The sequence below is a fragment of the Nelumbo nucifera genome, chromosome 3 (assembly GCF_055504915.1).
Source record: "Nelumbo nucifera cultivar China Antique chromosome 3, China Antique-T2T, whole genome shotgun sequence".
Lineage (NCBI taxonomy): Eukaryota > Viridiplantae > Streptophyta > Magnoliopsida > Proteales > Nelumbonaceae > Nelumbo > Nelumbo nucifera.
Window position 1 is genome coordinate 47,934,716 of NC_142651.1, and position 266,947 is coordinate 48,201,662.

Consider the following 266,947-nt stretch of genomic DNA (forward strand, 5'->3'; position numbering starts at 1 on the left):
CCGACCAGGTCGGGTCAGTTGGGAAAATCCCAAGAAACCGACCCAATCCGACCCGTGAACACCCCTACTCTTCTCTGAACTCTTTGAACTTTTCAAATGATTCAGACTTGTGTTTCATTAGGTACACGTAACCATACCGAGAGTAATCATCGGTAAATGTTATGAAATAAACATGTTGGTTACGTATCCTAACACTCATGGGACCACATGCATCAGTATGTATAAGGTCAAGCGTGCCTGTACATCTTTCAAGCTTACCGTTAAATGGTCGTTTCGTCATCTTACCCTTAAGGCAATGTTCACAGGTTGGAAGATCTTCTACAGTTAGAAAATCCAAAGGACCATCATTTACCAACTTTGTGATATGATCTATGTTAATATGGCCAAGTCGGTAATGCCACAGGCACGTGGGATTAACTGTATCATTGGTTTTTTTCTTGGGGATGTCATCCGACGTAGTTTCGGCTATGTTAGTTTCTAGAGAAGGATAGAGAACATAGAGACCATTCTCAAGTTCCCGTATGCGAGGAATTAGTTATTTCTTTTGATAGTAATCGTATTACTAAAAACAACAGAATATCCATCCGCACACAGTTTTGAAACAGAAATCAAATTTCTTCTCAAATTTTGTATATAAAGACAATCTTTCAGTACAATTGTTCATTCTCTGAAAATTAACTCTACAGTTCCTATATTTGTAGCTGCAACACTTGTAGAAGTCCCCCGATAAAGAGTTACTTCCCCGTCACTCAGTCTTCTGCTTATTCTGAACCCCTGCAGTGAGTTACACACATGAGTCGAAGCCCCGGAGTCAATACACTAGGATGCAAAAGTTACCAACAAATTGGTTTCTATGACACAAGATTCAAAAATACCTTGTCTCTTGGATTCCAGGTACTGAGGATAGTTCATCTTCCAGTGGCCGGTCTGCTTGCAGAAGTGATAAGCATCTGATGCCCTGTCTTTCTTCTGCTTCTTAAACTTAGTAGCTTTCTTTTGAGGCTTTCTCTTTGCCTTCCTCTTCTTCTTGCCCGATTTGCCGCTTCAACAAGCATGGCAATAGGCTCATCCTTCTTAATCAATTCTTCGGCCCTCTGCAAAATTTTGCTGAGTTTCTGGACATTGACATTCAGCTTGTTCATGTTATAGTTCATGATGAACTGATTAAAGGAAAGAGGCAAAGAATTTAGGATGACATCTACCTTCGTGACATGGTCAAGCCCGGATCAAAGAGCCTCAAGTTCATTGATATAGCCCATCATCTGAAGACAATGATCATGAACCTGTTGGTTCTTGGACATCTGCGTGGTCATGAACTGCTTCAAGACCTTCTGATGAGTAGAACGATTCTGCTCCTCATACATCGTCCTCAGACTATCTAAGATATCCTTGGACAATTCGATCTGATCGAACTGTTGTTGTATCGAATTGTCCAGGGAGGCAATGATATAGTAGTAGGCTAGGGAATTTTTCTCTTCCCATTCCTGGTAGTCCCTCCTACGGGCCTCAGAAGCCCTATCACCCGGACGCTCCGGGGTAGGATTCTTAGCTACTTTGTCTAATTTCTCTGATGTGAGAACCAATATAAGGTTATGGTACTTGTTAGCATAGTTTGGGCCTTTTAGTTTGTTGTCGTCCAACAACTTAGCGAATTGTCCGTTTGCCATTTCTGATAAAAAGCAAAGATTAGTCCACAACCTAATTTGGTTCATGTTATCTACATAGATATGGTTTTTAATCTATGTTCCATTCCCATTTGTTCATCTCTGAGATTTCCCTCCTATCTCAGTGACAGAGACTACGAACTATGTCTCTGGAAATGTGAGAAACCACATAGGGTGCATGGAGCCAACTGTTTCAGCTGCATAACCCCACCACCTTTCTGTGAAGGATCATATCCACTCATCGTATGAGCTTTTACTTTGGCCTCTATCAGACAAGGTTCATTGTCATTTTAGGTTAAACCTTTATGTCCAGTGAGTGCTCACCCATCATATTCGTGAACGCCAAGGTACTGTGAGAGAGTCTTCCATTTTAGGATAGGCCCCTTCCACATCGGTCTATGACGCTCCCATCATCTTATCAAACATTCCAACAGATCCAACAACAAATGGATAGCCCAATTTTATGGTGCGTCATTATTGAAGGACCCATCTTCATGCTAATGATGGAAGGCCTTTAGAGAGTCCATCATATGAATCTCCCTATCACATGCACTAATATTTTAGGAGGGAACAAAAGTTACACCACAAAAGTTATGCCACAAAAGTTACACCCTAGTTTAATTTAGGTCAAACCAAAGTGGTTTCCACTGACTTTCATAAAGCTAGATTTCGGTGGGCCCTAAATGGCTAGGGTTCCGCACGGTTCCTCTTGGGGAGGTGTGGAGCCCACCACAGAGGGAGGATCATCCAATGATCTTTAGGGACACCATGGCAATGATGTGCATTCAGCCATTATGTGCGCAAGAGCCACTATCGTATCAGCATGGGCCAAGTACTTATGGCCCATGAACGTTGCACATCACACATCCAAATATCACATGCAAGGATAAAATTGATCCAATCAATTAATATCTGTAAAACCCATTATTAAAGCCCATAATTATCCATAATATTACTAATTAATATTATCTAGGTATATGGGCTGAATTGCAAAGAGCAGTTCGACCCATATAGCTTTTATGTAGTTAATGGGCTGAAGTAGTTTTAACACATTAAAACTAGGTTTTACAGGTGTGGGTCGAATTAGGTCTTGCAATTAACTATCAATCCCTTGACCCAAGAGTGGAAAAATAGGGCTGAGAACAGCCCCCATCGAACCACAGATTCGGTCCAACCAGTTTGGTCCAATCTGATTCGAATGGGTCTAGGGTTTAATTTTTAATTCAAGATTTTAATTCAAGAATTTATCTGAAATTAAATTACTGATAAAAGACATTCAAGAATTAGTACTAGGGCTGTTCACAGACTTGCTACCCTGCAAAACAAAGGTTAGTTCGCAGCTTGCAGTTTCTCAAACTGCAAATCATAGATGGGCGAACCCTAATCTGTGAAAATCCTTGCTTGTGCGCAATCAACTTCGATCTTGATTGAAATAAAATAGAAAAACCCTAATTTTCTACTAATATTAAAAGAACTACAAAGCGCAGATTTCTTGCACCAATCAAGATTACGATCTCCACTGTACGAACAACCCATAAATCAAGAGAAATATAAAGAACAATTCTAAATATAAATCAGATTTAAAAGATTTAATTTCAGATCAATCGCCCATAATCTGGGAACTGATTTCCTAGAAAATCGCTTATTTGCGCAAATCGGGTAGAACGCCTTTTGCACATTTGCGCAGTTTCAGATCTGATCAATTTTGGTTCAAGATTTGAACCTGGCTCTGATACTACTGAAGGGATGAGAGATCCATCATATGGATGGCCGAACCTTGTAGGTAGGTTGAGGAAAATTTCAAAAATTTCTCTCTCTCCCATGTGGGAATCACATTCCCTATTTTAGAAAACTGCATTTTCAAGGATCAATCTTGAACCCTAAACCAGAACTGATCTGAAACCAAAAAGGGTAGGAGAGGGATATACCTGATACGGAGTAGCGGTAACTCCCAACAAAGGTGTTCACGCCCAAGAAAAATGCCAAAGACTGCTCCCACTAAAGATGACACGGCGTAGGGTGGAGCAGAATTAGCAGGTGGTTCTTTAGCAAGAATCGAACTCTTCAGCAAGAATTTGATGGAGGTTGTGTGAGCACGATTTCAGATCAGTTTTTCACCAAAAACTGATATCAATAACCTTTCTTGATCGCTCCTACAGGTGGAGATCGAACTGGCAAAGGCGACATCAATAGGAGGAGGCAAGAGCAGAAGATGGCGTCAGTCCAACTGCAGCTGTCTTCTCTTTTGTATCAGTAAGACTGAGGATGAACTGGGGTTCGCCCTCCTCTTTTTATAGCCTTATAGAGAGGTTCTCCTAATCTCATTAGGAGTTTCCTAATCCAAATCTTGTATTTGGATATGGACTCTCTTTAAGAGATAAGGATCTCCCTTATGTTATCTACAGATAAAGATCAGCCCTCCTAATCTTATTAGGAGTTTCCTAATCCAAATCTCTATTTGGATCTGAACTCTCTGAGTGGATAGGGATAATCCCTTATCCTATCTGCTGATCTAAATCCCAGAACTACCCCACTTTAATTAATCATATTAAACCAGTTTGATTTGAGCTTTAGGCCCATTAAGTCCATGTGCTCACTTATCCTCCAAACTGCTGCCCAGTTGGGTATCCTTGTATGGCGTGGGACCCAAACATTGATCTACACATCAGCCACATGGGTTCAGCCCAGCCTCTGTTACAAGGCCTGGCCGAATTCACTATAGGAAACAGTGAACCCTTGAGTCCATCACCATGGGCTCTTAGTGGGCCCAACATTTACACTAAATGGTCCCTGGGTTAAGCCACCTTATAAAACCCAAGGACTGTGGGCAGATGCAAGATTATCCCATCAGATATTATCCCCAATGGTCTTACACTTAACCTCTCAGCCTATAATGATCAAACACTGACTGATAAGAGATGACTTCTCCCTCGACTGCAAGGTACAGTGTTGCACTCTCTACTCACATGGATCCCGGGAATTAAAACCTTTTTCAAACATTTTGAAACCATAATATATATGTATATCTCTATATAAATATATTTTGTAAAACAAATTTCAACGGTTGAAATCGGCTACCGGCAGCTTTGGTTTCCATCAGAGAGAGTGCATTCCCAATCATTCATTATGTCCGACAAAGGGGCTGATCCTGTCACTATGATCACCCACTCCGATGAATTCTCGGGTTGTCCCAACATACCCGGGTTTTGACCCCTCTAAGGATTTCACTGATTGGCATATCATAGACATCCCAATCCGACGCCTAGTGCAGTATCATAATCGAGTCTAGGGGTCAGGTGTAACATTCCAGTTTTTCCCATCTATCTCCAAGGTCCAGGGCAATGCTGGAATTCTGGTCCGGTTCAGGATTTCAAGAAAACCCACACTGCATGTACCTCAGGTCTCACCCTGGCAGCTGAGACAAGCTACCCCAACCAACTTGACGGCACATCAGTGTCAGCCTTGGCAAGATAAATCTCCCCAGATCTATCCAACGACTGTGAAGATTCTAAACTAACACGAGTCTTATACGTGTCTAGTTTAAGGGTATTACACAGAAACACACCATAATAAAATGAATCAAATATGTACTTTATTCAATTACATTAAATGTCATAATGTACATCATTTTGATTGGAGTTAAGGGCATACTCTGTCTAACAGTGTGCACATGGTACGTAGTTGGGGGCTTGCATGGAGTGCGCTGCATTGATGTTGTGATCAGCTCAACCACATGTTGCTTGTGCATGTTGAGTTGGTGCCAAATCATTACATCACAACTAGGTTAGCTCGTAGCTTGTCGATACCAGGTCAGCTCACCAAGACAGGTTAACTTGTTAATTGACAACTTTGCCTCCTAGCATGTTGCCACTTGGCAGTTTTTAACTAGTGGTCGGTTTTGGCCATATCAGTAGCCAAACTGCTAACCCTGTTATTAGTGAGGACCACCGACTGCTCTCTAAACTCCCACCTTCGACTAAAAGGCTTCTTCCACATTTGAGGAAGGTTGATGGACATCTTGAGCCTTGTTCACTTCACTATTTCCTATTGGTTCAACTCTTCAACCCCTTTTTTTTCATTCCTAAAAGCTCCTTCCCCATTGACACAGTCGTCCTCTTCCACCCGAGATTGGCATCGGGCAGGGCAAGCTCATTCTCACACCGTCCCAACGGCCTCTTGCAACCGTGTATTGGGAATATCTCCCCTTGAAATAAAACACATGAATAGGGAGATATTCCCCTTCCACCCCAGGTCCCCAGCCCTTGTAGCCCTTTCTTTCCGAAAATCCACCACGTAACCCAGTCCTTGTCTGAGGAACGTTTGCCTGATAATCTCGACTCGTACTTCTAGTTCTTATAGATCCCTTTTGACATGATTAAATTCTTTAGATTTCTCTAATCACTGTGATTATAATTTAATTTTTTTCTTTTAAATTTAAATCTCTCCCAAAGTGCTAGTCATTGGCACCTCCGTCGAGTGGCCTAGGTTCTCTCAAAAGTCAAAACCCTTGTAACAATAGGCCCAGGTCCATTGAACTGAGTCCCGATCCACAAGACCTTCAGTACTCACTACCCCATGCATTGGGAACATCTCCCCGTACACATTACATAACAACTCACCATGTCTCAAAAAATCCACCCTAACTAATGGGTTCCTATTCGGGTCGTGACTCGTGAGCGATATAATTTAAAAGGTGGTCACCCCCACGGGCCACGGTACAATCCCAGGAGAGATGTTTAGTGCGGGGCCCACCTAAGCCGTCGTTGGCACCACATGGCACATGCTATGCCTATGCTATTCTCCTCTGGTCTGGCCGTCTCCCATTTCATTCGCTTGCCCTCTGATTCACTGAAGGTTGCCTTCACCTGTCATTTTCCACGTCGACAACCTCCTTGACTCTTCTTGCCAAAACGTCGTGGAAAAACGAATGTGTAGCCCCCACCCAGACCCAAACTCGATGACTTCCTGACCTCTTTCCTCTGTTCCGGGACCTCCTCCTCCTTGAAACCTCTTTCAGAGACTGCTCAAAGGACGTTTTCCCTGAATCCACCGCCACAATCCTCAGGTAATGAAGCCTACTTATCTCCAGTCGCTCCGGTCCCTCCACCACTACCCTTGCTGCAAAGATTTTCCCCTAAACCAACACCGGAACCGTCTTTGGGAGATCTAGCCCAAATTGTCAAATGAACCAATTCAATGTCTTTCCATTGGAGGTTCTCAACTTTCACGTCTACGAATCCTCCCAAAAGGTCTCCTAATTCTTTAAACACATTCCAACTCCAAATGTGAAAGAGCAAGTCCCTAACACCAGACCTTCCACTTTTGAAAGTCTGCAAAAATTTTACCTCTCTAAATCCGAACTCCGTCTTCTTAGCAAGGTTTGGAAATCATTGTAGTAAGAAGAACTTGACTCGATCAATGTCACCGCCTTCACCTATCTGTTAACTCCGCCCCTGATTTGCCCTAGCCTAGCTGGCTAGTTCCATCCACCTCTTAAGATCTGTAACGGATAATGCTCTCCTCTGATCTACTACCAACAATAATTCTTACATTGATTTTCGAGTTTCTTATAGATGCTTCTCCTTCCTCCAAAATTCCTAGGTCCGTCGTTGTTGTAAAACTGATGTAGCTTATTCCTGCTCACGATCTTTTGTTTATGTTTACAACCTCCAACCTTTACGCTTTGATGAGGCTCTGAACCTCTTCTACAAGAAGGCTTCCCTTCCAACAGGCTCTAGGGAATCCTTGAAGGCAAAAGCATCACAGTTGAATCTTATCCACCCACTAAAGACATCAGGCAAAATACTTGAACCCTAGTAAAGTCTTTAGTGGTAAGCATCACAGTTGAATCTTTAACATCATTAAAGTCTTTAGTGGTAAGTATACCTTTGTGAAACTTCAAACTAATGAATGGAAAGTAAATAAAACATGCTAGATATTTAACACGATTGTTTGAAATTTTGATTTAATTTGCAAAAAATATTCAAAATACATCGTAGTTGGACTCTTCTTCAAAACAACACACCATGCACCATCCTTTGCAACCAGTTTATTTAATCAAGTAACCTTCTTTCTCCTGAAAAAAATAGAACAATATAATTCTCTCACCAGCAGTAGGACCACGTAATTCTTGGATCTATACTTCAATTTCACATCTATTTATTTGTTTATGATTTTACTCCTCTCCCAATACAAAAATTGTACTTTTTGTCACATTTGCACTCACTAGCAATTGGTCATAGTGGTAACAACTGGTTCATATTCTAGACCTAGTCTATCTAGCACATAGAGTATAACATTTGTAGAGCTAATAGGATCGGCTACAGTAGATAAATTATCAAAAAGACATTTGGCTCGATTAGTATATTTAGTAATAGAGAGTACCCTTCTTAAGACTCTGCAATTGTCTACACATCTGAAGTATATGAGAACGGGAGTGTACAGAAAAAGATTTCGCAAGTGCAGTCCATACCTCATGAGAAGACCAAAGGCCTACCACTTGAGAGAAAATCCCTTCGGCGAGTGTGGAAATAATCCAATTGAGAACAAGTTGATCTTGTTGAAACAACTTGGCAAAGGCAGGATTTGGCATGTTATTATTAGGATCATTCGGATCAACAATTTCACTTGGAGGAGCTTTGGTCGTTCCGTCGATAATACCCATGACCCTAAGTATAGAAGACTGGAAGTAGCTGTGCTTTCCATAAATGGTAGTTTTCTCCCATTAATTTGATCAGGAGATAGTGCGACGTAATCGGAATTGAAGAAGAAGTCGTTCCACCAGATGGAGAGGTGTTTGACTAAGAGCTTTGTGCCAAGTTTTGGACCGAAGCTATGTCACCATTGGAAGCCATAGTGTCTTGTCTGTGATACCAAGTTAAAGAAATACTGCACTATAGAATAAACTCAAGATGAAATGGGTGACCATGGCAGGCCGACACCTTATTGTAGTTATAGAATTAGTAAACATGATTACAATAGGACTCTTTGAGAGTTTTAGATAGAGTACAACAAGAAGATAATGAGACAGGAGATAAGGAGATAAGGAGATTAGAGTTAGGGTTAAAAGAGGAGAGAGAAACAGATCAGATTTAAACTCATAGAAAAGAAGAGTTTGATCAGATTCAAACTCAAGAAGAGTTCAATCAGATTCAAACTCCCTAATAAGAGTCAACGTGAAAACATGTGATTTAGGTTTTTCCAATGTTGTCATTGGGTTTTTCAGAGGAAGGAGAGGCATTAGTCTGTGTTGTGAAAGTTGAGCTACAAGTGAGCGTAGGAGGAGTTGGAGTTAAGGAAAGAGAATGCCAGCTCCGCAGTCTGCAGATGCCTTTTAAGGGAGTTCGAAGGGAATCCACCAAGCATTTTAGAAGTAAGAAGTTGGACGTTGAGGTGTTGGAATAGCAAGAAAGGTAAGGTTGCTTCCTCTTTATCTTCAGAGGAAAAAGCTTGAGGTCAGTGGAGGATCTTATAGAGCAAGAAATCCAATTGGTAAAGTCATGTGGCCTTTTTTTCCCTTGGGGGGTGGGGAAGGGGGAACCGAGTTAGGGAACCTTTGAGAAACTTTGAGCGAGAAGCGCAAAGAGAGAAAAAAGAGAAGTGACGAAGAAGACAGGTGGGAAAGGAACGTCCCTCGTAGAGAGTTTTGGATTTGAAGGTCTACCAGGAAGAAAAAAAAAGCTAGAGCTCTAAATCTTACTAGGCTGCCGCTTGAAACGATTTTGAGCCGACCTGACTTGGGCTGGCAAGGCACGACCAGGTGGGTTGTACCGCCTGTGGTTTGCATGCCAAACACGGCTCAACCCGTGGCATGACCCATATATATAATATATTATATATTATATAAATTATAATTATATAATAATATATAGTATATAATATATTAATAAAATAAATAATTATTTTCAATTTTATTATACTATTTTGTTTAATTATTGTATATATAAACAAATGTATAATCAAAATTCATAAAAAATAAAAATTTTAATATTTTTTAAATAAATAGATTTGGCCCGATCCATGGACCAGTTTGACATAAGGTTTAGCCCATGGACCAGCCCAACCCATGGCATGACATGGTACAACATAGGCCCGCATGGGCTCAGGCCGTGAATTTTGCTAGGCCGATCCCTCAAAATATCCTAAGGGAGGGAGACTCAACCCGGTATGGCCCATGGGCCGTGCCGTGTCAGCTTAGCACGGTCCAGCACGAACCATTTTATAGCTCTAAAAAAAGCTACGAAGGTTGTGGATTTTTATGTGGGTTTATCTGTTAAAGTAGACTTGAGGAAGGTGAAAATCAATCATGGGAAGAGGCATGGGTGGTAGAGGGAGGCAGTCGGGGTACCCAAAGTTGTCTAGAAAGTGTGTCTTTTGTTTTGTTAGGATTGGTTGTATGAGGCAAGTCTGATGTTTTTGTGTATTGTTTTTCTTGGGTGGGAAAGGTTAAAGGGTGTGAAGCGATGTGGCTGAGGTGTAGAAGTCGAGACGGTGGGTGGGAATTTCTCATTTACATCTTGAGTCGTTGGGTTCTTTTACTGCTGTATTCTCAAGTTCGCATCAGTGCCCCACTGCTTGGCACACAATGAAATAGGGACACCTGTCTTCCCACATGAGCTCTATCTTTATGCGTGCAGAGGTAACACATGCTAGGCTTCTAGCTGATGTGGATCCCTTTCTTGCTCGACCCTCTTTTCTGACTTGGCTTCAGAGGAGAACCCCTGTTTACCATTGTTCTATCTCTGATCGAAATCTATTGTTTTTTTTATGAGGGTGGATTTGGCCCTCCAATGACATTGTGACACGTGATATCTCGGAACAACTAGGTGATACCAAGAACCACTTAGGCAATAACTTGCCTGAGCCAAGATGATGGCAACCTGGCGACCTGGCATAGGTGCCGACTTGGTGACCTGGCACAGGCGCCGAACTGGCGACCTGGCACGACCTCTCTCGAGGGCGTGCCGACCTGATTGAGGTCTAGGTGGCAACCTACGAGACGTGCTCGCCGACAAATTCGGCATGCCTATCCTAACACTCCCATGATCCTTGGAAGTTGACCCACGTACCAAACGTTCCAAAGGGTGGTCAATGTGCATGGCGGTTGCCTCCGGGAATCTCGGACCACTTAGGCGACCTCTCGGAAATCTTGGATGCGGTGCATGAAGCCCACACCAAACAATGCCTATATAAAGGCACCAACCCCAATGACATGAGGGGGGGGGGGGGTAAGTAAGCATGTTTTAATTCTCATACTTTTGTGATTTTTAGCTCACAGTCTACAATGAGAGTACTGACTTAATCATCGGAGCGACCTCGCCGAGTTAGCCACCTCGGGTCCTCAGACATTGATTTCTTGCAGATCTCTAAAGAACTACGAAGTTTAACAATCAGTCCAGCTCACCACCAATCAGCTTGGCACTCTAGTCAGCTTGGCACCTAATAGGCAGCTCGACCCTCTGGTCAGCTTGTCACCTAATATGCAACTCGGCCCAGTCAGTTCGACACCTAACCTGCTTAGCTCGGCCCAGTCAGTTCGACACCTAACCTACCCAGCTCAGCCTAGTCAGTTCGGCACCTAAACCTACCCAACTCGGCCTAGTCAGTTTGGCACCTAAACCTGCCTAGCTCGGCCTAGTTAGTTCGGCACCTAAACCTGCCCAGTTCGACCCAGTCAGTTCGTCACCTAACTTGCCCTGCTTGACCCAGTTAGTTCGGCACCTAACCTGCCCAGCTAGGCTCAGTCAGCTCGACACCTAATATGGCCCTAGTTCGGCTTGGTCAACCCGTCATCCAGGTTCTCATCCAGCAAAAGTTCTCTACTTTGACCTCTGAATCATCGATCACTTGGAAGCAGACCAAATGACAAGTTACTTAGGACGAAAAATTGATTCATCATTTTTCGACGCCGACATTCATTCCAGCGGTCACACCGTCAAAAGGTAATCAACTCTTTGTCTCTCTCATCTTTGTCACACGTCCACTCCTGTATTCTTATTATTTTTTTCTTTGACCGCAAAACAGATGAGGGAGGGTTTTTTCACCACCGGCGACCACCATTGGGATCGTGTCATTAATCTCGTCGTCTCGAATCAGTGGAGGATTCGGATTCTTAGGACCTCCCGTGCTCATTGTCAAATTCAACTTAGGCCTCTGTAGCGTTGCATTGATCTCGGAATGCCACCGGCCTGCCCCGGCAACCACATAGCTACAATCTTCTTTAATGCCGATTCTAAGTCTCCTAAAGTTCCTGTACTTGTTCCGAGATTTGTTCTTCTTATTCCGGAACCTCCAAATCATGTCACACTCATTAGGCTTCAAGCCGTTATCCGATGTCTAATAATCCAAGAACAAATTTGACATGAAGACCCTGAGATTGAATTTCGCAATCGCAACCAAATCACGTGGATCTGAACAATTCATAGCTTTGCCACACAGGGGGTTGAGCTCTTTAGTTTCTCCTCTCTTTTCTCGATTATAGCTTCCATCATTGGTACAACGGCAAGCGGTGCTTCAGCACAGGGGTTGAGTTGATTCCACCTTCACAATGGTGAAAAACCCTCCCTCATATGTCTTGCAGTGAAAGAAAAAAAATAATAAGAATACAGGAGTGACTACCTTCCGACGGTGGACCGCCGAAATGAATGCCAGTGTGGGAAAAATCAGTAGATTTCGATCGGAGGAAGAAGGACGGTAAACAGGGGTTTTCCTATGAATTTGAGTCAAAAAAGGGGTCAAGCTGGAATGGGATTCCCGTTATCTTGCATGTGTTAGCTCTGCACGCATAAAGATGGAGCTCGTGCAGGAGGACAAGTGTCCCTGTTTCATTGTGTGGGGCACCCGTCGGGCGCTGATGCGAACTCTGTATTCTCTCTTTATTTCTCTACAAATTTTTTTAGTTTACTTCTTAGAAAGAAATGCAAGATCCCTGCAAAATTCATTATTCTGAAAAAGGTTTTACGGGAAGTCATGATAGGAAAACCTTATAACCAATCAACTACCTAACCATTTACGTTGTATTCTTCAAAATTCACGTGGGGTTTTGACTGGTCAAAAACTCTTTCAACATCATACAACCAATCAACTAGTATCAATATCTATTCATCAAAATTCAACTTAGGGTTTTGATGGGTCAATGCCAATCAACTAGTATCAATATCTATTCATCAAAATTCAACTTAGGGTTTTGATGGGTCAATGCTCTTCCAATATCATACCCTCTCCCTCTCCAATAAAAGTAAACAACATTTACGCGATCTGACTTTTGTGTCTATGTGATATAAATATGGTATGAACTGAGAAATAAACTAGGATCCGTCAGTCATGAAATGATGCATACCTTCGGGGATAACAATAATCAGCAAGCAGAGGTTTGCCAACCATTCTTGCAATTTTTGGGAATCTCCTTCTACCTAGCTGATTATACAATGCTCCAAACTTAAGTCAGATCGATCTCCTTCATAGACAACACTCAACTAATGCCTTCAATTATTTTTTTTTTTATTAGGACTGATCTCTGGTTAATCCATAAAAACATCATAATAGAGATTAGTCCGGTAAGTAGACCTGTTCATGGGCCGGGTGGCCCGACGGGCCGGCCCGGCCCCCGGATGGGTTTGAGCATGTGTTTTAGCCCGTAGGTTTGACCTCGGGCCTAAAAGCCCGAGCTTGACTATTTTACGAGCCAGGCTCGGGATTTGTTAAAAAAGCCCGGCCTGGCCCGACTTTTCCTAAACTACCTAACTCTCAGAAATAGCTCTCATTTCTCCCTCTCAACTCTCAGAACCGGTGAACCCAACTACACCTGCGAACTCAGTCACTGACAGTCGACTCCACCAGAACTAGTCATCTCTCTCTTTGGCGGTGATCTCTCTCTCTCTCTCTCTAGCTGGCACCGTTTTCATCTTCTTTCTTCTCATTCTCAGTTTTCTTTCTTCTTAGAACTAGGTCTTCTATCTTCTCAGTTCTCTCTCCAGCCGGCGCCACCAGAACCCAGGCGCACCGTTTTCATTCTGTGAACTCAGGCACCGCCGCACCAACGGCTGGCACCAGATCTAGATTGTCTCTCTCTCTCGAGCGGTGAGCTCTCTTTCTCTCTCTCTCTAGCCGGCACTGCTGTCATCTTCTATTTTCTCACTTTCTGGGTTTCTATTCTCACTCTCAGACTCCCAGGAATCGACGAACTCAACAGGCACCATTCTCTCAGACGACACCGGCGCTCAGACTCCCAAGTCGGGCTTCGGGCTCCGCCCCGGACTTCAGGCTTTTTTGAGGGCCAGGTTCGGGCCCAAGTTTTAGGCCCGTTGGTCGGGCCGGGCTCGGGCTCGGGCCTAAAAAGTTTATGTTAATAAAGAGCAAAAGCCCGGCCAAGCCCATGAACAGGTCTACTGGTAAGTAGGTGTTAAGAGGGACATCTTTTTTTTTTGGATTTTGAGAGGGGGAAATCAATTGGATTTTGGTTCCCATTAACTAAGAATCCCATATTCTTTTTTCAGATTTATGTGGAGACCAAGGATAGTTTGTTTTCCTGGGGTAAGTGATACCTATCTCTTAGGTGGGTAAATAACTTTTCCACATAGGAGGAAAGTTGCTAGCACTTGAACGAGACAAGAATGCTCCTTTTAATAATAGATTTTTTTATGGGTAAAATGGTCATTGCCTTATTTACCTAGAAAATAATAGAACATGGGTAAATGCACTTACCTGGATAGGTGTTTCCCAAGAAAAACTTACCCAGGTAATTGCATTTACCTAAATAAGTAACTTACCAAAAAGCGAATAGGGCATAAGGCGTAAACCTTCTACATCCCCCAACCTCCATTTTTTCTAATATTAATAAAATTTTGGTGGTGACCAAAATCCATGAATTGCATTAGATTAAGGATCAATTGGTGATACTTTTAAGTATTCAATTTGAAGAAATTTAAAAGCTAACCCAAGTTTCAAGGAAGAATAGAGACAATATAAAACTATAAATAGAAAATAAGTATAAACCAAAAGGAAAGAAAAATTAAGCTTAAAATTGTTAAATAGAAATTGTACCTTTTGAAACCTTTCTACCAAAGAAAAAATAGGATCTGTTATGCAAATATTTAAATATACACCATTTCCATGTGAATATAATGCATGCCCCTTTTATGAAAAAAATGAAGGAACTTGATGTGGAACAACTTGCAAATAAATACATGTAGCAATTGGATAAAAAAACTACCTAAAAATGAATGAAAGGATGAAATTGCACAATCTTATAGAAACATTCATAACTTTCTTATTTATTTATTTATTTTTGAGTTTCCTAGTCTTAGTAGAGTTCTTATTTGTTTGTTTTCTTTTAGAGTAATTAGGAAAGGTATAGGAGTTGTCTCCTTTCCTATTCGTTTCCTTAGGAATTGGTTTCCTAGTTTGAGTAAGTTTGTAATTCAGGGCCTATAAAAGAGACAATAAGCCTTTGTTTACAGGCAATGAATTTGGAATACAATTTCTTTAGAGAGTTTCTCTTATTTTCTATGCATTACTAGAGTTTCAACCTAGTGGATTCTAGGTCTTTTCTTATCAACTTATAGCTTTGCACGATATCAAACTCAACCATGGTTTCCGTCCTGTGTCAGTTGGTATCAGAGCAGGTTATCCTGCCTGTTTCATTAGAGCTCTTTAGTATCCTGATGGCTAGTTACAGAGAAGACACTCACTCTAACAACGAACATGTAGTAAAAGCTCTATGGGATGCGTTGGAGGCTCAAGAACGTTGAACGAACGAAAGGTTGGACCGCACAACCAAATTGCTAGAAGAGATATGTACTATAGTCTACACTTACAGGTCTCGGTCTTGACAACAGAGGATGCGAAGACAGAGGTAATGCTCGTGAGAGAAATCAACTTGCAGAGATACGTGCTCTTGTTTGTAGGCAATAACGAGTCTGGGAGGATGATTTTGATGATGAATGAGACTTTGAAGAGCCCTACGAAGTGGTCAGGTCATGAAGAGTTGAGAAATACAAGATCAAAGCCGAGATTCCTACTTTCAACAAGAGTCTAGACATTAAAGGTTTCTTTGATTGGTTGTACGAGATAGAGAAATTCTTCAACGTCATGGCCATAGCAGATGATCAAAATGTTCCTCTTGTTGCTTACAGATTAAGAGGAGGGGTAGGAACTTGGTGGTAGCACCATCAAGAGAACATGGCATTGCAAGGGAAGCGTCCCATATAAGAGTGGCACATGATGAAGCAATTGTTGAGATAAAGATTTTTGCCTGCAAATCATGAATTGATTATGTTCCAACAATTTTAGAATTATGTATAGGGAAAGTGAACAATGCTAGAATACATAGAGGAGTTTCTAAGAATGCAGGCCCACTGCAATCTTTGAGAGACAGAAGATCAATAGACTATCAGATGCATCAATAGCCTGAGGTATGCCATACAAGATAAATTGGGGATGCAGACTGTATGGTTAATTGATGAAGCCCACAATTTGGCACTTAGAGAGGAGAGGTTGCTAATGCGTCAATCAACAAGCAGAACATAGAATTATAAGCACACACAAGTGGAGTCCCAGAAGTTTTCTACCCCTAAGGATAAGCAACCCATGTTACTAATCAGACTTGACCATCTGGAGCAGAACCTAAAAAGAATCAAGCAGGAAATGGCTCGAAACCCTAGGTTGGAGCTTCTACTAGCAGGACCAGCAATAACCCTTATGCCAAGCCAGTGCCTAATGGTCCTTGCTACAAGTGCAACCATAGATCTAGTGATTGCCCTCTGTGGAAGGGTGTTGTTCAATTGGTAAATGAGTAGGATCAGGAGGAAGACAACAATGATTATGACACAGACTCGGATGATGGTGAATTTGATGATATGGTCGATGGAGAGGATGGTGAACCATTTACTTGTGTGGTGTAGCGAATCTTCTGCACACTAAAGAAGGAGGAGATCTCATAGTGGCGAAAGATTTTCCAATCCAAGTGCTGAATCAACCAAAAGGTCCATGACCTGATTATAGACAACTACAACTATGAGAATTATGTGTCCCAAGGTGCTAGTTGATCACATGTAGTTGACAACAGAACCACATCCGGCCCTACCATTAAGGTTACAGAAATTTGTAAGGTTCCTCTCTCCTTGGGTAAATTTTACAAAGACATTGTCACATGTAATGTAGTAGATATAGATGCATGCCATGTGCTGTTGGGCATCCATGGCAATATGATGTTGATTCTACACATAGGGGTAGATAGAATATGTATGTGTTTAGATGGAAGAACAAGAGAATTGCTCTTGTACCAAAGGGAGGTCCACCCAAAGCTTCTAAAGTGGAGGGGCAATCTTTCTTTTCAATATCTTCATCGAAACTTAAATTTGTTACAGATACCAAGGAGGCCAAGGAAACATTTGGTTTGGTGATCAAGGGAGAGGCAGAGCCCGACCATGAAGTTCCAGAGCAGGTGCAACCCTTGTTGGACGAGTTCAAGGTCTTAACTATTGAACCAGACCATCTACCCCCTATGCATAACGTGTAGCATTAGATTGATTTGATTCCTGGTACCACCTTGCTAAATCTATCACATTATCGAATGAGCCCAAAGGAAAGCGAGATCCTAAGAGAGAAAGTCGAGAAGCTACTACAAAAGGGGCATATTCGAGAGAACATCAGACCATGTGCAGTACCTGCATTGCTCACACCAAAGAAGGATGGAAGCTGGAGGATGTGTGTTGACAGTCGTGCCATCAATAAGATCACCATTCGATATAGATTTCCCATCCCTCGGTTGGATGATATGTTGGACCATTTGGAAGGATCCAAGATGTTCTCCAAAGTTGACTTGAAGAGCAGATATCATCAGATCCGTATCAAGCCTGATGAATGGAAAACAATGTTCAAAACTAAGGAAGGCTTATACGAGTGGTTGGTGATGCCCTTCAAATTGTCTAATGCTCCTAGCATGTTCATGCGGCTAATGAATCAACATCTATGAGAAATATTGATGGTACTGTAGGAGAACAAGCTCTATGTCAATCTAAAAATGTGCCACTTCATGACCGGGAGATTGAAATTCCTTGGTTATTTAGTTGGTATTGATGGGATACATGTGGATGATCAAAATATCCAGGCTATTTGGGATTGGCCATTTCCAAAGACTGTGATGTAGGTACACAACTTTCATGGTTTTACCACTTTTTATAGGAGATTAATCCAAAATTTCAGCAGCATTGTGGCCCCCATCACCAACTATTTGAAGAAAGGGAAGTTCGAGTGGACAAAAGAGGTTGAAAGAAGTTTTGCTGAAATCAAGGAGATGTTATCTTCTACATTGGTACTAGTTTTACCAAACTTTGACAAAGTCTTCAAGCTAGAGTGTGATGCCAATGGGGTTGGAATGGGTGGTGTTCTATCTCAGGAAGGTAAACCAATAGCCTACTTCAGTGAGAAATTAAACGAGGCATGATAGAAGAGGTCAAAATATGAACAAGAGTTGTATGTAGTTATTTGAGCTCTTAAGAATTGGAAGTATTATCTGATTCAATGGGCGTTCGTGATCTATTCAGACTACCAATCACTGAAGTATTTTAGAAATCAGCAGCACCTCAACAAGATGCATGCCAGGTGGGAAACTTTTTTAGAGTAGTTTCATTATGTTATTTAGCATAAATCTAGCGCTTCGAACCGTGTAGCTGATGCATTGAGAAAACACTCCACTCTACTCATCCCTGTAAGTAATGAAGTTTTTGGGTTCGAGTGCTTAAAGGAGCTTTATGAAACCGATGAGAACTTTGGTAACATATGAGAAAAACGTATCACTAGACAACCTATAGGTGATTTGCTTGTACATGATGGTTTTCTATTCAAGGGAAACAAGTTGTGTCTTCTTAAAACATTCTTATGGGACAAGGTGATTCGTGAATTACATGCTAGAGGTTTGGGTGGCCATCTTGGTAGAGACAGGACAATCAGTAGCATGGAAGAAAGATATTATTGGCCTCAATTGAAGAAGAATGTTGGAAATTATGTGAGAAAGTGCCCTATCTGTCAAGTTGCAAATGGGCAATCTCAAAACACAGGTCTTTACATGCTTCTACCAGTGCCGTTAGAACATTAGGAGGATTTATCAATGGACTTTTTGTTAGGACACCCCAGAACTCATAGAGGAGTAGATTCTATGTTTATGGTAGCCGATTGGTTTTCAAAGATGGTGCATTTCATTCCTTTCCGCAAGATTACTGATGTTGTGCATGTAGCAAAATTATTCTTCTAGGAGATTGTGCGCCTGCATGGAGTGCCTAAGTCCATCATCTCAAATCGGGACAATAAGTTTCTAGTTAACTTCTGGTTGACTTTATAGAAATAGTTCAATACTGAACTTAATTTTAGTAGCATGACAAATTCTCAGATGAATGGACAAACTGAGGTAGTAAATAGAACTCTGGGCAATTTGATTAGGAGCATCTATGGTGACAAGCCTAAACAGTGGGACAACGTTTTGGCTCAAGCAGAATTTTCATTGAACAACACTATTCATAGTTCAACGGCGAGATCTCCATACTCCATTATCTACACGAAGGAGCCCAAGCATGTTCTAGATCTGGTAAAGTTGCTAATGTTTTTGGCACAAATGTCACAGCTAGAGACAAGATTTGATAACATATAAATTAAATTCTGTTTATATGAATAAAAAATGTTTAAAGCATCTAATCTAATAGTATTCCTAGAAACTTTTTTATATTTTGGATTTGCAAAACTACGTAACTATTTTTCAAGTTTAGTATCTTCAGCTAACAAAAATGGTTGTTCAGCATGTACAATGTATTTAGCTAATTCTTGCCTCATTTTTCTTGAGAATATTTAAATGTACCAAAACCCCCCGCCCAATTTGTGTTTGTGTTGTTTCTATCATTTCTTCTTTTTCTTCTTTCTCATGGGTGAGAAAATGTCTACTCATATGGCTAGTGTCACCTTTGCTACAATAGCTTAAGTATTTTCTACATTGTTGGCAAACAAGTCATTTTTCCCATCCCCTCAACCTCCTCTACTTTAAATGTTTTTCAAACCGGGTAATCAACTTAGAGGCCCTCTTTTTCTTTCCCCTAGTATCAGTACTAGGGGTGGAAGTTTCATTAATATCAATAGCATCCATACGGTGCTAACACTATCATGATGCGACTAAATATCGTCGACATTGAGCATGTTGGGGAATTGGTTTCGGGAGGAACCAACCATTTTTTTTATTCTAAAATAATAAAAATTAATTTAATTGGACTTACTCGGATTGCCGGTTCGGAATCCCAACTTGATTTCAATGGTTGAAGCCTTTCAACTCCAGGAGTCCAAGCCTCCAAAATTGCTAATTAATTTGAGATTGTTGATCTAGTTGAGCACACCTTCTTCTTGTTGAAACTTTAATAAAGTTGAGAATTGGAGAGTCGGTCAATTAGAGTTCAGATCACTTCAAACTTCAGAGAATATATGAGAGAAGAGATTAAGAGAATTGTTGAATTAGTGTGATGAGAATGGTGGAGGATAGGGTTATTTATAATTATTGAAAATAACTCAATTGCCCAAAATACCCTAAAAACTAGCCATTTTATAATTGTTGGAAGAGGTATTTTGGTAATTGTAAAGTTATTTATCACTTTACCAAAAATGCCCCCCTAAACTTGTTATTATATAGCTATTAGGGGCATTTGTGTCATTTTGCGGCCCACGGGTCGCGCTGTGCCAGGCTGGTTCAAAGTCAGGCTGCGGGCGGCACGACCCAATTTACACCTCTACCTACAGCAAATTGAAGCCAAAGAAGTATGGTCCCTACCAGATCTTAAGGAAAATCAATGACAATGCTTATGTTGTTAATCTTCCTAAGGACATGAATACCTCTAGAACCTTCAATGTTGTCAATTTGTACAAGTACTTTCTATCTAATGGTCCATCTTATGCAGACATTAACTCAGGGACGAGTTTCTTTTAAGTGGAGGGGAATGATGTGGAGTAACTTGCAAATAAATACATAAAGCAATTGGATAAGAAGAAACTGCCTAAAAATGAATGAAATGATGAAAATGCATAGTCCTATGGAAATACTCATAACTTTCTTATTTGTTTCTTTTTTTTTTTTAAGTTTCCTAGTCTTAGTAGAATTCTTATTTGTTTGTTTTATTTTAAGATTAGTTAGGAAAGGTGTAGGAGTTGTCTCCTTTTCTATTTGTTTCCTTAAGAATTGGTTTCCTAGTTTGAATAAATTTGTAATTCAGGGCCTATAAAAGGGACCCTAAGCTTTATTTATAAGTAACGAATTTTAAATACAATTTTTCAGAGAGTTTCTCTTATTTTTCGGTGCATTACTAGAATTTCAACCTAGTGAATTCTAGGTTTTTTATTATCAACATGTAGCTTACACGATATCAAACTCAACCACGATTTCCGTTCTACATCAAAACCAACAAATGGTTGTGGGTCTGGTGAATCTTAAATGAATAACCTAACATATATATATAGAATGGTTGTCCGTAAACAGTTGCACATATATTAATTCCATCTCTATTTGCTATTAAGACAGCGCATCCACTTTGAACAACCAAAGAGTGTTGCTCACGCCAGAAAATTAACATGGTAGAGGTTGAAGTCAGACCAATATTAAAGTATGTAATGTAGCTAGCTGTTCACAATAAATTCTGAGCACTAGTTATTTTAAATCGAGCAGCAGTGTAGTGAGAACTGAAGAAACATCGCAGTGATGAATGAGACTCCATAAAACAAGACAATGATTGATTTATAATCGAAAGAGTTCTTCAGTGTGTGTAGAGAGATCGAGGAGTAAACAGAAAAGATATATAGAAGTTATATAGGACTAGGATGGGTTACAAACGAAAAACAGCTAAGGTATTTGAGCGATCAACTAGATAGAGTTAACAGAGGTTTTTAGTCCGTCTAGAAAGGGAAAGTCGCTACTTCCTTCTCACCTAAAACATTTAACTACAATTGGTAGTATTAATCAATGAATGCTTTAATTTATAGGTATACTCCCTTGACGTTCTCGATAAGTAATTAAACCTCCCCAAAGACCTCTCCTCTTTAGTTCAAATTTTAAAGTAATTTACACCAAAGGTCAGGGGAGGTCTTTGCAACATTTAAAGGTGAGGAGAGGCTTAAGTATTTATCAGAAACGTCAGGGTGGGGGGGTATAAATATTTTACCCAGTAATGATTCATGGGTAATTTAAAAAATTCAGAGCAATAGATTTATATTTCCGTTAAATTTTTAGCGTACAACTAACAGAAGGGGTAGCAGATTTTATGCCAAAAGGTCAGGGTAGGCCTTTGCAACATTTAAAAAATGAGGGGAGGTATAACTATTTTACCCTTAATTTATTTGTTTACGTCTCTCTCCGTCTGGTCCAAAAGCATTCAATACATTTGCTCTTAATGCACCAGAATTTCAACAACCTAGACGGGAAGTACATCATGTAGTTGAGCTGAAGCTGTTGAAAAACAGGTGCATTAATTGTATTTGTAAACCCTGTAAAGGTATCATGCATTCACGGACTGCCTTTAAGCAAGTTTACCAAGAAAAGAACTACTTTGTACTTGTAAATGAAAGTTGCTTTTGTACATGTAAAAGATAAAATACGTACTAGGGTTGTAAAAAATAAAACACAGGATTATATTGGTTACAGTAAGCTGAACAATCTATCACAAGTGAACACCTTGGTATTCTGTATATATGGGGCTCACATGAAATCCACACCTTATGCATATGAAACACTAGTGTATTTACTAATAAATTGTTGCCCAGCCCGCCGTACACAAAATGCAATAAATTACAAGGAAGGGTAGATGACAAACCATGAGCTTGTGAGTTAAATCATCAAAACTTATTGGTTGGCCAAGGGCCTAGTGAGAATATCTACTACCTGTTCCACAAAATGTATGAAATAAACACCAAGAGATTTATTAGCTACCCAATTTTGAATTAAATGGAAGTCCCTAGTGAGAATATCTACCACCCACTTATTCCACAAAGTGTATGAAACCAACACAAAGGGATTTATTAACTACCGATTTCGAATTAAATGGAAGTTCAATTCAATATATATATGTTGAAGTGAAGGAAGGGATGAAACCCAAGTTCACATAGCAACCACCGACCATTATCCAAGTCAAATGATTTAATGGTTCAACTGTCCCGGTCTGTAGTTTTCTGATCAAATCAACAGTAAGGGTAATTTCATTCAGAATGTGTTTGTATTAGACTAAGGGTCTGTTTCCTTCGAGGGAATGGGAGTCTGGAATTAGAATTGGAATGCTTCATTCCCATTCTGGATGTTTGGTTAAATGGAATGGGAATCTCATTCCCATTCTAGGCAGAATGGGATTCTCCTATATAGGGTAATGTCCATTCCCCACCCCATCCCAAGAAATGCCATTCCCATGTCGTGTTTCATGCTTCCAAAATGTTATACACATCCCCCGCAATTATTGAATGTTGAAGACATTTGTAGTTGCAAAAAGCTGGTGGTATTGGACCCTGTACAGCCAACGGTTCCTCTCCCCATTTGGAGTTAATACTTACCACGTGGTACTTACTATAAGGCAAGATGGACCCCACTTAATAGACACCTCTTAATAGAAATTCTTTATACATTTTCTGCAAATGGTGTTTCTGTATTTTTTTTGCAAAATTTCTACATTTTTTTTGCAATTTCTGCAAATTTTGAGTATTTTCATGCATTTGCTGCTTTTTTATTTTTATTAGATACAAAATTGGAAATCATGGCTGATTCCGATTCCAACCGCAAATTAAACGGGCCCTAAGAAATTGTAATGCTTCAACTCCATGAAATGATGTTGGCCTCAAGAAAGACAAGAATCCACCATGAGATAAATGATAATTCAAACATCCAACCTAATCAACATCAACAAATGCATCCAAAGTAAGAGATGAACAAGGTCTTCCAACAATTCCTTGAATTACTGTGTTTTTAAGATATCTATGAGCTCTCTTGACAGTAGCCTTAATATTCATGAGCAGAAAACTTCATAAACCGATAGACTTTGTTGACTGAGAAGGCTATTCAGGGGCGTGTGAGGGGTATATATTCAAGAGCCCCAAACAATGCTATGATAGAGAAAGACATCTTTGAAAGGAGCCCCAACAATGCTACAATAGAGAAAGACATCTACGAAAGGACCACCATTAGAGAGAGAGAGAAGAAGAAGAAGAAGAAGAAGAGATTGGTGTTGGGCTCGGTTTAGTATTTTGCTATAAACCAATATACTCTAAGGTTATGTTTGGTTTAAAGGAAAAAGTAGGGAAAGAAAGGAAAAAGAAGAGTTACCAATATACTCTAAGTATATACCAATATACTTATGTTGTGAATTCTCTGCCTTTCCTTTCCTTTCCTTTCTCTACTTTTTCCTTCAAACCAAACACGGCCTAAATGTACTTATGTTGTGAATTTGTGATAAATGCAATCCAGATGGAAGATAATGGGCCTCAATTTCAACTAAATACTAAGTAGTGTAATGGGCCTAGACTTTTAATGCAAAAGAAGAGTGCACATCAGAAATAATAGACTTGAAAAGAGTTAAATTTTAACTTCTGGTAATTAATTAAGAATATCATCCACATAAATTAGCATATGACAGATAACATCCACAGTACTGTTCTCCGGTTTAGATTTTATTTTATAGGTTAAAAAGACTTAAACCTCCCCATGTCACCTAAATACTAAAACATCCCCTATCAAACACCTCCCTTTTCATCATATATGATGTCATAATTACAAAAACCTCCCCTAACAATCCAATCTGTCAAAATCTGTTTGTATGTGACATTAAATGAGGTTAAAATCTTTCAAAACCCTAGTTTTGCCCACTGGAAGAATTTGTGACTCTCTCACCTCCAATATACTATTCCACAAATTAGGTGGTAAGAAAATGGAGAGAGTTTTCTTTGAAAAAATGAACAAGAGATGGTATTCCAAGGGCTTTACCATGGGAAGAATAACCAGTTTTGTTGTTCTTAATGTCTTCAATCAGCTGCCCATGTCAAGCTGATGTGAAGAAAGAATAGTTGGATGTTGGCCAAGCATAGATCCTGAATCTTAGTGCATCATCCTTTGGAGTATGCCAAACATTAGCCCTGGAGAGATTCCAAATGTGTTCATCATTTTGCTTTCTTTTCCGGAAATGTCATAGAAATGGAACATATTGCTATCTATCTCTTTCTTGATTTGCACGAATCACAAGGAGTGAAAGAAAAATTAAAACTAAAAACAAAACAAAGCTCTCTGTATTAAAATAGGTACTATTACAGTTTCTATTTTTATACTGTTTATTATCCTAAATTCAAGAAATTAATCCAAATTTTTACCAACAGGCAACAATTAATGATCGGGATTTAAAATTCATCAATTATGAACCAATCAAAATGGAGCATTGAGTAAAGCCAAAAAAAAAAACAAAAAAAATGCAGATATTCTGTTAGTTTGAATGAACAATGGAGTTGCATTACTTTACCGTGTCTATACTTGAACAACATGAAAACAAAACTCAAACCCTTAAGGAGAATCGTCAAGACACTTTGTACAGGCAGCCAGATGCTTACCCTTAGAAGCTTTTTGATCTGTACACGTTTATTGATGAGGTATTAATCAAAACAAATTCTTGCTTCAGTAGTTCTTTTTGAAAATTTGAAGAAAAATTAAGAGTAATTAACAAAGTCATTCCATTGATTCTATTAAATTTAATTGCATTGTCTACTGACAAGAGAGCTTTAAGTCCTTTTAGAAAATAGAGGAGAGATGTTAGTATTTATGAAAACACTTAGGGAGGTTTAAGTCTTTATACCTATTTTATAAACACACCTATTACCAATTATGAGGGTGGGTCTTGGCTAGACTTGCTCATGGGCCGGGTGGCCCGACGGGCTGGCCCGGCCCGGCCTGACCCCCGGACGGGTTTGAACAGGTTTTTTGGCCCGCGGGCTTAACCTCGGGCCAAAAAGCCCGGCCCGTGTAAAATTCGAGCCGGGCTCGGGCTTTGCCAAAATAGCCCGGCCTGAGCCCGGCCCGACCCAACCTATAGTTAAGCCTAAGTAAACCCGACCCGACCTATAGTTAAACCTAAGTAAAAACCCTATGTGATGTCTATTTGAATAAATTTTTTGATTTGAGAAGGTCATTGATTCACTTGTAGACTCATTGTTCATTTAAATAGGGGAAAAAAACATCTAAATTAAAATAGAAAATGTCCATTTGAATAGAGAAAATTTTGAATTTCTTTTATTAGGTCGGGCTTCGGGCTTTTTATCAGGGCCAGGCTCGGGCCCAAGTTATAGGCCCGTTGGTCGGGCCGGGCTTGGGCTCGGGCCAAACAGTTTTCTGTTAATAAATAGTCAAAACCCGGCCCGGCCCATGAACAGGTCTAGTCTTGGCGTAAAGGTTGAATTGCTCCGAAGATTCAGATCTTGAAAACAGTTTCTCTATATATACAGGGGTAAGGCAGCATACATTATCTCTCCCCAGACCCTGCATTGCTGGGAGCCTTGTGCCCTAGGCTGCCCTTTTCTACCTATTACCAATTATATTGCAACACTTAGGAGAGGCCAAGATCCATGGCAATATACGATTTTAGACTTTTGTGAACTTTACCGTAAGTAGAAAGTACTTTCTTAACGAGGGCTAATACCATATTTGAGATTAGATTTCACAATACCCAATTTGAACGTTTTCATATAGCCTGAAAATGTGATGGCTCAATTGAGATGACAACAATAACAGATGGATCCTCCATGGGAGTCATGGAAGAAGATTCATGGACCCTAACAGATGAAACATGGGCTGGAGTGGAGAGATCATAAGCCAAATTATCAAAAGGAGCAGCCTCATCTTGTGAACCTAAAGAAACAGGGGTGGCTGTTGAAGGTGTACAATCAATGGAGTCGGATCACCTGCCCACGAAAATTCTGTCCACGTCTACTCACAATACATTACCTTCCATGAATTGGAAACATCTCGTTCTGCCTAAAATTATTTAGAGGATGAGATGTTCTTCATATGTGGCTCCGATAAACATGGGCAGAGTTCTCATGGGCAGGAGATGCTATAAATCAAATCTGGTGGATGGGCCATATTCTGTGATAGTTTGGGCTGACAATTTTAACCTCAATCCACCCTTTTTGAAACCCACCCATTATAGTGGGAGTCACTATAAGGGTAAGGGTAAAGTTGGGTCTAAGGGTTTAGATGGGTCTTATGAGGGTCGAGGGTTGAGAGGGTCGTATGAGGGTAGCCGGTCAGTCACTTTTGGTTCGAAGGTTAAGGATTTTAGGGTTTGAATGTTTCTCTTCTCCTGTTCTTAGTTTTTCTGCAATTTTTTTTTTTCACATCTGTTATTCTCAGAAATTGGTGAACAAAACCACGAGCGATTGTTACTTTCTTCTTCTTCGTAGTCGTAGTCGTCGCATCGTCTATTCATCTTCCTCCCCATTTTAGCAAATCGAATTTCAAACTGCTACTAAACGAGGATTATGAAATTTGCAGGTCCTAGAGAAACAGACGATTTTGAGCTATGGACACCGAGACAGATTCATGGGGGATCTGTTTTTTCTTCCAGATCCATGGTTTGCTGGAAGATTTCCGCCTTTGCTCTGGGAAATGGAAACTGCAACTGCATAGAGAATAGATTCACCACACGAAACAGACGATTTCCGCCTTTGCAAGAGAAATAGATTCACCGTGCGAAACAAATGATTTCCGCCATTCCACATTTCAGCAAACTGTACCCACTACCCACTTCGGCATGAGTCTATAATTTCTGTTTTTTTTCGCAATTTTTATATATTTTTTATTTGTTATCTTTTCCCTTACATTATATTTGCATTTTCAGTGTTTATATATAATTTCTGATTTTTATAATTTTTTATGCTAATTTCTACATATTTTTGTAATTCTGTATTTTTATAATTTCTATTTATTTTTTATACAATTTTTATGATTTTATTGCAGTATAATTTCTATATTTTTTATAATTTCTATTGGTTTCTTCAAATTTCTGCTTCTTTCATTTTCTATAAAATTATGCAAAATTTCTATAAATTCATATTTTCTCATTTTTTTCTTATTCTCTGCAAAAAGAAAATGCATTTTCTGCATTTTTTTACAAAAAATTTATACAAACTTTTGCATTTTTATCAATTTCTTCAAATTCTGTATTTTTTTTTCAATTTATTAATATTTGGGTATATGGGTTAACCCGATCTGGATATGTGTGCCTTCCAAAATAAGGAACATTGGAATGAAAGCTCGGGTTTTTTAAATATTTGATATTCGGGTGTGTTAATTGACCTGATCTGCATCTACATTTATAGGTGAGGGTAAATCGATCATCATGGGTGAGGGTAGATAAGGGTCAATATGGATGAGTCAAGTGGGTTAATATGGGTGAGTGGGTCAATATGATGAGTCAGGGTTAGGGTGGGTTATGACCAATTAATGAGAATTGATGATGGATCCTGGTGGGTTAATATGGATGAATTGGTATTCAACCCTTACCCAACCTAACTCAATCCAATCCACCCATTCCCAATAGGTGTACCCAAGGGAAGTAGCACAACTGCATAAGCATTAGTAGAAGATGATAATGATTGAGACTTGAAAGCAAAAGTTATTAGTTTCATGAAATATATGAGGTCTGATTTAACATTAAGGCATATATATCTTTAATAATGAGAACTAAAACCATGAAAGAGAAACGCACATTTGGCTTAGTTAAAAATCCTTATTAAATGGTTTCAAATAAGGGCAACAAGCACACCTACAGAACTCTGAAAAGAAATAGTCTGAACACTGAAGAACCAAACATTTTCTCTAATGTACAGAGATTACCTTACATAGGAGATGGCTTGTGGAATGTATTGTAAGTCCTGTCTCAAAATATTCACACTTTCACTCTGCAGAACCCTACTATTTCTTTTGATGGAACCAAGAGAGGATACACAAGATGGGTGATGGTATCTCCCCATAAATCACAAAAACAGATGAAATCTAAATCCCACGGGAGCTTACAATGATCAAGGAAGGCAGATCCACAAATAGAGAAATGCACATTGTTAGCTTCTCTAAAGACATGTTTTTATTCCCGAGTCAGGTTCAGGTTTTAGCTGATCCACTGAACACCAACTGTTACTAGAGCAGAAAGCATCGAAATTAATCTTGGTAGTCCTTAGGGTCGTGCGGTGAAACGTAATGTAGTTCCAAGCCTTATCATCCCCCCGAGCTTTTAGGAATTTCTTTCAAATTAGTAAACTCCAAACAAAAATTTATAGCTCTCTAAGGAGTTGAGCTATTACTAAATGCTTCTTGGTTTCTGTTCTTCCAAATGCGCCAATGAATGTGCACGCATTTCTCCGTCAAGTTGTCTTTTCCAGCCAAACCCATTTTGTGAATCCTCACCCACCATTCTAGTGAGGGGTCTGAATCAAGGGGGCCCTTTATTCTATGGCTAACCATTGACCAAATTTGTTTGACTATAACGTAGTTTTTGAAGATGTGAGCCAAGTCCTCATCTTCCCTGCATAAGTAATTATAGCTAGCTCGGGTCAATAATAAGTCCTCTATGTCTAAGATGAATTTTCGAGGGAAGCTTATTAATCAACAGAAGAGAGAGAAAGACCTTCAGTTTTGGGGGGCAATTGAGCTTCCATGAGTGTAAGGGCAAAGAGATGTTCTATATGAGAAATACCAAACTCAAGTAAAATATATAGGAGTAAGAGATTTATATTCAGCAAATCTGTTTTCAGTTGTTTAACCGAACAACTCAAAAAATTCTTCACAGTTTTTTTTGAATTCCACTAAAATAGAACAAAGTTCAGATTTAGAAGTCACAGGCCATGAAAGATCCATGTCTAATGACTATAGGCATCGCAAAATCAACATAATGTTTATATATATACCATAAAAAAAAAAAATCAGGGCAGGTCCCCCTAGTGTCCCAAAAATAAGTTCCAATAGATAAGAAATAATAGAAGCACTAGCTAGCAGAAAAGGAAGCTGATGACTCATCCCTAATTGACAATCACCACAAAAATGATTCATAATCAGCTTTTGTTATTTTAAGACTCGATGACCAAGTTAAGTTGTTGATGCCATACAGAGTTGGAGATCGTCTCCCCTACCAAAGCTATACAACCAACATTGAAGTTGTTAGATTTTTCCAACATAGTCAACATTATGAACTTTATGATTCTTTCCCAAAAACTTATACTTGCTTGTCTAATTCCTGAGCTACTTTTGTAAGAAGTTGAGTAATGATAATTTAAGAGGGATGAAAAGGAAATCTAGTGGGACGGAAACTATTAGTAAACTAGTTCGATTTTGAGTTTTAGGTAAGAAAAATAAGGAAACTTTTTTGGTAGAAACGTAAAGGGAGGCTTGCCTTTATATGGGTGATAAGCCATTGAAGGTGTAGGTAAACCAATTTGATGCATCCATCAAAAACTATTAGGTATCCTGGTGAGAGGTATATTACCGATTATTAGAGACCTGCGATAGACTTCATGATAAAGTTCATTGCATGATCCCTATATGCGATGAACTTTATCATGATCTAATCGTTTCCTTATCCTGATAAGCTCTATTTGATAGAGTTTGTTGTAACTTAAACTAATCTCTTAACCTTGAGTGTTGTACATAAACTCAAACTCTAACAGTTGTATTATACTCAATCTTTATCTGGTCATTTATAAATAAAACAAGGTTCGATCAAATCATCAGCGAACCATTCATCCAAACTCTCTGTTATTCGAGTTGTCTAGCTCCTAGACATCGGCTCTCATGGCTTCCGTTACTCCTGCCACCTCGATGTCTCACACTCGAACGTTGGCTGAGTCAACGACCCCCGACAACATTGACAGTCTATTGTTTCTACACCATTTGGATAAACCCAGGTATAGTACTAGTCACCGTTCCCCTCACCGGTAACAACTACGTTACCTGGGAACGCGCCATGATTATGGCCTTATGAGCCAAGAACAAGATGAGATTCGTTGATGGTTCTATAACCAAGCCAGCATCAACAAACCCTCTACTTCCATCTTGAATTCGGGTGAATAACATGGTATTGTCGTGGATCTTGAATTCGTTGCACAAAGACCTTTCCCCAACGTCTTATATGCTAAATCTCCATCTGCTGTCCGGAAGGATCTTCGGGAACGCTTCTCCGTCCGCAACGGACCTCGAATCTATCAGCTCCAGCGTGCCAATGCTACACATCACCAATATTCTCTGTTTGTTGCCACTTACTACAATGCACCAAAATGCTACTGGGATGGGCTTACAACTCTCACACCGATCCCGATCTGTTCCTATGCATCCTCTAAAGATTTCAGTACTTACCAACAACAATCACATTTCATGCAGTTCCTCATGGGCCTCAACGAATCATATGCTCATGTGCGCTCTCAGATTCTATTTATGGACCCTCTGCCTAGTGTTGGTAAGGCTTACTCTTTTGTCCTTCAAGATGAATCCCACAAGCTTATTCATGCCCAATCCAGTGCCATTGATGTCGCTGCTCTCCAAGGATCTAATGCCACAATTGACCCAATGCATCTTACTGCTACTACCTCTGCAGAATGACCTCCAAACAACAAGCCTCGCTCTAAGGATCGTTGTACATACTGCAACATTATTGGTCATACAAGGGATGTCTGCTACAAATTACATGGTTGCCCTCCAAACCACAAGGGCAGTCGTCGTTCTAATTCCTCACGACCCAAGCAGTCTGCGCCAGAATCCAGTGACAGTAATCAACCATCCACACCTCAGTTAACTATGGAGCAGTACAACCAGCTTCTCAAATTGCTCAAAGACACGAAGCCCCTTTCTCTTGCTGCCAAATTCGCAAGTAACCATTTGAATCTTTTGTCATTCGGGTCAGACGCATCTTGGGTCATTGACACTAGGGCTACGAACCACATGGTCTCAAACCCCACCCTCATTCATAACACTCACCCACCTACTACCTCTTCCTACATTACTTTACTTAATGGGACCTCCACTCCCATCTCCCTCATTGGGACCACACCCCTAAATAATCACATAACTCTCACCAATGTTTTTCATGTTCCTTCCTTTAAGTTTAATAACCTAGGATCGTCCACTCCTCAAATTCTTCTCCAAACCAATCCAACGTGGGATCGTCCATGAATACAGTTGTTTTTCTATCTCTCAACAAAATGGTGTTATTGAATGCAAACACAGACATCTCCTAAATGTTGCACGTGCTTTACTATTTCAAGCTCATCTTCCCCTTGCCTTTTGGGGTGAATGCGTCCTAATTGCTGCCTACTTAATAAACTCAACACCCACTCCACCATTAGGAGGCCAAACTCCACATGAGCTTCTTTTCGGTACCGCACAGAATTAGACCCATCTCCGTGTTTTTGGATGCTTGTGCTTCACTTTTACTACCCACCTTGTCTTTAATAAATTTGATGCTCATGCACACAATGTATTTTCATTGGATACCCCAAGGGACAAAAGGCCTACAAACTCTTTGACCTCCAATCCCACACCATTTTTACCAGCTGCGATGTCATCTTCCATGAAGATGTCTTTGCCTTCTCCTCTTATACAGGCACATCTCCCACACCGCTCCCTTCACCTGTTCCCAATGCCACAACAACCTCAATGGTGCCCCCTGACCCACCTGAATGCCCTCACTCATCCGAACCTCTCCTCGATGACATACCACCACCCTTTCCTCCCTCAACAACCATTTGTGACACCCCGGCTCCTCGATGCTCTCAGAGGCAACGCTCCGCACCTTCCTATTTGAAGGATCACTGCTGCTCCACTGATCAACACCCCTCTCCGTCACCATCCTTGTCACAAGGTACACTTCTCTCCTACCACCGTATATCACCATCTCACATGGCATTTCTCACCTCACTCTCACCACACTAAACCTATTTCATATTCCCAAGCTGTCAATGACCCTAATTGGTGTGATGCCATGGTTACAGAAATCCGTGCCTTGCAAGACAATGGTACATGGACTCTCACTGATTTTCTAGTGGCAATAAAGCAATTAGTTGTAAATGGGTTTACAAAATAAAATACAAGTCAGATGGCACCATCGAACGCTACAAGGCTTGTTTGGTTGCCAAGGGCTTCACCCAAGTTGAGGGATTGGACTTTACCGACACATTTGCACCAGTTGCTAAAATGGGTACTGTTTGCTGCTTGTTATTGCAGCCATTAAGAATTGGTGCTTATTTCAACTTGATGTACGTAATGTATTTCTTCATGGTGACCTCGACGAAGAAGTTTATATGCAACTCCCTCCTGGCTTCAGCAGATAGGGGGAGCGCACGGTTTGCTGACTTCACAAGTCCCTCTATGGTTTAAAACAAGCTTCTCGAAACTGGTTTTCAAAGTTCTTTAATGCACTCCTTGCAGTCGGCTTCTCTTGGTCCAAAGTGTTAGACAGTGTATGCCCTTAGCTCCAATCAGATTGATGTACTTATTGTCATTTATTATAAATGAATAAACTACATAATTGATTCATGTTATTATGGTATGTTTCTGTGTAATACCCTTAAACTGGACACTTATGAGACTCGTGTTAGTTTAGAATCTTCACAGTCATTGGATAGATTTGGGGAGATTTATTCTACTGAGGCTGACATTGATGTGTCACCTAGTTGGTTGGGGTGGCTTGTCTCAGCTGCCAAGGTGAGATCTGAGGTACATGCAGTGTAGATTTTTTTGAAACCCTGAACCGGACCAAATTCCAGTATTGCCCTGGACCGTGGAGATAGATGGGCAAAACTGGAATGTTACACCTAACCCCTAGACTCCATTATGGTATTGTAGTAGGTGTCGGATTGGGCTGTCTTTGATATGCCAATCAGTGAGATCCTTAGAGGGGGTCAAAACCTAGGTATGTTGGGACAGTCCGAGAATTCATTTGAGTGGGTGATCATAGTGATAGGATCAACCCCTTTGTCGGATAAAGTGAATGATCGGGGAATGCACTCTCTTTGATGGAAACCTAAACTGTCGGCAGTTGATTAACGTTGAAATTTGTTTTTTGTAAAATATATTTATATAGATATATATATCTGCAAAAGGTTTTAATTTCCGGGATTCATGTGAGTAGAGAGTGCAGCACTGTACCTTGCAGCCGAGGGAGAGGTCCTCTCTTGTCGGGCAGTGTTTGATCATTATGGGCTGAGAGGTTAAGTGTAAGACCATTGCGGGTAATACCTGACGGACTAATCTTGCATCTGTCCACAGTTCTTGGGTTTTCATAAAGTGACTAGATCCAAAAACCATTTAGTGTAAATGTTGGGCCCATTAAGAGCCCATGGTGATGAACTCAGGGGTTCATTGTCTCTTATAGTGAATTCAGCCAGGCCTTGTAACAAAGGCTGAGTTGAACCCATGTGGCTGATGTGTAGATCAATGTTAGGGTCTCACGCCATACAAAGAGAGCCAATTGGGCAGCAAGTTAAAGAATAAGTGAGCACATAAGCTTAATGGGCCTAAAACCCAATTCGAAATGGGCTTAAGTTAGTTAATTAAAAGGAGCAAGATCTGATTTATAATCTGATTAGGATTAGCTAAAAGATAAGATAAGTCTTATCCATTTAAGAGTCCAGATCCAAATATTAGACTTGGATCAAGAAACTCTCTCCTAATTAGATTAGAAGGCTGATCCAAAGAAGACTATAAATAGGGTGCGAATTCCTCAGTTTTATACACATCAATTTACAGAGTTCTCTCATGTTCTTTCCATCCCTACCCAGTTCGATCTCCACTTGTGGATCTGATAAAGAAAGGTTCTTGATATTGTTTTTTGGCTGAAGAAACAATCTGAAGTCATGCTCACCAACCCTTGTTTCATTCTTGTTGAAGAATTTCAGTTCTTACTGAAGAGTCGTCCTGTTGATCCTGCTTCCCCACACAATGTGTCATCTTCAGTGGAGGCGGGTTTTGCTATTCTCTTTGGGCGTGAACACCTTCATTGGGAGTTATTGCTAGTTCGTATCAGGTATATTCCTCTCCTCCCTTTTGGTTTCAGATTTGGTCCGGTTTTGGATTTAAGAACGAACCTTGAAAATGCAAATTTATAAATTAGGGAATGTGATTCTTGGATGGGAGAAAAGAAATTTTTGAAATTTTACCCAACCTTCCTGCAGGGTTCGGCCATCCATATGATGGATCTCCCATCCCTTCACAAAGCTAATTAGACACTCTTCACAAAGGGCTCTGCTTCATCCTTCACTGCTGTCCTAGTTTATGTTGATGATATCATCAGATAACCACAAAGCAATGATTCCAATGCCATTGCATATCTCAAAGATTTTTTGCATTCTCAATTTCACATCAAGACCTTGGGTCATTGAAATACTTTTTGGGTCTTGAGGTTGCTCAAAATTCTTTAAGCATTTTTTTGTCTCAGCGCAAATATACGCTTGATATATTATCTGATGTTGGGTACTCAGATTGTCGACCTTTTGAATTTCCCATGGTGTAAAACATAAGATTACACGAAAACATGGGCACACCACTTGCTAATCCTTCTATTTTGCAGTATCTCACTATTACTCAACTAGATTTGGTTTACTCTATTAATTCCCTTAGTCAGTTCATGAATGCTCCACATGAGCTACATTGGAATGTTGCCTTATGTATTTTGCGTTATATCAAGTTCACTGTCGGACATGGTATTTTCCTCAGTTCTAGTGGCCCTCTTACTCTTAATACATATTATGATTCAGATTGGGGAGGTTGTTCATCTACTAGACGGTTTGTTACCAGTTACTGCATCTTTCTTGGCCACAACCCCATCTCTTGGAAGTCCAAGAAACAATCCACTGTTGCACGCTCTTCTGCTGAATCCGAATACCATACCATGGCTACGACATCATGCAAAATATAATGGCTTTTCTTTCTCCTTCGCGACCTTGGCCTTTCTTAAAGTTAGTGGTTCTTCATTGTGACAATTAGGCGGCCTTGCACATTGCTAACAATCCTGTATTTTATGAGTGCACTAAACACATCGAAATAGACTGTCATTTCATATGGAAACGGATACTATGTGGCTTATTTCGTCATCAGTACATTTCTTCCTCTCAGTAAATTGCTAATATATTCACCAAACCCTTGGGATAAGAGGCTTTTCATCACTTTCAATCCAAGTTGGTTTGTACCATCTACTCCCCAACTTGAGGGGGAGTATTACCGATTATTAGACACCTGTGATAGACTTCATGATAAAGTCCATCGCATGATCCCTACACGTGATGAACTTTATCATGATCTAATCGTTTCCTTATCTTGATAGACTCTATTTGATAGAGTTTTGTTGTAACCTAAACTAATCTCTTAACCTTGAGTGTTGTACACAATCTCAAACTCTAATAGTTGTATTGTACTCGATCTTTATCTGGTTATCTATAAATAAATCAAGGTTCGATCAAATCATCATTGAACCATTCACCCAAACTCTCTATTATTTGAGTTATCTATATTCACTTAGATCGATTTGAGTTTTCAAGGTATGCCACTACTAGAAAAAGTATCTAAAGAAGTAGCTATAAATGTCTCTAAAAAGAAATAACTATATTGCCACTAAAAAAATAAGATGAATAATTCAAGTAGCTATCTCCAAAGCCTAGCCTCTACATGTTATGGAGACACTTGATTGATAATTGGAAGTACATCTAATAAGTGCTTTCCAAAAATGAGATATTAAGAAACATGTGGCTGCCTTAAAATACTAATGTTAATGAACATTGATAGAGACAATTAGAGTGCCTCAAAAAATTCATTTTCAAAGGTAGTTTACAATGATATTAATTAAATTTGAAGAAATTTTCTCTGCGTCTAAAAGTAATTTTAAATTGCATAAGTTTTCTTATTTAAACTTTGAATCAGTACTTATAGTTATTAAAAGTATCTGTCAACACAAAATTTGTGCATAAATTTGGAGAACAAAAAAATGTAGACAAATTCATAGAAATTTAATGTTCTTTTTGTAGAAAATGTAAGTGGGATACAAACTCTTTTATATTTTCTTTGGCAAAGAAAATCATCTGATTCTCTTGTCTTGGACAAAATCCAAAATCGCTATAATAACTCGTAATTATGAGAAGCAAGCAACAACTGGCAAATTTTTTCCTCACGATCAATCAACGATTGGGACATGAATGAAATACCCTTACTTGGAAAAGAATTTTCTTTTGGATGTGGCAACTCTCTGGAAGCTTCCTTGGCTGTAAGAATTTGGACAAAGGATTTTTTTTTTGTAGTAAATTGACAATGGCCTTTTGACTGCAAGAACTTGAAGGTCGGAATTCCCCCAGTTGATATGGTACAGAGTTGTAGTAATTTTCGAAGCTTGAAATGTTGAAGAAACAGAATCCTCGTCTTTTTTTTCTACAACAAGAAAACCCAAAAAAGTTTAGGAGCCAAAGGGGGGGAGCCAAAGGAAGAAAAGCGAAGAATGCTTCATCTTGTTTTTTCCCCTATTTATAAAGGTTCACCATTAGATGATGAAGTGGTCTAAAAGATTTGAATTGATTTGAATCCACCAATCATAGTTTCAATTCAATTAATCACCATTTAATGTTGATTAAAATGGAGCCCACTAAATTGTCATGTCGGTAATCACTTTATGATCCCGTTTAAATGCAAATTAAGAGAATGAGTTAGATTTGTCTCCCACTTATTTAAAGCCAAGTGCCACTTGGCAAAAGAGGTTGGGCCCATGCAACTCTTAGCTTATTTGGATGACCATTTAGTTGATCAATCAAGTCCCCCTTGTGTGCTGATTTCCTTTTAAATGGGATTAATTATATCCCAATCTAAGATTTAGCCAGAATGTCCATCGAGTGACAGATTTAAATTTAGACTTTTTTCCCTTTTTTCATAAGATCATTGCACCACAAATTTGAAACTTAAGCCCATGTAGGAATGTTTCCTTGGGATAATGGGCCAATACATTGGGTCCCACCTTAACTCTTTCTTAATCGGTTCAACAATTTCTTCTAGTTGATATGCCTATTTTCTTTTCCTTTTTTTATCAACAAATGCCCCCAAGTCGGTGGTTGTCATTATAATTAGCAATGCCACTACCGACTTGCCTTGAATGTGGATTATTATATTCTAAAAACATGGAAGGGAGAGATTCACTTTCTATTTGTATTTATTTATTTATATTTTTTTACAACTACCCTTTTTGGAATTTGGAGGGACTTTATATTAAGTAGTGGTGTTGTTGCACCCTGCTTTGAGCGCAACTTCCGACTTCTGTTTTTTTTAATGTTTGAGCTTTGAATCTCTTCTCTCACTAGGCATCCTCCTTTTAGTTGCATTGTAGACTGACACTATCCTTTGCCATAACAGCCACATATTTGAGAGATCAGGTATTGTTTTTGCTATTCTCTTATCTTGCTGGACAAAAGTGATGACATCAACTCATGCAACGACTATCAAGCAAAACTACTTCTTCCCTTCGTTTTTTTCTTCTTTCTTTGAGAGTTACTTTAATATTAAAATTGATGGGAGTGCCCGTACACAGTTACTGGTTTATTTTTGGGAAAATGACTGATCAATACTTTAGCCCCACACTACAGAGGGGATGAATCCTAATTGTGGGTTGATGTCAAATCCGTGAGCAGAATACTGTTTATAAGGGGGCTATTAATAGACTATGGGGCTGTAATTTCAGAATTCTGCATTGGGCTGCAGAACACTTATCCCTTTATTTTTTTGTTTTAGAGAATCCATGCATAAATGGTCACTGTTATGCCTCCGACGAGGGCTGGTTCTTGCTTGCCATAGGACTGAAATGCCTAACACATGGTTGAGTGTGTAACCAAAGACTTCAGGGTAAATGTATCTCACCAATCAAAGAAAACCCTTGCTGGGTTTGTCTCTTCCAACTTTTTTCTTTTAAAAGCTAAGGCTATGGATATCAAACTCTCCATGCGGGCAGGTCCTTGCTTATGTCGGGACTCGGGACCATAATGCTTAAACTCGTAGCAAGTTATGTATTTGGAGACTTTTTGGTGGGCGGATTTAACAATCCACGGGTCTCTCGTTTATTTTTGGAAAACGTATTCACCATTAGGGTAGGTCCTTGCCTGCGTCAGATTGTTATGTGGTATGCTAGGCTGCTTTGTGACGAGAGGCATTCTCTTTGAGATGCTACCACCTCTCTCCCTTAATCTCTTTCTTTTTTGTAATTATGCTTTTAACTATAATGATTAACTTATCCTTCTCTCCCTCCCTCTCCTTTTTTTTTTTGACTTGTCTAGAAAGCTCACCCATAATATTTGCTTCAGCCATGGAGAAGAAATGCCTTGTCGAACCTGTATCATGGGTTGAAGAACACCCAAATCCAAAATATTAGCGATCCCGTCTTTGTTTTCTAGAAGGGAATTTTTCTTTAATTGTTTTTGAACCCATGATGGGCCCATTTTCTAAAACTCAGCCAAAGGAATCAAGCACTCCCACTGTTAATGTGCAAAGCGGGCTCCAAACAATTCAAGAGGGTGCTATGTTTTTCAGGGAGGGGGATTCCCCAAGTACTTTCTAAGCATGCAGTGTGCTTATTTTGCATTTTGACATCACCCATCATAACTCCATGCATTAACTAGTCCTGACCCTGACTGTTGCACAAAAGATTGTTGACAACCTAACTCGATGGGTTCTAACTTGAGTCCCCATGGTCAGTCTCGTTGGATGAGTGGTTTTTGGGAAAGGGGTCATGTTATACTCCGGGAATATTGTTCAAAGCTAGAGATGACAAGGATTTATTCCTCTATTTTAGCATCTACTTATGATTATGATAGACCCACTGGGATGTATCATTCCCTATGTGAATCTTGGTGTAGGGACACCAACACTTTTATCATAGAGGTAGGTGAGGTTGGGATATCTTTGTGGGGCCTAAAACAGATTATTGAACTCCCCATTTTGGTGAATTCTATGAAGAAATTAATCTGTCTATCGAGGAGCTAACAGGGGTTGATAAAAAATACAATAGGTACCTTCCAAAGAGTTGCGAGTATCTCTATAAATCCTATTCTCAGTTGATGAAGGAGGCACTGCTTAAGCGACGAGGTAGTGCTACCAAGGCAAGTCAAGAGCTAGGGAAACATAACAATGAAAAGGTAAGCCGAAATGAATGGCTTGAGTTTTGGTTTATGGGATTAGAAAGGGTTCCTGAACCTCCCTCTCGTTAGAAATTGAATCGCCTTTTGGATTCACGGTGTAACCAAGATCAGTCCAACCTTCCCTTACCTTTGAGTGAGCTAGAGGATTGTAGCCATCTACGTAGAATGAAGGATGAGAATACAACTTTTCAATTCTTAGCTTTTGAGTGTGATCCTACTATTGAAAGAGAAACATTCCTGGCCACCACCTATTTATCACTTATGTCATTTTCTCCTTCCCGCATGTAGCAAGCATTCGATCCGATCCATAGTGTTTAAAGCAGCTTCAAAGATGACTCAAGGTGTTCATTATAGTCTTGCCCCACCCGTACTAGCCTCCATTTATTAAGGCCTCTCATTGATTTATCTTTCTTGTCAGCGGTTAGGGCAACATGTACATTTCTTTTTGGATTATTTCTTATATGCATGGGCTGGCCTATATTTTAAGAAAGTTTATCATAGGTTTGACACCCAACAATCTGTTCCTATGACTACCCTCCATGGCACTGGTAATGCATTTATGCGTTTAGAGCACCCTGATAATGAAGCTCATCATAGGGTTAGGGCTTGTCAAGATTTTCACTAGCAATTGGATGTTAGTGTCCCTTCATTTGCAAACAATAGGAAAAGGCATGACATAAATCTTCCTTTTGAAGAATTAGAGTTTTTGATCAGCACACGTCTGGGCTTCCTATCTTGGCGGAGAAATTCAATGATAGAATTCAAATTGTATGGTCCACATTGATTTGCTCGCCAATGTAGATTTTATCAAACGACACCTGGATCCCCCAACCATTAGCAAGTCAAGATTGAAGCAGTTGATGCCTATCATTGTTGGAGGTCTCTCTTGAGAAAGGACACTAGGTTTAAGTTCATTGTACCACCGCGTCTTTGGGACCCTCACGTTCAACCACAACAACCTATTTAGGCTAGTAGTATAGTGAAGTTTTTTCGGTTCTACGACAAATCAAGATTGAAGTTCTTGCTAGTAGTGAGACAAACTTTTACCATGCTTACATCACCAAGGCTCAAGAGGACAAGCTCATTATGAGAAATGCTCGTGATAAAAGGGTGAAGATAGGGGAAGAGGCAAAAGTGGATGTTGCTCAATTAAGGATGAATGTTGTTCCACCTTTTGCCCCTTTGAAGCACCAACAACCTAAGAAGGATGATCATGTTGAATCAGAAGGCAAAGTAGAGGTTGGTAATCACCAAGTGGAGACAAGCATGCAGCATGATTCCTTTGCTTCTACCAATGATGAGGATGTCAGCAAGATCATGTATTCTGCATTGGAACAATATTTGACAAACTTCATTCAATCAATGTTCAAGGAGCCTCATGGTATGATGGGGACCTAGGTTGACCAAAGGCTACCAATAGTTTCTCAAGTCATGAAGAAACGATTCCATATGGACCCTATGCCTTTTGAGAGATGGGTTGAAGCTTTTCTAAAGTACATTGATGATTACCTAGCCCATCACTAAGTTGTCGAAGGGGGAATTTCCCTTTAAGAAAATACTTTTAGGATGGAATTGGTTGCCAAAAGTATTGTGGACCAGTTAGTGATCCAGACCGAGATTCAGGCAAAATTGAGTGAGGCTGGTATACCCAAGTAGAGAACCTCAAGAAACGTCGATGTGAGCTACTAGAAGAGTTGACCTATCTAGAGGATGGATTGAAAGAGTTGGAATCTACCTTGCACGATTTGCAGAGTTGAGGAGCAAACTCCATCGTTGATTTGTCTACAATTAAGTTAAAGGAATAAGAACTCAAAGAAATGACCATGATCCCTACAGAGAAGTTTGAGGCTTGTAGAGTCCTTCAAGAGAAACTTAACATGAAGACTTCAGACCTTGGAGTGTTTGACTGGATTACCTTTGATTGCCTAGAGTAGGCTTGGATAGTATATTGAATCTTTGCAAACTTTTGTACTAGACATTTAAGAGATAACTCGATGTTTTATTAGTCTATTTTCTTTTGAATAATCTATTATGTTCTTGCAATATAGGATTTTTATTCATTAATTTCTTTATCCCTCTTTTTCTTATGATTTAGTCGTCCATAGTTTATACTCATGCGGGCCAAGAGTAATACATAAATGTTTTTTTTATTTACCTATTCACAACTTATACTCGTGCGGGCTAAGAGAAATATTTTATTTTGCGACTGTACCTTTAAAGGTTGCCTACATACCCCTTAGAGGAATCAAGTCATGATGTAGTTCATAAAGTAGTTTGGTACTTGTGATTTTGGGCTTTGTAGACAATTTAGGCACTTACCTAGGAGTGCTTAGTGGATAATTTAGGCTCGTGTTTGGAAGCGGTACCATAAATCTTCATAGATTTTACCTTTTTCAGGTATTTTCCATTGATAGGTCTCAGTCATAGTTTATCACGGGTAATAAGTAGTAAGCATCGTTGTTGTAGGCTTCTTGGACCACATGTGAGCCATCCCAATTGGGGTCAAATTTTGTTCTGGAGCGATGTGACAAAATTATTGGTCTGTGTATTGCAAGTACTAAATCTCCCTTTTGGAACGAGTGAGGTTTGACCCTTTTATTAAAAGCTTGAGCCATTCGGGCTTGCTAGCATTCCAAGTGTTGTGCCTCTAACCATTTTTCATCTAGAGCATTGAACTCTACAAGAATAAGCTGTGCATTCTCATTGTCTATAAGCCCTTCTTGGATTGCTATATGTAATGAGGGAATTTGCACCTCAAGTGGGAGCACTGCTTCGACCCCATAAACTAGTGAATAAGGGGTTGCCTGTGTGGCTGTACAATAGGAAGTATGATAGGCCCATAATACCCTACCCAAATGCTCATGCCAATCCCTTTTGCTTTTGGAAACCACTTCTCCAATAATTTACATAGAGTTTTATTAAAGGCCTCAACCAAGCCATTTGTGGCTGCATTGTACATACTGGAGCACCTTTGTTTAATACCAAATTTCTCACAAAATTGGTCCATTAAATGGTTGCTAAATGGCTTCCCATTATCAGTCACAATGTAGCGTGGAACGCCATAGAGGTAGACAATGTAATTTCTAATGAACTCCACGATTGTTTCCTTCTTGACTTCTTTGAGTGCTATGGCTTCCACCCACTATGAAAAATAGTCAGTCCTAGCAAGAATATAAAGATGCCCCTTAGATGAATTTGGGGGCAGACCAACGACATCTAATCCCCAAGCATCGAAGGGCCAAAAAGCAATCGTGGGGTGCAAAAGCCCAGGTGGTTGCGAAATAAAGTCACTGTGAAAGTGGCATGCCTAGCAATGTTTTGCATATTCCATCGAGTCTTTTTCCATGGTTGGCTAATAATAACCTATTCTTTTGATCCAGTCATAAAATTTTGGCCCCGATTGGTGAGCTCCACAGATGCCTGCATGGGTAGCTTCTAGTGTAATCGGTATCTCATCTTCACCCGAGCATCTTAAAAGGAGATCATTAAAAGATCTTGGATACAGCTTATCATTTAGATAGACGAATCGAGGTGCTCATCTTCGTACCTATGTTCAAAGTTTTGGATTTTTTGGAAGCTTCCCATCTTGTAGGTAATCAATCATAGGCGGCCTCCAATCCTCACCTTCACTAAGAGACACTAAGATGGCATTACTTTCATTTTCTTCTTCATCGGTGGTAACCGAAGGTAGGACCCAACTATTGCAAATGGACACAGATACCGAGTCTCTTTCGGACAGTAAGAGTACTATAATAAGATTAGCTAGAGCATTTGTTTGCTTGTTCTCACTTCTGGGTATATGCTCAATGCTTATGTAATAGAAGTGTTTCTTGAGCTCAGTCGCATAGCAAAAGTATGGGACCAGGTCCAACTTACACACATCATATTCCCCTAAGAGTTGGTTTATGGCCAATTTTGAATCTCCGTACACAACTAGGTATCGGATTTCCATGTATAAATCCATATTTAACCCAATAATTAAGGTCTAATATTCTGCTACATTGTTTGTTCATAAACATGTCAAGGTGAAAGAGAAAGGCAATACCTCCCGTTGTGGGGAGACAAACACCACACTTGCTCCAACACCATCCTATTGAGCAGCACCATCAAAGAACAACTCCCAAGGAAATGAAAGCTCAATGGAGAAGACTTCTTCAACTGGGAGGTTTTTAGATAATTCCTTATTTGCTAGGATAGGGTGATCAGCTAGAAAATCAACTAATGCTTGACCCTTAATTGACTTTTGTGGGATGTATTCAATTTTAAACTCAGACAATAATAAAGCCCACTTGGCTAGCCTACTAGAAAATTCTGGCTTAGACATGATATACTTTAGTGGGTCAGTTCACAAGATCAAGTGGATTGTATGTGCTAGCATGTAATGGCGCAATGTTTTTGTTGAAAAGATTAGAGCGAGACATGCATTTTCAATTGGGGAATAATTTAGTTCTATCCACACTAATGTTTAACTCAAATAATACAGAGCATTTTTCTTGCCTTGTTCATTTACTTGAGTGAGTAAAGCACCTAATGATTGCTCTTGGGTGGCGATGTAGAGAATTAGAGGTTGTCCTAGGATTAGATCTGCCAAAACTAGAGGCTTAAGAAGATATTTTTTATGCTTTTGAGAGCATTCCCACATGCCTCATCCCAGACAAAGGGCACCCCCTTCTTCATTAATCTACCGAATGGAATACATCTTCCTGCCAAATTAGAAATAAACCTCCAAATATAGGTGACGCGACCTTAAAGACTTTTTAGTTCTCGTAGGTTCCTAGGTTCAAGCATATTTTGAATGACATCAATTTTAGATTAGTCAATTTCAATGTTGTGATAACGTACAATGAATCGAAGAAACTTCCTAGATGTCACTTTGAAAGCACACTTTAGGGGATTCATCTTTAACCGATACTGCCTTAACTTACTAAAGATTCTAGGTAAGTCACTTAAATGGTCAGTTCTCTTCCTTGACTTCACGACCAAATCATTAACATAACACTCCATAGTGTTGTGGTCATAAAAAATCTTTTGCATGGAATGTTGGTAAGTCATGCTAGATTTTTTCAACCCAAAGGGCATGACTTTATAATAATAAATCCCCTCAGGGGTACGAAATGTAGTGGGTTCTTCATCTTCAGGGGCTACCGTAATTTGGTTGTACCCCGATGAGCCATCCATAAAGGATAATGCTTCATATCCAATGGTAGCATCAACCAACAGCTTAGTAATGGGTAAAAGGAAAATTGTCTTTTGGATAAACATTGTTAAGGTCCCGAAAATCGACACTTTTATTTTCCCATTTTTCTTTCTTATCGAGACAATATTGGATATCCATATAGGATATTTCACCTTCGAAATAAATCTATCCTTAATGAGCTTATTAACCTTAACTTTAATAAGTGGTATAAGTTTTGGATGGAACTGACGTTGTTCTTGTTTCACAGGATGAGCACCGTGTTTGACTGAAAGGTGATGAACTGCTACCTTAGGGTCTAGTCCTATCATCTCCTTATAACTCCAAGCACACACATCTTTGAACTCTTTAAGTACCTCAAAATAATGAGACTTCTCTTCGGGGCTTAAGAGTGAACTAACATAAATAGGTTAGGGATTCTCTTCTTGTCGAAGATTTAGCCTTTTCAACTCATCTATAGTTGCATGCCCCCCTTCCTCATAAGCAAACAGTGCTTGTTTGACTTCAAAATAAGAGGATGAGGAGTCATCATCTGTGTGTTGCTTCACTATCACATGGTTGCAAGAGTCATTTTCTTCCTCTTTGGATTTCTCTTCTTCTCCATGAGAAGTTGAGGCTTGGTTTGTGAATACCACTATTCGTTGCTTAATTGTTAGGGCATCGCCAAAGGTTATTTCCAATGATGCCTGACACTTCATGCGCGAAGGGATAAAACTAAGAGGTTCCTCTCTCCCTTTCACTACCTCTAGATCATTCTTCTTCCTTGGAATTTTATCTTAATTTCCCCAATTGTTTGAACACTGAGGTATGAGGGTTTGGTGCTCCTATTTTGTCAAATGATGATACTCGCTCGCTTGTTGACGGGCTTCTTGGGTTTTTCCTCTAAAAATTCAACAATAATATGATGAGTGTTGGCTTTCTTTTGCAAAATGACTTTTTAGTGTGAATCCTAACCTAGTTCTTGTCTGGGGCATGGTGTGTCCATTTTCAAGAAGTTTACATTAAGTCTTTGTCAATGATGTCGCACGCTCATTGTGAGCGTCGGAAAAACTGAGCTCACTTTGCCACTTGGGTTGGAAATAGAGTCGCCACCCATTAGTTTAAGAAATGGAGGTGATGGGACCTCCGAGAGTGATTTTCAAAATGTTTTGTGTTAATAGTGACTCCAAAGCCCAAGGCACCCGTCCAACGGTGGGGCCCACACGGTAATACAAGAATTATGTCAAAGATAACACATGAAACAAGAATTCTACCTACAAATGCGATGAGCTTAACAATTATTTAATTCAGATTCAAGAAAATAAATAAAATAGTAGTTAACCTATCACTACCTAAACAAGTAAATTCGAGATGAGCATTGGATTGAAGACTAAAACATATCAACCTAAGAAGAATCTAATATGAGACTAAGAACAAAGACATTGATGAAATCAGCTACAACACAAAGATTGACTACAGGAAAAATATTCAAGGAAAAAGAGAATGAATAAACATAGAGAAACTAAGAGTTCAAAAAAAAATACTGCTAAACTAATACGATTTATTAACCAATTTACTACTGAACTAAACTCAAAATCTAATTTTCGCAAGGGAGGAAGGAGCAACAAAGTTCAGATCAGATTGGGTTGAATACAAGAGGTCTACGCGGTTGAATTCGATGGAACCCACTCCATCGACCTCCTCCACAACCTCAAATCCTCCCTGTAAAGAAAAATAAAAGAGAGCAAGTCTACCTGAGTGGTGTCTTAGCCGACTACTAGATGCGTTTTCACCTTCAGAGTACTGGAAGACCGGGAATAACCTCTGCAATTCGCCTGACCCGAACTCACGAACACTGTAGAATGCCCAGATCGAATGGCGATGTTTAGCTTGATGCAAACTGATGAACGAACCGACCTCTCTAAGCTAGACGATTGTTGAGATTGACTTGGGTTAAATGCGATAAGTTAGTAGTCTAATGGTTGAGGTGTGAGTGTGGGTCAATCGGGGCAATCGGATAGGTATCGGGTAGGTTTAACGGTGGATTTGAGGACTCTTGGGGTGAAATTTGGGTTTTCTAGGTCTTTGGGTGTTTTGAAGAGGTCGGATGGGTCTGATCGGGTGTTTGGGATGAATTGGAGGCTTAGGAGGCAGACCGAGCTAAAATCGGGTGCTAACACTCATCAGTAACTTCACCCATTTTCTTTGGTTCCCCTTTCACACATCCAGCATTCTCAAAAAGTTTACATACTTTAGGATCGAACCATCCCTCTAGACATTTCTCGACCTGGATCGATTTACTTTCACATCATCATGATGCCATCCCCATTGCAAACCCCCTAAGAAGTGAACAAATGGTTTTAGAGTTCTCCAATGTGGGCATTGGGAGGACCAAGGTGTCTTTTAAAACCTCTAGATTTTTCTCCAAAATTATAGAACCAATATTGTTATGAGAAACTGCAAGTGGAGGCTGCCCCTCTTTTCTACGAGATTTTGATACATAAATAAAGTACCGGAGTTACCTTTTCTAGGGCACCACTGGATTGATCTCCTTTTTCCTTTACCACTAGTGTAGGGAAGGCCTTTAGGTATGGTTGACGTAAGTTAACGCCTTTAGGAATCACAACTTTATTAGATGAGAGAATAGAGACTAGTAATGCTTATGAATTCCCTTCGGCTTCTGGATAGAACTTAGCATTTGCAAAATATGATTCAACACTTGTGAATGGCTTATCTTCTACAATGACACACTTTTGGATGCCATCTTGGTAGTACTTAAAGCATTGATGAGGGAATAGAGACTGGTAATGCTTCTGAATTCCGCTCGGCCTCCGGATAGAACTTAGCATTTGCAAAATATGATTCAACACTTGTGAATGGCTTATCTTCTGCAATGACACACTTTTGGATGCCATCTTGGTAATACTTAAAGCATTGATGAGGGAATAGAAACTGGTAATGCTTCTGAATTCCCCTCGGCCTCCGGATAGAACTTAGCATTTGCAAAATATGATTCAACACTTGTGAATGGCTTATCTTCTGCAATGACACACTTTTGGATGCCATCTTGGTAGTACTTAAAGCATTGATGTAATATAGAAGGAACCACCCCTATCTCATGTAGCCAAGGGCATCCAAGGAGTAAGTGGTATGAGTTTCTAGCATCAATGACATGAAAAAATGGTGAAGATTTCAAGTCTCCAATGGTGAGTTTAAGGCAGATCATGCCAATAGCCTGTTGTCCTCCTTGATTAAAACCTTTAATCACAATCCTGCCCTTGGTTAGCTCATCTTGAAAGATGCCTATTTCTTTCATTGTTCGAATGGACATGATATTAACGACTGATCCACAATCAAGGAGTATTTGACGCATCTTTTAATCTCGAACATACCCTGTGACATACAAGGGCCTATTATGAGGACGAAATCCTAATTATAAATCTTCATATGAAAAAGGTAATGGTGGCCATGGATGATGCAAGTTCCTTTTGAATGACGATCCTTTCTTTGTACTCATTAGGATTTGTAAGAATACAACTAAGAGCACGTCAAACCCTTTCTGGCAATTATAGTGCTATGTGCAGACTAAATTGTGTTGGAATTTCATTAAGTTGGTCGAGGACTTCATCAATATCGATAATTTTGCCATCTTTACTTGATCTCGGGTTTGGTGGTTCATTCTTTTCTGGGGATACATCTTCTGCATGCATTATGCACCTCTACACACTTGCTAGAAAATAAGCTTCTCGACATATACTCTTGTAGAGTGATTGGGAAGCGAGGGGTTGGTTATAAATTTTTACTTGTTACCTTTCATGCTAATTGAGCAAAAATACCTTTTATCCACACTTTCTTGCTCTTGGGTGGTATATGTGATCTAATCCTTCTGACTTGCTTAGGTCATTCATAAGGTAGGTTGGGTAGACGTGTAACACGATACTTTTTTCGAGTGGTATCAGTCCAACCCTCATCATCTAAGAGTGATATGATAGAACGGTGTGAAGGAATTTCTTCAAAACCAAGATCTTTCACTTGTATTTAACTTAGTAGTGCCTCTAATGTGGGATAACATACGACGGGGTCAAAAGTATTGAACACGATTTCGTACGGTGGTACAACTAATGACCACTAAGTTTTGAGGGGAAACTTAAGATCAAGGGACCCAAACATGACAATTTTCATGTTGGTAGCTACTGTATCCTCATTTATATCCAGCTCAATCATCCCTAATTTAGCTAACCACATTATTTTGTTTTTAAGAACAAAACACTTTTCAACTAGGTGACTGATTATCTAATAGTTAGCGGCAATACTTGGGGTGATCAGTTTGCCCCTCTACATTTGGGCGCTTGTAGTCAGGTAACTCTATTAACTTCTAGGTTAGAAGAGAATCTAGCATCCCTAGCACATTAGAGTTTGGGAATGGATACACCTTTTCTTCAAACTCTTTAAGAATGAGTTTTGGTCTTTCCATTTCTTGACGAGTGATTGACTTCATCTCTTCCTTTCCCCTTTTGTTCCCAGAAACCCCAAGAAGGGCCATTGAAGTTGTCAAAACTTCCTTCGGTTTAGATGCCTTTACCTCCTTTTTTCCATCATTCTTCTCTTTTTCCCTTTGGTAGTCTTGTGACCGATGTTCTCCAAAGGCAGTTAAGCTAAGTTCCGTATCCATGGCAACGGGTGGCTAGTTCTTCGAACGTCTGGTGTTTTATTCCCCTTAGGATGTAGTGTAACCCCCAATGCATACCCTGGATATAGGTATCTATGGCTAAAGCCTTTATGATCTTGTCTTGATAGTTAAGATAGAGATTTCTCCACCTGTTGATATAGTCAACGACTGGTTCGTCTTTCTTTCGTTTTGTAGTAGTGAGTTCATATATGCTTACAATACGCTGAGTACTATAGAAAAAATCCAAGAACTCTCTTTCTAATTGGTCGTAACTATCAATTGACCAGGAAGGGAGGTCGGTGCACCAATCAAACGTGTTCCCTCGTAGAGATCACATAAACTATTTTACCATCAAATCGCCATAGGTCCTGACATTGTTGCATGCCTCCACTAAGTGCACAATTTGTTGCTTGGAGTTACCTTTCTTGTCAAAGTGTTGAAACTTTGGGAATTGGTACCCTAATGGCATAGGCATATGATCAATACGCTCAATGTATGGCTTTGTATACACCAAGGATGACTGTGGAACACCCTCATATTGAGCACATATTGTGTCAGCTATCATGTTTTGGAGTTACTATACTGAGAGGGAGGCGACTGAAGCATGTTGAACATTCTGTATGTTAGTACGTTCTAGAAAATCCTCTTGAGGAGGGTCTACTTATGGGGTGAACCCTAGTAGGTGTGAAGGCCTCTAGCTGGACGTCGTTGTTTGCATTTATTCGATTCATTTCATGAGGGAAGCAATTTAAAGGTCCTTTTCTTCCACTGTTTTTATTAACTTAGCGATGGCCACAACCATCTAAGCAAGTTGCACTTTGATCGTAGTAGCTCCCGCCATCATAATTGGTGCTACTGAAGCGTAGGAGCGAGTTTGCATGTAATTAGACCCTCTAGTCTTAGGGAAGTTGGGATGGGAGTTGGACCTTGAGTTGGTACTAGATTTCACATCCGGCATGAGCATTCCTCCACTTTGGATTCCACGTTCGTCGGCAACCTTGAAGGTCCCTTTTTGGCATTTTGGACTTTTGAAGGGACCCCTTGAGTTCCATAAAAGGCAAGAGGTGCAATCAATTGTGAGTCCCTAGACTTTGTCATAAGGTGGGTAGTTGGCATCTCATAGTCTGAGGCTAAAAATGCACTTGATCCAAACGTGCTTGAGCCATATGTAGCATTTTTCTTGTTCTAGATGACACTTGAAACAGTTTTCATTGGAGACATATGTCCAAACCCCTTGCAAAAACTTGATATGCCGACTTGAGAGATAAAAAAAAAGAGATGTCCCACTAGGAGTGCTAGAAATTTGTCAACACAGATTTCATGCGTAAACATGGAGCACTAAAAAAATAAAACAAATTCAAAGAAATTCAATGTTTTTTTGTAGAAAATGTAAGTGGGATACAAACTCTTTTATTTTTTTTTTGGCAAAGAAAACCCCCTGATTCTCTTGTCTTGGACAAAATTTGAAGTCGCTACAATAACTCGTAATTATGAGAAGCAAGCAACAACTAGCAAATTTTTTTCCTCACGATCAATCAATGATTGGGACACGAATGGAAGCTTCCTTGGTTGTAAGAATTTGGACAAAGGATTTTTTTTGTAGTAAATTGATAATAGCCTTTTGACTATAGGAACTTGAAGATCTAAATTCCCTCGGTTGATATGGTACAGAGTTATAGTAATTTCAAAGCTTAAAATGTTGAAGAAATAGAATCCTTGTCTTTTCTTTCTACAAAAAGAAAGCCGAAGGTGGGGGGGGGGGGGCGAACCAAAGGAAGAAAACCGAAAAGTGATTCCTCTTGTTTTCTCCTCTATTTATAGAGGTTCACCATTAGACGATGTAATGGTCTGAAAGATTTGAATTGATTTGAATCCCCCAATTATATTTCAATTCAATTAATCACCATTTAATGTTGATTGAAATGGGGCCCACTAAATTGACATATCGGTGATCACTTTATGATCCCTATTTGAATGCAAATTAGGAAAATGTGTTGGATTTGTCTCCCACTTATTTAAAGCCAAGTGACACTTGACAAAAGGGGTTGGGCCCATGCATCTCTTAGCTTATTTGACCGACCATGATTGCCAAATTCGGTTGATCAATTGAGCCCCCTTGTGTGCTGATTTCCTTTTAAAAGGGATTTACTATATCCCAATATAAGATTTAGTCAATCTGGGCCCAACAACTTCACTTGTGATCCCTTCACAGATCACTTATTTGTTTCTATTAAAATTGCTTTATCTTATGTGAAACCTGTATAACCTATATACAATCATTTAATATGTAACAATAGACACGTCTAAAAACGGAGATAAATATTCAAAAACATACACATGTAAAAGAGATGACTATTTTATTGGAAAAGGCACATTTATGAATACAATTACTCCATCCAAATTAAAAGTGAAAAATATATATCCAAACCATATATTATGAATGTTGTTTAAATTTAGTTGGATACAAATCAAAGAAGAAGAAAAAAAATAATCCATTTAAAAATACCAAAAAGAGACAAAAAACAATTCATTTCCATAAAAGATAAAAAATAGTCTATCTAACCCTCATCTGCTTTATTCTCCCTCTACAACCTAATATAGCATTTATCCTAGTTGGAAGCACATTCAATTTGTGTCTGTGACATAAAATATTACTCTAAATATCCTAAATACTATGAAGAAGATATGGTCCTTTGTCTTTGTTATTAGTTCGGATTAATTGCACTTGATGGCTGCTGTATTAGGGGCTGTTTAACCAATAATATAATGCCTCATGTCAGCCATCAAATGTATATGTTGCCTCACAACCACTTCAATCTTTCACTTAATTTGCATGCTTGATGGCTGACGTGGGGCATTAATGGTTAAACAGCTCTTAACACAGCCATCAAGTTCAGCTAATCCGGATTCCTTTCTAATACTAGTACTTATGGTACTTACTTAGAGCTAGCTAAATATAAAGTTGCAAAAGAAGATTAAGGGTTTATTTCATCATATAGATATATATCATTTATCTAGTCATTTTTTTCATTTATTTTCTATTTCTAACATATTACATCTTTGATTGTAAAGGCCATTGAATTGTAAAATCAAAGCATCCCATTTACGTACTGGCACAGTATTTTTGGATTACTCAGACCCCGTTTGGTTTGCAGGAATAGGGATTTGGTTGGGGGGAATCGGAATTCCATTTCCATTATTGTTTGAATGGCATTCTCCCATTTGAGAGAATGGCAATTCCCTGACCATCCCTTAGGAATGAAATCCTATTCCTACTGATTCTAATTCTCATTCCTATTCCTGTCTAAACCAAACAAATTATGAGAATGGGCCATTTCGATTTCAATTCTGGAGGATTTCGATTCCGATTCCGATTTCAATCGCAAACCAAATGGACCCTTAATTAGGCCTTATTTAATTCGTAGGAATAGGGGTCTGGAATCAGAATCGGAATAACCTATTCTAATTCCAACTGTTTGGTTGGATGGAATTGGAATTCCATGAATTCCTTTTCCTGCTGGAATGGCATTCCCCCATTTGAGGGAATGGCCATTCCCTGCCCTTCCCTTGGGAATGAAATCCCATTCCTATTGATTCCAATTTTTATTTCTATTTCTGTCTGAACCAAACAGACTATGAAAATAGACCATTTGAATTCCAATTCCAAATGATTTTGATTCTGATTCCAATTCTAATTCTGACTACAAACTAAATAAACTGCTAATAATTTCTCTCCAAGTGGCGAGACATTGTTCGTAATCCCCTTAAACTTTTTTCAGGTAAATTTTAATTTCCACATACGTGTTCATAAAGCTCTGACAACATTGCAAATGGTTGATAATGGGCATTTGTTCACATGATTAAGATAATATAATATTTTTTTCTATGCAGGTGTAATATTTACGGGTTCGATTATGATATGGAAAAAATATGATACGACAAAAACAACTGATCAATAAACTGAAATCATAAATGTGATAACAAATAAGGTGTTATTTATCAAAATTCGTCGGTGAATTTTGATTGATGAAAACTTTTTCCATATTAAACTAGTAATTACACTGTCAAAGCGCCGTAGTACTCATTGCCACATATCATGGTAAACCATGGTTGGTGATCATAGCAACAAGAGCTATTGAGACATAACAGGATGTGGTGAATTCCAATAACAACAAAATATTGGTATTTAGTATAAGGTAGTCCTATTCATGGGCTGTACTTTTGCCAAAATTTGAATGGCCCGGCCCAAAGAAATATCACTGGGCTTATAGGCCCAAGACTACATGTAAGCGCATGATAATGTTGAAAAAGAAGTGGATGAGGACGCTATCCAACAAATTATTAACACTAATAAAGAAAAATGTTGGATAATAGACCTCCATCTTCATGTACAACCCATTAATTATGTTCAAATTTCACATGTGAGATGCACCAATTCTTTTTGTAAATTTTTTGTATATGTTCAAATTTTATAATTAAAATAATATCAAGTAGGACTCACCAATGTAGTTTTGGATTTAAATAACATAAAACATAAAAAAAAAATGATAATGAGATATTTTGACCAATTTTTAAACCAAATGCATTCCTCAAAATTCCTTTATTTCTATCATGCATATAATTTTTTGTTTGTTGTTAAATTGAACCCATCAACATTCTGAAATTCTTTTGCACTCAAGGTTTGAAATATCAATTTGATACCGTACACCTGTGCCCCGTTTCTCTATTAAAAAAATGCTCTCCTAGAGTGAATTAAATACAAATTGCTTTTTTATCCAAACCTTAAGGTTATGTTTGGTTTGAAGGAAAAAGTAGGGAAAATATTGGAAAGGTAGGAAAACCTATATATATATATATATATATATATATATATATATGTTCAATAACTCCAACTAAAAATTAAAAAGAATTATATTCCTAATTGATGTTTTATAACTAATGGAATAAATAATATATCAAATCCATAATTATATCCAAAAATGATTTTTAATCTCAAAGAAATTTATACAAAAAATATTAATAATAGAATATTATTTTCGTACTTAAAATATATAAATATGCACTTGAATCCTTATTTTAACATCTCCCCTCTCCATTAAATCCTTATTTTCCTCTTAAATATCTCTTTATCCCTTTTTTGTTTTCTCTAATAAAATAGGGTGTAAATTAGATGGGTTGGGTAAACAAATCATTGCTCCTTTCCTTAGATTATCAGATTTTTCCCTCTGTTTGCTCCTTTCCTTGGGTTCAAGTTTTTCCCTCTGTTTTTATTATTTTAATTTAATGTAGATTTGTTTCATGGATTGTTATGATTCAATAATAAAATGTAGTAAGAAAGAACTTAACGTAAATCTTTGGTTATCTTCATCAGTTCAACTTTAAAATCATTTTTTAAACTTGGTTATTAATTCCATGCCAAGCACATTTTTTGGCTTTATAAGGTATCAATTGTGCCACATTAGTTGGTTTATGCTTCTCACAATATATAAGCTATATAAAAAGGAAAGTTTGAAGCTCAATTACTAAAAAAGAAAAGAAAATTATTTTGTCTACTATTCTACATAAAAAATTAGAAATACAACATCCTGTGCATATCGCACATAACATAAAAAATTATATTAAAACAGAATGGTCTAACGTGGCCTCCATCTTTTTTCTCCTTTTTTTTTGATTTTTTGTTTTTCTAATTCGATCTAGTTCCATGTAATGGAGACTTTTGTGTTTAGGGGGTGAAACTTATCAGTTTAGAAAAGGAAAATTGTCTAAAATTCACCATGAGTTTTCAGCATTTCTCTTAAACTCATCATAACTTTTCAAAATGTCTAAAACTCATCATGTCACTAACTTACGTTAAACAGACTAATGGGTGTTAATATATTACCATTTTAACCTTCATAGAAAAATACAAAATATATACAAAATAAATTAACGGATGTTAATATATTACCATTTTAGTATTTAGACATGAAAAAAAAGGAAAAAGTTCAAAAAATATTTTCAAATATACAATACATAAAAACATTGAAATTACAAAAAAATACAAAAAAATTATAGAAATTGCAAACAAAATAAAAAATTATTTTCAAATTATAGAAACTATAGAAATTGAAAAAAAAAATCAGAAAATAAAAATTATGGAAAAAATACCCAAAATTATAGAAAAACACAGAAATTACAAATAAATAACAAAAAATACAGAAAAATTTATAGATTGTAGAAAATAGAAAATGTAAAAAAAAAACAGAAATTATAAAAAACATTGAAAATTATAACAAAACACTAAATGCAAAAAAACAGAAAATTGAAAACCGAAAAGACCATTTTTCCTTTAACTCACCATTCAATGGTAATTTGGTCATGAAAATTGTTATTTATGTTGATATGGATACCTCTGTTAAGAAGCATTAACAGTGCACTAACGGAAGGGGGTTTTAGAAAATAATAACTTATTGACATGGTGAATTTTAGACATTTTGAAAAGTTGTTGTGAGTTTAAGGGAAATGTTGAAAACTCATGGTGAGCTTTAGACAATTTTCCTTTAGAAAAAGAGATTAATGGAAAATTAATGAGTCATTTATTGAGGGTATAAAATGACCCATTCTTTTAGAATTCCTTTGATGCACCGGTGGGTGTAACTTTTTCAAAAGGTCCTTTATAGGATACTAATAATTGCTTTTTTTTGTAGTATAAGGATAATTTATTACTCATATATAATCAAATCAAGTATTATCAATAGGTAACATTTATTAACTGTATTATTAATAAAACATAATATGATAATTAATTTATTTAAAAATGAAGTATATAATTAATTATAACTTAATTAATCTTAACTAACTGATAATATAACATGAATTATAAAAATTCTTTAGTAAAATTAAAAATAAATAAATTTGTTAATTTTAAAATTAATATTATTAATTTAAAATTCACTTCGATTTAGGGGTGATCATTTTTAGCCTGGCTCTCCTGTCTATGCCTATATTAGGAAAACAAATTGTAAAGTTAGTTTGGGCCTAACACTTCAAGCCTAGCCCAGGCCCCACATTGCTCACACATATTTATATTATTTATACATACTTATAATACATATAAATATGATATTTTATATTAGAATATGTATAAAATAATTTTATATACATATTATATGGCATATAATATAAAATTTCATTATTTTATACAAAAAAATCATAGGCTCAAATTTAAGGCTGGCCCTATTCAGGCCTAAGCTATAACCCTTATTACAATTGCTAAGATTAGGCTAGGCCCATGTAGGATTGGGTATGACCTTATGTTTTTGGCTTAAAACAAGCCCAATCTTGGGCCATAACCATATCACACAATGTTTTTGAACCGCCATTGACTTGGACGGTTGAACCGCTTTGGCCAGGGAACCGTCCAAGCAGTTGGTTCTGTTTTACCCCAAACCCTGTCCCTGGCCAAAAACCGTTGAATTGGTCAACAAATCATTGATCCAGACAATCAAACGGGCCATCCGTTCTAACGATTGAATTGTTGACCCAGAAATTGATGGCCAGAACGGTTCCAATTCCGAGTTGTTTTAAAAACATTGATATCACATGTACTAAGTTTAGCCTGGAGCTGATTTGGCTTTCCCGTGATCATCACTACTTAGGTTCCATCCAATTTAATTCTAATTAATACAAGTTTATTAATAAAATAAAAAATATAAGAAATTATTAGTTTTGGAATTAATTTTTATAATTTAGTATCCCTTAAAATTTCATTTAAAAGTAATGATAAAATCAATAAATAAAATAACAATAAACTAAAAATTATAATTAATAATAAATATATTTTAAAAATTATTGACTTTAAAATCAATTTATAAATAGCAACATTAAAAGTTCTAATATAAAATAATAAAACTTAGTAAAAAAATAATAAAACTAAATACTACTATAAATTTATTAATAAAAATAATAATATAAAAAAAATAATTTTAAAACTAATTTAACCAGCAATACATAATAAAAAAAAATAGTATTTGTATTGGACTCAATCTTACATGACCCAACTGGGATTGTTGCAAGGCTCCTTTTGCTACAATTACTTTTAACAAAGGCATCGCACAGGTCTCTCAAGTAGTTTCTAATTAAAACCAAACTCTAATTCTAATAAAAGATAACAAGGCATGGTTTAACTTAACAACGAACCATGTTGTATCCACCTTAATTAAATATCAACAACCACATTTAATTTGCAGGTTCATCTAAATTGAAAAGCACTATAATTTTTTTTTTTCCTAGAAAACAATACAAGTCTCAATAAAGTTGCTTTCCATCAAATATAATTACCAACCAACTTGTACACAACTTCCTACTTATTTGACAGGGCTTTAATTGCCCACTTCGTACAGGAGATTGATAACCCTCACATGGTTGAACTCACAAACACAAAAAATGGAACCAAAAGAAGGAAGTGGTGGGAGATCCGATCCCTTCATTTGGATGGATATGAAGGAACTAATCACATAACTATTAGCTGATTTGCTCAAACCAAAACACAGCATTAGCATTGATGAAAAACCAAAAACAAAGAAATAATATTGGAAATTAAAAAGATAATAGAGATGGATAACAGGCCTTTTGACATGCATATGGATTGCATTTACCAACCATAGTTGTGGTATGGAATTAGATCATAATTGTGTATGATGTGGAGCAGGATCCCCATTCAATGGGTCCCACCTGATCAAAGCTCTTCTGACAAAGAATATGGTGAGATAATTATTAATTCAATTTTCCAAAAAATGTAGAAGGCCTTAATTATCATGAAATGGTGGGAGTGGGATCATTCAAATCCAGTACTGTAATCCGGACCTTCTTTCATTTACCACATTAATGGATTATTTGGTGGGGTTTAAGGTATGATTAATGGGTGTCACTTTGGGCACGGGAACAGGGAACCCATCAATCTCATCCGTCCATGGGTTCTTCTCTCTAGCAGGATTGATGGTCCTCAGTGCACGCCATACTGCACTGTTGCACTTGAAACCCGACCCGAATGCAATCTGCCAGGTCCGATCTCCCTTCTTGATCCTCCCCTTGGCCTCTGCGTATGCCAGTTCATACCACAAGGAGCTGCTAGAAGTGTTGCCAAACCTATAGAGAGTCATCCTTGAGGGCTCCATGTGCCACTCTGTGAGCTCAAGATTCTTCTCCAGTTCATCCAGCACAGCTCTCCCTCCGGCATGAATGCAGAAGTGCTCGAATGCGAGCTTGAAGTCGGGGATGTAAGGCTTGATCTTCATTTTGAATACCTTTCTCCCTATTAGGGTCGCCAGGAAGAGGAGCTGCTCGGACATGGGGAGCACGAGGGGTCCGAGTGTGGTGATGTTGGTCTTGAGGGCTTCACCGGCGACGGCCATGAGGTCCTTGGACAGGGCCACTCCTACTCTTCCGGTGTCATCTTCCTCCTGGAAGACGCAGTTGTAGGAACGGTCGTCGGCACCCTTGTGTGTACGTACAGTGTGGACCAGCTGATACTTGGAGCGGCGCCGATCTGCTCGCCGGTTTGATAGCAGGATGGCTGCTCCGCCCATGCGGAATAGGCAGTTGGAAAGGAGCATTGGGCGGTTGTTGCCGAAATACCAATTCAGAGTGATATTCTCCATGCTCACCACCAGAGCATAGGAGTTGGGTTGCACCTGTTTTTTAATTACAAGCAAGATATGTTATTAACTCACATTAGAGATTAGGCACAATTGCTAGCTAGCTAGCTAGCTCCTCTACGAGTTAATAATGAGAGGAAACTGGGCTTCTGGGATCAAAGTGAGATGAAAACCTGGCAACATATATAAGAACAACACCAGATTTCTGGTCCAGGAGTAATTACCTAGGTTTAAATTTGTTTTTTCTTTTAATTTTTATTTTTGAACTGTTTTTTAAAAGGGTTTTCTGCATATATACAAAGATAAAAAAAGGGTCCTACCCAGAAAAAGAAAAAGAATAAAAATGGAAAAAATCCTAGCCTTTTCCACTGGGTATTCCAGAGTAGTCATTTTTTTTCTGGGTTTCACAAACTATAGCTATCAGCCTATCACTGCTTCTGGAGCTGTGTTCTTTTTGTGGGATTGGATCGTTTGGATCGTATTAGATTACCTACTTTCCTCTTTTATAGCTTTTCTTTTTTACCTTTTTATTTCATCAAATTGAACCTTCTAGTGTTAGAACTATTTCCCAAGGACTTGTATTTTTGGTAAGAATGTTTCCCAAGGTCTAGTAGATAATTAACAGTCCAAGGAATGGTATGGTATTTGTTCTAGCATATATATAATTTGATTTTGACAATTAGGCTGTGTTTGGTTTGACTGAAATAAGAGATAAACAGAAAATTGAGGGTAAGTTCTTAAGAAATTTCACAAAATTCGTTGAGAACTTTCACTCTCAATTTCTCTCTTGTTTTCTATCAAACAAAAAACAACCTTAAAGATATGATCAATAATTCGGTAAAAAAAAATCAATGGAATATTCGTCTGTTCATATTTAAATCGATTTTGCATGACCAAAATCGATTGACCCAATATAATGTAGAGAGAGAGAGAGAGAGAGAGAGACCTGGAGGAGGCGCTTGGCGAGGTCAATGGATATAAGTCCAGCACTGCACCCCATTCCACCAAGGTTGTAGCTTAAAACATTGCCTCTGAGCTTGTAGTGGTTAACAAGCATGGCGGAGAGAGACGGTGTGGGGTTAAAGAGGCTACAGTTCACCACCAAAATCCCTATATCCTTGGGCTTCACACCGGTCTTGGCCAACAGCTCGTCAACGGCTCCGAACATCACCATCTCCGCCTCTTTTCTCGCCTCCGACATACACGGGTTTGCCGGTACCCTCAACACCGCATCCGGGAAGTATGTGTTCTGGCCCAACCCCGACCGCTCCAGAATTTTCTTCTGAAACGCCAAATTCTCATCTGTGAAGGTCCCTGCAAACACTGACAGCTCCATGAACCTTTCTCGAGTGCAAATTCTAGATGGATCAGCCTTGTAGCAGGCGAAGTCCACCAAGTAGACGTTCCTCGGACGACTCATGAAGTAAAGGGTAGCAAGGAAAACCAAGAGAGACGAACAGCTGACCACTGTTACAAGATTGAACTCCAGGTGGCGCCATAGCTGGATGATATCGTCGGAGGTCAGAGTGGAGAGATGTGCAGAGACAACAAGAAAGAGGGCTACGACAACGAGATACATAGCGTTGGAGATCACGTAATGATATCCAAGCTTCACGTACTTGAGCTTCACAGATAGGAGAAAGTCGGGAAGTTTACTGATTCTACTTCTCTGAGGTAATTGAATTGTTGTCGTTTCCGTTTCTGATTCTTGTTTCTTCTCTGCCATTTCTGTTGTTCAGAAAAATGACTAGAGAGAGAGAGAGAGAGAGAGAGAGTTTGCACAGAGAAAGAAGAGGTGATAAAAGATTTTAAAGGGCGTGTGACCATGGGAGGGGAAAGGGAGATGGGAGGATACAACTACCCCAACAAACAATTTTATTGAAACAACAAAAGATATGATCAAGTGGTACAAAATCATACTGTATCACTGGTATCATTAGATCCATGATCTACCAGCTGGAATGACTATCGAGCTTCCTACCCTTGGATTTAGGAGTCCGGATGAGATGCACCAGATGGCTGTGTGCTTTGTTCCTGACTGTTTAACCAATAAAAATGCCCCACTTGTACATGTCTTTCTTTGTTCTTCATCCGGAGTCCCATTTGACGGCTGTGTTTGGGGCTGTTTAACCAATAATAAATCTCCACTTCAGCTATCTCACAACCACTCTAATATCTGCCTTTGGTGGGGCCTCATTTCATCCGCAGATCTAGGAAGGAGAGGTTGAAGAGGGGACCATCATGCAGCGTTGAAAATTTATAAATCCCACTAGAATTCAAAGAAGAAAAAAAAGTCCAGACCGTTGAGGTTGGATATGATATGCAGCGGCACATCAGGACCATCTACTATAATTGTATGGTGTCAATTATGAGCAGATGTTCCCGATGTATGTATATAATATTTGATGGACAGTGTTTTCGTGGGCAGTAGGGGTTAATATGGATCGATTCTATGGTAGAACCTAATAATAATAATAATAATAATAATAATAATAATAATTTGTTCAAAACTTATCATTATAACTTAAAATTTGAAAATATTTTCTTTTATATTACTTATTATACACATTCAAATATTAAATTGATAATAAAGATCAAATCACTGATTCTATATTTAAGTGGGACCGTGGTCTTTATAATCATGAGTGCTTGTTAACTTATTTCAAAACAAGTTAACTATAAAGTTGGTTCCACCAAGACCAACCAAGTTTGGTTATCTAGGTTAGTTTAGGTAAGATAAACCCTTATATTTTGATACTGGCCTAGGTGGGGGTTAGATCCAAGTATTTGGAACCAGATCCTACCTAGTAACAAATTGGGTAGGGTCAGTTTAAGACTAATACAGGATTGGTTCAATTTAGTTTTGGGTATAATCTATCCATTTGCTCGCTCCTAGGCAATAAATCTAGAGTTGAAATTGCCACTTGGAAAACTAGTAAGTGTGCATGTGCTTTGCACGTGACAATTCTAAATGATGACAATGATAGTAATAATGTATTAAAAAATTTCTATAAATATGTATTTTTTATTTTTTGTTTTTTATTGTTAATCGAATGCAAATTGCAAAATCTAAATTTGATTACATAAACACCTCATTCAAATATGTGATAATCAAATCAAGTTGTGAAGTTTCAAGTATCACTGACGGGCCTGTTTGCTTGGTTAGATTTTTATTTTGTAATGTTTTATCTTTTTGGTGTATCTTTTTTTTTTGTTCAATTATTAAAGAAATGTAAAATTTAAATAGAAGGAATTGAATGAGGTGAAAAGTAGAAGTTCAATTTACAATTTAAACCTCACAATTAAATAGGGACTAAATTCAAAAATAAGTATTATAGTCAAAAGAAAGTTCTACAATCTTATTCATATTTTTAATAGTAGTGTAAATATAGAATTATAGACGTATGTTCAAATTTCCTATAATTTTGTGTTTCTGTGTGTAAAAATAATTTTGATACATCACATTTACTTTTTGTTTAATATGATAATTATATAATGTTATACATGTGCCTGAATAGTTTTTTTTTTTTTTTGCAAAATTTATGTTTTTTCATTTTCATATTTTATTAATTTTTATTATTTGTTTATAACATTAAATGTTAACACATTTGACCCAAAAGTTGAATTATTGATCTTTGCCAAACAGTAAAACAATTTCATTTTTGGTCAGTTCTAAATTATGTATTTCATTTTCATTATCAATAAAAAATAATTATTGTTTATTACATTTTTTTAATTTTATTAAAAAAATATCATAAATGTGTCTAACTTTTTCTACATTTTGTAATTTTTTATATTTATTTATATTATATAATTTTTATTACCCAACTATGACTTTATAGGTTGATTAATTTGATTCAAATGGTTGAATTGCTTAGCCACCACTTGGATAAAGAATGGTTTTATTTTTTAGTCAATTTTAAAACACATGGGTTTGTATTGTTAAAATATTGTCATATATCTAATGAGTAGCACTTATTAGTGAAAAATAACATAAATATAGGATTTAATAAGAGAAAATGAGAGTTAATACATTAATTATAAGACTTAGGGCATTTTCATTTCCTCTTAACTCTTATCTTTTAAGATGAATCTTTTAACTTAAGAGAAAAATGTGTGTTCATTTCCACTTATCTCTTATTTCTTAAAATGAAATCATAGACCTTTTTGTTTTCCAATGATATCCTCAAAAAGATGAACAAAGCTCTCATATATGGGGTCAAAATGGATTTTTGATAATTTTCATAATTCAGAACAACATTCTCTACATTCAGAGTTTAGAGGGAAAAAAGTTCACCAATACCTATACCTCTTAATGTAATTATTGCATTTTCAGATGTGACTTCGGAGCAAAGAAACATGCCATTAATGAGGGGGGATTAAATATGGTGGAAAGTAATAATTGAAGTTACATTTTCAACCCTTACAATTAAAGATGGACTAAATAATAGACAAATATGGGCATTTTAGTATCCATTAAAGCTGACATTAAACCTATAATAAAATGACTTTTATACCCTCACTCAAACAAAGAAATAGAAGGTAATTTTAATCTAAAAAACTTCTACTCTGCATATGCACTTTTATATATAGTATAGATAATGATAACTAACAAGGGTATGGATCATATAAATGTTCTAGATAGTCATTTTAGTCTTAGCTATCAATGTGTAGCTAGGTATACCCAACAAACTTGGGCCAATTGAACCAATTATAATGGTTGTGGTTCCAAGTTTTATACCGTTGGGTTAGTTCCAATTTCAAATTTTGTTTCTCGATTATATCACATATATATAATATATTAAATGCCTAAATTTCTAATGGTTTGTTGGTTTTATATGTAATATTTATAATAATATATGTCCAAAAGGGTAATTTTGGACAAGCAATAACATTTGAATGACAATGCAAGTCAGGCAGGTTGGGTCAAGTGTTAGTTCAACCCAAGTCCAACCCTCAACCCAAAGCCTAAGTCAGCCCAAATTATCCAACCTGATCTCAGCCCACACTAAAATTTGATGCACTCAGGTTGGGCTCGAGCCTAGCTTGAGCTCAAGTTGGTGCCCACACTAAAAATTGATATACATGTAGACATATATTTATACATACATGTGTATATGTATGGTTTACTAAAACTATGCATATATGCATGTTTGCATGTAGATATGTGTTTATATTTGCTTATATACATGTATATAAGTAGACCAGGCTTGAGTTGGGATAAGATCCAGCCAGGCTTGGGTTGAGTTCAAGCTATCTAAGGGCTAGGCTTAAGCCCAGCCCAAAAACTTCAAAAACCCAACCCGACCCCCATTGACAACCCTAATTTTAGTGATTAAGTTATGGGTCAAATGGTTCAATCATTCCATGGTTAAAAAAGGGCAAATTTCTTAAACTATCCCTACTGTTTAGCTAATTGAATTATTCTACCCTTACTGTTTATATATTGTCTTAAAGTATCCCTATTACTTCTAACCATTGGATAATTATTCCCCTACCATTAGGGTTCCGTAACAACCCGTCATAATCCACTCACGTGCCACACCACATGACTGTTATATTTTGATAAAGTGACAGTAATACCCTCATCTTCACCCCTTGCCGGTTCTTGTCATCTGAAATGTGGGGGGTGCCGGTGCTTGTTGTCTGAAACGTAGGGGGTGTGTCAGTGCTTGCTATCTGAAAATGGGTTCAGTCCTAAGGCATGAGAAAATCCCATCAGAAGCAGATCTACTGGTTTAAGGCTTATTTCGTCTAAGAGAGAAAACCTTCAAGAAGATTCAACTTTGGAATCTAAGAAAACCTTCAAGGTGTCGGGTATATAAAATATGTTTTTTCCTGCTTCTTCTCTCCACTACTGTCCCTACAAAAGAGGGGATTTTCGACCTTAATCGGTGAACGAACAAGGTAAACATGGCCTTCGACCTTGTCTGTTCAAGTTGAGCTTTGATCTTCTGTGCCCACAAGTGGTTCTATAACCTCATCCTTGCTCAGTCCCGATTGAATAAACCCAAGATCAACCCTCCACCCCCTATTCTTTTTGTGCAGTTACCATTGAAACTAATCCAAGTTTCAGTCATCGTTCCACTCCCTTCCGTTTCCTATCTTCCCGATTCCAGAAACCGTCCACCACCTGGGTTAAAGTGCACCAATGACAATTACAGAAGAGTATTATATACAGGGCTGTCTGATTAAAAGAAATACCCTTTTCTGTGTCTTCACTTTTCTTGGAGAGATTAACACAGAAAAAGAAACCCGAAGAGATTGATGAAGATTTTTCATCAATTAGTTTTATTTAAAATTTTGAAAAATAATAAGGGGTAAATTTGATATTTCAGTTTTTTCATTAGCATTCAGTGGCGATGACAATTGTTAGAAACAATAAGGGTACTTTAAGACAATTTATAAACAACAAGGATAGAGTTAGTCAATTAACTAAACAGTAGGGATAGTTTAAGAAATTTTCCCTTAGAAAAACAGAATATAAAAGTAAAATGGATACATATTATCTTTTAATATTATTTTTCATCATTTACAAAAAAATATATTTTTATTTGAATAGAATTAAACAATAATAAGGTATATGGTACATTTTAACACCTCCAAATTAATAAATAAAATTAACCAATTCAACATTTCTAAAAACAGGTAATAGATTTTTACATGCATATAAGATAAAAACATATTAGTGACATTTGATTAAACATACTACATCAGTAATGCCTAATTAGTCAAAATTTGTTTATCATATATACTATTTTTTTTTTTTTGTTTTGCAAATTCTCTTTGTTTTATAGACCACTAAGTTTGTTTTGCTTGCGACGCTAAATAAGTAAGTTTCTTTAACCCTATATTTTGATTCTAGATTTTTTATATTATGCATTTCATGTTTTCATTTATGCTGAACTTAGTTTTTTTTGTTAAAAATATTTTTTACTGTTTAATTCAAAAAGTGCTATTTCTCCGATGTATGTATATTTTAATGGTATATGTTCCATATAAAAAAATTCACTATATAATTAAAAGTTAGGGGAAACAATTAAAAACTGATTAAAATAAAAATGACTAATTAAATAATTAATAAATAAATTAAAAATATCAACAGAGAAAGTGGTGAGAAAATAATTAAATTATAATTACTTAAAACTCCCTTGTATTTTTACCTTTACACAAAACTTCCTTCAAGTTTCAACACTCGAAAGTCGAAACCATTAATTATGACTTATATCAAAAACCTATTTGATTAGTAAACTTAGTTGAAAATCAAATGGTTATATGTAAGGGTGAATAAATAAAATTAATAAAATCAATATTTCTAAAATCAGGTAACTAGAAAACCGTTTTGCCTACTGGCTGGTCTGAGTTTGACAAATTGGTTATTTTGGTTGTGTTTGGTACCTTTGCCATTTATATTTTTAAGTTCAGACTCGCATAGCACATGCTTTACAGGGCACGGTAAGTGTGCATTGGGAACATCTTCCTGACTTCCCATGAATAGTAACATTATGTACAGGGAGATGTTCTCATTGGACACCTATGATATTCTATGAGGCTGGTGTGAGGTGCACTTTGTGAGGAATAAATCTGATTTCTATATTTCCACCTGATAAGTTTGTGTTGATTAATAGAATATTTAATTAGAGCTGAAACAAACAATACAATACATTTCTACAATCATTTGCATAAATGCAAAATTATGCTCGAAGTGTAGTATAACCATTTTAGTTGAAGTAACATATTCATATATAATATAACAATACATATCTCTCAGCAATTTGTATTGTTCATAATAACATTATGGGCTAGCGCTGCACAACTTGTCACCTGGCATGTATTAATTTTAGAACTTCGACTATGATACAGAAAAAAGCATAATACCTGAAAAACTTATAACCAATCAAGTGGTAATCAATCAACTTATATTCATCAAAGTTCATGTGGATTTTGATTGGTCAAAGTTTTGGTATCATACCTTTCTAGTATGATGTAGATATTACAAGATCGTAACCACCACCGGGTGGGTCTCATCCTATTAAGTTATTACCTAGTGAAAAGTAGAATGATGATGCTCATTTATTGCTTTAATGACTTATGAACCCATCCACCCACTTTTTCTTACCGGTTGTGTATTGCATGTGAAAATGTCAGATAATAATAATAATAATAATAATAATAATAATAATAATAATAATAATAATAATAATAATAATAATAATGCCTTTGTGAGAACCCATGAACAAAGATAAGTAATCGATATATGGTGTCTTGGTGGATTTAAATTTTGTATTCTATTTCTATTATTAATAAAAAAATTCTTAATTATCACCTTATTTTTGTTTATATTATTAATATATAATATTAAAAATGTGCCCAAATGTTTTTTTATGCAATTTTTACATTTTTTATTTTTTTGAGTAAATTACAAAGACCTCCCTACACTATGGGGATTGGGGTCAGTGATAATTACCCCTGAATTTTCATTTGCCACAAAGATCACTGTGTACTATGGGACCATTGACAATTACCCCCCTAAACTTTCATTTGCAACAAAGACCACCATGAACTTTTACTTTATGCCAAATACTCCCTAATTGTAATGTTAGATGATAGAATGCATATAATGACCAAAATACCCACATGAACTTTCCTTATTTTCATTTCCTTGCTTTTTCTCTTAAACCCTAATTGACCCAAAAATTACCCCCATTTTAATGAAACCTATTAAAGTAACAACTAGCAAGAATCATTTCACTAGAATAGAAAACAAGCTTCTTTAAATTCTTATTTCATTTAACTAACATGAATGTCACTCTTCATCTTAAAATATAAAAAATATCCACTCTTCTCCAATAAATTAAGAAAAACAAAAGGAAATCTTAAATCTATATGAATCAAAAGAAACCTCTACCATTTCATTTGAATATTGAATCCAACCAAAATCTGCAAAGATCTATTAGAGCAATCAAGAGGACTTCAATATTATATTTAAAAATTAATCAAATCATAAATCGTTCAAATAAATAAGGATAGGGTAATTAGGGGATTTAAAAAGTTTAAACAGCTGAATAAGAATTTATTTCAACATTCATCAACAAAACTCTAACAAAGGGAGGTATTTATTGCAAAACCAGATGGTCGGACCGAAAAAACTGGGACCGTTTGATCCCAAAACTATCTTTTGGTGAAAGACCATTGATTTGATCAGTGATCTGCTGACTCAGGCAATTGAACCGTCAAACTGTCAACCCAAACAACAGTTTTTGGCTATTTTTTTTTTATTTATTTTGTCGAAGTGGGTTGTCTGTTTAGAATAGATGGTAAGACTGTTTGACTCGGGAACCGAACCCCAAAACGGTTCCTTGTCTGGTCCGGTTTTAAAACCTTGGGTAATTGTCATTGACCTCATAGTATAAGGGGGTTTTTGTCACAAATGAAAGTTTAGGGGGGGTAATTGTCATTGACCCCATAGTACATGGGATCTTTGAAATTTATCCCAGTTTTATGTGTTACATTTTTATTACTTTTAATTATATGATGTCATAGGCTGACCAACCATCCAAACAAGAAAACATTTTAATTTCTAAGTTAGTTTTACATTTTGCATTTTAGGGGAGAATTTTTCATTGACTCCATAGTAAACGGGGTCTTGTAATTTACCCTAATTTTTCATGTTACGTTTCTATCATTTAAAATTTTATTACCATTATTTAATGAGATGCCATAGGCTGACCCATTTGACCTAAAAGGCTGAACCATTAACCCGCCATCCAAACAGGAAAACATTTTTGTTTCTAAATTGGTTTTAAATTTTGTATTTCATTTCTATCATTGATATAAATTGTTCTTATTTGTCATGCTTATTTTTGTTTAATATGGTGAATATATAATATTAAATTTGTGTAATTTTTTACAAAATTTCTATAGCTTCAATTTTATCTAATTGTGACATAATGGGTTGACCCATTTGACCTAAAAGATTGAACTAACATATCAAGCAAGGTTCAAACTATCAGAAATGCAATGTGTATTAGAGAGACAATTTTAAGAGATGTATCAAGATATGCTTAGGATACACATGGATATGGACAAAAAATTAAGATACACATTGATACACTAAGAAACTGATATAAATCCTAAAAAAACTATATTAATTACAATAAATATGAATTCTATATGACTATAAAGAAGCTATTTAAACATAAAAAACATATTTCAATGATTTATACAAAGTGTGAAATATCATGACATAATTGGAAATTGTTGAAAAATGATGAAAGGATTAAAATGTTTGTGTAGGCACACATACCATAGTTTTTAAGGAATCAATATAATTTGTATTAATATTTGTCATTTTTTAGAAAATAGGACCGATTGGCCAATTGGACCGGTTGGACCATGACTATATTGGGTAAAAAATTGGCCAAAACTATTAACTTGACTAGTCAAACTGGAAAATTAGTGAATCAGTCCTGATTTTAGAAAACCAGATTTTTTAAATTGTTTTAGCACATTAATGCGAACTTCTAAAGGGCATAGCTTTTCATCAAATGTCCTATTAGGGTTACCTTTGTTTTTATTTTGGGTAACTTTTCAATATAGGTGCCTTATAAAAATTGAATAATATATATATATATTATGCCATCACAATTTGACCTCGGTTGAACCTCCAACCTACGAACCTCTCCTTTTTCCGAGTTGATGCCCAGTTCAGTTCTCTAACATTTATATTTATTATATATATTTTAATAATGAATTTTAGCTTTTATTGATAGTTTAATTAAGAATTATAATACATATTTATATGCCAAACACTTGTGGTATGGCATAGTAGTAGACTTGTAGTCATTACAAGCTAATAACTAGGCTTCAAATCCTTTTGTCCCTTATTTGTAATTTTTTAATAGGCAAGTTAGTGGCATGTCAAATTCCAAATTCAAATTTGAACATTGCCTTATATGCACTATTTAATTTGCTTTTAATAGCATGCAATTAAATGAGATAATTAATTAGGAATCATTAAATTTGAAAATGAAAAGTTACCAACCTTGAGGGAAGAAGAGGGAAATTAAATTTGATATTTAAAAGTTGCCAAAATTAAATAAGAGGGATGAATATTAAATTTGAATTGTATTAGTTGATACATGTTTCCGGCTTGTATCAGCTGAAATAATCTGATATGGGCCCGTAAATGAAAATAAATGAAACAGATATGTATGTTTCGTGTATTGAATCCTCAACGAAAATACTTTAGTATAGTATACTAATGAAAATAAACCTTGATATCAGGCAAATGGAAGAACAATATCAATTTCAGGTTGATTTAAGTAGTAAACTTTATTAGTAAGAAACAAAAATACTTTAATACAGTATTTAATAAGAGAGAATGATAGTTAACACCTCAAATATAGGAGTCATTGACAACAAGGGAAAGTAGTAGTTCAAATTACATTTATACCCTCATAATTAAGGACATGCCAAAATCAAAAGTGACTCTAGATCTACTATGAGCACAAATGTATGTGAAACTTAGCAAAGTAACCAATCATGAGTGAACATGCTAGTGTTCTATATACATGGGGCATGCATGGTGTTCATGCATGTGCTACTCGGTAAATTTGCATATTTGTGTTCATATTAGATCCCATCACTTTAAAAATAGGGGTATTTTAATTAAGAGAAAACATACAAAACATTACTGATGAAGGAAGATTTGGCCCGACCTCGCAAATCATGCCACGTGGCAAAAAACAAGTAGTTCAGCACTTAAAACAGCGTACCGAGGATACAACCACCAAAGGGAAGAGACCAACGGTCTGAACTCCCTACTTAGAGCTCGAACTCCCTACGAGGAGCCCGAACTCCCTGCAAGGTGCCCGAACTCCCTACTTAGAGTTCAAACTCCCTGCGAGGAGCCCGAACTCTCCCTTTGGCCCCAAGTCACACAAAGTAGAGACCCAAATTGGCCCGTCTTATGATAGTTCGGACCCCCCCCCTTATCCGAACTCAAGACTTCGCCTCACGCACTGCTCCTGGCACTTCTCTTCCAGAACATTGAACTGAACGAACCACACCGTACCTAACACCGAAGGAGTCCGTATCCAGGGGCGGCGCACCTGACTGATTTGGGATCTGACGCTTGACGGCCGCACTTCAAACGGCCACCTGCCACCATCACCTGTCACCGCTACCTCCAGTTACAGAGATGGCTCCGACAAAAGGAGCAGTGATGGTTCTGCCCCAGCAGAGGCGATGACGCCCGAACTGGCAGAAGCACGGAAATACTCATTCCCGACCTGACAGGAGTCTAGGAGTGAGTGTGCGAGGTGGTTATAAAAGGCTCTCCACTTCCCCAAAGAGTAGGTATGCAAAACTTTGCGCTATCTGGTTTTATCTTGCCTATGAAGGATTCTAACTCAAGCTTCGGAGCCTTCACACCGGGTTCTCCCCGGAGCTTCCTCATCTCCTCCATTTCAGGTTCCCTGCTACTCAGTTCAGAGGCAAAGTCGTTGACAGCTAGGACCGGCCGGATTGCGCATAATCAATTGGTGCCGTCTGTGGGAAACGCTTCAAAAAGCCTCCCTCCAAACTCTCATAACCCCCTTTTCTTCTTCAAAAAACCCAACACTCATGGCCTCTTCCAGCAACGCCGGACGTGGCATGGAGACAAACACCACCAGGGAACAACTTCAAGTTCCTGTAGTGTGCGTTGGACAGTTCACCATCCCCCTTTCGGTGGATGGAATCCCCAGCTTGAATGCGCCACAAGTAGTGGCGCCCGTAAACCTTCCTGCCACAAGCATCCCCTTTCCTCCCCCTATTGAGACAACCTTTACTGAACCGACTGCCGTCCCCCTGGCAGCTAGCCAAAACCGGTTGGACGACCTGATGCAGTGCATGCGGGCAATGCAACAGTTCCAGCAACACCTGCTTCACCAGCACCAAGTGCTGCACAACATCTCCCAGTATCACTATCAACAGTAGTTCCCCCAACTGCCACTGAACCAACTACTACTTCCACCTCGCCACGCTGCTCCGAGGCCGGTCAAGGCCTCCCCACAGGATGGGCGCCCCCACCAAGGAAAGGCCTCCAGGCCCCAGAACCCCCCTAACAGCCAAGCCTCGTCCCCAGGCCGAAGAGAAAAAAAATCATCCCCGCCTCGCAGCTCACAAGCGGGTCGGGAATCTCGCTCGCGTGATCGGCACCTCGGCGCTCCAAGCCCGAGTTCCCACTCACGGAAAATCGATTCGGCACCCTAGCAGCAACAGACTACCAGCGTTTCGAGCCCATCGAGCTCGGCAACACGGAGGCCAGCAGCGCCAGTACAAGGCCCACTCAACAGCGAAGGCGCCGGCGAAGTCGTCGAACTGCCACCCGTGTCCTGTCAGAGATCAGAGGCAAAGAAGAGACGAGCTCGGACGAGGTAGGATCTGCCTCGATTCTCTCAGTTCCTTCCCCCCTCGCATTAGAACTCCTGGCGGTCCCCTTGCCCAAGGATTTCAAGCTCCCACCTCTGGACAAGTATGACGGGTCCTTCGACCCCAACGACCACGTTGACGCTTTCCAGTCCCAAATGCACCTCGCCAGGGCCAGCGAATCGTGCATGTGCGTGGCCTTCACCATCACCTTCAGGGGGGTAGCCCGCACTTGGTACAGGAACCTGGCCCCCGGGTCGATAAAGTGCTGGGCGCAGTTCGTGCAGGTCTTCACCGCACACTTTGTCACCAGCAAACGGTGCCCCAGAACAAAGGAAAGCATCTCCGGAGTAGTCCAAAGGGAAGGAGAATCCATACGGGGCTACATCAAGCGATTCAATGAAGCATGCTTGCAGATACCACGGTTGGACCCCGTGGTGCAGCTCGCAGCGGCCAAAAGAGGGGTAACACACAAAGAATTCAAATGGCACATGGTAGCTAACCAGCCCGCAACCATGGCCGAATTCCTCAAGCTCGCGGACAAGTTCATGAGGACAGAGGAAGAAATCAACCAACGACCTGAAGGCGGGAACGAGAAAAGAAAGAGGGAAGGCGAGCCCTCCAACCCAGTCGACAGGAAAAACCCTGCCCGGGAGAAAAGAAACAGTTCGGACGGATTACACGCCGTTAAACACAAGGCGGACCGAGATCTTAATGACGATCAAGGACGCCCCATATGTGAAGTGGCCACCTCGCCTAAAGGGAAATCCGAATGAAAGAAATAAGAATTTGTATTGTAGTTTCCATAGAGACCATGGTCATAGTACCAAGCAGTGTAATAATCTCTGGGACAAGATAGAGGGGCTCATCCGTCGTGGATACTTGAGAAACTTTGTACAACACAACAATAATAACAATAAGGCAGGTCGGCAAGGGGAGCACGAAAAGGATGCCCCCGAATCTAGCAGCAGACCTACCGAACCATTGCAGCGACAGCCTCCGGAAGAGAGGCCAGTTCGGGGAACCAACCATGTAATTGTGGGAGGTTCGGTGGTAGCAGGGTGTACCTCGGCAGCAGCCCGGACTTCAGTTCGCGAAGCGACCCTCGAGGAACGGAACCCCCCAAAGAGACCAAAGACCGAAGAACCAATCTTCTTCACGGAGGACGACGCGCGAGGGGTCCACTACCCCCACGATGACGCGCTTGTCTTTAAACTAAGGATCAACGACTTCGAGGTCAGACGCGTACTCGTAGATTCGGGCAGCTCGGTGGACATCCTCTTTAAATCAGCATTTGACCAGCTACAGTTACAGAGGAGCGAACTGAAGCCCGCGAACACTCCCCTAGTGGGTTTCAGCGGAGAGGAAGTCAGGCCCCTCGGAAAAATAACAGTACCTGTAGAAGTCGGCACATGGCCTTGTGCGGTCAGACTCGACCATGATTTCCTGGTGGTCGCGACCCCCTCCCCATACAATGCCATAATAGGGCGGTCGATTACGCATATCCTACGGGCAGTGGTCTCCACCTACTATTTGGCCATGAAGTTCCCTACAGACTTCGGTGTGGGGGTAGCGCGGGTCGACCAGCTCGAGTCCCGCAAGTGTTATGTTGCCGCCCTGAAGGGAAAAACCAAGGCAACCGACGACCTCGAACTGGAGTGGCCTGCGGAGCAAGGCGAGGAACGAGCTTCGCCCACAGAGGAAACAGTCGCAATCCCGACTTCGTCTACGGACCCAACTCGTACACTCCAGATCGGTGCTTCTGTCGAGGAGCCCCTACGAACCGAACTGATGAGTTTTTTACTTCAAAATTTAGATATTTTTGCATGGTCCACGGCCGATATGCCCGGTATTGACCCTGGCCTCATAACTCACAAACTTAACACTGACCCTGTAGTCAGACCCGTTAGACAGAAGAAACGCAACTTAGCCCAAACCACCACAGGGGAGACCCCCTTTAACCTCACCTACGGCATCGAAGCGGTAATCCCGGTGGAAATCGAAGTACCTACGCTGCGACTAGAAGCATACGACGAGCAGACAAACGAAGACGAGTTACGCACCAACCTCGACCTACTAGACGAGGTGAGAGACTTCGCGCACATCCGAACTACGGCCTACCAACAAACGGTAGCTCGGTACTATAACGCCAGAGTAAAGAAGAGGAACTTCCGCGTCGGCGACCTGGTTCTCCGTAAAGTCATGGTACCCGAACCCAGCGTAGGAAAACTCGGACCAAATTGGGAAGGACTCTATAGAGTAAAGAAAGCACTCGGGGGGGCATACGAGCTTGAAACCCTAGAGGGGAAACAAGTACCCCGAGCATGGAACATTGTCAACCTAAGGCGATACTACCTGTAGACCGCCAAGCAAAGTGGATAAAATCACCACCAAAGCCTATGGGCTAGGATGCCGAACTAACGAAGGAACCTCGGCACAGACAAGCAAAGAAAAGAGCTAAAGGCGAAACGGAGACAACGAACTAATAGGGACATCGGCATCTCAAAGCCAATCCGACGGCCTACAGCCGCACTGACCGCACGTCCCCCGAGACCGAGATGTGATTGGCGCACGTCTTTCTGAAACTGACGGAACGCCAGCACACGTCTCCTCAGAAAAAACGGCAGTGGCACGCCTTTTTCAAATTTGAAAAGACGCCCACTATCGCGCCCCCCAAGTGGCGCACTTTTCTTGAAATTTCGAAATAACGCGCACGCCGCCACATCTATCAGTGTTTAGACAGGCCGGCGTGCTTCCCGCCTAAATGGACGCTCGAAGAAACCCAAGGAACCCTGACACACGCCTCGCGCCAGCAGAACCAAGATTCAAAGTGCAGAACAAATCTACCTGACACCTTGCGAACTCCCCGCGCTAGGGCAAGACCCTTAGCACGAGGAGTGGGGGGCAATTGATGAAGGAAGATTTGGCCCGACCTCGCAAATCACGCCACGTGGCAAAAAACAAGTAGTTTGGCACTTAAAACAGCGTACCAAGGGTACAACCACCAAAGGGAAGAGACCAGCGGTCCGAACTCCCTACAAGGTGCCCGAACTCCCTACAAGGTGCCCGAACTCCCTACTTAGAGTTCAAACTCCCTGCGAGGAGCCCGAACTCTCCCTTTGGCCCATGTCACACAAAGCAGAGACCCGAACTGGCCCGTCTTATGACAGTTCGGAACCCCCCCTTATCTGAACTCAAGACTTCGCCTCACGCACCACTCCAGGCACTTCGCTTCCAGAACATTGAACTGGACGGACCACACCGTACCTGACACCGAAGGAGTCTGTATCCAGGGGCGGCGCACCTGACTGATTTGGGATCTGACGCTTGACGGCCGCACTTCAAACGGCCACCTGCCACCGTCACCTGTCACTGCTACTTCCAGTTACAGAGACGGCTCCGACAAAAGGAGCAGTGACGGTTCTGCCCCAGCAGAGGCGATGACGCCCGAGCTGGCAGAAGCATGGAAATACTCATTCCCGACCTGACAGGAGTCTAGGAGTGAGTGCGCAAGGTGGTTATAAAAGGCTCTCCACTCCCCCAAAGAGGAGGTATGCAAAACTTTACGCTATCTGGTTTTATCTTGCCTTTGAAGGATTCTAACTCAAGCTTCGGAGCCTTTACACCGGGTTCTCCCCAGAGCTTCCTCATCTCCTCCGTTTCAGGTTCCCTACTACTCAGTTCAGAGGCAAGGTCGTTGATAGCTAGGACCGGCCGGATTGCGCATCATCAATTACCCTTTAATATTCCTTAAATATAGGATTTAATGATAAAGAATGAGAGTTAATACCTTTAATATGAAGAAAAATATATGCTTCCAAAAAGACATGATACTGGAAGGGCTTTGACCAATTAATCAAACCCCTGGTGAATTTTGATAAATACCACCTAATTTTGATTACTACTTTTATGATACTAGTTGATCATTGATAATATTTTCTAGTATTATAGTTGAACCCTAAATATTATATTTAATAAGAGGGAATGGAAAGAACTTAGGGTCCATTTGGTTTGAAGTCAAAATCAGAATTGAAATCCTTCAGAATTTGAATCAGAATGGTCTATTCCCAGCCCCTACTTGTTTGGTTCAGGCTGGAATCAGAATTGGATCTGAATTGGCTGAAATGGATTCTCATTCCCAAGGGAGGAGGGAATGACCATTCACTCATATAGGGGAATGCCATTCCACTAATAATGAGAATCAGATTCCGATTATGCCTAACAAAATGATTGAAATCAGATAATCCATTTCGATTCTAATTCCATATTCTTATTCTCATGAATCAAACAGACCCTTAAAGTAGTAGTTCATTTATGCTTTCACAACACAAGGAACATTAGCTTAGAATTTATACGTGGCAAGCCTAGAATTAATGTCGGCAAGTTTGAATACAGTTGTTGGTTACTTGCTTTTGGATACGTTAACATGGACCACATGAGCTGACTATCGTAAAACACAAACTTTTTAGCAAACCTATATGATGCAAATATAAACCATTGACTTTTTAGTGTTTGACTTGATAGTCAAGTTTGAGAGATTGAACATAGGACGATGGAGGAAAAACCGAAGTGGCGGAGATGTTGATGATTATTAATGGCCCAATAATTTTGGCTTTTGTAGTAGGGGTAAGTTATACCTAGAACCGAATGGAATTGACTTAGAATTGGTCTTGAATCGATTCTACGTAAAAAGTAGGTCTAGTTCCAAATTCTTGGCCGGTTCTAAGGTGTAGGGGTTTATTCTACCTGAACCAATTTGATGAATTGGCCTTGATGGAATTAATTTTGTTGGAACTTGTCTTGGAATTGAACTTGAATTGAAATAAACCCTAGAATATTTTTGGGATGTGAAGATTTCAGTCCAAGCATTAGGGGTGCAAGTCAGGCAGGTTGGGTTAGGTTTATGGTCAATGCAGGCCTGGCCCTAAAATTTGGGCTTAAGGCCTGATCCCGAGGTCAAGTCCAATTTTTCCAACCCAAGCCCAGTCTGTCCTATAATTTGATGCACTCGGGTTGGGCTCAGGCCCAGACCGGGCTTGGGTTGGTCAATGAACCCACTCTAAAACTATACATATATAAAATTTGATTGTAAACGGATCGAAATTCGAAATAGAGCAGGCAATATCCGAATTCAAATCCGATTAGAAAATCCGATATCCAAATTCGATTCAATATCCGACGGATATTGAAAATTAATATCCGAATTCGAATCCGATTAAATATTCGAATGTTCAATTCAATTCAAATTTGATTAATTAATTATTTTAGATAATTAGTAAATATATAAAATAAATATTTTATTGATATAAAGTATATTAATATATAAATTATTTATATAACTTAATTATTATATATAAATTATATAAAATATTTTATATATTATATATAAGAGTTAAATAATTGGTCGAATTCGGACATTTATCAAATTAAAAGGTCATATCTGAATTCGACTGATTAGATATTCAAATTACCCAAATTTGATTCGATTATGTCGAATGTTGAATTCAAAATCGGATTTTCGAATACCGCTAACACCACTATATACATATATTTATGTATGTATGTAAATATGTATGCAAAATATCTATACAAATGTTATATATATAAATATGTATGTATATATATGTAAATATGTATGCAACATTACATATATACACATATATATGTATAAACGTATATAATTGGGTCAGGCTCAGGCTGGGTTCGGGCTACCTAAGGGCTAGACCCGAGTCTGGCCCAAAAAAAAAAGCCCTACTTCTTGGGCCCAAGCCCAGCTTGGGGATCGAAAATCTAAGCTCATCCCGTATAAAATTCTGGGTTGGGCCAGTTCGGGCTCGGGATGGGCCGCCCAAGTTGCACCCCTACCAAGCATTCATGGTTACAAAGGTCATGACTTCACTTACTATTAAGTTACTTAAATGATTTAATCATTTGTTTTCATTTTAATATTTGAATGTGTACAATAAGTAGTGTAAAAGGTAATATTTACAAAATTTAAATTTAACTTACATGTTTTTAAGCATATAATGATAATCTACATATTAAGTTATCCAAATTAATCAAGAAAGATAATATAAATTTTAAACTATATATTATATTTATTAAAAATCAAGTTTTTAAAGAACATGCTTTTTTTGTGAAGGCCAAAACCAACCTTGGGTAGACCCTAGGACCATGGGTAGACCCTAGGACCAACCCCAGATACATCAAGGCCAAAACCAACCTTGGGACCAACCTTCACAAGGTAGGTCCTGGTTCCAAAAAGTTGGAACTGACCTTCGAGCCTCACTTTTTGTATCAATTTTGAGCTCGAACCGCTCAAAATTCGACTCAAGTTGACTCGATTACACCCCTATCACACTGAAGATCTGTTTATATTTACAGTCATGGTTGGCCCTCTTCTAGCTCTTAGCCCTTACTTTGTTAGATACAACTCATGTGTAGCCATTAAGAGACCTTTTTTTTTTTTAATTCTTCTTTGAATGTATCTTACTTAGTTTTTATTCATAAACATTGTTCCTTTTCTTTATATTTTGGCATATTAAGAGGTGATTTTGGTAATCATGTATGGGAAGGAACATTTTTTTGGTGGAGTTAAATAGTAGATATGAGGTGAGGTGTGTGGCTTTTACTATTACAACCTCAACCGTCACAATTAAAGCTTCTTTATCAAAATACAAATTTCTCTCCAGGAGAGCTCAAGATCAAGGGTAAATTCTATCCAATGAGAACGTCGGAATGTAAGGACCCATCACTTTTATAATTAATTAAGTATAGTTATAGATATAGATATATTTGTCTATGATGGTTGATATTGATCAAGAAAATTTTATTAAATATATGTTTGCCACAAATGCTGCAGTTGCAGTGCCTTTATTTTGTTTGGAATCGTTGCTGTCAGGTAAGATGTTTCCTAAAATAATAGCAACATTTTCTGTTTAGTATTAATGCTCTGGGAAATATTTTCTGCACTTTTAATCATTATCTAGTTTCACATCATTGTCCTGTTTGTATCAACGAGTTGCAGCTCCAGGAAATGTCAAATTTGACGTTGCTTTAAGCCATGCCTTTCCGATTTCCAAAGCGTGACTTGAAATACCATTTTCTATGGAAAAATGGTTCCAAACAGATGGTTGTTTTTTGAAGCACCGTTTTTTCTTACATGACGTTAATGTGGCACCATTTCTCTAGAAAACGACAACAATACCAAACAGCCGCTTAGTCAATCCCAAGGTTCATATTGCCAATGGTTAGGGGTGAAACTTGAGTCAGGTTTTGAATGGGATACGCCCAAATCGAAGCCAAATGTAATTGAAATTCTTCAACTCCTTGCACCCGCAAGTATGGTGTTAGTTTAAGGTTGGTGAGTTGGCTTTAGAGTTACAACTTGGGTAATTGGGTTGGCCTGATCAATTGGCATTTTACATTGCTTTGGGTTCAGAAAAACAAATTAAAACTACAAAATTAGGACTTCTGCATGAAAATGATGTCACATGTTATGTAGTTATATATGGTCCTGTACGTATCCTGAAATACGTGTAGTGTATGGATAGAAATTAAAGCCAGTTGGTGACCTTTCATAGTTTTATATATATTGTATTCATTCCTTAGACAAGAAACAAAAAGAGAAGAAAATATGCTGAAACTATCTCCCTATATTTGATGTCTTTGTCTCGTCTCAAATTATCAAATCGGACAGATAGAATTAAGGTTGTAAATTTATCGGCCCATACACCCATTTCAACCAATCCGGATTTATTCCTCACACCAACCTCAGAGCATATTGTAGTTATACATTGAGAACATCTCTCTATTTCTTTTTTTTTGGTATTCGGTGCCATGCACCATAACCAGCCCTCGGTTGGTAGAACATCTCTTAGGTACAGGATATATTCTTAATGCATGGCTGAGAGTGCTGTGAGGTTGTTTTGGCAAGCATTCTGTGAGAAGACAATGATCAAATGTAGGGATTAATATGGAGATTTGATTTGCTACCCACAAAGATGCTATCCACAAGACACAATAGTCATGAATCAGGAACATTTTCCTTCTTGACAATGGCATTTTTAATATATGCCGCTAGAGTTAATAAATAGTAATACTTAAATAAATGTCACTTCAAAAAATGTCACTAAGGTGACGTTTGATTGCACTTTTTAGATGTCTGAATCTGAAAACGTTGCTTTACAGACACCATCTTCATTTGGTATGCCCTCTTATTACAAATCTGAAATTGGATTTCAGTCCTTATTTTCTAAGAGGTGGAGAAACTGCTTAATGCACTCAGATGTAATTCAGAGGTGGAGGGCTTAAATATACACGAGAATCAATTTGTGGAGTGCCTTAAATTGAGGAGTGGCTTGAACCTATAAATACCAATTCATGATAGACGCCAAGTAGAGACTTGACAAGGCAGTCCACAAAAGGAAATCAGTCTACTTTCGACCTTAAAAGCCAAGTACTTCCTTCTTTGCTTTACTTATTGATCACCTGTGTGTGCTATTTCTATTATGGCAAGTAAGGCTATTATTACTGAATTAAGTAAAACTGAGAAGCTAAAAGGCTCTAATTTTTTTACTTGGAAGAGAAGAATTAGACATATTCTTGTTCAAAATGATTTGGATTACTTATTAGATACTGATGCACATGCAAATCCTATTGAAAATGCTTCTCTTGCTGAGATTAGAAAATATGCTAAGTATGAGAAAGATAATAAGATTACTCGTTCTACTATTTTGACTTTTATAGAACCCGATGTTGAAATCTTATTTGAAGAACATAAACACACCAAAACAATATTTGATGTTGTTTCTAAAACATATGGAAAAGTAACTGAATCTTATATACAACTTCTCATTGAAAAATTTTATAGTTTTGAAATAAAGGAAGAAGATTTCATTACTGATAGTGTTAATAAAATGACCGTTATTGCTAAAGAATTAGCTGCTGTTGGTAACCCTATACCTGACAAAATTCAGGTTTCTACTATTCTACATAATTTACCTAAATCATGGGAACAAGTAGTAATTTCACTTAATTTATCCAGTACAACTATCACTATGCAAAACTTACCCATGTTACTTGCTGTTGAAGCCGAGAGAAGAAATAAAAAGAAGAATTCCCACGCCTTAGTAATTAGTCCTACTCCACCTGAACCGTCTAAATTGGGTGAGAAACCCAAACCCAAGTTCCAAAAGGGAAAGGGTAAATGGTTCAAAAAGAACAACTTTAACAAAAGGAAGAAAATAACTTGTTATAATTGTGGGACTCCAGGTCATTCCAAATACCATTGTCCTCAAAAGAAACAAAAGCCTGGTACTAACACCAAGGACATAGTTTGTGTGGTTTCAGAGATTCATTGCTGATTCTGATTTGAGCTCGTGGTGGATTGACTCCGGATCATCTCAACATATTGCAAGATCAAAAGAATTCTTTATTGATTTGAGAAAAATGCAACCTGGTCAGCACAAGCTTTTCTTGGGAAACAACTCTTATTGTGATGTTTTAGGAGTAGAAACCATAAAAATCCCTGTAAAGAATGGGATAAATTTCATTTTGTCAAACACTTTTTATGTTCCTACTCTTAGAAAGAATCTGATTTTTGTACCTCGACTTGATGAAAAGGGTTTTGAAGTCCGTTTTATGAGTGGGAAGGTATCTATAGGAAAACATGGGAGAATTCTGTTATGGGGGGGGGGGTGAGAGAAGATGGTTTGTACCGACTTTCTATTAATAATAAAATTTCTACTGCTTCTACTTATGTTGATTGTGCTTTGCCTGTTTGTTTAGACTACAAATGGCATTTGAGGCTTGGACACGTAAATAGAGACAAATTAAAAAGGATGTGTGACAATAGTTTGTTATCTCAAATGGACATAGATTTTAAAGCTTGTGAACCTTGCTTGCAAGGAAAAATGCATAGAAAACCATTTGGAAAGGCTAAGAAATTTGAAGAACTCCTAGAAATCATTCATTCTAATGTTTGTGGACCACTTAATGTGAAAACCCATAGGAAGATGGAGTACTTTGTGACTTTTATAGATGGCTTTTCAAAATTTGGCTTTATTTATTAAATAAAAAATCTGATATTCTAGATAAATTCAAGGAATTCAAAACCTTAGCTGAAAACCAAACAGGAAAGAAAATAGAAATACTTAGGAGTGATAGGAGTGGAGAATATATTTCTGAACTATTTGATAGTTTTTGTTTAGAAAACGGAATTATACATCAATTAACTATTTCTTACACACCCCAACAAAATGGGGTGGTTGAAAGAAGAAATAGGACCCTCTTGGACATAACTAGATCTATGCTAAGTCATTCGAACTTAGGAAACCAATTTTGGGGGGAAGCTTTATCTACCACAGTTTACATACTAAATAGAATCCCTACAAAGATTAATAAACTAACTCCCTATGAACTATGGACAGGTAGAAAACCTGACCTTACAAAACTAAAAATATGGGGATCTACTACCTATGTTTGGGTACCTAACCAAGTTAGAAACAAATTGGATCCTAAAAGCTTTAGAGCAACATTTATTGGGTATTCTGAAACATCAAAGGGTTATAGATTTGTGAGACACAAATCTGATGGTTCCCTTGAACTATTTGAAAGTAGGGATGCTGAATTTTTAGAAGATAAAGTTGACCCTAACGATCTTAAGAAGTTGGTTGACTTTTTTGAAATAGAAAAAGAAAATGATGCTGAAAGTCCTATTGACTTTGAACCTCCTAATTTGGGCATAATAACTAGAATACAAAGAGAAAGAGTTCCCTCTTCTAAATACAAAGACTTCTACTCGTTTCAAAATGACTATATAACAAATTGTGAAGCTGATCCATTAAATTTTACAGAGGCAATGGCCTCTGTTGATCATGCAAATTGGAAAACAGCCATGGACGAAGAGTTTGACTCGATGGTTAGGAATCAAGTTTGGGACTTAGTAGAACAACCCAATGATAAGAAAGTTATAGGGTGCAAATGGATACTTAAAAGAAAGTTAAAACCTGATGGGTTAATAGATAAATATAAAGCAAGTTGGTAGCAAAAGGCTACACACAAAAAGAAGGAATTGATTTTGAAGAAACCTATTCTCCAGTTGCTAGATTTACATCCATTAGAATAATACTTGCTATGATAGCCTATTTTTATTGGGAACTATTTCAAATGGATGTAAAAACTGCATTTTTAAATGGAGGACTCAATGAAGACATATATATGCAACAACCAGAAGGGTATATTAAAAGGGGAAGAAAGAAAAGCGTATAAACTAAAACGATCATTATATGAATTAAAACAATCTCCTCGTATGTGGTATTACACTTTTGACAATGCCATTATAAAACTTGGTTTTGTTCCAAATACTTTTGATCATTGTGTATATGTCTTGAATAGTGGGAGTTCCATTATGTTGCTATCTCTTTATGTAGACGATATGCTAATTGCTGGAAATGATAGAAAAAAACAAAAGACTAGCTAAAATCCCAATTTGAAATGAAAGATTTAGGAGATGCCTCATTTGTTCTTGGGATAAAAATAGAAAGAGAGAAAAAATAGAACACTTTCAATATCTCAAGAAAAATATATAGATACTATTCTTAAAAGATTTAGAATGGATGAGTGTAATCCTATTGACACACCAATAATTCAATCCACAAAATTGACCAAAGATATGTGTCCAATGACTAAACAAGAAAAAGATGAAATGGCTAAGAAACCTTATGCTCAAGTAGTGGGCAGCCTAATGTACGCCATGTTTTGCACTAGGCCTGGTTTATGTTTTGTCGTTAGCTTAGTTAGTAGATATCAAAGCAATCCAGGAAAGCCTCATTGGCAAATAGTAAAGAGAATTTTTAGATATCTCAAAGTAACTAAATGTACGAAACTAACATATTGTTGTGACAGCTTAAAAATATTAGGAGACGATAGAAAGTCAACTACTGGATATGTCTTCATTTTTTGAGGAGGAGATGCTTCATGGGCCAGCAAAAAGCAAGGATGTGTTGCAAAATTCACAATGGAGGCTGAATTCATAACTTGTAGTACAACAGCCTCAGAAGCTGTATGGATAAAGAGGTTTCTATAAGACTTCAAGATAAGAGAGTTGCAAAGCGATCCAGTTCAAATATACAATGACAATGAAGCTGCAATTCAAGCGATAAAGAATTGCGAAATTGGCCCCAAGGGAAGACATATAGAACTTAGTACAGATATCTATTTGATATCTACCAAAAGAAGGAAATCCAGGTAGACTATGTGCCTACAAAAGGTATGCTAGCTGACTTATTTACAAAGGCTATTGCAGGAAATACTTTCAAGAGGCACATTTACGGTTTGAGTCTCAAATGCTAGCAAATGTCTCTGGCATAAATGGCCAAGTGGGAGATGTTAGTGTGAGTAGCCAGATGCCCTCAAATGGATAACCTTGGTGTATGGATAAATCCTGTGGCCGATGGCTCAGCCTACACCAATGGGTAAAAATGTTTCTACCGCTAAATAAAGCATAGGTCTTATTCTCCACTTGTGTTATTTACTGTTACAACTTGATTCACTCTTATCGGATAAACATACTATTGCCATGTCAGCTCCACTTGCTTGATATGGTCAATGGTTTGGCTACGTAGTTGAGAAAGCTTGGGCAGAAAATCCTACCTAGTGGGACACTTGTTTCTGATCTAACGGGCTGAACGGGTCCATATATATATATATATATATAGTTCTGTTCTACAGAAAGCGCGAGCTTTAACTCTGCTTTGCAAGGAAAAAGCCATTTTGGATCTTAGTCAAGCTGGGTCAAATCTGTATTCTTTGGCTTAGTGTTAGAGCGTCAGTCAAGTGTTTTATTTGCCCTCTATCAATTTGCTGTTGAATGATCAGGGACTAACAATAGTCAAGCGTCAAACTGATCACCCAACACCTAAAATAACCATTGAATGCTCGGGGGTTGAAGAATGAGAATTTCATGCACTTCTTGAAAACAAATTGAGGTTTTCCAGTCAACCTTGATTTCTTTAATTAATACAATAAGATTGAGACCCACTGTTTTCAAAACCGGACCGGATCGGATGGTTGGACCGGAAAAACCAGGAATCGGTCATTTGACTGGTTTCATTTTTCTCTAAAACCGTTGATTTTGATCAACAAACTGCTGAACCGGCTAATTAATCATTTGAACCGTTTAAACCATTCGAACGGTTTTGACCGTTTTCAATTTTTTTAATTTTTTATTTTTTCGTCAAAACAGGTCAACCGTTCGGATCGAATAGTTGGACCATTCGAACTAATAACCGGACCCCTGACCAGTTTGATCACCAGTTCGTTTTTAAAAACCATGAAGACAACGATCACAAAATCTCCATCCGCCTGAATGCTGGATTCGCGTTGGGGAGGTTAGAGATATGGTGAGGACTGAGGAGAGGACCATTACCTTAATCTCAATAAAGAAACTTAAAGGTATTCGGATATCTGTCCCTCAACTTTGAATGATAGCGTAATATCCACATGGACCTGTTCAAAAGACAAGTTAGAGCGTTGGAGAATATGTGATGGGAGACCAGAGACCCCCTCCACCTATTGTGTTGAACTAACATGCCTATCCCAATGTGCAGCTGCCTTGTCTTGTGGGTAGGCATTCTTGTGGAGAGTTCAGAACACTACCCAATACCCATACCGTGCTGCCCACAACACTACCCACACCTATCCACAAGACACTGCAGCCAGTCACACATTAGAAACTTACCTCCCACATTTGTATATTGTCATTCGTGTGTTTGGATCTCTTACTCGCAAGAATTTCATTCATGCTTCATTATAATTGTGCATTAAGAACATCTCTCCCATTTGCACGTTAACATTTATAGAAAAATATTTCTTAATGTACAGCTGTAATATCATGTGGGTAGGGCTCTTATGGGCAAGAGATCTGAATTGGTCATTCATGAAAAGATGTTGTCGATGTGTGGCTCTAGTGTTGTGGGTAGTGTGGATAGCATTTGTGAGTGCATAATTGCAGCCGCACATTGAAAATGATACCCACACCTACCTACAAGACCTGCAGACCCACATTTAAAACATCGCTTGTAATTATATATATATTATCATTCATGTAGAGATGAACCCACCTAGATCCAAACAAGCTTCAGTTATTCGGACAAGTGACCAGCTGGTTTTGAGAGGTTGGTTTCAACTGTAATCAATAATCAGTGGTTAGTTCTTAAATGTTAGAATGAGAGAGATGTTTAGAACCCAGAGATTAACGCAACAACTTACTTCTTGGTTTAAATGTGTGGTGTGGATTTAGGGTTGTCAAATAGTGATGTAGGTGAACCTGAAATTTATTACACTAGACAAGAGCTGGACAACCTTTCGGATTGACTTTACCTGCTCCAACCCAAATATTTATAGTTGTACTCGGAACTTGATAAGTTGATATGAAACTTACCTTTAGGAAGCTACACATTCAATGCCTTTATAGTTCGTTTCTATGCTTGAATGTGTTTACTTGGACCCGACTATACATTCTCTCTCTTTCTCTCTCTTTTAAAATGTTGAGGGATCAATAGATTGGCCTTAATTGATCCTACACTCCATCTATGCTTCAACTTTTTTTATAAGGCACTTTTGTAGTTTTAAAAATAACTAAGTATAAAAAACTTAAAATATTTTTACTTTGGTATTTTTGCTTTGAAAACCATTTGGATAAAAAGAATTGAAAAGTATCAATTTAATCGATTCAAACTATAGCTGGATGGGAAGCATCGACTCCATCCATTTAAATGACTTCAAATTGGGAAGCATTGATTCCATCTAGCTAGGAAGCATCAACTTGATCGATTCAAACTACATTTGGCTGGAAAGACTCCATCTTCAAAGCAATATCCCTCCTAGTTCGAGTAAGACTGATTTGGGGTCACATTCTTCATCCAAGTTTGAGTTCAAGCGATTTAGGATCCCATTCTCTGTCCAAGTTCGAGTTCGAGTGATTTGGGGTCCGACTCTCCAAGTTCGAGTTCAAAATTATTATTCAATTGTTTGCCTTTTCGCAAACTTCAGAGTTAGCAGGAAGGGGTTTTTTCTTCTAACCTCGATTTACGGTCCCATTCCCTTTATTTTTTTCTTGTTTCTCCAACTCTTTTTAACTGGCCTAGGGAGATTTTACATATTTTATTTTTTTTGTTTGTTGTTTCTTTGTATTTGTATTTCATTGTTTAAGTAATTGATGTGATTCATTGGTCAAATTCTGATTGTATATTCTTTTTTTTTAAAGAATGAAAGAAATTCCTTCCTCTTAAAATGTAAGTAATTGATAATTTAGTTGAGTATTTGCAAAATGTAAATAAAAAAAATTAGACTTAGAAATCAATAGAAAGTTGGAAATGAATGGTTACCAGCAGTCCAGGATCAATTAAAGCAATAAATTTGGTTTCTTTTGATTTGTAGCACCTTGTTTCATGTATTCTTCGTTCATTTGGTTGATGGATAACTAGTTCCTTTTGTAGTTACTAATTTTGTGTTATAGAAAGTCAAACTCCCACCTATATGAAGAAATGCCTAAAAGGAGGAAACTTTGGTTGTTGAAAGCCACTAGCCTAAGTTGTTGGGTACGGTCATGGGCATGGTATGTTAATTCATTCAACCCCTTGCTAACATTCATAGTAGCCAACAACACCCAATAGAAGAGTACAATTAACCAAGAGCATTATCAATTCCAATTTATTTCCTCTTTAAGTACACTTAAAGTCCTTTTCTTCAAAGAAGCTGCAAATAAATATGAGAATCATACATAACCAAGAGGTCCATTGAGTTCTAAATGGTTTTGATGGTATAACTAACTAGAGGGGGATAGATGTTCAAAACTGTAAATTATGTATCAAAATTGCAAACAATTATCCAGTCTATTTAGTGCCGGATGGTTTCTAAGTCTATAAACATATAAGAATCATACAAAACAAAGAGGTTTAGTGGGTTCCAAATGATTTTGATGATGTAACTATGATGTGGAGGTATAGATGTTTGCAACTATAATTTATATTTCAAAAAGCATTCAAAAAAATTATGTTTCAAAGTTACAAACAATAATCTAATCTGTGTAATGCCGGATAGTATCCAACTCTATAAAAAACTATGCGATATGTATAATGCCGGATGGTTTCCAACTTTGTAATAAACCATCTAATCTTCTCCATGCCAGATGGTTTATACACTTGTGAGAATCATATCCTGTCTTATATAATGTTGGGATTTAGATGATTTTGAGGGTATAAATACTATTTTACACCTGAGGGGCTAAAATTTACAACTACAATTGAAAAATCAAAATTGCAATAAACAATCCATTTTATGTAATGTCGGATGTTTTACAACTTCGTAATAAACCATCCAGTCTTTTCCATGTTGGATGGTTTATACACTTGTAAGAATCATATACTACCTTATGAAATGCTGGGCTTTAGATGATTTTGATGATGTAAATACTAATTTATCACCTAAGGGGCTGAAATCTACAATTGCAATTGAAGATTCAAAACTATAATAAACCATCCGGTTTGTGTAATGCCGAATGGTTTCCAACTCTATAAATCACTATCCAATCTATGTAATGCTGGATGACTTCCAACTCTGTAAAATACTATCCAATCTGTTTGATGCCGAACAGTTTCCAATTCTATAACCATCTGGTCTATATAATGCAAGATGGTTTCCAACTTTGTAATAAACCATCTGTTCTTTCTCATGCTAGATGGTGCCTAAATTTGTTAAACACCACCCAGGTTGCTCCATACCAGATAATCTAGGCAAAAAATCTATTCTCGTTGTTGATCATATAAGTAGATATGTAGTTTGGGTATTAATCACAAAGATAAGCATTATGAGCTTTATTCAATTGTCTTGCTGTTTTAGCCAATCTAACATTATCATTCACCACCTTAATCTAGTACACTTGCTTTGAAGATGGAGTCGATGCTTCCCAACCAGCCATAGTTTGAATCGATGGAGTTGATGCTTCTCAACCAGATGGAGTCGGTGCTTCCCAATCTTAAGTCGTTTGAATGGATGGAGTCAATGCTTCCTAGCTAGCTACAATTTGAATCAATTGAGTTGATGCTTCCTAACCAAATGGAGTCGATGCTTCCCAATCTAAAGTCGTTTTAATGGCTAGAGTCGATGCCTCCGACCAGCCGTAGTTTGAATGATGGAGTCGAATTCAAACTTGGAGATGCTTCCAGCTGAATGGATGGAGTCGAATTCAAACTTGGAGAAGACAAACGAAACATGAATGCTTTTTGGATTTAGTGAATTCTACTTTTAACAAAAAAGGGTAATTTTGTCCTAAAAACTTCATGTTTTCTCCCGCTCACTCAATTTGCTATTATTTCTAAAACATAACTGAAATTGTCAATTGATCAAACTTGGTCAATTTTTTTTCTTTCTTTTTTTTTTTTTTTTGCAAAAAGTCCTTTCTTAGGTTGTGTTTGCTGCAGAAGAATATTAGAAAAGATAATTAATTGAAGAGGAAGCATGCTTTGCACTACTTTATTGAAATAAACAAAATGGGGGTAAAGGAAACAAAGTTGAAGATGGCTCAAAATTTTCTTGTCTCTTTCAATTATTTCTTTCTTCCTTGGCAACAAATCCCAGTCTTAGCAATTTCTATTTCTTAGGAAGAGGTTGGCATATTGTGTGATTCAAAGCAGTGATACATCAAATTTAAATTTTAAAATGTTCTTAAATTCAAGAATTGAACCAGGACATCTCTATAAAGGGTATTAACCTTCAAAAGTTGCCACACACCAACACGTATCAATACTTTGAACCTTGGTGCCAAAACCTTTGCTCCAGCCAGTGTCCAAACCCTATTTCAAGTCCCTTTTGGTACCAAAGCAGAAAGTGCTTAGCATTTTACTCCAGGTTTCAAGATCATCAACCAACCAAACTTGGGCTCCACCACCAGAAAACCATTCAATGGTGTGATCAAATTCAACATCTTGATTCCTAGCCTGACCAATAAAAGATAATAGTTCCCACTTATTAAGTCGAGAAATTTTACAAACGAGGCTTGCAACGTCTAAACAATAAAAGCACAGAACAATACAAGATGAAGATGCTACAGTTACACAGAATAAGAATAATCCCTCGACCGTTATCTGATCTCCTGCTTCTTTTCAAAATCAAGGGTTGTCCAAGAAATACAAAATACTTAGATCGGCTCCATGTATATAAAAAGAATAAATGGTTTATCCAGGTAGGAAGGAGAATGGTGATTAGAAGCACAGACACTGCTCAAGTACACGCTTCCCATAAATCTTTCAAATAGAATAGGCCTTTAATCGGATCTGGGCCTGTTTGAGACACCTTTGCGGTGTTTATAAAGAGGTAACAGCAAGCGAGTCCCATGTTTGCTCCTCCCATAGCATCGCCGGTAAAGTAGAAAAATTGCCAGAATGACAACAATTGGAACAGCCCATCTGCCACAACAATTAGACAAATTAGAGCATTAGAACATCACTTGGCAATCTTCAAGTCCAATGTCTATCCTTGAGATTTTTCTTAATGCTGTCTTCTGGAGAAGGTAATATTACCTATCCAGATCAAGGAAAGGGCTATAAACTATTGCCTCCCAGATTGCCACAATAAAATGCCAAACAGGGTTGTAATAAAGAGACTCTGCTGACCAAAACATCCTTGTATACGCCTCCAAGAAGATAAATAGTATCCATGCTACACTCTCGAGAAAAATAAGTTTTACAACAAACCGTCCCACCACCACCATGACAAGAGAGAAGACCACCAACCAATTAAAAAGCCTGTTGTTGTACTCCTTAATGAATAGAGACCTTGCCTTCGACAACATCTGCATATACACATTGAAGATGCATATCCAAAACTAAGGCAATTTAGAGATTGCATGAAAATGAGACCAATAACTTTAAAGACCAATTTAGAGACCACTTTCATCATTAATCTTAGAAGGGGTGATCATGGGCTAAGCCGGGCCAGGCCAGGCTTCTGGACCTATAACTTTAAATACATTATATTAAATATATCATACTTTATAATATAAGATATAATATACATTATATAAATATATAAAATGCTATCATATATATATATATATATATGACACACACATGTATGCATATATATAATAAAAATGATATAATATACACATATTGTGATTCAGGCTGGGCCAGGCTTTCGATCCAGACTAGAAATGTTCACTGCTAATACTTTAGGCTGTTTTGGGTTGATTCAGCCCAAGGGCAATGGGGCAACCCCCCCAAGGGCACCCAATATTGTTCAAGGTACTTGACTATGTTGGTAGTAGCAGCAGAGCAGCAGAGGCCGGTAACTAGTTATCTCTGACTCTGATAAATCCACCTTTTATGTGGATTTCAAAATTCCAGGGGCAGTGGTCATTTAAATTCCATGAAGATGATAGAATTCAATTCCAATTCCTACCAGTTATCCAGAACAACTTAAAGGAATTTGCTCCCAACCAAAACCTAAAATTGAGGTCACGACCAAAACAGCAACTAAAAGGAAACAAAACTTGGGCAAACCTTCATCATACGTTGTTCATACTTTGCTTTTGAAGGACCAATACATTCCACCTCGAAACTTTGATTACATTGCAAAAAACCCGCATTAAATTTTGCCATGGAAGGAAGTCTTAGAACTTGAAGCTGATCCATTTTGTCCTCACACTTGGTATACAGTGCCTCACACAGCTTTGATGATTGATATTCATTTGCAAAAATGAATTTCTTGTACTCCTATATGGGAAATTTCCAATAACAGAAACAGATATACAGTAAATTAGAAGATAACAATGCTTTAAAATACATGCAGTTTAGTGATACAGCAGTTCAGAATTTGCACAAAGGTAATAGCTGAGCTAGCAATAAAGTTAAATGGCTACCATTCAATAATGAAACAATAACTCAGTTTTCAAGGCGCCAAGGCAAGGCTAGGCGATGCCTAGGCAATGGATTTTTTAAGAAAAACCATATATCCTAGGGTAGTTCCCTAGGTTCCATAACCATCTTTCCTTAATAATTATCCATAATTTTTAAGTCTAGAAAATCAACATTTTATGAGAAGAAAAAGAACAAAGGAAAGATAATTAAAAAAAATATAGGGGCTGAACCCCTACTTTTGTTATAGGAAAAGAAGAAAGGAAAAGGTGGAAGAAGAATATGTGGAAGAAGAAAATGTGTTGATTAGACAAAAATTTAAGTTCTTCCCTTGCTTATTGGTTCAGGTTTTGAAATCTTTGAGGGCTCAATCAAGAATCAAAATTTCGATACGATACACTCCGTATTAGATGTATTGTATTGTATCTTTGGGGTCCCGATACACCTGTTTACAGGTGTTTTCAGGGACCCTTTTTTTTAAAATAATATATATATATATATTTAAAAATGAAATTGAAAACCAAATAAATAAAAAAAAATAAGGGGAGTATCGTTATAAGTACCGATACACCTCCACCAATACACAGAGGTGTCTTGATACTTTGAACCATGGGTTCAATGCGGCAGTTGCCAATGTTTGTGTTGATTAAACCCTAACAAATAAGAAAATAACAAAAAGAGTTTACTATCTAAACACATAAAATGAATATTCTAGTTTAATAATGTCTATTTTATAATTATAATGTCAAAAAAATTAAAAATATAAAAGTCGTTTATAACAGTGCACAAAACTGCTTGGCAACTGGGCAAGGCGAGCCTCCAAGGGTGCCTTGTTGCCTAGGCCGCCTTGACAATCAATGCAGGTGGTGCAATGTGTCCATGTGCAAGTGTATGCACAGTGGATTCATCCTTCAGCCAAAAAGTTGGGAAAACCACGCAAGAAGTTAACAATAGAAGGCATAACCAAGTAATGACAATTTCAACATTTTTAAACTCAACGTGGTGAGATGGTTTCTCTACTTTCAAGGAATTTCAGACACTAAATAACTGGAAGGTAATTTGAATGCCTTGAGATGGATAGAGCTTGTTTAAGGAGGGTTGAAGCTAAGTTTTATATCATTCCTTATCTTTTTTAATTTAATTCTGTTGATAAGATAACTTTTAGCTTCTGATGGCTCTTATCACTTAGAAATCCTGGGTAAGGAGGAATTTATAGAAATAGTAGGGGAGAATTGAGAATATGGACCTTTTCCTCCAAGCATGGAATATTTTTGAGAAGATTAGATGTATTAGCTTAAGCATTGATATTTTGCAGTGCATACTTTCATGTGCCAATAGGAAAATGATACATTGGAAATATGTGGATAGGCAAAACTTCTGCATCCAGAAATAACTGCTATGATTCTTTTTTGTTTTATTTACTTTAATAAACTCCTTAAGAAATGACTATGAATATAAGTTAAATGGGTTATCAATAAAAAACAGTTCAATAGATAAATTGAAATAGTTTAAAAGGCAGTAAAAAAATCTGTTTAAAATTAAAATGTTGTCCACATAGCTTTCCCGATACATAAAAACTGGCCTGAAAGGGCATTGACTTGGTAAAACTTTTCATTCAATTAATGATAAGAAAAGCTCTCATTAAATTAGGAAGATGATATATAGGAAATATGTAGATAGGCAAAATCTCTGCATCTAGGAAATAACTGCTAGGTCATTCCTCTTTTGTTTTATTTACTTTAAATCTAATAAACTCCTTAAGAAATGACAATGAATATAAGTTCAATGGATTACACCAACATAGTTTGTCAAGGCGATGCCTAGGCGACAAGGCACCCATGGGTGGTCACCTCGCTTAATTGTCTACCTATTTTGTACATGCCATACTAGAAACATTTTTATATTCTTAGTTTTTTTATATTATAATAATTAAATAGATATTATTAAATTAAAATAGTCATTTTGTGGGTTTATATATTAGTTTCTTTTTATTATTTTCTTCTTTGTTAGGGTTCAATCAACACACATATTGGTGTATGCATCCTGAACCCTCAAAGACTTCAAAACCTGAACCAATAAGAATGAAAGATGGTTTCTGGTTTCTATGGAACCTAGGGAATTACCCTAAAATTCATGACTTATATGCAAAAAATTCCATCCCCTAGGCAACTAGGAGACAAGGTACCACCTACACCTATCTTTGCTTTGGTGCATTGAAAACTATGATTACCGATAAAAAGAAATCAGTTCAATGGATCAATTGAAATAGTTTAAGCAGCAGTAAAAATATTCTTCCATTTAAAATTTAAATTATTAAAAATTTGTTCACATAATTCCCTAGACACATAAAAACTGACCTAAAAGGACATTGTCTTGGTAAAACTTTTGATTCAATTAATGATAAGAAAAGCTCTAATTAAGTTGGCATTAAATGTTTGATTTCTATATTGTCTACGAATTTATGAAAAATCATGCCCATTTAGGAAAAAAAAAAGAAAAGAAACATTATGGAAATTTTAGTTAACCTTACATAAAGTCCAGTCTCCCAGCTATACCTTATCTATTTCTTCATCCAATTTATCAACAGATTGCTTAGCATGGTAACGGCCAAAATGCTGCTCATCAAATACTTTTATTGCTTCATTTTTTGATTCATCATGGGCTCTTCCTAAAGAGTGCTCTGGGAGGGGTAATCCTAATTCCTCCATCCTATGATCATAAAGCTTCAAGCACCGCTCAAGAATTCCTTTATTGAAAACTTCAACAAGAGAACCTGTGGATGGAATTTCCCCTTTGTTCAAGGCTTCAAGAGTCTGCAACACACAAACAGTATTTTGCTTGAACATCATTAAAAAAATAATTATTCTGTAGAAAGAAGGAATGCACAAAACAAGGCAAATAGTCATGGCTGGGGGAACAAGTGGGGGAAGACAATTGCCGGGTCTAACCCACTATTTTGAATGCTGCAATACACAGGGTGCTATCTTATGAGCTAGGTCAATACATGCTGATAAGATGGATATATAATTAAAAACTAGCAGCAGTTAAAACCAGAGTGTCCAAAACAAAGGTACCTGTTCCAGAAAAGATACAAACTGCTTTCCATTGAGAGGTACTCCCTGCAAAATTTTTGGACGAATAATAGAAGCAACAAGTTCTTTCAACTTCTCCCTATTCTCAACATAAGTAGGGTCAAGTTCATCATCCTTCATGTCACAAAGCTTTGTTCGCTGAAGATGAGGCTGTTAAATAGTCCAATTTGCAGGTTCGTTAGCTCATACTTAAGCAAGCTGAGCGCAGTTCCATATGTCGCAAAGCTTTTTCTATTAGCTTTGCTAATGCTAGTGACAATGATGTTGCTGTAAATATTTTAAAATCTCATTTAAAACCTATTTTGTATAGAAAATTGTTTCATATTAGATGTGCATGTCATATTTTAACTTTGTATTCAAGATGGTTTGAACATTATTTCACCGCATATTACAAAAATTAGAAAATTTATTTTGTTTATTAGATCTTCCAATTCAAGAAAACAAGATTTTAAGAACTTATGTCATCAATACAGAAAAAATATATAAAATGTTTATGTTAGATGTTCAACACAGGTGAAATTCCACCTTTTCTATTTTAGAAGGTTGCATCCCATATAGGGAAAACCCAAGAAAGAAACTGGGTTTTAGGATACCACGAGCAGAATTAGCGTTTCTTTAACAATACTAAATAAAAAAATAAAACAAACAGAATGGAAGGTAGTATCAAAGCTCTGATACCATGTTTGTATTCAGTTGTGAAGAAGAAGAAAAATAGAAAGAAGAGAGGTTCTGGTCGGCCATAACATCCAGCCCTCCAAAACAGTCTTTTATATTAGGCAATAAGAAAGGGATACAATGACTAATCTGCCCCTGATTAGTAGACAGTAAGAAAACATAAAAACAGAATAAGCCCATGCCCATTTAGCCCAGAAAGGAAGTTATACAAATAATTATCAAGACATAACATAAACAGGCCCAAGCCCACAATGCTATGCTACACAACACATAGTACATCAAATAAAATTTGGTCATTATTAAGTGAAAGTAAGCAACAATAAATTTCTAGCTCTTCTTCAGCTTAATCAAGTTCATTTAGTGAATTTAATTTTTATTTGCAGAGTAATATTAGAAACTTCCTATTAGTTGATGAATAAGATAAGTTTGATATTTTAGCTTGGTGTAAAGGACATAAACAAAATTATCTTGTCCTTGCCACCATGGCACGTGATCTACTAACCCCTCCAATATCCACAATCACATTGGAGTCTTGTTTTAGTGCAGATAACAGGGTATTGGATGAAAAGAGGAGCAGCATGATAGATAAACCCTGGAAATGTGCATATGCCTATAACATTGGTTAGATGAAGAGGATGGACTACAAGATAGAGGACATGACACCTTATCCAATGGATCACCAAAAAATGCAGATAAAGAAGGTGGCACTTGAAGAGAAAAGTGAAGCCAATATGCAAGAACTGTACAAAATTATTAATATTATTTTAAATTTTGATTTTCAGTTTTACCTGTAAGTCATTTGTGATTTTTTCCAATTCCATTGTAAATTTTTATTTTCAATTTTTATGCTAATTTGTTGCAATTCCATTGTTTTTTTTTTCAATTTCATTTTACTATTTCATATATTAAATTATGAATAATTGTATACATTAAAATTCATATGGAATAAAATTTAATTATTTTTCAATTTGTTGTATATCTTGTATTCTTGTTAAGTTTTTTTTTTATGTTTTTCATCATTTTTTCAATTTTCTTTCAACTTTTTATTTTTCTTAGTTAAAAAAGCATGTTGGCCCACAGGTTGGTCTGGCCTAGTACAGGCCCATGGGAAGTGGGGCCAGGCTCCCCTCCCACATTTTTGTGGCATGCCAGCACAGCCCACTATAGTGCAAACAAAGCAAAAATGTGACTGGCCCACATTACACCTATACCCATGTCCATGTCCATGCAACACTGGTGCCAATCCTATTGTTGTTAGCCTATGTTTGGTGATAGTTAACTGGTAATTATTTATTGATAACCATTTGCTTTCCCACAATATCCACATTACACAAATTCACACACAAACTTGTGCATGATATGAGGGAGGGCAGTCAAGGTGTTTGTGTTCTTACTAAAATGGAGTTCAATTCTTAACTATTTTTGAAATTTGATCATTGACATGACCCAATTTTTGAAACAAAGAACCCATCATTATGAAAGCCCATACCTGTGGTAAGCTAAAAGTTGTGTTGTTATCGCCCATAATTGCCAATGATTCTCGAATCTGGTTAACCTTGTAAAATCAAAAAGGCAGAACTCCATATCTCGGAATGTTTTCTTTAGTGAAAAGAAAACAAAGTGTTGGATAGAAATTCTAAGAAAAGAAAGGCGTTGGATAGAAGCAATACCCGATCAATATTTTTGTCGCCTACAGTCAAAATTGTCATTCAGGGTCAAACTCAATCTAATCACGTGAAATAACTTTGTTGGCTCAAGAACGCAAGCAGGAGGAAAAAAGAAAAAAAAAAAAAAACTAACCATCTTTATTTGGTACCCGTTGGAGAGCTTCATCCACCATCTGCTGCACAGATTTCCCCTCTGTAAAGTATCATCAAAAAATATTAACTTCAGGCTGAACTGAACAAGAAAAAACATGGAAAGACAGAAAAATAAGAAATTGTATTTGGCATATGCTTAGCAACTTTGAAGTTTAACCAATAAGAACTTTGTTGTAAAATTCTACATTTAAATATGCAATACTGCACAACCAAATAGATAAAGAAACATCAATTTTAGACAACATATTTTCTCCTTAATTGACAACAAGGTAAGAAAAGGATTCTGTATATTTATTAAACACAACATCTGAGGACCCAAATTCTGTTTATTTACTAACTCAATTATTTGATCAGCAACATAGAGACCAATAGGCTAGTTGTAAAACACATCTGCAATAATTCAGAAAATATAGAAAAGAAAAAAAAAAAGAAAGAAAACAAAGAAGTTTTGCAGAAGTCTGTGGAAGGAGATGAGAGAAGAAGAGAAGAGTTTGATCCTCTCTCTATCACCCCAATTAGATCTTTTTTTCTTTTAGTTATAATCTGAACACAATTCCCTAGAATGCCCTTAATGGGGCATCCAGCACTAAAGAAATAATAGAAAGAACAAAAAGAGGCCCATAACTAAGGCCCGATAACTAAAAGAACACAAACATAGCATAACTTAAGTGAAATAAAGAAGTTAAGGCCCATTTGGCTCATACACTCCCCCTCAAGCTGAGCATAGATGTCAATCATGCCCAGCTTGCTTACATAAGGTTGAAGCTTTTCTTTTGGAACTCCTTCAATCAAAATATCTGCTAGCTGCTCCTCTAATGCAATGAAAGGACAACACACCTCTCCTGAAAGCACTCTCTCCCATATAAAGTGTCTATCTACTTCAATGTGCTTAGTTCTATCATGCTGAACTAGGTTGTGGCATCATACCTATTGGAGCATGGAGTAGTCCATTAGAATAGTTGTACATACACTCCACAATAGAATGGTGTAGCAGAAAGGAAGAACAAACATATTGTGGAAGTAGCAAGAAGCATGATGTTGAGCTCTACTATTCCAGTTCGTTTTTGAGGTGATGCAATTCTTACAACAGCTTTCTTGATTAATCTGGTGCCTTCTCGTGTTCTTGGATATAGCACTCCATTCAGCCTGAGGGGGAGGCATTCCATATTCCTCTAAGGGTGTTTGGATGTGTATGCTTTGTCCATGTTCTTGGTCCTCACCGCTCAAAGTTGGATCCTAAGGCGAAGAAGTGTGTCTTCCTTGGGTATGCAGGAAATCGGAAGGGGTATTGTTGTTATGATCCGGTCTCCAGGAGTCGGTATGTTACTATGGATGCCACCTTTTTTTAGTCCACACCTTTTTTCTTGGGGGGTTCTTCTCAAGGGGATTGTTTTGGAGAAGGAAGTGAGAAATCTATACCACTTCTTGTTCCAGCCCCTTTGTCCACTCCAGTGTTTGACCTACCTATCTCACCCACTTTGCCACCTCCACTACGTCCTATCTCTTAGTGTTTTACACGACAGTGCCTATGATAGCATAGGGAGATTGATTCCACAACAAAGGAACCCATGTCACTCCCTATCGGCTCATCGGAGATTCCAGGTTCGACTGATGCAGACCCAGGTATGCCTCTTCATTCCTCTTATGGTTTAGTTCCTAGTGATACTACTACCCCTACTCCTAACACCATTGCAAATAACCTTGATCTCCCTATTGCACTTAGAAAAGGGAAGAGGAAGTGTACTGCTCATGCTCATTGCATCTCACACTATCTTTCCTACATTGGATTATCTCCTTCTTACCGAGCCTTCCTTTCATCCCTTGACTCCGTGTCTATACCCAGGAGTGTTAGTGAGGCTCTCTCCAAACTTGAGTAGAGGACAACAATGCAAGAGCAAATGAAAGCATTGATTAAAAATCAGACGTGAGAGATTGTGGATTTACTTGAAGGCAAGGAGACAGTTGGATACAGATGGGTTTATATAGTGAAGTACAAGGCTAATGGGAGTATAGAAAGGTACAACGCAAGGCTGGTTGCAAAAGCGTACACTCAGACTTATGGCATAGATTATTTGGAAACTTTTGCACCAGTGGCAAAGATGAGTTCAATCTAGATTCTTCTATCACTAGCAGCTACATACAAGGTTCAAAGTTTCGTCACGTATCGGCCCGTATCGGTCAATACGTACCGTATCTTAAGGCTTCCGGAACGGGGAACGGTTCGAAATCAATTGTACTGTTCCTTTTCGTCATGCCGAAGGCGTATCGATGCCGTATCAGTGTTGTATCGGTGAGTTTCGGTCATGTATCGGCCGATACGCAACTGATACGGTGGCGTATCGGCCGATACAGAACGATTTTACTGTTGTTAAAACACAAATAGAAGTGATTTCGAAAGACGGCTTCTAAACCTATTTTGAAGCCCTCTTTCTTTCCCAAACCCTCCAAAAAGCCTTTTAACCTTTCTAAAGACTCAAATCTTGTAAAAATTTGCCAAAAACATTTATAAATTTGCAAGATGCCAAGATTCAATATGTTTTCCAAGGTTGTGTAAAAAGGAGTGAAAATAAATATGTTTTTTCAATTTTTTTTTTTTACATTTTCAGCCAATGTTAGAAAAGATAAGGAGAAAGAAAGTGGTTTGCCCCTGCCCCTTTGGCTGGGGGGCGAAGACAAGACCCCCCTTTTAACAAATGTTATGCATTTTTATTTTTTTTTAAAATAAAAGATTTTTATTAAAGATAAAGAAAAAAAATGAAATCGCCCCTTCCTCCTTCATCCTCTTAAGGAAGCTTACGCCTCTTGCGTTCTAAACCATGATTCACGCCTCTAGATAGTGGAACACCTTCGTGTTTTAAAACATTGAATCATTGATATTTATTTATTTTTTAATTTTAATTTACTTTTAGAATAAAATATGCAAAATAATTATTTCATCAATTATGTCCATAAATCCATTCAATTTTTTGTTACATATTTACTTTTCTTAATTTTAATTTAATTTTTAGAATAAAACATGCAAAATAACTATTTGAATAAAAATAAATAATTATTTAGTTTTTAGAAAATTAGAATAAAACATGCAAAATAATTAATTGATCTATCATGTCCATAATTAGATAGTATGTTTATGTTCCCGACTTCCTGTTTATTGATTATAATATGCTTTTTTTCATAAAACCCACTAAAACGTGCTATTTTTATGCATAAATAGCTCATTTATGTCTTATATTTAGTGGTATTGATGTTTATTTATGATTTATTAGAGTATTTATAACATTTCCATGTGTTTCCATGCGTATCTTAACTTTTCATCCGTATCCATGCGTATCCAAGGTGTATCCCGATACGTCTCTTAAATTTGCTTTTCCGATACGCATAGCGTTTTCGATACTTTGAACCTTGGCTACATACTCTTGGCCACTCTTCCAACTTGATGTGAATAATGCTTTTCTCAATGGGGACTTGTAAGAGGTGTATATGGATCTTCCAACTGGCTTCTACAATGATGTGGAAAAATGAAAGGTATGTAGGTTGAAGAAGGCTCTATGTGGTTTGAAGCAATCACCCAGAGCTTGGTTTGGCAGGTTTAGGAGTGCATTGGTTGTATTTGGATATACTCAAACTCAATCTGATCATCCTCTTGTTGTGAAGAGGAGGGAGTCACTGGTGTTAGTTTTGATACTTTATGTGGATGATATTGTAGTCATAGGAAACGATCTGAGTGAGATTGATACCTTGAAGAAGAATCTGTACAAAGAGTTTGAGATTAAGGATCTTAGGGAGCTGAAGCACTTTCTGGGCATTGAGGTGGCAAGGTCCAAGCATGGGATCTTCATCTCACAAAGGAAGTAGGTTCTAGATCTACTGCAAGAGACAAGAAAACCTAGGGCAAGGGCAATTGATACACCTATTGATCAAAACCACAGGATAAATGCTTCAAAAGGTGAACTAGTGAAGGATGTTGGAAGGTATCAGAGGTTAGTGGGGCGGTTGCTATACTTATGTATGACACGACCATACATCTCTTAAGCAGTGAGTGTGGTGAGTCAATACATGCATCCTCCACGAGTTTAGCATTGGGAGGATATTGACAGGATACTTTCCTATTTGAAGGGACATCTAGGTAGAGGCATATGGAAGAGTAAGAAATAGATAGTTGTGGCAAGGTCAAGTGCCAGAGCTGAATACAGAGCCATGGCACATGGTATTTCAGAGCTCCTCTGGATCCGCTCCTTGTTAGGAGAGATTGGAGTTGAGGCGAAAGAACCTATGGTGCTATGTTGTGACAATCAAGCAGCAATTAACATTGCCTACAACCCGGTTCAGCATGATAGGATGAAGCGTATAGAAGTGGATAAACACTTATTAAGGGAAAGGGTGACATCCAGAGAAGTTTGCTTACCATATGTTGCATCTGACTTGCAACTTGCTGATGTTCTTACAAAAGGTGTTGCAAGAAACAAGCAGGAGCTTGATCTACGCAAGTTAGGAATGTGTGACATTTATTCCCAACTTGAGGGGGAGTGTTGAGTTTATGGCCGATATTAATTGTTTTTATTTACATAGCATAGTTCGGGAGTTATTGGGCCTTAGGCCCATTAGTTTATTTTTTAAGCTAAGAATGCTTATTCAGTTCTTACAAGTAGCTGACTTACTAAGGGCATACTTGTCTTTGTATTCTCTTTTATTTGTGAAGTATATAATCTAATGAAAGGGGTGGACAAACCTAATTTTGGCTTCTCCCATTCTCTTCTATCTCTCTTCTCTTTCTTTTCTTCTTTCTTTTACAGTTTTTATATCAATGGTCTGAACTGGAGAGAATGAATCCATAACCCATCCGACCTCAACTCTATAGTCTATATAGATTTTCCAAAAGAATTCAAAAACTATTATGCCCCTACTTAAGTATGGGACATGTAACTTACGTAAAGCAAAAGGGACAAAACACAACTGCATAAATAAGAGTTGAAGGATTAAAATAACCCTCTAATACTTCTCTTAAGGTTCCTCTTAACAAATCTAGTAATTACAGGACCAAGGGAGTGTTGCTCTTAACAATTTAATGGTCAGCATATTGGGTGGAATCTGCTGTGGCACACAGGTATTTCTAGTTTACTTGGACTATTCTAGAAAGGATGAGTTGGACTTTTGAAGTTCCCTGGGACTCCGGAGAGTTTACATGGGCAGACTTATTTGCTAATGGGAAGAACTGAAATGTCCAGTTGAATACGATGTACTGAACAAGGCAAGGATAACCTCTCCTCTACTATCTCTGAAGATTCCTCTAATCCCAGATCACCCAGATTGCCTATTGAACCATAAAAATTGATCTTGATGGTTTGCAACCTTCTTTTTTTAACAGTGAGGAGGGGTGTTTAATAAGGAGCAATTAGAAACCAATCAGATCAAGATCAACCAATAGTACATCGTGCATGATCAAGCCAAATTCCTCTGAACATCTCAACCTCCAGAAGTTGGTAACTCTGAACTCTACCACTTCATAAGAACCTCCACACAACAAGAGATAAGATCACTCCTCTTCCAAGATGCCCAAAGGACAGCAACTTCTGATATTGTGGACCTTCTGGCTCTTCTCTAAGTTTTCAGAATGGTTAAAGCCCATGCTATTTAAGGTAATTCAAGTAAGCTATCAAATGATGGTGAATAGAAAATCATGGAAGTTATGTCTTGTCATCCAGGAAATTGTATTACTTGATATTTTTGAATATCTATGCCAAATGTCTCTAGGAGGTTAGTGATCATATGGACAACCAACAAAGTGGGGTTTTAGGAGCTTTTCTGTTGCATAGATTCAATGCCCATGAATGTGGAGTGTAGATATTCTTAGGCTGTTTTTAGGTGAATAGACCTAAAGAAAGTACCACCAGACATCTTTATGTCATGTGAAGGAATTTTTATTTATTTATTGGTTTATTTGTTTGTTTCTTTGATGTATGTAAAGTATGCCTCTTACATGAGACTGATCAAGTCAGAGGTTCCACCCCCAACATCTGTTCCTGGATTCCTGGTATTAGTAGAGCATACTTGATGACCGGAAAACATTATATCTCAGACTTGTTCCATAAGTTTGTTCAAACTTACGTAAGAAGTCACGCTGGATAAGCCACAAAAGCTTGGCTGGCTCAAATGCAATATCTTGTCCCTGTAAAAATATTCAGCCATTTAAATTCATAAGAAATGATCTTCTAACTTACAAGTTTATATGAGAAGGATTAAGTAAAAAAGTAGGTTACCTTCACTCTTTTTCCACACGTATGCATTAGGAAAAACCAGGGAACAAGTTAGGATTGTTGGCAGAAATGGTTCTGTTACTAATAATCATGAAAAGTTTTTTATCTAAAGCCTTTAAAATTAAATAAAAATAAAATGCTAAAGAAAATAGAAACTTTCCAACCTTCCATAAAATTCCTCAGCAAGCTCAACAGCAAAAGATAACCGGGATATATCTGCTTCACGGATCTAAACCAAGACACCATATACCAACAAAATTTTATATGTATAGCATATTAAATTGGGTTGCCATGCAAAGGTGTCTCAGAAAATAGAACTCCACAGAAGGGTTATACTCTATTCCCAAAGAAGAACAAATGAAAAAAAAAAAAAAAGAATCCTTAAATTCAAAAAAGTTACAGTCTAGAGGACAAACCGTCTCAGGTAGGTTATAGATAAGCAAAGAACTCATAATGGTTGCCAGAGCAAAGATCCTATCAAGGAAAAATTAGGAAAGGCAGCATAGGAAAAGTTGTAAATATGCAAGACAGCACATGATACTAATGTCTCCAATTATTACCTATCACCATATACATTAGATGTCCCCACACTTTCAAAACCTTCTGTATCAAGGTAAAGCACAGATGTTTTCACTCCATCTTTATCCAATTCTAATGGGGTTCCCCATACCCATATCCCTGCAAGAAAGAAAAGCATATGTCAATGATTGTAGTCAAAACTGCACCTAAGTGCATAACTTGGATCCATGTTATACAACAACCATGAAACCAGAGTATGGCATCAGTCCGTTGAGGGAGCAATTGAGTGCATGAGAGAGAAAGAAATAAGATTAACCTTTTGTTTTGGTATCACGCATGTGACCAACACCAAATCCTGTAAAGAAATTGAAGATTACAAAAGTTTTAGTTTAAGGAAACGAGCTTATAAAGAAACACCATCTAATGAGAATACCAGGTTGCAATACACAAAATAAGCTAAACTGTTAATAGGAAAAACAGACCTTCATAACACGAGAGGGAGAGAAGTTGATTAAGAAGAAAGGATTTTCCTGAGCGGTATGGACCAATCACCTAAGATGGCAACCATGAAGATAAGTCAGAAGGGGGATTAATAATTCTTGCCAAGTAATGAAACGCAGGTTGGCAATGAATAATGACTTGAACCACTAGTCATCATGCAGAATATAGATTTAATATTTAGAGGAATTCTTCTTCCTTCTCCTTTATTCTTCTTTTGAATCTCTAACCTAGTAATTCCTTGTTTGTTAATACATGAAAGCTTGTGGTGGTTTTTAATTTCCAAGTGCACTGGACCTTTTCCTATCTTATTGGCTGGTTTCTTCTTTTCTCCACTGGTCATTTTATTTTGGCTTCCACTATCTGGGACTTTTCTTTTCTTTGTTTTAATGCACATGGACACTACCAAGGCAAAAATTTTATGGTGTATTTAGGAAGACAAAAATGCTAGAACCTTCAAAAAAAAAGTGAGCAACAAAGATTCTATGGTAGAAAATGCACCTATCAAGGTGGTGCATTGGGTGAAGTCTTTATTGGTTTTTAAGGACTTCTCCATTGATGATATCATAAGGAATTGGAAGGTGAAAGCTGAACCACTGTAGTCGAAGTAGCAGGGAAGAGGAGAAGAAGAAGAGATGCTGAAAATGTCAAACTGTACTAGCCAGTCGACCAGTTCTTTATTTATAGATGAATATAGTACAAGGTACAAGAAATTACTGGGATGCCCCTGATTAGTGATGGGACACCCAGATGACTTAAATCATTAAACAGGGTTAGGCCCATTAACACTAGCCCAGTTACAAGATAAGTTAAACATAAGAATGGGCTAATAAGAACTCTTATCAGCCGAACATCACTCTAACATTCTAACACTCCCCCTCAAGCTAAGCATAGATATCAATCATGTTTAGCTTGCCAAGTATGTCCCTGAACTTCGTTGATGCCAGCCCTTTAGTTAATACATCTGCAATCTGCATCTCTGATGGAGTATAAGGCACACAGAGTTCTCCTGAAATAATTCTCTCTCTGACAAAGTGTCGATCAATTTCAATATGTTTTGTCCTGTCATGCAGCACAGGATTGTTGGCAATGTTGATAGCAGCTTTATTATCACAATACAGCTTGAGAGGACCCTCTGTCTTGATACCAAGCTCATTAAGGAGAGTCCTGAGCCATAAGAGTTCAGCAACCCTGTGTGCCATAGCCCGGTATTCTGCTTCTGCACTTGATCTAGCCACAACATTCTGCTTCTTACTACGCCATGTGACTAGGTTTCCTCCCAAGAATGTACAGTAACCTGAGGTTGATTTTCTGTCTCCAACAGACCCAGCCCAATCAGCATCAGTGTAGGCTTCAATTTCAAGTCTGCTGTTTTTTCTGAATAAAATTCCTTTCCCTTGGCAAGTCTTCAAGTATCTGAGGATTCTTTCCACTGCTCTCATATGAGGGGTCTTTGGTGAGTGCATGAATTGACTGACAACATGCACTGCATAGGCAATGTCTGGCCGAGTAAGGGATAAGTATATCAGTTTTCCTACCAACTTTTGGTACCTTTCCTTATCACAGTATTCCTCACCCATTGATTCTTGTAATCCATGGCTTGGTTCTATTGGAGTGTCTGCTGGCCTACACCCCATCATGCCTGTTTCCTCTAGGAGATCTAGCACATACTTTCTTTGACATATGTAGATTCCTTCTCTTGATCTAGCAACTTCAATTCCAAGAAAGTATCTCAGATTTCCCAGGTCTTTGATCTCAAACTCTGAAGCTAAGAACTCCTTCAGCCTCTTCATCTCTCTCACATCATTTCCAGTAATCACCATATCATCCACATACACAATGAGTGCTGTAAGTTTGTCATCCTGTCTCCTTGTAAACAATGTATGATCTGCACTGCTCTGAGTGTACCCTACTTTCTTCATGGCCAAACAAAGTCTCTCAAACCATGCCCGGGGAGATTGCTTCAAACCATATAATGCTTTCCTTAGTTTACATACCTTCTTTCCAACATCATATCCAGGTGGGGGTTCCATGAATACCTCTTCATGAAGATCACCATTTAGGAAGGCATTCTTCACATCCAGCTGATGAAGTTCCCAAGAGAATTTTGCTGCTAGTGATAGTAGAACCCTGATTGTGTTGAGCTTTGCTACTGGGGCAAAGGTTTCCTTGTAGTCAATTCCTTCCTTTTGTGTAAACCCCTTTGCCACGAGTCTGGCCTTGTACCTCTCAACTGACCCATCTTCCCTGTGCTTTACTGTGAATACCCACTTGCACCCAACAGTGCCTTTCCCTTCTGGCAGGTCCACCAATTCCCATGTCCTTGCTTTCATTAGGGCTTTCATCTCCTCATTCATGGCTTCTTTCCACCTTGGATCAGATGCCGCCTCTGAATACTTGGAAGGGACACATACAGAGGAAAGAGCAGACACAAAGGAATGATAGGCAGGGGATAAGTGTGAGTAAAAAACATAATCGGCTATGGGATGCCGAGTGGTACAAGAACGAACAGGCTTACGGAGAGCAATAGGAAGATCCAAATCTGAATTGAGTGAATTAGAATTACCTTGGATTGCAAAGACAGATTGATCTGAGTTCAACTGGTTGTAATCATGAGGTTGAGGGGCCTTCTTCCTTCTACTGTATGTAAGTATCTCTTTCTCTTGTTTATTGGAACCTTCAGAAGTATCAGCCGAATCTGGAGAAGCAACTGGCACAGTGGAAGTCTCACTAGGTTGACCCGGAATGTTATAGCTAGTAGTAGTGGAAGGTGCTGAAATGGGAACAAAAAGGAAGGGAGAATGAGAATCCTCTTCCAACCCACTACTCTCCCCCTGAAGAGGATTCTGAGAAGACTCGAAATAGGGTTGAAACTCAAAAAAGACTACATCCCTGGTGACATATTTTTTCTTGGAGACAGGATCATAACACTTATACCCCTTCTGCGTAGGAGAGTACCCCAAAAATATTCCCTTTGTAGCCTTAGGATCCAGCTTGGTCTTCTTTGGATCTTTCACATGTATGAAGCATGTACAACCAAAAACCCGCGGGGGAAGAGGAAATTCTGGAAGAGTGGGACACAAAACAGAGAAAGGGGTCTTCATACCCAGTACCTTAGATGGCATCCGATTTATCAGGTATGATGCAGTGAGAACAGCTTGAGACCAATATTGCTTGGGCACATTGTGCTGGAAAAGAAGGGCTCGAGCTGTCTCCAATAGATGTCTGTTCTTGCGCTCAGCGACCCCATTTTACTGAGGGGTGTAAGCACACGATGATTGATGTAACATGCCTGCATCTTCCATGAATGAGTTCAGGGATCTTTCAAAGTATTCAGCTGCATTGTCTGAACGGAATTGCTTGATCTTTTTATCAAATTGTGTTTCAACCATCTTGCAAAACATCATAGTTATCCGGGGAACTTCTTCACGTCCTTTCAATAGATAAATCCAAGTGCACCGAGAATAATGGTCAATAAAACTGATGAAGTAACGGAAGCCATCAATGGAAACAATGGGTGAAGGACCCCAAACATCAGAATGAACCAAGTCAAAAGGGGCTTGAATTTCATTACTAGAAATTGGATACATTGATCTACATTGTTTTGACATTTGACACACATCACAAATTAAACTTTGACTCGAAATGCCCTTACATAATTCGGGAAACAACATTGCTAAGGAAGAAAAGGACAAATGACCTAGCCTAGCATGCCACAAGTGCAGCCTAGCTATTGACTCCACACTCTCCGGACTAGTAGTAGAAGCTTGCATGGCTGAGCTGACATCTTCATCAAAGTAGTAGAGGCCCCCATACTCATGACCACTCCCAATCGTTCTCCTCGTCAATCTGTCCTGGAAGACACAATGAGAAGGAAAGAAAGTTATACTACAGTTCAAGTTTTTTGTAAGCTTTGAAACAGACAACAGATTTGAGGTAAGACTAGGAACATGTAGGACTGATTTAAGAGAGAGATCCTTGCTTAGGTCAACCACCCCCTTTCCAGAGATGGTGGAGAGGGACCCATCAGCTACTCTCATCTTATCCTGGCCAGACAACAAATGATATGTGGAGAATAAGGAGGACATATGTGTCATATGGTCAGTGGCTCCGGAATCAATCACCCAAGAGGTAGAACTAATGGAACTAGATGCACTAAATGCAGAGGCTGTACCTGATTTGGCAAGAGAGGTGGAAGCTAAAGAATTGTTCTTCAAACGGGCTAATGCCCGACTGAGAATCTCTACCTCACTAGCTGTGAAGTCCAAAGTACTTGGTCCAGAGGAGTCGGCAGCCTACCTTGCGGTGGAAGATGACACTGTCTGAATACTCTGTGAGTTGTCACTACTGTTGTTGGTGGCAAGATTCCCACTTGCTGTGTGGCCCTTCTGTTGCCTTTTGTCCTTTCTCAGAGCAGCTGGCTTCAGATGAGGGTACAGGACCCAACATTTCTCCTTTGTGTGTTTCTCACCACCACAATGTGTACACTTGAGGGACTTCTTGTCTGAAAATCTATTCCCCTTAGTGGAGACTAAGGCTGAATGCTCTCCAGGTTGTTCTGTTGACTATGACTGGGAGTCAACTTGCATCTCCTTTCTCCTTACTTCTTCATTCCTCACCAGGTAGTAGACATGGTGAAGCTCAGGTAATTCATCTCTCCCTAGAATCTGTGACCTTATACCTTCATATACAGGGTCAAGACCCGCCAGAAACTTGAAGGCTCTGCCCTCCTCAATCTGCTTATCATGCCTCCCCTTATCATTAGCATTTTCCCAATCCAAAATCAAATGGTGGTCAAGCTCTTCCCAGAGGCCTTCCAATGTTGCAAAGTAGGTTGCCACGGACATGTCTCCTTGCCTTAGGGCTGCAATGTCTTGGTTCAGCCTGTAGATTCTAGCATTGTTCTTTTTCTGGCCATATGTCTTAGATACTTTCTCCCAAATTTTAGCAGCTGTGGGGAAGTGATGAACAGTTCTGGCCACCCTAGGAGTCATAGAGGCCAGCAACCAAGACATGACTGTGGCATTTTCCTTACGCCACACGGTGTATTCAGGACTGCCAATTTCTGGTTGTTTCTTGTCTCCATCCAAATAGCCAGTGAGGTCACGAGAGGTAATAAACAGTCTTGCTGAGACAGACCACTCTCTAAAGTTATACTCATCCAATAGCACACTTGTAATCTGCAAGCTATGCAGATTAGGGTTCTCCAGGTTTGAAGACCTTATAAGAGGTCTGTTATCTTTAGAAGAAACTTCACTGGATAATGATGACATCCTAACTTCGGTCAAGGAGTTGTTTACAGTACTGTTGGTGGTTCTGGTTAGGGCTGGCCGAAGTAGTCACAGAGTTCACAGTGCTGATAGCACACAGATAGGCTTCACCTCAGAGTTCACAGTGCTGGTAGCACACCGGATAGGCTTCACTTGGACTAAACCAGTTCGGGTACAGCAGCAAGAAAAAAAATTCTGTAACTGAACCAGTTCACAGAGCTGGAGTAGGGCTGGTAACCGACCTGGAAATGATCAGTAACTGAAGTCGCCACAGTCTTGTAAAGGTTTTTCTGAACCAGTTCTGATGCAGGTTCTGATTAGCTGAAGTAACCTCAGCAGGTCCTGACAGCTCGCAACACAGTTTCAGACTTGTCGAGACTGTCACAGTTCTGAAGCAGCTCTGTTACAGCAGCAAAAAGTGTTCTGGGCTGGTAACCGACCTGTGCTATGTAGACTCCACTTTGCACTTCGAGTACTGCTACTGTAAAGGGAGTTCCCCTCCTTACAGACAACACTAGGACTGCTGAAATCAGTCCTCAACTAGGTCTGTCCTATACAGACCTCTTCTTAGCAGCCGAATAGCTGCTAACTACTAGAAACTAGTAGGACTCCAGCTTCAGGGTCTTACCTCCCTTGCGCCCTACAACCAAGGGAAACCCTAGGTCGAACCTTGTGTTGTTCTCCTGCAACCCTAGGGTTTCACAGCAGCAACCCAGATAAAAAAAAAGGTGAACTACAGCAAGAAAGATGAGATGGCGTCGGCAGTAACCAGGAAAGTGCTCAATGCTCTGATACCATGAAAGCTGAACCACTGTAGTCGAAGTAGCAGAGAAGAGGAGAAGAAGAAGAGATGCTGAAAATGTCGAACTGTACTAGCCAGTCGACCAGTTCTTTATTTATAGATGAATATAGTACAAGGTACAAGAAATTACTGGGATGCCCCTGATTAGTGATGGGACACCCAGATGACTTAAATCATTAAACAGGATTAGGCCCATTAACACTAGCCCAGTTACAAGATAAGTTAAACATAAGAATGGGCTAATAAGAACTCTTATCAGCCGAACATCACTCTAACATTCTAACAGAAGGCAGTGTTGAGTTCTTTTGGTAATCCAGGTCCTTCCAGCATAGGTGGAGTGACAAGAGATGGTGAAGAGAAGGTTTTGGCATTATATTCTGAGCCTATCAGAGGTGACTCTCTAAGAACTTTAAGTGTTAGCACTCCAACAAGGGTTAATATTGGCAAAACAACTACTTCTCCAACAGATTGAAGTGGAGGGAGACTCAAACTTGTTATAAGGTGGTAGCAAACAGGTAGTACAGGGTAAGGGTGAGCAATTGAGCATTGTTCAGTTAAAACTGAAAATTTCAGTTTCTGTTTTTTTTTTATTTTTGGTTTGGTTATTTTAGTTTTATGCTAATTCAGTTTCAACTTTGGTTTTTAGGTTTTAAAATTTAGTTAACCAAAACAACCGAATTTATATATAATATATAATATATAATACATGTAATATTTTATATTATATATTAATATATGTTATATAATATATTAATATACATTATATATTATAATATATATTATATAAAATTCCGTTTTATCTGAAAAAACAAACCAAAAGTTTTGGTTTGGTTATTTCAGTTTTCTCCAAAAATTTGTTTTATTCAGTTCAATAAACAGAATATTCACCCCTAGTATTGGGGGCTTGGATCCATAGGAAGGCCATCAAGGGAGATTAGATGTCTTTCAAGGGAGTTGGGTGCAACTGTTAGAAGGGTGGAAAGATCAGAAAATGGTTTGGCAGATACTTTGGCCAAACAAGGGATAAACAGGGGTGAACTCTTGTGGGCTGAATTGTAACAGTGAAGTCCTTTAGGGGGTGAGATTCCCTATCTTTTGGGGACCAGACCCATGTACTCACTTATTTTAATTTAATTAATGAAAGTCACCATTTCCTATCAAAAAATAATATGCTACTTTTCTTTGAGGGGGAATGTGTTAAAAGAATGATATGCTACTTTTGTTTTCTTTTATTTTCTGTTTATGGGCCTATTTTTCTTTTATTATGTTATTGTCCATAAACTGCTGTCGTCTTATTTACGAGGGGCAAATATGTAATTATTTTCTTCTTAATAATAAAGTATAAAAAGAGTAGGGACTCAATTGAGCTCTATGAACTGTTCTCCCTTATTCTCCTTGTTTCTTCTTCTCCCCTTTTCCCTCCTTACCTCCCTCTTTTCTCTGCACAAAATACACAGAATTCTTTAACTAGACTTGTCTTTTGGACTCTGTCAACTATAAGTTTAGAGAATTCTCAATTGATAATGTGGTTAAAGGATGGCATCATGTAGGAGATTATTCATAACATGTCTTAGTCTCCAGCTCCAATGGGAAAAATCAAGCTAAACTTTGATGATCTCTCTTTAGGAAATCAAAGGAAACTAGGCATTGGGAAGGTTTCCACCCCTAGTGGCCATAGAGGAGTCATTTTGTTGGCTTGTTCTGGCCCAATTGGTAAGAGGAATTCAAGTAATGAAGCTATTTTGTCACCCTCGGAGATTGAGACTGATGTATTCACTTGTGTTCTCATTTGTGGAGGAAGCAGATCTATAGGGGGCAATGAGATGGATGAGAGATGGAGATGAGGATCCATAGTTGTCGCAACACTACACAGGGAGAGCAGATCTCTTGTTACTGGTGTGAACACCTTGTTCCGCTGGAGACACAGAATAATCAATTCATTTTCTAATCTTTTGGATGGATGGGAAGTTAATAGGAGATAAATGTATTAGGGAGCAGCCCTTCAAGGTTGTTCATGGTTGTGCTTCACTTTCTCAAATAAGGAGTGAGGGTTGACAATTTGATCAGTCATCCCTAGGGATGTCAATGAATCAGGTTCGGTACCATTTTGGCTCAATCCAAACCCAACCCAAAATCACTCCAACCCGATCCTGGCCAGGCCCAACAAAGTGGAATAGGACTGCAAAACCCAACCTACCCCTTTCCATAAGCAAACCATTATTCTTAGAGAAGGCTATGTTTACAATACCCCTTTAGATTTCCCGCATCCCCAAGGAAGACACACTTCTTCGCCTTAGGGTCCAGCTTTAAGCAGTGAGGACCAAGAACATGGACAAAGCATACACATCCAAAAACCTTTAGAGGAATATGGAACATCACCCCCTCAGGAAAAAGAAGGCTGAACGGAGTGTTGTATCCAAGAACACAAGAAGGCACCCGATTAATCAAGAAAAGTGTTGTAAGAACTGCATCACCCCAAAAAACGAACTAGAACCTTAGAGCTCAACATCATGCTTTTTGCTACTTCCACAATATGTTTGCTCTTCCTTTCTGCTACACCATTTTGCTGTGGAATGTATGGACAACTGCTCTGATGAACTACCCCATGCTCCAATAGGTATGATGCCAGCTTTTTTTCAAAGTAGTCTCTAGCATTATCTGATCTAAACACTTTCTCCTGTACCCCAAACTGTGCCAGCACCATCTGATAGAACTATTGAACCAAAGACAGTACCTCATCATGGGATCTCATCAAATATATCCAAGAGTATTGAGAATAATCATCCATAAACAGATGAAAATACTGATAGCCACCCATAGAGGAAATATGGTATGGCCCCCATACATCAATATGAACAATATCAAAAACAGAAGAACATCTTTTATTGCTTGCTTTAAAGGAATGTCTACAATGTTTTCCAAGTTGGCAACCCTCACACTCCAAGCTGAACAAACTGACAGACAAATAATTTTGGAAACAAAAAACGCAAAGAAGCAAAAGACAAATGCCCTAACTGATTATGCCAAAGCATAATCTGACCCACTGACTCTAACTCAATATTCCCGCTGACATGATGACTTTGATGACTGAGAAGCACATCAAAAAGATAAATTTCATTCACCTCACAACCACTCCCAATCATCATCTTTGATTCCAAACCCTACAAAAGACAATGATTAGGAGAAAAATCACTAAAGAGTTCAAATTCTTTGTCAAGTTACTAACGGTTAAAAGATTAGTGCTCAGTCTAGGAACATGAAGGATAGAAGGTAGGGTAATGGTATCGGTTATTGTTGAATATGTTAGTCTTTTATTTAGTTTAGTGCTGCAGGGGTACATATGTAAAATTACATTCTTTTATTTTAAAATGAGTCACCCTAATATAAATAACAAAAAGGCTGGCACCACTAGCAGTAGTTTTGACTCCAAAACTTTTCTCTCTTCTCCCTTCTCTTCTCTCACTGTTTTGATACCCTACTGTGTGTTTACCAAGAAAACATGGTATCAGAGCGATAGATAAGGGTTTAGGAGCAGTACAAGCAGTTTATTTTTTCTTCCTCCAGTTTTTTTACTATCCTCTTTTGTCTATTGTGGATCAAATCCAAAGAAAAGGCACATCTGGTTGACGTGAGAAGACTTGCTGTGTAGTTCTTCCCCTTCCCTCTTGGCCGTGGGCCCAGAAAACACCAAGGGAAGGGAAGCCAAATGCTGTGGAGGGTATTCCCAATTTTTTTTTCTCAACTTTTTGGATCGATTGATCCTTTTGTACCCAAGTGAGTGGGTTATGTAGGTCTACTAACCTGTAACTACTGCAAAAGTGTTTCTTCTCAGCCTATGTGGATCAAGTGATCCTTCTTTGTGCCCTGAAAGGTGAGTTGTTCAGGTCTGCATGTTCTGTAACTGCTGTGACAGCAGTTTTTTCTTTTAATTCCTATTAAACTACAGTGGTCGTGTGGTAAAAAAATGATAAATTATTGCTTGAAGGGACTGGTCAGATCTGATACTGATATGTTTTCATCTGAATTGGCTCAGTAGTGTGGTAATCTGAGAACTAGTGATGTTGTGTGGTCAGATTTGATTATGCTCTGTGAGAACAAGATCTATTTTGTGCCTAGAACTGTGACTGGACTAAGTTTTAATATCTTGACTGAACTGAGAGCTAGTACCTTGACTGAATTGTGATTGAACTGAGAACAAGTACCACGTCTTCTGAGGATTCTGGTATATCTGGTGTGACCTCTAGTCAGAATGGAATGAGTGGAGGTTTTGACATAAGTTTTCCCATGGTTGTGATTCCCTTTGATGGTCTAAATTACCTAGAATGGTCAAGGGGAATCAAGTTTTACATAACTGCAAGGGGGAAAGTGGGGTATATCAATGGTAGAGTTACAGAACCACAGTCTAGAGGTGTAGAACATGATAGGTGGGATCAGGAAAACAACATGGTGATGTCATGGCTGTTATTATACATGCTACCAGAAGTGAGAAAGACCTTCGTGTGGGCAGGCAGAAACAGCTCATGAGATATGGGAGCAAGACAAATCTACATATTCAGAACAACGACATTATGCTAAAATATATCAGCTACAGGCTGCCTCCTCAACTTGTAAGCAGGGGAGAGGAGTCTCTCTGTCTACTATTCAAATTCGACCTCTATTTGGAAAGAATTAGATCATTATCAGAGCATAGACTGGAAATGTGATGAAGATGCTAAAGCCTACAAGTCTTTGGTTTCCCAGCAATGGGCTTTTGCCTTCCTCTTAGGGCTGAATTCTACATATGAGTCCATCAGGGTTCAGATATTGGAGAGTAAAGATCTCCCATCAGTGCAAGAAGTGTATGCCCTAGTACAGATTGCATTAGTAGCCAAAGGGAGTGTTGTTATAAGAGGTGGCAATTCCTTTAAGAAGAGTAACTTCAAGAAGAAAGTTGATGACAAGGATAAACTATGGTGCACTTATTATCAGAAGTCTAGACACACTCGGGATACATGTTGGGAACTTCGTGGGAAGCCAAAGTGGGCCGAGGAGCTGAGTAAAATATCTGACCAGAATAAGAAGTTGTGACAATAAGGTTAGAAGAAGGTTAGTGCAGCAAACTTGGCCTCTCAGGAGCCTCAATCATCTAACACTACCATGAGCCCTTCTGTGACCATTTGGAGCTGTATGGGAGGGCAATCCACCATATGGATTCTGCTTCTCCCCCCTCAACTTCCTTTGCATCTACATCAGGTAATGGTAATTCTGCCACAACTTTCCATGTGTCCTCTCATCCCTTAGACTCCCCTTGGATAATAGATTCTGGAGCCTCAAACCATATGACGGGTAAATCAAATTGTTTTCAATCTTATCACCTGTTACCTAGTAGGGACAAGGAGAGACTTGCTAATGGTTCTTTGTCAACCATAGCTGGTCAAGGAACCATCTTCCATCCTCTTAGACTCACCCTTTCTGATGTTCTACATGTTCCAAAACTACCTATAAATTTGTTCTCTGTTAGTAGTATAACAAATTCGGTAAACTGCTTAGTAACCTTTTTCCCTTCTTGTGTGATATAGGATTTGGCCTCAGGAAAGATGATTGGTAGAGAACGTATGGTGGATGATCTTTACATGCTGGAGAATAAAGCTAGTCTTGCGGCTATTGAGTCCAAGAGTCTGTCTAGTAAGAGTCAAGTCTATTTATCGCATAGTCGTTTGGGTCATTTATCTTTTGAGTCGTTAAAAGTTTTGTTTCTAAATTTGTTTAAATCAGTGTCAATGTCTAAACTCACATGTCAAACTTGTCAGTTGAGCAAACATTGTAGAAATCATTTTACTTCAAGGAATAATAAATCTGATTTTCCTTTCCATGTTGTTTATTCTGATGTTTGGGGCCCTGTTTCTTTATCATCCAAGACTAGCTATAAGTATTTCATTACGCTTATTGATGACTACTCCCTATATACATGGGTGTATCCTATGCGGTCCAAAGATGAAGTACCCAAAATTATTAAAGATTTCCAATGCTTGATATTCACTCAATTTCAAACGAAGATATAGATTTTTCAATTAGACAATGCCAAAGAGTACTGTCATAGTGATCTCACGGAGTTTTTTGCTTCGCGTGGATCCATCCATCGTAGCTCTTATGCTAGAACCCCCCAACAGAATGGTGTTGTCGAAAGAAAAAACCGCCATCTCCTTGAAATTACTCGTAGGTTACTTATATACATGAATGCCCTTAAACGTTTTTGGTTGGATGTTGTGTTGTGTATTGCCTATCTTATCAACCGTGTGCCATCTCGCTTGTTAGGGTACAAGGCCCCTCATCAGCTCCTATTTCCCACGGCTCCCCTCCTTTCCATTCCTCTCTGTGTGTTTGGTTGTCGTTGTTTTGTTCAAGACCTGTCTCCTACTCGTGGTAAACTTGATCCCCATACCATTCCTTGTGTATTCTTGGGCTATCCTTCTTTTCAGAAGGGTTATTGGTGTTTTGACCCCATTTTCAGAAAATACTGTGTCTATGGACGTGTCTTTCTTTGAGACTAACCCCTTTTTCCCTATTTCTCCTCAATGGGAAAGTAAGGTGGAGGAGAAACGAGTTCAGGTTCTTCCCCCTCTACCTGACCCTCCTCCGTTCCATGTTTTTATTCGTCGTTGCAAGGGCCAGCCGAGTTCAAGAGCTGTGGAGCAACTTGAAGTTGTACCACCAACATCATTAGATTCATAGGGGACAGATCCTATCCAACCAGTACTCTTATTCCTATTGATGTTTATGATCCTCTTGTTATTGATACTTCATTTACTAATGACCTAGACATCCCTATTGAAAAAAGGAAGGGAGTTAGGTCTTGTCCCACCAAGCATCCTATTTCCCATTTTGTTTCCTATGAGAACATCTCACCCTCTTTTCGTGCTTTCCTTTCTTCCATTGATAGTGTCACTATCCCTAAAAATGTGGTAGAAGATCTCTTAGTACCTGAATGGACAAATACAATGAAAGGAGATAAATGCATTACATAAAAATGGTACGTGGGAGTTAGTGGATCTTCTTGAGGGTAAGGAACCAGTAGGGTGTAAGTGGGTGTTCATAGTGAAGCACAAGGTTGATGGCAACGTAGAAAGGTACAAGGCCAAGTTGGTGGCAAATGGCTTTACCCAAGTATATGGAGTAGATTATGCAAAGACTTTTGCTTTAGTAGCTAAGATGAACTCCATCAGATTTCTTCTCTTTCGCTGCAAATCTTGATTGGGATCTTCATCAGCTAGACATTAAAAATTCCTTCCTAAATGGAGATCTTGAGGAAGAGATGTACATGGTACAACCCCCTGGCTTTAGTGCCCAAGGCAAAGAGCAGAAAGTGTGCAGGTTAAAGAAGTCCTCGTATGGTCTAAAACAATCACCAAGAGCTTGGTTCAGTAAATTTCATCTGGCTATGCAACAGATTGGTTATAAATAATGTCAGACTGACCATATATTATTTGCTAAAAGGGGGAAAGGAAAGATTGCAGCCTTAATAGTGTATGTTGATGATAGTGATCATAGGTGACTGGAAAGTTGAAATTCAGAAGCTAAAGGACCTCTTAGCCACTCAATTAGAGGTGAAGGATCTTGGTCCCTTGCGATATTTCCTTGGAATTAAAGCAATGTTTTAAAAGTGCAAGGTGCAAAAAAGGTGCAGCGGTCAATTTGCGCCTGAGGCGCAAGGCACAAGGCGAGGCGCGTACCTTTTGAAGCAAGGCGCAAAAATACAAAAAATGCTAAAAAATAAAAAAAATGTCTGAAAATTCAAAACAAATGCCAAAAAATTCAAAAAAAAATCAAAAAATATTAAACATAATATTAATAAAAAATATAAGCTTAAATTTTAATATTTTAAAAAACCTGTTATCTAAAATTAAATTACATAAACATAAGATGTAAAGCATATTCAAATGAGAATTTAAAAATAAAATCAAACATATAAAACATTTTCAAGCATGTAAAACCTCTATTCTCTTTTTTCATTCAATTGCATTACTTCAAGTAGCTAATGTAATGTAAAACATATTACATTCCTGATTCTATGAGTCGCCTTTGTATCACATCCCTCAAGGCAAGCCCAAACAAGTCCATGTTATGTCTTAAATTCTTAGTTTTCACACAAAAAATAATGATTTTATAGTTTTAATTGCTTTTTAAGAAGACATTTTATTAGGATGAATGAATGAACAACATTACCAAATTAAGGGTCAAATTTTCAAAAGGCGCACGCCTAGGTTGAGGCGCAAGGCGCATCAGGCGCACACCTAGGCGCACCAAGCGTGCGCCTTTTGAAAAGGCTGTGACTAGGACCAAGGAGAGGCGCATACCCTGAAATGCACCTTGCCTGTGCGCTGCGCCTTTTAAATCACTGAATTGAAGTGCCCGCTCACAAAAGGGGATTTTCATTTCTCAAAGGAAATACATCCTAGATCTATTACAGGATTCAAGAAAACTAGGGGTTAAGCCAACCGACTCTCCCATTGATCCAAATCACAGACTGGGTGACTGTTGTGGTGAAATTATCAAGGATGTAAAGCAACTCCAGAGATTTGTGAGAAGTTCATGCATGCTCCTAAGACCACACACTTAGAGGCAGCCGAGAGAATCCTCAGATATCTAAAGAAGTTTCCAGGAGCCGATTTGCTATTCTAGAAGAATGGGCATTTGAAGATTGAAGTATATACAGATGCTAACCAGGCTAGATCAATTGATGATAGAAAGTCCACTAGTGGGTATTGTTCTTTTGTGGGAGGAAACCTAGTCACACGGAGACAGTGTTCTAAAAGGCGTGGGAGGTGTACGCCTAGAGGTGTGCCTCAAGGCGAGGCGCATGACAAAATTGCCTAGACCATTGAGGCGTACGCCTCAAATATAGAGGCATGGGTAGAGGCGTACGCTTCTAGGGAGGCGTACGCTTCTGGCACGCCTTTGGAAAGAGGTTTACACCTCCATGTGTGATGTATTTAAACATTTAACAAATTATTTGTTTTAATTTTTTTATGTTATAATTGGTGCGGCCACGATTGTATCATGGTCCCCATTGTATACAACTATTTTTTAAGTCTAAAAGAGGGGGAAATATCCCTCTGTGAAGTCTGAACTGCGAAACCTCTTGCTAAGTGCGAACTGCAAAGAAGCTCTACTCTGTTCCAACGTTCAACCTGCAACTTTGACTTCAAGAAATCTAGTCTGGTATGTGTTTTCTTTTTCTTTTCCTTTCTTCTTCTTCTTCTTCTTCTTCTTCTTCCACACTTTGCAACCTGCAACTTCGAGCAACCTGCAAGGCTGCAACTTCTTCTTCTTCTTCTTCTTCTTTCTTTATTCTTCTTTCTTCTTCTTCGAGCAACCTGAAATTTCTCAGATGTGATCTTATTTTTTTTTAATCTATTTTCAATTGCAATCGAACTATTGAAGAGTTGCTGCTGGGCCAACTGAGTAACCAACCAACCTGGGCGGCTATGAACGTGACAAAGCTACAATGGTTCTGTTTTTTTTTTTTTTGGGAAATAAGCTTCAACGGTTAGTAACATAGTACTTAGTGGTTATGTTCTTCATTTCTGTATTCTGTTGTTTCTTTGTTTATTTGTTTCTTTTTTTTTCTTGATTTTAGTAGTCTTGTTTCAGCCTTCTTGAACAAAGCTGCATGAATAAATTATGCAATCTGTTGATTATGTAATCTGTTGAACAAAGCTGCATGATTTTAGTAGTTATGTAATATGTTGATTCTGTTCTTCCTATTTTTTCTTCTTTTTTTTGAACACATTTAATGGACTGAATAGGCCAAGAGGCCCAAGACCCAACAGTTGGCTGTAGCTTCATCAGTTCAACCTTTTATTGATTTTGCTTCTTTCGAATTTGATAAATGATTTATTGATTTTGCTTGTGAATTGTAGAAACTTAATGTTTATGGTCTTATAGAAAGTAGAAATCTGAATTAAATGATAGAAATTATAATTGGTGAATTTTAACTAATACTCTTTTTTTTTAATTTAATTAGGTGCTGCAAAGCCTACAATTTGATATTTTGATCTCTTTGATCCCTATTTCATTTGTGTTATATATGTTTTTATGCTTAAAATATCTATTTTTTATTAATATACCCACTATAATTATAAAAAAAATACATACTTGAGGCTTACGCCTCCCGCATTTTGAACTACGTCTCACGCCTCCGAGTAGTGGAACGCTTCGCGTCACGCCTCCGCATTTTAAAACATGACGGAGAAGCAAGAAACAAAGTGTGGTGGCTAGGTCTAGTGCTGAAGTTGAGTATAGAGAAATGTCCCATGGGGTGGCTAAAGCTATGTGGATAGAAAATTTGTTGAGGGAACTAGGTTTTCCAGTTGATAGCCCCATGTCCTTGTATTGTGATAACAAGGCTGCCATCAACATTGCATCCAACCCAGTTCTTCATGATAGAACTAAACATATTGTGGTTGACAAACACTTTATCAGAGAGAAAATTGTTAATGGGGAAGTGTGCACCCCATATGTTAGTTCTAAGGAACAACTTGCAGACATATTTACAAAAGGCTTACATCACTGCGGCACGACGACTTATGTGTCCCAACTTGAGGGGGAGTGTTGAATATGTTAGTCTTTTCTTTAGGTTAGTGCCGCAGGGGCACATATGTAATTTTACCTTCTTTTATTTTAAAGTGAGTCACCCTAATATAAATAACAAAAAGGTCGGTGCCACCAGCAGTAGTTTTGACTCCAAAACTTTTCTATCTTCTCTCTTCTCTCTTCTCCTTTCTCTTCTCTCACTGTTCTAATACTCTACTGTGTGTTTACCAAGAAAACAATTATCTTGATAAACCCTGTTTTAGCAATGGAAACATGTGATCCATCGGATGTGGAATCTCTGCCAGAACAGAGGTGGTATGAGAAGAAGATGGTGGAAATGTTGGTCATATGTTCTGAGGCTCCTGAGTCTATAATCCAGGGAGGTCCCCCTTACTTGTAGTGGATGCATAATTTGCAAAGGCATGTGAACTACCTATATGTGCAAACGAAGTAGAATGGCTACCTCTTGATCCACTTGCACCTTGTTGTCCACTTGATAATAAGTTGGAACTGGTTGTATCCCTCTGATTCAAAAACTGCCCATATCTCTCCAATTCGGCCCTCACTGCAGCTGCTGCAACAGACTCTAAAGACGTTATAGTAGGTGGTCCTGATAAATCACTAGTCACTGCCATATTCACATTTCCCTTCTTGTTTCTGAGTCGGCTCAGTATAAGGTGTGGGTAAAGCTTCTAACAGATATCTCTAGTATGTTTAGGTTTCTTATAGTAGTCACAGGTCAGATCCTTCTTGTCCTCCTTCCTTGGTTCATTTCCACCCTTATCCCCACTTAGCTTAGGCTTCACTGTGCTAGCCATAGATGACTGCTCAAGGCCTGGGTTCCTCATCATCACATTCCTCCTACTCTCCTCTCCAAACACAAAGGCATATGCCTGAGAGAGAGTTACATTGTCCCGGGAAAGAATATGTTGTCGTGCAATGTCATATTCAGGGTTAAGTCCTGCTAAAAACTCAAAAACCCTATTCTTCTCTACTAGTTTCTGATAAGTTGCTGCATCTTTACTACTTTCCCAAACCATAGTCTCTAAATGATCTATCTCCTGCCATAAGGTTTTGAGGGCTGAAAAATAAATGGCAACAAACTTATCTCCCTACCTAGTAGCAATCACTTGGTTTCTCAACTGGTAGCCTCTAGCAACATTTTCATTCTGTAAATAAATTTCTTCTACTCCATCACAAATCTCCTTAGCCATGTTAGCCCATAAAAAGTTCTTACTTGTATGGAGTAACATGGAATTGCACAGCCAAGTAACCACCATGCAGTTCTCCAATACCCACCAGGAGTAGTTAGTCTCAGGTTTTTTTTCTTCACCGGTGGCATACCCCAATTTCCCACAAGCTCCAATGGTCATCTTTGTAGATTATGACCATTCTAAGTAGCTTATACAATTCAACTTGACTATAGTGATGGTCCCAGCCCCAAAGATTCCCTTTTCCATAAGAGTAGGAAAAGAAAGAGAAGAGGTTGTTGCTCCCTCCACAGGCCTCCAAAAAGGCTGGACTTGAACCTCCCTCTTCAGAAAAACTCAAGAAACGCTAAAAAACCAGAGTACCACTTCATAGGTCAAAATTGAAGAGTCCTACTAAATCAGGATCTTCCCCTTTCTCCAATTCTTCCTGATTTTGGTGCTAAACCTTAGACCAGCTACAAGGGATTGCAAATCCACTAAAAACTCCAAAAATTGGGCTCACCTGAAGTCCTCAATCAGCCCTTTACCTCATCATGTATCGGCTGATCTAGGGCAACATGATGCAACATCTCAAACAATCTCTAAACTTGCTATGATACCAAGTAGAAAAGTTTAGAAGATCTGCTTAGATATAAAACATGTGTAAGAAAGAAGAAAGGAAAGAGAAAAGAAGGTTTATGCAGAGAAAAGATGAGAGAAATTGAAGAAAATGGGAGAAGCCAAAATTAAGTCTGGCCACCCCGTTCATTAGCTTATATACTCACAAATAAAAAACTGAATACAAAGACAAGTATGCCCTTAGTAAGTTGGCTACTTGTAAAATCTAAATAAACACTCTTAACTTAAACATAAACTTATGGGCCTTGGGCCCAATAACTCCCTAATTGTGCTATAAGTTAAAGTATTCATAAATAGGAAGAAGAAGAAGAAGAAGAAGAGGTTTAGTCGAAAGTCGATGGTGTGTTATTGTTCACACCCTGAAATCTTTTACTTAACATATTGAAGAAAATTACAAATGGGCTCTTGAATAAGCGCCCAAATACAAAACAAACATGAAAGGACATAAATGCCCTTACACTCTTAACACCCCCCCTCAAACTGAGCTTAAATATTTGTCATGCTCAGCTTGTTCAAATTGTTGTCAAGCTTTGATTTGGAGACACCTTTAGTAAGACAATCATCCAATTGATCTTCAAACCTCACAGTAGGTAAACAAATCTCTCCATTGACAACTCTTTCTCTAATGAAATGTCGATCAACCTCTATATGCTTTGTACCATCATGTTGAACAGGATTGTGGGCTATGTTTATGGCAGCTTAATTGTCACAATATAATATCATTGGAGTATCAATCTACACTCCCATTTCTATCAACAAGTTCTTCAACCATAACAATTCAGAAACTCCATAAACCATAGCTCTATACTCTACCTCTGCACTGGATCGAGCCACGACTGATTGTTTCTTACTCCTCCAAGATACAATGTTACCACCCACCAAGGTACAATAGCCAAAAGTAGACTGCCATCAATAAAACCTGCCCAGTCAACATTAGAATAAGCCTCTACCTTTAGATGCCTATGATTAGAATACAACATCCCTTTTTCCTAGACATCCCTTCAAATAGGCAAGTATTCTATTCACTGCTTGCATATAAGATGATCTAGGCTTGTGCATATATTGCTAACCACACTCACAGCATAGGATATATCCGATCTAGTCAAACACAAGTAGAGAAGGCGACCTACAAGTCTTTGATACACAGGCTTGTCAGGAAGGACATCTCCATCATCAACTTCCAACTTATGATTAGGATCAATTGGAGTTTCAACTTCAAATAGGCAAGTATTCTATTCACTGCTTGCATATAAGATGATCTAGGCTTGTGCATATATTGCTAACCACACTCACAGCATAGGATATATCCGATCTAGTCAAACACAAGTAGAGAAGGCGACCTACAAGTCTTTGATACACAGGCTTGTCAGGAAGGACATCTCCATCATCAACTTCCAACTTATGATTAGGATCAATTGGAGTTTCAGCTGGTTTACAATCCAATTTCCCTACTTCCTGAAGCAGATCAAGGACATATTTCCTCTAAGAAATATAAATGCCCCTCTTTGACCTTGCAACCTCAATCCCTAAGACATATCGGAGATTTCCAAGATCCTTAATTCAAATTTAGTAGCAAGAAGAGACTTCAGTTCAGCAATTCCAAAGATATCATCCCATATGATAACAATATCATCAACATATACTATCAACATAGTCACTTTTCCATTTGCTCTCTTGATAAACAAGGTATAGTCAGCTTGAGATTAAGAGAAGCCAATTATTAAGATAGCTTTTCTGAAGCTATCAAACCAAGCTCTAGGGGATTGTTTAAGGCCATAAAGGGATTTCTTCAAACAGCAAACCTTTCCTTCACTCCAGGAGGAAGTTCCTGTAAACTTTTTCCTAAAGGTCACCGTTAAGGAAGGCATTCTTAACATCCATTTGATACAAAGGCCAAGAATAATGGGCAACAAAAGACATGATAACACGAATTGAATTCATCTTGGCTATTGGAGCAAAAGTTTCATGATTATCAATGTCGTAAGACTGAGTGTACCCTTTTGCCACAAACTGAGCTTTATACCTTTCAATTGATCCATCGAATTTATGCTTCACTGTGTAAACCCACTTACATCCAACAAGAACTTTGCCCACTAAAAGAGAAACAATTTCCTATGTCTGATTTTTCTCAAGCACCTCCATTTCCTTGTTCATAGCATCCTTCCAATGAAGGAATTGCACTACCTCAACAACACTGTGAGGGATAAAAACAGAAGTAATGGAAGAGATATAGGCATAATAAGAGGGAGATAAGGTATTACAAGAGACATAATTTGAGATAGGATATTTAGCACATGTCTTTTTTTCTTTACGAACCACAATAGGAAGGTTAAGAACAGAAACCACACTAAAAGGCTCAATAACAGGTTCAACACAAGCATCAGAAATAGGAAGAGGTTCAGAATCCAAATTACCTGAGTCCGGGAAGTCAGATTGTACTCAATCTCTAGAGTCATCCTCTTTTTCCATCTGACGAACCACCACGCGAACATGTAAGCCCTAAACTCCATTTCTGGATTTTTCATCAATTTTCATCCAAAAAATCCAAGAAAAATGTAAAACAGCTTCAAACCTCCATGAAAACTATATCAAAATTCCTCTAAAAACGAGACGCATCAACGGGCATCAAAAACACAAATGGATGCCACTAACTCTATGGGCTGCTGATGTCAACTGGCGGCATGCTGATGTCAGCAGGTTCGTTTGTCAGTCATGACCAGCAGTTGATGCTCTCCTTGATCTTCCAACACTTTGATACCAAGTTAAAGTATTCAAAAATAAGAAAAAAAAAAGAAGAGGTTTTGTCAAGAGTCAATGGTGTGCTACTATTCACACCCTGAAATCTTTTACTTAACATATTGAAGAAAATTACAAATGGGCCCTTAAATAGGCACCCAAATACAAAAAACATGAAAGGACATAAATGTCCTTACACTCTCAACACTATGTAAATAAAAACAAGTGATATCAGCCCAAAACTCAATAATCACTATGTCAACATGTTGGGATTGGTGCAGGTCAGTCTCAACTCAAACAAGTCAAACCCAGCGTGAAACCAAATCATGACTGACCCAAACCCAACCAGTTAGGGTTGGGTCAAGGTAGGTTTACCACTTAACCCGACCCACTGACATCCTTAGTCATCCCTTTTCCTATGCACTTAGATAGTGCTCATCTACTTTATTACAAATTCCTGGGACTCTATGCTCTAATGTGGACAAAAGGACAGCAGTGCAATGTAATTATGATCTTCCCACAATTAGATTGAAGGTTTTCCTACTAATAGCTGTAATGTCAAAGAAAGCCAGCCTCTGAGGTTTACTCTATGGGTTTCCTAGAAAAGGATCATACCATGCATAATTGGAAGGAGAAATAAATACAGAGAAGAGACAAGAAATGTCCGTTCTACCACCAATCAAAACAAGAGCAAAGATAAAAGGAAGTATTGTCAGTTCTTATTCAGTTCATTAAAGTCTCTATATTTGAAAATTTCCATTTGAGTTTTTTGTTTTTTTTTTTTTTTTTGATAAGTAACCAGTATATTTCATTAATAAAAAATCACCACACTGCTTGCCAAAAGAAGCAGAAGGCCAAAAGATACAACATAGCTCCAAAAAAATGGAGCTCTAATACAAATTAAGAACAAAATAAAAAACAGTTACAGATTACAGATCACAACTGGCCCTAGACAACCCCATTCCAGCTGTTCCTTTAACACCCGTCTTGCCAAATGCATCTGCCATCATATTAGCACTTCTAGGTGTCCAGTTGAATGAGGTATTCAAGGTAGCACCTATAGATTGTGCCTACCTCACCATCAGTCTAACCCACCAAGGTATTGATTCTTCAACCAACAAATAATAGTTTGACAGTCTCCTTCCACCTCTACATCTTTCATCCCCTTCAGCTTTATCAAATTTAAACCTTGGATTACAGCCATCACTTCATCCCTTAACAAATCCCCATGGTTAATTGTGCCTGAAAAACTGAGAACAATATTACCACCATGATCTCTCACCACTCCCCCCACACCCAAATCACCTGGAATTCTAAGACAGCAACCATCAAAATTAAAAATTAAGCTTACCAGCTGTTAGTGCAGTCCACGCAACCGACCTTTGTTTCCTTGTAGCTTTAAATCCAGCAATGAACCACTACCCCCTTAGGACATCATTGAAGGAAACACCTTTGAACTATTTACATATTATAGCCCAATGTGCCTCTAGGACTGTCGATGGGTCGATTCTATCCAACCAACCAAACCAGACCAAACCAATTATATTGGTTCTGGTTCTGTGATTTTGTCCCTATTTATAATTGGGTCAATCCTGGTTCTTGCTTGTTCCAAACCAACTCAGACCTGAACCAGCAAGGGACATGTCACACTGAGGGTATCTCTTAGATCACCACAGATTGATGCGAAGAAAGTGTAGAATCCACCTCTGTACTGGTTTAGTTGATGTATGACCTAACTGGGTCCCACATCGTGGCAGCATTTGCTCCATAACAAACCATGTTAGGAATATTTATTTGAGTCCATCCAACTGTGCAATTCTTATAATATTTGTTATAATTCGGCCTGCCTTTGAGTTCTGTTTGTTTGTTACCAGTAAAGAAGAAAGAAGAAGAAAGAAGGAAGAAAGAGAGAGAGAAAGGAGGAGAAAAGAAGAGAAGAAAAGTCTGGTTCGAATTAGGGAAAAAATCACTCTCCGATTCAGCCAGACATGTTTTTATATTATTAATATAATGGAAAAGACACAAGTGCCCTTTATTAAGTAAGAGACACTAGTTCTAACATCATATTATAGATCAGCAACCTCAACATCAGTATAAAGACAGAAATACCCCTACATTAACACTCCCCCTCAAGCTGGTGAGTATATATCATATAATCCTAGCTTGTTACATATGTAGTCCACTCTTCCCCGACTCAACCCTTTTGTAAATAAGTCTGCCCACTGGTTTCCCGTATTAACGTATGCAGTGTCTATCACTCCATTCAGCACCTTCTCTCTCACAAAGTGGCAGTCAACCTCAATGTGCTTGGTTCTTTCATGAAACACCGGATTAGAAGAAATATGAACTGCAGCCTGATTGTCACAATAGAGCTTCCTTGGAGTACTAATGTCGTACCCTATCTCCTGTAGAAGGTTTCTTAGCCACACTAATTCACAAGCAGTATGTGCCATAGCTCTATATTCTGCCTCTGCACTGCTTCTTGCCACGACTGTCTGCTTCTTACTTTTCCATGTCACCAGATTACCCCCCAGAAAAGTGCAATAACCTATGGTAGACCACCTAATCAGACATAGAACCGGCCCAGTCAGCATCAGTATACCCTTCTATTTCAAGTTTTCCACCACTTTTGTATATCAAACCACGACCGGGGGCTCCTTTTAAATACCTCACAATTCTTAGAACCACATTCCAACGAGGGGCATGAACTGACTTACCACACTAACCGCAAATGAAATGTCTGGCCGAGTAATGGTTAGGTAGTTCAGTTTACCTACAAGTCGCCGGTATCTGCCAGGATCTTCAAACACTTCACCCATATCACTGCTCAGCCTAGTATTCGTTTCCATAGGTGTCTCAGTTGGTTTAGCACCTAACAAACCTGTTTCTTCCAGCAAATCTAGCACATATTTCCTCTAACACAAATTAATACCATGCTTAGATCTTGCTACCTCTATGCCCAAGAAATATTTCAATTTACCAAGATCCTTTATCTGAAAATGTTCCTGTAGAAAAGTCTTCAACCTGTCAATGCCCATTTTATCATTCCCGGTAATAACAATATCATCTACATACACCACCAATAGTATTTTTCCTGCCGAAGAGTCATGACTGAAGACGGAATGATCAACTTGGCACTGTTTCATACCAAACTTCTTTACCACCTCACTGAACCTACCAAACTATGCTCGAGGAGACTGTTTAAGCCCATATATAGCCTTCTTTAGTCTGCATACCTTACCATCCTCCCCCTGAGCAACAAACCCTGGTGGTTGCTCCATGTAGACCTCCTCAAGCAAATCACCATGCAAAAAGGCATTTTTGATATCAAGCTGATATAGGGGCCAATCATACATAGCTGCAAGAGAGATCACAACACGAACCGACCCTATCTTAGCAACCGGGGAGAAGGTCTCTGTGTAGTCAATACCATAGGTATGGGAGTACCCTTTTGCAACCAATCGCTCTTTCAGGCGCTCAACACTACCATCAGGCAAATACTTAACGGTATAAACCCACTTACAACCGACGGCCTGCTTTCCATGAGGCAGAGCGGTGAGGTCCCAAGTATGAATATGACGTAGAGCTGAGAGCTCTTCTTCCATTGCACGGCACCACCCTGGAGAGGCAAGGGCTTCCTGGACATCCTTAGGGACAACCACTGAGGATAACACAGAGATAAACTGGCGATGGGAGGCGGAAAGGTGAGTAAGTGAAACATGATTAGAAATAGGATGAAGGGTGCAAGTGCATTTACTTTTCCGCAAGGCAATGGGAAGATCAAGATCAGATGCGAGATGCGGGCCTGGAGCCGGATCTATCGACGGTGGAGCCGGAGGAGTAGCAGCCGGTACACATGGGCGATGTGTATACACTTGACGAATAGGTGGGCGTTCAACAGGTGGTGGCACTGGAGGCAAGGACTTAGTCACGACTGGAACAAGGGGAAGAGGATCGGCAACTGGAAGTGGAAGAAGAGGAGGCGATGAGGAGGAAGAAGCATCACCGGACCCCAAGAAGAACGGAGTTGACTCAAAGAAGGTGACATCAGCACACAAAGGAACGGCAAGAACTAGGATGGTAACACTTATACCCTTTCTGGGTCCGGGAATAGCCAAGGAAGATGCACTTAAGGGATTGTGCATCTAACTTGTCGTTCCCGGGGCCCAGATTATGGACGAAGCAGACACACACAAATACCCGAGGAGAAAGCGGAAACGGAGACAAGGTGGGAAACAAGACATTAAATGGGGAATGACCATCAAGGATAGACGTGGGCATCCGATTAATCAAGAAACAAGAGGTAAGCACCGCGTCACTCCAAAAAAGTTTGGGAACATTCATGTGATCCATGAGGGATCGTGCTGTTTCTAAGAGATGGCGATTCTTTCTCTTAGCCACCCCATTTTGTTGTGGGGTATAAGTACATGAGGTCTGATGTATAATGCCATGTTGGTCCAAGTATTCTTGAAATGATGAAGATAAATATTCACGGCCATTATCAGAACGAAAAGTTTTAATGTGAACACCAAATTGATTGCGAATCTCAGCATAAAATTTCTGGAAGATGGTAAACAATTCACTTCTTTCTTTCATTAAATAGAGCCACGTCATCCTTGAAAAGTCATCAACAAGAATAACAAAATATCTATATCCATTGTATGACATCACTTTATAAGGACCCCAAACATCTGAGTGAATCAAAGAAAAAGGACTCAACACACAGTTATCAACCCTAGAACAAAAGGGAACACGATGGTGTTTCCCAAACTGACACGACTCACAATCTAAAACAGAAAGTTGACTCAACGAAAGAACCAAAGATTTAAAAACTTTCAGCGAAGGATGATCAAATCGACAGTGCCACTGGAGAGGAGAGATAGATGACTGGAGAGTTGTTGATGTTCTTCCACCACCATCAAGATAATACAGTCCACCGGCTTCATGCCCTCCACCAATCTTCATCCCCGTCTTGAGATCCTGAAAAACACACATAGAAGGGTAAAAGGTAATGGAACAATTAAGTGACTTGGTCAGCTTACTAACAAACATAAGACCAAACAAAAATTTAGGGACATACAAAACTAAGGACAGGGATACAGGGTCCAGGTCAACAGTACCAACACCACAAATGGAGAATGTGGAACCATTAGCAAGGGTAACAGATTGTGATGTTGAGCAATGAGAGAGGGAAGAAAACACACCTAGAGTTCTAGTCATGTGATCGGAGGCTCCAGAGTCAATAATCCAGGGATTGGGTGTGGATGCCAAACAAGCCATACCTGAGTGTGCGAAAGTAGCCGTGTTCTGCTGAGACGTGGATTGGTCAAATCTCTCATACTCATCACGGGGAACACTCACCATCTCCTTCCCGGGACCATCTATGGATGTAGGAGGCATCTGATCAGCTGAACGATTCTCCTATCTAAAACTGGAACCGGCATCACTAGTCATGGCATGATTAGCCCAGGTTGAGGGTGGACCATGCAAGTCATAGCAATAATTAATGGTATGTCCATCCATACCACAATGAGTACACCTCCTCGGACCTGATCCACGTCCTCTACCACGGGCTCCCCCTGAATCTCTGCCTCCAGTACGACCACCACCACGGTTATATGTAGGTCCACCACTGCCACTCCGGCCATATACCGGACCACTGCTACCACCATGGCCAAACTGAGCTCCTCGAGCTCCACCTCTAACACCAAGGCCTCTCGACACTGCAAAGGCTGATTTATCTAAGACATTAGAGTTCTCAGTAGATCCAATAAAAGTCCTCCGAAGTCGAGCAAACACCTCTTCTAAAGAAGGAAGAGTTGATCCTCCTAATATCTGAGCCCATACTAGTTCATACTCAGATTTCAGCCCCACCAAAAAACGAGTCACATCAAGTTGTTTTCTCTGTTGTTGCTGAAACTTGACATCAGAAGTTAGGGGGTGATAAACATTCAACTCATTACGGATGTTTCTCATACTGGCATAGTACTCCTCAAGACTCTGATTGCCCTGTTGCAGATTAAAGTATTCCTGATACAGCTGATATACCCTGGTTGTATTGTCTTGACCAAAATACAACTTCTTAGCATGGTCCCACACATCTTTGGCAGTGTCAAGAAACATGAAATTTACACTAATCCTGGGTTCCATACTATTCCATAACCACGTGATAATCTGTGCATCCTCTTGTTCCCAGTCTTCATACTCATGAGAACCAGTGGAGGGTTTCTCCTCTCTCATGTGCTTCACCTTCTTTGCCTTCAGAAAAACTTCTACAGATTTAGCCCAAGGGAGATAATTCTCCCCATTCAGTTTAATTGAGGTCATTTGAACATTCAGGTAGTTAGTAGGTATCATCACATTAGATTTGTTATCACTATTATTTCCCATTGCTGAATTCTGTTATCACTGAATTCTGCACACTTGCTAAATTCTGTTATCACTGAATTCTGCACACTACACACGACTTGATCACACTGATCACACTGGTTTCAGCACTTGTTATTGCTGAAAGTTGCACTCGTTACACCACAAACCCTACCCTACGGCTACCTGAAATCTCACCACTATATGAGCACTTCTCCTTCGAGTCACACAAAAGAACAGCATAAACCCTAGCACACTACAGTCTGAAATCCCATCATGCGATCTGATACATACTTCCTATTTGATTCATAACAGAAAATATGCATAGAAATCTCTTACCTCATCACCAGGAGGACAACCACACGAGAAAAAAATCAGTCCACACAAGACACCCACTGCACCACACAAATCAGCCCTACATCGATTAGGGGAGGGCTTAGAAACCACAGCAACCGACCACACAAGACACAACTGGAGGCATGGAAACCTCCAAGGGAAGAGGGCGATCACTCCTTTTCAGCCCTTTCCCTGATCTCCAATCGATGGCAGGGAAATCAAGGGAAAACCCTAGATTGAGTGCACAGAGAACAGAAATCTAGGCAGATCCGAGTTGCTTAGTTCAGCTCTGATACTATGTTATAATTCGGCCTGCCTTTGAGTTCTGTTTGTCTGTTACCAGTAAAGAAGAAAGAAGAAGAAAGAAGGAAGAAAGAGAGAGAGAAAGGAGGAGAAAAGAAAAGAAGAAAAGTCTGGTTCGAATTAGGGAAAAAATCACTCTCCCATTCAGCTAGACATGTTTTTATATTATTAATATAATGGAAAAGACACAAGTGCCCTTTATTAAGTAAGAAACACTAGTTCTAACATCATATTACAGATCAACAACCTCAACATCAGTATAAAGACAGAAATACCCCTACGCTAACAATATTAAACTCAGAATATTTTATAGGCAGTAAGTTGCACGATTGGAGGATAGTGTTCCATAATGCTATGCCCCTCCATCCTAGAGGTTGATCAGCAAATTCACAAATATGTCGTATGATACAAAACAAGCTGCAGAGTACTCTATAAAGTTCTCTTGGAGAAAACTTCAAATTTTCCTTGTATTATCCCAGGAGTTGGGACTCTGGATATATGTCAGTTTAATCAAAGTTGGAACTGTCTTGCTGTTGGGGATTTGGATATATGTGAGCATAACTGGAATAAAATGGTTCTGGTGGCCCGATTATCCCAATTATTAATTGGGACAGTTCTGACTCTTTGGTTTTGTCCTGATTAAAAATCAGTTCGGGACTGGTACATGCTGTCCCTAACCAGACTCAACCCATTGACAGCCCTATGTTCCACCCTTATCATTGTAAACTCAAATACCTGTTCATCCCTCCTATACCTCTCTTCAAATATTCTTTCATTCCTTTCACACCGAGTCCCCATAAAACAGCACTCCGCACACATTGCCATAAAATCTTTTTGTCTCCAGGCTGAGCATCTCAACCATCTTGGATCAAATGGACCCAATACTTCAGCCAATGCCATCCTAACTCTTCCCTCTAAAGAAAAATAAATGTTACCACACCAGAGAAGCACCACTTGGCACAGCATGTTTTGTTTGATGAAATTCTTTCTATTGTGGAATATACGTCTGCATCTAAGGAGTTTACTCTCCAGCCCATTGTTTGGCTCCGACAGAATGAATTTGTGGAATATTTTATGTATTTGTGGCCGGTGGATGTGGCTCCTATGCCGGGAGCTGCCTCCAGCAAGCCTGCTGCACTATTTGCTTCTTTGATGAATAAAATTACCTTATCCTTCTTCTTTTTTTTTTTTGATTGGAAATGGTGTCCAAAAAAAAAAACAAATCTAGTTGACTGGACGATCAGCTGAGAAGGGCCCAACACCAATACATGGCAGTTTGTATTAGGCATCATATATAGATTCTGCCAACTAAGTCTATTATATTGAGTAGTCGAACAAGACTACAATCTGTTTTAAATGTTGATGAGAAAAAAACAAACAAAGATCGAAGAGGAGAGAAGAGAAGAAAAGGAGAGGAGAAGAGGAACTCAAAGATAGAGTTCGGAAAAGAGAGTGAGAGAGAGCCCGCAATTGCCACCCCACTCCTTATAATTTATATTCATATCCAATTAAATGTAAAAGGACTGAATTACCCTTGCTTACAAGGAAAAATAATAAAAGAAATTAATAACATGTCTGAAATAACTACCAATAACAACTAACTGTACGGACACAGTGGGGACCACATCAGTGTTCTCTATACTCCCCCTCAAGTTGGGAATAGATATTTGTCATTCCCAACTTGCATAGGTCTACTTCTAATTTCTTCCTTGGAACAGCTTTGGTGAGAAGATCGGCAAGCTGCATGTCAGAGGTGATATACAGAAGACATACTTCTTGAGATGCAACCCTTTCTCTGATAAAATGTCGGTCTACTTCAATATGCTTAGTTCTGTCATTTTGTACCGGATTATGGGTTATACTAATAGCAGCCTGATTATCACATTACAGCATTAAGGGCTTCTCATAAGCAATACATAACTCCTCAAATAGGGATCTCAACCATAGGATTTCAGCCATACCATTAGCCATGGACCTATATTCAGCTTCAGCACTAGAACGAGAAACCACATTTTTTTCTTACTCCTCTAGGAGACAAGATTACCTCCTACAAAAGCACAACATCCAGAGGTAGATCTTCTATCATCAACACACCTTGCCCAATCAGCATCTGTACTTCTATCTTCATGTGGTCATTATTCTTGAATAAAACACCTCTGCCAGGGCACCTTTTCAAATATGCCAAAATCCTCTCAACTGCAAGTAGGTGAGTAGTTCCAAGACAGTGCATATACTGACTAACAAAACTAACTGCATAACTGATGTCCAGTCATGTGAGACAAAGATAGAGAAGTTTTCCAACTAGATGTTGGAACATAGCTTTATCTTCAAGAGGCTCTCCACCTTCTGCACTGATCTTGTGCTTCTGTTCAATAGGTGTGTCAGCAAGCTTAACACCCAACTTTCCAGTTTCTTCCAACAAGTCAAGAACATACTTTCTTTGAGAAACAAAAATCCCATGCTTAGACCTAGCTACCTCAATACCCAAGAAGTAACGTAGCTCTCCTAGATCTTTTACCTCAAACTCTTAATGAAGGAGTTGCTTAAGAGTCTCAATCTCACTGTTATCATTCCTTGCTTAAGAATCCACTTTCTTGATGAACAAGGTGTGGTCTGACTGGGCCTGCACATAACCAAACTTTTCAAGGGCTTGTCTGAATCTATCAAACCAAGTTCTGGGGGACTGTTTTAGTACATATAAAGCTTTGTTCAGCCGGAAAACCTTCTTTCCTGTTTCTGCACCATAAAATCCAAGAGGTAATTGCATGTAAACCTCTTCCTACAAGTCTCCATTAAGGAAGACATTTTTAACAACCATCTGAAACAAGGGCCAAGAGTAACTGGTTGCAAGAGATAATAAGACTCTAATAGTTGTCATCTTGGCTACTGGTGCAAACGTCTTCAAGTAGTCGATACCATATGTCTAAGTAAATCCCTTTGCAACTAATCGGGCCTTATACCTTTCAATAGAATCATCAGCATTATGTTTCACAGTAAACACCCATCTACATCTAACTGATTTCTTCCCTTTGGGCTGATCAACTATCTTCCAAGTATGGTTTCTGATAAGGGCATCCATCTCTACCTTCATTGCATCTTTCCACTCAGGAACTGACAAGGCTTCTTGCACTATTCTAAGTATGGGAATATCAGTAATGGATGCAAGAAAGGACTTGTAAAAGGGGGACAAATGATCATAGGACAAGAACTGGGAAATGCAGTGGGTTGTGGATGTGGTGCAACGGCGTTTGCCTTTACGGACTACAATGGGAAGGTCAAGGTCATCCAATGAAGGTGAGGGCTCAACAGTGGAAGGTGAGGGCTCAACTGTGGAAGGCATCTCCTCTGTAATATCTGATAAAGCAACTGTGGTACCTAGATCTGGATCCACAGAAGGAACTGGGGTCGGCCTAAATTACTGATGACCGAAATCAACCTGCCTCCACCGTCTGTGATAGACTCTCAAATCCCGGCACCTCTGACAACCCTCCCCATTACATCCCTCTTCACTTAATGGGACAAGTAAAGGAACTTCTGATGAGTCAATCCCAACCTCACTACTCTCCCCTTGAGAAGAAACCCTAGGATAATAGGGTTCATCCTCAAAGAAAGTGACATCCATAGAGACAAATCTCCTCCTAGAAGTAGGTTCATAGCAGCAATATCCCTTTTGAGTTTGTACATAACCAAGGAAAATACATTTTGAGGCCTTAAGATCAAATTTGGAACGATGAGGGCCAAGAATCTGAACAAAGCAAGTACAACCAAAGGTTTTAAGGGGAACAGTAAACAACTCTTTACCAGGATATAAAAGGGTAAAGGGAGGTTTCATGTCAAGAACCCGTAAAGGAATCCGATTAATGAGATATACTACTGTAAGAATAGCATCCCCCCAGAAACGTATAGGCACATTGGAGTTAAACATAATGCTTCTAGCCACCTCTGATATGTGTCTATTCTTTCTTTCGGCAACCCCATTCTGTTGTAGTGTATGAGGACAAGTACTCTAATGGATAATCCCATGGTCAAGGAGATAAGAGGCTAATGGTTTTGCAAAGTATTCTTTCGCATTATCGGATCTAAATATCTTGATTTTGACCCCAAACCGGGTTAAAATCATCTGATGAAAGATCCGGGTCAATACTGGAACCTCTCTCAAGAATGCATAAGGTAAACCCAAGAAAAATGGGTATAATCATCAACAAACAACAAGAAATATCTGTACCCCCCCCATACCATGGTTTCAAATGTCGTGAAACTTCACTAATGTCGCCCGACATATGTCGATGTTGATGCTCACCGACATGAAAATGGATGGTAATATAAAAATTACATTATTTTGGTCGACATTTCCTATATTTCGGAAATGTCGACCAAATCGGTCCAAATAACAAAAAAAGATAGTTTTTCCTATTATGTCGATAGGATGTCAACTAATGTACATTAATAATATAATATATTAGTATATTATGAAGAGGAACTCAAAGATAGAGTTCTGAAAAGAGAGTGAGAGAGAGCCCGCAATTGCCGCCCCACTCATAAGTTATATTCATATCCAATTAAATGTAAAAGGGCCGAATTACCCTTGCTTACATGGAAAAATAATAAAAGACAAATTAATAACATAAGTCTGAAATAACTACCATAACGACTAACTGTACGAACACAGTGGGGTTCACATCAGTGTTCTCTACATATTGCAAGGTTCAAGCAAGGATTGGCAAAATATTTTGGCAATCCATGATTTTAACCCAATAGTATCCTGTCAGATTAGTCATTAGAATACAGTTGAAAGTTGCTTATTTTACCATTTTAATTTGTGAGACTGAGAACTTACTTCAAATATTCACTCTTGGTTAGATAAGAAACATTTCACAAATAGTATAAGTTATGGAAAATATTTATCATGCTTACTGCAATAGCTGCAATTGGTGTTGTTATTCTTTCTATCACCTCTAATCCTTCCTTTGCAAGGCGAAGTTTTGTATGGCTAACATCAGGCTCCACAATAGGAAACCTGCTAGAACAGCAAGAACAACAAAAACAGAATGAATAAAACAAGAAAAATCGTAATGTAATTTCAACAAAAAGGAAAATCCAAAATATGGAGAGTACAATAAAAAAATCTTAAGTAAAAAACTGGCAAACCAAAGCAGAAAAAATAGCAAAACATTTTTATTAATCAACCAGACAAAGTTATTATATTTCTCATCATCTAGGCACGATATAATGAAACATGGGACTATGGAAAAACAGAAAAGTGAAAAAATTGGACAGAGATAAAGAAGTTTAAACCACAACAAAAAATAATAAAATAATTATTGCATCCACAGTTTTATCATTTCTGCAGTTTAGGACACAAAAGAGTAGAAAAAGCAAAAAGATTATAAACATATTTTTGAAAAACATTATTATAAAGAACCAACTTGAAATAGAACTTGAAAAAACATAAAGAGACAACTTGAAAAATATAGAATATGTAATATAAAGAACCAAGACTCAAGTAGTACGCTATACCAATTTCATTTTCCTCTTTCATTCTTTCTTTTTGAATAAGGACATGAGGCTCTTCATTTTTCATAGATAATAAAACTTTCATTAATGATCACAAAGTTATGCAAATATGGAAGTAAAGGAATAAATTGAAGAAGAAGGGTAAAATAATAGACCTGCAGAATGCATCGTCAAGCAGAAAAAAAGTGACTGCTTGACCAGTCAAACCTTGTTTGATCTGGCTGAAATTTGATGGAACTTAAGTACACATATAGTACTCAAATACTGTAGAATTTAAGTTAAATCCAGCATGTGGAAGTGTCGCAACTAAATACTTTAAGTTGGCTGAATTTTGGGTTCTGCAAGTCATGGTCAAAGTCCTAGTAAACCAGTTGACCAGTAGACCACATTAGCATTTATAGTAATTCCCGTCATCACTATTTATAGTATTGTCATCAATGTTATTTACAGTGAAGGATGACTTGCTACTTTTTGTAATTTCTGGTTTGTTATATGTAGTACAACTAGATTGTTTTAGTATCCTAGTTCCAAAAGGAAGTTTCTATTTTTTTTTTTTTTGGTTTGAAATTTGAATACAACTAGGAGTTAGAGACCAAATAGGAGTTGAAAGTTGCTATTTTGGGTCTACTAAAGAGTGTGAACAACTCTTGTAGAGAACAACCTATTCTATTCAATTGTTTTTTCCCTACTTACTAAGGACTAAATAAAAAAAATTCTTTTTTCTGTTTCTGCCATAGTAAGCAACTACAATGGAACTTATTCTTGCTTCCTCTTCTATTTTCTCTTCTTTATTTGATGTTGATACTTGCTGCTGAAGCCCATTGTTACGTGTTGGAAATTGTCTGCTTTCCAAAGTTAAAAGAGAAAAATTGAAATACAAAACCAAAGATGCCACAAGAGAAGTGCTTCACCCACATAGTAAAAGCATACACTGGAAAACAAAAACGAAAAAAAAAAAAAAACGAAGGAGCAGAAAATCTTTAGAGGTTTCAATTGGGACTTGGGTTTTAGAAGAGGCCTATGAGATACTGATATTCCTATTGTATCAAACTTCATAAAATTTCTTGAAAGGTGCTTTCTTGGATCCCTCTAAGTTTGATGGTCATATTTGGACTCCCTATCCTTCTGGTTCCTCTCCTGTGCCTCTTTTTTCAAAGTTTTGTGTCCTCTCTCCCACTTGCGATCCTTCCCTATTAAAGAGATTTTATCTAAGCTGATTCTTCCTAAAATAATGGCTTTTATTGGGAGGTTTAGCATGAGAGAATTAATACTTTGGATGTCCTTCATAAAAGAATGTCAAACTGGTGTTTATCCCCAAATTGGTGCATTCTATACAAAGTTGGAGGTGAGACTTGCTATCATTTACTAATCTCCTATCCATTTGCTACTTTCATTTAGGAAAGTTTCTTCTCTTTGTTTGAATGCAGGTGGACATTTCCTTCTAATATGAATTATGTGGAGGTGTATGAGAGCAGCTATTATTTGGGCTATATGGGAACTTGGGAAGAAAGGAATATAAGAATTTTCAAGGAACAAAAAAGAAAAGCAAGGAAGCAATAATTGAGTGCACTGTAGTGAGAGTGGTTCATTGAGTAAAATCTTTGGAGGTATTCTCATCTTACTCCACAGAAGACATAATAAAGAATTAGGGGGCAGTGGCTGGGTCTTCCCTTAAAAGGATGATGATTCAAAAGCAGTGGATACCACCAAAGGGGGGATTTATAAAACTGAAGACGTAAACTTTGATGGCTGCAGAATTAGGAATCCAGAACCATGAGGAGTGGGAGGAGTATCTAGAGATGAGAAGGGACTTGTAATGGCCCCTGTATTGAGCCCAATTGGAGTTAGTGACTCCCTAAGAGCAGTGGTTAAGGTTGTGCTGTAAGGATTGCAGTATGCTAGTCAAATGAATATAAACAAGCTGTGCCCATTGAAGGGGACTCACAAGTTGTAATTAGATGGATGCTAAATAATGAGAAAGCTTCATGTACTCAAGAGCATTAAATAGTTGACTAGGAATTGCCAAGTGAAGATTAAATTGCCATGTTCTCCTCCCTTCTTCCAGTTTCTCCTCTTGCTCTACACCTCTTCTTTTTCTTTCTATTCTTCTTGATTAGATACAACCATTTACTGCAGTTCTATTTTCTTCTGTCCAGGTGCATGCTTTGCCTAGCCTTTCAACATGCCTCAAGATCTAGGAATTCCTTTCACCTGGGTGTGTTTCTCGCTTTTAAATCAGTGATATATCGTAGGGATTATATATGTATTTTGAAGAAGATAACATATTATTGTGTTAATTTGTAGGAAGCATTGGATATTTAAGTACTGCTCATGTGCAACTATCTGCTATAAAATGGGAAACAAGAAAAACACCCAAAGTTATCATGCTATCTATACATTTTTTTATTAGCAAATAAAATTTATTAGATGAAATAATTAAGATTTGATACAAAAATAAAAGTTAATTTAGGTTTGCGTGCCTTTCTGAAGCAAGGCAAAAAAATGCAAAAAAGAATTCCAAGAAAATTCAAAAAAATGCCAAAATTTAAAAAAAAAATGCAAATTATTAGTATTAAAATATTAAAAAAATTTGTTAATTAAAAATATAAACTTAAATTTTAAAATAAATGCTTTAAAAAGCCTATTATCTCAAATTAAAATACATAAACACAACATGTAAGTCATATTTAAAATGAAAATATAAAAATAAAATCAAGTATAACATAAAAAACATATTCAAGCTTGTAAACTCTTAATCTCTTTATTTTTTTCCCAATTGCATTACTTCAAATAAATAATATGGTGTTAAACATTATGTACATTTTATTCTACAAGCTGCCTTTGTACCAAGCCCCTTGAGGCAAGCCCAAACAAGTCCATATTAGGGTCTTAAATTCCTAATCCCTATAAAAAAGAAAGGTATTATAACTTTAAGTGTCTTTTAAAAAATATTTTTCATTAGGATGAATGAATTAGGAACATTAGAAAATATGGACTTGTTTGGACTTGCCTAAAGGGGCTTGGATGGGGGTCTGGGGGTGAACCCCCGGCCCAACTACTAAGCACAAAAAACGAAAAAAAAAATGCACAGATTTTCCAAAGGTGCACGCCTAGGCTGAAGCACAAGGTGCACGCCTAGGCTGAAGCACAAGGTGCACCAGGCTCACCAAGCAAGTGCCTTTTGAAAATACTCCACCTAGGACCTAGGCAACTCGCATACCCTTAAATGCGCCTTGCCTGTGCACCTAGGCACGCCTTTTAAATCACTGATTGACCCCTTGTTTTGCTAGTGAACTTGTCATTACATTTTTTGTTCTTCTAACCTAATTAGGAATAATATTCAATTCCCTTGATAAGCATTCTATCTCTGACAGCATGCCTATTTATACAAGGGACTAAAGTATTGATTCTCATCCAAGGTATGACCAACATCAAATCCCCTTATGGTTCCAATTGTTGGAAGCCAAGCTGCTTTACTAATCTTAATCCTTGCAATAAAGCTAATAGTTCACCTTTCAACAAGAACCAACTCCAATTGGCCTTGAGTACATAGCCACCACCCTGCTTAAGGAGTCTCTGAACATACCTCTTATACTTGCTAGCCCAAATTCCCCAAGGAGCTCCCAAAGTTCAATTTTATTATATTATCTGTTGGGGAATTCCACTCCATAATCACCTTGTCTTTAATTTTAGAAGATTTTGCAACTTCAAACCATGTTCTTATATTTCCATTTACTATAAAAGTTTTAAATACTTCCAATGTCTTTGCCCAATGTGCAAATTTTGTCCTTACGCATTCCACAGTCCCTTCCTTGGGTCTTTCTTTCTCATTGAAAATTCACATGTTCCTCTTTTCCAAAATAGTCCATGCTACTAGTGCCCTAGCTTCCTTTGACATTATTCTCCCTTCTTCGGTTGCCTCAAGAAGTTTGGATTGAAGAGACTTACGACATCTTGAGGAGGGATCCACTTGCATCCAAATAGAGAGCAAAAATCCTCCCAAACATGAAGAACAAAGGGATAGGAGATTAGTAAATGGAGAATTGTCTTACCACTTGCTTTGCAAAGAAAGCACATACGAAGAAATGGACATTTATTAGGCCTTCTTTTTTGGAGCACATAACAAGTGTTAATCTTTCCAAGGAATACTTCCCAACACAAAGCTTGGACATTTGGTGTATTAGAGTTCGGCCTGCCTGTTAGACTGATAACAGTCAAGTAAAAGAGAGAAGAGAGAAAGAGAGAAAGAGAGAAAGGAGAAGAGTAGAAGAGAAGACAAGGAGGAAAAGGTCTAGTTTGAATGAGAGAAAAGTCAACTCTCCCATTCGGCCAAATTTGCTTTATATTACTAAAATATTGTGGAAAAGTCACATGTGCGATGGAAGAAGAACTCTTAGCTCTGGCTCATAATCATACATGGGAACTCACCACTCTTCCTCCTGGTAAGCACAGTGATTTAAAAGGCACGCCTAGGCGCTCAGGCGAGGCGCATTTTAGGGTAGGTGCCTCGCCCAGGTCCTAGGCGCAGCCCATTCAAAAGACACACGCCTGGTGCGCCTGGTGCGCCTTGCGCCTTAGCCCAGGCGTGCGCCTTTTGAAAATTTGCCGCTTTTTCCCTTTTTTGAGTTTGGCCGCTGGGCTGGGGGCTCCGCCCCCATGCCACGCCCCTCGAGGCCAGCCCAGACAAGTCCATGTTAGGGTCTTAAATTCTTAGATTTCACACAAAAAATGATAATTTTATAGTTTAAATTGCTTTTAAGAAGATATTTTATTAAGATGAATGAATGGACAACATTACCAAATAGGGGGTTCTTAAAGCTCCACCTTGCGAGCGAACTGGAGCTTTAAGAACCCCTTATTTGGTAATGTTGTCCATTCATTCATCTTAATAAAATATCTTCTTAAAAGCAATTTAAACTATAAAATTATTATTTTTTGTGTGAAATCTAAGAATTTAAGACCCTAACATGGACTTATTTGGGCTTTGCCTCGAGGGGCGTGGCACAAAGGCAGCTCGTAGAATTAGGAATGTAATATATCACATTAGCTACTTGATGCAATTGAGAAAAAAATGAGATTGTGGGTTTTATATGCTTGAAAATGTTTTACATGTTTGATTTCATTTTTAAATTCTCATTTGAATATGCTTTACATATTATATTCATGTATTTTAATTTTAGATAATAGGTTTTTTGAAACATTTATTTTAAAACTTAAGTTAATATTTTTATTAATATTATGTTTTATAATTTTTTGATTTTTTGCATTTTTTTTTAAATTGTGTGCCTTGCCTCAAAAAGGTGTGCGCCTCAGGCGCAAAATGGCCCTTGTGCCTTTTTTGCACCTTGCGCTTTTAAAACACTAGGTAAGCAGGCTTTTGGTTGTAAGTGGGTTTATATGGTTAAGTACTTACCTGATGGTAGTGTAGAGCGGCTGAAAGCTAGACTGGTTGCCAAAGGGTATTCCCAAACCTTTCTGAAGCCAAAATTCCAATTTATCCTTAACTAGGAAGTTACTCCAAATTTCAACACATGTTCAAATTTATAGTTGGAAAAAGTATATAGCAAGGATAATTGCAATTTGAAAGGGATCTGACCTACCCAAAGTTTCCTCCCAAAAGAGTACTTCGTTCCCACAACCCACAACAAAATGAGTAAAATTAAGAAAGTTTGTGAGTATTGATTTCCAAGGAAATTTTATCGAGTGAGGGGCTGCCTTAGCATCCTAGCTGTTGTCCAACACATCATGTATTCTTTCATTGACCCTATGCCAAAGCCTATCTTTTAAGGGGAAATCTCCACAACCATTTACCTAGAAGGGTTATATTCCTATGAATTAAGTTTCAAATTCCTAGCCCACCTTGTTCCTTAGGTTTGCAAACTTGTTCCCACTTCACCAAGTAATCCTTTTATTCATCCCTTGATTACCACAAGAAGTCCTTCATGTACTTTTCTAGTTGCCTAGCCACTTTAATGAAAATGCAAAAGGTAGACAAAACTGGGTAAGTTAGCCATTGTGGATTCGATCAGGGTTATTCTTCCACCCATTGAAATGTAATTCCTTTTCTGCAAGGCCAAATTCTTAATAAAACCCTCCACCACAGGATTCCAAAAGCCATTTGTTCCCAAGTTCCCTCATAGCAAGAGTTCTAGGTACTCCAAAGGCCAACTTCTAACTTAATACCCCAAAAACACTACCCATCCTATTAATCTCTTCCCCCTTCTAAGTTAATCCCCACTACACAACTTTTCCTTAAATCACCCTCAAATTAGAGGCATGCTCAAAGGAAAGGATCAAAATTTCACAACATATAGGCTGATATCATATCAATGGGTCATCGATAGGCGAAATCCTTGGTGTTTCAGGGTTTAATCCAATGTTTTAAAAACTGACCCGGTGGCTGAACCATTTTTGCCTCTAGGTTGAGGCATGGTTTTCAAATTGTCATTGACCCGGAAAGTCGAACCATTCAGCCCAAAAATTATCAAGGCAACTGGTTCCGTTTCACCCTTGATCCTCTCCTTTGCCAAAAACCATTGACTTGGTCGATAACCCACTAGCCTGGGCAGACGAACCGTCAACCCATTTAACCCGAACAACGGTTTTGGCCATTTTTTAATTATTATTTTTATTTTTTTAAATTGCAATGGGCCATTCGTTCAGACCAAGAAGTCGAACCATTGACTCAAAAAGCAATGGCCAAAGCAGTTTCAGGTCAGTTTTTAAAACATTGGGTTGTGGGTCACCAATTCGACCATTTAGGTCAAACTAATCAAACTATGCCACATCAAAAAATATAATATATACATATATATATGTATGTATAAACACATATTTTATAAATAATTAATGTATAATTATATTATACATGTAACATATGAATTATTTTATATTTAATTTATATTTTTAATTCATATTTTAATTTTTATTTACAAAAATGTTAACAATTGCAATTTGAGGCAAAAAAGGGTTTTTCGGAAAAAATAACAAGGCCAAGTGCCTTCAATGCCTTGGGATGCATAGACCTCGAAATGTTACCCAAAAAAAAATAAAAAAGAAAACACCCCAATCGGACATCTGAGCACAAAGTTTTGGGGTCCCAAAGTTTCCACATACATTGAGTGTGCAACCTGTGACATAGTGACTAGGTCAAACGGATCAATGGTTCAACCGCCTAGATCAAATAGTTTTTTACTAAGTCATCAGGTTTTGACCAAATCCTGGGTTTTAGCCAAAGCAGACCCGGAATCGTGAACGGGTGACGGTTCGGACGATTTGACCCTCCAGATCAATGACGAGTTGAAAACACTAGTTTAACCTATTTCAAGGGGTAAACAAGCCTTATACTAGCCCCTCTAAACAAGTTTGAAACAAAAAACTAAAAACAATTAGAGCATATTGTTCCAAAGTCTTATACACCCCATTTGGCATATCGAACTGTATCAGTATTTAGAACTTTGCTCAAACTTCAAAGGTAGTAACAAGATCCTTTAGGTTTCTCGGTTCTTCTTGTCTACTTCCTTCACAAAACAAGATTATGCCATCTACAAATTGCTCAAATTTCTCAGTCCTTCCAACCACTAATCAAGTTGTTCTAATTAATAATCATTCTACTTGCTACCACTACAACCAATGTGAACAAAAAGAGTGACAAGGGATATCCTTGTCTCAACCCTCTCTTAGCTAAGAAGAAATCTCTGGAAACATCGTTTATCAAAATTGAATAGCATACTCTTCAAGCGGGAAAGTGTGCATCAACCCTTGATCACTTAACCAGAATATTGAATTCAGGAGAACTTCAAAAGATTCCTTGGTTTTTCTCTGAATGGTAAAATGGTCACTTTAGAGCCTAGACTGTCTATCAAGTTGTAGGAAGTTGAAGAATCTATCAGATATCTATGGGGATGTTGTCTTTGAGTCTCGTAGAACTCAAGGGAAAAAATGGCAATGGCAAAAATGTAGTGTTGCCTAGGTGTTTGTTTTGTGGTTTTTTCTTGGCTCGGGTTTGATATTGTCTTACCGCCCTAGGCTTTTTATGAGTTTTTTAGGTCTTGTGGCTTTTTGGTTCTTTGGGGTTGTGGCTCTTGGTTTTGTCGGTTTGTAAGGTTAGATGTAAGCTTTTTTGTGGCTCTTTGATTTGTGGCTTCTCAAGGTGTGGCTTTGTTTGGTTTTCCCAAGCCTGGTTTGTTCTACCAAGCCCGATCCTGTGCATTAATAAATCTACTAACTTACCTTTTTCGAAAAAAAAAGTGTACTGAACTGAAGCACCCTTTAATCCACAATGTCCACCCTTCACTCAATCCTATCTTCTCAAGGATCTCTAGGAGGAAGGACCAATCCACTAAGTCATAAGCCTTTTTATAGGTCCAATTTACAAATCAGTCCCTTTCCACCATTGTTTTATTTTTTCTACCATGTTTTTTTTTTGCAGAAAGCTAACTTGTATTAATCAAAATAGGGAAGGATGCATATGAGAAGATGGACACCAAGATTTGATCCACAATTTGTCTCCCCCCTATAAAGGGCCCCTGGATTTGTGATATCACCAAGGGTAGTATTTTCTTTTACCTTCCTAATAGGAATTTTCCAATAATTTTATAGACTCCCCACTCCGCTTTTGGGTCTGAAGTCATTTGGGGTCCTAGCCTCCTTTTTCTTTGGCACCAAAGCTATAAATGTACCATTTTCTCCTAGTGAGATTTCTTCCCTTTGATAGAACTCATCAAAAACTTCCAATAAATCTTGATAGAATGCCATAGAAAATACACTTGGACCCAAGGCTTTAGATCTCTCCATTGAGAACAAAGATTCTCTAATCTCCTCAATACTGAACTTACTCTCCAAAGCTATGGATCAGACAACTGCCCCTTATTCCGATCAAGATCTGGAAGTATAAAACTCCACTCCCCTGAACTATCAAAAACGGCCTTTAAGTGATCCACGAAAACTTTAGGATATGTTTAAGAAGAAAAACAGTCCAAAAGAATGAGAGGACTGATTTAAAAAGGTCTGAAAAGGGGTAGATGAGTTGTTTGAACCTCATTCCCATCCCTAATCTTTTTATTTAAAAAATAATTACAAAGTTTCTGTGATTACAACTAGGCCCTTAATTGGGCGATTAACTTAATTAAACAATAACATAAAAAGGCCCATTAACAAAAAAAATAAGAACATAAAGAAATAAGAACAGCCTATGGGCCATTCAGCCCATTCTCTCTACACTCCCCCTCAAGCTGAATCATAGATATCAATCATGCCCAGCTTGCCAGTGTCATGTTTTAGCTTGGCCTTGGAGATTCCCTTGGTAAGAATGCCAGCTAATTGTTCTTTAGATGTAATGAATGGTAGACAAACTTCTCCAGAAGCCACTCTTTCTCTGATGAAATGCCTATCAACTTCAATATGCTTAGTCCTATCATGTTGCATCAGATTGTGGGCAATGTTGATGGCGGCCTGATTATCACAATATAGCATCAATGGCTTATCATACTCAACACCTAGTTCCTCCATCAAGGATCAAAGCCAAAGTAACTCAGAAACCCCATGAGCCATAGCCCTGAAATCGGCCTCAGTTGAAGATCTAGCAACAACAGATTGTTTCTTGCTTCTCTAAGAAACGATATTACCTGCCACCATGCTACAGTATCCTAAAGTTAATCTCCTATCATCAATGTTGCCTGCCCAGTCAGCATCTGTATAAAACATCAGTTTCATATAACCATGCTTAGCAAAAAGAATGCCCTTCCCAGGAGTACTCTTCAAGTAACATAAAATCCGTTCTGCTGCTGCCATGAGTGTCTCTCGGAGAATGCATGAACTAGCTAATGCAACTAACAGCATATGCAATGTCAAGCCGAGTCATACAAAGATATAGTAGTTTCCCTAGTAACCTTTGAAACATTCCCTTATCCTTCAACAGTTCACCATCAAAAGCAGAAGTTTGTGACTCATATCAATAGGAGTAGACACTAGTCTTGCACCCATTTTGCATGTTTCAGTGAGCAAGTCTGGCACATACTTGCGCTGAGAGAAATATTCCATCCTTAGACTGAGCCACTTCAATACCAAGGAAATACCTCAACTCCCCTATATCTTTTATCTCAAACTTTGTATGAAGGAAGGATTTAAGATCATCAATTCCTGTCACATCAGTGCCAGTCACTACAATATCATCAGCATAAACTATGAGATATACCACCAATGAACCTCTCCTCTTCACAAAGAGAGTATGATCAAACTGAGTTTGTATGTAGCCAAAGTTAAAATGAGCAGCCCCAAACCTTTCAAAACATGCCCTAGGAAATTGTTTGAGGCCATAGAGAGACTTCTTCAACTTGCACACTTTTCCCTCCATGTCTGTGCCATACAATCCTAGTGGGAGGGACATATAAACTTCCCCATGTAATTCTCCATTCAAGAATGCATTTTTCACATCCAGCTAATAAAGAGGCCAGTCTGAATGAGCTGCCAAAGATAGCAGAACTTGCACAGATGTAGTTCTCCATTCAAGAATCGCGCTTTGTACATCACAATAGAGCCATCAACATGATATTTGATGGTATGCACCCACTTACAGCCCACTGGCTCTTTCCCTTCGGGGCAAATCAACCACTTCCCATGTGTCATTCTTGTGCAGAGCCTCTATTTCAATTCTCATAGCACCCCTCCATTCTAGAGTAGTAAAAGTTTCTAATACAGACCTGGGTATAGTGTTAGAAGCAACAGAAGAAAGGAAGCCATAATATGAAGGAGAAAAAAGGCTATAGGAAAGATGTTTGGAAATGCAATGTGCAGTACACTTCCGTTTACCTTTCCTAATAGCAATAGGGACATCAGGATCTGGGAAGGGAGGCTGCAAGGGGGTGGTATCAGTACCTGTTGTCTCTTCAGCAACTGGAAGTGTAGGAGGCTCATGTAATGTAGAGGAAACAATCTGCTCGCTCTTGGTCCTTTGCCACTAGTACCGCCTGTGATTAAAAAAGGGACGAGGAGGTAATGGAGGAAGAACAGGAATATTGAAAGGAGCAGAAGATAATTGTTCCCCCTTGACTCATCAAGAATAGAAGGAGACTCAAGTGGACACTCAATAGGGACAGGAAGGGGGAGTGCAAACAACTATGACAAATGCTTCCCGATGAGCGATGTTCCTCTTGAGATGAACCATAGAAAGGAGTGGACTCAACAAAGGTAACATCCATTGAAACATAACGAGTCCCAATGCTAGGATCAAAACAGCAATAACCCTTCTGTGTGGAGACATAACCAAAAAGTTACACTTATGGGCCTTGGGTTCAAATTTATGTCTGTAGGTACTAGAAATGTGTACATAACAAGTGCAGCCAAAGTCACAAAGGGGAATAGAAAAGAGGTCCTTATCTGGATAAAGGAGGTTAAAAGGGAACTTAAAACCCAACACTCTAGATGGCATATAGTTGATTAGGTAGGTAGCAGTGAGAACATCATCCCCCCAGAATCTTATAGGAACATGTGAGACAAACAAAATAATTCTTGCAACTTCAACTATGTGACGGTTTTTCCTCTCAGCTACTCCATTTTGTTCTGGAGTACGAACACAAGAACTCTGGTGAATAACCCCAAAATTAGTGAAATAAGAGGTTAGGTTTTTTTCAAAATATTTTTTGTATTATTAGATCTAAATATCTTGATCCTTGTATCAAAATGGGTAAAAACAAATTCATGGAACTGCCTCACAAGCTTAGAAACCTCATCTCAAGATCTCATAAAAAATAACCAAGTATATCATGAGAAATCGTCAATGAACAAGATAAAGTATCTATAACCTCCCATAGAGGGTAGGTGGTATGGCCCCCACACATCAAAGTGCACAACATGAAAAGGAAAGGAGGATATTTTATTACTCAAAGGATAATTGTTTCTACAATGCTTTGATAACTCACAGGACTCACAGTGAAGGCAAGACAAGTTAATTCCTTTAAACAATTCTGGGAATAAATGACTCAAAGCAGGAAAAGATAAATGACCCAAACGAAAATGGCATAACATGATACAACTAAAAGACTCTGAAGAAGTAGATCCAAAAGCAGCTCTTCCAGGTTGCCCTTGGCTTTGTCCAAGAGTATCCAGCAGATATATTCCATTTGCCTCATGGCCACTACCAATCACTTTCTAAGATTTCAAGTCCTGAAAACACAATAAGAAGGGAAGAAGGTTACACTGTAGTTTAAGGATTTAGTTAGGCTACTCACAGACAATAAATTAGTATTCAGTCTAGGGACAGGACAAAAGAAAGAGAAAAAGAGATTGTAACCTTGATGACTCCCTTGCCAAAGATAGGAGCAAATGAGTCATCGGCTAAGGTAATCTTATCATGGCCAGGAAGCAAATCATAAGAACTAAATAGAGTGGAAAGGCTGGTCATATGATCAGAAGCACCAAAATCAACAATCCAAGGGATCCTATGATTACCTGAGATAGTTGCATGATTGGCAGTAGCACCGAACGTATGCCGGAATGTGCAAATGCAGAAGTAACTGGATTGCCCAAAGAGTTGGAGGAAGAGGCTGCAATCTCAAGGTGTCTGATCATCCTCCCATACTTCTCATACTCTGTCTTCATAACAACTAATTGCTCACTAGTAGTCCTCTCATCTATGAAACACCTGTCATTATCTGAGACTGTGGCTATGTTGGCACATCCTGACTTCCCATTACCAACCTTCTTTTGAAAGTGGAAGAAGTTTTGGATGCAGTTTCCAACATTTGTCTTTTGTATGTTTGGGTTTCCTGCAGTACTCACATATAACCTCCTTCCCTGAACCACCTAAACTACCTGTAGTCACCTTAGGTTCAACCCCAAATTAGCAAAATGGTCACGTGGGATAGTCCCTTGAACCTGGACCAGCCTCCTGCTCTCTTCATTACTCATCATGGCATAGGCCTGAGACAAAGATACATTATCCTTAGCTAGGATGTTTTGTCTAGTAATATCAAACTTTGGATTCAAGCCTATCAAGAATTCAAAGACCCTATTCCTCTCAACTAATTTCCTATATGTCTCAGCATCATTCGTGCTTTCCCAAACAACAATTTCCATTAGATCTATCTCTTGCCACAAGGATTTCAGCATTGAGAAGTATACTGCTAAAGGTCTCTCCCCCTGCCTTAGATTACTCACATCACTCCTTAACTTATATGCCCTGGCCACATTTAGTTTTTGTGAATAAGTTTCAGCAACACTATCCCATATTTCCTTGGCTGAATTCATCCATAAATAATGCTGACTAATTTGTGGTTGGATCAAATTCACTAACCATCTAATAACAGTATAAGTCTTGTGTTCCTTCCTGAGAGAGAGAGAGACGAGAGAGAGAGAGAGAGAGAAGAGAAGAGAGAGGAGAAGAGAAGAGAGCGAGATGTTCGATTGAGACTCAAAAACTAAGGGTTGGCGGCTACCAGCTCATTATTTATATTCACTTAAAATAATAAGAACAGAAGTTACAAGAATGCCCCTGGTGGCAATTCCTAATAATAAACAACTAACAAGAAAAAAAAGAACATTAGCTGACAGCACCTAGGTAGACTAGGCTGACAGCATACTAATAGCATACTAACAGAGAACCAATAAATAAGATTCACAACACTCCCCCTCAAGTTGGGTTGTATATGTCTATCATGCCCAACTTGTCACTCAACTCATTGTGCCACGAGTATGGAAGTCCTTTTGTGAGGACATCAGCAAGTTGTTCCTTGGAGTTGACATAAGGGATGCAAATATCCTTTTCTTCCAATTTTTCCCTTATGAAGTGTTTGTCCACTTTAATGTGCTTGGTCCTCTCATGTAGGACAGGATTACTGACGATGTTAATAGCTGCCTTGTTGTCACCGTAGAGAGACATAGGATTGTGAACAGCAACTCCAAGCTCCCCTAGAAGATTTTTTAGCCAAAGAACTTCAGCCACCCCATGTGCCATAGCTCTATACTCCGCTTCAGCACTTGACCTTGCTACCACACTTTGTTTCTTGCTTTTCCAGGTCACTAGGTTTCCTCCCACAAATGTGCTATACCCACTTGTGGACTTCCTATCATCCACAGCACCTGCCCAATTAGCATCAATAAAGACTTCCACCTTTAGATGATTATAATTACTGAATAGTAGACCTGTTCCTGGATACTTTTTTAAGTATCTAAGAACTCTCTCTGCTACCTCAAAGTGAGGTTTCTTAGGAGAGTGCATGAATTAGCTCAGGACCCCAACTGAATAGGCAATGTCTGGACGAGTCATGGATAAATAAATCAACTTCCCCACTAACCTTTGGAACTGTTTTACATCTTTTAGAGGTTCACCATCACAGTTACCCAATGTATGATCAGCATCCATAGGAGCATCTACTAGCCTTGCACCTAACTTGCCTATGTCTTGTAACAGATCAAGAGTGTACTTCCTTTGAGAAATGAAAATACCACTTTTTGAGCGGTCAACTTCAATTCCAAGAAAATACTTTAGAGGACCTAGATCTTTCACTTCAAATTTAGATGCAACGAATTGTTTCAACTATTGTATTTCTGAACTCCAATTTCCTGTAATGATGATATCATCAACATACACTATCAAAACAGCAACTTGTTCCTGACATCTCTTCACAAAGAGTATGTGATCGAACTAACATTGCTTGAACCCTACTTGCTGAGCTGCCATATGAAACTTACTGAACCAAACCCTGGGAGATTGTTTCAAACCATAGAGAGACTTTCTTAGCTTACACACCTTATTTTCACTTCCCCTGGCACAGAATCCCGGGGGTTGAACCATGTACACCTCCTCCTCTAGGTCACCATTTAAAAAGGCATTCTTAATGTCTAGTTGATGCAATTCCCAGCCAAGATTAGCAGCTAATGATAGGAGAACTCGAATTGAGTTCATCTTAGCTACCGGAGCAAATGTCTCATCATAGTCAACTCCATATCTTGCTTTATACCTTTCAACTGTCCCATCCGCCTTTTGTTTAACTGTAAACACCCACTTACACCCCACTGGGTCTTTCCCCCTTGGAAGATTCACCAATTCCCAAATTTGATTTTTAGGAGGGCATTAATCTCCTCCTTCATAACATCTGTCCATTTAGGGTATTTTAAGGTTTCTGTAACATTTTTTGGTATAGGGATGCAATCAACTGTAGATAGGAAGACTCGATATGAGGGGAAATGTGATCATAGGAGACATATTGGGTGATGGGGTGTTTGGTAGTGCATGACCTGACTCCCTTTCTTTGAGCAATTGGAATGCCAAGGTCATCAACAGTAGGAGCAAGGGTGTCAATAGGTGTAGTAGGGTTTGGACTTACCTCCTGGGAGTTTGACGGTCTCAGTGGTTGGTAGCTCCACAACTCTGTCACATTGCTGATCTCTACGACGTGTACGTTGGAAGAACAAAAGGGGGCTAGGTCCGAAATAGAAGGAAAAGAGACTTGGTAGACTTACTTCTCTTCCACACTACTCTCCCCCTAAGGAGAAGCAGGGAAGAACGGTTCAGACTCAAAGAATGACACATCCATAGAGACAAAAAATTTATGACTAATAGGACCAAAGCACTGATACCCCTTTTGAGAGGAGGGATACCCCAGAAAGATACAAGGAATGGACCGAGGGTCTAACTTACCCCAAGACGGAGACAAATCATGGACAAAGGTATGACAACCAAAGACTCTCATAGGAATGGAAAATAAAAGGGATTGAGGGAACAACAACTGATGAGGGGCCATGTAGTTCAGCATTCTTGAGGACATGCGATTGATGACATAAGCAGCTGCAAGTATAGCATCCATCCAAAACCTTTTTGGAACATTCATGTGCAACATCATCCCTCAAGCTACCTCAAGAAGGTGTTTGTTTTTTCTTTCAGCAACACCATTTTGTTGTAGTGTTCTTATGCACGAGCTCCTGTGAATAGATCCATGAGAGGCAAAGAACTCATTCAATGCACCATGGAAATATTCATTTGCATTATCTGATTGAAAGATTTGTATTTCAATATGGAACTGCGTAAACACCATCCTCTGGAAGTCTTTCACGATCTTTGGAACTTCATCTCTACTATGCATCAGTAATACCCATGTATAGCAGAAGAAATCATCGATCAAAGTGATAAAGTACTTATACCCGCCCTCAGAGATTATAGTAGTAAGCCCCCATACATCAGAATACACAATATGAAAAGGAAAACTGGATCTTTTATTACTTGAATGAAAAGTTGTTCTACATTGTTTGCTCAATTGACATGTTTGACACTAAAAATCTAACACTGAACATGACTTAAATAAAAACGGAAACAAAGACTTCACTATTTCAAAGGAAACATGACCTAACCGACTATGCCACAAAAAAAAAATTGACTCTTATTTGACTGACTTTATGACTCCGAGGATGACATCAAGAGACCAGCTTTGTTGTCGAGAACATAGAGACCATCCATTAGGCTTCATCTACCAATCGTCCTCCCAGAAGTTAGATCCTGAAAAACATATGAATCAGGAAAAAATGTTATACTACAGTTTAAAGAGTTAGTAATGCTACTGATTGAAAGCAAATTTATAGGAAGTTGAGGAACATGCAATACACTATTTATGTTAAGGCCATGGGGAAGGAATATTGATCATTGGTCTGCAATGGAGGAGAATGATCCATCTGCAAGCCTCACTTTACCCATCATGTGGTTAGAGGCCCCTGAGTCAATTATCCAAGGGGAATCAGTGGTAGTAGTGACATGAAATGCAAAATCCGCATTACCTGATGTAGATGCAATTGAAGTAGAAGTACCAATAACTGAACTATCCATCTGTCACAAAGCCCTACCCTATGACTCCAAGTGATCTCTAAAGGAATTTATGATATCTTCCTTAGGGTCAAAACAAGTAAAGTGGTCCCGGGTAGTAGTGACATGAAATGCAAAATCCGCATTACCTGATGTAGATGCAATTGAAGTAGAAGTACCAATAACTGAACTATCCATCTGTCGCAAAGCCCTACCCTATGACTCCAAGTGATCTCTAAAGGAATTTATGATATCTTCCTTAGGGTCAAAACAAGTAAAGTGGTCCTAGGTAGTACCAGCAACCTGAGTATCTTGGATTGCCACACGTGCTGCATTATGTGTTATATTCGGCTTCTTCTGACCTTGCACTTTACCCTGTTCTTGGTTCTTCACTGCCCACTTGGGCTTCTCGTGAATTTCCCAACATGTGTCACGTGTATGTCGCGAGCGCCGACAGTGAGTACAAAACAACTTGTCTTTATCATCAGCCTTCTAGGACTCACTTTTCTTCCCCATATTGTTATTACCCATTGCAGCCAATGCTACCTATTGCTCCCCCTCAGTTGTAACCATCACACTCCGCCTAATTTCTTCAGATTGAACAAGGGCATATACCTCTTGAACCAACAACAACTCTTTGCTTCCCAAGATCTGAACTCTCAATGGCTCATAGGCAGGGTTCAGTCCCAACAAGAAAGCAAATACCGCTGCTGAGAAACCAGCTTCCTATAGGCCTTAGCATCATCATCATGTTTCCACTCTATAGCCAGATAATGATCCAATTCTTTCCAGACAGAAGTAAGGGCTGAATAATAGGCAGACAGACTATGATTTCCCTGTTTACAAGTTAAGGATTCAGCTTGCAACTAGTAAATCTTGGCATAATGCCTTTACTCAAAATAGGTGGTTTTGGCCTATTCCCAAATTTCACTAGCGGTGTCTACCCACATAAAGTTCTTCTTCACATCAAGCTCCATGGCTGCAAGGAGCCAAGACATCACCATACTATTTTCTTGGTCCCACCTATCATGTTCAGCTGTGTCACACTTGGGTTCTTTCATTCTACCATTTATGTAACCAGCTTATCCCCTTGCTGTTACATAAAGTTTCACACTTTTAGCCCACTCTAGGTAGTTCAGGCCATTTAAAGGGGTAATTAGCATGGGAAACATCATGTTTTCACCTCCCATACCAGCTGTACTACAAGTTGGTGTAACTCCAGATGATGTTGAATCATAGTTTGCCATTGAGAAAAGAAGGGTCACAAATATACCAGACCAGATCCCACACAAACAGAATGCTAAACTCCCAAGAATTTTCACTTCTGGAATGAGAAAGATGCTGCTGAAATCAGTTCAGCAATAGTTTGGCCCTTAGCCCAGTAATCAGTACAGCAACTAGTCTACTAACAGGCTACTGAAAACAGTCTACTAACAGCAATAGTTCGGCCACAAGTAGTCATTAAAAAAAGAGCCTACTAACAGTTTGACAACAGCACATGATTAAAAAAAAAAAAAAAAACATACCCCTGTCCAGCGCATGTACGAAGGTGTAAACCTCAAAACCAAGGCCTTCACAGCCCTTCACAGCATAGACCACAGAGAAAACGGGGGACACATACCCCTGTCCAGCACCTGTATGAAGGTGCAAACCCAGGAAAATATTTTTCACAGCATCGAACTAAGAGAGGAGAGTCATTCCAGCATCACCCCTCTTCTGTTAGGGCTTCCTTGGTGTTACGACCAAGGAAGAACCCAAAGAACAACAACCACAAAAGCTTTGAACAATCCAATTAGAATTCTTGGTCTTCCACATCCAAGAGATCAAGAGAACAACAAAAGACTGAGATTCAGATGAGAGAAAAACAATTTTCGAGCCCAGAATTATTGCTCTAATAGCATGTGTTCCTTCCTAAGAGAGAGAGAAGAGAAGAGAGAGGAGAAGAGAATGTAGAGGAGAAGAGAAGAGAGAGAGATGTTCGGTTGAGACTCAAAAACTAAGGGCTGGCGGCTACCAGCTCATTATTTATATTCACTTAAAATAATAAGAACAGAAGTTACAAGAATGCCCCTGGCGGCAATTCCTAATAATAAACAACTAACAAGAAAAAAAGAACACTAGCTGACAGCACCTAGGTAGACTAGGCTAACAGCATACTAACAGAGAACCAATAAATAAGATTCACAACAAGTCTCTTGCAACCATTTCTCATAAGATGGGTCAATCTTCCGGTGGTGCTTTCTTGCTCCTGGAGATATACCCCAACTTGCCTCTACTACAAACATGTATCTTTACTAATTGTGACCATGCTAGATAGTTAGTTCCATAAAGCTTGACTGCGGTCACAGCCAATAAAGAGTCAACTGGTGCTCCCGAAACCTGTTCGGACTCTACGCCAAACTTATTTTCAACTCCAAATACATCCATCTTCCTTAAACAAATCCAAAAAAACTTCAAGTAACTTCAAATGATAAACAAGGAAGACATGAAAAAACAGACACCGAATACCAACCTCTATGAAGTCTTATCTGCCAGCTGTGTCTCACCCAGAACCCGGGAGAAATAGGACAACTGCAGCCGCTCCCTGTAGGCTTCACAGAACTGCATGAGACTTGGATCGGTCTTCAAGATAAAGAAGAAGAACCCCTTCAGTCACTGAGCGCCAAGGTGAAGCCCCCTATGGGGCCCGCAATCAGAATTCTCCAGTTGATTAGGGTTTTGGGCAAAAAAACTCCAAGGACTGTCAAAATAATGACCAAGACAGCATCCTTTTCTCCAAAAAAAACACTAACAACTGGGCTGAATACTTTCTTCAATCACTCATTCGATTCAGCTCTCCATACACATTTTGTATGGGGAAAAAAAGAAGAAGAAAAGAGCCCGCTCTGATACCAAGAAGAAAAACAGTCCAAAAGAATGAAATGATTGATTTAAAAAGGTGTGAAAAGGGGTAGATATCAGCAGCCAAGAGAGAAGAAGAAGAAGAAGTTGGCTGTAATAGGATTTTGGGAGATGAGTTGTTCGAACCTCACTCTCCCATCCCTAATCTTTCCATCTAAAAAATAATTACAAAGTTTCTGTAATTACAAGTAGGCCCTTAATTGGGTGATTTACTTAATTAAACAAGAACATAAAGAAACATAAAAAGGCCCATTAACAAAAAAAATAAGAACATAAAGAAATGAGAACAGCCTATGGGCCATTCGGCCCATTCTCTCTACAATTTAGTTTGAAGGAAAAAGTAGAGAAAGGTAGGGAAACCTATACAAGGTTTGTAAAGGTTTCCCTATCTTTCCCTTACTTTTTCCTTCAAACCAAACACAGCCTTAATAACCTCCTCTTCCCTTGTTAACTCTTGTCCATCCATCTATGTGCTGGAAATGAGGTTTTTTCTCCTTCTCCCATTTGCTAAAGAGTGAAAGAACTTAGTATTACCATCTCCTTCAAACAGCCACCTACATCTAGATTTCTGCCTTCAAGAGAGTTCCTCTTTCCTTAAATTTCTTCCAACTCAACCTTTAAGTTCCATCTCTTTGCTCTTTCCTCCCCACTAATCTCTCTTCAAGCTTGTTTCTTATCTAGTTCCTCAATTTACTAGTAGAATTAAAAATAAATAAAAAAGATGAGGGGAAACATCCCCAAATTCTCTTCCAATCATCCATGAGCGAACTTTTCCAATAACAGTTTCTTGTGATGAGGTATTAAGGTTCTATTAAGAAATATTCTGGCACTGCTTTCCAAGAAATTAGCATACACAAAATAGCCAAACTTACAGTGTAAGAAAAGGTGGTTTGCTGTCTCAGCTTCCTTGTAGCACAATGCACAAAAAGAGATTAGGGAAATTTGTTTCATACTAGTTTAGTTGATCTTAGATACAGCATTCACATATATTTGTTTTAAAATGAGTAATGGAGTACACAACATAAAATTGTTAATAGAATAACATTTCTTGGAAAAAAGAAAATAAACTTTAAAATGATAAATATATCTTCCAGGAATATCATGGTGTCATGGTATACCAAGTGTGTTCAAGTATCTGGGTATCACAAAAGATGACATTGGGCGATAAGTCCTCTCATAACAGATGCTCCAAAGGATAGAGAAAAATGAGCATGTTCATATCATTTTTCTCCTCTTTCCAGAAAGGTTTAGACAAGATCACAAAGAAAACAATTCTACCAAGCTCTAAAAGCCAACCCTGTTATCTGGTTTAGAAAGGGAAACAAGGACATCCTTGAGTTGCTCAATATGATGGGAAGCCTTGTTAAAATTTCAACTTCCATTTCTTTGATCATTAACAATATCAAAGAAATACAAATAAAGAGAGAAAAAAAGAGTACAATCATCTCATTAACCTATTAGAATTCCACCATCTATAAATCCTATGGAAGAATGGGCTTGGTTTTTATATGGCTATGGATTCAAGGTTGATGATAGGATGATATAAAGTTACATAAAGTTTTAAACCCAACACAGGTCATCAAAAAATCTAACCCCATCCACAAATCCTGCATCCAAATGATTTTCTAATTGATTGATAACATACATACATATAATAAACTAAAAGAAGGATCATTTTTATTGTCAGCACTATCCAGAAAAATCCATTGCTAGACAGCCATGACAACAAATGAGAAATTATTGTACTCCAGAAGTAACAATAGCACAAACTTGTGTGCCACCAGCTCCAACTTCAAATACAACATGTATAGGACCTAAAAGGTATTCACAAGATGCTTGGTCTCTCCCTTGGATCTGAGTTTCAAGTCCATGAGAATTTTGTTGGCTCAAAAGAGAATGTCCAAAGGCTACAATGCAAAAGCATCTCCATCCTAGATACGTTTGCATCAAAAACTTGATACAAGCACCCAGAACTTCAACAACTATTTTGACAGTCTTGAATAATTTTCAATTCATAATGCAACTTGCAAACTGCTCTGTAACTTCTTATTTTTGACAGTCAAGAAACTACAAAAGGCATGGAGTTAGATGAACAATTAAACATTAGCACCATAAAATACAGAATAAAAAATAAGCCTACCCAAGAAATCTAGAAGTATCACCAATAGGTAACAGAAAGAAAAGTTTGTACAATAAGTAAGGGCACAACAAGAATGACTTCATGTGGTGCAGGAGATAACATTTCCCTAAATTAAAACATTACTACTTACAGAAAAAGAAAGGAAATGTAAAGGTAAGACTTTAATATGGAAAGATGTGAAAATACATTGTGACAGTAGAAACGGCACAGTAATAGGATATTTGTCAGTATAGAATTCATCATTCATATTGATGACCATAAATAGTTTAGATAAGGCAATGGTAATGATTGTTATGATTCTTCATAATGTGCTATTGATCTGCTTATGATCTCACATATTCTTTTTTACATTGACTTAGCAATTGGCATATTATCCTGAAATTACAAATTAGGATTGGGCCTTCGTAGGTTTGCCTTGAGAGAGAAAACCACTCTGTTGAAATTGTCCTCAAATAGACAATTTTCCCCCAACCAAAAGGATGACAGTCATCTTTAGTAATCATTTCCACCGTTTGTAGAATAAACGGTTATTATACTAGTTAATGTTGAATCACAATGGTCAATCAATCTATGGCAGTTTCCGGCAACCTACTGAAAACATAAACCACAAATGTATATCGCAGAAGGGGAACAATTACAATCTAGCAGTATACCTTATTAAAGCTGTTTGGTTTAAATTCTCAAAATAAGTACTTGCCAATGAGGCACATTACAAGATAAGATCAATATAACAGAACGAACTTCCTTCTAACACAAAATTACCAGGTTAACAAAAACATCCCAGTTTAATTAAGAAACAACAATTATGATGAATACTAAGTCACTGGAAATTCCAAAGAAAACAAGCCCATGAATTTGAAATACAAAACAAAAGAAAACAAGTAGTTACAAACATATAGTCCACTTACGCCTGACGAAAATTCTCTATTGAAGAAGACCCAGATGCGAATAAGCAAAAGAAGATCGAAACAAGGAAAATCTGACTCGAAAATCCCATTGTTTATCGAAATTGCAGCGTTATCTCTCAAAAGAGAAATGATCGTAGATGGGTTTTTGTAGTTGTGCAGCCAACGTGTCCGTGAGAATTCCAAGGAAAAGAGAACCATTTGGTTTTCGAGGCATAGGAGGAAATAGATCTCAGAAAGCTATGAATTTGATTGCAGGTCAGGTATCCCGAAGCCAAAGAAACGCCTTTGCAATTCGTGCTCAGGAGGGAGAGACCGATTCCGGTCGAGGATTCTTCTTTCAGAGAGAGAGGTGTAGAAATAATCAGACATCAATGCGATTGTTCAAGTGTGATTTCCGCAGCTTATCAAATCTATCCTCTCTTCCATGCCGGTTTATCATATGGGTACACTGCTACGATCCGGGATTTTTGGTGAAGATATATCAGATCGTAGGCATTTTGCATGAAAGAGTGGCACTCCTTCACAGAATCAAAACTTGAAGGTAGAGTTGGCATCAGAGACGCTAAGGATAACAACTTGGCTATCATTTCTAACCTGGGGTGCGCTTCTCACTGATTCAAAAGCTCTCTGGCCTTCTATACTTTGGTACGAGGAATTTGAAGCACCGTAGTTTGTGGGAGTTAGCCTAAACAAGTTCAGTGACGTTGACAAATATATACAAATACATACAAAATAATATAAATATAAGGTTTTTCACTCTACAAATTTGTATAAATATTCGCTAGAGATGTTCCATAACCAACCCACATTTGTTACGATGCTACGACACTGCGCTGAAACAACTAAATCAAAGCCCTTATTTGTTACTATGGCCCCATTGAATCAAAAGATGCGAAGTACATCTAACATCTTAAGAGTTAAAGGCCATAATTTTCTATTTTATCCCTGCGATAGAACGGTGGTAAGAAGCAAAAGGGAACTCCTTCATAACGTCCCTATTGCCAGCCGCTGGCTTGTTAAGAGAGAATCAAAATTTACTCAACACTCTATAAACATGATCTGACATCACACATCCCATACATGATGAGTCCCACTTTTATGGTGGATCCTTGTTCATGGTGAGATGTGCGGTGTTAGATCAACTTAATAGGGAAGCGGAACATGTTTTGTTGTCAGGAGATCCCAACTAACAGAGCACTCCTCACACAGCATGTTCCAGCCTTATATGGGAAACATCTCATATACTTTGTGCTGTTATTTAAGAAGATATTACCAAATCCCAATACTTAGTGGGATCTATTGTGAGGTTGATATGGTGTAATCATAAACATTACTAGCGGAGACCCGTTCATCTCTTAAGAAAAGCTAAATAATAAAATACATAAGAATATACAATTGTTTTATATTTTTAACTTTTTAAATAATGATTAATTATTTATATTTTATAATACTTTTAATAACTTTTTATAATACAAAAATAACAATAATTTATTTTAGTTAAGCTTGTTCATCGAATTGGTGAAACTAACCAACCCGATCAACGCAACCCGAATTACTCAATTTCTAATATTTTCGATTGAAATTGGGATCAGTTTAGTTGTGGCCATTTGTAAATTGACCAAAATCGAATGACCCAATCACAGATATATATTAATATTTTTATATTTAATATATATTATTTTAATACGGGAAAGTGGGAAATTCTCATATTTCTTAGTCTCAAATATTTTATATTATAAATTTATTTTTTAATAATGTTAGTCTAATTTTTAATATTTAAATTTAAGTTTTCAATGTAATCTTTTAAACGAATTTAGTAAACCGAAAATCAACCCAAACCAATACAACCCAATTTAGTTGGCTTTCACTAATGGTCAATAGATTTCGGGTAGCCAACTTCCCAACCTGACCATGTCAATTTAGTTGGCCAAATAGCTTACAACCGAACTAAACCAAGCCGTAATCAACACTCCTAATTTTATCTAAATTATTATTTTAATCTTTAATAAATAAAGTAGTTTGATCTCTAATAAATATCAATGAATAAAGTACAACAAAAATATAATAAGTATTATTAAGTGAAAGCTAAATAATAGAAATGGTCATTTACTAAAATACCCCTTATTGTTTCATGGATTTACTAAAATCTACCCAATATATAGTTAAAATTTTACTAAAACACCACTTATAATTTGCAATGGATTTAATCAATCTTCCATTAGATGACAATGGAAAATGACACGGGCAACCACTTATAATTTGCAAATCTTATAATTTGCAATGGATTTAATCAAAAAAATAAAAATACCATTTTTTCCCTTTATAAGACACGGGGAACCACTCTATTGGTTATATTTGGTTAATTTTGTTTTATGTACCAAAAATAGTGTTAAGGGTCTTTTTGGAATAAAAAATCATGGGCCTAATGACAAAACAAACACTACTTAATGAAAGGTTGATTAAGTAAATAAGTTGTAAAATATATAGGATGTTTTAATAAAATGAAAACTATAAGATAGGTTTAAGTAAATATGTAAAACTATAAGATGTGTTCTAGTAAATGACCCTAATAGAATCACATAAGATTATACAATTGTTTTATATTTTTAACTTTTTAAATAATTAATAATTATTTATATTTTATATTCTACTTTTAATAAATTTTTTATAATACAAAAATAACAATAATTAATTTCAATTAGGTTTATTCATCAAATTGATGAAACTGATCAGCTTGACCCGAGTTGGTCGGTTTTCTAGTATTTTAGGTCGGCTTTGGTTTAAAAATTTCCCAATTCGACCAACTTGGATCAATTTTACTTTGGCCATTTGTAAACCAACCAAAACCGAATGACCTAACCATGGATATATATTAATATTTTATATTTTAAATATAATTTGTAATATGGAAAAATGGGAAATTTCCCATAATTCTTAGTCTAAAATGTTTTATATCATAAATTTATTTTTTAATAATTGCACTATAATTTTTAAAATTAAATTTATTTTTTAAGTTTAAATATTTTGAGTCAACTGACCAAACCAAAAAATCGACCCAAACCGATACAACTTGAGTGGGTCGGTTTTCACAAAAGGTCAGTCGATTTTAGCTGACCAACTCTCCAACTTGACCAGGTCAATTTGGTTGGCCAAATAGCCTATGGCCGAACCAAACCGAACCAACTCATGAACACACATAATTTCAACTAAACTAATAGTCTCATCTCTGATAAATAACAATAGTTTATCTCCAAAAATTATTGAAAATTTATAGCAAAAATATACAATTATTGAAAATAAATTGATATTGAAAAAAATACAATAATTACTAAAAATATATTAACTTATTCAATAAATAGTATAATCTCAAATATTAGTTTAATCTCTAAAAATATTAATCAATAAGTTATAACAAAAATACAATAAATACAATAAGTATAATAAATTAAATTTAAAATTTTCACTAATAGTAGTTTAATCTTCAATAATTATTGAAGATTTTCTATTAAATAACATAAAAAAATAAATTTATACATAATCATTGAAAATGCATTTATCAGAAAAACAATAAATAATTACTAAAATATAATAAATATATAAAATAATTAAAAATTTTTGTTATTTGAATTTTATTTAATTAAACCTATTACATATTATTAAATGTTTGAAAAACATTTAAATTGATGATCCAGAAAAACATAATTTAAATTGTTAGTACATAATTTTGTGATATATTTTGTAAAAATATAAAATTATTTATTAGATAATTTCGTTATTTTAACTATTTAAAATATAGTTATGATAAATATTTAGTTATTTAAATAATATATAAAATATTTATTTTTTTGTTATTTGAATTTTATTTATTTAAAGCTATTACATATTATTAAATATTTGAAAAGCATTTAAATTGATAATTCGGAAAAACATAACTTAAATTGTTAGTACATAATTTAATGATATATTTTGTAAAAATATAAATTTATTTTTTGTGTTTTTAATAAATATTTTAATGTTATTATAAAATTTTGTTAGAATATTTAAATAATTCTTAAATTTTTTAATGTGAACTTTCTTTAGATAGATATAGATAAAAAGTAGGGAGAGGATAAATAGGAATTAGAGATAATTGTGGAGATAAATAGGAATTAGAGACAATTTAGAAGATACATAGGAATTAGAGATAATTCTAACAAAGTAGGGGAGGTAGTTTAGGATAAATTTTAGGAGAAGAGATTATTTAGGTTATTGGGAAAGTGCATCTCATTGGTTGTTTAAAAAATGACATAGAATAAAAAAAAAACAAAAAATGAGAAAATTTCTTGACCACTTTGTTTTAATATATAAATATAGATTACTTTCATGGGATTCAAATATTGAAAGGAGAATGTTAAGAAATCAGCTTTAGTGCTCACAAGACCGACACAGTCTTTTACAACCTTGCATTGGGAATATCTCCATACTTGCATGTTTTTTTTTCATCAGGAAATATTTATAATGCAAGGCTGTAAGGGACTGCGAACGGTGTGAGCACGGTCTTGTGAGAACCAAATGTGATTTCTCTTGCAATCCTCAATCACTACTTGAAGCCGCCAAGAAACAAGGAAGTCATTTTCCAAATAAATACTTTGCAAAGAGAGACACAGATTGTTGGTAGGGATCCACCACCAACGAATGCTATCAACCCAGTCCCAATAGGCCACTGTGGCCTCACATTGGGAGCATCTCTCTTGTCATCATTCATGGGAGATGCTCCTGAAATACGGATGCAATGGTGAGTTGGGATGTAGTTGGCACCATGTGTTGGTAGATGATCTATACAAGGGACAACTTCAAATTTGAGGTTTTAAATAAAAATAGAAATTTATAAATTTATAATTAAGGAAAAATCTATGATGCGGAAAAAATATGATATGGAAAGAGTTTTGACTCATCAAAACCCACTTATGAACTTTGATAGATGACACCTTATTCACCACCACGTTTATGATTCCAATTTATTGGTCCGTTGTTTTTCGGATATCATATTTTTTCCACATGATAGTCGAACCCTTATATTAATCAACACAAAATGTTTATACATAGACAAAACATATCATCTCACAAATTTGTAACACCAACCCCAAACGTTGCAGCTTGCAACACAATGATAACAAACATAGCCTTACATATTTCAATACCTTCAGGCTGTGTTTGGTTGCAGTACAATTTCATTTTGCATTAATACAAATGCATGGGAGTACAAAATGAAAAGAATGCAAATTCTGATTTGATTGTGGTTTGGGTTTTAATTTCTTCTTCTTCATGTCTTATTTTACCTCATTTATATTGCAATGAATCAAAATAAGGTAAAATTTGAAACAAAACAAAAATCAAAATTTGCACCCAAATTATTTGCATTACCATGATTTTGCATCAGTACAAACAACTTTGCATTGCAACCAAATGCAGCCTCAGAGAAAACACGGCTTTCAGCCTTGGCCATGGAGCAATCATGGATGGGGCCCACCATGGCCAACCACTAATGCATCCCCACATTGATCTTATCAAAAGGGTGGAAGTTGCCAAACCAAACCGAAGGATGAGAAGAAGCTTTTGGACAGGTAATAGACCTAGTGGCTTTAGCAAATTGGAAAAGTATGTACGTATGCCTTGCATGAAGAGGATTATGCATCAAGAGGGAAGAAGACATCAACCACGCAAATATGGCAGAGAATATTAGAAAATTAAAGGTTGGATGGTAACATCTAAGGGAGCATTCTACAACATAAATTGTTTTTCTTGTTGCTGGTTGGAAAACAAATCAAAACGATTTTGTTTAGAAACAGATTATTTCATAAAACAAAAACACAAGAAACATGTTCTTGGTTGTGTATATATTTTTTGTTTCCAAAATTAAAATAAAAAACATGTTCTTGAATCTGGTTTCAAAAATATGTTTTCATCTGATTATTCAACATCATGTTCTGCAAACCATATGATTTCTATACTAGAAAATTTGTTTTTGTTTCAAAAACTAATTTTTTTATATGTTTTAATAGCATGTATTATTTTTCAAAACAAAACCAATTTGTTTTTATCTTTGAAAACAAAAACAGAATCCGAAAACATGTTTTTGTTTTTGTTTTGTTTTGATTTTTTTTTTTTTTTTTTTTTGCTGATGTGGTGATTCTAAAAACAAATGAAAACAAAAATATTCATGTTGGAGAACAACCCTCCTAAAAGAAGGCCTTGAGAGCAAAATATATCATCATCATCTAAGCCTTGTCCCAACTATACGAGTATATGGGGTCAGCTATATATGAATCCTATTTCGCCATTCTATTTTATTAAGTGCAATATCCATTGTTAAATTATGAATTCTTAAGTCATTTCTTACTATTTTAACCAATGTCTTTTCTTTTCTTTTTTTTTTCTTTGAAATGGCATTCCACAGAAAAAGAAAAGAATATTAGACTAAGAATTTATCTAAAAAGGATTGAGGTGGGTGATTACTGATTGGAGACAACAAAAGAAATGTTTCTTTTTTTTCCTTGACTAAGATTAAATGGACGATGGAGACACCATTTTATATATACTCAAATCCCAATTCATAACAAAAGCCAATTAACTGATTTAAGAGCTAACAAATTCATAATGGAGGATAAGAAATGGAATATGCAAAAATTGAAGACAATGTGGTATAAGTTATTAAAGCAATTTTCATCCCTTGAAATGGAACAAACAAATACAACGTATGGTAAGGTCCAAATGCAAGCAGAAAATTCAACATAAACTTGTCCGAGTTCATTAAGGATCAAAGTGTTGAAAAGATATAAAATTATTAAAGGTTTTGAAAACCATATAAAAAATAAATCCCACCTGAAATCAAGATATTTTTATAGCTCCTAATTAGAGAGAATCTTACTGTTAGAGCTTATATCTTAAACATGCATGGGGAACTTAGGTTATGCTTGGTTTGAAGGAAAAGGTAGGGAAAGGAAGGGAAAGACAGGAAAACCAATACAAGGGTTGTATTGTATTGGTTTTCCTGTCTTTCCCTTCCTTTCCCTACCTTTTCCTTCAAACCAAACATAACCTTAATGTAAACTCTACTTCTAAAATGTATGGAGAGGAATTTGAGGACATTATTAATCTATGGCTAATGGTTTTAATATTAGGGCTGTAGTTTGTATGATAGAAAATAAGAGAAAAATAGGACGTTGAGGGAAAGTTCTCAAGGAGTTTCACAAAGAACTTTCCCTCAGGCCTCAACAACTTTCTATTTCCCTCTTATTTCCTGTCAAACCAAACATAGACTAGAGGCTTCGAAAAGGAAAACAACGTATTAATAGCAAGGAAGGTTCATTTTTTTATTCTGTATAATATACAGAATAAAATGCATAGTTTTTTATACAGAATAAAAAATGAATAACGTTCCCTAGAAAAATAAAATAAAATTTCATATTATGAAAATAGATCAATGACAGAATATATTCAATAATAAGGATCTAAGCCCCGTCAAAGGTCGAATTGACATAAAATACACGATTGAGTATCTAAAAAGGTGGAATTGACATAAAATACACAATTGATTTTATCTAAATGCCATATCTATTGTTAAATTATGAGCATTTTAATTATATTATTTCTTGCTATTTCTAATTCATGCCCGTTTTAATCTATCCCATATCCATCAGTTTGCAATAGATCATTTTTTTTAATGAGTGCTAAAATCCAACAAGATATATTTATTATATAATGCAAACCTGACTGTGCTACCTAGAGATTATCTTTATTATATTCGTTCGTGAACTTTCCTTCAAATTTCTATTTATTTTTTATTTTCAACCAAACCAAACACAACCAAAATGCATGATATCAACTAATAACCAATAAATTGGCATCATAAAGTGATAAACTGATGCAGACCGGAAATGTAGAAAAGGTGGAGTCCAGATCACCTGACAACAAAAGCATATTTCATGCATAGCGGTCCTATTTTTACAATGGACCCCAATTTTATAGTGAGGCCAGAGGCCCACACGCCACACCCACGGAGAGCTCGCAGCGTGACTGCGTGAAAGCATGGAACGCAGCGGACGAGAACTGCCAACGAGCCTCACGTGGGAATTGGGCCAAGCCCTGTCACTCTGGGAATCAACAAAGCCCCGTAGCCCCAGCACCAGCAGCTTCCACTCAGTGCAGGTATTTCTATTTCAGTCCGACTCTCTCTCTCTGCCACAGAAACCGCTCTCCCATCTCAAACCATGGGTTCTCTTGCACGCAAATCCGCCCTAATGATCTGCGGAGATTACATGGAGGACTACGAGACGATCGTGCCGTTTCATGTTCTCCAGGCTTTCGGAATCCGGGTCGATTGCGTCTCCCCCGGCAAGATATCCGGCGACAAGTGCATCACCGCCGTTCATGACTACATGGGCTACGAGGTAATAGCAATTCTTCTACTGTGCAACTTTATTTGCATTAATACAAATATATATATATATATATATATACGTATATGTACCATTTATAAAAATGAGCATGTCGTTAAGAATTTCAAAAAAAATTGAGTTTGTTTTTCCAATAATTTGTTTAACTATCAAGATTTATGAGGCCATACACTGTCCATCAAACTTTTTTCAATACCCATACCCTGTTGCCTGACGCTTACCTACAATTTATCTGGCTGTCGGTTAACGGGTCGGATCAGTACCTTCATTTCTATCCTATCGGACAAATACTTGCCCCTACCCGCCATGATAGTGAGTTTTTTGTTTGAACATTTTAGAGTGGGGACAGGTTTTAGGATCTTACAATCTGCACAGGTATGGTTGGGGTACAACATTAGGCTAAAACTGACCTTTTCCAACCTGTGTATCGTTGGAAGCATGGTTCAAAGTATCGATACGATACGTCTGATACGGGGCGAATCGTATCGTATCTTTTGAAAAAGATACGGTCCAAAACACTTGTTTCCAGGTGTTTTGGACCCCCAATTTTTTTAATAATAAAAAACATACTAAAAGCTTCCCAAAAAATCAAACAAACTAAAAATAAAATAATATTTTGACCATTTCTAAGTACTAATAAGTACTAATATGATACGACCGAAACTCATATCGTATCGATATTTTGAACCTTGGTTAGAAGGTATATGATTTTTTGTATCAAATGTTGAATTTAATTATGTTTTGAATTCTATGTGAAAAATAACTAATAGTTTATGTATATTTTACATGTTCTGATCAAATAATTAGGAATTTTGATATTTGTTCATATTATTTGACTTATTTATCACTTCTATATAATAGGAAATTAGATATTTAGATATGGGTTCTAAACTCAACCTGAACCACCTTGCCCTCAAATGCATAGAGAATAAAGAATTGGGGAGGATTTTACATTTTCAATTCAAAAAATCTAACCCACCATGAATTTTGGGGAGGGTATGGATTTGAAGGTTTATGGAAGTAGATAGGGTCTAAAATTAGAAAGCCCTCCCAAACCCACATCCCTACTGGCCTACTTCCATCAACACCACTATGCCAGGAGGAGATTGAATCTGCTCCTCACAGAATGTGCCTCGTCAGTTGCACCAACCTTGCAGCGCATTGCAGCTGTGCGCTAAAACATCTCTCGTACATGATGTTATCATTCATAGAAAAATGTTCCCAACGTACAGCCGCTATGCACTGAGAGAATGGTGTCAGGCGTGTTCTGTGAGCATATCCGAACTCCTACGCCAGTCACTAGGACAGTCCATTAGTCCGAGTCGTTATGCCGCCATCTTGGCTTCAGATCTGCGTATAAGCCTAACACTCTCGTTGAATCATCTCAACAGCTATACACAGAACTGCCAGGCCATCATTTCACTCTGAACTTTAACTTCAACGACGTCAAACCCGAGTCGTATGACGCTCTCATCATACCCGGAGGCCGATTCACTGAGCTACTCAGTTCTGACGATAAGGTGTTGAGCATTGTAACCGAGTTTGCCAAAACTAGGAAGCCGATTGCAACCACTTGCCATAGCCAGCTGATCTTAGTCTCTGCTGGGGTCATGAAAGGCAAGAAATGCACTGCATTTCCAAGCATGAAACCGGTCATTAAGCTTGCTGGGGGTGTTTGGTTAGACCCAGAGCCTGTGACCACATGTGTGCACGATGGAAACATCATCAGTGCAATAGGTTGGCCTGCACATGCCGAGTACCTCAATCTTCTCCTTCGATCAATGGGAGCCAACATCTTGAAATCACAGAGTAAAGCAGTGCTCTTCTTATGTGGGGTACTCTCTCTCTCTCTCTCTCTCTCTCTCTGTTTCTTTGGAGTGATGATCTGTTCAACTTACATGACAGGATTACGTAGAAGACTACGAGATAAATGTCCCATTCCAAGCCTTGGGAGGATTGGGCTGCAGGGTTGATGCTGTAAGCCCAAGCAAGAGGAAAGGAAAGAAATGTGTTACAGCCATCCACGACCCTGAGGGTGCACAAGTCTGCAGCGAGAAGCAGGGCCATAATTTCATGATTACTGCTGATTGGAATGATATCTGCATTGATGATTACGACTGCCTTGTGATACCTGGAGGAAGATCCCCAGAGTTTCTGGTCATGGATGACAAGGCGGTTGCACTGGTCAAGGAATTTGCAGAGAAGGACAAGATCATTGCAGGAATCGGACAAGGGAAGCTGCTCTTGGCTGCTGCTGGCTTATTGGAGGTGAACTTATCTCGCTTTATTATTCTGGGGAGACGGGATAACCTTGGGCACAAGGATACCAATTTGTATATGAAATTATGAATGGCCTACATCCTTGGCTTTTGGCCATTACTGCCTCGTAAATTCCCTTGATTGGGTTTGTCTGGTAGGAGTCATGTTGCAGGCCTGCAGCATTAACTGAGCAGCACAGTAGCAATAACCTTTATAATCTACTTCTTGAAATATATAACTAAATAACTAATATCATTCCGGTTGTTTTCTTCTAGGGTAAGAGATGCGCAAGTGGTCATGCAATGAAGGCCATAGTCAAGGTGGCTGGTGGATTGGTGGAGTCTACCGAGTCCGTTGCTCATGGGAAACTCCTAACTTCAATCGGTTGGCCTGCACTTCCAGCTTTCATCTCTGAACTTGCCAGCCTCCTAAAGTTACTTGTTGCCTTTTAACAATTGTCCCTGAACCATGGAAACAGATGACCATATATGACATGTGTATCATTTGGAAATTCTAATCAGTATTAATGGAATAAGCTCCTCCAGGTATTACAAATGATAACTTCACATAAAGAAGAGTTGCAATTTACGATCTTCTTTCATTGTTGGGATTAACTAAACACTGGAATTCAATTCCTTCAGCTGTTACAAATGATGGCTAGGACTTCAGAATGAGTTAAGCTTTCTCTAAATAAATAAATTTGGTTCAGATCTTCAAAGTCCTTTGCTTACTTGTATGAATTCACTAATGGAACATATCACCAAAATTTCCTTTTTTCAGAGTATTTAATCAAAGATCAGGACCCGCATTTGAATTTGGGGAAAGAAAAAAAAGAAAGATATCGCAAATACAAAGGCTTCCTATACAGAATGTAATTCACATGTTTGGAGGGTTCATAATTGACAATATAGACAAAGCAAATGTTACTTTGCATCTGTGATGACTTGATCCATAAGAGCACATTAGGCCAGTTGTGAAATTTTCAGAGTCGGTTCAGATGAGATGACATAAATTTTCCTCTGTTATCCAAAGAGGCAGACCAAAAAGGACATGGATCAGAGTAGTAAGAAATGATTTTAAGGACTGACCAGAATGGAATGGCAAAGTAGGATTCATGAGCTGACCCCACATAATTGGGACGAGGCCTTAGATAAATGACAATGAAGTTGATCCAAAGCAGCATCTTGGACATTTCTTTCCCCTTCAAACAATTGGCATTGATGATTTGGAATATCGTTCCAGTTGTGCCAAGACTCTAGCAGCCTTCCTCCCGAGCTGACTATCATCACTGATACTTCTAGTTGTCATACCAACAAGTGGTACCCTAGCAATTGGTTCATAGATCTCAGCCAGTTCTTTTGTTGCAAATACCTTTTCCAAGACTCCCAGGGCCTCTTCCTTCAAGGAGGGCATTCCCCAGTTCAGAACATCCAGTATGGGTTTGATGGCATTGGCCTCATGCAAGACATTTGCACCTCCATGGCATGAGCTTTCCCAAACCAATGTAGACAGTGTTGGTAGTACTTCATAGGCAGTTTCATGAACCTTCTCCCGCAAGATTTCTACCAGTTCAGGCAAAGCTTTGGCCTCCGACAGACAAAATGAGGTTTGCACACTGCAAGTGCCTCCATGCACCCTACATATGGGTACACGTGATGGATGGAAGCACAACCAGCTCGGCCGTTCGGACATGACAGTTAGTTTAGGACTACTCAAAGACAGGTTACCAATGAGGGCCACAGCTCTTGCCTTGGCTACTACAGAACCATATTTGAGAAAGCTCAGAAAAAAAGGGTAGGCACCCAACTCAACCACCAATCGTTGTGACTCGAGATTTGTGGGATCTGTGAACCTAAAGAGTGCACCAAGTGCATTCTCCTTTGCTTCCATGCTCCCAGATTTCAAGATGTTCAAGATTGCTTGCAGCCCATCTGATTCAATTAACTTCTCCGTAAGTGCTGTTTCAGATTTGGGAAGATTGGCCAACAACCCAGCTGCTGCCATTTGCACATCACGTTTACTATCATCCTCAAGAAAGCCTACCAGTGTCTCCAGCCTCCTTTTCATGAGAAGAAACTCACCAATTTCCTGTGGCTCAATCTGGGAGAAGCGGAATAACAGATTAATGGCAACTTCTCGGATTTCCTGATCAGGGTCATCTAGTGAAGGAAGGATGACAGAAACCCCATTAGCACTGAGTACTGCTTTTTCAACACACCTTTCTCCAGACTTACAAATACCTAGCAATGCTTGCAAGGCAGGCTTGCGCACTGTGTTGGATGAGTTTGGATTCTGTTGAAATGCTAACAGGTTGGAAACAATCTGCTCTAAATTTAGTTGGGCCCCATTTTCATCAACAAGGAACTCAATTCCATCACCACGGGAGGACAGTTTTTCAAGGATCTCAGCACACCTAGCAATGATAGAATGTACATGGAAAGAGAACATTTGTTCAAGAACAAGGCAAACCCCTCCAGAAGCTGCAATCAGCCTTTTGTTCTCACGGCAACTGGACAATTTGACCAATGCAGACAGAGCTGATTGTTTAGATTCAAGATTTCCTGTTACCATTTCGAGCAACGGAGGTATCACCCCTTCCTCACCAAGGATTTTTATATTCCAGTCCACCAATTCCATTTCCATGAGTTTTTTTGCCATTGATATTCTTGACGACTCTGGTCCTGAAAAATAAGTATAGAACCACATTATTAGACCTACAAGTCATATTAAGAGTTCCAATCATGGACCACTACCAGCATACTTGATACATTTGAGTTGAAAAAATGAAAAAAAAAAAAAAACTAACTTCTAGCTGCTCTATATGAGTCTTATGTTTTTTGTAGAGAACATTGATGTGGGCCCCACAGCTGTGGTCCCACTCTGTCCGTAGGGTAGAATGTATTTAGTCACAGCTGTGGTTATTTTGCTATTCTGTTATTTCTAGTTTCAGTTTTATATTGTTTGTTATTTGTTAGCAGTTATGATGTAAACACCAAGGGCAGATATGTCCTTTCATGTAACTAGCATAACCTATATATATTAACTTAAAGTGGCGGCGGCAGAATATTGACATTCTGTTCTTCTCCTCAAAAACTGTGTTCTACTGCTCTTTCACCACTCTTTCTTCTACTTCTTCTTCACTTTCTCTTCTCATCGAACCTGAAATCTCTTAGTGGTCAAGACTAAATAGCAGTCTTGAAAACCTACATTTTTATTTTATATATGTGTTTTGACAGCCCATGTGGAAGTAGGCAAGGAGTTAGTAATGAAAACTAGGAACGCCATATCGAAAGAGATATATTTACCCACTTTAACAAGCTTGCATCTTTGAAACCAAAATATAACAATAATATAAACAGTGTTAAGAGATACGAGCTTCATAAATTTAAATGAAAATACTCTAACCTTGAATTAGGAAATTAACAAGCGGCTTAAACCAGTCAGCCTTAGCAGCACGAATAATGTTATCTTCATCATCATCACACAGCTTCAACAAGATTTTTTCTGCTTTGTCTGCCGACTCTTCTACTGAACCTTTCATAAGTGTAACAAGGAAAAGAATTGCACTGCTTTGTTGAGAGAGTTTCCTGGAAACAGAAGTATTCCAGCCAGATCTGTCTTGCAACAACTCAAAAAGCAGTTCTACTGCAGCCTTTGATGTATTTGGGTCACGCCCTAAGCATGGAACAATGAGCTCCAATCCCTGGGACTCAATCACTCTAACCTGAAATTTTGATTTGAAATATTGAAATTCATAAAGTAATGAAACTTAACAGAAGATACTAGAAGTGCAGATACATGGTAAGGTGATTCAAGTTTTATTTCCTTCTTTTTTTTTTTTTTTGGCCTTTTTATTACTTAGATGACAAGTCCAAGATGATCCAATGTCTTGATTGAATCAATTGAATTTTCCAAATATTTTTGCTAGAAATAAATTAAACAATATAAACATCCCATTATCACCTGAACAGCCAAAAAAAAAAAGACTAAACAGAAAAAAAATGATATCAAAAAGAGCAAGGCTCACACAATATAAAAAAGGTCATTACCCAATGTTGGCCCAAGCTATCTGGAATATAAGGGCTCATGCAACATAAGAATGGTATATTCAGAACACACTCATTTAGAAAAAAAAAAGGTAAGGAAATGCCCAGAGCTGGAACACCAAAAAAATATATATCATATTAGCAAATCCGAAAATTGGTGACAAGTACTTGCAAAACCGCAGTTCACAATGCAGTCCTCCATTTCAAAACACACCATTTATAAATTATAGTTCATGAAAAATTCAAGCTATAATAACCATACATGGTCTTGAAACCTCAAATTTGCGTGTATATTGCTTAACAACCCTTGACTCATTCAATTATGCAAGCTGAAGAGAAAAATTCAGCTATTGCAATATAAAAAAAAGAGGCACATGCAAAGAAGAATAGGAAACTATAATTTCCTCTCATCTCATACATAGAAAGATTTAGAACATAAAAGTGCTGACCTTGTTTGTGGCATGCCCTTCTACTAGAGCCTTCAATGTAATCAAAATTCTTCTCTTCACATCTCTGTTGTGTGAACTTCCAATAATTGACATGGTTTCCTCGATAAGTCCTTCAATAGCAATCCAGTCTTTGTTGATTGATTTCTCTTTGATGAGGTCTTGCATTTGGTTGAGTGCCTCTTGCACGGAAGAATCCATACCTAAGTGCAGCTTTGTCCTGGCAGATCGGATCTTAAGGCAATAATTGAGTTCTCGCCACTCTTCTATTGACTGTCTCAATCGAAGATTGGGCCTCAAAGAAAGATCATCAAGAAATTCACCTGTTGCAGGATCAGTTCTCTCACCACTTCCAAACCAGTTCTCAATAGCTGCTCTCTCACATGTGGTACCCGTGCAAAGGCTGACTGGATCAACCATCACAGTTTTGCAATTTATGGGGCAATAGAATGATTTCAATGGTGGGATGTATTCTTGCCATTGTTCATACCTTTGTATAGTCTGAATCCTCTGGAAATACTGCCTCTTGATTTCTTCATGATCCTTTGCAGCATCAGCTTGAGAGAGCAGCTCAATAACTTGTCCCAGGAAGAATGCTTCAGCCCTTTCTTTATGGTTTGCAGCTTCTTCTTTTTCTCGTCTGAAGCTTGCAAGCTCCTTGCTTATTTCTGATGGTTCTATGGGTACGCCTACTGCCCTTGCTATCTCCTCAAGTATGTCATTTGCAAAGCCCTGGTCAATCTTCTCATCTTGTAGACCCTTGTCCAACTTCTCAACAATTTGAAGCTGACCTTGAGAAGCCTCGAATTCTGCCCTTTGCATCTCATTTTGTAATATGTTCAACTTTTCAGATATGTCAGCAAGGACTTCAGTGTTTGCAAGGGACAAAGCATTTAGAGACTTTCCAATTTCCCTTGTGACATCCTGTACCTCCTTAACTATTTTCCTACAATTTACCAATAGGTAAAAGCGGGTTCGGTTTTTGTACTTCTCCACCAGGTTATTTGCCTTCTTAACATCTTGCTCAAGGAATTCCAGAGCATGCCTTGCAGCTTGAGAATCGTTCAACTCCCGGTTCTGCAATTCCTTTAAGACAGGTTCAATATCAAAAAGATATTTAGACAGAGCCTTGAAACTGCCCTTCTCTATAATAACATCCTTTGCAGCTTGAGCTGTCTTTATGACCTGGTTTGTTACAAGAGCCAAGAGGGTCCCTATAGGTATGAGCTCCAATGCCATTATGATTTCTAATGACTGTATTCCAAATCCTCTACTGGTATTTTATAGGCCAATGAGCACATAACCTAAAGTGGATCCCTAATGCACATGTTTCTACCTTGAATGGCCTTCGGTTCCTTTCTTCAGCTGAACATATTTGTTATGCATGTAAAGTGTAACAAGATCCATCATATGATTCTGGAAAAAAAAAAAAAAGTAAGGTTCCCCATTTTAAGCATTTTCTCTTAAAGGGAAAAAAACGCACTAAGAAAACAAAACATAAGCCTTTTTTTTAATTTCTTTTGAAGGGCTGCACAATGGGGGTAGCCCATCCCCCAACCCAGGTGCAGGCGGGATTCGATCCCAAGTCTCCGCTACGACCAGCAGGAAACCAGCTGGTTGGCACCTTGACGAACTAGAGAATGTTCCAACCAGAACTGCCTTTCTATTGTATTATCTTCTCAATTTACTCCATGTCAGTGCGTAATCCGAAACAACAAAGAAGAGCAATTTCCGATTTTCAGATACAAATCTTCCAAAGTGGCAAAAACAACTTAAAGCCGTGAGCCAACTGAGATGTAACTAGCATTCTCCTTTCCCTCTTTTAAGCCCAATAAAGAATCATATGCAAGAGAGAATAACAAATTTGTCTCAACCACATAATTTAGATGAACAAGTTCAAGGAAATCACATTTCTAATGGCTGGCCGCAGAGGAAAGAACAAAGCCATAAAAGTAAAAAAAGAGAGATAAAGGGAATTACCCATCACCCAAAACACGTTTTTGGCATCACGGGAACAGGACAAATCAAACTGAGCAAGACCATTTTGAAGTAATGGAAAAGGCAAGGAAGCAAAATACATATTACTCCAAACACCATTAACCATACCGCAATAACTTACAAAGTTGCAAGGCATTCAGATTTCAGACAATCCATTACAGAGTGGGAAATGAAACCCATCAACAGCACAGCAAATTCAGCAACTTCAATTCATAACCGCGAAGGAAACGAAAAACAAATCAAAGAAAAACATCAAAGACCCAGAAAGAGAAAGAAATACTTACAAGTCACGGGAGAAAGAAAACCTTCGAAGGGGGTTTGAGGGAACCCAGAAGAACTACTTCCCCGTGACGTGTAAAAAACTATAACGACTCCAGCAAAAGGAGAATAACGAAAGTGCTCAGTGCTCGCGCCTCCAGAGCTCCTTTTCACTTCCTTTTTCTTGGTTCTAACTCTCACAACCCGAGATCCGTGCGAAGCAACCATCTTTAACAGAAGAAAGACTTTTGGGAAGTCAATATTTACGAGGATTTCTAAACAAAAGCGGCATTCGGGTCTTTTAGTTCCCGCGAGGAAAGAGTGGTCCGAATGGAATGAAAAAGAAATTAAACTTAATTGATGACGAAGTTAGTGATAAGAGATGCTTAACTAATTCTTTATTTTCTTGGCTATCTTTCAAATAGATCTTTTTTTCCGAGAAATTCCAACCAGTGTGGGGCGAAACATCTGAGGTTCTGGCTGTCAATTTCAAAGAAAACGCTGAATTAAAAATGCTTTAAAAGTTGGGGTTATTGCCGATTAGGGCAATTTTTGGCTCTAATATCAATAAAAATAGTTATTTTAACAAAAGCGGCTTTCGGGTCTTTTAGTTCCCGCGAGGAAAGAGTGGTCCGAATGGAATGAATATTTTTTCTTTTAATAGTTTATTAATTTTTAAAGAAAATAAGTTGAATCATATCAGGTCCAATAGGATTCGAATTCAGATCAAGTCCTATTAGATCCGGTCAGATTTTTGGATTGGACCGGATCTGTCATAAACAGTATCAGATCGGATTTCGAATCCAATCCGATCCGTTTGCATCCCTACTAACAGTTGCCATGCATCCTACAATTGAGGTGTCACTCTGTCATACGCCAAACAAAATGATGCATTAATGAGAGTGCATATGCCAATTGCATGAGTAGAAGTGATGTGACCCCCTGGAAGTGCATATGGCCCGTGCACCCTTAGTAAAAGGCCCAATGGTTAAAGTATCAATATACCTCTGTGTATATCGAACCCCTAGAAATACAACAAGATATGTCCAATATGGGGCTTATTGTATTGATACTTTGAACCTTTTTAGTCGATTGCACCTCCTCAAGTAAGGTACAACATGGCTTGGACTTGATCCCACTCTAACAAGCTATTTGACTACTTTTTTCGACTGAACCAACTTTTCATTGTATGAATAGGAAGACGACCACCTTGGTCTTAAAAGTGGGGGCAAGAGATGCGGCCCATTTGCATGGCTCAATAATGAACCACCATGTATCCCTAAGTGGAACGCTCAAAGTACTTGCCAATGACCTAAATTGGCCGGGTGCCAGTCCAACCAGTTGGTCTCACCTAAATGCACCTAGCATGCCTAGACCTCAATAAGGAGAATTTGTGAGAAGCTCAGACCAGGCATGGCAACGATCTCCCAACAAGACTGGGTCCACTGGGACACGAGGAGCACAATACCACTTCTTTAAATAGGTGAGACACCCCCTAAGAAAATATGTGAACATCATAGCACTCTCTCAACTATCACCTTGTTCTTTACGTTCCTTCGCCAACCTAGCCTCCTTTGCTAGGTCGAACGACCCTTTTCTTACTTACTAGCTTAAGCATCAGAGAGCTTTTCCCTAGGGACACACCTTGGGATTCTCTTTCTTGTTGATGCCTTCAAGAGCAGCTTGGTTTGTACAACCTCCTTAGATTGTCCAATTCCCGAACTCCTCCCTCCCTTTTATTTGTTTCTCGGGTTTCAACCGCAATAGTGAGTTTGTATTTAAATTAGGAAATTAAAATAAAAGCGTTGATGCATACTGATAGTGACTCAGTTGGTAGGATCTCTGGCTAATTGTAGCCCACACCTAAGATTAAAATCCCATTGCCACCAGGGTTAGGGGGTTATGAGTTTGAGGGATGGGCTTAACCCCCTTTCTAAAGAAAGGTTGATAATCAGTAATATAGGCCCTACACCACTTGAAGTGAGTAATTATTTTTGAGCTTGGATCTTTGTCAACAAAAAGCAAGCACAACATCCAACGGCACATATGGAACATTGGGGGGTTATGAGTTTGAGGGATGGGCTTAACCCCCTTTCTAGAGAAAGGTTGATAATCAGTAATATAGGCCCTACACCACTTGAAGTGAGTAATTAATTTTGAGCTTGGATCTTTGTCAACAAAAAGCAAGCACAACATCCAACGGCACATATGGAACATCTTCTGTATGTGTGCAGCCTTTTGCTGGCAATCTGGCATCAAATCCCATCTCCTTATTTTTAGAATCTATGCAAAAATAGTGATAAAACTATTCACTTTAAGTGCAGAAACTTGATTCTAAATTCATTGACATATCTCAACTCTCAACCAAATACCTACCAAAAGGATGCATGATAACAGAATTGCTACATTTTTCAGATTTTTGATAATTATTTTTTGAAAGCCCAGATTTTTGATAATTGAAGGCTTTTTTAGATTGGTGCAGAAATTTATTAAAGATTGATGTGTATTCTTTTTTATTGAAGGCCAATTTACCATTTTTAAAGCCCCCTAAACTCCATAAAAAGGCAAAATTTGATCCCTGGTATCTAATACAACCAGCAAGGTTTTTTACCAGACAAAAATATCAGCACGTATATATCAGTTTTCAGGGTCGGTCGGCGATACATGAAATACTGCGAATTTGGGAGAGAATTAAGACTTTCAAAGAATCAAAGCTTGATCTTCATAAGCGAGAACAAAGCTCTCAAACCTATTTCTTTTCAGAGAGTATGGAAGGCACATTCTCTTTTATTCAAGGCCTTGTTATGAATCTGAGGAAATCTCCATTATTAACATTTTCTATGAAATTATTTTATGAAGTACATGTATTTCCAATGTTCATTTTCAAATGCAAGTTATGGCTAGACAATCTGCAGTTTAAGTGATTTATTTTTGAACTATAATCCAGAATGTATTTGGGACTGTCCTTAGATACAAAACAAGAAACACGGCCACTATTCAACTGCACGAATCACTTACACCGTAGAATCCCATATAAATCCACTAGCGTATATTGTTCTTGCGAGCCATCTCTCTAGCCATTTCCCTAAGTTCTTCTGGTGATGGTGGACGAGGACCTTCTGGGGGATATACCACATAAGAGCGCTGAGCACCAAAAGAAAAGAAGAAAATGTTTTAAAATAACAAACCAAGTTTCTCCAAATCTAAAGAAGAAAATGTGCTTCATGGTAAGACAGGTTACATGCCTTCTACAAAAAAAGGAAAAGAAAAGGTAAGATGGGTTGCATGAGGGTGGTAATTTCATTCAGCACCTGTGTAGGAAATATAACATTTTACTCAAGGATGACACAAGGCTTCTTTGATGGCTACTGAGGGTGGTAAATATAACATTTTACTCAAGGATGACACATACAAGAGCCTTGTGTCACAGACTACAAACCTAAGCAGCGCATTTTTAGAGGTTTAATACCCTTTCCTGTACATTGTTACACATGTATGTCCTAGAGCAATCTTTGTTGCTTTAGAGTATACAACAGTGTTGTAAGACAGCCCGGACTGGGCAGTCAGATTGTGAAAACCGGGAACCAGTGGCCTTTCCAGGTCCCAGTTAAATGATGGTTTTGATGGGTTTTTTACAAGCAGAACTGATTAACCAGTAAAACTGGGACCCTGGGTCATTCCAGTTTTTAGTATGGTCTGAGTCATACAACACTTCTGTATAAAATATCCTATCAAGTTTTTGAGAATCCAGCAAGATAAATATCTAGAACTTTTTACAATTCTCACAACCATTAGATTGTATCCTCTGGATGGATCATCATCATTCTCCTCCGAGCCTTATCCCAACCATATGGGGTCAGCTATATGGTTAAATTAATGCTGTATCCATTGTTAAATTATTGACCCTCAAATCATTTCTTACTAGCCCCTTGAAATTGTAATAAATCACTTCTGGGTTCAGTTGATGATCTTTTATGCCCATGACCAAACCATCTGAGTCTACTTTCTCTCATTTTATCACCTACTGGAACCACTTCTAACTCCTAAGTTCTTACAAATGACTTCAGTAAATGTAGATTCACATTGTAGACCACCCTTCTCCCACCCCCCGAAAAAACAAAATAAAATAATAATGCAATCTATCGATCAAGTTCCAATTGTCTCTGCTTTATGCAAAGTTCCTTTTCCAAGTCCCTTCTGCTCTTGTCCTCTCTTCCTATCATTTAGATTTCTTCAGGAATGTCTTTGAGGGTTTAAAGCTCACTTGAAGGGAAGATAGAATATCCAACAACTAGAACATAGGCGTAGTTGGGCTGTAAGGCTTGGCACTTGATGGAGCTGAAATAGGCTGATTAATTCTAAAGATCTAACCCTACAGAACAACTTGACTTCATAAAGGCATCAGATTCTTCGCCAGATACAGTGGATGGAGTGAACTTGATGCAGAGACATAAGCAAGAAAAGAATCTATGGAGAAACAAATCAGATTTTGAATTTTTTTTTTTAGATGGAAGGTAAAATTTTAATAAATCAGGAATAATGATTCAAGAGGGTCCCCCAAAAAACATCTTTTGGGCAGGGACCCCAGAGATCCATATCCATTACAAATTCCAGAAGTTCCTAGAGTACAGCCTAGCCCCAAGTTGAATGACCTGGTGCCCCTTTACAGCCGAGACCTGAGACAGAAGCTTTCCAAAAGTAAATGCAATTAGATCTTCTGTGTTGTTGGATTTGCTTTGGAAAAATCTTTTGTTTCCCTCAATATAGTACTGATTACAGCAGTCGGAATGGTCCCCCATATGTTTCTTGCAAGCTTTGACAGCCCCTGCAATTCCCAGCAACTCAGCAGATCCTTCACAGTGCTTGGCATAACCCAGCTAATACCCAGAGCTGAAAAGAAATGGTTCCAGATCATTGTCGAGACAGAACAATGGAGAAACAGATGACTACTGTCTTCCAACTTTTGCCCACATAGAACACATAACAAATCTTGAAGCTGCACTCCTCTTTTTGACAGGTGAGTCTAAGTTAAGCATCTGTCTAGGGATGCAGCCCAAACCAAAGCATAAACCTTTGAAGGGGCTATTGGATTCCATTTTTTTTTTTTTTTGATGAATAATAGTAAGATTTATTAGATCAAAAACTGATTTAGATTGTGAATTCATACAACATCCCAGGGAGAGGCACGAGGTGCAGCCCCTCTTTGAATCTTACAAGTAAAACTAGGAAAGAAAAACAGAAATCACAGCTGAGCCCAAAACAATTCTTCCCGATTTACCCCTTGCTTAGCTAAGACATCGGACAAAGTATTTGCTGATCTCCCCACCCACTGTAAAGAGACTATCATATTCCTTGTCAACCAACTGAATTTCTTCATTTCATTCTTGTAGCGCCATATAGCATCTTCAGGATTTTTCAACCAGCCCACCACCACTTTGGAATCTCCTTCAGTTACTAGATGTTGTACCCCCAGCTAGTTTGCAAGTTGCACCCCTTGTATAGCAGCTAATAGCACTGCCCGGATGGAATCCCCAACTCCTAGGGGACCCGAGTCTTCTGGCATGTGGTTAGACAGGTGGCTAACAAAAAATTTGACAGAAAACATGCCATCTGGACTCCAACTCCAAGCCCAGATATCCTCTACAAGCAGATTCAGGGTATGAATGGAAATCAGCTCCAGAAATTCGGAGTTGTCAATTTCCCAATCTTGAAAATTCCTTCTAAATGTAGGGCATCAGATTACAGAGCTACCATTTACCTCATAGCAATCTGAGAGGAATGCATCTCAGGACTCTGCAATCTGGTGATTTTGAATTTCTTTTCTAGTTATAGTTGTATTAGGAATAGGGTTCTGCTTCCTAAAAATTTTATTTCAAAATTACTATTTATGGTAACTTTCAGACTTACCATTTTTAGTAATTCTCATAGTTGCTATTTATAGTAAAATTGGATTTACTATTTTTAATAAGAGTAAATTACAAAGACCCTCTTGTACTATGGGGTCAGTGACAAACACAGCCCTGTACTTCCATTTGTGCCAAAGATACCCAAACTTTCACATTGCAACAAAGACCCCCTATGTTAGTGTTCTGTCAATTAACTTCAGAAAAGATTCTCATTTGTCTGTTCAAAGCTTTTTAAATCCCAAAACTGCCCTTTTGTTATTTGTTCGAATGATTTTACCATTTCATTTACACTTTGATGATAACCCAACAATTTTTGAAAATATCGGTTCTCATATGGTTAAAATAGTTGGCATGATTTTTTTGGTATCATTGAAGATTCTTCTGTATATGGTGACAATGTACCAGACAGCTCTTCGACAATAAGATAGTGGCAACAACTTCCAGCAAAGAGCGATGTAGAGTTCTTGTCAAATGGTTCGCCGATGGTATACTTGTATAGGTCAAGGTTTAGGAGAAAATTAGAAAATGGACGAGGAAAAGACAAATGGGGGAATGGCTTTGCCCATTTTCATCATTTTGAAAAGTTAATTTCACGTCCCTTGAATTGTGATGGCATTTTCATAATTTTGCACCTTCCATTAGCTGACTTAACAGTCAGGGGGTCTTTGTCACAAATTATAGGGAGGAATTTGTCACTGACCCCATAGTACAGGGGGGTCTTTGTAATTTAGTGTCTTTACATTAAGTTAGCTTTAATAGGATTAGCAAGTGTCATTATTGTTGTTAGGAGTTAAGAGTCCTTATTTCATTGTCCTTATAGCTTACCTACAGGCTACAGGTTTGTCTTAGTTCTAAAACAGTTTGTCATAAGTGAACTCTTCACCGCACCATCAAAAGCCATCTTTCGTGCCTGCAACATGCCATCCGAGTGTCTTTGGATGTGTCTTGGGTGGGGCAATGTATGTATTTTGTATGGGGGGAATGCCAATGGCATTATTGTAATTATCAATATGATTTTTCACCACTAAGTGATGTTTCCTTCTGTCACTCCCCCAAAAGCTTAACTTACTCTTTGAGGGGAGGTAGGTAGTTGAGTGGTGCCAATACTATGTAAAGGTTAAGCATGAGGTCCCCTCGATACAAACTTGTGTGCTTGTGCTTACCCTCTTTAATGCAATACAAAGAGCCATTTTACTAATCTGTGTGCCATTATTGTTGCCTTTGTTGCTTGTTGCTTTGTTTCATAGGCTTTCTCGACACATTCGAGTGCCACACGGGGCCTCAACAATCAGTCCCATAACAGTTGGTATCAGAGCAAGAGCTCACCTACACGCCGTGGACCAAGCATTCGACCCTTGACGGTAGCAACACTATGAAGAACACCTAGGACCTTGAGGAAGAGATACAGCAAGGACTCTCCCACACCCATGAGGCTAGTGATGCACTTGAAGACAACCCTGGCAAGAGACAAGGCCCCAAAGGGCCGAGCATCAAAATCCAGCAAGCGCGAGAAATCCACAAATAGGCTTGCTAACATCAACACCCGCATGCTACGTTGTGAAGTAACAATGGGTGAGACACGTGATCGAGTGGAGGAGATTCACCTCACCATGGAAGCAGTCGAGTCCGCGATGGTGGAGTTAGAGGGGCGCTTAAATGGTGCCCTGGATGAATGGAACCCGCAAGGAGGTCTTGAGCACCTTACATCAGCAATAAGCAAGCTCCTCTCAAACAAATATTCAAGACACGCATGACAAATTTCAAGCGCAGCTTGAGGAGATGAAAAATGAATGGGCAAGGTGGAAGAGAACCATGTCCACATCCTTAGCCATCCATGCCCAACTTGATGCAATGAAAGAAGAATGGGCAGCTGTGAAGTCAGCCATGTGCACCTCAGCCAGCATGCAAGCTCAACTAGATGAGATTAGGGAGGAGTATAACTTCTTAAAGAGAGCAATTGCCAATTCGACAATTTCCACAACGGCATTCACTCCTGCTCACATTAAGATTTGGGAGCCAACTACCTACTCAGGCACTCACGATGCACATCAGCTTGACAACTTCTTGTGGCATATGGAACAATACTTCTCAGCAACAAACCTTAATGAAGAAAGGACCAGAATTCACACTACAACTACATCTATGTATTTAGTTGATGTTGCTATGCTATGGTGGTGCAGGAATCTGAGCGTGACATGTGCACCATTAACATTTGGGCTGAATTCAAAAGAGAATTAAACAAACAATTCTACCCGGAGAACGTAGAATACCTGGCCCACAAAATCTGAAAAGACTTCGACACAAGAACTCATTCCATGAATGTGCTATGGAATTTTCAGCCCTCACACTCAAGATCACAGACATGTTAGATAAGGACTTGCTCTTCAATTTCATGGACGGTTTACAACCATGGGTGGAGATAGAACTTCAACAACGAAATGTTCAAGATCTTGCATCAGCCATGGCCATAGCCGAACAACTCACTGACATGAGACTATCAAATGATGAAAAGCCCCCAAGCCCGCATGCCTCGGACTTGAGTGGGGGAGACAAACAATCAAACCCCTCACGAGAGAAGCAGCCCCACTACAACAAGCCAGTCGAGAATTAGAAAGGGAAGAAGCCACAAGGAGACTACAACACTTACAAGTACAAGAGGCTGACTACCTCTTCACAACCATGCTTCATTTGCAATGGGATGCACTGGAAAAGAGACCACCCTACAAGGAAGAAGCTCAATGCCCTCATCGGCAAGCTCAGTGATGATGAACAAAGCAATGAGGACAGGCCTGATCCAGCACCAAGGGTTGGCGCCCTCCAACTACTTAATGCCATGGTAAAGAAAGAGGCCACACCTAATCAGCCTAACAAGGCCCACAAGGGGCTCAAATATGTTGATATTACCTTTAGCGGGAGGTCAACTCAAGCCTTGGTAGACACAAGTGCAACACATAATTTCATTTCACTTGCCAAGGCCAGGTGACTTAACTTGGCTACATCTAAACAGGAGGGTGAATCAAAGCAATCAACTTTGGCGCCAAGGCAGTAGAATGGCTCGTGGAGTAGAGCTCATTAGGGCTATGGAAGGGAAGCATCAACTTATCTGTGGTACCCTTGGATGGTTTCCAAGTTGTCCTCAGAATGGAGTTTCTAACACAGGCAGAAACAGCCCTTGTGCCACACATTGATAGCCTACTTATCCTGTACAAGTGCTCCCCTTGCATGATCCTTGTGACAACTGTAGTCAAGGTACACGGGAAGCAAGTTTCAGCCCTACAATTGTGCCAAGAAGAGGACACCCCCAATGCCAATGCCATGCTAGCAACCAAGAAGACCTACACTCTAGCATCTCACACCAACACAAGAACGGACCAAGAAGTCATCATCAAGAAGCAGTCTCTACCAAAGTCGTTCCGGCACTAGTGTCAGTGTAACAAATACCCAGCGATGAAGACATCAAGAAGACCTCAGGCCATCTACTACCAAGCCAACAAGGGAGAGTGCCAACCACCCAAAATAGGGACCACAACCAAGCAATGAAGACATCATGGGAACCAATGTCCCCTCAATCCAAAAACTCATTTTGACCTAAACCTAGCTCCAAAGTTTCCCTCAACCAAGCCAAAACACCCCATGTCTTACCTTGAAGTGGCCTGGAAAGGACTTAACCCCGAACATAGCCATATGATTTCCCAGCCAAAGGAGCAATCACCAGCCTACCATCCAAGCAAATGCTTGGGCCTTGGAAGAGACAATTTGCAGAGCAGTTGAAGAATCCTCCTTCATCAACAACAGATCCAAGTAGCTAGTAAAAGCCAGCCTTTGAAAACAAAGACTGAATTGAGTGGGGGATTCGAGTGTCTTTAGGTGTGTCTTGGGTGGGGCAATGTATGTATTTTGTATGGGGGGAATGCCAATGGCATTATTGTAATTATCAGTATGATTTTTCACCACCAGTGATATTTCCTTTTGTCACTCCCCCAAAAACTTAACTTACTCTTTGAGGGGAGGTAGGTAGTTGAGTGGTGCAGTGGTGTCAATACCATGTAAAGGTTATGCATGAGGTCCCCTTGACACAAACTTGTGTGCTTGTGCTTGCTATCGTTAATGCAATACAAAGAGCCTTTTTACTAATTTGTGTGCCATTATTGTTGCCTTGTTGCTTAGTTTCGCAGGCTTTCTCGACACATTTGAGCATTGCATGGGGCCTCGATGATCAGCCCTATGACAAGTTGGTACTAGTTTTGGGTCAGATTTTATGAGTCCAATTAGGAGTGTGAAAAGGGACATCCAAATTCTTATGTTGAGTCTCTTTACCCCCCCGCACACACACAAAAAAAAATCCATTGAGTCTATAAATGGTCACTATAATTGAAAAAGGGGGATTGCTTTGATGAAATAAAGATTGGTTTAGTAAATTCTGGTTGTTACTAGGATTTCTTCCCTTTTATTCCACTCTCACCTGTTTCTTCTTCCAAGTGATCAATCTAATTACTGTTTAATAGAAAGGGTTCTCTTTCTTTCTAATCTCTTGCTCATTCTTTGGTGGAAAGCAAATTGTCTACTTGTTTCTCCATCCTTAATTTTCATCACTGACCACCCAAAGCCGTTCCCTTACCCACAAACCCCACCACAAGATCTGAAATTTGTAGAGTCCTCTACCTGTACATCAAAATTGGATACCATTTCTGCTTTGAAATTTGTCTTGGAATATAAAGGTGGATAAACAAAAGCAAACCTTTTTCAGATTGCACTTCTGAAGAAAACATTGAATAACACTACAGTATTGAAAACAAAAAGTATAGAGGCTTAAAATGATGGTCTAAGCTTTTGCAGATAGGAATAAGAAGAAAAGACAGATGCCCTGAGTATATGTTCCAATTCATCCTTCTTTTTTAGCAATAATTAAAATTTTACTGATGTATAAATAAAATGTGTGCAGTGAAGTGTTGCGCACCCCTTATAGGAAGCTAGCCTCGGCTAGCCACTCATTCCATTTCAATTGCTTCCTTCTACAGATTTACAAATTTCCACCCATCCATACTAATCCTCGATATGTCTGGTTTCCATAGGGTTATTTTAGAAGCCCATCTGCTAAAGTATTAGCGGTTCTTGATATCCAATTGTATAATGCCCTTAATTACAACATTAACTCACTAATTTCTCTCATCAAAATTCTATATTCCAAGCGCCTGCATAGTTCCTTGTTATCCAATTACAAGTATTGTGGATCCCCCTTAACCAATATATCTCTGAGATTCAGAGATTTTGCCGACCTCAAACATTAGACTATAATATATGAGAAGCATCCCAAGGAGAGGAACAAGATGCAACCTCTGACAACTTTAAAACATTAGATTACAAAGCAAGCTACAACTGAGCCCAGTGATCCCTATTTGTCCCTTGCTTGTCTAGAGTATCCACCACCCCATTATCCGATTTCTAATCCATTGAACCCTTAAGGTCATGCTATTAGTTAGCAATTTAAACTTCTTTGTCTCACCCCTGTAATTCCAAATTGCAGAATCTGGCTTCTTTAACCATCCTACTACTAGTTTGGACCTTGGAGTCTCCTTCAATGACCAACTTTTCCAAATTCATTTATTTAGCTATCTGTACTCCTTGAATTACTGCAATAATTTCTGCCCTGAAAAATCTCCCATGCCCCCTTGACCTGAAAACACTGCAACAACAGTAGTACAGCCCATATTACAGCCCATGTTCCCTTGAATTTCTAAACTCTATCCCTACTTCCAATAAAAATGGATTTTTAGGCATCATCCATCGAAGTTCATCTAATTGTGTTTGGAGTTGGAGGACACCAAGCAATAAAATAAGTATGTGTTGTCATTTAGGAGGAAACCACGAGCTGCCAATTTCTCAAGATATCATCAGCTGTGAAAGGTGCAACTGCTTCCAATGTTTTGACCTGACATGTAACCTTGATAGGCCCCAACCAAAAATACCTCCTTTTAACCTGGAAAACACAAACTCCAACACCCACATAAAACAAACACCTAAACAAAACAACAAAGCTAAAATGAACCACCTCTGAACAAACAAAACCTCCACTCAATTCCTTCTGAACAAAGCTTCCACCCAACCAAGGTTCAAAGTATCTATAGGATATGCCCCGTATCAAGCGTATCGTATCGTATCTTTTGGGGTCCGAAACGCCTGCTTATAGGTATTTCAGGACCCCACTCCTTTTTAATAAAAATTATGTTAAAATATCTACCTAAAAACCAAATTTTGAAAAAAAAACATTTCCTCTTTTATCTAAGTACCGATATGCCTCTACCGATACACAGAGGCGTATCAATACTTTGAACCATGCACCCAACTTCATGAAAAAAGTGAACATTAAAACCTTTACACAATGTTTTCGAACCGCCGTTGACCCGGACAGACAGACCGTTCGGCCCGGGAACCGTCCAGGCAACCGGTTCCGTTTTACCCAAAACCCAGAATCTGGTCAAAAACCGTTGAAAAAGTCAACAAACAGTTGACCCGGGCGGTCGAGCCGTCGACCCGTTCAACGGTTTTTGACCGTTTTTTATTTTTTTAATTATTTTTTAATTACTTCTAATTTTGCTGTCAGAACCGGTCGTCCGTTCAAACCGGACGGTCGGACCGTTGACCCGGAAACTGGTGCCCAGAACGGTTCCGTTTCTAAGTCGTTTTTTAAAACGTTGCCTTTACACCTAAGCAATACTTAAAAAAAGTATTATTTCTCACACAAAAAAACCTTTGGTTGGAAGTTTTGTTCAAAAAGAGTTAAGTAGAGGTTCTGTCTGTTCAAGAGAGGGCTCATTTTAGTTTTGTTGCTTTATTTGGGTGTTTGTTTTATGTGGGTGTTGAGGTTCTTCTCTCGGGTGAATTTTCGTCACCTTCCTTGTACGCTTCTTTCTTTTAATAAATTGGTGCATCCTTTGTAAGGCTAATGGTGAGACCAACGTTTTAAAAAATGACCCGAAAACAGAACCTTTCTGGGCACCGGTTTCCGGGTCAACGGTCCGACCGTCCAGTTCAAACGAACAGCCCGTTCTGACAGCAAAATTAAAAATAATTAAAAAATAAAAAACGGTCAAAACCGTTGAACGGGTCAACGGTTTGACCACCCGAGTCAATGGTTTGTTGACTTTTTCAACGGTTTTTTACCAGACTCCGGGTTTTGGGTAAAACGGAACCGATTGCCTGGACGGTTCCCGGGCCGAACGGTCCGACCGTCCGGGTCAACGACGGTTCAAAAACGTTGGGTGAGACTAGATACCACTTATTAATTTCTTGCCCTTAGGCTAATGGTAGGACTAGCTACCACGTATTAATTTCCTGCCCTTCTACTCTTTCTATTTGAGAATGGTTTTTCTCTTTGTTTGGGTGCAGGTGGAACCCCCCGTCAAATGTTCAAGGCTTGTTTGTGTTTGTATTTGTCTGTATTCAGTTCTATAGAAGAAAAGAATAGAATAAAAGAGGTCTAGAAGAAATGGGTTGACACTCTATCTCCAACCCTCCAAGATAGCTTTTATACTAGGCAATAAAAAAGAGATACAATGACAAGTCTGCCCATGATTAGTAGGCAGTAAGAAAAACATAAAAAACAAAGTAGGCCCAGACCCATTTAGCCTAGGAAGAAAGTTACACAAGTAAATGTCATGACATAACATAAACAAGCCCATGCCCACAATAATGCCAGGCTACACAACACTCCCCCTCAAGTTGAGCATAGATATCTATCATGCCTAGCTTGCATAACAGCTCCATAAATCTGGATTTTAAGTCCTTTACTGAAAACATCAGTTAGCTGTTTTGTTGATGGCATGTAGGGAATACAAAGTTCTCCAGAGACAATCCTTTCACATACAAAATTCCTATCTATCTCAATATGCTTCGTTCTATCATGCTGGACTGAGTTATTTGCAATGTTAATTGCAGCTTAATTGTCACAATAGAGCTTGAGTGGTCCAGTTATATCTATCCCCAATTCCTTTAGGAGGATTCACAGCCAAAAAAGTTCAGCAACACCATGAGTCATGGCTCTATGTTCAGCTTCAGCACTTGATCTTGCCACAACAGCTTGTTTCTTGCTTCTCCACGTGACTAAATTTCCACCCACAAAGGTGCAATATCCTAATGTAGATGTCCTTTCTCCATGGGAACTAGCCCAATCAGCATCTGTGAATGCTTCAACTTCTATTCTGTCATGCTTCTTAAATAGTAACCCTTTCTCGGGACATGACTTGAGATATCTCAAGATTCTCTCTATTGCTTCCATATGTGAGATTTGTGGAGCATGCATGAATTGGCTTACTACATGGATTGAATATGCAATATCCGGCCTAGTGAGAGATAGATACAATAGTTTTCCAAGCAACCGTTGATATCTTTCTTTGTCAGGATAAGGTTCCCCATCACCTTCTTGCAATCCATGATTTTGCTCTATGGGAGTGTCGGTAGGTCTGATTCCTAATTTCCCAATCTCCTTCAGCAAGCCAAGAGCATACTTTCTCTGACAGATGTAAATCCCTTCCTTGGATCTAGCCACTTCTATTCCCAAGAAATATCTCAAGTGCCCTAGATCCTTGGTTTCAAATTCTGAGGCTAAGAAACCTTTTAATTCCATAATTTCCTTTGCACCATTTCCAGTAACCACAATATTATCAACATAGACAATTAGAGTTGTCAACTTTTCACCATCCCTCTTCTAAAACAATGTATGATCTGCACCACCTTGTTTGTACCCTATTTCCTTCATTGCTACACACAATCTCTCAAACCATGCTCTTGGGGATTGTTTGAGCCCATTCAAGGCCCTTTTTAGTTTACACACCTTTTCTCTCGTGTTGTATCCTAGAGGAGGGTCCATATACACTTCTTCCTGCAAGTCTCCATTTAGGAAGGCATTCTTAACATTCAATTGATGGAGTTCCCAGGAAAAGTTTGTTGCTAAAGAAAGTAACACTGATTGTATTTAATTTGGCAACTGGAGCATAAGTCTCCTTGTAATCAATACCTTCCCTTTTGGTGAACCCTTTTGCAACCAATCTAGCCTTATATCTTTCAATAGTGCCATCTGCTCTATGTTTAATTGTGTAAACCCACTTACACCCCCACAGTGTTCTTCCCATCTGGTAGATCCACTATCTCCCAAGTGCTTGCTTTCAATAATGCATTCATTTCTTTATCCATAGCTTCCTTCCATTTGGGGTCAACAACAGCCTCTGAGAATCTAGGAGTAGAAACAGAAGACAATGCACAAACAAAAGAGTGATAGGTAGGAGACAGATGAGAATACAAGACATCTATTTATAGGATGGAGAGTGCAGGATCGAACTAGTTTCCGCAAAGCAATGGGAAGACCAGGATCAAGACTAGTGGATGTAGTGGGAGGAACCATACCTTGATCGGCTCCAAGGGCATCCAATTGGTTGCAATTCTCTCTTTCTTCTCCTTCGGTAAACACTTACATCACAATGGTTAGGAGTAGTAGCTTCTTTGGCTTCTTCATCACAGTGGTTAGGAGCAGTGGCTTCTTCATCAACCGAACAAGTAGACTCAGTAGGTTCAGAAGAAACTAGATCAGAAAGAGAAATTAGAAGAGGAAGAGCAGGAACAAAAGGATTAACCCCCAAGGAAGTCTCTTCCACCCCATTAGTCTCCCCCTAAAGAGGATTCTAAGGGTCAAAAAAGGACTGAGGCTCATGAAAGGTGGCGTATTTTGTAATGAGCTTCCTCCCAGTAACTAGATCTAGACACTTGTATCCCTTCTGTGTAGGAGAATAGCCTAAAAACACCCCCCTGGATTGCCTTTGGATCCAGCTTTGTCCTTTTAGGATCCTTGATATGAATGAAACAAACACAACCAAAGACCTTTGGGGGTAAGGAAAAGGCAAGTTGATTTGGACACAAAAGAGAAAAAGGAGCCTTCATACCCAAAACTTTAGATGGCATCCTGTTTATGAGATAAGATGCAGTGAGAACAGCATGAGACCAGAATTTCTTTGGCACCTTATTTCGAAACAAGAGAGCACGAGAAGTTTCAAATAGATGTCTATTTTTCCTCTTTGCAACTCCATTATGTTGTGGAGTGAAGCTGCAAGAGGACTGATGCAATGTTCCCTCATCTTCAAAAAACACATTTAGAGAATTCTTGAACTATTCTCCTACATTATCAGAATGAAATTGTTTAATCTTTTTCCCAAACTGAGTCCCAATCATTTTATAGAAAACCATGGTGATTCTAGGTACTTCCTCTCTTCCTTTCATCAATTAAATCCAAGTACATTTTGTAAAGTGGTCAATAAAACTGATAAAGTAACGATAACCATCCAAAGAAGTAATGGGTGAAGGACCCCACACATCAGAATGAACCAAATTAAAAGGAGCATTAACTTCATTATTAGAGCTGGGATAACTTGTTCTACAATATTTAGACAACTAACACACTTCACAAAACAGACTCTCAATTGACACCTTTCAAAACAATTCTAGAAACAAGACTCTTAACAAGGTAAACGACAAATGACCCAATCTAGCATGCCAAAGATAGATGGTAGCACTAGACTCCTTGCATTCCCCAATGTGACTTGTTGAAGCTTGATGAGCTGAACTGATATCTTCATTGAGGTAGTAGAGACCACCAGCCTCATGACCACTCCCAATCGTTTGCCTTGTTATCCAATCCTAGAAATACAATGTGTAGGGAAAAAGGTCACAATACAATCCAAGGCTTTAGTGATTTTAGATATTGAAAGCAAATTTGCAGTAAAGTTTGGAACATGAAAATAGATTTAAGAGGAAGATTCTTTCCAAGTTGGATATCCCCTTTTTCATGAATAAGGAAAGGAGAACCATCATCAACTCTCACTTTATCTTGCCCAGAACCAAGATGATAAGATGAGAAATAAGAGGAATTGTTTGTCATATGTCCAGAGGCACCCGAGTCAATCACCCAAATTCGAATGAGGCTGAATAGCACTAAGGGCAGAAATCATACCTATCTTGGCAAAGGATGAGGAAGGAATAGTGGATTGTTTCAATCGAGCCATAGCCCGGTTTAGAATGTCTACCTCTTCTGCTGTAAATTCAAGGAAGCTACTTGGGGAAGTAGTGGTCTGTCCCACACACGAAGAAGCATTCAAGGTGATAGGCTTTTGCACTCCATCCACTAGATTTGAACTTGCCACATGTCCATAAGGTCCTGGACCTTTATTTAGCTTTTTCTTCCTTCCTAAGAGCTGCTGGTTTAAGGTGAGGATGCAAGATCCAACAGGTATCTTTGGTATGTCTCTCCCCCACAGTGAGAGCACTTCAGATTTCTTTTATCTCCCCCTTTCCCTCCTTTTTGTGTAGCTGAAACAAGGGCTGAATGTTCACCCACTGTGGAGGGGCTTCTACCTTCATTTATTTTCTCCGGATCTCCTCATTTCTAATTAAGTAGTAAACATGCTGCAATGAAGGAAGTTCATCTCTCCCCAAGATCTGAGAACTGATGCTCTCATAAGAAGAGTTAAGTCTAGCAAGAAATCTGAACACTCTCATTTCCTCAGTTTGCTTTTGGTGCATTTCTTGGTCCTCAGAATTCTTCCAATCAAGAACAAGATGATGATCAAGCTCTTCCCAAAGTCCCTCAAGAGTAGAAAAGTAGGTTGCAACTGATAAACTTCCTTGAGTCAAGGCTGCAATGTCTTGTATCAGTCTAAAATTCTTGCATTATTTTTCCTTTGTCCATATATGGTAGATACTTTCTCCCAAATCTTATGAGCTGTAGGGTAGTGTTGGACTGTCCTAGCAATCTTTGGTGTCATGGAAGATAACAGCCATGTCATAACAAGTGCTTTTTTTTCTGTCCAAGTTCCATATGTAGGTTCTTCCTTCTTAGGTTCTTTGACTTGTCCATTAATGTACCCTAGTAAACCACAGCTTGTGATGTGAAGTTTTGCAAAAATGAACCACTCCTTGAAGTTGTATTCATCTAGTTTCACATTAGTGATCTGAAGATTTGGGAAGTTAGTGTTCTCCATGTTGAATAAGCTTTCACTTGGATGACTTTCCTTGGAGGTTACCTCACTAGAGTTTGAGGACATAATGAACTGTTTCTGATGTGAAATTTCACCCAAAAAACAGCAGAGAACAACCAGTACTACCGGCCTGTAGATGAGAATACTCCAACACAAAACAGAAGGACAAAAATAGAGGAACTTGGGCTGCAACACAAGACAAACACCTGGTCTGCAACCAGACACTGCTCAGCTTCTAAAAACTTGAAGTAGAGGGCACCAACCTGTACTTCACTCCCAGTCTGATGGAAGCCTCTAACCGAACATAAAAAATCTTCCACAAAGATATCTGAAAGGACTGCACCTTCCAGCAGTTCAAAATCTTAACCTGCTTACTGCAAGTTAATCTAGTAATCCAGAGACTACTCACAGTTTGTCTTGCCCTATTGGAGCATTATCAAACCTCTTCTAGGTTCCCTTGGATCTTCTCCCAAGGGAAAACCCCCAAGAAAGCAACTAGGTTTAGAGCACCACAAGCAGAACTATGGTTTCTTTAACACCCTAAGTAAAGAAAACGAAAAATAATAGAAGAAGATAGAACAGTATATAAGATTTTGAACCAGTGAAGAAGTATCAATGCTCTGATACCATGTCTGTATTTGTCTGTATTCAGTTCTATAGAAGAAAGAAGAGAATAAAAGAAAAGAGGTTATGGGCGGCACTCTATCTCCAGCCCTCCAAGACAGCTTTTATACTAGGGCAATAAGAAAGAGATACAATGAAAAATCTGTCCCTGATTGGTAGGCAGTAAGAAAAACATAAAAAACAAAGTAGGCACAGGCCCATTTAGCCCAGGAAGGAAGTTACACAAGTAAATGTCATGACATAATATAAACAGGACCAAGCCCACAATGCTAGGCTACACAACAGTTTGATTCTTCCTTTGTTAACTGGAGAAAGAGAGGGGAAGAACCCTTTGGAGGTGTACAAGAGTGGCAATATGCTGGACAATTTGGGAAGAAAGGAATCAAAGAATTTTTTCAGACAAGGAAAGGAGCAGAGAAGAAACTTAGAAACCATTACTGTCAGAGTGATCCATTGGGTTAAATCCTTGAGAAGCTTCGATGACATTCCCACAAATGGCTTGCTTAGAAAGTGGAAGGAGGTGGCTGATTCTTCTCTCCCAAGAGCTGTTATAAGCCCTGCTTGGGTCCCACCTCCTAGTGGGTTTATTAAGATGAATTTCAATGGTACTAGTGAGGGGAATCCAGGCACTTCAGGTATTGGAGGTGTTTTTTCAAATAAGGAGGGAAGAGTTATTGCCCTTTACTTGGGGCCAATAGATGTGGGGGACTCCTTGAGGGCAGAAATCTAGGCAGTGATGGAAGGGATCCAAAAACCAAGGAGTTGAATATAAGAAGGTTGATCATAGAAGGGGATTCAAAGCTGGAAGTTTAAGTTTTTAACTCAAGATATTAGATCAAGTTGCTGTGGGTTAAAAGGAGTGCAAAATGCCTTTGTTGATGTTTTGGCAAAGCAAGGGGTGGAAAGGGATCAACTCTTTTGGGTTGTTCTGTAATTGCTGTACATTTTTGTCATTTTGAAGAGAGTTAAGAGAGTTTCTCTCTCTTTGGGATGATCACCTGTATCTTCTTCATTAATTAATGAAATTTTCCGGTTATTGATAAAAAATTATTTTATTACCTAAAATAATATATATATATATATGGATATTTATTGAATAAAATCAGGTCATATCCAAGTTCAAGTCAATTATGTTATGTTGTTATGTCAAATCTCAAATTCAAACTTGGATTTTCAGATACCATTTACACCCCAAGGTAATACAAAAGGGTCTTTAGTGTGAATATCTTTTGTATTTTCCATGGTATAATTGGAATCAGTTAAGACTTTGGTCTCAACTGAACAAGTTGAAGCCTTCTTAAAGGGCTATCTGGAAACAAACAAATGAATGATAATAGATGCAAAGGAGTACATGATCCATCATCAAGATAATCTAAAACCATTGACTAGAGAATGGAGCCTGACACACACCAGGGATACACATGATGAAACTTACCTTCTAATAGGAATGGTTGCACATAATAAATTTGGTGTCAAAGGGAGCATCCCTCAATTTTTACAATGGACTACCATCTTTGGTACAGTTAGCCAGTTATCAAAGATGGAAAAGATTTAAGTTATTTCCCCAAACAAGCAGTTTTGTCAACCAGACATGTCATACAAATAATAATAATATCGAGAAGAAAATAGTGCAGCATCAACTTACCAGTCAACAAGAATAAAGAAGTCAACTTTGTTGGACACCATTGAAACTCCAAAGGACACCCTACTTGTCAATATAATCAGTCCCAACATAATACCACTTTTTGCAAGAGAATTCCCTAGACAATAGTGAGTTTGTAGACTGAGGAATATACAATTGAAACTGCACAAGTACCAGTTGTTCAACTGGGTAACCAAAGCATGGAATTCTCACAAGAAGTGTGATGACAACTACAGACCTGGATTCCTAGAAGCATAGATATCCATCCAATGGAACTGGCAGTGATGGTTCAAGTATAGTCCCACTCAAACAAAAAATAAGTAAGATTTTTTTATAATTTAAAAATATACAAGATAGTGAGGTCAAAGGAGATAATTTCTACTTTAATTTACAACCAAGTAGCTTCACCCACTCATGCATATTACAGTTTAGCCCAAAACATTTATTCCCTCACAGCCATAGTCCTTGTCAGCCATTTAATCCTCTTAAATTCATTGCTATATGTCCAGAGAGCCTCTGCATGCTTCATCAGCCAACCTATTACCACTTTTGAGCCCCCTTGTACAATTAATTTCTGTGTGTTTAGTTCTCTTGCTCTATTAGAAGATTTTTTGACAAAAGAAATTATCAGAAGTTGGCATGTGGTGAATCAAGCACCTCTGGTTGGAAATAGAGTTCTTTGGGAGTGGTCACCACCAACACAAGGGAAGATTAAGATGAATTTTGATGGTTGCAGCCTAGGCAACAGAGGACAGTTTGGGGTAGGGTGCATTTTTAGGGACAGCCAAGGTCATTATTGTGCTTATACTTGGGGCCAATAGGGCATGGGGACTTCATGAGATTGGAGCTTCTACCAGTCCTTAAAGGGATCAAATTGGCTAAAAATCTAAGGTCCAACAACTTGGTCATAGAAGGCGATCCTATGGTGGTAATGGGGTGGCTGAATAAAAGCAAAGAAGGACCAGGGAAATACAGGAATACTTTGAGAGAGATTCAACACTTGATAAGAGATTTGATTGTGAGTTTCATCTGGGTTAAGAGATCCACCGACAGCCTAGCAGATACCCTTGCTAGACAAAGAGTACAAAGAAGCCACTTTTTATGGATCTATTTGTTTGGGAGAATGATTATATGTAAAAGGTATTGGCAGGGTGATTTGGGGTCTACTGTAAGGACTGGGGAGTGCTTTTATTCTTGTACATATTTTATGTATTGCTTGTACATGACTCTTGTAATTTTCTATTTTTAGGCAATAAAGTTTCTGTTACCAATCTGGGAGAAAAAAGATGAAGACAATAAGCCTCAGAAAACTACCAGAATTTTCCCATTCTAGTACCTGTCCTCAACCCTTATGTTGGAAGACTATAGCTACCTAAAGAGCAAATTTTCAACTCTCACTATGTCCATACCAAATATTTGTCCACAAAATATCCAATACAGGTACAATTTGAGGATTGCTAGGCGATATACTGTCCAGCTTGAGGATTGCTTGACTCTCTATTCACTTAGACAGCATTGCCTGTACCTTACCAGTCATCCTAATTTCATGTCAATTGGATTGTGCTTTTCACACATTGGTTTGGGCTTAAGGTAGAAAACATAAACCTGATCTGAACTGGATTAGGAAGGGGCTGATAGCATTTCATTTCATAGTTCAATGGCATCTACAGGAGGTTCCTTTGCTTGTATTGCAAGAATCGTCAAGGAACTGAGTAGCCTCAACGATATTTAGTATTTGAGGGCATTTAACCGCAACAGCAATCATACTTTCTTGAATGTGAGTGCAACTTAATTTGACAGAAAAATATGGCCCTCGACGGAGCACAATGGCTGGACAAAATTCAGTATCTGACCCCAAAGAGTTGGGAAAAGGTCTAAATCGTCTGAGTGTAAATAAAATTATTTGTAAAGAAACTGATGTACTAAAACTCCCTAATGGTCGCAAGTTCTGCAATCTGTGTCTGCACCTAAATCAAGATAATCAAAGCCCTAGATTGTAACGATTTCTAAATTGGATTATCAAGAAAAATAATAACAAACTGATAAGAGAGAAGAAAGAGGGCTTACATTCCCCATTACTTTCTTGAGATTGTCAGAGTTGTTGGCGAAAGTGTACATTAGAACAATAGGAACTGACACATATAGAGCAAATTTCGCAACCTCGAGGATTCCTTTCGAAGTTCCCAGGGAAGACATATTTCTGATAAATTACAACAAAAAGAGAATAAATCCATTACTGAGAGACATCATAATCGAGAGAGAGAGAGAAAGAGAGAGAGAGAGAGCAACCTATCACAGTATCACTAGCTTCGATTATGCTGCTTGTTGGTTTGTGGTTGAAGCTGTGGCACACAGCAGTAGGGAGTCGGTAGCAGGGCGTGGTTGAGCAGTTCTGTATCTTCTAATTATGAGAGGAGTGATCAAACCGTTCTCTTCACATAAACCAGAAGGTATCATCAACCGTTAAAAGATGAACGGTTTTAAGACGGTTTGCCTTTAAAATCGACTGTGATACAACATGATTCCAGAGAAACAAAACTTATAAGTTATAACAATATAATCAATCAACTGATATCATAATATCAAGCATTAAGACGAAATTTCTTAAAATATTTGTAAAATTCTTGAAATTACCTTAGCTAACAAACTCTACCAACCATTAAGATACTATTATAACATTTTAAAATCCAATTTTATCCTTTTATAACCGAAATTAACTTAAGGGAAATTGCTGATAAGTGACAATTTGGTCGCCGACCTTTAAAATGTGACAATCCAGTATCTAAACTTTTGAAACGTGACAATTTAGTATTTGTCATTAATCAATCATTAAGTAGTATATGAAAAAATACAAATGCCTTTCAAGTGTTATCTAATTTTTTTTTATCAATCATATGCTAAAATCAAAATCAATCATCAAAATTTTCATCCTTTTTAGGAGGTGTTTGGCAAATCTTTTTAAGAAGATCTTCCAAAAGCTCAAGACCTTAAAAGGTTGATAAACTTTCATGGGTAGATCTTCAAAGACCAAAGACCGTTTGGTTGCAATTTTTTTATAGATATTCTTAAAAGCGAAAAGACCCAAAGACCGTTTAGAAACACATATAACACAACAAATAAGTGTTAAAAGACCCAAAAACCATTTGGAAACACATATAACACAACAAACAAGTGTTGAGCATTTAAATGGAAATGCACCTAGGACATGTCATGTGTGGGACCCACTAATGCATTCAAATGTATATTTAGCACTTACGGCCCCACCTACACATTGGCTTATGCAAATAGCGTTCATGAACCCACTTACACATTCACCTATAAAAAATAATATTTGTGGCCCCACCCACACATAAACTTGTGCAAATGGCACTCATGTGCTTTTATTTTCACATTCACCTGTACACAATAGCATATTTGGGCCCAACCTACACATTCACCTGCAAATAACAAAAAAAAAAAATAAATTCTATAAAATTAAAATATAACATAAATTTTGGACAAATTAATAACCAACATTAAGATGAATAGAACAGTTCCCATGGCCAATGAAAATTTACATCAATCAATCACTATTCCTAACAATGATTAATATCTTGGGCAATAATTAACATCAATAAGATAATTGAATCACATAATTGAGGTACAAACTTCAAGGTCCTGGATGATAAAATAGCCATGAGTATTTGTAATGCCATTTTTAACATTGGGTCCATACATTAGCTCCATTTTTTTAAATTAGTATGGTGTGCTCAAAATGTGCAAACAGACTTCCACTTCAGTGGCTATTGTCTAGTTATCAACCCACAAAACGAGATTAATGCTACCCAATGGCAATTGCCAACATCAATTCTGCAAAAAAATAAGGTTGCACGCTTAAGCAATATGTATCTCTAATAAAATTGGAAGTGAAAGAAAATGACAAAGAAGAATCAAAAAATGGCAGGGTTGTTAAACCTGACTATTCAAACAATTCTACAATTTTATCAACTGGTTCAATATTTCCTTGAACAAATATTTAGGGTTTAAAGCTAAGGGAGTTCAGAAGGAGAACTAAACCACAAAAGGAAGCATTCACATTTTAATTCTCAACCAACAGTTTGATCCGGGTTTTAACACTGATAAAACTGCTAAACATTCTGAAATTGATTTCTGCAGTTATGACCTAGCTAATAAAGCAAATGTTTATGGAAACAATTACTATAGGTTACATGTGGTCTTTGAAATTTGAATGCTCCATCTTCTAGCCTTAACTCTTTTTTGCTTTGTGGGTGAGATAAAGTAAGATAACAATATCTAAGAATACATTGTTGACTGCTCTGTTGGAATATCATTTGTCTCTCATTCCTTAAGTAAAAGAGAGGATCCATCGCTACTACATCAAATAGCATAGTGAGAGCTTGAAGGGAAATGAAGAAACCAATAAAATGAATGAGGACAGAGAATGTGAATGAGATGTAATAATTAAATTTCCTCTTATATAAATGGTATTTGTAATGAAGGATACATTGGCTGTAAAAGGAAAACTAAGCCTTGCCTTATATGTAATCAAAGATTCTTGTCCAAAACATTGCCTATATAGAAATATAAGAAATGCAAATGAGATGTTTAATTAATCAATAATTTAAATCCATGGTAATCAAGAGGCTCTTTTGTCAATGAGGCATAAAAAAAAATCCATGGTATCTATCAAAACATTGTATTAATTCAAAACAAACATGCTCATTAAGAAATTTCAGTCATGCTTCAGGATGTGTTGCCTATGCATGAAAACACAAAACAACATTATTAAATTTCCTACTTCCTACTAAATCAAAGAGTTCACTTTATAATCCTCAATCTTTGTTGTTTTCCTAAAGGTTTCACTTTATAACCTTCCCTTGATAACAACAAATAACACAGTTTCATCAATCATCATCACTTTACCGAAACTTAGAAAGTTGTTTCTCACATATTAGAACAGCTAGATGGTCTTGAAGGGGATAGAAGAAGAATAAGGGCGGAAGAGAGGGCAGAGAGATGGAGGCTTAAGCAAGAATTTGAGGAGATTTTGAGAAAAGAGGAGATTAGTTGGAGGCAAAAATCAAGATGTAGGTGGTTAAAAGAAGGAGACGGGAACACTAGTTTTTTCCACTTGTTGGCCAACGGAGGAAAGAGAAAGAATTTCATCAATTGTCATCACTTTACTGAAACTTAGAAGGCTGTCGCTCACAGATTAGAATAACTAGATGGTCTTGAAGGGGATAGAAGAATAAGGGTGGAAGAGAGGGCAAAGAGATGGAGGCTTAAGCAAGAATTGAAGGAGATTTTCAGAAAAGAGGAGATTAGTTGGAGGCAAAAATCAAGATGTAGGTGGTTAAAGGAAGGAGATGGGAACACTAGTTTTTTCCACTTGTTAGCCAACATAAGAAAGAGAAAGAATTTTATCTCCCAATTGGAGTGGGACGGACAAATTTAACTAGGCAAGAGGACATAGCACAAGCTTTGGTGAATCACTTCAAACCTATCTTTGCTGTCAGTGGAGGTGTTAGAGAGAGTTTGGGTGACTTTGAGTGGAGGGCTGGCCCCAAGGATCTTTTGGCGGATAGAAAAACCTTTTGAGACCCATAAAATAAAAAGAGCAATTTTCTCGATGGAAAGGTCTAAAGCACCCGGTCCAGACGGTTTCACAATGGCCTTCTATCAAGATTGTTGGGAGATTATTAGTGTTGATCTTATGGAAGTGTTTGCTGAATTTTTTGAGAGAGGCAAGTTCAACTCTGGAGTCAATGCAACCTTTGTTGCTTTAATCCCCAAGAAACTAGAAGCATCCTACACGAAAGACTATCGACCTATAAGCCTGGTGGGAAGCTTGTATAAAATCATCTCCAATGTTTTGGCCGAAAGGATTAAGAAAGTCCTCCCTTGCTTGATCTCTCCAAACCAAGGTGCCTTCATTTTTGAAAGATAAATAATAGATCAAATCCTCATCGCTAATGATTGTGTGGAGTATAAGGGCCCGAAAATGGAGAAAGGCCTGGTCTGTAAGCTTGATCTTGAGAAAGCCTATGATTTGGTGGATTGGGAGTTTCTTCTAGAAGTTTTGTTGCATAGAGGCTTTGGGGTGAGGTGGTGTGAATGGATAATAAAGGGATGTATCTCCTCTTGTCATTATTCCATCTTGGCCGTTAGAGTAACTAGGATTACCCTTAGGAGGGAATCCAAAGTCAGAAAGCTTCTGGTACCCAGTTTTGGAAAGATTCTCAAAGAGGTTAGTAGGATGGAAGAGAAATTACATCTCTCTAGGAGGAAGAATTACCCTAATAAAATCAACTTTGGCAAACCTACCAATTTACTTCCTTTCTACTTTCAAGATCCCCACTAGTATGGCTTTTAAATTGGAGAAATTAATGAGGGATTTCTTATGGGAACCAAGGGATATAAAAAACGATCACTTGGTGAAGTGGGAGGTGGTCTCTAGAAATAGAGATGGTGGAGGGTTGGGTATAGGAAACATAAAGCTAAGGAATACAACCTTGTTGGGAAAGTGGTTATGGAGACTACCTCTGAAACAAGGCAATTTGTGGCACAAAGTGATAGTGAGTATACATGGGGTGGCAGAAAACAGATGGGATATTGGTCCTGACCCTAGGGCATCCCGGTCATCTCCTTGAAAAGCTAACCATGACATTTTGCCCTCATTTCTTCCGTTTATCAGACTTGATGCTTGTGTAGGGAATAAAGTTTGATTCTGAGAAAATGTGTATGGTTTGGGGATGTCTCCCTTAAAGACAGATTCCCATCCATCTACTCTCTTTCATTGAATAAAGAAAAAACCATTTCCTTTGTCTATCTGAAATGGTAACTCTTGGGATTTGGGTCTGAGGAGGGGGTTGAGGGAGTCCAAAATGGGTATGGTTGATGATCTGATTGCCCTTCTTAATACTCTGTTCCTTGATCAGTCTTGTTTGGATAGTAGAATTTGGTCAGCCTCTCCTTTTGGGTTTTTCACTAGTGCTTTTTTTTACAATGCTCTTCTCCATTCATCTAACTTGGTAGGAACCTTCCCAACAAATGAGGTTTGGTGTAACCTTGTACCCCCCCCCCCCCAAATAAGGGCCTTTTGTTGGGAGGTGGTACTCCAGAAAATCAACACCTTAGATATGTTGCAAAAAAGAAGGCCAAACTACTGCCTTTCACCCTACGTGTGTAGCCTCTGCTTGGTCTGTGGCGTAACCATTACACACTTATTTATATCTTGTCCTTTTGTAGTCTTTGTTTGGAATTGGTTTTCCTCTCTCTTTGGATGCAGGTGGACCCCTCCTTCGGATGTAGTAAGACTCTTTGATCCGAACTTCTTTAGACCTCCAAAGAAGAAGGGGAGAGCAATGTGGAGAGCAACAAGAGCAGTTGTTTTGTGGTCAATCTAGGAAGAAAGAAACAATAGGATCTTATCTAAGGAGCAAATCATTGACTGCATATCTACCAAGGTCATTCATTGGCTTAAAGCATCCCCTTTATTTAAAGATTATTCAACTGATGATTTGTTTAGAGGAAGGTACACTGTGGCAAATTCTTCTTCATTGAGAGGAGCAATGGATCCCTCCTGCACATCAATGGGTGAAGCTGAACTTCGATGGGAGTTCCTTAGGAAACCCGGGTCCCTCTGGGGTGGGAGGAGCTTTTAGAGACACGGAGAGCAGACTAGTTGCATTGTATTCAGGTCCAATAGGTGATGAAGACTCTTTGAGAGCAGAGATTATGGCCTTGCTACAAGGTCTAAGACTAGCTAAACAATAGGGCTTACACCAAATTGAGGTAGAAGGGGACTCTAAACTACTAATTGGGTGGTTGCAGTCACATAACTTGGGGGCCTGGGTACATCGACAATTCATGAGGGAAATAAACTGCTTAGCAAGGGAGGTTGGGGCAGTGTTCAAGTGGACAAGCAGGTCAGCAAATGGACTAACAAACACCCTTGCAAAGCAAGGAACTTTCAGGGAAAACTTGTTTTGGGTTGTTCTGTAATCATAAAGTACTTTTCTTGGGGTAAACACCCTTGACTGGGTGGTGATAGTGTATACTCTTAATATGTCTAATGAAAGTTACCGTTTTTGATAAAAAAAAAACTTAGAAGGCTGTTGAGGAGTGAAATTCAAGTCTTTTGAAAAGAATTCAGTTTTGTAGTTGGAAAGGATTAGTGGTAGTGCTAAATCTGACCATTTCTAGTATACAAACACAAGAAGGTGCTTCAAAAATTATTATAATACAAAAACAAGACTTTATATAAACAAAAAGCAATGGAAGATAAAAACCATTTTTAGTATAGGAAGCCATCTCTAGCATACAGACAAACCAAAAGAAAACATTTATAGCATAGAAATCCATTTATAATATACAGACAAAACAACAAATTATCAATGATTTAGTGGATGAATGTTACTGTTTTTCCTTATTGGGGTATTAGGATCAATTTCTAGTATATTGAAAAGAAAAGACACAGAGGACATGTAGAGTTTGTTTCAAGTTTATTAGAAACAGGGAGAAATAGAGAATGAGAGAAAAATAATTTTATTTGAACCCTGTCTAAAAGAAATTGACAATAAGAACACAACACTATGATGCATAGTTTATAAATTTAAGATGAAGAGAACTGCACTTTCACGCATCCATCATTTGTCCTTACCAGCTACTACTTCAAATTTCTAACTTGAGGAAACCACGTGGAGGTAGAGTACCAGTTATGTAATTCCTCAACATACAATGCCTAGTATTATTGTGTTAGTAAAATTACAAGGATAGTTATAGAACTCTAACCCTAAGTATAGACAGGCGTCCCTTTTCTGCAGAACTTAAGCCATCAAGAACTCTGCAATTTGAGTGGAATAAGATGGAGACACCAAATTTACAGAAAAGAATATTCAAGTGGACGCTTGGAATTGTATCACCTGCAAAATGAACAATGGAAACCATAAAATAAACATACAAAAAAAAACAAAGAGAACTAGGGCTGTTCATAAGAAGACCCAACCCGACCAAATTGGATCGACCCAAGCCGAGTCGGCCGAGTTTTCTTCAATACCGATCGGTTTTGAGTTGAAAAAAATTATAAACCGATGGTTCGGGTTGGTTTCGGTTTTCATGTGTGAAAACCAAAACCGACCCAAATCGAATCGACATAGTAGTTAGTAGTTACAACCTACTTAGTTCCTACTTAAATAAGTTGTCTCTATCCTATTACAACCTAACTTAATTTCTAGTCTTCTAGTTAGGAACGACATTAATGGCAAGTATTGTAAGACAACTACGCAAGGAATTTTTTTTTTGAAAAGTTTAAAGAAAAGAATAAAAGGATCCTAGTTTTTATGGTCTTTTACACCAAATAGGCAACCAATTACAATTATAATTAGGTGTCCTTTTTTACTTAGATTAGAAGGTTTCTTGAAATATACAAATTTCAGTCTTCTTTCTCTAATACAGTTTGACTTTCTATTTTCTTGATAACTTCTATTCTAACTTGGTCTGCCCCCCTTAGCCCCTCAACTCAAGCACAATCTCTAATACAATTTGACTCTCAAGCATGGTTGAACTTAAAGCCGAAACTGACCAAAACCAATCAGGTTGGTTTTGCTTAACACAGGGTCGATTTGGGTTTCAATTTTAGGTAACCCAAGCAGGTCGGGTCAATTGGAAAAATCTCAGTAAACCGACCCAACCCGACCCGTGAACAACCCTAGAGAGAACTGTGAAGATTGCACGAACCTAGAAGCTTTGATGAATAGGAAAATACAGGAAGAATTCTACAGAGAGAATCACGGAAAAACATAAATCAGGTAGAGAGTAGAGATTTAGACCGAAGATGAAAGAGGAAAACTGAAGGGAAAAGAAGGAAGAAAGAAGAGGAAGGAGGACTCCGTACCTGGTGTGGAGATTTGTTTGTTTAGGAGGCCTATGTGTTCATATTCCTCGTTTTTTTTGGGAGAAGAAGAAGAAGGATGAGAGAGAAAAAAAAGAGAGATCGGAGAGGGGAGGGATTTTATCGTTCTGCCACTGGTTTTGTGTTCGAAGAAGGAGAAGATGAACAATGTTCGAAATGGGTGATTTCGGCTGATTATCTCAATGGGAGGGGGAAAAACAATAAATATAGAGAGGGAGCGAGAGAATGATAGAGGAAAAAGAGCCATAGAAGAGATGGAGTAGAGAGGTATGCGAGAATAGTGTATCCTCTGAATTAGAAAAGTGTGGGTGCAGTGGCAGTTTCACAAATTTTGGAAACTCAGAGGCATTTTTGTAATTTTGAGACATTTGGGTAAAACCGGGTCGAGGGGTCAAACCGGGGATTCTGGTTCAATGGTGGGGATATTTGGGCCAAAAAATGGAGGGTTGAGATGGGTTTTACTACGGAGTGAGGTCATGCATGTGCAAGGTAGTAAGATTAGTTGAAATGAAATCCTTTTAGATGGAAGGATACTAAGGGTATTTTTGGTTTAATTTTCACAATGTGGGGTTTTCTAGACATTTTGAGTTGATTGGTGGGGCCGGATTAGGCCAATTAGGCTTGGATCAGGCAGATCTAGATAAGCACTAATTCGGTCAATCTGGGGTTTCGAAATGGAATCTTGGTGTGATGAAGGGGCAAATAATGGAAGTTTTGGGTGAAATTTCACAGGTTAGGATTTTTTGGACAGTTTAAGGTGATTGGTAAAGTCAGGTTGGGCCAGATAGGCCCGGATCGAAAGATTTGGAATCTAGTCAATCAGGAGCCTTGAAACGGAATTTAATTGTGATAGAGGGGTAAATGAAGGTATTTTGAACTGAAAATTTTCAAGTGGGTATTTGGAGGTGTCCAGGATATGATGGTGAGGTTTGCTTAGTCTTAGAGGGTCAAGATCATAGGAATTTTGGTCAGCGGGATGTTTTAGAATGGAATCTTGGTTTAATGGAAGGGCAGATGGGGAATCCAGGGTTAAAACTTTATGGGAAAGTGCTTTGGTGTATTCGGAGTTTAATGGTGTGGTTTGATCAGTTCGGATGCGTTAAGGTCAAGGGAATTTGTGTTCATAGTGTTTAGGCTAACGAGAGGCATCGGAATGGAATCTTCACTTGATGAAGGGGTAAACGGATGAATCTTGAGCTGAAATTTTATGGGGAGGTATTTTAGGATGTTTGAGGTCTAATGGTAATGTCTAATCTGAGGGTCAAAACATAGACGGGAGTTTATTGGGGCCGTCGAACCCGATGGAGCAAACATATGCATCTTGGTAGGGCATCTGAAGGGCGGATGGTTGATGGTAGATGGTCCTTATTTTTTCATCTCCTACCACCCAAAGACCTTCTTTTGATAAGAAATCAACGAAACAATGGTTGGAAACAGGCAATTTACAAGTCTGAAATTCATTGAAACAAAGGAATAAAACAATATTTTTTTCAATCATTTTAAAGCATAGAAGCATCCATACTAATTGTTAATATTAATATAGGATTCTAAACATATTAGAAGGTGATGAGGGCAGATTTGGCCCTCCACTGACATCATGACACATGGCATCTGAAAACAACTAGATGACACCCCGACATCACCTAGGTAATGACTTGCCTTAGCTAAAATGGAGTCCCAGCTGGCGACCTACCTACCTCCGCCGACTTGGCAACTTGCCTTTGTCGCCAACCTGGTGACCTGCCTCGGTTGCCGACTTGGATACCTACCTCTACCGATCTGGTGACCTGCCTCCATCGACATGGTGACTTGCCTTTACCGCCAACCTGGTGACCTGCCTCTGCCACCGACTTGGTGACCTGCCTCCATTACTGACTTGTCAACCTGCCCTGGCTGCTGACCTGGTGGAATCCTTGCTGGTGACTTCGTCCACAACTCGGGCACCCTGAAAGGGTGGCTAGCAGTACCTTGTCCATGGCCGACCTATGGTACCTCGCCAGTACCAGTCAAAGTGACCTCAATGAGGACCTCTCTTGAGGGCTTGCCAACCTGATTGAGGTCCAGGTGGCGATCTACGAGACATGCTCGCTGACCAATTCTGCATGCATCCTATCACTCCCGGGTCTCTCAAAAGTCAGCTCCCACACCGAATGTTCAGGAGGAAACCAAATAAGGAACAGAGATTGGTCTACGTGCATGATTACCTCTGAGAACTTCGAATCAATTAGGCATGTCTTGCTAGAGATATCAAACACAACGCATGAAGCCCACGCCAAACAATGCCTATATAAGGGCCTTACCTCCAACCTTAGAAGGTAAATGCATAATTTAGCTCTCGCAACTCTCTATCTCTCTTGCTTTTAGCTCTTGCAAAAATCTCCAGCTCGTTGACATAAGCATCGGAGTGCCCACTCTAGGTAAAGCAACCCGGGCACTCTGACACTATCTTTATGCAGGTTGACCTAGTAAGCTATACAGCTTGTCACTGTTCAGCTAGGCAACCGAGCCACATTCTAGCTAGAAACTGTTCAACTAGGCATCTGAGCCACATTCCAACTAGGGACTGTTCAGCTAGGCATTCGAACCATGTTCCAGCTAGGAACCGTTCAGTTAGGCATCCGAGCCACCTTCTTGCTAGGAACTATTCAACTAGGCATTTGAGTCACTTGCTAGCTGAGAGCTTCCAAAACGCACATCATCAATTGGCGCCATCTGTGAGAAATGCTACAAAAAAGCTAATTTCTCACCTGATTCTCTAAGCCTCAAGTAATGGCATCCTCAATCAACAACAACAACGCTTGGATCGAATGAACCCCTAGAGAGGCAGAACCAAAATGATTAGCCTAGACAAGTTCTCGCAATCTTGCTTGGATAGAATCTCCCTAACTATGAAGCCACCCCCATAGGTTGAGCCCTACATGCTCTTTGTGATAGTTGACGGCCAACAAAATGTGAGGCCACCCCCATAGGTCAAGCCCTTTGTGGTTCCCGTAAGAGTTGATAACAAACAAATTATGAGGTCGCTCTGTAGGTCAAGCCCTCCATACTCTACGTAGGAGTTGATGGCTAGCAGGTTGTGAAGCCACCCTCGCAGGTCAATCCTACCGAGGTGACGAGGTGTTGAGAGCAAAACTAGACTAAAATTTTTTCGACCTGGTAACCTAGTGACCTGCCCCCGCCGATGACCTGGCGACTTGCCTCGGCCGCCGACTTGGAGACCTACCTTCGCCAACCTGGTGACTTAACTCTATCGCCGATATGGCGACCTGCCTCCACTGACTTGGCAACACACATAATTAGCCCAGATGAGCCTTGTCAACCCTGTTCGCAAGGTCTCCCCTACAGGTTGAGCCCTTCATGGCTCTCACGGGAGTTGGCGGCCAATGGACTGTAGTTGCCCTTGCAGGTCGAGCCTTTCAAGGTTCTCGTACAAGTTGGCAACCTGCAATTAGTAGAGCTGCCTCCACAAGTTGAGCTCCTTGTAGCTTATCGTAGGAGTAGACAACCAACACCTACGAGGACTGATACAGTGCAGCCGTGGCACCGACCCGCTATTCAAATGCCAACAGTGACGCACATATCACAAAGGGAAGCCAAACCGCTTTTAGCATCAAGGACCCCTAAGTCGACCTCAAAATATGTTGGTAATAGGCCAATGCTAATGAGCTCATCAAATTGATCACTTTGGGCCAAAGGACGTACAACAAAGCTACTCCCTTCGCCAAGCTGACCTCAACTTAGGAGTGGGGGGCAATTGTTGAGGGTAGATTTGGCCCTCCACTAATATCATGACACATGGCATCTCAGAACAGCTGGATGACACCCCAACATGACCTAGGTGATGACTTGCCTTAGCCAAAATGATGGAGTCCTAGCTGGCGACCTACCTGCCTCAGCCGCTGACCTGGAGACCTACCTCCGCCAACCTGGTGACTTGCCTCCGCCGACCTAGCAACATGCCTTCATCGCCGACCCAACAACCTGCCCCGACCACCAACCTGGAGACCTACCTCCGCCGACCTGGTGACCTACCTTCGCCAACCTGGTGACTTGCCTCTATTGCCGACTTGGCGACCTGCCTCCGCCACCGACCTGGGGACCTGCCTCCGCTATCGACCTGACGACCTGCCTCCATCGCCGACCTATCGACTTGCCTCCGTCGTTGACCTGGTGGAATCCTAACTGGTGACTTTGTTCACAACTTGAGCACCCCAATAGGGCAGCTAGCAGCACCTCGTCCAGGGCCGACCTGTGGTACGTAGTTAGTACCGGTCAAAGTGACCAGAGGCTCAGGTTGGTTTATAGAACTTTGCAACCACACAAGAGCAACTTTCGTTCATGGTTAAGTATCTACAAACCAGAGGCTCCACCAACCTTTATTGTTCAATTTCAGGAGCCTATTTACTGTAAACAATGACTCTCAACCATCTCAATGAACTCCCTCTCTATCAAAGGAGTCTTAGGTTGGTTTATAGAACCCCTTTGCCAACCAAGATGCCTATCAAAGGAGTCTCAGGTTGGTTTATAGAACCCCTTTGCAAACCAAGATGCGGTTTATAGAACCCCTTTGCCAACCAAGATGCCACGTAGAGTCTTAATCAACAATTGGGCATGAGTGATTAATTTTAAGCTATAACATCAATAATATTTAGTATAGCATAAAAAATGGTATGAGCTATAACATTAATAAGTTTTATGTTTAAAGAATAATGTTCTTTAGTATTACACATACCTCCTATATATAGTTTAACTTCTAAGTGAGGCCATTTTTTTAAAAGGCAAAAATAAGTAAAAGAAATTAGGTTAATTCATACCTAATCCAATTGGATTGGGTTAGAATTGACCATAACATAACCCGACCTAATCCATCCCACTTTCAAGTTATATGCATTCTTACTTAGTCCTTTTTTCTAATTTCCAAATTAATCTTAGTTGGTTGTAATAAGACATTGGAAACTTTTTAAAAATGTAATTTTTATAAGAAAAACTTTTTATCTTAAAAAGAAAAACTTTTAAAAAATGTATAAATATTTTCCCCATTATAAGTATCTTTTCTGCCAAAATATTTGAGGGTAGGGTTGTTAATGGACCCGATATTGGTCCAAGCCAATCCGGTCCAATATGTCTGAGGATGTGCAATCTGTTCACTCCCTCGTGTCCTATGACTAGACTTGAACAAGGTCCTAATCAGGCAGCTGGAAAGAGCTGTAAAGAAAGAAGGATTGGAGTGCCTGGGTAGGTTTTACCTAGGGGAACACTTCGATGCTTAAGTTAGTATGGGAGTTTTTGTGAGAATGTGAGAGAGAGCTTAAGTGCTTCAGTGCACATACCTTTATGGGTGGATCTGGGCATCTTATATAGGTCCCTGGACTTAGGGGGCTCAGGGTAATAGTCTTGATCTCTTTGTGGAGCAGTTTCCTTATCTTCAGACGCATTAAGGTGTTAGTTGAGAGATCTTTGCGGGAGTTACGATTTGTTTACGTAAAATCTGGCACGCGACACTGTGAGCCATTCTAACGGTCGCGCTATCAGTGCCTTTGGTAGTGAGCTACTAGGGATGGTTAGCGAGCTCTTCCTCGTAGGTCACCTTAGGTCCTCTCAGCTCGGCCAACTCCTAGAACAGGTCGCCAAAATCTTATAGGTCTGCCAACTTGGCTTTGCCGAGGTGGAACTATAGGGGGTGGTTAGTAGGCTCTCCTTAGTAGGTCACCTTAAGTCCCTACAACTCGATTGTCTCCTAGGACAACTCTCTGTAATCCTATGGGGTCAGCTACTTTGGTTTCGCTGAGGTAGAGGTTGGCCCGGGTTAGATGTTTCAAGCTAATTTTATTGAGCTAGTTCACTGACTTGGCGCCATGGTGTCATCCAGAAGCCACATGTCACTGTACGACTGGGAGGACCAAATTACCCCTCATCAATTTCCCCCCTCTCGAGCTAGCGTTAGCTCGGCGAAGAGAGTAACTCTCAGTAAGGGTAATTGGTTTGGTTGGTTCATAGGTGGCTTGCTTTATTAGCTCAGTCTGAAGTTGGGCGGGCTGTGTTTTCTTCTTCAAACATCAAATATGGGGAAAGAAGGGAGCGCGTGTTGGTTGGTGTAGGATGTTGGCATGTCATTGTCATTTATCACATCTCAAGACCAGCTTGACCACATCTACTTTTCACGGTAGGCCAGTATTACCCTTGTCTGCTTCAGCTCGTCGCAGGCATCATAAGTAAGGTAGTGTGAGGGACCTTCTGTAGAGCAGCTCGCCCATATCATGTAGCGAGTTGCTTGTCGTTCTATCCGTCGAGCTGCATTCCTTTCTTTCAGCAATATGCCTTGTATTATGTAGTCGAAGGTTGGATCTATCCAGCTCGGCTCTGTAGTACGTGAAAAATATTTTGTAGAGCTGCTCGCCTACTATTATGTAGTGAGCTGCTTGTCATTCTATAAGTCAAGCTGCATTTCATTCTTTTGGCAATATGCCCTACTTTATGTAGCTAAAAATTAGGTCGATCCAGATTAGCTCTGTAGTTATTATTTGGGCGACCTCTTCTGCCCCCCTTTCTATTGATGGACGAGGTAGCTCTTCTATGTAGATTATTCGTTTTGTCAAGTCAATCATGCTCGCAAGTCTGGAGAGAGCATCAACCTCTGTATTTTCTGATCTCGGAATTTGTTGGAGATACCAAGAGTTGAAATCAGGTAGGAGTTCTCTCACCTTGGTCAAGTAGGCTGCCATGGAGGGTTCTCATGCCTCATATTCCCCATTTGCTCGATTTACGACGAGCTGTGAGTTGCTGCAAACTACAAGGTGCTTAACTCCTACTTCCTTTGCTAGTGCCAAGCCAGCCAACAACTCCTCATATTCGGCCTCGTTATTTGAAGCTCGGAATTGAAACCAGAGCACGTACTCCAGCTTTATGTTACTAGGTCCGTAGAGTATCAACCCAGCTTCGCTTTTGCTCTGGTTAGACGAGCCATCCACACGAAGTATCCAGGGCTCCTCGTCCTAGCTTGCTTTCTCGCGAGCTGGGTGTGGTGCCGCATTGGATGAAGCTTCTGTTTCTAGCCTTATCACTTCAGGGGGTGGCGAGTTAAAGGTACACTCGACAATGAAGTCTTTCAGGACCTGTGCTTTTATCACTGGTCGTGGTTCATACCGGATACCATATTCGCTGAGCTCGATCGCCCATTTGGTGAGTCTCCTCGAGACCTCAGGTTTCTATAGGACTTGCTTCAGAGGTCGATTGGTTAAAACTATAATGGTGTGGGCCTGGAAATATGGTCACAGCTTTCAAGCAGCTAACACCAGTGCAAAGGCAAGCTTCTCTATGTTGGGGTACCTTGTTTCAGCAACATGGAGGACTTTGCTTACGTAGTACACCGGTCGCTGTATTTTATCTACTTCTCTTATAAGGGCTGAGCTAACTTCCTCGTCACTTACAGAGAGGTAAAGTTCAAGCTTGTCTCCAGTCTTAAGTTTGGTCAGTAGGGGAGGCAAACTAAGGTATCTTTTCAGCTCATCAAAGGTGAGCTTCTATACAGAGGTGGAGTGGCTTGTCATTGAGTCGAGCTCCAAGGTGGTGACATGCTTTTTCTTCGTGGCGAGCTGCTACGCCTGCTCCGAGGTGACCTGATTCTTCTAGGAGATTTACTTATCTTCTTTTTCTTGTTGTTGCTTGTCTCTTCCTCAGCTTGCTTTCTCTTTCTGATAAGCTCGGACCGGCCTGACTTACTACTTTGCTGCTTACCTTACTTTCTTCCTTGTTGTTCACTTTGCTTCCTGATGCCTCCCTGGTTGGAGTGGCCTTGGCTTTCCTTCCTAGTGTGGTGAGCACGCCTTCCATGCTTTTTCTTGGTCCTTGCAGATGAGCTAGCGGCCTCGGTCCCAACGGGAGCTGCAACTTGGCTCTATACAGGGAGTTGGTTGTTATGGGCTGCGTTGTTGACATGATGCTAGTTGTCATTGTGCCCAGGCAATCTGTTGGAGACTTGGATCCAGCTGTTGGCTACGTTGAGGTACCTTCTGAAAAGGCACTTGTTGGAGAGGTACTTGTTGCCACCGCTGCTGTTATTGTTGCTCCCCGGTTATGGAAGCAAACTTGCTTTCCCAAGATTTGATATGCTCCCTCATCCCTTGCACACATCGCACCAGATCATAGAACTAGCGTGCGTCAACTATTGCAAGAGCCACTGTGGGCTTGAGCACAGGAGGAGGTGCGTTCACATTTTTTGGTACATCTAGGTGTAAGGAGACGTCGATTTGGCCACTAGTGACAGTGGGGATTTGGCCATTGTTGTTGTTGTTGGCAAGCTGATTGCTTGAGGATGCCATTACTCAGTGTTCAAGAAAAGTAAGAGAGAACTTAACTTTTTGTTACAATTTCCCATAGACGACGCCAATTGATGATGCACAATCTGCTCGCTTACTCGTGTCCTGTGATTAGGCTCGAACAAGGTCCTGATCTGGCAGTGCCGAGCTGGTATCTGTACGTCCAAGCTGGAAAGAGCTATAAAGAAAGAAGGATTAGAGTGCTTGGGTAGGCTTTAACCAGGGGAACACTCCGATGCTTAAGTCAGTACATGAGTTTTCGTGAGAATGTGTGAGAGAGCTTAAGTGCCTCAGTGCACATACCTTTCTGGGTGGATCTGAGCGCCTTATATAGGTCCCTGGACTCAGGGGGCTTATGGTAACAGTCTTGAGCTCTTTATGGAACAATTTCGCTATCTTCAGGTGCATTAAGGTGTCAATTGAGAGATCTTTGCGGGAGTTACGATTCGTTCACGTAGAATCTAGCACGTGACACGGTTAGCCATTCTAACGATCGCGTTATCAACATCTTTGGTAGCAAGCTACTAGGGACGGTTAGCGAGCTCTTCCTCACAGGTCGCCTTAGGTCCTCTTAGCTCGGCCAACTCCTAGAACAGGTCGTCGTAATCTTATGGGTCTGCCAGCTTGGCCTTGCTGAGGTGGAATTGTAAGGGGTGGTTAGCGAGCTCTCCTTAGCATGTCGCCTCAAGTCCCTATAGCTCAACTGACTCCTAGGACAGTTCGCCGTAATCCTATGGGGTCAGCTAGTTTGGTCTTGCCGAGGTAGACGTCGGCCTGGGTGAGATGTTCCGAGCTAATTTCACTGAGCTAGTTCGCTGACTCAGCACCGAGATATCATCCAAAAACCATGTATCGCTGTACGATTGAAATGACCAAATTACCCCTCATCAATATCCATTACAGATGGACCAGGTCAATCGAATCTAATAAATATTTTGGACAGTATGGACCCAATTCAATGTCTTATTGAACCGTATTTGATCCAATCCAAACCTGATGGGGTTCACACCCCTACTCTTAATTTTTGTGAGGATTGGATGTTGGTTCAACCCAACCCCGTCCAATTTAACATATCTTATTCGGTCATCCAACCTGTTCAAATTGATTTTAATTCGGACGGATCCAATCCAAACCGGCTCCATAACACCCCTATTTGCGGGGTTCAAACGCATCCTTCTCAAATAAACGCCTTCTCCAAATGTCAATTATATTTGCTTGCTTAAATTCATTTCTATCAAAAAAACAAAAAAAATACAAGGAAGCATATACACGGCATGTCATGTAATCAAGTAACGACACCTAGAAAGGCGTTTGCATGCCTCTAGAAACAACCTACATAACATCACTACGCAAGACTTTCTTCGCTATTCTAACCTCTAATGCTTAATGGCCACATGTTTCGTAGATGAGAGATGTTTTCAATGTACAGCTGTAACGAGTGTGGGTAAAATTCTTGTCGGCAGGATATCCGAGCAGAGAAAAACATAATCAACATATATAGAAGCAATTGTAACTTTGAATGGTAAAACCACAACTAACAAACAACCTTGAATTGGAACGAGTTTCCTTTTGACTAGAGATCCTCTTTTACGGTTGCCTGTTAGTTCAGAAAAACGCGTAGTTTCTTGATTCCTCACGGGCTTCAGTCAGGCAGGCAGAAGAATTAGATTACTTATGATTCTCTTAATTAACAATTCAATTACTTACGCAGCCTTCCAAATGCAATTAGATCGCTTGTTTTTGCTTTAAATGATGATTTGGTTGACAACAGCAGATTCAGTGATTGGCTTTGAGAGTACTACTTCACGTGTGATTGGCTCTGCAAGCTTCAGGCTTCAAAGCAGAGTTTCAACTTGTATCCCACCTTGAAACCCTTGCAGTTGCAGTTGCACAGCCATTAATAGCTTTTCAATGAACTCCTAAAGCTAAACAGTAGAACCCCTGAATCTGATCGACATAATTTGGACCTATTCTGGTTGGGGTCCCATCGTCTCCATTTCATTATTGATGAAGGACAGCTGGCAAATTGAGTGTCTGAAACCCGCTTATGGGTCTTATTGCCAACAATTTAATAATCAGCACCAAACAATAATAGTCAACGAAAAACAAATAAATAATCTCCCCTATAAGAAGACCCCTTTCACCTCTCGCAACCGATCAAGAGAGACATGGGCTTGGAGATCGAGTCCAGTGCTCCAATCTCCGCCTCCACCACCACCGCCGGGGTTTTGCTCGGAAAGTACAGGCTCGGCCGTGTCCTGGGTCGCGGTAGCTTCGCCAAGGTCTACCATGCGAGGTCTCTTGCCGACGACGCCGATATAGCCATCAAGGTCATCGACAAAAGAAAAGTAGCCAACACAACGATGGAACCGCGCATCATTCGTGAAATCTCCGTAATGCATCGCCTTCGACATCCGAACGTTGTTCGGATTCATGAAGTCATGGCCACCAAGTCCAAGATCTATCTGGTCATGGAGTACGCTGAAGGCGGCGAACTTCTCTCCAAGATCTCCCGCCATGGACGCTTAACCGAGCCAACCGCTCGTCGGTACTTCCAACAACTCGTATTGGCTCTTCATTTCTGTCACAGAAGTGGTGTCGTCCACCGCGATATCAAGCCTCAGAACCTTCTCTTGGATCACGAAGACAACCTCAAGGTATCTGACTTCGGCCTCTCGGCTCTTTCCGAACGGTTGAACAATGGCCTCCTTCACACCGCATGCGGCACGCCTGCCTACACCGCACCTGAGGTGGTTGCGAGTATGGGTTACGATGGGACTAAGGCCGACGCTTGGTCCTGTGGAGTAATCCTCTTTGTTCTGCTTGCTGGGTTTCTCCCATTCAACGACGCCAATCTTACCGGGATGTACCGCAAGATGCAACGCAGAGAGTTTCAGTTCCCTTCATGGTTCTCGAAGCCCGCTAAGTGGGTTATTGTTCGACTTCTCGATCCGAATCCCGAGACTCGGATCAGCATTCAAGGTCTCATAGAGGTTTCCTGGTTCAAGAAGTCGTTTCGATCAAATGGACGACGCATTACTCCGGTCGATTTGGACCCAGTGGCGTTGCCCAAGGAAGGTAAGCTTCACTTGTTAACAAATAATACAGCTGCAGCGCCGGCGATGAATGCATTCGATATCATTTCGTTGTCCTCAGGGTTGGACTTGTCTGGTTTGTTCGAAGAAGAGAGGAAGAGATCGGAAAGGTTCACGTCGACGGTGTCATCGGGAGAAAAAATTGTGGAGAGGGTGACGGAAGTTGGAGAGAAACTGGGGTACATGGTTCAGAGAAGGAAAGATGGGGTACTGGGACTGGAGAAAGCAAGGTTGATAATGTCGGTTCGAGTGTTGGAACTGGCACATTCATTGTTTCTGGTAGAAGTGGAAAGAATGGGTGAGGAAGAAGCAGAAGTCGAGGAGGCTGATCAGTGGAGAGATTTAAGAGTTGAGCTACAAGACATAGTTTTTGCCTGGCACGGCGATGGTGTCTCTGAGGTGTGAACTCTGAAGAAAGAGTTCTGTATGAAGTCCACCATTTTGTACAGTAACAACTAACAAGTCTGCAAATTCTCTGTAAAACATAGCTTAGTATAGTAATTTTGTAGAAATAAATGAGATTTTGTTAGGCTACCACGACCCAGGAATGGTCGAAATCCCATTCCACCCAACCAAACTATTGAAATTAGAATGGACTATTTCTATTAAGATGGTCGAAATTCCATTCCACCCAACCAAATTATTGGAAATAGAAGAGGGACTATTTCCATTAAGATTTCAAACTCCTATTTCCAAGAACCAAATTAACTTTAGGCTCTGTTTGGTTTGTAAGAAGATTTGGGTGGGATGGGATGGGAAAGTGTAAAAATTTACTTTTCCATTGTTTGGTTTTATATATGGGAAAATAATAAGAAAACATTGTTATGAGGGAGAAAAGAGAAGAGGAAGATGGAGGGAGAGACAGAGAACTCCATGACTAAAGCTTCGAAGATGTCCTCTGGCACCGATAATCCCCCCTTCTCCGCCGGTGCTTAATCAACCACCATGCAGTGGTCCCCCCTTCTTCGCACTTTCACCAAGAGGAAGACGAATAGTAGTTCATCGGTGGAAAGTGAGGATGTAAAGGAAGGGGGAAGAACAAGGAAGACGATGAACAATGTTTCTTGTGTTCGTTGTCGAGAAGATGATGAATAGTGTTTTTTTTGGGTGAAAAACAAAACACAGAAGAAGAAGAAAGAGGAGAAGAGAGAAGAAGAAGAACAAGGAGGTGCCGCCGCCCCTGCTCTGCTTCTGGATTCGAACGGAAAGGGGATGTAACAGTGGTTTCCCAATTTCTCATCCCATCCCTCTATTCCCCTTAAAACAAACAAGAGAAAGTGAATATTTTTGAAATATGCCCTTTTTCTCACCCCCATCCCACAAACCAAATGGAATCTTAGAAAAAATTACTTAGAAACTTGAGGGGAGGTTTTTAGATTTTATCACCTACAACCAATTCATCTTCCATTTTTATTAGGAAACTTAATGTAATCTACTCTGTAAAACATGGAATTCTTTTAACATCAGCACGTACATCAAACAAACATGTCCCTTCTCTATTCCAGACCCACACCCAGAGGAAGTGTCATTTAACTACTTCATTCTGATAGATGCATTAGACATTTTCAAATGCCAAAATTAACTTTATACAATACATGCATTTTTTTCATATGTTGAGGACCGGTGGCATAAAACTATTATGTATACCTAACCTTGTAGAAGATCAAAGACACATACCTAACTATGGATTAGGGATGGCAATTTTCCCTGTAAAACCGGGGCCCTGCCCCGCCCTGAACGGGGCAGGTTTTCCCCGACCCTAAATGGGGATGGGGCGGGGACGGGGAAAATATATTTTCCCTGAATTGGGAACAGGATAGGGACGTGTTTTGTATATAATTCCCCAAACCCGCCCCAAACCCGAAGGTAAAATTAGTAAAATATTTCTAGGTTTAATATTGATATTTAAAATATCTCTAAGTTTTCCTTAAATTCTTAAAATCCTAAAATCTCATAATTTTATTTTTGAAGTACCCTCAAAGTACTATAATTCAATTCCTAAGATACCCCAAAATTTCTATATTATATGTATAAATTGTCCACAAAATAAATAATTTTTAAAAAGTTGTGTTGAAGTGAGAAAAATTCGGGAATTACCTGTCCCCGACGGGGAGTGAATACCCCGCCACCGGGGACAGGGCGGGGGCGAGGCAAAATATCTTGACTTTGGGGTGAGAACGGGAGGGATGCCCCGCCCCAAACCTGCCCCGTTGCCATTCCTACTATAGATGAAAAACCAGAAAACTCATTCTTAATTAGGTGGTGACTGGGTGAGGCACCATCTATAATGCGTGATTCACTAGAACATTGTATTTGTAACTATCGCTATCTTGTAAATCTCAAAGTATAAATACATGAAAATTCTACTCGGTGAAATTCTTTAGTTCTTTAGTTCAGTTTTATGGTATCAGAGCCCAATATATCGATTTAATTCAGCAATGGCCTTGAACAAGTCTTAGCACTCAAAGAACTCTGCATGCAGCAACTTAAACATGAGTGACAGAGTACGCTTCGTCGACACCCATGCACGTCACAACCCTCCGTCAGCAGTTGTATTGACTTGGAAGGGTTCTCTTTCTATGACAGAAAGCATCTTCAGTGAGAAAAGTCGATTAGTATCTCCAGTGAGAAAAGTCCATCATCATTCATCTTAACGACCCTTTGCCCCCCACCATTCGCAGTCACTCCCGGCGAACAGATTCTCTGGAGTTCAAATTAGCCCCACCACAAGACTTCTCCCTACAACGTTTCACAGTACATTTCCGTCATGTATTGGAAACATCTCCCAATGATAATATTAGAAATGAAATGAAGATGTCATAATCGAGAGATATTCTCAGTATACCATAAGAATGTAATGTGGGACATTGTGGGGGGCTGATTTGGTGTCGACTCCTCTGACCATTGAGGACCCTACATGATCTTCTTGTCTGTGAGGAACTTTCCATTGAATGAAGATACCACAACGTAAGATTGCATTTGCATTCGTGAATGTTAATTCAGCAACAATTACTCTTATGATTCAGTTTGGAAGGAGTATAAATACAAATATATAGAATGCAAAACCTTATATTTTATATGTATTTAGGCTGTACATATTTGTATTTGTATTCTTTCCAAACTGAGCCTTAGCAACAATTACTCTTAGAGTGCAAAACCTTATATTTTGTACTATTTTGTATGTATTTACACTGAATATTTGTATTCATACTCCTTCCAAACTAAGCCTATAGAAAAAAAGAACAAAACAATCAGACCTAAATCCATAACAGACCATCATGGGATTCTTCTTCTTTGGGATGGAGGAGTAAGGGGTGGGGTACAGGTGGGTGCATGTGAGACCCACTAGTATTCCACGGAGAGCATGCAGTTCCACTGAGGGGCGTCCATGTATGCAACCATCTCGACCAGTAGATAGATCATCAGCATATCGGAAATTTGTAAGCGCCCACTTTATCCTGCATCTTTTTAACTCATGGGCTGGGCCAAAGCCCATTTCAAAATGACTACAGTCGTAGTCTTGGCTACCATTGTTCAGTTATGACTTGGTCAAAGCAAAAGTGACATCTAGGAATGGCAACGGGGCAGGGCAAAGATAGGGAGTTACAGGGATCCCCACTTCTCACCATTTTTTTTATAATGTAAAATTCACTTTATTTTTTATTCTTATTTCATTTCAAAAATAAATAAATAAAATTAAAATAATTATAATTTACAATCCTATAAGTTTTATGGGGTAAGGATCAAAGACCCATGGAGCAGGGAGTGATCTCTCATCCTGACCAATGGGATGAAAATTTCTTCATCCCCATCCCTACCCCATTCAGGGTGAATCCCCTTATGGACACTTCAACTGTCCAAATGTTGGATCAATTTTAAACAAACAAGCCATTAATAATTGTTGCTTGTGCCTTAACACTAATCGTCTGTGTCCAACTAATTAAAATCAAATTAGTGCAATATTAAATATTCAACTTGTAATGTTTAAGATCTTATTGAGTAGAATATTAAATTATATTCCTGCAGTTTACTCATTCTCTCTTCTCAACATTAAATATTTTTACACCAAGAATCAATCTCATTTGGGTGAATTTACCATACAATATTTGAATCATTTATCAATGGTTAAAATTAGGATTTTGTTCTTTAAAAAATTGTCCATTTATTTAATATGGTTAAAAGCACCCAATTAAGTTGATTTCTGTCTAGCATCTCTCCAGCAGAGGTGTGCAACATTTATAGTTCAGCTAGAAAAGATCTTCAACCAATTTTCTCAAATGAAACAAGATCTACCATAACCATATAAGTTTGTGAATGTTTCCTCAGGAAATAGCTTCAGACCCTCTGATCAAGTAGGAACCAACTCCAAAGACATTTTCAGTTGTCTATAGGTTCTCAATCCAGAGGTTAACCTTGAGATCTCTTGTTTCTTATCCATGTAAAAATATTTAAGTTGTAACTTCCAACCCCTACCATGGTTAGGTTTTGTTTTTGGGTTGAGGTTTGTCATCACCTATTCTTAATTGTATTTCAAGTAAGCATGATGACAAGGACATAGAAATCTAAAACTCTATTGGCAATCATCCAAGGCCCACTGAGAGATATTTTCCTTGATGTGCATCAATTGAATAAACCATCAAATTTTAATTTAAGACAAATGCCGTATTCTATGAAATTATTGGTATACATCATAGAAAATAGGCAATATACAATTACTACATGGTTGATTAGCATATTTCTCTGACGCATATCATGTTAATCATTATATAATAGTTTTCAGAGGGTGACCAATAAATCCAACCATAACAGTTTGATCCATCAATAATCAATCCTACAGTTGTTATTTGTTTCATAGCTCCTTATTTAATATCCAATATTCCCCCTATGATATAAGTACAATACGAAACTGAGCGAGGATAACAAATGACAAATTGAAATCAAGTAACAATTAGTTTTCAATTCAAGTAATTATAGTTAAATTATATGGTTAATTAAAGACTGCTATTTATGTCTTTATTTTTAACAGTTTTAATAAATGGTCTAGTTTCATCCTAGTGTTTTAAGCACCAGAGTGGATGACCTAGCTCAACAAAATGAACAAATGGTTCAGGAGATGACAATTAAACCAAAATCTTTATCAAGATTAAATTAACTGTCTATTAAAATAGTGAACAGATTATTAAAACAAACAAGATGTCCAGTTCATTCAACTACTAAACCAGTCTTAACTCCTACCAGTTGTTTATGTTCTACCATTGAGGTTAATTTTTTTCTGTTAGTCCATGTGTGACCATGTCAGCCACCAATGCAGACTGGGCAGATTTGGATTGGACCCATCTGTTCCACTCTAATCCAGATCTCTTACCCACAAGAGCATGGTTTAAAATTTCTCTAATTTTCCTAATTTTTTCATGACATATTTTCATTTTTATGGGTAGCGATATAAAATTTTACTGGAGTTGGCATATTCTCTAATGAATACTAGTATATTACCAACACTACGTAGAGTACAAGAAATAATTTCAACGACATATTTCCGATTTGACTTTCATGGGTAGTAGGGCTGTTCACAAATAAATTCAAACCGACCAACCTGGCCCAACCCAATCCGAGTTGGTCGGTTTTTCTTCACTATCAGTCGATTTTGGGTTGCAAAGCTGAATAAACCGATAATTCGGTTTGAAAACGAACCGAGTTATGTGAAAAATATATATTCTGAAAAAATATCTGTTAAATATAGATATTTTAGTTTTAAATAATATATATATATATATATATATATATATGTATATATATATCTGAAAAAATATATATTTTGAAATATATCAGATATATATCTCCAGAAATTAGAAAATATATATTTTGATATATTTGTATATATGTTTTTGTTTTAAATATATATTTCCAGAAAATATATTATGAAATATTATATATAATATTAGCACTTTATTTCATGTGTATTGTGCAAGCTTGGAGTTGGTTGAAACCCAAACCGACTCAAACCAACCAGGTTGGTTTTACTTAATAAAGGGTCGGTTTCGGTTTGATCTATAGGTAACCCGATCAGGTCGGGTCAGTTGAGAAAACACTAATAAACTGATCAAACCCGACCCGTGAACAGCCCTAATGGATAGCTACATGAAATTTTACCAGAATCAATGCATTCCCCAATGAACACTATCAACACTATAAGAGATAGCATTATAACATAAGTTGGTGACAATATTGTAGATATGTTGAGTATCAATGGTATTGCCCACCTAACTTACAAGATTACCACTTTGAGCTACTTCAATATTCATTTCAAACATAAAGTTAAATATTAGTTTTTGTTTATGTTATAAATTGTTTGGTTGATCTATTACAACCATTCACATTTTCTATGAATTTAAATTTTGCTTTGACTCATTCTATTATAAAGCTTTGAATGTTACAGCTTCAGAATGTATTCATATATCTATTATCTTAGTTTTTTAGCTTTGCGTGATGATTTAGAACAAGATAATAATTTAAAACGTGAAGTTAAATATGTCAATATTCATTTTAAAATTTTCTTTTACTCATTCTATCATGAAGCTCTGAATGTTAAACGGTTCTTTGACATAGTATCCGAGCTTATTTGACCTATTGTTATAGTTTTCAATTCTCATTTCTCCATTATTTCTTTTGACGCCCAAAAGCAAAATAGTTCATTAAATGCTTAGGTTACAAAGTAAAATTAACATCAACAAAGGGAGAAAAAAACAACTATGAAAGCTTACTAGCTTGCTGAGATTAAAGCATGTAATCACTAGCACCGGGGGAAAATCAACTTGAGAAAATCAACTTGAGAAACCTCTGCAAACGGCACAAATTCAAGAAACGCCAAAAAAGATTGGTTAGATGTCTCCAACAAAGATGTAATCACCAAGTGTGTCTCCCTATCAAAAGTGTCTCGATCAACTCTACAAAACCCACGAAAGGGGTAAAGAAAGATCCCCTCCTATGAATATGATTGTATATCCAATAATCTGCCCGAATTCCAAACTAAACACAGTAATTCTTCAAACATCCAAGGAATGGACCCCACAGAAAGCCAAAAAGACCACGTAACACTGTAACTGTAGGGGCATAACTATCCATCCAAGTCATTGTAGAAACTGAAACAGTTGGAGAATGAATGTTGCCGGAGAGAACCCGAAGATCATCGGAAAAAGGTTTGCTAGGAACAGTAGCATCATTACGAATAAAATACCCAAAACGCTTGAATCGAAAGCACAGAAAGCCGAGTTCAGATCTATGCCCCACAAGGGGGCACCCCACAACGTCCCACAACACATTCCCACCATGTATCGGAAATATCTCCCGATGATAGTATGAGGAATGGTGATGTCATCATCGGGAGATGTTCCCAATAGACGACGGGAATATACTGTGGGACGTTGTGGGGCACCCCCCATGTGGGGCGCAGATGTGAACTTTAGAAAGCCAGGCACCAAAGATCGTAAAGAAGCACCTAGGGGTGGCAACGAGCCGAGCTTTTCACGAGCTGCTCAAGCTCGGCTCGTAAAAGGGCTTTGCTTGGCTTGGTTTCAACCGAGCTTCAAGCCCAATTCACTAGCTCGATTGTGAAACGAGCTGAGCTCGAGCCTACTAGAGCTCGGCTTGTGAGGCTCGCGAGCTGTCTTGAATATATATATATATATAAAATAAAAATATTATAATTCTTAATTTTTTAAATATTAAATAAAATTATTTTTCTATATAATTTTTTATTTTTATAAAATATTTTTTCTCAAAATTAAGCTTGAGCTTCGTACTATTCGGCTTAGCTCAGCTCGAATCCACCCCTAGAAGCACCCAATAATCCTAAAAGCAGGTTGGAGGTGGCATTAAGTTTGGCAACGAGAATCATACGGAAATCCCTCTATAGAAAAATCAATTGAAAGTACAAATCCACCCCAAAGAAAATCAAATATTGGTTGCTCCTTGTTGCTACGCGGGTTGGCCGAGGGCAACAAGGTAAATTCACCCTTCAAGCTCCGAGCGTTAGCCAAGGACCTCGAGGCCTCGGAAGAGGTTGACTGAAGCCGAGGGTGGCAAGCCGAAGCGAAGTACTCCTTCCGAGGACTGCTAGCCGAGGCGGGGTCCCCGGTGATCTGAGATGCTGCAAGACAAGAAGTGTCAGAGACCTCGGTGTGGATACCTAAGGTGGAGGCTTCGACGCTCAAGTTAGTAAGAGGTGTGAAGAAGGGGAGAGTGTAAAAGTGCTCTTGGAGAGATTCTTCGGATGCACCAGATCTCCCTGAATTAATGCTAGGTAGACAATGTAGGTGTAGGAAGTAAATGAGTGAGTAATGTTGGAATTACTCCATTCCAGCCCCTTTTAAGGGGCAGATACCTCTTATTTATACTTAAGTGAGTTGGTGGTAGGTGAAGTTGAATGCCTCGAATGAGAGCTGTGCGAGGTCAGACTACAGGCCCTGGTGGTATGCCAGATAGTTATGTGATTGGCTCCGTACGAAGGCAGTAGGGCTCTCGCCTACTGTGGCTGACGTTAGCAGGCATTAGTGGGTTGGGCCTTCTAGTCCTATGTGGGTTGGGCCAAGCTAAGCCACATCACTTGCCCCCCACTCCCGAGACCGAGGTGAGGCCTCGACTTTTGCCCATAATGAGGGTGGTAATCGAAGTGAGGCTTCGGCTTCGGTCATTGGGAGTAGTGGTCATTATGCCTATAGAACCGCCAGTTGAGGGATGTCCTGCAGTGGCGTCGTCTTCGTTGTTCGCGTCGTCACTCTTTAGTTCGGAAGCGCGAGCGATGTGGATAACTCGGCCTGGCGGGGGTGTCCCATATCTCGCATGGGTAGGTCACGTTAGTAGGGATACTGTGCAGGGAACGGTCGTCGCAGGAGCCTTGCGTTTGTCAGGTTGAACGGTCTGTCTGGTGGTTCGTGACAAGCGGGCCTTTCGGTTCACTCAGTGGGTTTCAACGAGTGGTCTTTGTAGTTCACCCGACGTCATTTTGCCTTCCAAGGGCATGCGCTAGGAGGTGCGGTGAGACTGGTTCGTAGAAGAGGGGGGCTCCCACATCTAATGGATCTGCGTCGATCTGAACCGTTGGTTTAGGCGTCGTTTCATCTTCCGAGGGCCTATGCTAGGGGGCTCCCACATCCGCTAAATTTGTGCCGATCTAAACCGTTGCTGATGTAACTGTTTCTAGTCACGTACCAATTTTTTCAGATGTACCAATTTTTTGGCTAAGTACCTCGTCACTTGACCTGCTCCTAGGTGGCCTGTGACTCAGAGGATGGTGGAGCTCCCTAGCGGAAAACTGCCTGGTGATGAGCTACTTGGTGGCGAACTCCCTGGTGGTGAGCTACCTGGTGACAAGCTCCCTGGTGGAGAGCTACCTGGTGACGAGCTCCCTGGTGGAGAGCTACTTGGTGATGAGCTCCCTGGTGGTGAGCTACTTGGTGACGAGCTCCCTGGTGGAGAGCTACCTAGTGACGAGCTCCCTGGTGGAGAGCTACTTGGTGACGAGCTCCCTGATGGTGAACTACATTGGTGGACTCATCATTTGACCTGCTCCTAGGCGGCCTATAACTCAGGGGATGGTGGAGCTCCCTGGTGTAGCGCAACCCGACTGCCCTCTGCATGAGGTGATCTCCTCTCCTTTGTAGGCGGCGGGAGCTGAGGGACCTGTGAGAACTGAATCAGAGGACCCGGGGGTATTTTCCCGACGGGGACTCTCCGATGCCTAAGTTAGCATTCTAATTGTAGGGAGTTTGGAGAGAAATGAGAGAGCTAGAGAGCAAGGATTACCTCCATTTTTTCATTCTCTCCCCCTTGTCTTTGGGGGTCAAAGTCCTTATATAGTGGTGTCCTATCAAATCAGGCGTAACAGCCTCTATCAAGTCAGGCGTAACCGCCCCTGTCTCTCTGCCGCAGCCGTTACTCTCAGAGCTGAGGTGGCGGGTGCAGGCAGCTGCTACAGAGTATGGCTCTGCCAGTCAAGGGACAGCTCTCAGGATTGGCAGGCACGGCGCCGCCTAGCAAGAGACGTGGGCGCAGGTCTCCGGATCTGTCAGGTACAGTTTTCAGGTAGGAGATCTTCCTGCGATACGCCGAGCTGCCCCTAAGTGCCGAGTTGCCTGTAAGTGCCGAGCTGTCCCTAAGTGGCGAGCTCTTTGTAAGACGCCAGGCTGCCTGCGGAGTGGTCATCTGCCTGTGGCGAGCTACCTATGCCGAGCTGCCTATGCCGAGCTACCCGAGCTGTACCGAGCTGCCTATGCTGAGCTGCTCGAGCTGTACCGAGCTGCCTATGCCGAGCTGCCCAGTCGTCAAGAGGCTACACTTGGTTTGCATGAGGTGCCAGGTGTCATAATTTCACTAGAGGGCCAAATCCACCCTCATCATTTGCCCCCCACTCCCGAGCTGAGAGTAACTTAGCGAAGGGAGTAGATTTTTTCTTTTGGCCCGTAAGTCGACAAGCTAGTAAGTGCTGATCCAATTCCTTAGGCTTTGGGAGCTGCCTGTATGTGGCGAGCTGCCTGCCAATGGTGAGCTGCCTGTAAGGTGAGGAGGTCTCCGCTAGTTCAGTAGTGTAGCCCTTAGGCTCTGGGGGCAACTTATAGTTCACTTTTGCTGATTTTGCTCATGCTGAGGAAGCGACTGGGTATTTAGCAATAGTGTGGCCCATAGGCTTTGGGAACGACTCGTAGTCCACTCTTCTTGACTTTGCCCATGCCGAAGAGGCGATTGGGTCTTAAGCAGTAATGTGGCCTGTAGGCTTTGGGAGTGACTCATAGTCCACTCTTCTTTGACTTTGCCCATGCCAAAGAGACGACTGGGTCTTAAGTAGTAATGTGGCCCGTAGGCTTTTGGGAGTGACTCGTAGTCCACTCTTTATTTACTTTGCCCATGCCAAAGAGGCGACTGGGTCTTAAGCAGTAATGTGGCCCGTAGGCTTTGGGAGTGACTCGTAGTCCACTCTTCTTTGACTTTGCCCATGCCGAAGAGGCGACTGGGTCTTAAGTAGTAATGTGGCCCGTAGGCTTTTGGGAGTGACTCGTAGTCCACTCTGTTTTGACTTTGCCCATGCCGAAGAGGCGACTGGGTCTTAAGCAGTAATGTGGCCCGTAGGCTTTGGGAGCGACTCGTAGTCACCTCTTCTTTGACTTTGCCCATGCCGAAGAGGCGACTGGGTCTTAAGTAGTAATGTGGCCCGTAGGCTTTTGGGAGGGACTCATAGTCCACTCTTTTTTGACTTTGCCTGTGCCGAAGAGGCGATTGGGTCTTAAGTAGTAATGTGGCCCGTAGGCTTTTGGGAGTGACTCGTAGTCCACTCTTTTTTTGACTTTGCCCATGCCGAAGAGGCGACTGGGTCTTAAGCAGTAATGTGGCCCGTAGGCTTTGCCTGTGAGGTGCCGAACTGACCAAGCGTTGAGCTACCAGTTAGGTGCCGAGCTGACCAGGTGCTGAGCTACCTGCGAGGTGCCGAGCTGACCAGGTGTCGAGCTACCTGTAAGGTGCCGAGCTGACCAGGTGGATGCCTTAGAGCTATGGTTGCGCTGCATCAGGTTCGTAATGCCGGTCACCCACTCCTACAAGAAGCTACTTGGAGCTCGACCTTCGGGGGCAGCACTACTAACTTTAGGTCGCCAGCTCACACGGGAGCCTTGGAAGGCTCGACCGGTAAGGGCACCTATGTAGTCTGTTGGCCGCCAACTCCCGCGGAAGCCACGAAGAGCTCATCTTTGTAGGGGGGACCTTGCGAAGAGGACTGATGAGGCTTTATCCGAATTGAAGGTAAAGTTACTTAGTCTATTAGCTCCCTTTTGTAAGATGAGAACTTAGCTTTTGTAGGATGAGAACTTAGCTTTTTGTAGCGTGTTCCCACAGACGGTGCCAATTGATGTAACCTTTTCTGGTCACGTACCATATTTTTCAGATGTACCAATTTTTTGGCTAAGTACCTCGTCACTTGACCTGCTCCTAGGTGGCCTGTGACTCAGAGGATGGTGGAGCTCCCTAGTGGAAAACTGCCTGGTGATGAGCTACTTGGTGGCGAACTCCCTGATGGTGAACTACCTGGTGACGAGCTCCCTGGTGGAGAGCTACCTAGTGACGAGCTCCCTGGTGGAGAGCTACTTGGTGATGAGCTCCCTGGTGGAGAGCTACTTGGTGACGAGCTCCCTGGTGGAGAGCTACTTGGTGACGAGCTCCCTGATGGTGAACTATCTTGGTGGACTCGTCATTTGACTTGCTCCTAGGCGGCCTATAACTCAGGGGATGGTGGAGCTCCCTGGTGTAGCGCAACTCGACTGCCCTCTGCATGAGGTGATCTCCTCTCCTTTGTAGGCGGCGGAAGCTGAGGAACCTGTGAGAACTGAATCAGAGGACCGGGGGGTATTTTCCCGGCGGAGACTCTCCGATGCCTAAGTTAGCATTCTGATTGTAGGTAGCTTGGAGAGAAATGAGAGAGCTAGAGAGCAAGGATTACCTCCATTTTTTCATTCTCTCCCCCTTGTCTTTTGGGGTCGGAGTCCTTATATAGTGGTGTCCTGTCAAATCAGGCATAACAGCCTCTGTCAAGTCAGGCGTAACCGCCTCTGTCTCTCTGCCACAACCGTTACTCTCAGAGCTGAGGTGGCGGGTGCAGGCGGCTGCTACGGAGTACGGCTCTGCCAGTCAAGGGACAACTGTCAGGATTGCCAGGCACGGCGCCGCCTAGCGAGAGACGTGGGCGCAGGTCTCCGGATCTGTTAGGTACAGTTGTCAGGCAGGTGATCTTTCTGCGATACGCCGAGCTGCCCCTAAGTGCCGAGTTGTCTGTAAGTGCCGAGCTGCCCCTAAGTGGCGAGCTCTTTGTAAGACGCCAGGCTGCCTGCGGAGTGGCCAGCTGCCTGTTGCGAGCTGCCTATGCCGAGCTACCTGTAAGGTGCCGAGCGGCCTATGCCGAGCTACCCGAGCTGTACCGAGCTGCCTATGCCGAGCTGCCCGAGCTGTACCGAGCTGCCTATGCCGAGCTGCCCGAGCTACCCAGTCGTCAAGAGGCTACACTTGGTTTGCATGAGGTGTCAGGTGTCATAATTTCACTAGAGGGCCAAATCCACCCTCATCAGTTGCTTTGGGCGTCATTTCGTCTTTCGAGGGTATGTGCTAGGTGGAACATTGTAGTTGGATGGTGGGAGCAGATTGATTTCAGCTGTCGGATTTAGAGAAATCCATGCCATTCATTTTCCTTTAAATAGGAGCCTTGGTAGTGCTTTTCTTCTCCATTTGAACTTAGACGCCCTTGCTGTCGAGTGAAAATAGCTCCCTAACTCACAAGTCTCCAAAACTCTTTTTCTTTTTTCTTTCTTTGGGACATTCCATCCTTTTTATGTAATCTCAAAATGTCATTTTAGACTCTGGTCCCGAGTGCCATGAACTCTCGAACATCTCGGGAGGGAGCTCTCCTATAATCCCCTCTCCCTTGTCTTCACTAGGTTCTTTAGCTGTAGTCCCCCATTGACAGGAGGTGGCCATTTTGAGGGAGAGGTTAGCTTCGGGGGATGCCGAAGGCAATCACTTGGGAAATGACTCTCCCCACGAAAGTGCTGCCTTGGCGTCGCCAAGGGAGCATGAGGGATCTCCTCTCTCCGAGGGTGATGCTGTGGAGCTCGTTGTCGGACCAGTAGGGGGGAGTGCTGCCTGAAGGGTGGTTGATGCTGGCGTCCCACGTTCGAAGTTTGACAACTCCTTGGATGTGTTCCAGGTCAAATCCTTGACGAAGAGGTTCCATATACCTCGGTCATACAGCCTGAGGGTCCTTGACGTGGGTGATAGGCTGTTGACCCCCGAGGAGGCGGAAATCTGCATCTACCAGCATTTTTTAGAGTCTGGCCTTAGGTTTCCCCTCCCAACCTTGATCTCCTAGCTGCTGGAGTGGTACGACATCACTATCAGCTAGCTCGTACCTATCGCCCTCAAGACCATAGTGGCGATGATTGTGTGGGCTTGGCTCAGGGGTGTGGAGTTGTCGTTGAGACTATTCCACGCCATGTTCATGCCAAGGAAGCATGCTTCCGAGAAGAAGGAAACCAGTGCACAACCCCTCTTCCATTCACGGCTGGAAGGAAAAGTAGTTCTACGTCTCCTGCCCTGAGGGTTGGCGCTTTAGGCCTGACTAGGGGGAGGCCCGCATCGTCATCGAGAGATGACCTCATCGCTCCAAGACGTAGCGGTTGCAGTAGTGACTCATCTACCTGTAATGGGACATTCCAAGCGAAGCCAATGGTGGAGGAGGAGGTCCCGTTAGTCTTCGCTGGGATTAGCCCAACTTCCCTCGGTAGGAGAGGTTCTGTAGTTAGCTGGGAAGAAGGTCGGTGGACAAATGCCGAAGAGGCCCGGCGACAAAGCTGTCCCATGCCCCGGGAAAGGGGGATTCGCAAGCACCTTCCAAGGGGAAGCAGATAGTAGGGGCATCGAAGTGGACTGTAGAGGTGTGGAGGAAGCCCACCACTGGGGGGGAAGTGCCAAAGAAGCCCACCACCCGGGAAGAGGCACCAAAGAGGTCCACAGAGGGACCTGAGGCGGGAAAGATGAGGCCCGCCACTAACACACCGAGGGAGGAGGCCCCGTGGAATCTTGCCAACATAGATAGGCAGGTCGAGGAGGTGATTTAGAGGTCCATGCATGCGGAACGCCCACCGGGCCTTCGTCAGCCTCTCCCTTGGTACAAGGCGCCTTCGAGTGAACCGAAGGGGCTGGCAAGACTTTCCACCCCCAATGGCAGCTCCGAGAGGGGGACTCCATCTACGACGAAAGGGTCAACCAAGAGCTGGTTAGCAGATCCATTTTTCCAGGGATCGCTACCGCCTTCTGCAAAGCGACCCCAAGTCTATTTACGATGAGGGCCTGTACCACTTGGCCAAGGTAACATGTTCTTCAATATTTCACCGTATATATGTTTCTTTTTATTTTTTGTTTTCGCTGATTGGTTTTGTGACAGGCTTGTCTACACTTCATCGGCTAGGGGGACCGAACAAGGTTGGCCGTGAAGAATCGCTTTGGGACCGCCTCGAAGTTTAGCTGCAGGTGGCGCAGTAAGGGCTCTCCAAAGAGCAAGTGGAGTGGGTGCGGCTAGAGAGTATCGTCACGGAAACGGAGAGATGAGCTATCGAGGCTGAGAATCGAGTTACCGAAGCCCTAAAGAGAGCTTCCGAGGTGGAGGCGAAAGTTGTCGAAGCTCTAGCTTCGGTAGAGGAGTCAAACAAGGCAGCGGCCAAGGCAGTGGAGACGTACAAGAAGTCTTCCGACTACCTGGATGCGTTGATGGAGTACATTTCGTCCTCTTACCTCAACAACATAGAAGATACTAAGAAGGCACTCCTACTGGTGCTGTTGGATTTTGATGTCGAGGGAATTTAAGTGATCCCCGACGCTCTTGCCGAGGCTCACCCATCTAAAGACGTTGTTCCCTCTTCGGGTCGTGATGAGGCAGCTCCAAGAGGGGGACTCCATCTACGACGAGAGGGTCAGCCAGGAGCTGGTCAGCGGATCCATTCTGTCGAGCGATCGCAACCGCCTTCTACAAAGTGATCCCAAGTCTATTTATGATGAGGGCCTGTACCACTTGGCCGAGGTAAGACATTCTTCAATATTTCACCGTATATATGCCTATTTTTATTTTTTGTTTTCATTGATCAGTTTTTTGACAGACTTGTCCACACTTCATCAGCTTGGGGGACAGAACAAGGATGTCCATGGGTCATGCCAACAAGGCCGGAGAGGAGAAGAAGGCCACAGAGGAGAAGCTCCAGAAGGTAACCACCATTGCTGAGGAGAAGCACCGGAAGTTCCGCAAGGCACTTCTGAATGAACAATCACTTCGAGACTGCCTCGAAGTTCAACTGCATGAGGCGCGGCAAGGGCTCTCCAAAGAGCAAGTGGAGCAGGTGTGGCTGGAGAGTATCATCATGGAAGCAGAGAGACGAGCTGCTAAGGCTGAGAAGAGAGCTGCCGAGGCGGAGGCGAAAGCTGCCAAAGGCAGCAGAGTCAAAGAAGGTAGCAGTCGAGGTAGTGGAGACATACAAGAAGTCTTCCGACTACCTGGATGTGTTGGCGAGTACGCTTTGTCCTTTTACCTCGACGGCATAGAAGATATTAAGAAGGCACTCCTACTGGTGCTTCCAGATTTCGATGTCGAGGGACTGCAAGTGATCCTCGACGCTCTTGCCGAGGCTTCCCCAGTTGAAGATACCGTTCCCCCTCCGACCCGTGATGAGGCGCAGGCGTAGACTTCCCCACTTCTTATTTTGTTCTATTGCTGTAATAGTTTCCATCTGTTTTGTTATTTTCTTTTTTAAACACAATACAAAATTTTGTAAAGGCTTGTACAAGATCAAAATTGAATAGTGAATGAAGTGAATGAAGTCATCTTTTGTGTACACTGTGTTTTGTGTATGCTGTCTCTTTTTTTTTTTATGCAAGAGGTCCTTGCCCCTCCGAAAGGATATTGGGATCTGAGGTGGGGCTCGCCTGGCTTTCAAGTCACGTGCTATCCCAGGCAAGGCCAAAGAGACCTGGCACCCTGGCCAAGGTATAGGGCTGAAGTATACCACGCAGTAATAGTGGCTAGGGGTACAACCTCCACTCATTTAGTGAAGTAATCCATAGCAATGACGAGGTACTTCCTGCCTCCCGTTGCATGAGGAAGGGGCCGAGGAGGTCCATCCCCCACTTGGCGAAGGGCCAGGGGCTGCTGAGGGCCGAGAGGGTGGTGGCTGGTTGATGGTAGAAGTTGGCATGTCTTTGACATTGATCACATTTCCGCACCAGCTCGGCCGCGTCCTTGTGAAGTGTCGACTAGAAGTACCCCTGCCTTAATGTTTTCTGGGCTAGGGTCTGGCTGCGGAGGTGATTGCCAGAGATGCCTTCGTGAATTTCCCAGAGAATGTGCTCGCCCTCCTCCCTGTAGAGGCATCGGAGGTAAGGAAATGTGAAGGACCTCCTATACAACTTTCTTTCTAGCAAAGTGTAGTGTGCTACTTGCTGTCAGAGTTTTGGGCTTCGTTCCTATCATCGGGTAGCCTTTCTGTCAGTAGGAAGTCAATGATAGGATCCGTCAAAGACGGTTTAGCCTCCACGGGTAGGATTTGGGTGTCCTCTATGGAGGGTCAGACTAGTCTTTCCACGTGCACAAAGCAGCTGAGGGCCGCACCCGAGGTGCTCGCCAATTTGGAGAGGGCATCAACTCCGGAGTTCTCGACTCGCGGGACTTGCTACAGAGAAAAGCATTGGAAGTGGCAAGCTAACTCTTGAACTTTAGCGAGGTACTTAGCCATGCTTTGTTCTCTGGCCTCGTACTCATCGTTGACTTGATTCACCACTAGCTGTGAGTTGCTGAGGACTTCGACATGCTTAGAGCTGAGGTCTCAGGAGAGTTGCAACCCTACCAAGAGGGCTTCATACTCGGCTTCATTGTTGGATGCAGGTAACTCAAATCTCAGCGCATACTCTATGACGACATTGTTGGGGGTGAGGTGAATGAGGCCCGCTTCACTTCCTTTGGCGTTGCATGAACCATCAACAAAAAGTCTCCACGCAGTGGGGACCTCCTCGGTCAGTCGTGCTTCTTCTGGCTCATCTTCGCGAGGCCAGCCGAGGGGCCTACTGAAAGTGCTTTCTGCTACGAAGTTAGCCAAGGCTTGCGCTTTGATCGTGGGCCTCGGTTGGTACTATATGTCAAACTCCGATAGTTCTATTGCCCACTTAATCAAGTGTCCCAAAATCTCTGGCTTGGCGAGGACGGCCCTAAAGGGCTGATTTGTCAGGACCATTATGGAGTGGGCTTGGAAATACGACATGAGATTTCTGGCCGAGGTGACGAGGGCGTAAGCTAGCTTTTCCGCTTCGGGGTACCGGGTCTCAGTGTTGTTGAGGACCTTGCTGACGCAGTATACAGGTCTCTGAACTCCGTCATCTTTCACTAGGACGGAGCTGACGGCCTTGTCTCTGACTGATAGGTACAAATATAGGGTTTCCCCTGACGTCGGCCGAGCGAGGAGTGGGAGCGGGAGCGAGGCGAGGTACAACTTAAGATCGTCGAAGGCACACTGGCACTCCTCCGTCCACTAGAAATCTTTTAGCTTCTTGATAGTGCGGAAGAAGGGAAGGCAGCGGTCTGCCAACTTCAACATGAAGCGATTGAGCTTCATGTAGAATTTACGTAGAGTATCAAACGTTTCGGCCAAGTCCGAGGTGTGTGCTTCGGTCTTCATGCTCTTCACCACCATGTCGTCTACGTAGGCTTCGAATTTCATCCCCATCTGATTCTTGAAAATCTTGTTGACAAGGCACTGGTAAGTGGCCCCTGCATTATTAAGGCCGATCGGCATTACCTTGTAGCAATGCGCGCCATGCTCAATGATGAAAGATGTCTTCTCCTTGTCGTCGGGGTGCATCTGCATCTGGTTGTACCCGGAGAAGGAATCCATGAAGATAAGTAGTTCATACCCTGCAGTGGCATTGACGAGGTGGTCTATCCTCGGAAAAGGAAAACTTTCCTTCATGCAGGCTCGGTTAAGGTTTGTGAAGTCAATACAGATCCGCCATTTCCCAGTAGCTTTCCTTACCAAAACCACATTAGACAACCAGTTTGGGGTAATGTACCTTACGGATGAAGCCAATGTCAAGTAGATTATCAACTTCCTCTCCTATAGCCTTCCATCATTCTGGTGCAAAGTTCCTCTTCTTTTGCTGAATTGGCTTAGAGCACGGGTCCACGCTCAGCCTATGAGTAATGACCGAAGGGTCAATTCCAGGCATATCGGTGATGGACCAAGCAAAGTTGTTGGTGTTAGTTTTGAGGAAACTTACTAGTTCAGATAGGTGTTTAGGGGGGAGGTTGGACTCGACGCGGACCGTCTTTTCTGGGGTTGACTCATCCACCAGAACCGAGGCGAGGTCCTCAGCTGGTTGGCCTCGGCTCGCTAGTTCTTCCCGGGGGTCGAGACCTTCTAGTGATAAGGCCTCCTTATTCTTTCCTTTTAGTGCCTCCACGTAGCATTGGCGGGCGATCTGTTGGTTCCCACGAACGACTCCAACACCATGCTTAGTGGGAAACTTAAGGGCCAGGTGATAAGAGGACATGGCTGCCCCTAGTGCATGAAGGGTTGGTCTTCCCCTTATCGCGTTGTAGGGAGAGGCAACCCTCACCATTAAGAACTCATCCATCCAAGTCACCTGGTGTGGCGTTGTCCCTGCCGTGATGGGTAGGGTAATCTTTCCTTCTGGCCTGGTGACGCTACCGGAGAAGCCGACGAGGGGAGCGTCAGCTGGCTAGAGTCTCTCTTGGGCAAGCTTCCTTCTCTCATAGGTGTCGTAGAAAATGATATCAGCTGACAAGCCGTTATCCACCAAGATATTTTTCACCATAAAATTGGAGATGATGGTTGCAACCACGAGGGCATCGTCGTGGGGGACAGTAACCCCCTCTAAGTCCTCGTCAGTGAAGATGAGGGCATGTAGACATCTCGGCCTCCATGGAGTATCTGGGTATTTCTGCTTCTTCGGGGCATGCTCCTGGAAATTGAGCTGTCTGGCGTAGGCTTTTCGAACCAAGGCTGAGGCTCCACCCGAGGCCATGCTCCCAACAAGGACGTCGATGACGCCTGCCACTTGCTGGTGCTTCTGCTGGGATGACGAGGTGCCGACCTCTCCTCCGACGAACTGTTTGAGGTGTCCTCGGTGAATGAGAGACTCTATTTCATTCTTTAGGTCATAACAGTCCTTGACGTCGTGCCTGGTGCCGTGGTGGTACTTGCAATACTTCATAGGGTTTCCCCTCTTGGGGTTCCACTTCAGTTTCCTTGGCCACTTCATGAACTTTTCTTCCCTTATCTACATCAGAATCTGGGTGCGAGTGGAGTTGAGTGGCGTGTAGTCCCTGTAGGCTAGGGTGGCGGGCTTCTTGTTGTCTTTGTCGCCATTGTTGCCAGGGTGGCGCTGGTCTCCACCTTTCCTCTTCTTCTCTAGGGGCCCATCATAGCGCTTGGCTACCCTTTCTTTGTTGTCCCCGACTGAAGCCTCTTCGACTGCAATGTATTTTTGGGCCTTTTTGAGGAATTTAAGTTTAGTCTTCGGTGGGGTCTTGGCAACCGTGCACTTGAGAGCCAAGCCGGGCGGAGTCCGTTGATGGCCGCGTGCATGGAGACCATAGGGTCGAGGTCTCGCACTTTGAGCTATTCTTTCTTGAAGTGGTCAATGTAAGACCGCAGGCTTTCACCCGGCTCCTGTTTGATCGACATCAGAGAGACTACGCTCTTCTGGCATCGTCAGCTGTTGATGAAGCGGGCGAGGAACAAAGTTGTAAATTGCTTCCACGAGCTGATTGATCGAAGAGGAAGGCTGGAGAACCAGTGGCAAGCGGCCCCCCTGGTCTCAGCTCGCAACTTTGCAATCCCTGGGTTGGCATGGTCATGGGCCCTACTCCTGTCTTCGTGGACTCGATGGTTTTCGGCTCGGACTCCCGAATACTCCGAGACAGGGTCACATGCGCTTCTGCCGGCGTGACGGTCATTTAGAACATCCATGAGGTCTGAGACGGGAGGTGGAGTGGAGTGGTGTTGGCTCTCGCCTCGGGAGTGAACTCCTGGGCGGCCGAACTGCCCGCCATCGTCTTGGGGGGCCTCCCTACTACGACGGTGGTGCTGGTCCGAAAATTGATGACTGTCTTCAGATTAAGCGGGCACACTCTCAATTCGGCTAGGAGGACAGACATTCCTTCGAGGTGAGTCGGGGAGGCAATTATTGCCCGATTCTGATGGTTCTGCCAGCGGATTATCGTGGATGAGGGCCGGTACCTCGATGTTCTTGCGTTGGCCCTGATCCTCTGACACCCCACCGGGACAGTTGCCTTGAGAGGGACCTCCTGCTCGAGGGTAGACTTCTTCAATTCCTAGGGTGAGGCAGTCCAAGCGATCGATGACGACTTGAAACTGTTCGTAGGTAACCAGGTTCGGATTGTTCCTGGCTCTCCTCACCATGGCTTCCAACTTAAAGGGATTTTGGATCTTAGAGTGTTATTATTGTTTATCTTGAAATGGGGGTCTTCTTTGCAACCAATTTCCCATAGACAGTGCCAATTGTTGCCGCACGGGTTGGCCAAGGGCAACAAGGTAAATTCACTCTTCAAGCTTCGAGCGTTAACCGAGGACCTTGAGGCCTCGAAAGAGGTTGATCGATGCTGAGGGCGGCAAGTCGAAGCGAAGTACTCCTTCTGAGGACTATGGTAGCCGAGGACTGCTAGCCAAGGCAGGGTCCCTGGTGATCTAAGATGCTGTAAGACAGGAAGTGTGAAAGACCTCGGGGTGGATACCCGAGGCGGAGGCTCTCACGCTCAACTTAGTAAAAGGTGTGAAGTAGGGGAGAGTGCAAAAGTGCTCCTGGAGAGAGTCCTCGGATGCACCAGATCTCCCTGAATTAATGCTAGGTAGAAAATGTAGGTGCAGGAAGTAAATGAGTGAATAATGTTGGAGTTACTCTGTTCCAGCCCCTTTTAAGGGGTAGTTACCTCTTATTTATACTTGAGCGTGCTGGTGGTACGTGAAGATGAATGCCTCGAATGAGAGCCATACGAGGTCAAACTGCAAGCCTTGGCGGTACGCCAGATAGTTATGTGATTGGCTCCGTACAAAGGCAACAAGGCTCTCGCCTACTGTGGCTGACGTTAGTAGGCGTTAATGGGCTAGGCCAGGCTAACCCACATCACTCCCTATCCGACAACTTGAGTGTCTATGAGAAAACAAATAGAGTTCCGCAGCTGACCCCAAATGCACGCCTCACACAACTTTGACCAAGGCCAAATAGAAATGGGAAAACGATCAGAGACGAAACAAAGACTATGAGGATTAGAACCATAGATCTGAAGTCTTCTCCTCAAGCTTGGATGAAAATCCGTGTCATCCAAAACTCTATCAAGAACCTCTCGAACAAACATCATAGATGTGATATAGAAACTCTCACACACCGAGAGAGAAAACTCTCATTTCTCGATTATAATTAATTAAATTTCAACACAACGTATAAATGGAATTGTACTTGTCCACGCCTAAAGCCTGATGGACATACACTCCTAGCTTTATACGGACTTAAATGATTAAATTAAGGGAAAATTATAGATAGGTATCTTGTACTTTGGGGGAGTGACAGATAAGTACTCTTAACTTTCAATTGTAACACTTAAATATCCTGAGTTTTCAAAAATAGATACACAGGTTCATCCGTTAGTATTCTCCCAATTAAATATTACATAATGCCAGAAATATCCTTATCGTGTATTTCTGAGATCATTCTCAGATAACCGAACATCTTCCCATGATGACATTCTCACATGGACAACAAATAATATATTCAAATTTTCCGACGACAACATTCTCTAATGATGATTTTACTCCATAGAATTATCTCAAAAATACATGAGAAGGGTATTTTTTATATTATGCAATGTTTAAATGATGGAATACTAACGAATGGACCCAAATGTCTATTTTTAAAAGTTTAAGGTATTCAAGTATTGCAATTAAAAGTTAAAAATATATTGGTCTACCTAATAATCTATATCTATTATCCCACGTGGAGGATAAAAACAAAGATTAAGGATCAAACTATCACCAAGGAGAAATAACTTATTAAGTTAAATGATGCAGGAAGCTAATTAACGCTGATGTTGATTTATTTCATTTGGTTAATTATCATTCATTAATTATCATTCATTAATCATTTTTTTATTTGTTAGGGCAGGACGGCCATACCTAACCGAGTACAAACCACTTATTTTGCGACGTGGTTTTAGCACTCCCTAAAGCACTAAATCAAAGCATTCGATGAATTATTGTAGCTCAGACCTGTTCATGGGTCGGACTTTCTTTGTTAAATGTTTATGCCCGAGTTTAAGCCTGGTTCGACCATCGAGCTTAAGTCTTGAGTCTGAGTCTGTTCCGATTATAAAGTCCAAAGCCTGGTCCTGAGTCCGATTAGAAATTTAGAATTTTTTTATTTTTAATTCAATTAAAAGTTGTTTTATTTATACTAAAAGACATCAAAACCTAAAAAAATAATGAAAATTCTCATTATTACTTGAAAAAAGAGAAGAAAATATATTATATATGTACTTTTTTATTATATAAAATATATTTTTATTAATATAATATATTATCAAGTTGGGATCAAGCTCGGACTGGGCCTTTTAGAGAAAGCCCGAGCTCGGTCCAAAAAAAAATTGGGCCTGATATTTTAGGTCCGAGCCCAAACCCACGGGCTTAAAATCTTATCCAAACCCGACTTAGATCGGATCAGGCATGTCGGGCTACCCGGCCCAAGTATAGCCCCGAAGAAGTGACGTCGTGGTTGGGCCACAACAATACATCAAAGGCGAAGAATCGTGGTTATAGCCCTGCTCTACAACCATGCCGTAGCAAAACTGAACTCAACCGAGTCATGTTAACTCGTTTAACAATTTGTTTATTCAGTTATTCTAACTGGGATATGATATATGAGACCATAGATCATGTTGACCCGAAAGCAAGGTGCACGCTGTAGCAGATCCGGACTCTTAATAAAGGCAAGAGAGACAGACTTGTGAAGTCCAGTTTTGGCCCTTGGGTGGTTTGTTCTTGGCCACGTTGATGCCCAGAGCCATGGGACCGGCGGTCGAGCCCACCGCCGCTGCCGGCGCTGGAGAAGTTCTGCTTGGCAAGTACAAGCTCGGTCGCCTTCTTGGCCGTGGTAGCTTCGCTAAAGTCCACCAAGCTCGGCGTCTGGCTGACAATACCGACGTAGCCATCAAGGTTATGGACAAAACCAGAGCAACCATCACTACAATGGAGCCCAACATCATTCGGGAAGTCTCGGCAATGCGTCGCCTGCGCCACCCAAACATAGTCCGAATTCATGAAGTGATGGCAACCAAGTCTAAGATCTATCTAGTCATGGAGTACGCTAGAGGAGGCGAACTTCTTTCCAAGATCCTCCGAGTAGGACGCCTAACAGAACCAGTGACTTGCCGATACTTCCAGCAGGTCGTCTCAGCTCTCCACTTCTGCCACAACAATGGCATAGCCCACCGTGACATCAAGCCTCAGAATCTCCTGCTAGACCACGACGGTAATCTCAAGGTCTCCGACTTTGGCCTCTCGGCTCTCCCCGAGCAGCTGAAAGATGGGCTTCTTCGCACGGCCTGCGGCACGCCGGCCTACACTGCACTGGAGGTGATCGGGCGTAAGGCCTACGATGGAGCCAAGGCCGACGCTTGGTCTTGTGGTGTAATTCTCTACGTCTTCCTTGCTGGGTTCCTACCTTTTGACGACGGTAATCTGGCTTTGATGTATCGTAAGACCCAACGTAGGGAGTTTCGGTTCCCTCCGTGGTTCTCCAAACCTGTTCGATGGGTAATCAGTCGTCTTTTGGATCCGAACCCAGAGACCAGGATTAGTATTGAAGCTCTCATGTCAGTTGCTTGGTTCAAGAAATCGCCTAATCGATCAAAAGAGTACGTCGATCCTTTTCAGTTGGATCTTATGACGATGTTGCCTAAAGAGGGATTGGTGATGAATGCTTTTGATATCATTTCACTCTCCTCTGGTTTGGATTTATCTGGTCTATTCGAAGCGGGAACAAAGAGAACGACAAGATTCACGTTGTGGGGTTGGGAAAGGGAAGGTTGGTTATGGTAGTTGAAGTGTGGGAGGTGGCAGAGTCGCTGTTTTTGGTAGAAGTGAAAGGGATTGGTGGGGAAGGAGAGGAAGCACAGTGGAAAGACATCAAAGCAGAGATTCAAGACATAGTTTCTGACTGGCTCAACGACGACGATGGTGTCTCTGTTTCCTAACTGATGGATTTTGATTTTATTTGGGTTTCGGTTGTTTCTCAAAGGCTTGGGGAAAATGGGAAGGTGGTGAATTAGGGCTTCTTGATCTTGTAAATATGCATGCCGCCTTATGTGTTGTAATTAAATTGTAATTCATGAACAAGGAGCTTGATTTTTCGTTTCTCAGTCGTTTGAAATCTTGGACTGGATTTGGTTGTCTTAATTCATGATAAGTTGAACTTCAACCCTTCAATCAACCAGTCTGAATCTCCTGCACTTAACGCCACCCTAACCCATGAAAATTCATCAAAATTCATGGGGGAAAACATGAGATCTTCATGTCAAAAATCTGTCTCAAAGTCAAAGTCGAAAAGACTGAAACCCTATCCAACACATGATTGGACTATTTCAAGCATCCAATCTAAATAATTGGATTCTATGCGGATTTAAAGTCATCCAATCCAATTAAGATCCAAGTGTGATTAAATTTTAGGGCAAAGACTTAAACCTCCCTCGAAGTTGAGGTTAAATACTTACACCTCCCCCTTAAAATTTTGAGAGGACGTAAACCTCCCCTCCAAGAATAATATGCCGTTATGTTTTAACAGAATTGATAAAAAGACAATTTTATCTTTCAACACCCTTCAAATTTCAAAGAGAGCCACTGATATTCGATCAAATTAATCATTCATTTGCAGTTGCTGCCACTTGGGAAAACCACACTTTTTTACCCTTCACCCAATCTGCTGTCTATTGGACTATTGGTAGTAGCACAAAAACAGTCAGTCCGATCCGAAGATGAAAAAGAAATCCCATAGAAGGAAAAACAACCCCATTTAATGGAAGTTGACAGGCATCTCAGAAAGAAAATAAGGCCCCGTCCAGGTAAATGTAATTATTTGGATAAGTTTTTTATAGGAAACACTTATTCAGGTAAGTTTATTTGTCCATGTTTTTTTATTTATGTGAGAACCATTTTAACCATAAAAATTCATTATTAAAAGGAATATTTTTATCCCATTCAAGTGTTGTTAACTTTCTCCTTATGTGGGAAGTTATTTATCCACCTAAGAATACCTAGAAAAATAAACTTTCTCTGATCCCCACATAAATATGAAAAAAAAAAACATGGTATTCTTGATCAATAGAAATCAAAATCTCATTGACCAACTTTTTCCCCTCTCAAAATCCCTAAAAGAGAAACCCAAAGAGAAAAACCAATATAACTTAAAGGGGCAAATTGGGGTTTCTAAAAAATTCACTAGGCACGATGTCATATGCAAACAGTTATTTACAGATGGCTAATACTGATAGAGGGGAGGTGCTTCTCCAATGACTCGCCTCATAGGGGAAGTCCTAGTCTATATTAAGAAAACTGGGGAGGTATCGGTATTTAGGAGAAACTTGAACTTGAAGGGAGGTTTAAGTCTTTTACCCCCATATTCTTTTACTACTTATTTATTTATTTATTTCTATTTCACTTCTCAAAACCTTTTGATATTTTAATTTTCAATAATAAAAAATTAAAACAAAATATAAATAATATATAGTATATAATAAAATGTATTTACAATATCAATAAGATGCAACAATATAAATGATATTATAATAAGGTGTCTGCCTTGTCATTCTAATTGCTTAGGTGGGTGCCTAGTTGCTACAAGTCAATGCATTTGGGCAAGACAATCAACAAGGATGCCTAGGCAACGCCTTGAAAACTATTCTCTCACCTATTCCATCTCTCTCTCGCTCTTCCATCTTTCTAGTTATAATGGCAATTAACGCCCATGATAATGAGGTTGGATCTGCTCCTCACACCTTGCGCCTCACAGGTGCCTCACACGCGATAACAACCTCTCTGTTTATTTTCGTTTTTTTTTATTTTATCTACTCTCTTTTCTTGCTCTCTCCCCTTGACGGCCTTTGGATCTCTTACATACCCACAAGAGCGTTACGCACACTGAGCTCACACCTTGTGCACCCCGCATCAGTCCATTTGGAGCAAACCCCAGTGAAATGCGAACACGCCAATGTGTTGATAAAAATTTAATAAATTGATGTGATATTTTGTCTTTCTTTGGAATACAACCTCTCTATCAAAAAATTGATAAATTGATGTGATATTTTGTCTTTCTTTAGAATACAACCTCTCTATTTTTCTTGTTCTTTGTTATCCACTCTTTTTCTTGCTCTCTCCCTCCTCACAACATTTCGATCTCCTACATACCCACAAGAACCCTATCTACACTGAGCTTAAATCTGTTGAACCCACACCCGTCCTCCAAATTTGCAGCAATCCCATTTTAAGAACACACCCTCATTGGAGGTTGCTCCAAACAACGTGGTTGCCATAAACTTACCCACAAGACACTACAATCACACATCAAAACCATTTCCCGTATTTGTAATTGATATTCATGGGAATACTCCCGGGGACTTGTAAATAGGTATGAGTAAGATTCTTATTTGTAGGAGATCCGGACTTCTCGAGGCCCTTCAATAGAATGCACACGGCAATGCTGCAATAAGTTCAAGCCATCATCACATCAATGTTTTTATTTCACATATCACATTTTTTTGGGGTCGCATGCAACATGGTTGTAAGAAATGTTTTCTCCTACTCTCTCTGATACATACAATCACTTGATCCCTCACTTATTTGTTTCTAATGAAGGGTGATTTGACACGACCTAATAAGTACACACACGTGGGTTCAATCAGGTGATTGGATACGTGACTTAGTATTCTCAACTATCTGGCATATTAATTTTGCGTACCTAATCACCTCGATAGGTCTAGTCACACCCCGACCACCTCAACAGGTTGCTTCACCTCGGTTAGTCCCTAAGCCCAGGTATCCCAGAAGACCGAGCTTATTAGGGTGACACGTGGCGAATATCTAGAAGGCTAACGGCTGTCTTCGAGCCTCTCGGGGGCACATCGCGTAACCGTAGGCATTAATTCTATCCCATCCGAATCGAAAGAAAGTAGTAACTCTCATCAGTTAGCGGAATCCCCGCCTTCCGAAAACGGATCCCAATGGCTCAGAGCGAAGATCCTGGGAGCGTTTCGCGGGACCTATGGTCACCCACCTATATATGGGCCTCAACCACCCGAAATCGAGGTACACATGTCTATTTGCTCCCTAGCTCGTACATATGTATATTGACTTAAGCATCAGAGCGACCTCACCAGGTTAGTCACCCCGGGTTCTCTGATTTGTTCGTCTTGCAGATTGATCGTCCTACTAAGTAAGTGACATCGATAATACTCTCCAGCTAGGAGCATCCAGGTCGTACACCATCATTTGGCGCTGTCTGTGGGAATCGCTACATAAAAGCTAAGTCCCTAATTACTCTCAATTTCTACTGTACTCGATGGCATCATCAAGCAATACCAGCAAGGCCATTGACATGAGTGTTACTAGGGGGCAAGACCACACCACCACTTACTCTGAGGGCCCCTCAATAACCATTGGCCAGATCACTATCCCCCTGACCGTCTCAGGAGGTCAGGTGAGTCAGACTTTCGCTACTCAACCACTGCACGCCCCACTATCCCAAGTGAGCACTACCTTCTCTGTCTCAGAGCCCTCTATGGTCCCTCTTGGGGTCGGGCCTCACTAGTTTGATGAGCTGGTCCAGAGCGTCCGAGTTATGCAGCTTCAGATGCAATAGATGCATCAGTATCATCAGTTCCAACAAAACTACCTATACCAACAATACTAGCAACAGTACCCGCAGTAGTTCCCTCCGCTACCACAACCCAACCGGAATCAGAGTCAGCACCCGCAAGGCATGCGCCGATCTCCTCCCCGGGGTGTAGAAGCATCTCGGGTCCTAGCACCTTCACGAGTCTGAACCCCACCTCGAAACAGAGTTGAGGGTTAGCGCACGCCCCCACCATCTCAGGGGGAAAATTCAAGGAATCGGCTTGAGAATAGTATGTGAACCAAGACCAATCAGCAACAACACTCACAACCTGAGAACCATGACCTCCAGAACATCAACCACCAGCCCAGGGTACAAGGTACGGGCTCACATCAAGACCCCTCTGCCCCCCATAATGACTAGCATATTGTCCGTGGTAGGGATGATATGAGCAATAGGAACCAACTTCCTCCTCGTGACAGTATCCGAGAATGAGAGTGCACTAGAGTCGAGGTGCCTGACAACACTAAAGTAAATAGCACCAATGATGAAACACTGAAGAAGCGACATCACTACAGAGTCCACCGGACTGCAATAAAAAACTGCCTGCTGAAGACTAACATCCTTCCCGAACCAAGCAGGGTGAGGGAGGAAGTGAGCTCAGTAGCTGCATAGCCGACTCCTATACTATTGAGTCGGTCCTCCCCCTAGCACCAGAGATCCTTGTGGCCTCAAGGACAAAAGACTTCAAGACACCCGCACTGGAGATGTACGATAGGAAGTCTGATCTTAACGACCACGTCGATGCGTTTTAGTCTCAAATGCTCCTTGTTGGGGCAGATGAGGCGAGTATGTGCATAGCCTTTTCCACCACCTTCAAAGGGTTAGCCAGGTCGTGGTATAGAAACATAGCACCAGGCTCAGTCTAGAGCTGGGTTTAGTTTGCTGACATTTTTACTGCTCATTTCATTACTAGTAAGAAGTGCTTGAAGTCCATGTCGAGCCTTTTGAACATGGTGCAGAAGGATAATGAGTCAATTAGAAGCTACATCGCACATTTCAATGAAGAGTGTTTACAGATACCCGGCCTCGACCCTACCGTACACCTTACCATAGCTTAGAAAGGAGTGAAGCATGTTGAGTTCGCGTGGCACCTCAGAGTACACCCATCGAGAAGTTCCTTTCTGACATCGAAAAGCTCATGAAGATGGAAGAGGCCCTAGGCTCCAAGGTAGAGATTCAGCAGGAGGAGAAGAGGAAAAGAGAAGATGAAGGGACAAGTATCTGCAAACACCAGCGGAAAAAGAGCAAGTCATTGAGAAGAAGTAAGTCTCCATACAAGAGAAGTAAATCACCACCTCGGGGTTCTAGGTCAGGTTGGCAATCAAGGACCCCTCCAGTTGAAAGGACCACCTACACACCCCTTAACGGGGTTAGATTCTGATGGCTATCAAGGATTCTATCTATATCAAGTGGCCACCTAGGATAAGGGGAGATCCAGCAATCAGGAACCCGAATGTCTATTGCCACTTTCATCATGATATCAGGCACAACATTGAGAATGGTTGGAACCTCCGAGACGAGATCGAAGAATTAATTCATCGTGGGTACTTGAAGAAATTCATCTAGCATGAGGATAGTGAAACGGTGGACTGGTAGGCCGGCCAGAGAAGTGAAGCCCCAAAGTCGAGTAGAAGAAACGATCAGCCACCATGACAATAGCCACCGCTAGAAGACAGGCCGATCCACGGGGTGAGCAATATGATCCCGACGGATCCATCGTTGCGGGGTATAGCACAGCGGTAGGGAAGACCTCGGTTCGATAATTGGAATATGAAGTAGAGAATCCGCCCAAGCGACCTCGATAGAAGAGCCTATCTACTTTACCGAGGACGATGCATGTGGAGTACAGTATCCCCACGATGATGCCCTCATCGTCAAGCTCATAATCAACGACTTCGAGGTAAAGCAGGTACTAGTAGACTCCAAGTGTTTAATAGATATTTTGTTCCTTGAAGCATTTGGCAAATTGTAGTTAAGTCGGAAGGACATGAAGCCAGTAGACACGCCCTTAGTCAGGTTCAACGACAAAGTGGTAAGGCCCCTTGGCAAAATCACAATTCCAATTTCAGCAGAAGCTTGGCCCAATTCCGTCCACCTTGAGCACACATTCCTGGTGGTCGCAACCCCGTCCCCCTACAATGTGATTTAAGGACGACCCATCCTGCACGCCCTCCGCGCGGTGGTGTCGACTTATTATCTGTCCATGAAGTTTCCTATGGACTGCGGAGTAGGGGTAGTATGAGGTGACCGGCTCGAATCACGTAAGTGCTACGTGGCCACGTTGAAGGGCATGAAGCACCTTATAGTATGCAACTACTCCTAGCTTTTTGTGAACCAAGTAAACGGTGAGTACGAAGCTCGAGACCCTACCATGGTAGCTTATTTGACTAAAGTAAGGGAAATCCTACCAGCCTTCCTCTCTTGGTTTGTCTGACAAATACCTAGGTCCGAGAACACTGAAGCCGATGCCTTATCACGTCTATCAAGCACCTGTGACAACACCATGAGAACGGTGTACATAGAAGACCTGCCTCGGCCCAGCATTCTCGGGGGTGGGGGGGGCAAAAGAGGTTGCTAATGTGTTGCTAGCGGAACTGAATTGGGTTAACCTGCTCTTCGATTATCTTCTCCACGGGATCCTACCAACAGACTGTAACGTAGCTCGAAGTGTAGAGAGACAGTCAGTTCAGTGCGTCATTATCGACAGGCGATTGTATAGAAGATCCTTTATGCTCCCCTACCTACGTTACTTACAACCTTCAAAAGTAGACTGGGTACTTCATGAGATCCACAAAGGCCTTTGTGGAGGACACCTGGGGGCTAGGTCGCTCGCTTAAAAGGTGCTAAGGCAAGGATATTATTGGCCTACAATGAAAATGGATGCATCTGAGCTCGTCAAGAAATGCGACAAATGTCAGAGGCACACCAACATTTTTCATCAACCTGCTGCCGACCTAAAATATTTGACTTGCCCGTGGCCCTTCGCTCAGTGGGAGATAGACATCCGTGGACCATTCCCACCGGAAAATGGGCAGAGGAGATTTTTAGTCATGGTAGTGAACTATTTCATGAAGTGGGTGGAAGCCAAATCGCTAGTAACAATCATAGCCCGGAACTTATAGAACTTCTTCTGGAAGAACATAGTTTGCTGCTTTGAACTACCCAAGGTGTTGATATCAGACAATGGGAAGCAGTTTAAAGATATTATTAAGTTCTAGAATTGGTGTGCCAAGATGGGGATCTAATAGAATTTCACTTCGGTTGCACACCTTCAAGCGAACAAATAAGCCGAGGTAATGAACAGGGCAATTCTTCATGGACTAAAAGCTTGCTTTGTGCGAGCTAAAGGGTTGTGGATGGACAAGCTGCCTAACGTTCTCTGAGCCTACCGAACAACTATCAAAACTGCAATCGGAGAAATGCCATTCAATTTGACTTATGGAGTAGAGGTCGTGATTCCAGTTGATATTGAAGTACCCACGTTGTAGCTTGAGGCATATGACAATGATGCCAACAATGATGAATTGCAAACCAACTTGACTTAATTGAGGAGGTATGCAACCTGACCTATATTCGGACTACGGCCTACCAGTAGTGAGTAGATCGGTACTACAATGCCTGGGTCAAGAGACGCCAATTTTGAGTTGGCAACTTGGTGCTTCGGAAGGTGATGGTACCTGAGCCCGGTGTCGGTAAGCTCGGTCTGAACTGGGAAGGTCCTTATAGGGTAAAGCAAGTTTTCGGTGAAAGCACATATGAGCTTGAAACAATGGAGGGGAAGCAAGTACCTCATGCTTGGAATGTTGACAACTTAAGAAGATACTATGTATGAGCAAATAGATTAGACATACTTAGGAGAGCAGACTGCGAGTGACTCCCAAGAGCCTAAGGGCTATGTCAAGAAGACCACCAAGCTGGTTAGTTTGTATGCAAGAGAGTAGACTATGAGTCGCTCCTACAGCCTAAGGGCTAATAGGCCAAGCTGGGAAAAGACCTAAGCGCTATAAGATCTAGTCACCTCGTTGGCATAGGGAAAATGAAAAATAGTTTGTGATCAACCTCATTAGTGCGCAGGCTGGTTGGGCATATGCCTTACAGTATCCATGCACCTCTGCTTATATCGACTTCGGGTCTATCCGAAATAATCTACACTTAGAGAATTCTTTGCACAATGGAACAGAGTGGAGAACAAAATGCGCTTCATTGCTTTAGAAAGGAGGGATGGTCCTAGTACATTCCAAAAAGAGAGAGAGAATCTAATAAGCCGAACTCGGTGCCTCGGTACAAGTACATATATAAGGAGGTCCAAGGAAAGAGGCAATGGATCAGTCATCTCGGAGCTCTTGCCCTCATCTTCGACATGCTCGCAAGATCTGGGTGGCTCGATCTCCATGGCGTCCTTGGTAGCAGCAACCTCATTGGTCCCTACGACCTCGTCGGCTACTGTCCTCCCCTCTTCCCCCTCATCGAGCTCATCATCACTCACTTCCTCCAAGTTTGGGTCCTGCTCGCCCTCCGTAGCCATGGCCTTGGTGACTCTGATGGTAGTGATGGCGCGAAGGTCAAGCTCGGGGAACTCGCACCTAGTCAGCCACCAGCATAGCTTGAAGCCCTTTCTATAAGCCCAGTACCAATTTTTATTTTTAGCTCGCGGAATTCCTCTAAGCTCTAGTACTCTGCAACAATGGCCTTCCTGGCTTTCTCGATCTCCTCACAAAGGTGGCCGCGTGCTCTTGCATGGTCTTCTTCAACTCGTCGGCTTCCTTCATCATGTGCTCAAGCAAGTCCTTCTAAGCCCACACATCATTTTTGAGCTTATGGATTTGGCCACTGGCCTTCGATAATTCGACCTGGGCGAAGATAGCCCTTTCACCTGCTTTCTCAGACTTTGTCTTAGCAATTCGAGCTTCTTGCTAACGCAGCTCGAATTGTTGGGTGAGGGAGTATAGTATGGAATTCACCTGCAAGACGAGAAAAATTAGGCCAAGTGTTGGAAACCAAAGCAGTTAAAGGAATCAAGGCCGAAGACGTATCACCATGTAGGTACTCGCACCTCGGGACAGCAATTGCTCGACAGGCGGCTTGGCAAACTTCTAGACCTTGGAGGGGAAGACTGCACCCTTGCTCTTCAGAAGGATGGTTTTGATGTTTAGGATGCTCGGGATCACCTCGGGGCCCTCGCTGGAGGAGTTAACCCTAGGAGTGGTGAACTAGCATAATGGAGTCTGAACTGCTTCGGGTGGAGGAGGTGGAGTTTGTTCATGGTCTTCCTTGACTAGGTTGATGATCGGAGGTTCCTGAGCACTAGTAGTTGCGAGTTCAACGGTGTGAGTGCCAACGGCCTAAAGAGGGGTGCTACTCCTTGACGATGTCTTCTTCTTCCTCTTCTTCATATTCCCGAAAAGCTTAGCACCAGGAATGTTAGCCATAGTTTCTACAGAAATTACAGTGGATTAGTCGAAGTAATCAAAAAGGCAAGCAAGAGAAAGCTTATGTGCCAAGGCGCCGACCTACCCGGAGGACTCAATCTGGCCTCCATAAGCATCTTTTCAGACAAATATTCCTTTGTATGCAACTAGAGATCGACTTAGAAATATATCTCCTCTCGCTACTCCATGATGAGCTTGTCCGTGGGGTCCTTAATACAGGTCCTCCAATGAGTAGGAAAAGGCCACCCCTCTTCGGCAGAGACAGTAAAATACCTCATTTTCCAGGCCAGGACCTTGTTCAGGTATTTGTGGAGGATTTTGTACCCAGGTCGGGAGGAGATATAATAACTCCACTTGTCCTCTTAGACGAGGTCAGTGGAATTCTTCTTGACCCCGCAAAGTGAACTAAAAACATCTAAGTCTAAGCACAAGTCGAAGTCGTGGAAGACCGGGATGGTTCCTATGATGGTCCGAATCGAGTTCGGGTGCAACTGATCTATGGTGATGTTGAAGTACTTAATGACCTTGATGAAGAAAGGATGAAGCGGGAGACGAAGCCCAGTCATGAGTTACTCCTCAAAGATAGTGATCTCATCGTGGTCGTGCTGCCAAGGATATTGCCCCAAGGGAATATAGTAATCGAGGTTCTCGAGAAGCTTGTAGTTGAGGACCAAGGCCTGAAGTTTTTCAGGAGATAAAGTTAAAAGGCTGAACTTGTCCGGACCCTGGGATTTCTTGGCATTTTTCGCCGGCCTAGACGATTTTTTGGGCAGCCTGGAAGAAGATGCCTTCCCACTAGATGACTTGCATTCTTGAAGGGCAACCTTGGCCAGATTGGGATCAGTAGGATGCACTAAGGAAGTCACCTTGGTGGTGCCGACCTCATGTTCCTAGGCCGAGGTGGTCACCTCGGCCAGATCGGACTCGTGCTCACTAGTCGAGGAAGAGCTAGTCGAGGAGGTTTCCCTAGTTTGAGTAGACTCACTATCACTAAGGGAAAAACTAAATTCACTCGTGCTGAAACAAAGGAGCGGACTAAAGCAAGGATAACTTACCCAAAGAGAAAGCGACCCCGAGGAAAAAAGAAAGCAAATTCAGGCACAAGGGTAGACACCACCGAACTAGACACCAAAGTGTGAGCTCTAGACACGACAACTCTGAGTACAAGTGACAAAATGGAACCCCCAAGGCCCCTATTTATACCTGGAATAATCAATCTAGGACGGTCTAGATCTGAAGCATCCAACGGTTCTTGTTCAAAACCGGTCGTGCGCACCTCGAGATGAAAACAATTGAGCACGTGCTTTGACGTCTGCGGAGTTTTTGGAATTTGCATGACGTCCGCACGTTCTTGACACGCGATCTGGGCTTATGGTCGAACCGGGTGGGTCCCTGACGATGGACTGCCAAGCCAAGCCAGGTGATGACCCAGAAGAAGATGGGCCAAACTGACTTGGCCTCGTCATGACCTCCCCGCACCAAGTCAGGACCCCAGGCACGGGGAGTGGGGGCAATTGATGAGGGGTGGTTTGGCCTAACCTAGTAAGCAGCGGACACGTGGATTCGATCAGGTGACTGGACACATGACTCAATATCCTCCGCTATCTGGCATACTAACTTCGTGTACTTGATCACCTCGACAGGTCGGGTCACACCCCGACCACCTCGGCAAGTTGCTTCACCTCGGGCACTTCGGCCACCTCAGTTAGTACCTAAGCCTAGGTATCCTAGAAGACCAAGCTTATCTGGGTGATACGTGGCGGGTATCTAGAAGGCTAACGACTGCCTTCGAGCTTCTAGGGGGCACATTGCATAACCGTATGCATTAATTCTATCCCATCTGAATCGGAATAAAGTAGTAACTCTCGTTAGCTAGCGGCCCCACCCTCCAGAAACAAATCCCAATGGCTCAGAGCGAAGATCCTGGGAGTGTTTCGCAGGACTTACGGTCACCCACCCATATATAGGCCTCAACCACCAAAAATCGAGGTATACACGTCTATCTGCTCTCTAACTCTCTAACATTTAATCTCCAGCTCGTACATCTGAATACTGACTTAAGCATCAGAGTGACATCGCCGGGTTAGCCACCCCAGATTCTCTAATTTGTTTGTCTTGCATATTGATTGTCCTACTAAGTAAGTGACATCGACAGTACTCTCCAGCTAGGAGCATCCAGGTCATGCACCATCAATTTCTTTATTCTTTTCCCAATCTTATTCCCCTATTTCTCTCATTGGTAAACAATCCCATTATTTCTATCTTCATTGAAGTGCAAAAATTGCTTTTGGCACATTTCTAATTCACAATACTTTTTTTATTAAGATGATTTTTCAGGGTTAGGTAACATTAGGGTTGTTCATGGGTCGGGTTGGGTCGGTTTACTAAGGTTTTTCCAACCAACCCGACCTGGTCGGGTTACCTGAGATGGAAACCGAAACCGACCCAGTGTTAAGAAAAACTGACCTGGTCGGTTTGAGTTGGGTTGGGTCGGTTTCGGCTCTAAGTTCATCCATGCCCCCCATGGCCCATGTGCCTGTGTGGTGCAAGTTTGGGTTGTCAGATATTTCAGTTTTTATGTAAAACTGAAATATCTTTATTTAATAGTTTTAAATATAAAATATATTTAAGTTAAAATTGAAATATATATTTAAATAGATTAGGTCGATTTAATTTAAAATCAAAATATATATTTAAATAGTTAAATAGGAACTAAGCCAGTTCGGTTCAGATCGGTTTCGGTTTTCACACAAGAAAACTGAAACCGACCCGAACCATCGATTTATGAATTTGTACAACCCAAAACCGACCGATGCTGATGAAAACCCGGCCGACTCAGGTTGGGTCAGTCTGGATTGGTCGATTTAGTCGGGTTGAGCCTTCTTATGAACAACCCTAGGTAACATAGGAGAGGTTCTAATGATTAAACCTTGAAACACCCCTTTATATTTCAATTATCTCTTTAAATGGCATCTTGGTGGGTTCAAAAATCAATACAATTAATTAATGATATCGCACCATATGCACCGATAAGTTGCAATCTTTTGAACCTTGGTTGCAGGTTGCATGCAATTTCAAGTTTTACAATCAATCAGTTTAGAGGTATTTCCAATTTTCACATTAACAAAAGATAATTGAAATATAAAGTCCAAATTCAAACCGATGCTATAGGTAGTTATTTGCTGGCTTTTAATTTGAATGCTGCTTGTTTAGCATACGTGCTCTCTTGCAATTTGCAATGCCTTAAAAGTTTGAACCATGAATGCTTTTCTCATTGAACTTGTGGCCGTAGCAAATCCTGTTGTAAGTTCATGAAATGGTTTGTGTCTAATTGGGTATTATATAATTACAGTATTTGTAGATCTTAGTAGAAACAATTACAAGGAAAAAGAAACCAAGTTGAATCCATATTATTGTGCAATACTAACAATGTTTGTGTCCCCGCAGTTATTCAATCACTCTCTTCGGGTGGATGGATGATGTGGAGTGTTATTATTGGTTATACAGCACTTAACGCAGCTATCAAGTTATAAGGTAATGGATTATTATTGGTTACACAGCTCCTAACATAGGCCCTGTTCGACGTGTGTTTCCGCACGGTGTGTTAGTTATTTATAAGTTTAGTAGACCGTGATTCAGTCTTTTCCCGTTTAGTTTGCAATAGATGTAGTTGCCAAAATCCGATGTGTTGAAAAAGACACAAAAAGCCTAAAACGAGTAATTTTCAGAAAGCTCCAAATGGAAAGACATGCCTTAACCAAATGGACTTCAGGCTGTTCAGATCTTAATGCAAAAATGCTCAATAAATTTTTTGACTGACAGAACTACCAGAAAATCTTCCCAAAAAAACTTGCCAAATGGCCCCATTATCATCAAGTTAAGTTAAGTGGAGCTTTCAATGAGAAGTAATGATAAATGAATTTCACCAAATGCTTTCATATCACTTTAATTTTGCGATTAGATTTGCAAATCAAATGATTGAAAAGTCCCCCAAAGTTATTGGATCTCTGAATGCCAAACTTAAACTACAAACTTTGTAGTTGCATATCAATTCTGACAGGTGGCTGTCATGAATAAGTACTCAAACTTTGTAGTTGCATATAAAAGTGCCAATAGGGTTTAATTTTATGGAATTTTAATTGAAAATAAATTATCCCTTAATCATTGAATTTATTAGGGACGTGTGTATTTTGATAAATCCTATAATTAAGACAATTAATATTGTAATAGTCATTGTCGAATTGTAAAAGGCATGCGTGTGGATAAACACTACCTCATCCTTCCATTAAAATTCACCCAATCAAAAAGAAATGTATCCTCACTCTCACATACATTATTGTAAATGTAAATTTTAATTCCCTCCCATTCAAAAGGGAATAAAATGTACAAACAAAAAAAAATAATTATAACATTTGATAAGATTTGGTTAAAGGAACCAAATCTCAATTTGATAAGTTGCGTATCATTATAACATTTATTTTTTGAGAAATTTCACTGAAACATGGCATCCCTTTTATTGATTGAAATAAAAGGACTATTAAAAAGTCGTTCCAATCTATTGCAATTGTGAGGGATTTTTCCATGTCTTGTATTTAAGGTGTCAAACATGGCATCCTTTAAGTGAGGTGTTTTGATTTCTCATTAATAAATTATACTAATTAAATTAATATCCAATAATTTTGACAATACAAAATATATGTATTTAAAATTTACACGAAAATGAAAACATCACTCAATTCAGATGGCTGGTAAGTAGTTAAATCATCAGATTAAATGGGTCAGCCCATGGTGTCATAGTTAAAAAATTAAAAATTAAAAAACAAATAAAATTATAAAAAAAAAAACAAAAAACTGATTTTTTAGCATATCTCTAATATTATATATTTATCATAATAAAAAAAATAACTATGATAAATGAGAAGAATTATTTAATAATGATCAAAACGAATACAAATTTTAAAAACTACCCAAAAACAAAACCATTTTCCAATTCAAGTGGTTGATTAATGGTTCAACCTTTTAGGTCAAATGGGTAAAATAAAAATTTTAAAAAAGATAAAATAAAAATATGGGAATTTTGAATAAAAATATGTATTTATCATGTCAAAAAAATTAGTGTGATAGATAAACTTATTTTTCTTAATGATGAAAATATAATAGAAAGTTAAACTAACTCGTAAAGAGAACTATTTTCCATCTAAGTAGGTCAACAGTCCATAGGGGTCTATTTAGGCAAACCTAAGTCAAGCATGGAGTGACTTAGATTGTGATTTAAGACAAGCTAGGCTTGGATTTTTTATCCTTGGGTTAGATGGGCTCAAAAGTTTGGCCTTTTCTACTTTTTGGGATGGTCTTGATCCAAGCCCTTTGGTAGATTGAGCCCATCCTAACAACATGAGCCCGACCCTTAGCCCGAGCCCAACCCAAGTGCATCAAATTCTAATGTGATAGTCCTAGATTGGACAGATTAGGCTTGGGATTGAACCTTAGACCCAATTCTTAGGGTTAGGCCTAGGTTAAACTTAAATTAGGCCTAACCCACCCAACTAGCTATGGATGCAACTGGATTGGGTCGAATTCAGATAGGGGGTATATCTGAATTTGATCCAATAATGTAATCCTATATCCAATCCAATGATTTGATAGGTCTCACAAAGATTAATTTGAATTCAAATCTTCATTAAGGATGTTGGATATCCGAATCTGATTTGATTGGATTTGATTACCCATAAGTCTGTCAGGTTTAGTAAATTATTAAAAGAAATAAAAGAAATAAAACAACCTATACAAAGAGAACATTTTTTAACCATTTTTATTATATATACGTGTATTTTAAAACAAAATCAATAATATATATATATATATACTCGATCCCATTTTTAACAGATCCAATATGTTTTTCAATCATTATTAGATCCGAATTCAAATCGGATCATGATCTAATCCATTTTTCACCCCTACAACTTGCACCCCTAATGATTCAACTACTTGGATACCAATGATGTCATACTTATGTAATAAAAACTCTAAAAATTGATAAAAACAAAAAAAATACAAAAAACGATCAAAAGCAATTATCATATTAAACAAAGATAGACTTCATAAATAAGTAGCATTTTTATTAACAATAGAAATGAAAATACATAATTTAAATCCACAAGCACACCATGCTTTGATTACTTAACTATCTTTTTTTATAAAAAGGTTTAGATAAGCACATTAAAATTATCATTTTCCTGAATTACCACATGCAAAGTACGTACACATTTACTAATGATAATAGAAAGGTATTAATGGATTGGACATTAAAATAAAATTCAATTCCTTTTTCTATCTTTGTCCCCAACCGAGCTAGGCTCCCTTTTTTAGGTCCTTTTCAAACAAAGATCAAAATGCTTTCCATCCACGAGATTAGTGTTTGATAAAGAGGTTTTATTGTTCAGTCCATCTCGTAAATCTTTATGAATTTGTATAATTGGAAATAGGGACAAGAGGAGAATTCATTACAATTAAGGGGGATAGTGTACCATAGTCGGGAGTTTGGGACAATACATATAGAAAAGCAATAAAAATTTCTGAGTGGGAGTAAACCACACATTTCCCTTTGATAAGCCTAAGTCTAATATCTTAAAAGTCAAAAATCTATTATTTGGATTTGAAAATATTAGACAAAAGTTTCTTCTAACTCCTAGTGTGGTGGCTTCATTGCTTATCTCATCTTCCTCTTCATATCTTCTTTTCGTCTCCATATTTGGTTGTTCAAGCAAACTTCGATGTTATTAACTTGCCAATTATCCTTGATATCTCAATCAAGTTGTATTTCAATGCACACACTTATGGATGCCAAGTTGGGTTTGGATGACTATGCCCGATGCTGTCTGAATTAATGTAGACGAGTAGTAGATAAGTCCTGCTGAATCAGATGAGCAAAGTCTATATGTCGGATGAGTTGTGCTAAAGGAGACAAGCACGACGAAGTGATAGACACTAAATGAGGTTTCTTGGGGAGAGGCACTCCGACACTCAAGTCAGTAAGAGCTGAGAAGATCGAATGGGTTAGGCCAAGGTGCTTAAGACGAGTTGGTCTTAGCTAAGCTATGCTGAAGAGCAATAGAGGGCGAGAGGGAAAGAGAACTAGAAGTCTTAGAAAGTTTGGAAGAGAGGAATACCTCATGAGTCATACCTTTGAATACACGCCTAGGAGTGTTGTGCTCTTCGCTTTTAGGGAGATGTGGTATTGGCCCAGGTGGCTACTGTTCAAGGTTCTTGAGCAGTTCCCACACTCCTCGGCGTGGGTGGATCATTGTCTACCACATGATCTGGGGTCCCCACTAAACTACGCAACTGTGGCCTCCGACTTGTAACATTCTGTGTCGTTGACTCCTCCAAGGATGTAGATATTCTCATTACACGGCGGGGATATGCTGTGGAGCGACCTCTTGTGGGGCGGAGATGTGAACTCAAGGATGTAACTTGGTTTTCAACCACGTCAGCGTCCACGTGGTGAGCAGGATGGGTTGGGGTACAGCCCCATCAGTACCTTCTCTACCACTAGTTGACGAGATTTTCCCTCTTCATTGCCATATCTCCCCCTCACTACACTGCTGCCCATTTTCAACTTCATCCTCTGTTAACACCAATTAGTACACGGGAAGAAATTCAGCAAATCGCACCATCATTATTCGGTTTAGAAATCAACAGAGTTCAGACTTTAGACCATCTCTACCCTCAACCACAAACATAGGGTTCCACCGCTCCACCCTTTCCATCAAAATCTAGTTTTGGTTTAAAGGATTCATCTTCTCTCGATGGTGCTTTTGTCACTACAAATTGTTGCAACCCTCATTGATGGCGCTTTTGTCACTACAAATTCTTGCAACCCTCATTGATGGCGCTTTTGTCTTGCTCCCAACCACTGGCAGCATAGAAGACAATGGACAACTTACTAGATCTCCTCTACTTCCCAAGCACCATTCGATCTCTAACAAAATCAGCTGCATCTCTCGAGTCTCGAGCGCTGCTGGTGCATACTGTTTAAATCTAGTGAACCAGTTCAAAATGGTCATAAGTTTGAATTGGTTGGTTTAGACCACTCAACCGGGTTTAGATTGGTCACACCAATTCAATTCATTCAGCTTAACCCTACTACTCTTCTCCATGGAGGCCCATTACATTTTCCTTCTCGCCTCTTTAAAGCTCATTTGCCTACCAAGGAGTGGCTCGTCTTTAGTTTAGCCTATCAAGGAATTTGTTTTGGATCAGTTCAAAATGCCAGCCCATGGTGGCATTTTTGTTTACTCGTTGAGGTTTGTTGGCATGTTTTGGCCAGCCCATGTTGGCCCATTAACAGTTTTCATAATCAGCCCAGCCCGTAGAGACAGGTGGACAACATCGTCATCACATCACAGCAATTTTGTCAAAAATACATGTGCGCAGGTCTAAAATTCCTATGTGTTTGGAATTGGATTAGAATAATATTAGCTAGAATTTTGAGTTATTTTTCCTTTCTCATTCTATATATTTGTAACTCTCATTCAATTAATTAATGCAATATTTTCAATTTTCTCTAATATTTCACACAGAGAAAAACAGTTCTATAATAGATATAATTGGCATTGTAGAATCTATTAAGGAAGAGTGACTGTTCAGCCCAGGGTCAGAATGTGTAGGTTCAAAGTACATTTGGGGTAGGTGCCAGCTCGGAGTTGATGTCAATTTACAGGTGAATATGAATGCATAGAATATGGGTTTTTGACCTTCTGAATGTTTATAACTTTGCAGTGGAAATCAAAAATCTGCATTAGGCCTGTCTGTACTTCTTCTATCTATTTATTAGTCCCTCTGTCCTTACCCTAAGAAAGATTGTAGTGTTGAAATTTGCTCAGAAGAATTCTGAATCTTTTAGGATGGATCCAATCATAGCATTGAGCTAACCCTCTGGGGGAGTTTTGCAATAAATAATGTTAAGAGCTATAAGAGGTGCTTAAATTTGAGTTTTTCCGGTTTTATCCATTAAGGCTGCAAAGGCGAATGTGGTATCAACCTCCTCCTACTGGTGGGAAGAGGCTCGTAGTCACCCTCAAGCAATAGTGAGATCACTCACCACTCTAGAGGAAGAAAAGGATAAATTAGGGTTCAAACTATTTCATTCATGTCCAAAAGAGGAAGAAGAGGTGAGAAATGTAGGGCTCAGTTGTTATAACAACCTACTAAGCCCATATAAAATATTCTCCCCATCCCCATGATTCTGTGCAGTTCGGATCTGATAGGCATAATGTTGTAAGCACGTTTAATAAGCACTTGAAATTTTTGTACACCTGTCCCTTAAAATACTTTTGAAAAAGATTAAAACCCACTTTTGATACTTTTCAAAGTACTTATCAAGTGTTCATTTAACGTGCTTACTTATGTTGTATCTATTAGATCCGATCCCCTCCGTTAATCTATAGAGATAGGCCAAAACAGTGTTAAGTTTGGGGAAGTTATTCATTGTAATTTCTGTAATGAATTGTCTTTTCAGGCTCAAAATCAAAAAATAAATATATATATATATATATATGCATGATGAAGAGAAAAGGGTAATGACTACTGTTGTTTAGGTTTCGTGGTCTTGATATTTGACATGGATGGTGAAGAAAAACCTTTCATTTGTATCTTGATTACACGTAAAAATCAAATTGCAATCTGATTTTAAACACTTCAAACTACGTTCTTGGAGTGATCATCATGAATGGAAGCGAAAAGTATTTGGGACAACCCCTAGCTTGGTGCTCCTCACTGCGTGCTCAATCTAAGTATATGTATATATATCCTTGAGAAGATGCAATTATAGTTAAAACCTTAGAAGCTGGATTCTCTCTCATGCCGGCCGCACTATCTTAATTAAATCCAATGTATTATATGGTTTCACACTTGCGAGGACATGAATAGGTTGACTCACAACTTCTGGTGGAGATTTCGTGAGAAAGGTAGGAGGCACATTTTTGTCAAAAGTTGGGATGATTTCACTAAACTAGGTTTTTGCAGGTGGACTTGGTATTCATGAAGCTCAAAAAATAAACACGTCACTCATATTCAAACTGCTTTCGTGTTTGCTTTTCGAACCTAATGCACTTCGGGTGAGGGTCTTGAAGAGGAAATATCAATGAAGCCTATTGCAAACAGTTCAAGATTGTGGAGAAGTATCCTTAACTGTAGAAATATCTTCAGACAAGGTTTGTGATGGGTGGTTGGTGACAAGGTTCAAAATATTGATACGTTCGATACGCTGGTAGAGGGGGAGTTCCGATACTTGTTTTTTTACTTTTTTTTATTTTTTTTTACAAAACTGGTTCAGGGGATCCGGTCTAGGACCCCTCCATCCCCTGAACCGGTCAGACCCTCGATACATCCACTGTAGGGGCGTATCAGAAGGGTCCCGAAATGATACGTATCGGCCGATATGTAACGATACTTTGAACCTTGGTTGGTGATGGAGCTAGCATTTAGGTTTTCAACGACCCTTGGATTCTAGGCATTCCATGCTTCTTGCGAGGGACCTTATTGATACAGGCGGGTTTTCTTGGAGAATTAAGGGTGCAACTCGGGTTGGCCCAAGTTAATAATTTACACTGCTTCGGGTTGGGCTCATTGAAATTTTGACAAAACCCCAACCTTATGGAGAATTGGTCAATTTAGAGGAGATTTTTGGCAATCATTGATCAGCTTTACTTGGACTCTCACTCTATATGGTGACTATCACCTATAAATATGGTAACAGATTTCTTTGTGATCTTGAAAGTCCGGCATCCTCCTGCTCAAATGACATAGCTATTTTGATGGCCAAGCTTCAAAGACATTCCCTTCTTCATTGGGTGCTGATGTTCCTTTGGCGAGTTCTGTACTTGAATCCGGTTCTGCAGACCACAACACATTGCTGGCCACATTTATCCAACCGCACATTGGGAATATCGGTGATATAGCACCCAAGAGATGTTCTCAATGTGTGATTGGGTGAACATGGCCATTTCGATTTCAACTGTTTGGTTGGGTGGAATGGTGGAATGACATTCCCCCATTTGAGGGAATGGTCATTTCCTCCCCTCTCTTGGAAATGAAATCTCATTTCAGCTGATTTCAATTCTCATTCTAATTCTTCTCTGAACCAAATAGATTATAAAAGTAAATTATTCTGATTCCAATTTCAAAAGATTTCAATTCCAATTCCAACTGCAATTGAGCCGTGGTGTTCTTTTTGTTAAGAAAATGCCGAATCCTGTGATCACTTGTTTTTCTCCTGTCCAATCGCCAAGGTTGTGTGATTTGGATCTCCCATGCACTTTCGAACTGAAAAGTGGAGTTTGCGATCCTTTTTTGATTGGATCCTGGATTGGCACGAAGTTGACCAATTAAATCTTAAATGCCACTAGCTCACTGTTGACCAGTTAAATCTTAAATGCCACTAGCCACTGTACCACATTTTCACAAGGTCTATTTGCTCGTACCAACTGTGAAAGCACTGCACCAATGTTATTTTCCGGCATGAATTTCCTAACCTGGCTTCTATTGTAATAGCTGCACAGTCCCACACATGGTTTTCAAAAACCAGACGATTAAACCGGAAAAACCAAGAACTGGTCAGGTGACCAATTCCGTTTTACCCTAGAATCATTATTTCCCCCAAAACCGTTGATTTGGTCAGCAAACCATTGACCTGAGCGGTCAAGCCATTCGAACCATTCAACAATTTGGCCAGTTTTTTTTTTATTTTTTTTTTGTCAGAACAGGCCATCCGTTCAGTTCAAACGGTCAAACCATTCAACCCGAAAACCAGACCCCTGACTGGTTCATTGTCCAAGTCGATTTTAAAAACCTTGGTCCCACATTTCCAGTATTCTCAACAATCACGCCCATGGCCCCAAAACAAATCTTCACTCTTTCTCAGAAAGCTCCTACCACTGGCTTCGTAGTCTCTCAAATATTGATGCAGCTTGTCTGCTTAGCCGTGCAACATAGATTGAGATTTAAGGTATATCCAATTTTTATTGTCTCCTTTTAACAAT

The 266,947-nt window shown here is 39.6% G+C and overlaps 6 protein-coding genes, 1 long non-coding RNA gene and 2 pseudogenes across 11 annotated transcripts; 3 read left to right on the top strand and 6 right to left on the bottom strand.

Annotated features, from left to right (window-relative positions):
* Window positions 1-58,257: 58,257 nt before the first annotated feature.
* LOC104609575 (3-ketoacyl-CoA synthase 11-like) lies at window positions 58,258-61,136 on the bottom strand. The gene is made up of 2 exons (XM_010275934.3): window positions 60,269-61,136; window positions 58,258-59,358 (listed from the first exon to the last, which is right to left on the bottom strand). The coding sequence occupies exons 1-2, from the start codon at window positions 61,046-61,048 to the stop codon at window positions 58,558-58,560; spliced, it is 1,581 nt and encodes a 526-aa protein (XP_010274236.1). The 5' UTR covers window positions 61,049-61,136; the 3' UTR covers window positions 58,258-58,557.
* Window positions 61,137-90,735: 29,599 nt separating this feature from the next.
* LOC104609574 (uncharacterized) lies at window positions 90,736-162,814 on the bottom strand (annotated as a pseudogene). Its single transcript, XR_016083768.1, has 16 exons — window positions 161,976-162,814; window positions 138,638-138,743; window positions 105,494-105,563; window positions 105,328-105,366; window positions 105,053-105,170; window positions 104,909-104,966; window positions 104,657-104,721; window positions 104,344-104,495; window positions 98,219-98,278; window positions 98,089-98,108; window positions 97,908-97,973; window positions 95,726-95,893; window positions 95,207-95,464; window positions 92,298-92,510; window positions 91,317-91,588; window positions 90,736-91,202 (listed from the first exon to the last, which is right to left on the bottom strand). The product of XR_016083768.1 is annotated as an uncharacterized LOC104609574 (transcript).
* A 7,197-nt stretch (window positions 162,815-170,011) lies between these two features.
* Window positions 170,012-173,230, top strand: YLS5 (Class I glutamine amidotransferase-like superfamily protein). 2 transcript variants are annotated; one of them, XM_010275921.3, is made up of 4 exons: window positions 170,012-170,404; window positions 171,802-172,245; window positions 172,316-172,678; window positions 172,945-173,230. In XM_010275921.3, exons 1-4 carry the CDS (start codon window positions 170,225-170,227, stop codon window positions 173,119-173,121), a joined length of 1,164 nt encoding a protein of 387 aa, XP_010274223.1. In that variant the 5' UTR covers window positions 170,012-170,224; the 3' UTR covers window positions 173,122-173,230. The 2 variants fall into 2 exon arrangements, with proteins under 2 accessions (XP_010274223.1, XP_010274224.1); XM_010275922.3 differs by lacking the exon at window positions 171,802-172,245 and having other exon boundaries at window positions 170,138-170,404.
* Window positions 173,231-173,398: 168 nt separating this feature from the next.
* On the bottom strand, window positions 173,399-179,737 carry LOC104609571 (U-box domain-containing protein 43-like). Of its 3 annotated transcripts, none has more exons than XM_010275919.3 (4): window positions 179,444-179,737; window positions 177,165-178,577; window positions 176,075-176,393; window positions 173,399-175,350 (listed from the first exon to the last, which is right to left on the bottom strand). In XM_010275919.3, the coding sequence occupies exons 2-4, from the start codon at window positions 178,398-178,400 to the stop codon at window positions 173,873-173,875; spliced, it is 3,033 nt and encodes a 1,010-aa protein (XP_010274221.1). In that variant the 5' UTR covers window positions 178,401-178,577; window positions 179,444-179,737; the 3' UTR covers window positions 173,399-173,872. The 3 variants fall into 3 exon arrangements, with proteins under 3 accessions (XP_010274221.1, XP_088756281.1, XP_010274222.1); XM_088900155.1 differs by lacking the exon at window positions 179,444-179,737 and adding an exon at window positions 179,142-179,437; XM_010275920.3 differs by lacking the exon at window positions 179,444-179,737 and adding an exon at window positions 179,281-179,427.
* Window positions 179,738-182,327: 2,590 nt separating this feature from the next.
* LOC104609570 (sporulation-specific protein) lies at window positions 182,328-202,146 on the bottom strand. The gene is made up of 3 exons (XM_010275918.2): window positions 201,899-202,146; window positions 201,677-201,809; window positions 182,328-182,561 (listed from the first exon to the last, which is right to left on the bottom strand). The coding sequence occupies exons 2-3, from the start codon at window positions 201,803-201,805 to the stop codon at window positions 182,460-182,462; spliced, it is 231 nt and encodes a 76-aa protein (XP_010274220.1). The 5' UTR covers window positions 201,806-201,809; window positions 201,899-202,146; the 3' UTR covers window positions 182,328-182,459.
* A 1,002-nt stretch (window positions 202,147-203,148) lies between these two features.
* On the bottom strand, window positions 203,149-209,558 carry LOC148801202 (uncharacterized). Its single transcript, XR_016083530.1, has 3 exons — window positions 209,348-209,558; window positions 208,403-208,533; window positions 203,149-203,458 (listed from the first exon to the last, which is right to left on the bottom strand). It is a non-coding gene; the product is annotated as an uncharacterized LOC148801202 (long non-coding RNA).
* Window positions 209,559-219,627: 10,069 nt separating this feature from the next.
* On the top strand, window positions 219,628-221,448 carry LOC104609569 (CBL-interacting serine/threonine-protein kinase 4-like). The gene has a single exon (XM_010275917.3). It carries the CDS (start codon window positions 220,006-220,008, stop codon window positions 221,335-221,337), a length of 1,332 nt encoding a protein of 443 aa, XP_010274219.1. The 5' UTR covers window positions 219,628-220,005; the 3' UTR covers window positions 221,338-221,448.
* Window positions 221,449-240,237: 18,789 nt separating this feature from the next.
* Window positions 240,238-240,780, bottom strand: LOC104609615 (uncharacterized). Its single transcript, XM_010275988.1, has one exon. The coding sequence runs from the start codon at window positions 240,778-240,780 to the stop codon at window positions 240,238-240,240; it is 543 nt and encodes a 180-aa protein (XP_010274290.1).
* A 3,596-nt stretch (window positions 240,781-244,376) lies between these two features.
* On the top strand, window positions 244,377-245,941 carry LOC104609568 (CBL-interacting serine/threonine-protein kinase 7 pseudogene; annotated as a pseudogene).
* Window positions 245,942-266,947: the final 21,006 nt, after the last annotated feature.

Bases quoted from the DNA above. Each gene is read 5' to 3' on its own strand.
- LOC104609575 (XM_010275934.3), bottom strand. From the start codon at position 61,048: ATGGCAGAGAAGAAACAAGAATCAGAAACGGAAACGACAACAATTCAA. The intron at 59,359-60,268 runs GTCTCTCTCTCT...ATTAAAAAACAG, and splicing joins TCGCCAAGCGCCTCCTCCAG to GTGCAACCCAACTCCTATGC.
- YLS5 (XM_010275921.3), top strand. From the start codon at position 170,225: ATGGGTTCTCTTGCACGCAAATCCGCCCTAATGATCTGCGGAGATTAC. The intron at 172,246-172,315 runs GTACTCTCTCTC...CTTACATGACAG, and splicing joins CAGTGCTCTTCTTATGTGGG to GATTACGTAGAAGACTACGA. The intron at 172,679-172,944 runs GTGAACTTATCT...GTTTTCTTCTAG, and splicing joins CTGCTGCTGGCTTATTGGAG to GGTAAGAGATGCGCAAGTGG.
- LOC104609571 (XM_010275919.3), bottom strand. From the start codon at position 178,400: ATGGCATTGGAGCTCATACCTATAGGGACCCTCTTGGCTCTTGTAACA. The intron at 176,394-177,164 runs GTCAGCACTTTT...TCAAAATTTCAG, and splicing joins AAGGGCATGCCACAAACAAG to GTTAGAGTGATTGAGTCCCA. The intron at 175,351-176,074 runs GTTAGAGTATTT...CTTATTTTTCAG, and splicing joins TGTTAATTTCCTAATTCAAG to GACCAGAGTCGTCAAGAATA.
- LOC104609570 (XM_010275918.2), bottom strand. From the start codon at position 201,805: ATGTCTTCCCTGGGAACTTCGAAAGGAATCCTCGAGGTTGCGAAATTT. The intron at 182,562-201,676 runs GTAAGCCCTCTT...TTTGGTGCTCAG, and splicing joins TCAAGAAAGTAATGGGGAAT to CGCTCTTATGTGGTATATCC.
- LOC104609569 (XM_010275917.3), top strand. From the start codon at position 220,006: ATGGGCTTGGAGATCGAGTCCAGTGCTCCAATCTCCGCCTCCACCACC.
- LOC104609615 (XM_010275988.1), bottom strand. From the start codon at position 240,780: ATGAAGTGGCCAAGGAAACTGAAGTGGAACCCCAAGAGGGGAAACCCT.